Here is a 288,358-nt window from a genome sequence, read left to right on the forward strand (position 1 = left end):
CCAGAGATTTGCCCTGATCGCCGGCCAGGACTAGGAATCTTATCCATGGTGAATTTCTTGTACTGGGCTTCTAGTTCTAAAATAAAAAGGCTTTTTAATTTTTTAAATACAAGACTATATCTAAATCAAGAAAAAATATGACAAAGCCATTTTGACCCACTCTAACTCTAATCCTACTTTTAATCCAAAAGACTTAACTTATTTTTTCAAGGTTAGCATAAATATGCATGAAAAATACAAAAGACCTTGATATTTCACAGACTTTGACCTTTTACAGTATGCCTCATGAATTTGTTCCCACATCTTGACACTTAAATTCACTTTCTCATATCTTGAGTCTACATATTTACTGACTGTTTAAAGTAGTTACCAGCTCCTTTCCATAAGAGAGAGTCTATGTCTTTTAGTCTATTACTGACTTTGTAGCTTCTCTTTTCCTTTTTCTTTTTTTTGTTTGTTTGTTTTGTTTTATTCTAGCATTCTTTACTCTCTGAATCATAATGAAAACAAGTTACTAATATTTAGAGCAGCCTTTCATATTCTCCAAGGTTATCCTGAAGTTTCAGGTTATTTTGTTTTGTTATTGTTTTGTTTTGACCTTTTGTTAGTTGATTTTAATAAGCACTTTAGTATCAAAAAAATCTGTTTAATTTTGTTCCTGTCACTTATCATTATATGAAATTAGAGACTTATAGGCTTTGGGAATTTCACAAAAGCTTCCTTTATAGGTCAGCATAGCAAATGAAATAATGACAGTATGTAAGGTACATTAGAATTCTGCCACAAAATGTACCTATTATTACTATTAGTCACTTTATAATTTAACAGTGTTCTCATTAGAATTATTCCTCAGTCAAGGATCAATAACAACAGAAAAGACGGTACCATTATAGTTCTGAATTGTCTTGAAGCAGAAAACTGAAAAACCCACACAAAGGACCCATGAACCCAACAACTATCGGAGACTCTTAGCGATAACTTGGGACTCTGGAAGGAGGCAAGTTTCTATAATCTTACCGAGTTAATATAAATATGTTTTGGTCACTCACTGGTAAACCTGCTCATTATGTTTATGTGATAGTGCTGTATCAATTTCATCCTTTTTCAAATAGTATTAATACTGACATCATTGTAATTAGCAAAAGCGAACTTCAGTTTGAAGATGCACCCTATGGAAGCACCAAAAATATACCTTCTTATTATTAACTGTACATACAAGTTTGCCACTCAGAGAAAGGGAGGGCAGAAAGAAAGAAGGAAAGGAAACTGACACGTGGGAGTATTTTATTGCTTCTGCAGGGCATTTTCAATTATATTACATCATCTTCTTAGCAATCCTATTTCCCACGGGAATAATATGTACTTACTTTATGATAATCCTGCAAAGCTTCATAATAATGTTTCAGATAGTGAAATCACAAGGGTGTCTTGCTTCATAAAATTGGTTTTTGGTACCACCAAGTTTTCTGTGAAGCCAATGCGCTTCACCACCATGTGTATGGCGGGGAGGGGAGGGCTTGCCTCATTAGTCTTGTTTATTTCTGAAAATCACACTAAGGTAAATGTCAGTAATTATAGAAGATAATTCTTTCATTGAAATTAATGTGGATGAAATTGCCTTGATAATATTATGTATGTATCTTCACATCATTATGATACAAATTTTTAAAAAAATATATGAACTAACTAAATTTTTAAACACTTGTGGAAGACCAAACATGTGATTTTAAAAATTATAATATAACTAACTCTCACTCATGTTTTAAGATCACTTCACTTGACTGACCGGTGTGGCTCAGTGGATGAGTGTTGACCTATGGACCAGTAGGTCACAGTTTCATTCTCGGTCAGGGCGCATGCCCAAGTTGTGGGCTCGATTCCCCATGTGGGGCGTACAGGAGGCAGCCAATCAATGATTCTCTCTCATCATTGATGTTTCTATCTCCCTCTCCCTCTCCCATCCTGTCTGGAATAAATAAAATCATATTTAAAAATAAAGATTACTTCACTTGGATACTATCATTTAGAAATTAATTAGCAGCCTTTCTTAAAAGGAGCTAGGTTTTTTCCAGTTTTGTGAGAAAGAAAACCAGTCTAAGATAATAAAATGTATACTAACTTATGTGTAATACTAGAGGCCCAGTGCAGGGTGGGGTCCCCAGGAGGGTGGGGAGGCCGGGACGCAGTTGGCCCTCCGGGTGGGCAGTGGAATGCCCTTGTTGGCCTGAGATTCAGATCCGTCCCACTGATTTTGCGCCAGTTGTTAGGAGCCACCTGGCAGCTGCTTTTATATCATTTATTTTTTCCTTGCAGGGTGTCTAGGGAGGGGAAGTGGCCTCAGTGCCTGAGGCCGACTTCCAGGAGGTCGGCAGCACTGTTGGGATCATGCCAGCAGCCCTGGTCCATTGATGCCTGGCCCGTTCTCTGGAGATTGGACCTGCAGGACTACTGAGGGAGTAGCCTCTGCCGGGCTGGTGGGCCTCTGGGAGGGGTCGGTCAGCTGAGTGGGGTTCCCACTGAGGGAGCGCACTGACCACCAGGGGGCAGCTCCTGCATTGCGCGTCTGCCTCCTGGCAGTCAGTATGTGTCGTATTGACCAGTCGACTAGTTTTTCTGGTCCTTAAGGTCACTTAGGCTTTGATATATATAGGTATTACATATAATACTATTTTTCAAAGATTTAAAAATCTGGAAAAATATAAATTTTTCATAACTTATATTTTCCATTTATTTTTAAATATGAGACCAACAGCTGTTATATGCAGGAAAGAATTATATGAGCTAGCCCTTGATTTGTTCTAACACCTTTTTGTTGTTAATCCTCACCCAAGGATTTTTGGATATTTTTTTCCATTGATTTTTAGAAAGAGTGGAAAGGAAGGAGGGGACGAGAGAGAGAGAGAGAGAGAGAGAGAGAGAGAGAGAGAGAGAGAAATGTCTATGAGAGAGACGCATCGATTGATTGTCTTCTGTACACGCCTTGACCAGGGCCCAAGATTGAACCTGCAACCCAGATATGTGCCCTTGACTGGGGATCAAACCTGAGACCCTTCTGTACACAGGCAGATGCTCCATCCACTGAGCCATGGCTGTTCTAAAACTCTTTACTTTTAAATTTTATATTAATTATTAGCAACATATAGGGTATCCCAAAATATATATATATACATAGTTTAACAGCTGATAACTCACTTAATTTTCACTATTTTTCAGGTTTAACAGATTTGAAATAATGAGTAAAGCAAGACTAAGTTTTGAACAAAGAAGATTTATCCTGAAGTGCCACTAGACATTTATTTTAATAGAAATACATATAAGATAAAGTTTATGGTACAAAACAGACAACTGTGCAAAACTTGAGGGCACACAAAAATTGAATGAAATGATTCTTGGTGTTTGCGATTCCATTGCTTCACATTATTAGCAGTGCTGCCTGGACCAGAGGGTCATCCATTTGAAAACAGGCATTGACAAAAACAAGTATTCATTTCTGTAGATTCTTTTAAACTTTGAAAATAAACTGTATGTTAATAAACACTGACTTTATAATCATTCAGTGTGTGTATACTTTGAAGGGGAAACAACCTGTATTTCTGCATGTTATTTTTCTCTATTCTCAGATACAAATACATTTGGTCCTCAATCATGAAATGTGTTATTAAATTTAATAAATTTAAAATAAAACAGTAATTTCATGTGCTTTGAGTTTATATGCATATATCAAGGAATGAATATCACATATGTTATGATTAGATTGATAACTTGGGAGATAACAATATATCAATATTAAATTATTGTATCCATCAAACAAATTCTAGTTTAGTGCTATTATATACCAGTTCCAGAGATCATAAGAGTTAATGAGATGCAGTCCTTGCTATCTGAAGAAAAATTAAAAGGAGAAATTGAAAGAAAAATTGTACCAATATAAACAAAATTACACATTTTGATACGTGATAAATATCATGCAGTAAAACTACTAGTTTTTTTCAAATAGAATGGTTTATTCCTCTCGTGCTGATATATATATATATATATATATATATATATATATATATATATATATATTTAATATATATAAATGAAAGGATAACTTTCATTTTTAAAATGTCTAAGTTTAAATGAAAATGTATATAGTAGTCACTATAATTAATGTTTTAATGTTTATTTTTTAAATATGGCAAAATTAAATTTTTATTATTATTCTGAACTTAATGTGACCTTGGACATATAATTTAGCACTCCACTTGCATAATTAATGTTTAAACATCATTTCATTACTGGAATCAATCACAATACATTTTTGTTGGTGTGGTATTGTCTTCTGCTTGCTAGTATCTTTTTAGAGTTTTACCATAAGTGAAATGTATGCCAAGGATGTTTCTTTATACAATATTTATAAGATGTCAGTAAGAAAGTTGTACTTGCTTTCTCTGTCCTTTTCTGTATCCTTTAGATTATTTGAGTTTTAAATTTGGCAATGTTAAGCTATAAAATTATTTTTTTGGAGGGGGTTGTTTTTTGATAACATTATCTATGTGTTTCTATAGAAAACTTCTTAGAGTTTCCTTAGATGATATTGGGCATGACCATGACTTTTTAGATACAACACAAAAGGCACAATCCATGAAAGGCATAACTTATAAGCTAGACTTCATTAAAATTAATAACTTTTGCTCTGCAACACACAATATCAAGATAATGAGAAGACAGGCTGCAGACGGGGGAAAAATATTTGCAGAAGATGTATCTGAAGAACTGTTATCCAAAATATACAAAGAACTCTTAAAACTCCAGTTTAAGAAAACAAACATCCTGATTAAAAGGGCCAAAGACCTTGACAGATACCTCATCAAAGGAGATATACAGATAGCAAGTGAGCATTTGAAAAGATGCTTCATGCTCTATGTCATCAAGGAAGTGCAAATTAAAGCAACAATGAGATACCAGTACACACCTATCTAATAAAATAGTAATATGCAAATTAACCATCACTCTGCTACACCCATAAGCCACGCCCACAAGTTACACCGGCCAATCAGGAGCAAATATGCAAATAAACCCAACCAAGATGGCTAAAGCCACAGAGAGCAGGAGGGAGGTTTGGGTTTCCCTGGCAATAGAGGAAGCCAAGCTTTCCGCCTGCCCTTGCCGGCCTAGGCCTCCACTCAAGGCTACAAAGTTTCAATTATAGAAGGTAAACAAATCCAAACAGAAATGGCGGCAGCCACAGAGCTTAAAAGAGCAGGCTAGGGTTGCCCCTGGCAATGGAAGAAGCAAAGCTTTCTGCACACCCTGGCCCACCCAGGCCTCTGCTTAAGGCTACAAAGTTTCAATTATAAAAGATACATAAACCCCAGATACCAGGGCCTCCGCTTGGGTCGCCAGGGGGCATAGCATGCCTGCAAACCACCACAGGCCCCTCGCCCAGGCTGCCCCATGCCCAAAGGGAACCCCCACCCTGATCCAGGACATCCTTCAGTGCAAACCAGCCAGCCCCTACCCATGCACCAGGCCTCTATCATATCTAATAAAAGAGTAATATGCAGATTGACCATCACTCCAACACACAAGATTGCTGCCTTCATGTGGTCAAAGATCCTGCCCCCATGTGGACACAAGATGGCCACCACAAGATGGCCAGCAGGGGAGGCAGTTGGGAGGGACCAGGCCTGCAGAGGAGGGAAGTTAGGGGTGACTGGGCTGCAGGGAAGGGCAGTTGGGGGGGACCCAGGCCTGCAGAGGAGAGCAGTTGTGGGGGGGACCAGGCCTGCAGGGGAGGGCAGTTAGGGGTGACCAGGCCTTCAGGAGATGGCAGTTAGGGGCAAACAGGCTGGCAGGAGAGCAGTTAGGCATCAATCAGGATGGCAGGGGAGTAGTTAGGGGGTGATCAGGCTGGCAGGCAGAAGCGGTTACAGGCAATCAGGAAGGCAGACAGGCGAGCAGTTGGGTGCCAGCAGTCCTGGATTGTGAGAGGGATCCACTGGGATCGGGCCTAAATGGGCAGTTGGACATCCCTAGAGGGGTCCCAGGTTGGAGAGGGTGCAGGCTGGGCTGAGGGACACCCCCCCATGCATGAATTTTTTGTACCGGGCCTCTAGTCTATTAGAATGGCCAAAATCAGAAACACTGACAACACCAAATGCTGGTGAGGATGTGGAGCAACAGGAACTCATTCATTGCTCATGGGAATGCAAATGATTCAGCCACTTTAGAAGAGAGTTTATATGTTTCCTGTAAAACTAAACACACACTTCCCATATGATCCAGCAATCGTGCATCTTGGTAATTTTGTAACCAAAGGAGTTGAAACTTGTGTCCCCACAAAAACCTGCACGTTGATGTTTATAGCAGCTTTATTCATAACAACCAAAACTTGAAAGCAACCAAGATGTCCTTCAGTGGGTGAGTGGGCAAATAAATTGTAATACATCCAGACAATGGAATATTATTCAGTATTAAAATGAAGTGAGCTATCAAACCATAAAAAGATGGAGGAAACTGAAGTGTATATTTCTTAGTGAAAGAAGCCAATCTGAAAAGGTTACATATTGTGATTATAACCCTATGATGCTCTGAAAAAGGCAAAACTATGGAGACAGGAAAAAAGCCAGCAATTGTTGGGAGTTGGTGGGGTGAATAGGGGGAACACAGAGGATGTTTAAGGCAGTGAAAATACTTTGTATGATACCACAATTTGTAATTACATAATAATATACATTTTTATACATTTGTCCAAACCCATGGAATGTACAACACCAAGAGTGAACAGTAATGTAAACTGTAGATTCTGAATGATGTGTCAATTAGGATAATCAATCATGATAAATGTACCATTTTGGTGGGGAACGTTGATCATGGAGGGAGGCTATGCATGAGTGGGAGAAGGGTGTATATGGAAAATCTCTGTACCTTCCTCTCAATCTGTTGTGAATCTAAAACTTCACTTAAAAAGAAGTCAACAACAAATAATCTCAATGGCTTTACATTCTCTCAGAGGTAAATCTGAAATCATTAACATGAACTGTAAGGCCTTTGAGGAACAGAATTCTACCTGTGTATCTAATTTCACCTTACTCCTCCTTTTGCCTCTCACTATAGTAACTTTAGCAATGTTTCATATAGACCAAGTTCTTTTTCTCTCTGTGAATGTTGTGCAAGTGGTTAAAATATCCACCTCTTTACCTATTTCTCCTTTTCCAGGTATCAATATTTGCATAATTTTTCTCAGAGAGGCATACTGTAACTATTCAGTCTGTAACACGTTCTTTTTCTTACATATGACTTATCACATTTGTAATTACATATTTAGTGATTTGTTTATGTCTTCTTGGATATACTAATTTCCTGGTTGACAAGAACTATGTCTGTTTGTCCACTGATGTATATCCAGCATATTCTAGCTTACCGATTGGTCTATGGTCACTCAAATATTACTGTTGACTTACTGATTGAATATTTTTTACTGTTAGTAAATTTATTTTAAATTATTACCTTAACTTGTCCTTATAGCAATCATGAATAACAAGTTATTATTATTTATATGCTGCAGATAAAAAATCTGAATATTAAAAAGCATTCTAAATCCTCAAGTAATATAAATTCTGCTGGTAAAATGTATTTAAATTCAATTTCCCACTAATATTAGTGAGATTTATTTGAAATCTTGTGAAAAACTATTAAATTGGACAAATCAATATTTGAGTTGTCCATAAAAATCATTATATTTTTAAGAATTATAGGTTTCAATTTTTATTATGAGTGGCATAAAAACTAACTTTAAAAAAAACTCTTTATCTTTTTGCTATTTATTTATTAACTAGGGGCCCGGTGCACAAAATTCGTGCACTGAGGTTGTGGGTCCCTCAGCCCAACCTGCCCCCTCTCACATACTGGGTGCCCTCAGGGGATGTCCTACTGATGGCTTAGGCCCACTCCTCACGCTCCTTTGTGGGAGGCAACCGGGCTGATCAGGGGAAGGCACCAGCCCCATCACCCCGCTGCTGTAGCCACTGCCAGTCACCACAACCACCAAGGTGTTTTCATCAACACGGACTCCAGTCCCTTCACCAAGAAAAAATGACAACTTTCTTTAGGCATTTTCAAGATGTGTCTTTCATAGGATATGCATTTTTTTTTTAATCCTCACCTGAGGGTATGTTCCCATTGATTTTTAGAGAGTGTGGAAGAGAGAGGGAGAGACAGAGAGAAACATCAATGTGAGAGGGACACTTTTATTGGTTGCCTCCTGTATGAGCCCTAACCATGGGCGCCAGGCTGGGGGGCATGCAGGGACCCCTGGGCCGCACGCAGCGGTGGCCGCCGGGGTCTCCACACCCCAGAGGCCAGCAGCCAGCCCCCCATCATGTGCGCCAGGCTGGGGGCATGGACCCAAACTGCCTCTTGGTGCTGGAGCATTCCCAAGCGGCTGGGGGCACTATGGTGACACGGGATGTTCCCGCCCCGCCCCGCCCCCAGCCCCTTGGCGCCTGCACCTCTAGGCTCAAAGTGGCCAGGGGGCGTTCTGGGACCCCTGCTGCTCAGGACCTAAGCAAGGGGCCTACAGGCTCGGACTGGCCTGGGTCCTGAGGATGTTTGTGGGACCCAGCCCCTTGGCGCCTGCACGCTTAGGCTCCAAGTGGCCAGGAGGCATTCTGGGACCCTGCTGTTCAGGACCTAAGCACGGGCCTACAGGCTCTGAACAGCCTGGGTCCAGAGGATGTTTATGGGACCCAGGCCGCGTTCTGGGGCCCCTGCTGCTCAGGACCTAAGCAAGGACCTACAGGCTCTGAGCGGCTTGGGTCTGGAGGATGTTTCCCAGACCCCAGACCTCTGCAAGTGTTTGGGGGCGGGAACATTCCTGCGTCGCCATAGCGGGATGTTCCCGCTATGGATGTTCCCGCCCTGCCAAGGCTCCCAGTGGCCAGGGAGCGTTCTGGGCCCCTGCTGCTCAGGATGTAAGCACGGGCCTACAGGCTCTGAGCAGCCTGGGTCCAGAGGATGTTTACAGGACCCAGGCAGCTCAGCACCTGCATATGCAAATTAACCGCCATCTTGTTCGCTCTGATTGGCTGTGGGCATAGTGGAGGTGTGGTCAATTTGCATGTTTGTCTATTATTAGGTTGGATTATGCTGCTATCTGCTTCATAATTATTTTGAATTAAATTGTTGAAAGTATACAAAATATTTTAGTTTATATAGTTGTGTCAAGAAAATAAGAATATGGAAAATAGGATAACAAGATAATATTTATTGAGTAAATTTCAAGTTTAATGTGAAAATGCATACTAGAAGTGACTTGAAGATTAAAACAGAATTCACAAGAAATGCATCAATGTATTATGAGAGAACTGTCTCTCCTCAGTCACTACAGAGACTGACATCCTCAACAACAGTTCTACAGGAAATTCAATAATGAGTTTCATGGGGATGTGTATTCAGTGTCTGTCAATATAGGCTGATGGAATGGAAGCAAAATTAGTTCTATGTGGGACAAAAATAATGTAGTCTCAATAAACTCTCTGATGCTGAGCCACCACTGGGGTTTTAATTAAATTATCTTATTTGAACAAACCTAGAATGGAGGGTTAGTAATATGGTAATCTTTCCAACTACATTATCCCAAGCAATAGGTATCTTTTCTGAGAAGAAATCTCAAGTATTCAAGTTAAATAGTTATTTCTGCTTTCAAGTTAATGCCCTTCCTCCTTGTATATAATATAGTGAGAGACAAGAACAGCAATAAGAAGACCACATTTCCCTGAGGAGGTTCATATGACAAATACAAGATTATCACAGAACCGGTCATGCCATAGCTCCTTCTTCAGTTTTAAGATGTTGAAAGAATTCTTTCACTGGTGGTTTTACCCTTAGATATAACCTGTCACATTTAACTTATTTCAGATAAACTACAATTCTAAAAGGCTACTTGAAATACTAGTAGTTTCATTTAACATTAATCTTGTGTTATATGTGATGACCATTTGGTTTTCAGGAGGAAAGTTTTATTGTAAGGTCAAAACTACTGTATTTAACCTGAAACAACATAGTCTCATTTATCCTGAATTCTCAAATTTTGTTAGGAAAGCACCACAATTTATAATAGCAACTGAATTCATAAACTCACTTTCAAGTAAAATACAACTTTATTAAATGACTAACCTGAGAAACCCTGATTAGAGAATTTAGTAGATAATATAAGATGACATCATGCACTATCTGAAAAAGCTATAAATTAAATGACTGAGCAGCTTCATTAGTCTTGTATCAAGGACTCAGAAGCTAATGTTCTCCTGTGTATCTTAAAGGAGACAAAAAGAGAAAGAGAGAACAATTTTTTGCAATGTATCACCTGCAACACTATGTTATATTATTAGGTAGTTAATCATTGATGAGAAAAGTTAAAAACTCTAATTAATATTCCCAAATTCAGATTGATACAAAAATCTACTTTACTTTTATATATAACCTCCCAGAGTCAGAGTGATAAAATATGAGGTGTTTTGGTTTGAATAAAATAATATAGAGTGAAAGCTGTTTCTGGTAAAGATGGTTTTATATTTTTAGAAAATTTGGCCAGAGCTTGTCACAGTGGATTGAATGTGGTTTATTTCCCCCCAATTTCAATGGACAGGTTTTATTATTTATTTAACAATCACAAACTTCACCTCTCTGCAATTAGAATATCATCTTGTTTCCATGCTGAGTAGTAAAACAATGACAAAATTCATCAGAATAAGCTACTCCAAAAAGGGAATTAATAGCTCACTTTCTCTTAACTGACAAAATATAAATATATGCACTTTGGAATGCACTAAGAGATTCAAGTGAGATCTTGAAGAATGTAGGCAAATGCAGGGTGCAGTAAAGATGAGCCAAGATGCTGTTTCTGAGGCTGCCTCTCTTGGTCACTAGGTGAATGTTGACGTGGAGGAAGATTTTAGCTCACACCAAGTGGAGATGTGGAAAGCACTAGGTTAACTTGTGCACAGGAACCAAAAGCAGGAAAGTACTAACCATTGCTGAGAGCATCTGTTCCAGGAAGGACTTCACCACCAGAAGCTTTACGTTGGCACCATCCCCAGTGCTCACACGGCTGACTTTACCCTCCACGTTCCATTTGGTACAGCAAGTGGCAGTGTCTCCAGCACCTATGTTGGTGATGCAGCCCCCGGAAGTGGCTTTCACCACCTCATTCATGAGGGTGTGGTCCCTTAGGCAAAGCTTCCCATTCAAATAAACCCACAGGCCCAGTCCATACAATCTGTTTGGCTCTAGCGACAGCCTCAGCATATGTCTTGCTGCTCTAAGGACCACAGTCCAAGCCCCGCCAGCCAGCAGGTGTGTCAGAAGTCTCAGTCCTTCTGGCCAGTCTTGGCATTCTCATCAAACTTGTCATCAGTGACAAAGTCAACAGGCAGGGTAATCTTCACAGCATTCTTCGCAGCTTTGGACATCAGGTCTTTTATGATCTTGGCTCCTTCTTCATCAGAGAAATGCCAATTTCCATGTTGTTGAGCACCTTAAGGAAGGTAGAAGCCATTCCACTACCAAAAATCATCTCATTGACTTTGTCCAGCGTATGAGTGGTCTCAGCGGGATCTAGTCTGTAACTGTAGCTCCACCCAGGAGAGCCAGGGAAGGCTCTCCCAGGCCTTGGCAAAGTAGTTCAGCTCCTTCTTCACAAAAAATGCCTCCAGACTAACTGCCACCATGGAGCTGTGGGCTCCGTGGGCAGTGCCAAAAGCATCCTTGACATAGCCACCCCCTAGCTTGGCAAATGAGGCTCAGAGGCTTCTCCTTAAGCTGGCTGGGCTGTAACCTTGTTCCCGGAAGCATCCTTTCCCTTCCCTTCCCTTCGTCCTCCACATGAGAGCAAATGTTCCCTAGCAGGGTGACAGATCCAGCAGCTGGGTCAGCTCAAGCTTTCTCCACTTTGGGGCCCACACAGTCCTTCACGAACAAACATCCTTGCCCAGCAGAGATTTGAGTTCTACAGCAACGGACTCCAAGGAGTACGTGTCAGGTATGGGGACAACATCAGGCCCGCCCAGGTGGCTCATAAGAAAGGACTTGGCTCCATTGTCCAAGCAGAATTTGATGCTTAGGATGGCAGCCTTGATCCTCTGGTCATGTTATCTGGTTGCTCTTCATAGGAATATTAAACTCTACTCTCATGACGACCCGCTTCCCCTTTGCATCCGGTTTAACCACAGTCTGCTTGTTAGAAAGCAATATCTTGGCAATGCAGCATCAGCTATACTGGGGGAGGGGGATGAGACAGCAGCCAGTGTCTTATTGAATGTGGTTTAAATTGAATGTAATATGAGCCTTTAATAAAGACATGAATGAAAATCATTGAACAAGAAAACTGAGTTAAAGTTAATTTTAGCTTCCCTCATCATTTTAAATCATTGTTTCCCAGAATGAGACTTATCAAACCAGTAAGGCTTTCCTGATGTCTTATGCAAGTGACAACAATGTTTCCAAATGTGTTTGAAAACAATGACAAACAATAAAGACAACATTCTATAATCATCCTAAAGGCAACAAAGAAGAATTATTTCAGCAACATTTGGTAGAAATAGATTTTGTTATTTTTGGCACAGAAGGAAAAATAAATGATTGACAATAGATTCAATTTATGAACATGTGCATGGAAAATATGTGATAACTCAGTAATTAAATTGTAGACAATAGTAAGTTCCCAAGTGTAAGGTGGCATATAATGTTATCAACAGCTTGGTGAAATCATTCAGCTTGACACATCATTCAGAATATGAGAAAATAGGTAAGGATAAATTAATATTTTCAAACTGCATAAACAGAGGATAAGGAGTAAAATAAGAGAATATAATTATTCAGCAAATACTGATAATTTTCATTTTTAATTAAATAGTTAGCTACCTGTTCTTTCTAAGAATGATATATCAATGAAGAATAATATCAAAATAGCATTTTTTCTGGTTATCTATAATGGCAGAATACTTCCATGTCTGTAAAATTAATTTGTTTAATTAGCCAAGATTACTCAAAGGAGGCTTCATAGTGGATCTAAATTGGCTTTACCTATTAATTCCACCATTTATTATAAGAGAAAACTAAAAGCAAGTTATGTAAATCTTTCTGAACTCCCTATATAATTTTCTCATCTTAATATGGAGATATTATCAAATACAGACATAGGGTTATTATGAAAACTAAAATGTCACATATTAAAACCTTTATTATGTATTAGTTGCTCAGTAATTGTTAATCCTGTCTTTCTACATTTTTATATTTACAAATAACCCAATGCAATAATTATGCAATAAGATTTGCTGTAAAAAAATAAAACATTTGTTTAACAGTCTATCCGCTCTGGCCAGTTTCTATGTTTAATTACAATAATAATTAAACTTTGGAGAGATTCTACAAGTGGGTTTTTTTAAGTTGGAATGTTGGAAAAAAGTCTAATTTATAAAAATCTCAGTCACAGTATCACAATGTATGGTGACATATGCAAAGTTATCAGTACTTTTTGAAACACACATTTATTCTATTTATGTTATAATTGTGTTTATATTTTTCCATGAACCTAACATCATCATTAGAAATTATATTTAATCTCCACATAAATAGCCTTCTTAGCTTTCACACATCTACCTAGACAGCTGATAGCCTTTTGATATATACAAACTAGAGAATTTCTGCTTTAATAATTTCTCAAATACAAATATTTTTGGTTTAAATAATTTTGATTATTACAAATCCTTTTATACTTTATTAATGTTTCTTGATGTATAGAAATTGTCTTTCTTCATATTGGTAAATGGAAGCTGCTCCTTGTTGTGTGCCAGCACACAACACGTATATCTCTATTGACAGAGTTTCTTCATCACAGTACTTCATACTGACTTTGTTTACCTCCTCTCTTTTGTGCCAACTCCAAACTCATCATCAAACCTGATGGCTGTATTTTTGAAATACATACAGAACCTTATCATTTTCACCACCACGTTATTACATGGCAACAGTAAATGGCCCCGACTTTTGGAAACATTCTTTTGATTCTCTAGTTTTCCCTCTAATTGATGAAATGAGTTAATGTATGCAATTTCTTTTGCTTTTAACATAATCATAAAGAACATTCAACAATATTGATGGGAGGAAACAAGGTAACAAGTAAATTAGTAATTAATTCTATGGAATAGTCTAATTCATCAGTATGAAATGTAACACCTAGTATAGGTCATATCATGTAATTCTTCAGTCAAATCACTAGTTACTGTGAATATTAAAATTATATCTTTTAAATTTCAATTAACACATTTGGGCCTCATTTTCCGTTTAGTTGAGAAAAGGAAAATGAGTTGTTTTTAAATTTCCTTCATAAGCCACTGTTCTATAACTTCATGTATGTGGGATGTTTCAGGTTAAATATAACATTTACTAGAATTAAACATAGAACGATTTTATGTTTTAACTAGAAGCCCGGTGCACGAAATTCGTGCACGGTGGGGGGTTGTCCCTCAGCCCAGCCTGTACCCTATCCAATCTGGGACTCCTGGAGGGATGTCCGACTGCCCGTTTAGGCCCGATCCTGGTGGGATCGGGCCTAAACGGGCAGTCGGACATCCCTCTCACAATCCAGGACTGCTGGCTCCCAACTGCTTTCCTGCCTGTCTTCCTGATTGCCCCTAACCGCTTCTGCCTGCCACCCTGATCACCCCTAACCACTCCGCTGCCAGCCTGGTTGATGCTTAACTGCTCCCCTGCCAGCCTGTTTGCCCCCAACTTCCCTCCTCTGCCAGCCTGGTCACCCCTAACTGCCCTCTCCTGCAGGGCTGATCACCTCCAACTGCCCTCCCTTGCAAGCCTGGTCCCTCTCAACTGCCCTCCCTTGCAGGCTTGGTCCCTCTCAACTGCCCTCCCTTGCAGGCCGGGTGCCTCCCAACTGCCTTCTCCTGCTGGCCATCTTGTAGTGGCCATCTTGTGTCCACATGGGGGCAGGATTTTTGACCACATGGGGGCAGACATATTGTGTGTTGCAGTGATGATCAATCTGTATATTATTCTTTTATTAGATAGGATAGAGGCCTGGTGCACGGGTGGGGGCCAGCTGGTTTACCCTGAAGGGTGTCCCTGATCAGGGTGGGATTCCCTAGGGGCGTGGGGCGGCCTGAGTGAGGGGCCTGTGGTGGTTTGCAGGCCAGCCACACACTCTGGCGACCCAAGGGGAGGCCCTGGTATCTGGAATTTATTTTCCTTCTACAATTGAAACTTTGTAGCCTGGAGCGGAGCCAAGCCTGCTGCCATTTCTGTGGCAGTTAATTCACCTTCTACAATTGAAACTTTGTAGCCTTAAGCGGAGGCTGGGCCTGGACAGGGTGTGTGGAAAGCTTTGCTTCCCCTGTTGCCGCCAGCAACCCTGGCCTGCTCTCTCAAGCTCCATTCTGCCTCCATTTGTTTGAATTTGTTTACCTTCTATAATTGAAACTTTGTAGCTTGAGTGGAGGCTTAGGCCTGCAACAGCTATCGGAAAGCTTGGCTTGCTCTGTTACCTGGGAAACCTTGCTCTCTGTGGCTGTAGCCATCTTTGATGGGGGTTAATTTTCATACTCGCCCTGATTGGCTGGTGGGCGTGGCTTATGTAGCGGACTGATGGTTAATTTGCATATTACCATTTTATTAGAGAGGATAATACCAGAAGCAGAATGATAAAAAATAACTTTACAATCACATTTCACTCTTTATTTTATGGAAAAAAATAAGAGGGAGACCAAAACATTGACTCCCCTGTATAAAAATAAACATGGATTCTTAAATATAATGAGTATGTGCTCCCAAAAAATCAAGCTCCAGGTCTGGAGTCTATATGTGAGGACGTATGATATGCAACCTTATGATGAAACTCTTATGTCAACATAGTGATGTCTACTAATCTAGAATAAATACTGATATGTTATATGTAAGAAAATCACTGGGTATAAATATATCTTTATGTTTATGTATAACAGAGAACAGAGCATTAAAGAAAATATAAACATAATAATGTTCTCATTTGCATAAATTCCAAGTGCTTGTAGAGTAGTATTTTCCAAGTCTTGAGACTCTGTCCACTTTGGATTGGAATCATGTTGCATCTGAAGCCCCTTTGTCAGCTGCTGTTGAAATACATTGTGTCAATAATTCTCCTTTAAAAATGTCTCGTTAAATATTCATATTCTTACACCAGAGGATTTTTTTTCTATTTGCATTTAATTAAATCACATATTCAGGTAAAATCTCCTATGCCAGTAATCTGAAGATTTTCACCTTTGTATTTTCTTTAGTATATGTGGGGAGATATGAGTTTTGCAAAAGCAATGCTGTTGCTTACAGAAAATATATCTCATTCCTGATTCTCTCAATAGTTTCAAATTCATTCTGACATGCAAATCCCTGAGGTTAAAATCCTATTTAAAGTTCACCTTTGAGTTATAATGGTTCTGCTTCTGTGCTGATTTATATTTCATAAGAATGCAAAATAAAAAGAACACATAACCTTTTACATCTAAAACAGATTACATAATGTTTGTAATTAACAAGCATCACTCCATGGGTAAATAGTATTCTGCATGACAATTTTATAGCATCATTAATATCAGTGCTAAATGTCAAAGTACCCAAATGTCAAAGCATTTTCTTTAACTTGCAAATACTGTTCTTATAACAAATGGTGTAGCACCTGTGAATTGATAATAAAGTCACCGTGGGATTTGGGAAAGAATTCACAGGCACATGATTGAATGAGTTAAATCATCGGCCTAACTTATATGGGACCTCCCAACAGTGTGCTTGAAAAAGTTGCATTTTCAGCTGAGCCGGTAATGTCAGCTTAGGATCCATTAGGATATCGTGATGTTTAAACATTTATTTTGTTGGTCAGAGATAAGACTGATCTAACAATTTGCTGAGTATGGATTCAAATAAAACTGCCAAGCTAGGAAAGTTGTAACTAATAGTTTTGCTGAATGAGTGCTCAAGTGGAGAGGAGACACAGTTAATTATTCTACGTTTAGTATTTCATTGTTGTACATTATTTCACTTCATTTCAATAACTGAACCTTAATTGCATTACTGAATGTCTCTTTGTACATTCTCTAATGTAGGCTATTCTGTCATTCTTGGCAAATGTTCCTGCCAAAGGGAAACATTAGTGTTTTCCATGCCACCCACACTTTCCTCAATCTCAATAATTGTTCTGCCACCTCTCTCCTCACAAATAGCCTCTCTTTTGAAGATCTTTCATGACAGGACGACCTGTCATATCACAAGGAATTTTATAGCCTGCCTGCTTTCCTTCCTTCCTTCCTTCCTTCCTTCCTTCCTTCCTTCCTTCCTTCCTTCCTTCCTTCCTTCCTTCCTTCCTTCCATGTCTGCCCTTACAATGATTTTGAATTAATATTGTGTGCTAGGCACAGGTCCAAATACTAATAATAAAGCATTGACTGACACACAGTTTCTGTTTTCAAGATTTTAGCCTTCACCCTGTTCCTTGTCACTATTCTTGGAAGATTGGTCATTCACTTTTAAGTGTCTTCTGTAATCCTGGTTCCCAGCTTCCTTGATCACTTCAAGACTAATCACTTCTCTTGACATTTCATTCCACTTTTATTTCTCATTCCCACTATCCGAATCCTTCTTTAGAATATTATCTTTTGTTTAATTCTTCAAAGTTCACCTAAGTTACTCCCTTTCCATAAAAAAGTGGTTGAATTTCAACTCTTAAACCCTGTGGTATTTTCTCTCTGTTTTATAAAAAAATGCATACACAAATCAAACAAATGATCATTAAATGCCTATTTTGTACCAGGACAATATTTACTTTAAATATTAACATGTATGCTTATTGTATACTTATCATATGCAGAATTACCTAAATGCCCTTTAAATCTGCAGTTCCGTCTTGCAGAGATTCCTGCTAACTATTCAATATTTCTTGAAATAAATATATCTCCTTTAAAACAGTCCTAATGGTTTCATTGATAACACCACCCATTATGCTTGTTAATATGCCCAGAATAGTCAAAATTATTCTAAAACAGGATTTTGTCACTTGTGTCAAGCAAAATAGGTAACTAAATTCTCATTAAAAGAATCAATATTATCATTGTCAAATAAACCTTGCACTCACAGTGAAATGGATATAACATCTACTGGTATATTTACCATAGTCACCACAAAAGGCAGCATTACAATGTTGGGAGGAATTATATTTGATTTTTAAATTTCTGCTGTCAAATGTTCCAGAACAATGAATATCGGCTATAACAGAGTGCTAATGCCCGAGTAACCTTTGTCCCTAACACGATTCTGTAGAACTTCCCAGTCTGTGACAACAGTTTAAGGAATCCTCCCCTTCCTTCCCCTCCCCTCCCCTCCTCTTTTCTCTTCTCTCCTCAGTCTTCCTTGGTGATGACTTGTACATTATCACTTCTGAAAATCACAAGTCTCTTTTCCTTTGCTCATCAAAGTAGATATAATTTACTCACAAAGAAAATTAATGAAAATAATTTTAAAAATGTATTCCTAAGACAGGAAATACCTAGCTGCCGTCAAAGTTCAAAAACTAGAAAGTAAGTACTTATAAATTGCTACTTCAATAAGACATAATCCATAAAAATCTGACAATCTAAAGGACCGTACTTTCCTTCTAAAAGTAATAGGAAATAGGTTGCTTTAAATAAAACAAAAAAAATCATTTCTAAGCTAAGAAAGACGCATAAAGAAAATACTAGGGATGATTCTAGGTCTTTTGCTATGGTATATTCTTTATGCTATTATATGCAAGTTTATTTTTCCATATTTAAAATGATTGCTGTTCACATGCTACAAGTTAAGTAGGCTATTTTTTTTCTCTATACATTTACATTTCATTCTTTATATAGTGACTTATTAAATCATTTGTCTATGGCTATACAACAAAAGATTATACATCTGACATGTATTTTAAAACAACTACTGGTACATCCAGGTTTTGAGCATGGACTGTCACAGGCAAAATTAAGCTGGTCTCACCAAGCATTCCTGGTGGGCAGAGGACCAAGATTCGGTGCTCGGTCTGATTCCTTTGGCTAGCATCCCAGATACTGCTTTTTATTTTTTATATATATATTTTGTGTGTGAAAACAATGAGACTTTGAGAAAACAGTTGAAGTAAAAGAAAAACCTGCATAAACCTTTGGTATGTGAGGTAGCCGACTAGAGAGGCAGAATGTTAGTCCCTAACTAGATATGAAAATAAAATAATAGGCTTCTGTTGACTTATTTCATAGTATAGAATTGTTCAAATGAGAAAATATAGCTTGGGTTATAAGCAACTGACTATTATTGTCTACTACCAAATAATAAGCAAATGTGGTCATGTCTAGGTCTGATAACAGGTTTTAAAAGCTCCTGAAAATGTAACAGTAATAGAGTATGAGCACACATTACATTTTTTTAAAAGTTCAAACTTAATGGTAGATTTTCATTTTTAATGTTCTTTGAACTCATTCTGCCAATGTGATGTAGAATAGATGTAGATTTAAATCAAACAATTGCTATTAAAACAATCGGAAATAACAAGACTTGAAGTTTTTACTCATCAATGAAGAGAGCTAGAAAGAGTGTGTTGCCACCCTTATAACAAAACAGCAATATAATCTGCAAGTCCACAGGTTTTCTTGAGCTCACTAGAGCTAAGGTTGCAGGGCAACCAACTAGCATATAATCTCAGAGACAGCCACCCAAAGAGAGATACAGGGTGTGAGCATTTTCTTACTTGGGACTGAAATAATCAGTCTGAGCCCTGTAAGGAAAATTCAGCAAGAATAATAGCTCACAAGTTGATGGACACTGATTGTGGGCTAGGGGAAGAGTGCGGAGACTGTGAGGGCTGCAAATATAAAGTGTCTTTTTTGTCAGTTTATTTGCCTTAAATCTCCCTTGGCAAGATTCCTTAAGAAAGTCCCTTCATGGTGCTTGGATTAAGAGAACAGCAGCTGCTGGGAAAGAGAAACTAAATTATGTCTAAACCATTCTCCTTCATCTTCCTATTGCTGGCAAAAGTTTTTCATGAATCTCTCTGTTTCTACACATCTTGCAAGTAGAGGCACAGATAACAAATACCCTTTCGTTCTGGGCTACTTTCCAATAAAATCTATAGTGAACAGCCTTAGAAGATATAGTGTCTCCCTCAGGATTTGAAGCCAAGGATCCTACTGGGGCAAAGATTAGAATGTTTGCTTGCAGACCCTCATATAACTATAGCTTCCTAGGTTTGGAGCTCCTTACCTGTGACACCTAGCCTAACACTGTGTTGTCCCATGGGACTGGGGGAGTGGGGTTGCGGGGAGGGGAGTGGAGCAAAGGGAGCCAGTGTGAACCTGAAGGTCATGCTGCTTGCTCTTTTGTGAGTCAGTCTTCTGCCTTGGACCCAGGGTTTTCACATTTCCTGCCAGCGTCCAGGAAAGTGAGGCGATGTAATCTGGTAGCTTTAGGTAGGGCACAATGTCAGAGTTTTCAGTTTTTGATGCATCTCCCAGAAACAAAATCAGTAATCTATAAAGGAAACACCTCGTTTCTCTAAGGAGTCTGGTAAAAACATATCACAGCTGAGAGAAGTAAATGAAAGAAACTTTAGGCCTGAAGGAAGATCAGGAAGATCCGTTGGGCCTAGAACTTTCGCTCAGGAAGACTCCGGGCTTCTGAGAAGGCCACAGTCCTGATACCGAGGATTATAGTGCCTGTGGAAGTCTGAGGCTTAATCACAACAGCAGAGAGTCACTCCCCCGTCTGAGCTCACAAGCACCAAATCACAGGTGAGCACGCAATACTTCCAGGAGAGGTGAAGTGCATGAACAAACCTCCCTGACACACAGAACAAGGCAAAGACTTCCAGCTGGAGATGGAGATTATTGAGAAAAACTGGCACATGTACCCATACCCTGTATTAATGGCAAACAGAGGAACTTAAAGCCTGGGCTGACCTGAGGGTAACAATAGTAGCCATAAACCTAAAACCCAACAAAGCCAGCCACATTTTTCACTAGGTTAATTCCAACCTTCACACTGTAAGATTTGATGAAGGAATGATGTGCCCCTTTTAAAGCATACAATCTATTTGCCTTAGTCTCTTTTTCCTCCACACAAGATGTCCAGCTTTAAAAAACAAACAAACAAAACATATTCAAAAGCAAGAAAACACATTTTCAAGAAACAAAGTACTCAGCACAACAACTTACACATGAAACACATTTTGGAACTAATGGAATTTTAAATATCTGTGAGAATAACATGTTAAAGGCTCAAATAGAAATGGCAGGCAGCATGAAAGATCAGATGGATAATTTAGGCAGAGAGATGAAAACTTTAAGAATAATCCTAACAAATGCAAAAAATAAAAACCACAGAAACAGAGGTAAAGAAAGCCTTCAATGACTTTGTAGTTGGCTGATCTAGCCTAGAAAAGAATCAGTCAAGTCTAAGAAAGATCCCAGAAGGATAAGAGAGGGAGAATGAGGCAGAGATATTTGAATTATAGTAGTTAAGTATTTGCCAAAATTAATGACAGAGAATTCTCACAAATCAAATAAGCTCAAGAACACCAAGAAAGTGTTATATCTCTATCTCCCTCTCAATAATAATAATATATATATATATAGAAGACAGAAAATTGGTATACATATGAAACACATAGACAACACCATCAGGCAATATAACCTAACTAATATATACAGAGGACTTCACCCAACAACAGCATTATTATCAAGAACACATTGAATACACCTTTTTAAGGACACATAAGGCATGCACTGAGATATACCATATTTTAAGAACAAAATACTTAAAAATATTAAAGAATAAGATGTATACAAAATATATTTTCTGAAAATAATGACATTAAGCTAGGAATTTATAACAGATACCTGGAAAATCCTAAAATATTTGTATATTCAACTTCACACTTCTAAATAATTAATGGGCTAAAAAGGGAGTGTCAAGTGAAATTGAAAAACAAACAAACTAACAAAAAAAACCCCACCATTTTGAGCTAATTGAAAATAAAAATAAACCATATCAAAATTTGTAGGATGCATCTATAACAGTGGTTACACATAAATTTATCACATAAGTGCTAAGATGAGAAAAGATAAAAATTTCTGATCATCTCAAAAGGTATAATAGTCCTGGCCAATGTTTGCTCAGTGTTTAGAATGCCAGCTGGAGCACCGAAGGGTCTTGGGTTTATTCCCATCAGGCCATATACCTGGTTTGCAGGTTTGATCCCTGGCCGAGTTCAGGGCACATGAAGGAGGCAATCAATGATGTGTCTTTCTCACATTTGATGTCTCTCTCTCTCTCCTCACCCCTGCCCCCTTCCATTCTCTCTAAAAATCAATGGGAAAATATCCTTAGGTGAGAAATAACAACAAAAATATATAATAAAAATTATTTGTTAAAACTGAACATCTTTTTAATGATAGAAATTCTGAACAAATTTGGAATAGAAGGAAATCTCCATTTAATATAATACTTAACAGTAAAAATGGGATGCTTTCTCAATAAGATAGGAAACAGGATAATAATGTCCTTCCTCATCATGGATTCAACATCACACTGTAATTCCTAATCACTGTAATTAAGCAAGATAAGTAATAGGTAGAGCATACCATTAGAAATGAAAAAAATCAATCTATCTCTATTTACAGAAAATATGAATATAAGAATAGCTCAGTGTTTAGGTTAACAAAATCAATGCCCAGAGATTTCCCTAAACAAAATTGTCACACAAAAAAGGGATATGTTTAGTTATTTTTGTTATGTATCTGATGGCCTGAACTCTGAGAAGTTTTGCATTACAGAATCAAAAGAATCCTCTGAGCACAAAGGAAAATCTGAAGATATATCTTTGAAGACAACTTTCCTATTAGAATCTAATTTCTGTTGGAATCTACCAGAAATTAGGTTTGGTTTATATTCCTATAGTACAAGCTCCTCAGAATTTTATGGTAACTTTTTCATAGAATCCTTGATAAGGAGGTGAGCTCTGCTTGAAAAAAATAGACATACAGATATAATATATATATATATATATATATATATATATATATATATATATATTACAAATAAGATAAAAATATAATATATTATACTTGTATTTCTCCCTATCCAGACCCTGATGAACGTGGAAATTTGAATTACCATTGCTTTCCAAGAATCATTACAGTAGTAATAACTCACCTCTATGTCAAACCTGAATAACAGCAAGAATCTGCTTTCTGTTTCTGCAAAACAAATGTTATTTATGAAACTGCAGAAGTCACAATCTCCATAATCCGAGGTGAGGAATGGAGTAAAACAAGAAAATTATTGGAAAAACCTAAAAGAAGAAAATATTTCATCTTTTCAGGATCTTTCATTATACCCTTACTCCTAAGCAATCCCAACTACAGTCTCAGCAATACCTTGAAACTGGCTCTCACAAATGGAATATTTTTAGGGATTAGGAACTTGTCTGACACCTTTCTATGATTTGAGTTTTCTTGCAGGTCATTCACATAAGATATATTGAGCAAAGTGGGCATATGGTGCCAGCAATTGAAAGGTGTTACACAAGGGATGACTTTTCTTACACATCCATTTTAAAGGCATATTTACCAGAGGACTTTAAAATTTGATCTATGTCACTTTTATCTGCTCAGATCTTTCTATTCACTACAGAAAGCATTGCAAAATTTTACATCTTTAGATTTGAGATATTAGAAGTAATAAATAAAGTGGCCTAATGGATTAGTTTTCATTCATGGTGAAAAACACCTACTTCAGAAGCATATACACAGAGCTAAAAATACATAAATAACCGTTTATTGTTTTTCAGGTTAGGTTACCTTTGCTCATGTTTGGTTGTTTGGAGATAGTTTAGAGAAGCCCACATGAGGGTATTTATTTAGTCTTTCATGCTTGGTTTTTTCTTTTAGAGCACAAAAATTATCATGATAATAATCATTTATTATATTAATTAGTATACAATTAGCTAGTCGCTAATAGAAAAAGGAAAGAAAAATGTTGAGTTTTAAATAAGGAAAGTGAATAAATTAATTATCAAAGGCCCTGTTAAAGTTATTTTGAAAAAAATTTAAAGATTCACTACTTCCTTCAAGATTTCAATTACATTGATAACTCAACACATATATTCATACACACATTCTTTCTTAAATGTACCCACATAAAAACACATATAATGAGTTTTTTTTATTTTATTTGTTTCACTGAAAGTGCACTTCAGCCTCATCCTCCATGCTTGTCAACCTCTAGCCATGCCCCTTACTGCCTCACAGCCTTCACTCATAGCCTTTTCCCAATCTTTCCCTTGCTAGTGCTCGATTACAAAGTCATTTCCTGACAGGCATCATCTGACTTTCTGATTTAAATTATGTAACTTCCCTCCTCCTTCTTATCATAGTTGCCCATTACTTATTCCATCTGCCTATTGTTAAACAGCATCTTACTCTCTAGATGGTGAGTTTCATCCTGATAAAATTATCATGTGCTTGGTTATCCATTTCGTGTGGTTAGTGCAATTGGGGTTAATACAATTGCTGGCACATAGAATATGCTACCCTCAACACCTGCTCTGTGTCCAGTTCTCCTCATTTTAGGACAGAGAATTAGGCCCAAATGTGTGTCTCCTCCGTTTCTCACCTTCTAGTGTGCTCTAATCACACTTCAAAGATAAATAAAGCTCTCAGTGATCGGGTTCATGTCTTACGATGCCAGTAAAGTCCTTGAACCGACCAATAGACACCTACATCAGGGCCTTTGCAGTTACTGTTTCAGGTGCTATGAACCAGGACCCGTGTGCACATTAGGTCTCTGTTTCAGCATAACATTATCAGAGAAGTCTTGATTGTCCACCTTTTCCAAAAGAGTTTCTTCGCACAATCATTGTTTCCCAGCTTTACTGAGATGTTATTGGCATATAGAATGCTTCTTTTGTTTTTATTTCATGCAACTTTATCCTCTCTGCCATTATTTATTGTTTTGTTTCTTTTCAATAGAATATAAGCTTTTAGGGGTATGAACATTTTTTATTTTAATCCATGTGCAATTTCCAAGCAACCATAAGGTTCTTAGTGAATACTGTTAAATGAATAAATAAATGTCCAACAAATAGTTCTTTGAAATCTGAATAATGTGGAATATGATGAACAATTTAAACTGACGAACTAAAATAGATCTAGAGACATAGAAGCATTGAACAGACCATCCAACCTCAGGGGAAAGTTGTGTGTGTGTGTGTTTGTGTGTGTGGAGCGGGGGATGTGAGAGATCAGCCAAAGGACTTGTATGCATGCATATAAGCATAACTTATGGACACAGTCAGTAGGGGGGTGAGGGCATGTTTTGGGAGGGTGGGAATGAGCGGGGAGAGGTCAATGGGGGAAAAGGATTCATATGTAATACTTTAAAGAATTTTAAAAAATATAAATAAATACATTAATGAAATAATGCTGCTTGAATGATTAAATTTAAAGAATCAGGTTGTGCAAACAGTCATTCTCTTTAGCAGGCAATAAGCTATACCAAGGAAGAGCAAACTTCCAAGTTCTATGTTTGAGTCTGTTAAATATACATCTATGCATAAAGTTTTATTGATATGTTCATAATGTTCATGTTGTATTAGTCCATATTATTTTAATGATATCACTTATCTGTTTCGTTAAAAAAGGACCCTGAATTTTTATAGGCCATAATATCCTGTCCAATATCTTTTACCAAATATACAAGATCGTCTATTTTTTAAAATATATTTTATTGATTTTTTACAGAGAGGAAGGGAGAGGGATAGAGAGCTAGAAACATCGATGAGAGAGAAACATCGACCAGCTGCCTCCTGCACGCCCCCTACTGGGGATGTGCCCGCAACCAATGTACATGCCCTTGACTGGAATCAAACCTGGGACCTTTCAGTCCGCAGACCGATGCTCTATCCACAGAGCCAAACCGGTTTTGGCAAGATCGTCTATAATATGCTCTTTTTATCTTATTTTATGGAAATCTCACATATCTCATTTGAATCATCCAAAATATTAAAAACTGTGCTGACACCAGGCAGCCACATCTTGGTTACTAATATCATTCTCCAGTAAAAGGAACTGAAGCTCTTTTTGAAATGACTGAACCTAGGACTGAGGCAGGGAGTAAAGAGATGTTCCTGGAGCATCTTGTAAGATCAGAAAGCAAGAAAATGTTCAATGAAAAAGTCCCGTGATAATAGGAATATGTCAATGGGGCCAACCAATATACCCTGAATGGCCAAAGCTGGAAAAATGTTTGCAACCAAACAAAATAAATAGAATTATATTATAACTAAAAGTATAAAATAAATATACTTGAGTTCAACATGATTGAATAAATGGGGAAGAGGAAACAATCTCCTGTGCAGAAGAATTTCAAGACATTTCTGCATTTACTCTGTTTTCAAGGAGCATAACTCTCTACTCCTTAAGTATAGACTGTACATAGGTATTTTTTTTCCAAAGAGTATAGGATAAAAAGATGGGGGAGAGAATAACTTTATAGTGGAAAAACCTAACAAACACTAGCCAAGAAATTAGGTCAACATCAATGTTACTAGTATGTACCCTTAATACGATGTGATGAAAATGGAACTTTTTCTCTGGGTCTTTCCCCAAACCCATAACCTCAGCCTACTCATGACAGAAACATAAAACAGAGAGGAAATATCTACAAAATATCTGACCAGTACTCTTAGAAACTTGTCATCAAAAACTACAAAAGTCTGAGAAAGGGCCAAGTTACACAGGAGGCTAAAGAGACACGATGGCTAAATGTAATGTGGTATCCTAGATGAGACCCTGAAGCAAAAAAGAAAAAAAAAGAAAAAAAGAAAAGAAAAAGGAAATTAGGTAAAACTAAAATAACTAAAGGAATCTAAATAAAGGATGGGCTTTAGTTAATAAGCATGCATCAATATTTGTTTATTAGTTGTGACAACTGTACCATACCAATGTAAAATATTAATAATGAGAAATTAAGTGTGGGTATATGAGAACTGTAACTCTCTTCACAACTTTTCTGTAATTCAAAAAAATATTAAAAGAAAATAACTTATTCTGAGCCTACAGCTGGTACATGATAAAAATGTGAAAAGTACTTTAGGGCTAGACATGGATTCAAAGCCTGTCATTTTATCTATAAAGAAGGTGAAATAAGGCCAGTAAAACTTTCCTAATTACCTAGAATATTTTTAAAGTCCTCTTATTTCTAAGCATTTCTATGTAATGCAGACATTTTATTTTGACTTGTATTTGCTCATATCAATTCCAAGGATGTTCTTTAATGAGAGAGTACCAGGTAACAGTCTTGCTGAAGTTATATGAAGCTAGATAGCTTAATAAATTAATCTTTGAATAGTTCAGACATGGGAAACTTTACTTAACGTGGCATGTTACCTTGGTGGTATTCACATGCAGAATATTTCTAATTCAAAGAACATTCCTTCTCTTGTCATATTTTTACTTACAGAATGATTTTAAAATATCTATCAATGTTTCTCAATACTTTGAAGGAGAAAGATTTAATATCCTGGCTTGTTTTGGGGAGCTGGTTTATTACTCAAACAATGCATATAGCGAACACTTAACTTTCTAAACTCCAGTATCTTTTACAGCTGCACTCTTTGCCATCCATGTCACTGGCAAGAGCTATTAGAAAATCGTTTTTGTCCTTCGCAGCTTTATATCAACTGTCCATTTTACTTTGACCATGGATACCTGATGACAACATAACATTTGACCAAGGAAACAATTTGTTCATTGTTATTGCTTCTTTAGAGAATTGCTGTGTTTCTTGCATTGGCAGGTAGAGGAGAAAGCTGACAAGATGACATTGAATCAGACTCAAAGCCAGCCGGTATGGTCATTAGTTTACGTGCCAACAACACTTCCCACTTGGCCTGAAAACAAAGACATTGTTTTAACCTCCTAGTGCCAAAGTTCTTAATAATTTATCCTCCTCCTTTTTATCATCATCACCTTACTACTGCAGAGATGCCACCTTAATAAGCTTTCAATCTCATGTTGCACTCTAAAAAGTTTGACTCTAATTAATTGCAATAAATATAATTATATTTAAGAGGAATTATCTTTAAGAGTTTTCACAGTTAAGTTATTTTAATAAAGTTTACATCATCTGGAGCCTGTAATTTATTTTTAATGCAGGATTTTTATTATTTAAAGTATCTTTATCTTGTAAAAGCAATAAGATAACAAAAACCAAAATTTTAAATTGTATTCATAAGACTCATATGGACACTTGCATTTTCATAAAGATTTTCCTGAATTTATTTATGCATTTATTTTCAATAAGAGATAGATCTATATGAAATTTCAAATGCATTAATTTTTAAGATTGGGAGTTTATTTTTCTTTCCTATGTCAAGAGCTTCTTAATATAATGAGTTATAATTGGCATAATAATGTACAAAACTTGGCAAACAATGGATTAATCTGTTTGGCAATGTTCCAAATTACATCTAAACTTCCATGCCAGAATGTTAATGCTTTTGTGCTTATAGTGATCTTTTTAAATTTGTCATAATGGGAGAAACAAATCTGTTAGCATGGAATGAATGGTTCCTTACTATGTAACAATGTTCTAACTTTGTTCTACCTATCTTTCTGCTAAACTATTGATAGCCACTAATTCATACTGTCAGATTCATTGTTTTAGCAATATCACATTATAGTGTTTGGCTGTACAGAAACACACACATCACAGGATCACTTTTATGTAACTGAAATGTTCTGTATGTATTTCATTACAGTTGTTAGAGGCCATTCCTCTGGATTATAACTGATTTGTATAGAATTAAATACATTTATTACACTAAATAATTCTCCATTAATTAAATGCCATGCAATGGCTTTACTTCTATAATTGGAAATTATTAATTAGTTGAATGATCATAATGGAAGATGTGATGCACCTATACTTATTTATGTATTTATCTTTTTAATCCTGACCTGAGGATATTTTTTTTTATTGATTTGAGAGAGAGAGGAAGAGACAGAATGAGAGAGAAGGGGAGAGAGGAGAGAGAGAAGCATTGATGTGAGAGAGAAACATCCATTGGATGCCTCCCATAGGTGCCCAGACCCAGACCAAACCGGAAACCTGGGTATAAGCCCTGACCATCTGCCATCCTTTCTTGCACAGAAAGACATTCCAACCAACTGAGCCACACTGGCCGGGACTGATTTGTTTTTATACATGAGCAATGGTGAAAATTTATGTCCCCTTCCCCCAAATAGATTAAATTATTTAGTTACCCTTTTAGTCATTCAGCAGCAGCATCACCTGTGCTTCTATAGTGCTTTAGAGTTGACAGTCTTCAAAAGTAGTTTAGCTGTTTGGTCCTCATAAAGTTTTCATAGCCAGGAGGCAAAGTAGTAGCTGGGTGCAAACTACCTGGATTAATCTATTCATTATATATTTCCTCTTTTCAGACAAAAACATTTTAAAAATATGTCATATATATTATTTTCATATCGAGTTTTTATTGGGGTACTTTGCAGGGAACTGAAATAAGTAAAGTCCAGAAAGCTTTGATATAGTTGTACTGTATAATCTTTTATACCAGGGCCATTTTGTCTGCCAGCAACCACTCTATTAAGTTGATGCTGCTGGAATTTCACACATATCAGGACATACTACATTCACCCTATATTTGGAAAGCATGACATGCAAATGTATCCCAACCCAGCATTTTAAGATTATGCTAATATACAAAGCAATGGTTGACCAATCTAGTTATATATCAGAACCAATTTTAAAGTGTTTAAAAAGATATAGATGACCAGGTCCAGACCTGGGAAGTTAAAAACTGGAGGAGAAAGTGAACAGCTAGAAAGAGAAATAGTGTCAAAGCAAAAGTTGCAACATATATGCAACCCTAGGTTAATTGCAGCATTACTTAGAGTAGCCAAGATGTAAATACAACTGAAGTGTCCCTCAATAGATGATTGGATGAAGAAGATGTGGTACATGTATACAATGAAATAATACTCAGCCATAAGAAAAGAGAAATACTGCCATTTGCAACAACATGGATGGATCTTGAGAATATCATGATAATGAAATGTCTGATGAAAAAAGCCAAGAACCATATGATTTGACTCATATTGCCTATAACAGCAATTTTCAACGTGTGCCACAGAATTTTTACAACCTGACTATTTAGTCAGGGGTACTGACATCTTTTTTCTTAGATTACAAATAAATAAAATGAGAGCAAGCAACCCAACAATAGCTATTTGGTGTGAATGAATCAAAATTATACCTATTTTTTTTGTCAGATATCAAAAATTAAGGTATTTTTTCTGGGTGCCACAGTATTTTAGTAGTTACTTTTATGTGTGCCCTGAGATAGCAAAAAAAAAAAAAAAAAAGGTTTAAAATCACTGTCTTAAAGGAAGACCTAAGTCTTAAGGGATCCTGGTGATGCCCAGTCAGCTCTCTGAGATGAAGAGATGAAACTAGGAGAACCAGAAAGCCAAAATGGCTGGAATTTACAAGGAAAAGAAGCAGGGGAAGGAAAGTTGCACCGGATATCAACAAGTGGTCTTCCTGGAGTCTTCAGCAAGGTACTGAGTTGTATCTGTAAATAAGAAAGCTACCAGATGTGGCAAAATAAAACGTCCAAAAAGAGCAAAGAAAAATCCCTCTGAGCAGGAGAGGACTGACAATAATCTGTGTTACCACCAGCCAGAGTGGAAAGCCCTGGAATTCATGGAGCATCAAGGATGCTCATTAGAATAAAACAGTGACCCACAAGATTCTTGTACCTATTACAGAGCTGTAAAATACATGGAACAAAATCCAAAAGAACGGAAGAAGAAATACACAAATCCACACCTGTAATTAGAGATTTTGATACTCCTCTAAAGAATTGATAAAATAAGTGAACAGAAAATTAATAAGGATTAGAAAAGTTAAACAGCACTATAAACACACTTGACCTAATATTTTTAAAGGAATTTTATGTCTATATTCATGGGGAACATCCTATTTAATAAAAGAGTAATATGCAAATTGACCGTACCTCGGATACACCCATAAGCCATGCCCACCAGCCAATCAGGAGCGAGTATGCAAATTATCCCAACCAAGATAGCTGGGGCCAGGGAGAGAGCAGGAGGTTTGGGTTTCCCCGGCAATGGAGGAAGCCAAACTTTCAGCCTGCCCTGGCCTGCCTTGGCCTCCGCTTAAGGCTACAAAGTTTCAATTATAGAAGATAAATAAATCCCAACAAAAATGGCTGTGGCCAAGGAGCAAGCAGGAGGCTTGGCTCTGCTCAAAGCTACAAAGTTTCAATTATAGAAGATAAATAAATCCCAGATACCAGGGCATCCTCTTGGATCACCGGGTTGCGTGGCTGGCATGCAAACCACCACAGGCCCCTCGCCCAGGCCGCCCAACACTCCAAGGGAACCCCCACCCTGATCCGGGACACCCTTCAGGGCAAACCAGGTGGCCCCTACCCATGCACCAGGCCTCTATCCTATCTAATAAAAGAATAATATGCAAATTGACGGTCACTCCAACACACAAGATGGCTGTCCCATGTGGTCAAAGATGACTGCCCCATGTGGACATAAGATGGCCACCACAAATGGCCAGCAGGGGATGGCAGTTGGGAGGGACCAGGCCTACAAGGGATGGCAGTTGGGGGTGATCAAGTCTGCAGGGGAGGGCAGTTAAGGGTGATCAGGCAGGCAGGGGAGGGAAGTTGGGGGCGACCAGGCCTGCAGGGAAGGGCAGTTGGGGGAGACTCAGGCCTCCAGGGGAGAGTAGTTGCGGGGGGACCAGGCCTGCAGCGGAGGGCAGTTAGGGGTGACTAGGCCTGCAGGGGAGGGCAGTTAGGGGCAAAAAAGCTGGCATGGGAGCAATTAGGCATCAATCAGGCTGGCAGGGGAGTGGTTAGGGGGTGATCAGGCTGGCAGGCAGACAGGCAGGTGAGCAGTTGGGAGCCAGCAGTCCTGGATTGTGAGAAGGATGTCTGACTGCCCGTTTAGGCCCGATCTTATCTGGACATCCCTCGAGGTGTCCCAGATTGGAGAGGGTGCAGGCTGGGCTGAGGGACACACACACCTGTGCATGAATTTTGTGCACCGGGCCTCTAGTTAATCTATAGTTTTGTTTTTTTTTACTATCTTTATCTTGTTTTGGTAACAGGTAATAATGACTTTATAAAGTGAATTGGAGAGTCTTCTTTATATACTTTTTGGAAGAAATAATTTATAATTTGTGCTAATTCTTATTTAAACACTAGAGGCCCAGTGCACAAAATTTGTGCACTTGGGAGGTTCCTCAGCTCAACTTGTGCCCTCTTGCAGTCCAGGAGTCCCCGGGGGATGTCTGACTGATAGCTTAAGACTGCTCCCTGCAGGGAGCGGGCCTAAGCCAGCAGTTGGACATCCTTAGAGCTGCCCTGGAGGTAGGAGAGGCTCTTGCCACTGCTGCTGTGCTCTCCAGCCATGATTCCGGCTCAGGGCTTCTGGCTCAGCAGGACTCCCCCTGTGGAAGTGCACTAACCACCAGGGGACAGCTCCTGCGTTGAGTGTCTGCTCTTTGGTGGTCAGTGCGTGTCATAGCAACCAATCGTTCCACTGTTTGGTTAATTTGCATATTAGTCTTTTACTATATAGGATTAGAGATAATTCACCAATGAAACCATGTGGGCCTGGGGATTTATTTTAGGGGAATTTTGAAATTATGAATTCAATTCCCTTTTATGGTGTTAGGAGGCTATTCAGATTATCTATTTTATATTGGGAGAGTTATAGAGTTTGTTTTTTTCAAAGAATTAGACCATTTTGTATAAGTTGTCCATTTTGTTTGTAATGTTGTTTATAGTACTTCACTAGTATTCTTTGATATCTATAAAGTTTACAGTGAATTCACTTCTTTAATTCTGATATTGTTAATTTGTTTTTTCTCTTTTCCTATCATTCTTACTAGAGAGTTGTCAATTGTAGTGATCTTTTCAAAGAACTAACTCTTTCATTAACTTTATCAATTTTAAATTTCAATGATTTTTGCTATTATCTTTATTATTTATGCTGCTTTCTTTAGTGTGTTTTTTTTTTTGTGCTCTTCTCTTTCTGGTTACTTGAGGTGTGGACTTCAGTAATTGTTTTAAGACATTTCCTATTTTCTTATATATATAAACTAGAGGCCCGTTGCACAAAGATTCATGCAAGAATAGGCCTTTCTTCTCCTGGCTGCTGGCACCAGTTTTCCTCTGACACCCAGGACCCAGGCCTTCGCTCCAGCCACTGCTTTCAGTCTTCACTCCAGCAGGAGCGCTGCTCCTGTAGCTCCCTCCGCCCCCCTCTCTCCCCTTCATAGCAGGCATCCTGCCCCACCCGGCAGCTCCATGCCTGTGTATGCTAATTAACCTGCCATCTTTGTTGGGTTAATTTGCATACTCACTCCTGATTGGCTCATGGGCATCGCAGAGGTACAGTCAATTTTGCATATTTCTCTTTTATTAGGGTAGATTTACTACAATTATTTTCCCTGTTAATACTGCTTTTTGTTCTGCCCCAAAGTTTTTAAATGTTGTATATTCATTTTTATTCTGTTTCATGTATTTTTAAAAATTTCAATTGAGGAATTTTGTTATAGCTTTTTAAGTGTGGAAGTCTAGACTCCCTACTTGCCCTTTGCTTGTGTGAATAAGGATAGAACCAATTTTTTTTTTCTGTGCTGCTTGACTAGATTAGATCATTTGTTATTAAGTAATATGTCTTGCTAGGCTATCTCTGTCCTGGTCCTTCAGCTACAGAGAATAGCTTTTGTTGGGGAATTTTTTTATTTTTTTTTATTTTTTTGGTCTGGGCATTTTCAGGTTACTAGCTTGTTTAGATTTAAGTCTAAGGGGAAAAAAGCCACAATTTTTTGCATTGTTTTTTGGGTCCCAAATTTTCTAGACAATCTTACTTCTCTATATCTTTAAGAGCTTTATGGTATTTTTTAAAATTTAAGTATTATTAGTTTTACAATTTTGAAATCTTTTCAATTCTTGAGTTTTGCTGAAATATTTTAAAATTGTATACAAGTACCTAAAATCACTTTTCAAATGCCTTATTTATTATTGCATGCATCAGTTGCCTAATGACATTTTAGGCTGTCATATATTTGACACCTGCAACTTCTGAAGACCTGGTGGGATGAATCAGATTAATTTGTTCTCATAGACATTTTTAAAGAGCTTCTGTGATTAATAAACAATATACATAAGTACAGAATGTAAAATCAGGTTGACAAAATCTTGTAGGTAAATAACAGCTATGACCCAAAAAAGCAAAATATTTATAATAATAATGCCAACAAGTATTTTAAGGCAAGGGAATTAAGACATAACTGATGGATTAAAGATAAATGGCTAATAAATATGCAGGAAAATATTTAAAGTATATTAGCAAATAAAGTCAATAATAATGCTATTTATTTACTGGTTCTTTTGAAAGAAATTTATAGATGATACTGCTGATAGTATTCTCTGAATGATATACTCACTTGTATTGTTCATTTAAATGAAAACCTGATAAAATACTTTTTAAAAAGTATTTTAACACTATAAATTAATTTGCTGAAAAATATTTAGAAACTGGCTAAGTATATCTATTGATAATAAGTCTATTTTAAGGATATAACATCAATGCAAAAAACTGCATAAATTTTCCATAGTCCACCAGTTGAAATAAGACTAATGTCTAGCAAAATTAGAAAAGTTAAGTACTTTATGAGGTGTATGTGATATGTCTTATTGAGATAATATTTATTAAAAGATTTAATGACAGGAAAATAGAAAAGGAAACTAGGTGTATAGGATGGCATACACAAATGGCATCAGTAATGTAAGCTATATTATAAAACATACACATACCCATTACTTAACATAATTGATTAATTCCCTAAGGACAGATTTTTAGAAAGAATAAAATAAATAAAAACACAATTACTGTCAGACTAAACTGTTATGATTCTATGTGCTTTATTATATGTCCCATTACATTTCTAAATACTATTTATTTCTCTATCTTTCTTATGAATCTCAGTTTTTCCCCTTGATATTTTAAACACATTGTAAAATCAATTTATTTAAGATGTTATATATTTACTAAAGGCCCGGTGCACCAGTGGGGTCCCTTGGCCTTGCCTGCGGGATCGGGCTGAAACCGGCTCTCTGACATCCCCAGAGAGGTCCCAAATTGCATCTGATAAAATTAGGTGCACAATCGGGGCTGGGAGAGACGCAGGTGGTTGGCCAGCCAGGGAGGGACAGCAGGAGGCTCTAGGGCATGTCCGGCCCATCTCACTCAGTCCCAATCGGCAGGACCCTAGTAGCAAGCTAACTTACCAGTCAGAGCATCTGACCCCTGGTGGCCAGTGCACGTCATTGCGAGCAGTTGAGCAGCCTTAGCATATCATTAGCATATTACGCTTTGATTGGTTGAATGGCCGACTGGTTGACTGGACACTTAGCATAGTTGGCTTTTATTATATAGGATGAGCTTATTTGTATTTTATTTTTTTTGTGAGGAGTTAAATACATGTCTTCCAACATACCAGTTCTCACAAAAAAAAAACTTGTTTTTTAAAACATAATTACTTATTTACTTAATTATTTTTTATTAAATGTATCAAGGTGACATAGGTTCAAAAAACCATACAGGTTCCAGGTGTACAACACAACAAAATATTCTCTACACACTGCATAGTGCACCCATCACCCAAAGCAAAGTCTATTTCTGTCCCCATTTATCCTTCCTTTGCCCAAACAAATACACCCATATGGAGTAGCTGTGCATATTGGACTTTTATTAGAAAATTTTGGAAAAAAATACAACAAAAATTCCTTCACCCTCTTACCCCAAGAAGGGTTTTCAATTAAGTTTCTCATTAACACTCTTAGAACATTCACACCCACTCATAAACAATACCCCTCCCAGATCAAATAAACACCCTTTACTAATAATTTTCTTTTGGTATACATGTTATAAGTAGTTAAATCAATACTATAAAATTTAGTATTACATTTTTGCAACAATCATAAATTAAATAGTGATTTAGAAAATGAAACCTATTCTCTATCCCTATAAAAAGAAATGTTCTCTTGAAGATGCTAAATACATCCACTTGGTTATTAGTCAAGGTTGTTCAAGGAAAGTTTGGTTTTTTTAAATATCCCCCAAAATAATCATTAGGTGGAACAATAAAAAATTAAAATAGAGGAACAAGACTGCATTTGACATACTAAATAGCCTTTATTCTGTGTCTTGAAATATCTCCTTCTTACTTACAACTTTCCTTAGGGAAAATCAGTCCTTGTTGCACATTCTTATTTAAATGTCCTGGAAAATGGTTATGATACCGGCTATAGACCAATTTGACTAGTTTATGCTCATACAGATGGAACTGTGCTTTTATAAATCTAAGATCTGCCAAATGTTCTTACTTAATATTCTGCCCCTTCCTAAGATCTTCTATTATTTTTCTTTAAATATTTTATGTTCTTGACAGAAATCTAATAGTGCTTGCATGGTTTGATGATGTTTTGTGTTTTCAAAGTCATTTACAGTGGTTGATAGATCATGATTCCCATAAATAAACATTTTCAGTTTTGTATCCATTACTGTATAAAATTAGAATTTGTTTTCAGTGTAATCCTGCTATCACTGATGATTTTTCCTACAAACAATTATTACTAAGGAATTTATTTCCATTCTGGTATTCACTGAAAAACAGTAACTATTTTATTAAATTTGGGTTATAGTCTATGTAATAAAAGCCTAATATGCTAAGTGTCCAGTTGTCCATTCAACCAATCAAAGCATAATATGCTAATGATATGCCAAGGCCAGTCAACTGCTCACTATGACGTGCAATGACCACCAAGGGGCAGATGCTCTGACCAGTAGGTTAGCTTGCTGCTGGGGTCTGGCCAATCGGAACTGAGTGAAATGGGCTGGACATGCCCAGGAGCCCTCCTGTGATTCCTCCACTGCTGGCCAACCTCCTACGTCCCTCCCCAGCCTGATCGTGCACCAGTGGTGTCCCTCGGCTTGGCCTGTGCCCTCCTGAAATCTGGGACCCCTCTGGGGATGTCATAGAGCTGGTTTCAGCCCGATCCCACAAGCCAGGTCGAGGGACCCCACTGGTACACGAATTAGTACACCGGGCCTCTAGTTGGTTAATAAGATTGTATAGATTTCAAGTGTACATTTCTGTGATACATGATCTGTATATTGCATTATGTAACCACCATCCAAAGTCAGATCATCTTCTGTCACTATATATTTGACCCCTTTACCTTTTACTATTCCTAAATTAGAAACATCTAATTCAATAGTTATAAACTAGAACATTTTAATACCATAGGACAATATTTGAGATAAATGAAGTAGTAGGTATTTAATCTCCAATGAGGGTGGATATATAGATATCAATATAGATATACTAGAGGCCCGGTGCACGAAATTCGTGCACGGGGTAGGAGGTGTCCCTCAGCCCAGCCTGCACCCTCTCCAATCTGGGACCCGCTGAGGGATGTCTAACTGCCCATTTAGGTCCGATCCCACTGGGCGGCTGGACATCCCTCTCACAATCGAGGACTGCTGGCTCCCAACCGCTCACCTGCCTCTGCCTGATTGCCCCTAACCGCTTCTGTCTGCCAGCCTGATCACCCCTAGCCACTCCCCTGCCAGCCTGACCGACGCCTAACTGCTCACCGCCTGGCCCGATTGCCCATAACTGCCCTCCCCTGCTAGCCTGATCACCCCTAACTGCCCTCCCCTGCTGGCCTGGTCTCCCCCAACTGCCCTCCTCTGATGGCCCGGTCACCCCTAACTGCCCTCCCCTGCTGCCCCGGTCACCCCTAACTGCCCTCCCCTGCTGGCCTGGTCTCCCCCAACTGCCCTCCTCTGATGGCCCGGTCACCCCTAACTGCCCTCCCTGCTGGCCTGATTGCCCACAACTGCCCTCCCCTGTAGACCTGGTCTCCCCCAACTGCTCTCTTCTGCCTGCCCAGTCACCTCTAACTGCCCTCCCATACAGGCATGGGTACCCCCAAAATGTCCTCCCCTGCAGGCCTGGTCCTCCCCAACTGCCCTCCTCTGCTGGCCTAGTCACTTCTAACTGTCCTCCCTGCTGGTCTGATCGCCCACAACTGCCCTCCCCTGCAGGCCATCTTGTGGCAGCCATGTTGTGTCCACATGGGGGCAGCCATCTTTGACCACCTGGGGGCAGCCATCTTGTGTCTTGGAGTGATGGTCAATTTGCATATTACTCTTTTATTAGATAGGATATTATGCTTTTACAAGTACTTAAATGATGGTTTCCATAAAGTAATTTAAATCACAGGAAATTTAAACTCAGTTTGATACTGATATAAACTAATAATCTATTTTTTCTATTATAAAACCAAAATCCAATTGTATTCTTCAAAAATCTTTAGTCCTTCATTGTGTAGATGTGTTCATGTTTTGTGAGTCTTTCTGTGAAATTCTATAAAAAAATACAAAAGAGAAAACAAAATGTCTCTAAAGACCAGCCTCAGAGTCAGAAATCATCTTGGCACTTATTGGCTTCAAATTTTGGAAACATTTCCTATCTTACCAAGTCTGACAGCTAAAACATACTGTTCCTGGTACCTGTTAATATATATATATATATATATATATATATATATATATATATATATACTATTATCTTGTGATTTTTTTAAGACTTCAATCTCACTCTTATTACTATCCTACTTTCCCAAATCTAAAACAAAAAACAAAACAAAATGAAAACTCTTTCCTTTAAAAAGAATTTAACATTCTCATATACCTACCCCCAAAAAATTTTCTTTGAACTATTATGGTTCTTTGAAATTGCAAATATGTCATTTCAGTGAAAGATATAAAAATAAAATACAGCTTCTTTAGAAAGCAAGTATTCTGGAATTGGCCCTGGGTGACTCAATAGTATTCTGTCCTTGGTTGTAATTGCCTCTTGTTGTAAACTGGAGTGTTTCCTGTCATGTATAGAAGGACTTGAGAGTTTGAAAAAATAATGCATATGAAATCCCTGTCCCTAAAAAGAATGAGAGATGCATATGAAACAAATCTTCACTTTAAATGATTTCCAGATAATATGATAAAATCATATACATGGCTTTGGACTCATAAATTTATTAGTTTTAAAGATCCACAAAATGTTTAATTTATATATTACTCCTTCCAAAAGATATGTATGCTCTGATAACATGGTAAAACACATTTTTGTATTAAAAATGTTAATAGATTCTAAGAAAAAGTATTTTTAATATTCAAACAATACATATAACTCTTAGTTTTAATGTCTACTACATACATACAATAATTAGTGTACATAACAAGAAAAATTAGCAATTAGTGTTTAAGATATAAAGGCATTTTTATCTTTGTTGAAATGTAAAATTTTGTAGAATCATTAAAATATTTACCTCAAAGTTTCCAAAAACCCAAGTGTCTATTAAATAACAAGAAAACTGCGTATTAATAATCGAAGTTTCTGTAGTGTAAAAGATTATTTTAAAACATAAACAGAAATACGTGCAGTCTCTGTTAGATGTCTCATCAGGACAGTTATATATTTTTAAATAGTCATTGACATTCCAACCAAAAGCTGATAGTGACCCGGCTGGCATGGCTCAGTTATCTACGAACCGGGAGGTCACAGTTCAATTCCTGGTCAGGGCACATGCCCAGGCTGTGGGCTCCATCCCCAGTGGGGGGCGTGCAGGAGGCAGCTGATCAATGATTCTCTCTCTCTCTCTCTCTCTCTCTCTCTCTCTCTCTCTCTCTCTCTTCCTCTCTCATCTGAATAAAAAATAAATAAATAAATAAATAAATAAATAAGCTGATAGTGGGCTCCTCACCCCCATGCATGTGTGATTGAGAGGTAAGCTTGGTGATCAGCAGTTCTCACTGTAGACTCGGGCTATAGTTGAGTTTAGTGTTAGACTCTTTGGTGGCATAGTTTGCAGCTATATGCCGTTGCCACTTTGTTTCATAGGCTGCACAGGGACTTTATTCCAACTGAGACTGGTACTGCATACCAAAGTAAGTGCTGGCTTCCCTCTTGATGAAAAATGAGAGGTACATGCTCCAAACTGTGTACAGGTGGAGACAGTGTCTTGACTAAGTGACAAATCATTCTCCCTGGAGTATCTTTATTTTTGTATAAATATATTATATACATATCCACAAGCCTCAGTGAGTGAAGTTGTTATAGATAGATCCCTGTAGTTCAGTTATAGACCAAACACTCTTTTCATTACCAATGAAAATGACTTTTTGAATTCCTGGTACAAATTCTATTAGAATACATTACTAAAAGTAGCTTCCAACTATATTATTGACTTGCAAAAGACTGCCTTCATTAGAAGAATATACCTGGCAATACCTTGCCCCACTGGTGGGGTTTAATAGTTCATAAATTAGCAATTGTCACTGCTTTGACCTATATCATTTATTTTTATTGCATTAAAAATTCTTGGCTTGTTGGTATAGGTCATTAAACATTTATGCACTTAACCTCAGCACTAAAATCCATGATTCTTTGGCAGTCCCTCAACAGACTACATAGCGCTTAATATTTTTGTCCTCATAAATTGGAATATAATTCAGTAATATAAATTACTTATCTAAAATTGATCTGACTCTGGAAGCTAACAAATTAGGCACCTCATTTAAGTGAGTTACTGCCTAATATATCAGAAGATTTCATGGTCTAATTACATCAATCAGTTGAATCCAATAATTTTTAAGTCAGCTTTCTATAAATTATAATATGTAGAGAACAAAATTGCATCCATCAAATTATCAAGAGACCTAATTTTATAAACTGGTGTGCCAGAATTATGTCATAGCCATTTTACTTAATATGTAATTAATACTCTATTTTAAGTTTGCCAATTTAAATTTATTTTTAAAGGCTCTACAGGTTCAGCAACAAAGAGAAATGCCTTAATAAGACTATCTGGACATCACATTGCACCTTGTAAGATGTATATAGTTAATCCTCAACCAAGTATATTTTTTTCCATTGTTTTTTAAAGAGTGGAAGGGAAGGAGGGAGAGAGAGAGAGATGGACACATCAATTGATCACTTCCTGCAATGGTCCCAACAGGGGCCAGGGATGGAACCTGCAACCAAGGTACATGCTCTTTTCTGGGAATCAAACTGGAGACCCTTCTGCCTGGGGGCTGATGCTCTAACCACTGGGCACACAGGCAAGGGCTGTGTTTTTTTTAATTTTGATCTTCACCATAGACCAATCATTTAGATTGGAAAATATCTTGATATTGAGATAAATAAAATGAACAACATCCCTTGGAAGTTTTAAATGTGTTTGCCAGCCTCTGAAACCTCGCTTTTCTTCTCTGGAAAGTTCTTCATCCTGCATGGGTGTATGCAATGTTCCTTTCTATTTTAATCAAAGCTGCACTTGTCTAATTTCTACTGCTGCAAAAGGACTTGCAGGAGCAGGCTGCAAGGGTGGATGTTGGCCACTTAGCAGGAACCCTCAAAGGTATATTTTTGGAAGAATCAGTTCTAAATATCCTGGAACCATCTTCTCTCCTTGTCATTCCCAACAAATTTTACTATTATTTGACTCTTTTCTCCTTTCCTTATTTGGCCCCTCATTTATTATTATGAATTATCTTCTTTTCTCAGCTGCTAGATTATAAACTACATGTTGGAAAGAGTAACTTTCTTGATCTAAGTACACTGCAGTGTCTAGACATAATATGTACTCAAAAATAACTGTTGCATTAAATAAAATACTTTCCATACATCTTCATTGTTTTAGTTCTAGCTTACAGCTGCCAGATAAAAATACCTGACTTATTAATAAATATTTTCCCCACTTTTTTTTCATGGTCTATGACTTCAGCTTCATTTTGGGGCTATTCTATGGATTTCAAATATTCTTAACCTTGGTTTTCTACTCTCACTGTGCAAGGGAATAAAGTAGAACTGCTACTGTTCCTATCATACAAGATGCTACACTTTCCCCATGATGAAATGTCATTTCTTCTATGCTGGACTTTCTGAGAATGTGGATATTTTTATATCAGTAAGGCATACCTTGTATTCCCCACATCATTCTCCTTGAATCTCTCAGACCCTAATTTAAAATACATTTCCCTCCATAAGAAACATAGCTGATTAAGCAGGAGCACCCACTGCAGTGAGTCTTCAGGGATGGATATGGGAATGTAAAGGCCTAACTCGCATAGCACTACAGCATCCAAGGTGGTGCAATTAGAGCAGTGGTTCTCAACCTTTCTAATGCTGCGACCCTTTCATACAGTTCCTCCTGTTGTGGTGACCCCAACCATAAAATTATTTTTGTTGCTACTTCATAACTGTAATTTTGCTACTGTTAATGAATCAATCAACCTTGAGAACCGCTGCTGTAGAGCCTAAGACCATCGGAAAACACAGATATTTACATTACAATTCATTAACAGTAGCAAACTTACAGTTATGAAGTAGCAACGAAAATAATTTTATGGCTGGGGGTCACCACAACATGAGGAACTGTATTAAAGGGTCTCGGCATTAGAAAGGTTGAGAACCACTGAATTAGAGGAAAACACTGTTTTTACTGAAAGGTTTTCTTTCTTTCTTTGTTTTGGGGGCGGGGGATAACGTCAATCATGGAGTCTTTCGTAATCCATTTGAAATAAATTTTTTACTTGATTTTGTTTACTTCATAAGAAGTCATTTGGGCAATTCTCTTTGCCAAGTGTTGATAAGTCCATAGTTTACTGAACAGGTCATAGAGAAAGGATACCTAGTTTGGGGTGGAAAACTAAAGTTATGTCTTTGAACTCCTTATACTAAGAAAGTCAATCTTAGGTTTACAACTTGAAGCAGAGAGCATTTTGTAAACTTATTGGAAGTAGCTGTCCTCCTTAGCCTTTCAGTACTAAGTATTACTTAGAAAGACCTCATGAACAAATGTTCACTTAGATATTGAAAATGAGGTATCTGAAATAAGAAATTGATTGCCTAATACTGGAGATGGAATATGAAACACAATATGTACACAAAAAGTTATATAAACCTGAAAGAGAAATATTTAAATTGTGATAGGCAGAATTCTAAGGATAATTTCCCTTAGATTCCCACACCTGTGTTATTCACTGAAACATAAATCTTGGTGCTGCTAGAACCAAACTTTGCACAGAGAAATAAGGTTATTGATGAGATAATCTGACCATAAAGTGGGAGATTATCCTGAGTGCTAGGAATTTTATCTCAGAGATACTATCTGGAAAGTCCAAACACACGCCTGATACTTGTCTATATTCAATAATAATCTCTTTTATCTAGTTATCCTATTCTTTTTGAAATACTTGAAACTACTAATACATATTGCAATTCTTTCTTTGTTTCATTGCTTTTTTTCCTGACCCTTTTCTATCTTTCGGAACGCACTTTTTTCCCTTACTACCTTCTATTCTTTACACCTCTCTCTTTTTAAAACTATGCTTTATAATTTTCTTCTTATTTTGCCCCCTTTATCTCTCATACATTTCCTTGGTTCCATGCAATTCCATGTCTTTAATTATTATCTCTTCTGTGTACATACATACTTTGCACATTACAGAAGTAAGCCAAATTAAATTGACACACCTTTAATTTTTACTGTTAAATCTAGACATACATTTCACCTGCCTGTTATAAATTTCCCCCTAGACTTTCCAGCAGCATCACAATTCAGCATGTCCCAAGCTTCTTTTCCAATACAATCAGTTCTGCTTTACTTTCCAATATCTACAAATGAAACTGTCTCTTAAGAAAAATGACTAGATTCCTTTGAATGACATTTGATGCTTTAAGAATTTCTCTCTATCCAATTATTTTAAAATTGGTGTAGCATATACCTTCACTACAGCTCTCATACATAATTCCTCCTTTCTATTCTAATTATTATCTTACAAAGATTACTGCAGACCTCCTAAATATCTCCATATTTCTTTAACTCATCCTGTATATTTCTTTAACTCATCCTGTATAATGTTTTAGCTTACTGAACAGGTCACTGCTTTTGTCCCTCCCTTGGTCAAGAACTTTCCAATGACATTGCATACAAATTCTCCCTTCCCCAACATAGCCCTACCCAATATATCATTTGAAAATTTCCTTCCCCCTACTTCCTATATAATCATCCAGGTAAAGCATTTCTGTGGTTTCCTACCATTAGACTTTTCCAAATGTCATGCTCTCTACCAGGAATTCCAACCCGGTATCATTAGCATATGGTCACATGTTAGCATTTCTCCATGAATTTCTTTTTAATGTCAAGGCTAAATGAAATCGGGGGCATGCAGGAGGCAGCCAATCAATGATTCTCTCTCATCATTGATGTTTCTCTCTCTCTCTCTCTCCCTTCCTCTCTGAAATCAATAAAAATAAATATTTTTACAAAAGGCTAAATGATGCTATCTTTTTTTAATCCCATCTATATTCTTTAATGGCACTTGCTTTACTTTGCATTGAACTTTCTCGTGTTGATACCTCATATTCTCCTACCAATGTGTTAGTTTTTTGATAAAGTAACCGATATTATGTTATATATCTTCATATCAGCCCCCAACAAATACCTTACTCCAAATAAGTATTTAAAACATGTTTAACTATTTAATTTGTTGAATTGAAAGAACTACGTAGGAAAAAGAAAAATCTGCTAAATTTACCTTTACAATAAAGAATACATTTACATTCAGCTTTTAAAAGTATTTTACTGCCCTAACCGGTTTGGCTCAGTGGATAGAGCATCAGCCTGCGGATTGAGGGGCCCCAGGTTCGGTTCTGGTTAAGGGCCTGTATCTTGGTTGTGGGCACATCCCCAGTAGGGGGGGGTGTGCAGGAGGCAGCTGATCAATGTTTCTCTCTCATCGATGTTTCTAACTCTCTATCCCTCTCCCTTCCTCTCTGTAAAAAATCAATAAAATATATATTTAAAAAAAAGTATTTCACTTTTCTTTCAATGAATGTGATAAGCCTCCTATTCATTTACAGTATTCCATAAAAATTTCAGAAGCATTGCAGAAGTGACATAACTATTGACGTGTTTTGACTTCCTGCAAAGTGGAGGTTTATTTTTTTGTCAATTAGTTCTAAGGAATGACCATTCTTTCCTTGCACTGGCTTATGTGTACTCTAACAATTCTAACACAACCTGACACTAAATGGAACTAAATGGCAGAATAAACTAATATTAGAAAAAGATAGCATGTTTCCGCTGGGCTATACACTGGAACTGGCTCACAAATAAAATGCAAGAGCTAGAGCTCCCTTCCCACAATGGATATTTAGTTTCATAACCACTTTATCACTTCAGCGGGAACTTTTCTATAAATTACTGTAGAACATTTGAGCAGGAGCACATACACAATCAGCACAGCCCAAACACAACTTTACCCTTCAGCCAGTCTTTTAAAGGTCTTATTACTTATCTTAATTCCTCACATGTCAATTTTGCTTGGTTTTCACTAGTATATAAGGAGCTCAGGATCCACTCAAAGATCTAGTGAATGTTCAGAGTCCAACTCAGCAGATCTGAGATACTGATTGTTAATAACCTCTCAGTTAATGCCAATGCTGCTAACATAAGTACTTAACTTCAAGAAATAAGAAACTACACAGTTAAAAGAAATAAAAAAAACTTAATTAAATTAAAAAAATTTAAAAAAATCAAAGAAAAAATCACTCTCTTGAGGTAAGATGAAATTGGATACAATTTGAAGGGATAGCCAGAAAATTAACATATCTCATATTTTAGGATAATACAAATTTCTCTACTTGGAAAGAAAGTGCACTTATTGAGTGATTTTTAATGCTAACCATACAGTATAAGTATGTGGTGAAATTTGAAAAAATAATGTGGACTTTTGCTCTGTGTGTGATGAAGTAACAGGGACTAGATGGAACCTTTAATCTTAAACAACCAGAAATTGGACAAAATAGCTATACTAATAAAAGGGTAATATGCTAATTAGACCAGACATCTTTTGGACGTCCTTCTGGACAAAGCCATAGTGGCGGGGGCCAAGGCAGAGGCAGTTAGGGGCAATCAGGCTGGCAGGGGAGGGCAGTTAGGGGCGATCAGGCCAGTAGGCAGAGGCAGTTAGGGGGTGATCAGGCCGGCAGGCAGGTGAGTAGTTAGGAGCCAGTGGTCCTGCATTGCGAAAGGGATGTCCCAGATTGGAGAGGGTGTAGGCTGGGCTGAGGGACACCCCTCCCATGCATGAATTTCTTGCATTAGGCCTCTAGTATGAAATAATAGTTTTCATTCATTGTGCGATATAAGCAATTGCCATGAACCCTGAGCAAAGGAGGACACATGAAGGGAACCTTATGAATGTTTCGATTTTTGTCAGGAAGCACATTCTGCTCAATAGAGCACAGATGGGTGTATCAGGTGATCTTTGTGGACTTGCTAAGTTGAGTAAAAGAAATTGGTATTCAAAAACCTAGGTGGATAGAAGTTCTGTGAAAGACGTCTTGGTATGAGAAAAACATGCACAAAAACAGAACTCCAGACATTTGGATTGGTGGGATTAATTTTTGTTAGTGAGTGATAGAAAATATAGAAAAGAAAGAACTATATGAGGGTCAAGAAGTACATTATTCAAGAGTGAACAGAAAATCAAATACCACTAAATGTTTGAAGTAAAAAGAGGAAAGGGGAAGGCAGTAAAGATAACTAAATCCTCAACTTTCATGTAGATTCAATAGGTCATCATTAATGTTAAAGAAATAAAGATAAGCTTGCATACAAATTTTACTTATTTCATAGCCTCATAAGAACATATATATGGAACTCTGTGCTACTAGAAATAACCAAAAAGGATAACAGAGGAATGTCCAATAAACAACTTGTCTCACTTGAATATATATTTGATTCAAGTTGGACCTTCCCTTATTTACCTTATAATAGAGTAGCCAAGTATTTTTATTTAAACTAATTTTTCATATGTTTAAGAAACATTATTAATATATAAAATATATTAAGCAAATTTCATTATCTAGCCACTATAATAAGATGTTTTTTTTAAAAAAAATTAAGCACAATATGTTCTGTAAAATTAAAGTGCATTATTGGAAATGCCTAAACATTAAGGGTATTATATAAAAACTAGAGGCCTGGTGCATGAAATTTGTGCACAGGTAGGGTCCCTAGGCCTGGCTGGCAATCAGGGCCAATTGGAGCCTTCCGGCTGCCAGCCGGGGCATTCCTTCATTCCGCATCGCCCCCTTTTGGTCAGGGCATATCATGATGAGCCATTGAACTCCTGGTCTCCCAATCGAACCCCCGAGGAGACACTTTGCATATTAGCCTTTTATATACATACTATAGGCCTGGTGCACAAAATGCGTGCATGGGGGGGTGGTCCCTCAGCCCAGCCTGCACCCTCTCCAATCTGGGACCCCTAGAGGGATGTCCGACTGCCCGTTTAGGCCCGATCCTACTGGGCAGTTAGGGGTGATCAGGCCAGCAGGCAGATTTATGACCAAATCGGGCCTAAACAGGCAGTGGGACATCCCTCTCACAATCCAGGACTGCTGGCTTTCAACTGCTCGCCTGCTTGCCTTCCTGATTGCTCCTAACCACTTCTGCCTGCCAGCCTGATCACTCCCTAACCACTCCACTTCCAGCCTGATTGATGCCTAACTGCTCCCCTGCCAGCCTCTTTGACCCTAACTGCCATTCCTGCAGGCCTGGTCACCTTTAACTGCCCTCCCCTGTAGGCCTGGTCCCCCTCAACTGCCCTCCCCTGCAGGCCTGGGTCCCCCCCCAACTGCCCTTCTCTGCAGGCCCGGTTGCCCCCAACTTCCCTCCTCTACTGGCCTGGTCACTGCTAACTGTCATCCCCTGCAGCCTTGATTGCCCCCAACTGCTCTCCCTTGCAGGCCTCGTCCCTCCCAACTGCCCTCCTCTGCTGGCCATCTTGTGGCAGCCATCTTTGACCACATGGGGGCAGCCATCTTGTGTGTTGGAATGATGGTTAATTTGCATATTACTCTTTTATTAGATAGGATAGAGGCCTGGTGCACAGGTGGGGGCTAGCTGGTTTGCCCTGAAGGGTGTCCCAGATCAGGGTGGGGGTTCCCTTCGGGCATGGGGCGACCCAAATGGAGTCCCTCTTATCTAGGATTTATTTATCTTCTATAATTGAAACTTTGTAGCCTTGAGTGAAGGCCTGGCCGGCCAGGGTGTGTGGAAAGCTTGTCTTCCTCCATTTCCAGGGAAACCCAAGCCTCCTGCTCGCTCTCTGGCCGCAGCCATCTTGGTCGGGCTAATTTGCATACTTTCTCCTGATTCATTGGTGGGTGTGGCTTGTGGGTATAGTGGAGTGATGGTTAATTTGCATATTGTTCTTTTATTAGATAGGATAGGTGAGGATAATATAGGTGAGGATAATATATCTTCTTATATAGGAGATATAGTTAGGATGGAAATGTATATTTGAATTTTTGTTTTCCTAAGTGAATGAAAGTGTTCCCAATTCTTTCTGGTTTTATCACCCCCATGTTCATAGAGTGGATTACACCACTCTTTTAAATGTGTCTTTCATTTCTTCTATTTCAATATTTTTTCACATGTTATATTGTCAGGAACACATATAAAAAACACAAAAATATTAAAAATAAGCTTTGTGATCCAACACGTAAGGTGTAATTTATGTATAAAAATATTGAATGGCTAGGTTATAGTTTATATCACAAGATTTACATCCCACTTGAAGTGGTGCTATATAATGAGTAAACATTCTCTGATCTATTTTACTAAAGAGAAATATGTTGCCAATCAGCAATATGCCAAATAAATATTCATCTCATAAAAATTTGACAAAATAAGTGTTATTTCTCATGTTCAAAGAAAGAGGACAAAAGGGCAAGAAAGAAAAATCATAGTTAATTGAAAAACAAAAAACTTATTATATATTTTTTTCCTAGAAAACTTGTTTTTAACTTCTAATTGCACAATGAAAATAATTAAATTTCATTTTTAAAAAATCAAGTTTTGTAGAAATCTACTTTATTATTACAATTCTATAATTTTATGACCTGATGAATATAAAATGTAAAAATAATTTAACCCATTTTCAGAAATTTAAGAACTTCTTTTCCATGAAGGATGTAAATTTTCACAGTACTCTGCTCAGTTCTTTCATATGTCATATTTGATTTCATTTCTGTTTTCCATTTCCCTGTCTGCTTTTATCAGTCCAGTGCTTGATAAAGGTGAACATCCCTGACATTTAATGCAGAAGAGCTTACATGCCATGAACTTGGCATTCAGAATTACATTTTCTGGCTGGAACTCTCCAACCTTAACATCTTTGTAAGCATTAAACAGTTTATTTAGAAAAATCATATCAGGAAGGAACATTTATGTTTTTTAATCCCATTCTGTTTTCTAAAAGAATGAACTAACACACCAGGAAAACATAATTTACTTAGAGAATTATTTAAATACACACTTATTATGGTTCAACACAATAAACCATTTCTTTTCATTTATGTTAACACAATAGTTGCAAAGATATTCCTATTTTTTTTCCAAGTCAATTTGAAGTTACAGTTAAGTGCATGTTTTAGATTTACTCAGTTCTTTAAGAGTATGCACATTTTGGATAGTCATTCAATACTCTCAAAATTAAAGAAACCTATTTTTGACAGCATTTGATTATATTAGATAATATCACATATTTTAATGTACAACAGTAAATGCTGTTATAATTTCTGTTTAAAATTTGTTTAAATAATCTAATTTTATAGGATGTGTTATATCATGCTCAATAAATAAAATGAATTGCTTTAATTTCCTAAAGATACTTAGTTTGTTAAGCAATCTGAAATCATATCCATGCTTTATTGAGAAAATATAAAATGTAATGGAGAGGAAATGAATAAAGGAAGGCTTTCTCAAATCTGCCTCATATTTTTTCCTATACTGCATAAATGTCAGAGATCTGTCTAGGGAATGCAGATTAAAGTGAGATGTGTGGCTATATTTATTAGAATTACTGAGTCCATTTTATTTGGAATTACTGAATGTATTCAAATGAAATAAAAAGTGTATTCAAAATCAAAACATGAACTTTTTAAAAATTAGGCATGCCATGTTTATCCTTCCCTGAAGAGAATGAGAGTACTTTGCACAGTAGTGACATGCAGTTTTAAAGATAGGACATTTTCTTCTGCTGACTAGTAATATTTTTATTTTGTTCTTAATGTCCCAGGAATTAAAATAGTACTTATGTATTAATTCAGATCCTTTATAGTACATTAGATTCCCAACTTTATAATTTAATTTAATTAAAAATTTAGGATTGAAATGTAGTAATATTTTTTAATAATCTATCTATATATACAAAAGCCTAAGCAACCTTTATGACCAAATGACCAGAATGACTGGAACTGGTTGACCAGTCACTGTGATGTGCACTGACCATTAGGGGGCAGATGCTCAATGCAGGAGCTGCCCCCTGGTAGTCAGTGCATCCTCCCACAGCCAGCCAACCTCTTGCAGTCCCTCCCCGTCCATCCCCCCATCTGACAGGCCCCGGCCAGCAGCTGGCAGCCCCCTAGGCCCTGGCCAGCAGGCCCTGGTCAGCAGCCGGCAGGCCCCCAGGCCCCAGCTGGCAGGCTCTGGCCAGCAACTGGCAGGCCCCAGCTGGCCCAGCCCCAATTGGGACTGGGCGAGATAGCCCTGATAGGCCCTGATCACCGGCCAGGCCTAGGGACCCAATCTGTGCACAAATTTCATTCACCGGGCCTCTAGTAAGATAATATCACCCCAAATCCTACTCCCTTGCCTAAGAAGTCCCAAGGCAATAGAAAGCCTAGATGACTATTATTGTGATGTGTCTTGACTTGTTGCCTAGAGTGGTTATGGTTCTCAAAGTGAGGTCCCTAAGCCAGCAATATCAGATCCCCTGGAACTGGTTAGAAATGCAAATTTTAGTCCCCAGGTTATTATGATGCAGCTAAATTATGAGAACCACTGGCTTAGAGTGTCTCTCATCCTTTTGTAATCATTTCCAAAATTAGCTGTAAAAATCTCCCTACTACTTTTACAACAACCATACCTTCCTTCTCAGAATGTGGTTTATCTTTCATGAGAAGTAAAGACAAAAATAGCTTATTGGCCTCAAAACTACTCTCTATTAGTTTAAAATATGCAGTTGTTCTAAATTGTTTTCTCATACTTCAGAACACAAGCAAAGGCTAATTTTTCTATGAGTGTTGTAGTGAAAATAACATTTTTTAACTTATATCAGAGTTCAAACCCTGGCACTACCATTTATTTTCTGGCAATCTGATCTTAAAGTTCTCCTAATTGTACTATCCACAACTGTAGAAATGGATAATGATATCCTGGGATTTTGTGGAGATTAAATGAATAGATGAAATAAAGTACTTCTTATAAAGTGCTTAGAACAATGTAGGTGCTCAATACCTATAAACCTATATTATTTGCAAGAAAAAAAAAAAAGAAACTATGGGGTATATGTAGTTTCTTTTTTTTCCTTGCAAATAATGACTTAATGGTTCTCAAAGTAAGGTTTTAAAATATTTTTAAAAGGGTAGTTTTATTCAGTAGCTCTGAAAAGTATAAAGCATGCCTCTTGTTATCTTCCTCTGAATACGATGTCGTAATTCCTAAATGCTTTCATTTGACCCAATTATATATGTCCTTGTGTGTAATTTTGCCAGTCTATTTTGTGTCTCTATGGAGGTATCAAGAACTTGAAAGTAGAAAGCATCATTAGTGTTTGCCTTAATGCTACATTACCTAGTAGAAAGCTTGGCAGATAGCATGCACTTATTTATAGCAGACCACCTAGCCACCTCTGTACAACAGTCTTTTTACCTAGGAAGAAAATAGGTTATTTAGGCATTTTCATAATTATCCTTCATTCAGTTCTGCATTAATACAATTGGTAAGTGCTAGCAAATCTTACTTTTTGAATTTTAAACACTAACCCCTTTCATTCTGCTATTACAAAGTCTAATTTATTTTCTTACATGGCTTACATTCTAGTAAGTCAGGAAACTATTTACCATGCACATTTCTATTTTCCAATGTTCTACTAAATCCAAAAGTTGCTACTAAAAATTATTTATTGTCTGTCACATATATTTGAAGATATTCCACTATTCCACAATTTTCTGAAGTTATAATTTATTTCACATGTCAATGACTGTAATGTAACTTTCTTTTTCTCTTTAGTTCCAACTCTTTATATTATTATGTGCCATTGGCCTTTACACTAAAACTTTTTATTTCATATTTTCTAATAATGCCTATTTTATTTGCTCTGTGACCATTCTATGGCCTACCCATACTCACTATTTCAGTCATCTTCTATATATATATTAAAGCATAAATATGTTGAATAAGCATGGAGGACACTAGGAAGGGAATGACGTTTTCTTGAAATTTATGGTAAAAAATGTAATATGATATCTAAAATTTCAATACAAATATTCCTGCAAATGGCATTCCTATACCATATTAATTCTGTTATTAAATACTTATTGTTTTTTTTAATTATTCTCCGTATGTGTATAATCAAGAGCAGCTCCATTAAAATCACAGCCCTATGACTTGATATGTATATGACCTTGGGGAATTTTTTCAAATTCTCCATCCCTCTGTTCCATCATCTATAAAATGTGGTTGATAATAATAGCACCTTCTCTCTAAGAGTGTTTTGAAAATTAAATGTATCAATGAATATATAACCCATGGAAAACAGCTGTTAGTACTGGTATATTTACTGTAGTAATAATTATTAAGCATGATTTATTTTTGAAAAACAAACACTTGGGCTTCATGTTAAGGGTAAAGGTGGTACAAATGCATAATTCTTGAATTTACAGCCTTATTTGGAAATAGGCCAGGAATCAAGAAGTTTAGGTAACCTATGCTAAGTTATAGTTAGGACCATTGGAATGTAATACAAATATATATTTAAATTTTAGGGGGAGAAGACACAAAAGTTATCAATACTAATTTTGTATTAACATACTGATTTTCCCAGTTATCAGATGACTAAAGTCTAACAAGTTACATAAACAACCCAAAATTCAGCTTTCTCATTGCAAGTAGGGAGACTAAATACACTAGTTCCCTCTTATCTGTGATTTTACTTTCTGTGGTTTCAGTTAGCTTCAAATTGAAGAAAGGTGAGTATGGTACAATAATATTTTGAGAGAGAGACAACATTCACATAACTTTTATTACAGTGTATTGTTATAGTTGTTCCATTTTGTTATTAGTTATTGCTATTAATATCTTACTATGCCTAATTTATAAATTGAACTTCATCACAGATATGCATGTATAGGAAAAACATAGATTATAGAGGGTTTGATATTATCCATGGTTTCCTGTATCCAGTGGGGGGGGGGGTCTTGGAATATAGCCCCTGCAAGTATCCCAATGGGGGGGTTCTGTATTATTGTTATGGTTGTTTCAAGATTTAAATATAATTTATATAAAGTACTGAGCATGCCAAATAATGGGAACACTATTAGTAGATACTTTTATTATTTATAATTTTAATATATATTAAGAACACAAAAACAGGATGTAAATTTATAGACTAACAAATGGAGTTCTTGATACTTATCCTGGAGCAGAAAGAGAATTGAATGAATCAACTAGTACCAGATTTATCTGAATCTGGATATAGTACCAGGACTTCAACTGTCAGAACAAAAATGATCATTATTATTAAAATATTATCATAATAAATACACTGTTTAATAAAAACTAAGTTTTAGAATCAACATGTAATTCATTTTAATTTTGAAATTAAAATATGACTCACATTTTGCAGTTACATTTATAAGACATAAGTATTATCTTCAAACACTGATGGAAAGTCTATTATAAGTTCTCAAATATAACTTATTACTAACAATATTAAAGTATATATAAGGAAAATCAGTAAATTACTGGTAATAAAAGCATATTGATTTCTTGAGCTTATTTATGAACTATCATGCCTAAAATTTTTTCTTTGTTATCTGTCTCTAATTTATCATAAAACACTTTTTAAAAATATATTTTTACTAGAGGCCCGGTGCATGAAATTTGTGCATGGGGGGGGTCCCTCAAGCCCGGCCTGCACCCTCTCACAATCCGGGACCACTGGCTCCTAACGGCTCGCCTGCCTGCCTGCCTGATCACCCCTAACCGCTCGCCTGCCTGTCTGATGCCCCTAGCCACTTCTTCCTTGGCCCCCGCTGCCGATGCTTCATCTAGAAGGACGTCCAGAATGATGTTCAGAAGGTCGTTCAGCTGTCTGGTCTAATTAGCATATTACACGTTTATTATTATAGATTAATTTCAGAGAGGAAGGGAGAGGGAGAGAAAGAGTTAGAAACATCAATGATAAGAGAGAATCATTGATCAGCTGCCTCCTGCACATCCTCTACGGGGGATCAAGCCTTCAAGGCAGGCATGTGTCCTGACCAGGAATCGAACCGTGAACTCCTGGTTTATAGTTGGATGCTTTACCCCTGAACCACACAGGCCAGGCTATTATAAACCACTTTTAAAAACTCTTCAAGATTGAGATATGTTTATTTTAAGTGATGATATTAATATTTCTGCTTCTCTTTATAGAAAATGTATATAAATAGATAATTCTGGAGATTTTATGAAGTGCTAAAAAAGGAAAGGAGTGAATTTATAGGGAATGACTCATCTAATCTCTTCTCTTTAGAAAAGATCTTAAAACTTATTTTATCCTAATAATTTTTCTGATTATTTACCTTACACACATTCATAATCAATTGTTTTTTTAAATCAGTTTAATTTTGTATTTTTACATTCTGTTACTATATTCCTGAATGAATTTGTAACATTACTTGTCTAATTGTAAATTTCCTTCCTTTCATTATATTAAAGTATTTAAAATAACTAAGATTTATCAATGAATATTAATTACCAATTCCAATAACTTTCCTATCCATTCTCTTTTTTGTTATATATCTATGTCTCTTCTTGCCTGTTGCAATTATCATCCAGACTAGAAGTAATGGAACCTAATAATTTTATAATTGACTAATAATGGTATAAGTATAGAGACATTTATTGGTGGTAAGTAAAATGCAATATTGTTTTATGATAAAAAATAATTTCAGAGATTTTGAAGAAGCTATTTGACTAATGTCTCAGCCAGGGTTGCTTTGATAATATAGGTTAAAAACAAAAATGTCTCCGCTGAATGAATTGCCTTTAGCCAGAAAACAGGCCCTGATGTGGATGTACATAGCTCCAAGCCAATGAGAAGCTCCTGGGGAAGGGAAGTGAGGTGGATTTCAGTCACACAGAATCCATGAGTGAGGAGCTTCCCTATAAAGCACAAACTGCATAATTATGGAGGCCTTGGTCTCAGCTTCTTTCCACAACTATAGAAAGAAGAAAAGAGATAACTAAAAGCAAATTAGTGGGTAGTAGTTGTATGCCCAGACCTCACACAGCAGCTATGACAACAAACACAACCATTATCAATAAAAACAGGTATGTGTGGAACTGAAATCCAAACATCAAAGTGACCACCCTTATATTTCTTTAAAAAGAAAACTATCAGTAAAATTTATAAAATGGGGAAAATAGAATGAAAGAAAACTACTAATAAATGAATCTTGAGGAACTATCTGTCATGTTCAAATTTTAGAATGTTTAAATTTAATTTATTATATGATATATATTTATTTATAACACAATGTATATGTATGTACTTTACATTTATAACCTATATGAGGGGGAGGTGGCATGTTTTGTCATCATGTTGTTTTTAAATTGCCAAGCTAAACTTTTATTTCTTAACAAAAAAGTAAAAATTTTGTCTTCTTAAGTAAGATTATGACCATTTAAATTATTGAAAGGTAGATCATATTGCACTAAACATCTGATGGCAGAGTGTAAATATTTTTTTCTCTTTAGAAATTTTGACTTGGAAACCACTAAATCACTTAGGTCCCTCACTAAGAGGTCCTGATACTTTAATCCCCACTGCTTTTACCCATGGTGATAAGTAAAAGCACCCAAATAATATGCATCTTTTAATCTCTCTCTTGGGAATTTTACTTTGATGGACCACCTAGACCACTGATTTTCTCTTGTCTTGCTTTCTCTTCCCTTTCCCACTTCTTTAATTTCCTCTCCCCTCTCTCTCCTCCTGTTTTTACTCTTCCTCACTCACACACTCTCTTCTATTTCATATGTCTAATTATTGTTCTATTTCCTGGGATATTTTATTAAAATTTATTATAATTTCTTTAATTTACAAGAGCCATTTCTTGTTTTAAGAGTGCAACCCTTTATAAGCTTATTGCTATATACTTAATGGACTTAATATCGTCTTTCAACTCTGAGTACATTCATTATTTTTGCTTTTTACTCTTTGTTTTTAAAATTGTCTTCTGCTTCTGCCTTCAATTCACTTTTCTCTTGTTTACCTTGTTGGTTTGATCCCTACTTTTTAATATGGAAACTTTCTTAAAATGTCAGATGATTTTTGACATTTTTCTTATATGTAAGAGGGATGTACTCTAAGACTAATTGAAACTCTTGGTTATTATTGCTGATAAACTTCACTGTGAGTTGAGTTAAATACTTTCACTCATAAGACTATTCCTGGTGAATAACTACATTTTTTTTCCCTTTGAGTTGGTCAATTTTCACCAAAGAGGGAACCTTCGTATATTTTGCAAGTAGATAAATAAGTCTGGTCACCATCCTTGCATTTGAATTGTGATAGGGAACTGGGATTTCACTACCAACAGTTTAGAATTAATTTGATTTTTTTTATATTAGTTCAATACATTAGCAAAAAATACGTCAAATTTAGTTAACTAGTTCAATATGTTCAGAGAAGGGTGGTCATTTTGATGTTTGGATTTCAGTTCCACGCATACCTGTTTTTATTGATAATGGTTGTTTGTTGTCAGCTGCTCTGTGGGGTCTGGGCACACCAATACTACCCAATAGTTTGATTTTGGTTATCTCTTTTCTTCTTTCCCATTTGCTTTACTGATGTAGACTCATGCTTAACTTACCTTCTTTAAAATAGAGTTTATTGACGGAACACAGGTACTTATTTGTATTTGAGGCACCCTTTCTCATTGGAAATGCTAAAATATTTAAGGTACTTTTAATATTGATGTCTTACCATGGCATTTATTACATGACGCATAATAATAAAGACTTCCTTAAAATAAAATTATTGAGTGAATTGTAGTTTTCTCTGTAAGTACATTTTTTTCATTGGCTCGCTTATTAAAATGACAAAATTGGGGAAGAGTAATGGAAGAGAAAATATTGTCCTAAATGTCATGTCATTTTGTTGACAACAGGGACTATGTAGCATTTATCTTTGTATCTCTAAATTTACTTTATTTAACTATTAGTACTTGAGTTCCTATTATGGGCAATACAGTATTAGAGACAACCTATGATCCATTGAAACTTACATTCTAAGTGAGAGAAGACAAAAAAATAGGCAAATTTATACATAGGTTACATTAGTGGTTATTGCTTTTAAAATTAGACAAGGATAATGAGGATAATGATAAGCATATTGCTTATTTAAACAGGGTACTCAATACAGACTCCTACAATAACGTGACATTTGAATAGATTCTGAAAGATGAATAGCATTGAGCTATGCGAATATCTAGATACAGAGCCTTCTAGTTGAAAGAAGAGCAATTGAAAATGACCTAAAATGAAGCATGCTTGTTTAATTCACGGGGTTACAAAGAGACCAGTGCCTTAAATGTAGTGAGAAAGGGGGTTAAGGAGATAGCAGTTTCTAGCTCATGAAATTTCTTAAAGACATATCTAGAGCTTCAGAATTTACTTTGAGTGAGATTCAAACTTATTAGAAAGTTTTGAATAGAGCAGTGACATCATCGGGCATTATTTGAGTTAAACATAATTGTTACTCTACTCTATTATTTAATGCACTTCCCAGTTAGAATTAATTTTTTGAGGGCTAAATAATTCTCAAGTTCAAATAGGAAAGTTATTTTGTATGTTAAGTAATTTTGGGAGTTCTCTGACAAATGCCAAATTAATGGGATTGGAACCAAATTATTCCCCAGGAATGAGAAACAAGCAAAAGTGGGTTTTTCCAAATGCAGCTAACAGTCTAAAAATAAAAAAACAACCCATCATACCAAGTTTGATTTTTTTTCATATCTATATGAACTCTGAAGATAGGAAAATATGTATACTAATGAGTTAGAAATAAATTAACAGGGAAAATTCTGTTTATTCTACACCTGTGCATACCTACTATTATAAATAAAATATGGTAATTTATATATTTAGCAGAATGATTATTCATGTCCTGAAGCAAATACATTTTAATGTTGGTAATAATAACAAACAGAAGAATCACAGCTTCATTTCTCTTGCAAACGCCTCCTTCTAGTGTCAGGAGGATTAAATTTCTTATACATATAATATGTTTATATTTCTTCCTTTAGAAACACTTCCATGTTTGTGTATCAATTTTGTAGTAGATGTATGTAAACTGCTTTGCAAATTCCAAATTGACAAGTATAATTTTCTAAAATATATTTACAGTATTTATCTTATAACCACTGTATTCAATAAATTTTAAAATATAATCTGGAACTAGCCTATATCAACAATTCCTTCATTATCTTATTAATATTTGCAAATCACCAACGTCTATATTTTTCAACTATATACAACTAACATTATTTCTGTAATCAGATTAATAGTCTAACCTCTAGTTCCTAATTTTATGAAGTATAATGGCTACCTCTAGATGATGCTCATTAAATTTTCCAGCCTCAAAAACTATTGTTAAATTATATTTAATGAATGGTCTTTTTAGGTTCTTAAAAAGGTGTCATAGAAGTTTTATTTCTTCTTCTCTCTATTTAGAGTAGCTTTTAAAAATTTTGCTTTTGGATTGATTTGAATATTTCTGTCTAGCTCTAAAACACATTTGGATAAGAATACATATTTGTCTATATAAATTAAAGAGCATTTTTTAATTATGATATAAATTTTATTTTTTATTTAAAGATTATACGTATAAGTAGTGTATCTTTGACTGAAATTTTAAGTATTACTTTAGAAAATGTATGACAGATCACATTTTAAACTTTAGGCATTACACTCACATAGCCACAATTCAAATGTATAGAATGTTCATAAGATACTTTATGTTGTGATTGATTGCTTATGTTTCATCATAGTAATACATGAGTGCTTATGGAATAAATAAACTAATTTCTGAACAGTCATTTAATTCTATCATGGTGTTTAATCAAATTTGCATTCTTACTTAATCAAATTTAGATATGCACATAGTGAAAGACATAAATATATGCATTTAAGCCAGATTTATAAGTCATATTACTCTATAGAAAAAACAAACAAACAGATTTGTTCTTTAAAGTTAATGTAATTGGGCAAAAATTTAAACTTAAGAGAAAGAATAAATGGGGAAAACATGTCTTCAATTATATTTAGATATCTTAGACATCTCCTCTCTTCTGGGTCATGAAGCCTAAATAAATAGAATCAGCTGGGTTTTTAAAAAATATATTTTTATTGATTTCAGAGAGGAAGGGAGACTGAGAGAGAGAAACATCAATGATGCGAGAGAATCATTGATTGGCTGGAGTGCTTGCCCCCTACTGGAGATGGAGCCTGCAGCCCAGCCATGTGCCATGACCTGGAATGGAACCTTGACCCCCTGGTTCATAGGTCAATGCTCAACCACTGAGCTCACCAGGCAGGTAAGAATCATCATTTTAAACAGAAAAGTACCTGCTAATATCTGAATAGCTTTACTTTTAATATGCAAAGTAATCAATGAGAAAATATATGAGATGACAGCTAAATGTGTGACATTTTTTTAAAGAAGATTAAAGGTATTCTAGTTTATATTTTTGTTGTCAATTTTATATTTACTAGACATGAAGAAAGATCTCAATGCTAAAATTAAGTATTTATTTAAATCTTTCCTAACTACTTTATATTGAATATTTACAATGTAACTTTTCTATGTCTGTGCATGTGCAAATGTATATATGTGCTATTTATACATATATACTTATACAAATGTATATATAACAAAAGTATATTTGTTGTTTTTTGGATTTATTTACTCCTGGGTTGAAATAGTTTTGTATATCTATTGCTTATTAGAAATCCCTCAAAGATATATTGCTTAGGGAGCCCTACAATACCCTAAGGCCATAAAAATTCTGTATTTTATTTCAATAACTATAATTTTTTCAAGTCTTTAAAGTGTTTCAAAATCATATTGATATAAAATATTTTACAATATTGCATTATTATACTTTTAATAAATTTAGTATCTTTATTTTCTAATGTCAGTAGGGTTTTGTTCTCCCAGTTTTGCAGTACAAAAAAGAACTATAGCCCTTGCCAGATAGCTCAGTTGGTTAGAGCATCATCCCCGTACACCAAGATTGTGGGTTCAGTCCCCAGACAGGGCACATACAAGAATCAACCAATGAATGCATAAATAAGTAGAGCAACAAATCGATGTTTCTCTCTCTCTCTTTCAAAAAATAAATTAATTAAAAAACAACTATGGCAGACTTATTTTCTATTTCAGTCCTATAGTTATCATAATAAATTCCTTCCTGCAGCTGTCTCTGAAAGTAAAATCAATTTGGGTACTGCTTTATCCATGCAGTTCATTACAACCTCTACCTTGTCTTGAGCAATTTAGTTCTGCCACCAGAGTTCTGCTACTCTGGTAGCATGAATAATATTTAAATCAAGTTGCTTTTTTAATGGTAGCATCTCTCATTGGCAGCTATTACTGAAATTTTCAAGGATTTATATACTTCCCCATCAATGTGTTTTTTTTACTGTGGTAAAGAGAGTGTCTTCATGCCTTCCCAGTATTAAAGAGGTGGCAAAGTGATACCTTTGCTTCAACATTTCTATTTTCTGAAGTCTATGAATTCATGTTTCTGTATCAGGCAAACTTCTGGAATCTTAATCTTGCTTGATATGGGAATTTTCCAGTGAATCAATGAAGTACCCTGTAAGAAGTCCTCACAGGCATTTAAGCCAGAACACAGAACCTGGATACTCTGGTCATACCAGTGCATCTGATCTAACATTATGGAGACTTTTTTTAACTTGGGCCCCAATGATTTCTCCACTGGATTTTAAATACCATTGCAATGAGTGGCTAAATGCTTATTAATAACTAGAGGCCCGGTGCACGGAATTTGTGCATGGTGGTGGGGGGTAAGGAGTCCCCTCAGCCCATCCTACACCCTCTCCAATCCAGGACCCCTCAGGGGATGTCTGACCGAGATCGTTCCTAAACCAGCAGTTGGACATCCCTCTCACAATCCTGGACCTCTGGCTCCTAATAGCTCACCTGCCTGCCTGCCTGATCACTCCTAACTGCCCCCCCTGCTGGTCTGATCACCCCTCATGGCCTCTGCATGCTGTCCTTATTGCCCCTAACTGGTCCCCTGCTGACCTGGTTGCCCCTAACTTCCCGTGCTGCCAGCCAGGTCGCCCCCAACTGCCCCCCTCTGCCAGCCTGGTCGGCCCTAACTGCCCCCCCCTGCCAGCCTGGTTTCCCCCAACTGCCCCCCTGCCTGCCTAGTTGACCCTCACTGCCCCCCTGCCAGCCTAATTACCCCAACTGCCCCCATGCTGGCCTGGTCGCCCCCAACTGCACACCCCCCCCGCCAGCCTGGTCACCCCCAACTGCCCCCCCTGCAAGCCTGGTCGCCCCTCACAGCCCCCCGCCAGCCTGGTTGCCCCACACATCCTGCTTATTCAGTCGTTTGGTCATCCCTCACTAACCCCCTGCCGGCCTGGTCATAGGCAGCCATATTGTGAGGGTGTGAGGATTAATTTGCATATTACCTCTATATTATATAGGATAGTATTGGCAATGTGTCCTCTACTGTTCATTTTTATATTGAAACTAGTAGCCCAGTGCACGTATTCATGCACATTGAAAGGAAATTAATTAGAAGAAAGATTCATGCGAAAATTACGTTACTGCAAAAAATCGCTTTCATTCAGCTTCAGAGGTACATTGTGCAAATAGTTGGTCTTCAGATACATTCTGGCGTTGTGTGCGATTGGTGCCAGAGAGAGCTTTATATGTATTGTGCATGTGTGAGTCAACATTTATTTTTAAATTGCTAGTGCATGTCATATGTACGGGCTGGTCCATCTGAGGGTCAGATGGACAGACAGTCAGTCACTTAGCCTTTTATATATATACTAGAGGCCCGGTGCACGAAATTCGTGCATGGGGGTTGTGTCCCTCTGTCCAGCCTGCACCCTCTCCAATCTAGGACCCCTCGAAGGATGTCTGACTACCCATTTAGGCCTGATCCTACTGGTAGGATCAGGCCTAAATGGGCAATTGGATATTCCTCGCACAATCCAGGACCTCTGGGCTCCCAACTGCTTACCTGCCTGCCTTCCTGATTGCCCCTAACCACTTCTGCCTGCCAGCCTGATCATCCCCTAACCACTCCCCTGCCAGCCTGATTGATGCCTAACTGCTCCCCTGCCAGCTTGATTGCCCCTAACTGCCCTCCCCTGAAGGCCTGGTCACCCCCAACTGCCCTCCCCTGCAGGCCTGGTCACCCCTAACTGCTCTCCCCTGGAGACCTGGGTCCCCCCTAACTGCCCATCCCTACAGGTCCGGTCACCCCCAACTTTCCTCCTCTGCTGGCCTGGTCACCCCTAACTGCCGTCCCCTGCAGGCTTGATTGCCCCCAACTGCCCTTCCTTACAGGCCTGGTCCCTCCCAACAGCCCTCCCCTGCTGGCCATCTTGTGGTGGCCATCTTGTGTCCACATGATGGCAGCCATCTTTGACCACATGGGGGCAGCCATCTTGTGTGTTGGAGTGATGGTCAATTTGCATACTACTCTTTTATTAGATAGGATACTAGTGTCCCAGTGCACAAAATTCATGCACGGGGGGTGGGGGGTGGGGAGGTGTTGTCCCTCAGCCCGGCCTGCACCCTCTCCAATCTGGGACCCCTCAAGGGAGTCAGACATCCCTCTCTCAGTCTGGGACTGCTGGCTCCTAACTGCTCACCTGCCTGCCTGCCTGATTGCCGCTAACCACTCTGCCTGCCGGCCTGCTCGCCCCCAACTGCCCCCCACGCCAGCCTGATCACCCTCAACTGCCCCCCTGGCAGCCTGCTCGCCCCCAACTGCCCCCCTGCTGGCCTGCTCACCCCCAACTGCCCCCCCTGTTGGCCTGCTTGCCCCCACCTGCCCTCACCATTGGCCTGCTTGCCCCCAACTGCTCCCCGCCGGCCTGCTTGCCCCCAACTGCCCCCCCTGCCAGCCTACTCACCCCCAACTGCCCCCCCCACTGGCCTGATCACCCCCAATGCCCCCCCCCCAACAGCCTGATCACCCACAACTGCCGTCCCATCCTGGCCTGATCACCCACAACTGCCCTCCCCTCTTGGCCCCTAACCACCTCTACCTTGGCCTTGCCACCATTTCTTTGTCCAAAAGAATGTACAGAAGGTCTCCTGGAAGGTCTTCCAGTCTAATTAGCATATTACACTTTTATTAGTATAGATAGAGGCCTGGTGCACAGGTGGGGGCCGGCTGGTTTGCCCTGAAGGGTGTCCCGGATCAGGGTGGGGGTTTCCTTGGGGGGCGGGGCAGCCTGGGCAAGGGACCTGTGGTGGTTTGCAGGCTGGCCATGCCCCCATTGGGGTGGGATCCCCATGGGGACGGTGCCAGCCTGGGCGAGGGGCGAGGGCAGTTTGCATGCCAGCCACGCCCCCATGGGGTGAGGGTCCCTGCTGGGGGTGTGTGGCCAGCCTGGGTGAGGGGCTGAGGGCCGTTTTTAGCCTGGCCACACCCCCTTGAGGGTGGGGGTCACTGCTGGGGTGCCTGGCCAGCCTGGGTGAGAGGCTGATGGCTGTTTGCTGGTTAGCCATGCCCCCCAACAGGGACCCTCACCCCGATGGTGGTGTGGCCAGCCTGGGTGAGGGGCTGAGGGCCATTTGCAGGCCTCTCCTTTGGCAGCCTGCCCAGGCAACCCAAGCTTCCCGCTCACTCTGGCTGGCTCTGTGGCGGCCGCCCACAGGCCCCTCTTTCGGCGGCCTGCCCAGGCAGGTGGGAAGCTTGGCTTCCTCCATCTCCAGCCTGCTCCAGCTGGCTCCATGGTCGCTGCCATCTTTGTCCCGCTAATTTGCATATTCCCTCCTGATTGTCTGGTGGACATCGCAGAGTGACAGTCAATTATCAAATTTCTCTCTTATTAGTATAGATATAGTTGTGTTCTCTTTGAATAAAAATTGTAAGTTTTTGAGATTAGTGACATTATAAAGCTGAGTGAAGTGATGATGAGATAAATCAAATTCTCTAGAAATCAGTACTAACATGCAGATATGCTTTGATGTTGGCATACTCTTTTTAGCTTGTAGCTCACAGCTGTTTCTGGGTCCTTATTATCCTTAATCTCTTAGTTTCATATTTGCCATTATAACATGGTTCTACATTTTTATCCAGATTCTGCATTGGGTGCTTCAGATTTTTAACCTTTAAAAAAATACATTTACTATCCTCCAGTATTCAACCTCTGGTTGCTTAGTGGTTCATCTTGTTGTCTTCCTCCCTGACTGACAGCAGAAAAGTGTTAGATTAAAGGTATATGTGGCAATGCACTCCCAAAGTCTTATCTGGCACTCAGAAACAGTTTCTCTCAGCGGGTCGAATTGGCCAGGAGTCCCTCCGTTAATTTCTGTCTAATCTACCATTCAGCTGAGGTGGATTGGCTTGTTTCTGGCTCTAAAATAGCAAATTTATTAGTCTTTTTATACTTATAGTTTCTAAGCCAGAAATAATCTTTAGATTAATTTACTACCCTGGAAGACAAAGTCAGAAGTTTCTTAATACAGTAACATCTTAATAAATGCCAGTGTTTTCAAATAGTAATAATCAATGTGGCCAACCATTAGGTACAAACTAGATAGCAAATAATCCTTTTAATTAGTTTTATTGTATTTTTAAAAAGCATTAAACATTTTATTCTGTCCCAACATTTCAGGAATGCACCTTATTATACAGATCAAACACATGGAAATTGTATTATTTTAAGAAAAAATGGAAATAAGTTAATGCCTTTAAATTGCAACAAAGCACAATCTTTTCTACAGATGTTCCCTTTATCTGGTGCAGTTATCTTCTGAGCATATTGAGATCCAGACTTATTCCTTTCTAAGTGTGGAGAAGGCAGGAAGCATTCAGATACTATCCTAAGAAGAGGTTCTTATTGATGTTCATTAAGGCCTTACATTTGAATGATGAATCTGGGAGTGGTTGAGGCTTTTCGATGTGGCTCCTCTTTATCTAGAGACCTATAAACTGAAAAGGACAAGTTATGCATACCCACACCCAAATATGGTGTTAGACAATGATAGGGTAATCTGTATATAAAACATTGGAGCAATTACACGAGACACAATTCCAATGACACCTGAAATTCTACAGTGTATACTTACATATGGTTCTAATAAAGGAAAATAATATGGTAGCAGGAGAAAGGCATTTCAGGGAAACACAGAAAGGTCCCAGGGCCCCAGCACAGTTCCTAAAGCTCTTTGTTGGCTGTATAAATGTGCTTTGTCTTTGGTTAATGAACTGCCAGGGTACATCTGAGATACATTAGTCCTGGAAGCCAAAGCTCAGATGTACTGAGGAATATTTCATAACCTACTGATAAGACAGCCAAATTCCAGCTCTATAACCAACTAAGCCGGGTGTTAATAGTAAATTTTCAATTATAAAGTTGGCAAACCTTGCCTCTAAGACAGAAAATTTTTAGAGTTCAAACAGCACCTTATAATAAGGCATTCTCTTGTAGATCTCAACTCCATCTTAGGCCAAAGGCATTTCTGGATATCACTCTGGAGCTACCAGATGCATGTCAACCCTGTGCTCTTGGATTCAAACACAATGGTAGGATCATCACAGGCCCTGGTGCAGCAAAGCAAATGCTTCCAGGTCCGCTTTGAGAAAGGAAATGTGACCTTGCTAGGGAGGAATGCTTCCTGAGAGTCCTTACCCATTACACTGTTCTCTCTTAATATGGGCTCAGTTCCCTCAAAGCTTGGTCTACTCTCTGAAACATCCTTTTCTTTTCTGTAAGAAATGGCTCAACCTTGGCCAGGTGGCTCAGTTTGTTCGAGTATTGTCCTGTATACCAAAAAACAGGTTGCAGGTTCAATTCCTGGTCAGGGCACATACCTGAGTTGCAGGCTTGATCACAGGTCAGGTTGCATATGGGCGGCAACTGATTGATGTTTCTCTCGCTCTCCCTCCTTTCCTCTCTCTACAAAGCAATAAAAACATAATCTCTTGTGAGAATTTTTTAAAAATATCTATAATAATTAAAGGGTAATATGCTAATTAGCCCTGATGATGCCAGAGTGGAGGGAAGCCAGCCCGGGTCCTGGGTGCCTGCAGGAAGCCTGAGGGAAGATAGCCCGAGTCCAGGGTGCCAGAGGGAAGTTGGTGCCAGCAGCGGGGGCAAGGAGGAAGACATATTCTTGCATGAATTTTCTTGCATCAGGCCTCATACACATTATATATATATATATATATATATATATATATATATATATATATACTATATAATAAAAGGCTAATATGCAAATCGACCAAATGGTGGAATGACCAGTCACTGTGATGTATAATAACCACCAGGGGGCAGATGCTCAATGCAGGAGCTGCCCCCTGGTGGTCAGTGTGCTCCCACAGGAGGAGCACCACTCAGCCAGTGCTAAGGATGTCTGATTGCTGGCTTAGGCCCGCTCCCCGTAGCCAGCAGTCGGACATCACAGGCCTCCGGGACTGTGAGAGGGCACAGGCCGAGCTGAGAAACGCCCCCGGAATGCATGAACCTCGTGCACCAGGCCTCTAGTATATATATAAATGGCCCATATTTGCCACAGTTATGTACCTTGCTTAGCCTGTAGAAAATTAGGAACTCAGAGGCCTTTTAGAAATTTGCGTAATCACAACTTCTCTTAGACAAAGCTGGTGTCTTCTTTGTTGGTATAAATTTCATACAATTTTTTTGGAATGTATATGTATCAGAAGTTTTATCACTTCATGTGACAAAAGCCACACCCATAATTCTTTGCCAGGCAGACTTTGCTCACTTTTAAGTGGAAAATAATCCCCAAACGATTGTTTGAGTCACTTTTACCTAGGCTTTTTGCTTTGTGTTTAGGTCCTTATCTCCTAAATCCTGCTTAAGCCTTTCAGAGTTCTTAAGGGTTTTACAGTCATATTCTTTTTTTTTTTTTTTTGCTTTTTTGCTTTTAAAAACATCATTATATATTTAGTCTCATAGATGATAATTTGTCTTACAATTTGACTTCTGTGATTTTATATTCTTTTTTAAATTTTATTTTATTGTTTAAAGTATTACAAATAGTAGTACATATGTTTCCTTTTTTCCCCCCATTGACCTTCTTCCAGCCTCCTCTACCCCCTGGCACATGCCCTCACCCTACCCCCCACCCAGTGTCTGGTGTCCATTGGTTATGCTTATATGCATGCATACAAGTCCTTCAGCTGATCTCTTACCTCCCTCCCAACCCTCCCAGCATTCCTGCTGCAGTTTGACAGTCTGTTCGATGCTTCTCTGCCTCTGTATCTATTTTTGTTCATCAGTTTATAACATTCTTTATTATCCATAAATGAGTGAGATCATGAGATATTTTTCTTTCACTGACTGGCTTATTTCTCTTAACATAATGCTCTCCAGTTCCATCCATGCTGTTGCAAATGGTAAGAATTCTTTCTTTTTTACAGCAGCGTAGTATTCCATTATGTAGCTGTACCACAGTTTTCTAATCCATTCATCTGCTGATGGGCATTTAGGCTGTTTCCAAATCTTAGCTACGGTGAATTGTGGTGCTATGAACATAGGGGTGCATATGCACACTCTTGATTTGATCCTTGGCTGCAGGCCTCAGTCACATTGACAATACTTGACAACCTGAGAAGACTGGTGATGGGAGGCAGTTTTATTTTTCCAACCTAGTCCTATCTCCTCTCCTCTATGTTGCCTTTCAAATCTGCTGGCAAAACTGAAGGATCCTTTCTTTATCTCATCTCTTTCTTGCAGCTATTTATCATTCACGTTGGGTTAATAAAACCAAATCGTTATTTGCAATATTTGGTGTGGTGATTTTCTTGACCAAATTCAAACACTCAGTGGATATACTTATTTTTCTGGTTATCACACACAAGAGTTTGGCCATTTATATTTTCACTACTACGTAGCATGGGCAGGCAGAGAGTGGAAAAGCATGCAGAGGACCATTAGCAAAGGCTGAAAGCAAGCCAATGTCTAGCAGAGGCTGAAAAAGCAGTGAAGTTAGTAGTAGGGAATGGAAAATAGGGAGCCTGCTGCCTTCTCCCAAAGGCAAGGACACATGTTTAATTTTATTTTTTTTGCAGCATCCCACTTCTAGGAACCAATCACCAACCATCCCAAATCTGAATAGCTTAAAACAATGGCCATTTATTAAGATCATAATCCTGCTATTACTGTGATACAGTATCTGGACGAAGTTCCCCGATCTGAACTGACTGGTGTCTGCTGATGGTTGTCAGATCACCTGGGAGTGGCTATTTCCAGATGGTCTCACTTACAGGTGAGGGAGTTGGCTAGGGAGGTGACAACAGTGTTACCCTTATGCTCATTACCCAGATCAGTTCAAGCATTTTATATGGTAAATGGGATCCAAAAACAGCAGTAGAGGAATCTGCAAGACTCTGCAGGCTTAGGTTGGGAACTTTCTTAAAGGTACTTTCACCACATTCTAATACTCAAAACAAGTCACAAGGCCAGTCAAAGGTGAAGACTTAAATTCCCCTTTGTCCTTATTTTGGGAGGAGGAATGGAAACACCTTATGGTCATTTTTCCAATCACATCATTGACCAGGGGAAAGTACAGGAACCTTACTCTTTGATCTCAACTGATATTTCTGAAATGGCCTTGGAACCTAGAATCTACTTATATTTCTACTGATACAAGCTTTTTTCTTGATCAGTAAAATCACAACGTTAGTGTTTGAAATAATAATAACCCCCATTTGCATTTCCAAAAAAAGTTTATTAGGACCATATTGTAAAAGATGACATAAGATTGACTGAAAATAAAACACATAATTTATTATCTAATGATATTTTAATCTATATGCTATGAATTGCTCTCAGTGATATATATATATATATATATATATATATATATATATATATATATACATATATATATATATATGTATGTATTAGATTAATTTTATGTTAAGTAACTATATTTAACAAAGAACCCTGAAGTAAGTAGTCTTTGATTAATGAATGAATGTGAATGTGTGTGCTAGATAGTCATTCTTTTTTTTTTAAATATATATTTTATTGATTTTTTACAGAGAGGAAGAGAGAGGGATAGAGAGTTAGAAACATCGATGAGAGAGAAACATCGATCAGCTGCCTCTTGCACACCCCCCACTGGGGATGTGCCCGCAACCAAGGCACATGCCCTTGACCGGAAACGAACCTGGGACCCTTGAGTCCGCAGGCCGACGCTCTATCCACTGAGCCAAACCGGTTTCGGCAATTCTTTTATAATTTATTCTATACTGAGTTGTGCTTGCTATAATCTTTGAAGTGAAACATAATGTGACAGCTCAATCTAGGTAGTAATATCACAGAATGATGTTATACCTGAGAACAGTCTAATAGTTGTCTAATGAGTCAATGATATGATTAGCAATATAAGTTATTTTTAACAACATTTTTAAAACTCTTTTCCATTTATTTTTATAAGTGTATATAATCTACATAAATAAATATTTGGTTTGTGTGTAGTAAAATATAAGGACCACATGTGCTACTGCTTTTTATAGAATATTTTTAAAGAATATTTTTCTTATTTGTAAATGCATCTACATTAAAAAATATATAAATATAAAATGACCACTTTAGTAAAGAATAAAATAAAGTTACATAAAATATAATTGTAGTAAGAAATCTAGTATTTAGGGTAACTACACTTAAGATCCCTAAAGCTTTAAGGCTACTAAAAAATATAGGTATAATATAAGAAATAATTTTTGGATTCCTAATGATTGACAGAGATTAAAATGATATTGGTTTATCTTGATGATCAATAGTAGAAGCCTTGACATTGGTGTGTATATTACTTCCTTATATGATTCAACTCTCATAAGGAAGAAGAAAAGATTTGAGAAAGATATGAGAAAGTTTATGGATTTGGCTCAAATACAACTTTTGTTGCTACTAGTATTAACTAGTATGGAAATTTCACAATGTTAATGAAAATGAATATTTTTGTAATATATTTGCTGCAGCTCATTTTATCTTCTATGACAATTGCAAGATGGAAAACTCGCATCAATTTATATCCTATAAAAATGACAAAATGAGAAATTTTTGTGAATTTGTCCCTTGGATGTTGTTTCCAATCAAGAATGTGTTAATATCTTTAATTGAATGTATTGCTATTCTAAAATAAAAATAGGAGAGTAAAATATGTTATGTACCTAAAGCAAAAACTAAGATAGTTACAGTTATTTAGATTTAGAAGCAGCCTATATATTTCATAGATCTTTCCTTTCATAGGTCATAAACCACTCCAAAAAACTATGAAATCTTGTTTCTAAAAAAATCCATATGTGCACATTAAACAAAATTTTGGAAAAATATTCAGGAATTCCATGGACTCCCTAAAGCCAATCTGTATACCTGCACTAATTATGGGACTTATATATACATTAAACAAAAAACTGAAGCAATCAAATGCATTAATAAGACTTCTCAAGAAGCTGTAACGCAATCCTATATAATAAAAGGCTAATATGCAAATAGACCAAATGGCGGAACAACCAGAACAACCCAACCACTGGTTGCTATGACGCGCACTTACCACCAGGAAGTGTGCTCAAAAAATGGCAGGCGCTGGCTGCAGTGGGATGGTGGAGCAGGTGAGTAGGGGCACCAGACCAAGGTGGGGTGCAGGTTGCTGCCATCGGGGCGAGCCTCTGGTGGTTACTGAAAATTCTTTGCTCCGTGTGCCTCGGTCCCGCTTGGCGCTTACACCTGCTGCCGGCACCGGAGCTGCCACTCACACCCTCTGCCAGTGCCCGGCACTGGCCCTGATTGCTGGGTGCCATCAGTGGGTGTGAGCGGTGGCTGCTGGCCCCAATTGCTCCTCAGGGCTTCTTCACCTCCCCCTGCTCCTGAGGGGAGATCAGGGCTGGCAGCCGCCTGTCGCACCTGCTGCTGGTGACGGCCCTGCTCATACCCGCTGCCTTGCCGGAGCTGCCACTCACACTTACTGCCAGCGCTGGACCTGTTTGCACCCAAAGCCAGTGCCAGAGCCACCGCTCATACACGTTGCTGGTGCCCAGTGCCAGTCCCAATCACTCGGAGCCATCAGCAGGTGCGCACAGGGGCTTCCAGCCCTGATTGCTTCTGAGGGCTTCTCCACCTCCCCCTGCTCCTGAGGGGCGATCGGGACAGCAGCTGCTGCTTGCAGTCACTGACAGTGCTGGCCCTGCTGGCACTGGCTGCTGGCGTTGGCCCCAATCTCTCTGTGCCTTCAGTGGGTGCAAGGGGGGCAGGCGCCATCAGCCTGTGGGAGCTGTGGTGGTGGGAGTGGGGCCGGGTGGGGGCATGGAGGATGGGCTAAGACCCACCCCTATGCCTACAGTAGCCTTGTAGCCCACAGTTCCTTTCAAGATGCACGAATTCATGCACTGGGTCCCTAGTCACTAAATATTTGCAGATGATACTGTCGTTTTAAAACAATTTGCAAAAACTACTGTGCTAATTTTAGTATGTGATGTTTCAATCAAGTAGTTTTTTAATATTGTTTTTGTTACTTAATTATTTTTTGAAGAGAAATATGAAAAGGTAATAAGATCTAAGAACTCTACTTGGACACTCTTATTTACTTGCTGGAAAAAAAAGTGTATGCTATGTAGTTGAAATTCAAATATGTGAATTTTAAATATGAAGTGGCTTTTCTTTTATGATCATTGTATTAATTAATCCTAGACTAGTGATTAGCCCAACACAAAATAATTCTCTTCACAAAGAAATATTAGATAATACTGATGAGTCTGCATTCATTCTAATTAGCAAATAAATTTCACTATTTTCAGATTTAAAGATCAAGATAGGAAAGAGCAAAAGTACATTAAAACCTTATTAAAGAAAATATAGTTTCCCCAGTGAAAAAAATCAATTATTAGATTAAGATATTTTGATACCATCTTCCCACATTTAGTTTTATCTGATTTGGGTTGAGTTTATCACCCAACAAAAATGTACTACTTAGTAAAACAGATTATACACAAGTAGGCTTTGAGTAATTTTTTTAAAGTTGCAACATTTCAAAAAGTGTTGCTTATAAAGATGTTTAAGATAAATTTTTACTTTGCTTATCTATTTTTATTATCAGTAAGTTAATCTTAAATATAGTGATTATAAGTTATATTTCGTCTACTTAAGTAATATAATAAATAGGAACTACATATCAAAGTGTTGCTGAAAACATTCTTTGAATTGAATCATGTCATGTATTAAAAATTAACTTATGCAGGCTCGGCTTCTGCTCTGAGCTAATTATCAGTGTAATTTCCATAATTATGCATCATATTCATTTCACAGAGCAACACTTAGGATGCAAATAACATAATTTAGCATACTCACTTCAATAAACTAGAGTTAAAAATATGCACAAATAAATTTTAAGGTATATGTGTTCTTGGAACAGAAGTGTCACAAAATGTCTGGGAAGTAAACATTAATAACATCAAATTAGTTATTTTAACCAACCTTCAGCTCATGACTTTGCATAAACCTGTATTTAAATTCAAAACAGTTAAATATAATTAATGCAAATTTCTCTCCTCTTGAATCTGTGATTCGAGAAATACAATTGAATTTAAATACAAGCACTATGGTATTTATTTTAAGAAACATGCTTACTTTTTTGATAAAACAAACTTTTTTAAGCACTATTTTCAAGGTTAAGAACTGACTTCTCTCTTGCCAAAACCGGTTTGGCTCTGTGGATAGAGCATCGATCTGCAGACTGAAAGGTCCCAGGTTCGATTTATGTACATTGGTTGCGGGCACATCCCCAGTAGGGGGCGTGCAGGAGGCAGCTGGTCGATTTTTCTCTCTCATCGATGTTTCTAGCTTTCTATCCCTCTCCCTTCCTCTCTGTAAAAAATCAATAAAATATATTAAAAAAAAAAAAAAGAACTGACTTCTCCATGTGACAGAAGCAGAGTGAAATAGTGAATTTAGCATATTCTTTAGTAATTTACATAGTTGTTCAGAAACAAACATTTCTTGAGCTGGTATACATTATAGAATCCTGTGACAAAGGGATGGATGTCATTATTTTACACACACACACACACACACACACACACACACACACTTTAAAGAGGTTCTTGATTTCTGGAGATTACATGTAGTAGTTGGTAAATGGGAATACTATCCAGGGCCTCCTGGGCCTATTTTGGACAAATCTGGTTTGCTCCCAACACACCACTTTGACATATTTCTGACATCTCACTGAGTGTTTTAAAGATGTTTTCTGAAAAACACACATATTGATTGATATTTTAAATTAAGAGCTTGGCAGAGACTCAGAGGAAAGGCAAAGAGATTATAAATACATTGGGAAATAAACTTTGGTAATTACCAGTTCCCTTCTTTGCTGCCACCACCCCATACTCGGCTCTTCACTTTTTTTTTGGCTCCAAATGTTTGCTCCAGTCCTTTTATTTAATCTAGAACTGACCAGACCCCACTTTGCATTTTCTAATTTCCTATGCCCTGGGTGTGTTATGTGGCACTATTCACCATGTTGGTTCTGTAATAACTCCTATTGATTGTCACACCACTACTGAATGGCTGAGTGAGCAGACTCGTTAACTAGGGTTACATTTTAGCAGTTTTGCAAAAACACACAACACAGATTTTTTTTTCCATCCTGTTTTTGTTCAGAATCTTAAATATATGTCAACCTAATTCAAGACAAGATTTAGAAAAACCTTCGCACACAAAACTATACTTGTTTTGGTAACTAACAACATACATTTTCCTAATTATTATATAGCTGATATTTTCTTGTGAGTAATTTTAGTCCATTTGTATCTGCCCTTTTACTCATGCTATTTCTTATTTTGCTGAAAATTGAGGAGTGTGAAGTGTTTCCTTTTGAAAATATGTGATTGTAAAAGGTGAAAGCAAAAAATTAATAGATAAGAAACAAAAATTCACAGACACAGACAACAGTATGGTGGTTACCAGAGGGAAGGTGGATGGGGATAGTAAAGGGTAAAGGGGGTCAAGTATATGGTGGCAGAAAATGATTTGGCTCTGGGTGGTAGACACACAATGCAATGCACATGTGGTGTATCATAGAATTGTCTACTTGAAACCTATATAACTTTACTAAACAATGTTACCCCAATAATGTAATAAAAAGGAAATCTGTCTATATGAAATTAACATTTAAAACTAAATAATACATTGGAATATTTGCTTTCCATAAATTAATATACATTTAGAAAATCCTTTAGTACACTCAATTTATCATCAAGCATAAATCACCTACAAACCATTTTTCTTCTATTACCACTGGCCAAATATATGCCCAATTTGCCAATCAGCAGGTTTTATCACCATTTATTTTATTCTATTTATTAACTTGCTCACATAAGTTTAATATGTAGAATTGTTGAGGATAGTATCTGTCCTGTGATATGTACTCTAAAAAATTAACTTCCTTTTGTGTATTCCCAAAGTAAAAGTATTTCGTACTTTCTTTCAAGATGAAAAGACATTTCAATATTTTTGAATAGTGAACAACTCTCTTTAAATTCTCCCTACATGTCAAATAACCTGCTGCTTTACTTAACACATTTAATTCTCACACCTTGTGACAATCCTATATAACAAAAGGGTAATATGCATATCGACCGAACGTCGGAACAACTGGTCGTTATGACGCGCACTGACCATCAGGGGGCAGACGCTCAATGCAGGAGGTGCCCCCTGGTGGTCAGTGCACTCCCACAGGGTGAGCGTCGCTCAGCCACAAGCCGGGCTGAAGGCTGGCGAGCACAGCGGCCCGCCTCTGCAGCAGTGCTAAGGATGTCCAACTGTGGCTTAGGACATCCTAAGCCATCAGTCAGACATCCCCGAGGGCTCCCGGACTGCGAAAGGGCACAGGCTGGCTGGGCTGAGGGACCACCCCCCCCACACCGAGTGCATGAATGTCATGCACTGGGCCTCTAGTATACTATAAAAATATAATAATGCGTTTACATGATTAACTAATTTACACATTTAACTGGTAGCTTTTGCAACTATCATATGCCAGGCCATCTACTAGATTATTTATTCATGGTCTCTAACCTGGGGCTTTATTTCCTAGCAACGGGGAAATCTAAGTAAAGAAATAAAATGTAAAAAATCATCTGAATAAAGCGTGTAGAGGATATTGTGCAAGTACTGGTAATGAAATAGTCCGTTATAAGGGTAAGGAGATCATGAGTAGGAGCCATGTATTCATGTGAATAGCTGTCAGGATCAACACACAACATGGTCATTGATTAATAAATAAAAAAAAAATTTAGCACTGCAAATATTTTTATTTCCACCAACATTTCATTTTTAGTTGGCATAGAAGAATATAATTGACCCCATTTCTCAAGTGATGCTCTAGTTTTTATAGTTCAAGCAATAAACCTAAAATACCATTACTACAAGGTCCACAGAAACATGATAATTTTTTTATTACTAATGCACTGCTAAAGTTATATCCTAGTTTGTGGAACTCAAACAGATTTGTACTTGGCCTGTCTGTAGTGAATTTTAAAAATGAGTGGAAATAATTAGCAATTAATCAAGTACCACATAAGAATCTTTGCATTTTATACTTCTCTTTAAGAACTATGTTATTTTAGACTTTTCAGATATTTTGAGTTGAAAGAATGAAAATTAATTGCTGAGGTATGTGATTTTGATGTGACCTCTGCAACTTACCTAGGTAGATATCAAATTTGAGAAATTTAAATGTCTTAGTGGCAGAACAATGAGGTTATGAAGAACTGAATTCAGAGAATAAGCGGTTATCCTTCTCTATTTCTCTCGAGTGCTATAACCTAGATCACACATATATTTTATATGTACTGTGTAAGAATAAAAGGCAGACATACTTGTTTTAACAACTAGGTGTTATTAATAGAGTAAATCCAAAGAAGACGCATGAAATACGTGCAAGAGTAGGCCTTCCTTCCCCCGGCTGCCGGCATCGGCTTCCCTCTGGCACCTGGGACCTGTGCTTCCCTCGCAGCCCTGGCTTCATCCGGAAGGTCGTCCAGAAGGACATCCGGAAGGACGTCCAGTCTAATTAGTATATTATGCTTTTATTATTATAGATATGCAGGAACAAAGCAACAATGGTCGCTATAATTGGGTTTAAATATAGCATAACTCTCTCTCATAATAAAACTGGAAACAACTTTAATATTTTAAACAATTTATAAAATTATCTTTTTTTAGCCCACAGAATTATTGTCAGAATTATTAAATGTATAAATTTATATATAATGTATAAAATATATGTAGTATTTATTAACTTTAATGTATTATTTTTATTTTAATTTCTCATTATTATAAATAAACATGTAAAAACTTGAAGTTACCAAATATTTTTTATATTTTTGTTTTAATTTCTTTTGGGTTTGGGGGGTTAATTTATGGCATTAATTTTTCATGTGGTGATTCCCAAAGTTTCTTTTCATAAAGGTTAAAGTAACAATGTTTAAATGCAGCACAAGTATTTAAATTAATGCATTGCCAGTATAGTTCATCCTCTCTTGCTTATGAATGATTTACATACTTTTTTCTAGCTATCTTAAGTATCATTTTTCTCAGGAGTTTTTAGACAACAACTGTTTAGCAGACAATTTAAGACTGTTTCTCTAATAAGCGTTCCAAGTCCTGGGATTTTTTGTTACTCAGTAATTGTGGATAACTATACTTTAGAAAACTTATAATGCAAATTTGTATCAGTTTGAGTGCCTATGAATGTTTTTCCAAGTAAAAGGTATCAACCAAGAAATTTTGAGCAGGTTATTAACTTCTTTATCTCTATACAATCCCAGAAGTAACTCCTTATGCCCTTATAAATGTAAATAAAGCAGCATTTTTCTTTAAGAAGAAAAGTCATGATTCACATCAACAAAAATGAAAACTGTTATTAAATGCCCCCAACTTTACATGATAGCCTAGAGCCAAGATAATTTTAGTTTGCCTTCCTTTATTCTAGTTGGCATTAGCTCTCTAGCTATTTATTTATTAATAAGTTAATATTTAAAGGTGAAGTTCTGAGAAAGAACTTCCTAGCCAATTCTACTGATTCTAATATGTATTTTTTGAAAATTAGTGTCAAATAACTAAAAAAGAAAAAAAAAATCTCACTATATGGGGAAATCAGACTTGAATCAAATTTTGAAGTATATTATTAAGGATAATTTCATTTTTTAAGTTATGGGAGATAGTACTATAATTCCTTCTGCATTACCACCTGTAGTTGCCATGCATTTTATGTTTAGGGTATTTGCATTTCATAATTTAAGAACTTACATTACTTATGGAATCAAAAGGGATTCTAAATGATATAGACAGGAGATGAATAGATTGGTAGGAGTCAGGCATAGCTCTCTTTTACCCAACGAGGATCAGTTGTTCCAACACCCCTGAATCGCAAAGAATTATTAAAATTCAGGACTGAGGCATGCTTTATTACCCAGCATTTTAAACTGAGTTTGTATAGATTAGGTAGTAATTAGTTTCTACCCACAGAATCAAAAGCCAATGAAAAATCAATAAAAGTTTCTTCAACTGCATTTTTATTATTCTGGATGAAAATGTCCAGAAGTTGAATGTGCAGCATAAATACATCAGTAAGCTGTGTATCTATACCCCACTGAATTTCACTGGGAAATGATGGTGTAAGATCTGAGTTTTCAAAGGAATTTGGCACTATACTTAGCACTTTTCTGACAGCTCTAATATAAATGCTGTTTGAGTGATTGGGCACTTTACCTTTTGAAACAAAAATTGAACATGGCCTATACTTTGAGTTTATCTCTTTGAGAATATAGCTGCAGAATTTTTTTTTAATCTTTAATCATATTTTGATATCTAAATTTAGGAGTCTTAAAAGTTATCCCTGAGAGTAAAAGGACTAGTGAGGGAGAATATTACTTGCAATATATATTTTAAAAATGATCCTCAGGCCCTAGCTGGTTTGGCTCAGTGGATAGAGCATTGGCCTGTGGACTGAAGCGTCCCTAGTTCTATTCTGGTCAAGGGCACATGCTCAGGTTGTGGGTTCGATCCCCAGTAGAGGACGTGCAGGAGGCAGCCGATCAATGGTCTCTCTCATCATTGATGTTTCTATCTCTCTCCCTCTCCCTTCCTCTCTGAAATCAATTTTTAAAAAAATCATCCTCAAAATATTCTGAAAAAATACTCCATACCCCTATCTCACTTAAAAAAAAAAATCTTTGTTCTTGAAAGTATTACAGATATTCCATTTTTTTCCCCCATTGACCCCTCCTAGCCTGACCCACACCTCTGCCCCAGGCCTTCATCACACTATTGTCTGTGTGCACAGGTTATGGATATATACATATAAATTATTTGGTTAATCTCTTTCCACACACCCACCCATCCCTGCCTTCTCTCTGAGATTCGACAGTCTGTTTAAAATGCTGTCCTAGATTGGGGAATTGTAAAGAAACCTATATAGCAAGTTTAATAGGGAAAGAAAAGTTAACATAGAGGAAAAAGACTTATAGTAATGCCACAGAAATCTTTTGGGGGGAAAAAACACACACACATTTGAGTTAAAAAAAATGATCAGGATTGCTAAGACACATGGAAATATTATCTGAAAGCAAGAGTGAAAAGCAGCTGTTTATTTAGCATGAGAAATGGTTTAAGGACCAAGAGAAGAGTTTCTTGTCAATTCCTGTACTCTGTTATGGGATTTGCTTGTGTGGTCCAAAGGCTATAAGCCAGGCATTCTATTATTCACAGATATAAAATTGTGCTTATCTATTTGGGTGTACTCTTATGTAATCTCTTCCTAGTCTGGCAGAGCCAACTATTTGCTTTATTGAAGCTCAGATTCTTATGATAGGAATTAAAAGCAAAAGATAAAATAAATTCTCAGCTTTGGACATTAAAAATAAAAATTTCAAGCCTACAGAATATAATGATTATGAAAGTCAGGCTCTGGCTAGAAAAAAATTGAATTTATAATCTCAAATACTTTAACTTTACACATCTAGAGGGAAAACTGGCCAATTCAGGTAGAGTTTTAATGAAATCCATAAATTACAAGGAAAGGAGAACATGTAATAATGGGAGTTCCAAAAGAAAGGAACCAAGATTCAGAGAGAGTGAGGGATTTGTACTATATACAATGGAACCCAGCTCTAGGGTATGTCTGGGAGGCATGAAATGTCGACTTGGATGTGATAAAAATGGGTCTGAGGTCATTGGCTTTCAAAATATAGTCCACAGACACCTAGAGGTCCCTGAGAGGTTTTTTGTTTTTTGTGTTTTTTTTTTGAATCTGCAAGGTTTGTTTTAAGAAAAATATTAAGAAGTTATTTGCTTTTTTACTGTATTGGCATTTTAACTAATGGAACAAGTGCAATGGTGGGTAAAACAATGTGCCATAGCAAGAATCAAAATGAGGCACCAAATCATACTCACAGTCATGTTGGATTTTTTATCGCCAATGTAAAAAAAAAATCAAGCAATCAATCAAACAAAAAAACAAAACAAGCTTTTTATGTAAGATAGCTCTTGATAAAGCAGCAGTAAAAGTCATTAATTTTATTAAACATTGACCCGAATGCCATCTTTTTAATATTCTGTGTGCCACAATCAGAAGTCTGCAATTACAGTTTGTCACATACATGTCAGTACCATGACTTTCTCTAGAAAGCATGCCTGTACTATTGTTTGAGTTGCAATCTCACTTGTTTTTTTTGTTTGTTTGTTTGTTTTTTGCAGAAAACATAATTTTTTTCTTGAAAAAACAATTGAGACAAACTATGATTATTCAAACCTGGACATCTGGCACACAGTTTTTAAAAAGGAAATGAAGTAAACCTTTCACTTTAAGGAGAAAAAAAATTAAACTATTTGATGTCAGTGGCAATCATTTTTTATCATGATCTTCACAGTTAATCTGTATAGCTAGATGCTATCAGTTCATTGTCTTTTTATAAAAGTAGAACTTTAGAAACTTATATTCAGCATTGTGACTTTGGCAGCCTTTCAATACTTAAGAGTTTTCTGATGAGACTGATGGTGATATTAATATTTATGACCTTCTTTATATATATTTCATAATAAAATGTGTCAACCTTGGTCAGATATGCATAATTCAGTGAACCAATATTTTCCAAATGACCAAATGCCTGATGTTACAAAATCATGCATGAGTAAAACTTCCAAGTACAAGATAGACCAATGGGTTTTAATGGAGCAGAGTATAAGAAAAAAATGTAGGGTTTCAGATACCACATTACAAGTTAACTTTAAGAAACTACCACTCGTTGAGTTTTAGCAGAGTATCCGAGAACAGTCTCCTCAGTCACCTGAGGAAAGTGGGAAGGTCATAGAGATGCATCACTCAGATCTATCTCCAAGAAAAACACCTGCAGTGAAGAGTGTAGAAATTTGAGGAGCCTTCATATGTGGTAACAGTGAGATCCACTGTGGCAAACAGGCGTGGGCCTTGCTCTCTGCCAGCTGCTCCCACTCAGTGTGGCTTCTGGAGCGGGCCATTTCTGTCTGAGGCGGAACTCCACTAATTGTCCACCTTTAGTGCTTTGCTATTGGGTTTAGCCAATGTTTTTTTTTTTAAATTACGGTTTACATTCAATGTTATTTTGTATTAGTTTCAGGTGTACAGCATAGTGGCTAGACAATCATATACTTTACAAAGTGCTTCCTTGATATATCCAGTACCCACCTGACATCATACATAGTCATTACGATATTATTGACAATATTATTGACTTATGCTATTTATTACATCCTTGTGACTATTTTGTAACCAACAATTTGTACTTAATACCTTTCTCTTTTCACCATTCCCTAAACCCCATCCCACCTGACAACCATCAGTCTGTTCTCTCTGTATCTATGAGTCTGTTTCAACATTTTGTTTTTGTTATTTAGATTCCACATATAAGTGAAATCATATAGTATTGTCTTCTCTGACTGATTTGTTTCACCTAGCATAATAGCCTCTAGGTCCATCCATACTGTTGTAAATGGTAAGATTTAATTCTTTTTATGGTGAAGTAATATTCTATTGTATATATTATCCACTGTTTTATCCACTTGTCTATTGATGGGCACTTGGGTTGTTTCCATATCTTGATAGCCAAGATTCTTTAAAGGCTGACAGCTGAGATCTTCCTCCCAGATATTTCTTTGTTCCCTTTCTCCTTCTTCCTTGCTTAGTTGTCAGACTAGTATTACAGTTAGAAAGCTTTCCCTGAATAATATTGCTCTCTTTCCTCTTTATCTTTTAAAGACATCTCTTGCAATAAATATCTTTCATTCTATGTTTGCCTCTACTACCTTGGGGATGTTCCCATTTCCAAATTATATATAAAATTGATTTTTTCTTTATGCATGCCAACCCAAATTACATATCATAATGGAGTGAATGTAAGCAGATATGAAAATTCAGCTGTCTTCTACTAAGCCTGATATTGGAAGATTTGCCAAAACAAAAGATAATGCCAGTCTTCTAACTATTTTATGGAAATATAGACACTTTTCATTAAAATATCTTATTTCTATTAACAGATAATATCTATTGTTGTTTTAAATGAATTAATATATATTTAAATGTTTGTACTCAGTGTGTATTAGTTTCCTAATTCTGCTGTAACAAATTACCACAACCTTAGTGGCTTAAAACAATGTAAATGGCCCAGCTGGTGTTGCTTAATGGTTGAGTGTTGGCCCATGCACCAGGAGGTCACTGCACAGGTCAGGGCACATGACAGGGTTGTGGGCTCCATCCCCGGTGGGGGGCATTCAGGAGGCAGCTGATTGATGTTTCTCTCCCATCGATGTTTCTCTCTCTCTCTTCTTCTCCCTTCCTCTCTCTAAAATCAATAAAAACATATATTTTTAAAAAGTGTAAATGTATTTTAGTTCTGGATGTCAGAAGTCTGAAATGAGGTGGAAGATTAAAATCAAGGTGTCCACATGGCTGTGTTTCTTCTAGAAACTCTAGGAAGGAATTCAACCCTCTGCCTTTTCTGGCTTCCGAGGTTGACAATATTTCTTGGCTGTTGCCCCTCTTCCAGCAACTGAAACATTCCTTCCTCTGGTTCAGTTATCACATCTTCTCTGCCACACACTCTAGTTTTCCTGCCTCCTTATTTTATCTTTGAGAACCTTGAGATTACATTGAACCCACCTGGATAATATAGGATAACCTTTCTATCTCAAGTTCTCAGAAGATCCCTTTTGCCCTACGGTGAATATTTATAAGTACCAGAAATAAGGGCATAGACATCCTTGGGGAAGGAGCACTATTCTCCCTAACACACAGTATAAGAATGAAAGGGTTTAAGGAGGTAAGAAGATATGCTATTGACTAAAAGGCCATATTACTTGTGGAGCAAAGTTGAAGAGTGCAAAATGGTATTATTGAGATTGTTTTGAGGGCTAAGCACATTTTTGATGGAGGGTTTAAAAACTCAAGCAAAGAAATAACATCAAAGTATTATTTTAGACTGGAAGACAGGATTCTTAATTTGTGCATTGCATTTAGAGATTATTTGGGAGTAGTGAACACACAATACACTATACAGATGATGTGTTATAGAACTGTATACCTGAAACCTATATAATTATGTTAACCAATGTCACCCCAATAAATTCAATAAAATATTTAAAATATATATTTGTCGTACCAATCATTTATCCCCTAAAAAAAACATGTCCTATTAGTGCACTGAACCACTGAGGAAAATATCCTGGTTTTTCCTCTTTAGAATTAAACACTCTAACCACTTTGCCATACTGGCCAGGGCTAGAAAACTAATTTTAAGTATATATGTTTAAGGTATACATAAAGCTAATATTCTAAAAGATATATAAAGTCACCTGTCCAAGTACCTCATTGGAAATAAAAAATCCTATATAATAAAAGCCCAGCAACCGAAACAGCAGAAAGACCAGGACAACCAGAGACCAGAAAGACTAGCCCCTCCCCCCAGAGGGGACCCCCACCCCAATCGGGAGCATGGCCAGCCTGCAAACCATTGTAGCCCCTCACCCAGGCCGGCCCCAACTCCCAGCAGTGACCCCCACCCTGATCTGGGACCCCCATCAGGGCAGGCTGGCCAGCCCCCATCAGTCCACTAGGCCTCTATCCTATATAATAAAAGGGTAATATGCAAACTGACCCTAACGGCAGAACGACCAGTCACTATGAGGTGCACTGACCACCTCTCGGTCCCTTTCCCCAGCTGGCAGGGTCTGATCGCCCGACGGTGAATGGGGAAACAGGGGTGGGTGGCGGGGGATGTGGGTGGCACCAGGCCAAGGTCCTGCCCCACCAGTCGCCCCACACACAGAGGGCGACCTGCGGTGGGGGCAGGGCCAGCGAGTGGGCGGGAATGGCCAACCTTTTGGTCCCTTCCCCCGGCCATCAGGCTCTGATCACCTGATGGTGAATGGGGAACCAGAGATGGGTGCCAGCAGGGGGCAGGGCCAGCTTTGGGCAATGGGGGAAGATGGCCCTGACCGCAGGCCAGGCCTAGGGACCGTACTTGCACACGAATTTTGTATGCTTGGCCTCTCATAACCTATAAGAACCTAAGTTATTAGACTCTTTCATGTGAGTTATTTAAAAACAATATATTTATTCTAAATGTGCATTCAGAAAGAAAAATACAAATTTCCTTATGATTAATACTTGCTCTGATACATTCATATTTGCAACTAAAACTTGTGATTTGCTTGTAATTATGTGATGAATGATTCAAGAAGCACTTTTTCCAAATATTCTCTAATTGATAATATTCCAGGCTTATAAAATTTTATTTATTTATTTTGTGGATCACAAGAAACCCAGTTAACTTATAATTATTGAATGGAATATTTGCATATGAACATATGTATACTTTCTTATATTTAATCCTAATATTCAAAATATGTTCATTCCAATTTCTGTACTCAACCAAGTGATCATGATTTATTCTATTTCATTCACCTGCCATTCTTCCCATACCACCCATTCCTAGGGGGTGGCCAAGGGGAGATGATCTCTTTGTGGTATGGCCACATTTATTGATTGAACTGCCTTCCCCAGTTATAGTCTGGGAAGAAGTGGGAGAAGCAGAGTAAGGATATTTTTGAGTTGATTATTTTATTGCTATAAAATATATATAACATACAATTTATCATTTTATCAATTTTTAAGTGTACAATTCAATTCCCTGGAATTAAGTGCATTCACATTTTATGAAACTATCACCAATATTCATGACCAGAATATTTTCATCATCTTAGGCTAAAACTGTACCCATTAAACAATAATGTCCCATTACTCCCTCCACCCAGTTCCTGGCAACCACTATTTTACTTTCTAGCTCTGTGAATTCAAGTTAATTTTTGAAAAGTTCATATCAAGTGAAAAATAACAGATGCCTACGGTAGGTAGGCATTATGGAATAACCATCAAATATCTTGATTACCAGTAAAATGTTTTCTAGTATTTGCAGCAAAATAACCTTTAGTGTCAGTCTGTTAATGGTCAATAAAGATGAATACATAACACAAATTAATCTCAGGGGCCATAATGGTGTTTCAAGAATAAACTGATTGAACTAGATTAGTAATAGCTGTGCTAGGCAAAATTCTAAGATGGCTTGAGATTTCACACACTCTCCCCCTTTTCCTAATTCCTGACACTGTAACTGGATGGGTTTTACTCTCAAGGTTATGTTATGTTGTGTGGCCAAATTCAATTTGAAATAGAAATATTATCCCAGTAAGTCCAAGCTAATCACATGATGCCTTTAAAAGCAGAGATTTCCCTGGATGGTGCAGAAGAGGAAGCTGGAAATTCTAAGTATGAAGAGTATTTTACATATCCTTGTTGGCTTGAAGTTGGAGGGGGGCATGAATCAAGAAATACAGGTGGCATCTAGGAGCTGAGAGTTGCTCCCACTGACAACAAGGAGACAGACATCAGTCTTCTGATTGGAAGGAATGATTGTATCAAGAAAAATATGATTGAAGTGATTTTTCCCTAAAAGTATACAAACAAAGTCTAAGTTTGATTCTATTTATTCTCATCAGATGATGAGCCCTTACCCAGAGGATGGGTCTTTATATGACTATACAACCTGTAGACTCAATGTTTTTAACAGTTTGTGGCCTCTACTGTGGCGCCTTTAATCTGCCAGTCTATAGTTCTTCAAGTGGCAGAACAGTCAGCTAGGCCATTGTCAATAAGCTAAGAATGGGTAAAAATATAAGAAAGTTTATCAAGACCTATGGAAAGGTCCTTTACTTCTGACTAGTGATCTGAATGACCATATTTCATTTTAGTTTTACATAGTTGATGCTGAGATTGAACAATAATAGAATCACAATAGCCACTCCTAATTTTTAACTTAGCCAAACAGACAGTGAATCAGGGCCAGGAATTTAGGAAAATCTGCCAGCCAAGGCCTACAGAGAGCCAAAGCCTTTGCTTCAGGCAGGGGAATGCTACAAAAGGTTCCCTGCGAAGGGATAGCTGCCACTCCATCCTGCAAAATGAAGATGTCAGTAGGACAGGTCATGTACACTCTTGAATTTTCATCTGACAAGAGAAGTTTGCTGGATCTTTCAAATCTTATCTTTAAGTCAGAGTTGGCACATCTCAAAAAATGTAATATCAGGTGAGTCACAAGGTCTTCATGGGTCAGATGTTCAGTTTCAGCGAGACCAGTGGCAGGCCAACAGCTGCTTTGTAAAAGGCATTTCTTTGCCTGGTAGCCCTGTGAGGGAAGCAATGTGTACAAACCCCAAGGCATGCCTCTGGGAGGGAGTGGCCTACTTTTGCCAGAGGCTCCAATCAGCATCAGTCAAAGAGAACACTGAGCACGTGAGGCCCCAAAGGTCAAGAGAGTCACAATGTGAAGGTCAGGTTCCAGCACAGTCTGTTGATCCAGGCCCCAAATAAGAAATGCAGATTTCCATGTAGAAAATAGAAAAGACCAAGTAAAACTCCTAAGTGAGGCACACACTGTCTCCAATAGTCAAATAATTTTTTATGATGCTTATCTTTCTTCTTTTTTTGGTAGTGGATGTCCAAGGACATAATAGAAGAATTGTAACATGTTCCCAAAAAACTGTACTTGGTCCTGACTTTCGTCAGGGTTTCTCAGGTAACCCCTTTGTTGGAGGTGTGATAATACTGCATTCTGATCTCAGACCGAGGCCGTGGACTTGGCAACCGGCTGGACCTGATCTAGGTTTTAAAAGCGTTGGACTCAGAGGGAAAAGGCTTCTATGCCCTGTCATGGACCCTGGCAGTGGTGAAAGACAGGGAAGATTAGACATCCCGGTGGGAGCACTGCAGATGTATATCGGGGGCCTGTTCAAATAAATGTGATTTAGTCTTAGTCCTTAAGTATCAGTGAAATAGAAAAAGGTGTTCATGTTTACAACAGCATATCATGTGTCATCAGTCGCAGAAATGGATATGGCTGTAGTCACATTGTTTGGAACAGCTGGAGCTACATGTGCCAACAGTGAATTCCGTTGACAGTACTAGTATTCCACTCTGTCTCCTGCTCTAGTGAGCCTTTCCGCTGGCCATGAGAGGCAGCTGTATTGCGATAGTGCATCTTCCATCATTTCTGCTGCCTTTACTTCCTTATTCGGGGCTGAGATTTTCCTTCATCTATGTGGTTTCTGTTGGAGCATGTGGGCAGGTGGGCGGGGGACAGAATCACCTCTCCCTGGGGTGCAGTGGAGACCTGCAGCAGTCCCTAAATGGAGATTTTCCTTTGACACTTTATGAGCACTTAAAGCACAAGTGTATAAAAACAAACAAATAAAAAATTAAAAAAACACACCTGAGTGTCAATTATACATCTTCACATCAACAGTACATCGATTGGCACCAATGAGTCACTTTTGATTTGTAAGCCATATGGGTTGAATTTCTATATGCATTCAATTTGTGTGTGTGTGCTCATGCTTCTGCATGCTTATGCCTGTGTGTGTTTTCTTCTACAGTACCACAGACAACGGAGGCTGACCCTCCTCTTCAGAGGAGTGCAAAACAACCAGGAAGGCAGGTGAGTCTGTCTAGCCTGTGAGGAATAATCAGGGAGGTTTTTATCTTCTTTTGGGCTCTTGCTTCGGAAATAGCACTGCTTCCTCTGAGGGTTTCTGCCAGCACTCAGAAACTACGGGTTCATTTGCTCCCATCTCTGTTGCTTCTTGCTTTCAACTACTTCTGCACAGAGCTCCTCATTAGCCACAGACATACTGCCTGTCAGCTGGGGAGCAGGGAGTGCTGTCCCATTGTCATGATAACTTCTCTTCATTTTCCCATCCAGAGGGGAGTGAGCAAAATTCAAAGCATCAGTTTGATGGTTTATTTTAATCCCAACTTTTACTGCTACCACTCTAAACATTCATACACAGCCAGGACTGGGAGGGGATAGAGAAAGAGAAAGTGGGGAGGGTGATGAGAAAGGAGTGAGTTTGCTATCCATTCTCCATTTAAACTTCATGAGGAAAGCCATGTGGTACAGACATTTACTCAGACTTGAGACATAGAGTTGAAGCTAGGTAGAGCAAATTTTACTGCTTCTGGGTATATTTTAAAATCCACAGGTTTTGTTGACGGACAGGATGTGAAATATAAGAGCAAGTGCAAAGTGGATAATGACTCCCAGCTTTTTTCCCCCTGTGTTACTTTACTGTATGAATAGAGTTGATTTTTAAAAGTTGGAAAATATTATGAGAATGGCTGTCATTGAAAAGACAAGAGAGAGTGTTGGTGAGAATATGAAGGAAAGAAAACCCTCATGCACTGTTGGTGGGAATATAATAGTGCAGTCACTATAGAAAACAATATGAAGCTTTCTCAAAATATAGAACCACCATATGATTCACCCCCCAAAAAATAAATCACTATCTGTAATAGCTATATATCTCCACATGTTTACTTCAGCATTATTTACAATAACTAAGACATGGAAACAACCAGTGTCCATTGAGAAATGAATGAATAAACAAAATATGTTATATATATATATATATATATATATATATATATATATATATATAGATATATTTATAATAGAATATTATTCATCCATAAAAAGGGAGGAAATCCTGCCTTTTGTGCAATATGGATGGACTTTGAGGGCATTATTTAAGTAAAATAAAATAGAGAAAGACCAATTATAATTTCACTTTTATATGAAATTTTAAAAACAAAACTGAGAAAACAAAAACATAACAAAAATCCCTACAAATTCAAATTCATATATACAGAAAACAGATTGGTGGTTGCCAGAGGCAAGAGTTGGGGAGTTGGGCAAAATGGGTGAAGGTGATTAAAAGGTACAAGTTTAAGATAAGTTCTGGGCATAAAATGTACAGCATAATGACTCTAGTGAACAATACTATATTGTATATCTGAAAGTAGCTAAGAGCCAGAATCTGTAATGTCCAAAATGACCGAACAAACGACCAAAAACCTGCAGTCAGTGCTGAGGCACAGCAACCCAGCACTGACTGCTGAGGCGGGTGCGGATCAGGCCCAGAGAGAGGCCTAGCCCTTGCCTCTCTTTCTCTCCGGGCCTCGCCAGCAGCTGTGGGGGCTGCTGATAAGCCCTGCCTCTCTGATCAGGCCCAGAGATAGGCCTGGAGATGCTGACCAGCATAGAAACCAACCAATCAGAACCTAATCTGGGTGAACTGTGAATGCAGAACCTAAGGAGGGGGCTGAGGAGGGGTTTTAAGGGCAAAAGCTATTTGGTGTAAGGTGTAAGAAAGCAGTTCAATTTTTTTAATGACCGGTTTGGCTGTATAGTGCATATGGCTGGCTATCAGTCCAGATATAGGGATTATGTATTTTTGTCTGCCAAGAGCATCTCTTCCTGTTGAAAAAAGGCTCCCCCCCCCCCCATTTAAGCAATCCTATCCTGTATAATCTACCTATACTAATAAAAGGGCAATATGCTAATTACACCGGGTTGACTGGCCATCTTCCAGATGTCGACTTCCTTCTTGACAAAGCCATGGTGGTGGGGGCTGAGGCAGAGACAGTTAGGGGTAATCAGGCCGGCAGGGGTGAGCAGTTAGGGGCGAGATCAGGCCGGTAGGGGAGGGAAGTTAGGGGTGATCAGGCAGGCAGGCAGAAGGGTTAGCAGCAATCAGGCAGGCAGGAAGAGGCAGATTGGGGTGATCAGGCAGGCAGGCAGGTGAGCGGTTAGGAGCCAACAGTCCCAGATTGCAAGAGGGATGTCCAACTGCTAGTTTAGGCCCGATACCATTGGGCCTAAACTGGCAGTCGGACATTCCCCAATGGTCCCCGATTGGACAGGGTGCAGGTTTGGCTGAGGAACCCACCCCCCCCCTACCCCCATGCAAGAATTTCATGCAAAGGGCCACTAGTATCCTAATAAAACTGAAAACAATAATGTGTCAATTCTAAAGACAATAAATATGTTATCATCTTTATAGACATAATCTGTAAAGGGAATCTCTGCTGAATGTGACCAATGATATAAGTCCTTTCTGTTTTTCCAGATAATTTCATAAGCCTGGCACTGTATAATACGGAGATATATTTAAAACAATAATCTAATATATTGAGTTACATATTGATGACATACTTTAAACATTTAAGATCCTTCAAATATAATTCATTTTAAAATATCTTTAAATATTCAGCTCCTGTTACTAGATGTTTCCTCCTGGTTTCTTCTCAGGAATAAAAAATAAAAAAATAATCCCATGAAAGAGATTTTAAAATATCTTATGTAAGTAAAGAGTTGCTTTAGATGAGCATTAAAATGTAATATAACAAATTGATTTTACTTTTGACATCTAAATCATGTAGTGAATTAAACATTTAGTATTCAAACTATATATTCAAATAATACATGTAAACACATAAGGTCATTGAAGCTTTATTGATGCCTGACTTTCATAGTAATAAAAAAGTGTGGTAAGGTTTTTCTTATCAATTACTGGTCATTGTTCTAGATGCATCACATATAATAACTCAATTTTTGCAACAAACTTATGAGTTAGGTTCTGTTAATATGTCCATTTTATTTCTATAGAAACAAGTTCAGAGAATTAGGTAGTGCAGTTGAACCTTGAGCAACATAAAGTTGAATTGCACAGGTCCATTTTTTTTTTTTTTTGCAGATTTTCTTTAATAAATACCTTTGCTATTTTCCATGTGTGGTTGAAAGTCTATAGATGCAGATAGTAACTGGAATGCATTGATCTATGTAATCCTATCTAATAATAGAGTAATATGCAAATTAACTGTCACTCCGTGACAAAAATGGCGGCCCCCATAGCCACAAGATGGTGGCGCCCAGTCCCCTCAGCCCCGCTACTGGAGTGTCCAGCCTGTCCTCAGGAGCAGCAAGGCTGGATCCGCCTCTGGAGGGGGCAGATCCAGCCTCCCCGCTCCACCACTGCTGCAGTGTCTGGGCCTGTCAGCCCCAATGGGGTTCTGGGGGACCAAGCAGCGAGGCTTGATATGCCCCCAGACAAGGCAGACAGAGCTCGGACAGCAGGGCATGGAGGCTTCCTTAGCATGGCTGCAGCGGAGAAGACCCAGGCCCGGCAAACAGAGCCAGGACAGCAGGGCTTGGGGACTTTCTTAGCGCAGAGGCAGCAGGGAAGCCCCAGGCCCAGCAAATAGAGCCCAGATAGCAGGGCTTGGGGGTTTCCTTAGCACGGCGTCAGTGGGGAAGACCCAGGCCCAGCACACAGAGCCCAGACAGCAGGGCTTGGGAGCTTCCTTAGTGCTGTAGTGGCGGGGAAGTCCCCAGACATGGCAGACAGAGCTCAGACAGCAGGGCTTGGGGGCTTCCTTAGCAAGTTGGTGGCAGGAACACCCCCAGGCCCCACAGACAGAGCCAGGACAACAGGGCAAGGGAGCTTCCTTAGTGTGTCGGTGTTGGCGAAGCCCCCAGGCCTGGCAGACAGAGCACACTGCAGGGCATTGGGGCTTCCTTTGCATGGCGCATAGCGGAGGCAGGCAGAGAGCGGAGAGCAGGGCATGGGGGCTTCATCTCCATGGCTGCAGTGAAACCTCCAGGCCCACAGAGAGCAGAGAACCACTGGGAGTGGGCCTAAGCCATCAGTAGGACATCCCCTGAGATCTCCTGGATTGTAGAGTGTGCAGGTTGGGCTGAGGGACCCCCGTGCACGAATTTCGTGCATCAGGCCTCTAGTATTATATAAGGAGCTTGAGCACCAGAGAATCTTGGTACTCACCTGGGATCCTGGAACCAATCCCCTGCAGATTTCTAGGGAGAACTGTTTTTGGGTAGTGAAAATGTATACGTAGATTTTCAACTATATGGGGACAGCACCTATAACACGCCCCCCTCCCTCCTGCCACCATGTTTGGTCTGACTTTAGAAAAGTATATATTCCTAATACTGTTCAGCACAGGAAAAAAAACAAAAAACAAACTATAAGTGATTAGTTACTATTTTATGTCCTTTACTATCAGTAGGTAGTATTTAGTGTCACCAATAGCTAGTAGTTAGGCCATCAATTAGTGGCCACATTTACAATTAATTTAAATCTATTATTCCATTGTATACACACACACACATGCAGGCACATATTTTTGTATTCCTGATACAATGTAATGGAAATCAAGAAAGGCTGGAATTTAAAATTTTCTTTTATTAGTTGATTCTGCATATATCTTATTTAACATTCAATTAGAGTGTGATACACCATTAGAATAACTTTAATCCTCATCTTAGAAGTTGGGCTTAAGAGAAGAAGAATATTTCAGTTTGTGCCTGAAGGTTTTTATTTGAAATTGACCAACTAAAACAAATGAAAAATTGACATACAATCATACAATGTTTAAAAATCATGGGTAATTGATTAGTTAGCTTTAAAAATTGTTAGTATATATTATTTCAGAGATAAATGATTATTAATAGGAAATCATCTAGAAAACTGTTGAGAAATGTATCTATAAACAACCACAGAATATCATTTGGAGGATATATAAAGTAAAAATGATTTTGAATTATTTTCAGAAAATAAGAGGCCATTGAACACGTAGGTATTCCCAAAAAATGTATAAAGGAAGAAAAAAAAAAAGTGTGTGCATATAAATATATGCATACTTATGCATATTAAATAAAAGATATGCAGATATGTAACAAATCGAAAACTCCCATTGTCCTATTAAATGAAAATTATTTCCCTATAAAATAATCCATAATTTATAACCTCAAATTTCTTATAAACTGGAAATTGTAGCACTTTTTCATATACATTCATCAACTGTCTAGAGTTCAATGATACATGTGACCCAAGAAAGAATGGAGGCTAATAAAACTGGAAACTCATTGAGTTTTAAAAGGTGATGGCCATGAAAGTAGAAGTGCAGTATTTCAAATTGACAAGCCTGTGTAAATCCATGCCACAAGCTCTGGATACAGACTTGTCTCAGATGAAACTGTGGACCTGAGAAAGAGAATATCACTAAGTGGCAATAGCCTCATTAAAAAACAACAACAACAACAACAACAAAATTGTATAAAGGAAAATTCTGTTCAATTAAAATGTTTACTTTTGTTCTTCTTAAATTATTAAAAGAAAGGCAACCGTTTTATCCATAACTAGAGGCCCAGTACACAAAATTCATCCATGGGGGGGTCCCCTCAGCCCAGCCTGCACCCTCTCCAATTTGGGACCCCTTGGGGGATGTCCAACTGTCAGTTTAGGCCAGATCCCGGGGATCGGGCCTAAACCAGTAGTCAGATATCCCTCTCACAATCCTGGACCACTGGCTCCTAATCACTCACCTGCCTGCCTGCTTGGTCACCCCTAACTGCCCCTCCTCACCAGCCTAGTTGGCCCTCACTGCCCCCCACTGCCGGCCATGTTGCCCCCAACTGGCCCCTCCCTGCCAGCCTGGTCACCTCTTACTGCTCCCCCTGCTGGCCTGGTCGCCCTCAACTGCTCTGCTCTGCTGGCCTGGCCGTTCCTAACTGCCCTCCCTTGTTGGCCTGATCACCTCTTATGCACCCCCTGCCAGCCTGATACCCCTAACTGCCCCCTCCTGCTGGCATGGTTGCCCCCAACTACCCCCTGCTGGCCTGATCATCCCTCACAGCCCCCCTGCCAGCCTCGTCGCCCCACGCAGCCTGCTGTTCAGTCGTTTGGTCATCCCTCACTAACCCCCCTGCTAGCCTGGTTGTAAGCAGCCATCTTGTGAGGGTATGAGGGTTAATTTGCATATTACCTCTTTATTACAAAGGATGGCAAAACTGTAACATGAAGCAAGTAAAGTTGCCTATTATAAAAACCTACATTATAGGAAGTGTTGTTTAGGCTTACTTTTTAAGAAAGTACTCAAAACAAATAAATTCTATGTATTTGATTTTAAGTAATGTGAAATAGTATGTATTCATTTTCTGTTGCCACTGTAGGAAATTAGCACATTGTTGCTTAAAACAATACACATGTATTATATTGCAGTTTTGGAAGTAAGAAGTCCAAATGAGTTTTCCCAAGTTAGAGCCAAGGTGTCAGCAAGGTCATGCTCCTTTCAGAGAGCTAGGAGACAATTATTTTCTTGTTTTTCCAGCTTCTAGAGCTGTATTCCTTGCATTCCTTAGCTTATGCCCTCTTCCTGCATCTTCAAAACCAGGGGCCATTATTTAGCCTATGATGAAATATTAGGCATAATTTAGAAAAATGTTTCAAACTTAACTAGTTTCTGACTTATTAGCTTTAAATATCTCTAAAGATCATTAAGAAAGTACTTAGATATACCAAAGGGCATTTGAATCCAAATGAAAGTTATTATTTACCCTATATGTGTGTGTGTTTTCTTTTAAAGGAGATTTTTCTTTTACTTCTCTAAATATTTATATTGTTTACAACATTTTAATAAGCACAAATTAACACAGTAATAAACAATGTGTTAAAGAGAATGAGAATAAAATACATTTATTTTATATTTTGATGGTCATTATGCAAAATAAGCAAATAGATGATCACATGAAAAAATAGTCATAGTTTTTTTTTAGTGTATAGCCTTTAAATTTGCTGTTAGAAAGTCATTATCAAACATGTATAAAATTAGCAACTAAAATAATTATAAAAATCCTATTCAATAATATGCCAGTATGGTACATATTCATGCATGAGGGAAATATAAATGTAATGATTAGAAAAATAAAACATAGACACAATAAAATACAAGCTTCAGAAGTAATGTAAATGCATATTCTCCAAAGGAAGTGCATAGTGATTTAATTATTTAATGACTGAGAGTATTGAATGTGTCTACATAAATAGATTTAATTCCTTTGTCAAAATTCTCACCCAAGTGATTGATAAGTCTGCATTCAAACATTTAAATTGGTGAAGTATTAATGTGATAAAGAAGTTATAATATAAAGTGCCGGAAACCGAACATTGAGACATTGGAACTTAAATATGAAAAGGGAATCCGGAATGCTTTAGTCAACCTTAATAGCTCTGAAGGTCAGAGCTGGTCACTCATTGTTTAGTTGAGACATTGGTAGTTAAAGAAACTCTCACCTGTTAATCATATGTAAATTTTTGCTGATTGTCTTTTGTTGTAATTTCCTGCCTAAAGGATATGGGTGTTTCTCAGAACCCCAATAAAAGGGATGGCAAAGGCCAGAGCAGTGAGCAGTCCTCCCACTAGAGGTGGGCTCCCGCCTGGCCCCCATTTACCCAAATTGATTCTTTTCTAGCTTCTTTTCATTTTGATTGCGGCCTTCTCCAGAAACCGGACCTGAACGGGAACCCTGAAACACGCGGGACGTGACAAGGGATTCCCACAATAAAGAACAATCTTATTTGAAAAATGTATATTCAAAGTTATAATATTAGCATAATTAGAAGGTAAAAATCTCAAGTTCAAAATAACGACAGGGAAGAACAGGCCTTCATAATCTTTTTCTCATGTATGACATCTTCAACCAATTCATAATACATTTAATATCTTCCACAGAATATTTTTGTAAACCATAATATTATTCCAAAAATGTTATTCTACATAATTTATTAACTTAATCATTGTTATTTTGTAACAAATTACATTTGTATATACTCAGCATATGCCTTATATCTTATAGAATCACGTTCTCTCAATGCAATGTAAATTGTAAGCTCCCCAGGACATAAATATCAAGATTGCATGGTATTTTGACCAAAGCAACAGTCAATGTCTGATGAATTGAAAAGTGATTTTAAATCATAAAATTAACTTAGTGGTTTTTTTTTTAATAAAAAGCAAATGTCTTTAAAATTTTAGGCCACCTTTTCTGAGTTCCAAAGTTGACAAATCTCCACAGAATAAAAATGAAGAGCATGTCTTTGTTGGAGTAAAAAGTTGTTCAATAAATTTCTAATCCTGAGGAATAGCAAATATACCCTTTTAAAATTATATCATACTAGCAATTCAATTTCAATAATGTGTCCTTAACAATACAAGTTTTTGAATCTTTTATGGTAATAACAAAATAAATGCTGAACATATATGCAATTTATTTCAATAAGGACACTATGTACCATTCACCTCTGTTCAAATTTAAATTGATAATAATGTCTTTTGATATATCATCTTTGTACATATTGATTCAATCAGCATCCTAGTACTGTATTTATTTAAAGACAAATAGAAGAATAGCATCCAAGTCATGGTGAAAATAAAACCCTAAAATGCCCTATGAGTGCCTTCAGTAATAAAATAAAAAAAAAAGCTAGGAGATATAAAAATAAGCTCTAGCTTATGTCAACATCAGGAAAAATAGTCCATATTTTTTTCAACAAATATGTATTGAGAGCTACTCCTGTTTAAGAAACTGCATGCCCAGATCACAAGAGAAAAAAAAAAAAGTGAAACCTATGTTTATGGCAATAAATTATTCAAAGTATGAGACAGTATTTCTTAGTAACTATAATATATACTAATGCACAAAATTTTAATGTATATTATGTACATGCAGATGTGTGTTTATGAGTGAGGCTGTATAAATGTGGAATAGAGTGTATATATATGAGTAGGGGATATATGTGTGGGGATGTGAGTATAGGTGTTCTCAAGTGTGTGTGTGTGTGTGTGTATGTGTGTTTGTGTGTGTGTGTGTGTGTGTGTGTGTGTGTGTGAGAATATGAACATGGTGGTGTAGACATGTGTTTGTGGGTGTTAGGGGGTGTATGGAAGTATACACTTGTGTATATAAGTAGGTGTGTATATGAGAAGTATAGTCATGTCAGTGGTTCTCAGTAAGGGATGATATTGCCTCACAGAGGACATTTGGTAATATCTGGATTTATTTTTTGGTTGTCACACTGAACGGGAGGTGTGCTGCTGATTTCCAGCCAGAGGCCAGTGACCTACCAGATGCTGCTTACATCGCGTAATGCAACCACGCATAACAAAGCATTACCTTGCACAGAGCAGAATGCCGATAGTGCTGAGCTTGAGAAACACTGGTGTGTGTGTGTTTGGGGTGGTGGGGGTGGGGTGGTGATTTTTACAAGACTGTCATAAAATTTGCAAAGAGTAAGGAATCAATAACCTTTTATGCAATTTTATGCTTCATGTCATAAACAAAACCAGAGGCTATCTAATCCATTCCTTTGCATCATTGGTACCCAGCACTTCTGAGAATCTCTTGCTACCTGACATACCATGTACCATCTACTAAGAAACACTTAGAACCTAATTATGTGTATGAGACATATTTTTTTTCCAAAACCATAAACAAACATACCCAACAAAGATTCCATTTTACAGAATCTCAGAGAAGCAACTTTTTAAAATAAATATGTAATGCCAATTTAAGATGACACGTTTCTATGGAAACAGTAGATTTATGATTATTTCCTTTAATAATACATAGACAATTGAATCCATTTTAGATTTGAAATCTGTGTATATTGGCTGTAGCATATTAAATAGATCAAAATGTTAAATTATCTTTTATTTATATCTTCTCTCATGTATAGTCCATGAAAGGCTTCTAGTATTAAAAGTCCTGCTGTTTCCTAATTACATCTACTTATTTCCAGGAAATTTCTCCTTTCAGCCACATAATAAGTTATGCACTAGTTAGCTGATCTAATGCCACACATTTTATTCTGATTTCTATTTTCTTTCCAGCTTTTTCAGGCTCATCCTGGCAGAAGAAAAAGCTGAAAATGATATCACCAACTTATGACTGCATCTGTCTAGGGGCACTTTTCTGATTGAAATGACACTAAATCCACTGGGAAGTAGAAACAGTGGATTTGATGAGGATGCAACCCAGACAGCTGTGATCAAACCTTTGACTCTGTTACCACAGCTGTCAAAATAAACTGATATGAAATATGAAAAAAAGCGACTTCTCACTTTTAACTGCCAGATACACTGCTATAATTCCCTCAAAATATTTCCTGTTCATTATATAAAAGATGCAAATGTGCATACTTTTTCTGTTATAAAGTTGTAAAATACATAATATATAGAGATTGTGTATGAGTCAAAGGCACGTTGATTAGCTCAGGACATGCATGCTAAAATCACATAGATCTGGAAACCAGCATGCAATTTATTTTAAAACCATATATTTATAGTAGCTATGTGCTGTCAATTTTTTCCAGAAATAGTAATGCAGAATGTCACAGTTGATATTTAACTATTATTACTATACATTATTTCATACATAAAATACTTTATTGCCCCTGCATAAAAATGCTAACTGCATGACTTTGAGGGGTTCAGAGGAAAGATACAAATTGACTTTATTTACACTTTCTCACACATGTGTAGTGGGATCCAAGTGGAAATATAACCATTACAATACTTTCACATATTTTCTAAGGCCATTACTGCTGTCTACAATAAGCCAACTGATATAAATGCATTATTTTATATACTGAGTTTGTATAGTTTTTTTATGGCCTGCCTAAAAGGCTTCAGTTTCCTTCTCTTTAAAAACATTTTACAAACCCTTTAAAAAGATATCAGAGAGAATGAACAATCAGACTAAACTTCTGCCTGGGGGTTCATCTTTAATACATTATTATCTGTCTAGTTTTTTTAGTTGATAAGCAAGGCAACCCAGACGACAGCAAAGTCATTTATCTCTTGAGGTTACAACCAGTGCATTTCTGCTTTCTTGATGAGCAAACACATTCACTGCAGAGAATCCACATTGACGTTTCACTTCAGATTAAATAGGATTAGACAATATAATTATAAACTGTCACTCACAGGTCATTGAAAGTAAAACTATTCTGTTTTCATGTATAGAAATTTCTTGATTTGGGATTGTTTCGTGATCATGAAATTTAGCTTCAAAATAGATGGCAAGCATCCCATTAAGTGGGGATAGTCTTCTGAAATACGCAAATGGATATTGAAGAATGTCAGGTGACATGAGAAAAATGGCTCTCAGCTAGCAATTAGCACAGGAAATATTAGAGACTTCTTGGATCCCCATTAATTATTAACAACTGCATTTTAACCTGTGTGATAGAGTATTAAATGATGATAAAGGCTGGTAATCCATGCTCTAAATAAAGAAGTTTTACTGGTCAGTTCTTTTAGTTTTCTTATCCTATATAATGAAAGGCTAATATGCAAACTGTCCCCTCTACTAGTAGTTCGACCAGGAGTTTGACCAGGGGCGGGGCCAGCTGGCCAACCGCCCATGGCCCCTCCCCCTGGCCGGCTTGACCCGATCGGGGCGGACCTGGCCAGACCCCACCCACACACAAATTCGTGCACTGGGCCTCTACTTTTTTTCATATTACCCAGGTACATGAACCAGATTTTGAGTGAAAGGATAACTACAGCCATAATTCCACTAAGTAGACCAAAACATAGTGACACCAAACTAATCATTATGGTGAACTGTGCATGTTACCTAGAATCTCTTTAAACTAAGATATTTAATTTTAAAATGAGACCGTAAATATAAAAAATAATATTTTCTTCCCTATTAAAAATAAAACTGGATTAATATATGAAGAAAAGTATTATTAAAAGCAATTTAATTGCATTTATTATATGTTTAACTATTGAATGTAAACAACATAGAGAAAAGCATGAGGGTACAAAATGGTGAGGGTCATTTTTTATATATTTTGGGGAAGCAGACCAAATTTAAAGTAGTCAAAATTTTTTAGCCATGATGCATAATCACTACTATAAAATCATGGTAGTTACTTCAGTAAAATATATTATGCAAAGCCATTAATTATTAAATGAAATTTCATTTAAAATTATCCTATCTAATAATAGCATACCATGTAAATTACCATCACTCCGCTACGCCCACGATTGGGCGGCGAAGGCTGGGTGGCGGGACTCAGGGTGGCCTATCCGGCCATTGAGAGGCACGGATCCACTGCCACTGAGCAGGACTACGCTGCTGTTGAGAGGTGCAGGGGGCTGGACTCCCGCCCCCTGTGCCTCTCAACAGCCAGATCCCGGCCGCTGAGGGGGTCCCGCCCCCTGCGCCTCTCAACAGCAGGGGAGACCCCCTCAGCAGCCACGGACCATCAAAAGTGGGGGAGCGAGCTCTGGCCTCAGTCAGCAAGCCATGGAAACCCAGCAGAGGATGGGGAGCAGGGATGAGGAAGACATGGAGAAGCACCGCATCCACCTACGCCCCGTCACTCTGCGCACACGCTGCACCTCCTGCCCTGTGAAGTCCGGGTTAACCGCCAGCCCCTGTGGGGCGCTTTTTCACCCCGGCCATCCGTCAGGGTCCCGATGGACTCCAAGTGTCGTTTCCGGCCGCAGTCTGAGGGGCGAGGAGGTGGAGGTGCCGCCTGGCCTGCTGGGATACATGATGGTGATGAAGAGCAGTCGGTGGGGAAGCAGGACTTTTCAGCGGGATCCGACAAGGACGAGCAGGAGCTGGTGGAACCCCCGGAGGCGCTGGAGTGGGACTTCGACCGCTTTATTCGTGCCTCCGCCAGTTTCAGCCGCTTCACCCTGTGGGGCCTGGAGAGCATCCCTGGCCCGGATGCCAAAGTGCATGCGGCCCTGACCTGGCCCAGCCTCACCAAAGCGATCCATAAACAGGTGCTGCAGGACTGAGAACCAGCGCTTGAAACTGGAAGCCACCGATCCCTTCACCAGCTCTCCACTTTGGATCCACTGAGTCCACCACCCCAATAAATGAGCTCTTTCACAGCAAAAACAAAAACAAAAAAACAAAAGTGGGGGACCTGTGTGCCTGTCTGCTCCGGCACCAGGCCTTTCAGAAGCCTCCACCGAGCCGGAGGCTTCTGAAAGGCCTGGTGCACGAGTGGACAGGCACCCAGCTCCACCGTGAAAAGCGAAAGTGTGTAGGGGACCCTACACGTGCATGATTCAATCATGCACTGGGTCTCTAGTTGAAAATATAAATCTGTTAGTTCAAATAGTCATAATGTTTTAGCTGTGCAGTGATTTTTAGAACAAGAAATGCATCCACAATATGTATTCTCGCACCTCTTTATCACAGGGAGATTGAAACAATTACTAGACTAATTCAGATTCAAGCATTTTATGCATTTATATAGAGTGAGCTTGTGTATGTCACTTTGTATGAGTCTTGATTTATTAATTTCTAAAATATGGGAAGTAATACAAATCTGGCTTAATTACTGTAATAACAAAATGAGAGAGTTTGTGTTAAAATATTAGAGACTGAAATGTCAAAAATTTAATAAGCATTTATTAAATGCAAGCTATGTACCAGAAAGTGTGAAACATGCTGGGAGACACAGAGTTATATTTAAAATAGTTATTTCTTTCAGGTAGCCTTACATACCAGTGAGAAAGAGAGTGGTCATACCTTTAATATAATGTGATAAATGCTGGACAAAGAGCCATTGAAATAACTCACCTGAATGACTCCACAGTTTGGAGAACGTCTTTCAGTCATTTTTCTGCTGAAAGTCTGATAGCGAGAGGTAAATTTTCTTTGCCTTATTTTACTTGAATTTTTTTTATTTATTTCATAGTCATTCTAAAATATTTTTTTTCCTGAATAAAAATACTAGATTGGCAGAGTGTTTTTCTTTTTTCCTTTCAGTCCCTTAAGTTGTTGTTCCACTGTCTTATGTCCTTCCCATTTCTGAAATTGTCAACAGTAGTCAGGTATCTGTATTATTGTCTTGCATGTAATTGGGTTTTCTCTGGCTCATTTCAACATTTTTCCTTAATCGTTGTTTTTCAACAGTTTGACCATGATGGGCCTAAGAATGGTTTTCTTGGTATTATTCATCTAGGATTCACTGACCTTCAAAAATCTAATTTATGTCTCTAATATGTTGCAAAGTTCTCAACTATATTTAAAAAAAAGTATTTCCCTCAATATCCCTCTTAGCTGTCTATAAACATATATATCTTTGATAGTTTTCATATGTTCCTAAGGCTCCTTACATTTTTCATTATTTTATTAATATAGCTACATGTTTATTAGTTCTTTCCTTTACGCTCATCTTTATTCTGCTGTTCTATAACATAAATTGGAGTTTTCCTTCAGATTTACATTTTTAAAATATTTTTATTTTTGATAATTTTATTAAATTTATTGGGGTGATATTGATTAATAAAATTACATAGGTTTCAACAAGTGTACAATTCTATAATATATCATGTATATATTGTATTTTGTGTTCACCACCTAAAGTTGATCTTCCATCACCATTTATTCCTTTTTACCTTCTTTTTCCTCCCCCCACCTTCTTTCCCTCTGGTTATCGCCATACTGTTGTCTGTGTCTATGAGGGTATTATTATTTTTTTTTCTTAATCCCTTCTCTCTTTTCACCCAGCCCTCCAACCCTGCTCCCCCAGATTTCTCTATTTTAAGAGTTTCTATTTCTCTGCTGGTATTTGTTATCTTTTCTTTTACTATATCTTATTTTCCTTTTTCCTTAAGAATAAGGATAATAGCTGTAAAATCCAACATTGAGGTAATTACAAGATTAGTTTTGATAGATTGTCTTTTTTCTTGAGAATCTGTCACATTTTTCTTTTTCTTCAGATGTTGAGTAATTTTGAATTATATCCTGGACATTATATTTGGAGACTCCGGATTCTGTTAGTAGACTTTCACAGAGCCTTTCCTTCCTTTATCTCCCCTCTCCCCCACACCCTCCACCCTCTCTCTCCTTTTTTTGTTTTAGTAGGCGATCACATTTACGGGTAAGATTGACTGCCAAATCTTGGTTCAGTTCTTAGAGCCATAGGTAGACTGCTCAGAGCTCACTCAGGTTTTGGATTTGGACAGATTTTTATATAACCTTGAGTGACTTCCTATAGCTCTTGTTCTTCAGAGAAGAAAAACTATGGGGTTCTTATTGGATTTTTAACCATGTGGCACAATGTAGACTACAGACTGATGCCAGCTCTCAGACTAGGTGCTATGAAAATAGGAAATTACCTTAATACTACTTCTGTATTCCAAATGTTAAATACCTTTAGGACCTGCTAATAATTGGTTACTTCCTAGTGATGTTGTCGCAAATGTCACAATTTTGTTCTTTTTTTTATGGCAGGGTAATATTCCATTGTGTCCGTGTACCGGTTTTTCTTTATCTGTGTATCAGTGGAAACTAATCTTTTGATTGGAGCATTTAAACTATTTACATTTAAATGAATTATTGAAGGTATGCAAGCTGGGTAGGGGGAGGGACAATGAAAAAACAGTGGCTTCTGCAGCACTTCTGTCTGGGAGTAAACTTCCCCTTCATCCTTGCTCTGAAGCTAGACAGTGCAGTTCCTACCTGTATATCCCTGGTGCTTTCAAGCTCCTCTCCCAATGCTGGAGCTCAAAGCAAATGAGTCTGTCAGTGAGGAAATCCGAGTACCTGCCCCTTAAGGGGAACCTGGGACCCTAGCAAGCAGCCCTCTCTTTCACCGTTTTCACAGCCAGAAATTATGGGGATTCTCTTTCTGGCACGTGGACCCTGAGCTGAGGAGCTCAAGTAAGTCTGAGACTCTTCACTCATAGAGAGAGGGGACCTCCTCAGCCTGGATACCACCCCCCCCCCCCCCCACACACACACCGTTTCTTAACAGCAACACTTTGAGTGTGGTGCCTGCACCTTCTGCATCTCCAACCCTCCTATCAGTATGGATGTTACCTCTTCTGAATACCCTTAGTTATAGAGGACTTCTGTTTAGCTAGTCTTCAGGCTGTTCTCAGGGAGGGTTGTTCTTTAATTTAGTTGCAGTTTTGATGTAGTTGTGAGAGGATTCCAGTATGGCGTTTACTTAGGCTGCCACCTTGACCAGAACCCCTTAGGATTTTTATCTGAGTTTGGAATATATTGTATTCAGGATTAACTGAAAATTTATATTGGATTTTACAAATAATGGTGTTTCTTTTTTTCCCTATCAGCTTTTCTAAATTGTTATTAGATCAACTTTTCTCTTGATTTTAAAGTTTTGCAATTTTTGGTTATTTACGTTATTATTTTCCTACTTTGTTTATACTGTACCCATATCAGTGCTCATTATTTTGTGACATCATTTCCTGGCACTTCAATATCCTATGGTTTAAGGAAACTAAACTTTGGATAATTTGAGTGAATGACTCAAAAATATACAAGGAAAATGCTAACATTGGGCTTAGAAATCTGGTCACTCCATGAACATCAATCCATTACATACTGTTCTTCCAGTTGATACAAAACCACATGACTTTAGGTAATAAGGCACAATTTGAACTAAATTAACATTGGCTGAGGAAACACATTAGCAAATGTTGAAATTGATAATTGGCCAATAAAATATAAATACTTATTTGGCACCTTATGCAAGACATTTTAAAATGGGTAGTCTCATATAATTTCAAAAAAATCATAAAAAATAATTATCACCTCCATTTCTAGAAATATAGAATTGTTTAGAATAGGTACATAATTTTTTAGCACAATAGCAGTAAGTGATCATTTGAACTCATAAATTGTGACTCCGAACAATTGAGATTATTATTATTATTTTTAAAATCTTTATTGTTGAATGTATTACATATGTCCCCTTTTTTTTCTCCACATTGAACTCTTCTGGCCCACCTGAACCCCTCACCTAAGACCTTCACCACCCTATTGTCTGTCCATGGGTTATGCACATATGCATACAAGTTCTTTGGTTGATCTCTTCCCATCCACCTTCCCCTGCCTTCCCTCTGAGGTTCAAAAGTCTGTTCCATGCTTCTAGGTCACTGAATCTATTTTGTTCATCAGTTTATTTTTTTCACTAAATTCCACATATGAGTGAGATCATGTGATACTTATCTTTCTCTGACTGGCTTATTTCACTTAGCATAATACTCTCCAGGTTTTTGTAGTTTTTGTTCCTAATGTTTCTCATTATAGGTGGATGGGACATTAACTAATTCCCTCCCTTTTATTCCTATTTTTTTCAGAACAATCTTTTCAAAATTCTGTTGTTTTTTTTCTTATTTTTAAGCTTAAATTAAGTATTTCCATCATCCACCCACTCACGCTAATAGACAAGGAGACTTCAAGGTGTCCTCTTCCTGACTGATCTTTCACAGGAAATATTATTTCAAGAGACAGCAGATCTTTCTGTTGGAAAAATGAAATGGATTAATCATGTGGAAGGGGACTGTCAAGCAGAAAATATACAGAGAACTCTTTTACCTTTCCCTCATCAGTTATTTTTTACTTCCTAAACAGCAGTCTTTGTTTTAAGGTCTTAAGCAAGAATATTAGAAAATTTTAAGAATTAAAAAGACTATTTTTGACAGTAAAATGAAAAATGTTTACCTTTTATTAACATTTCTATCAAAAACTTAGTTACAGCCTAATTTTGAACTCATTTAAATGTTTGTTTACTCAGTGAAATTAGATACTTTGACATAACTTTTGATGCAATCTGCTTCAAGCACTAAATTTTCCTAAATCAATACTAGAGGAAAGATACTCTATTCATGGAAATATCTCTGTAATTGATAAAGTCTCTCTTTGACCAAACTTTAGTCTGTCTCCTCTGAATTTTCTTCCCAACTAGGCCTTGACATTAGGATTTCCTTGTCAGTCTTCGCATTGCCCAATTTCAGCAAGAATCCTGTTAGGTTGGTTCAGCCAAAATTTCCCACTCTCAATATCTTATCACTCTCAATATCTGACCAAATTCCTCATCCCTTACCATCCTAAAGGTGTGTGTGTGTATACACACACACACACACACACATACACACACACACTGAGTGGCCAGATTATTATGATCTCTGAATGAATAATAATCTGGCCACTCAATATATATATATATATATATATATATATATATATATATATATATATATGTATGTATGTATTTATTAGAGGCCTGGTGCATGAATTCATGCATGGGTGGGGTCCGGCCAGCTTGGTCAGGGGGAAGGGACATGGGCAGTTGGCTGGCTTGCCTGCTAGTCGAACTCCTGGTGGAGGGGACAATTTGCATATTAGCCCTTTATTATATAGGATATACTCTGAGTGGCCAGATTATTATGCATTCAGAGATCATAATAATCTGGAAATATTTATATATATTCCAGAAGGGAGAGAGAGGGAGATAGAAAAATAGGAAGAGACATCTCCGTAATTTCTGGCCAGAGTCATGGGCCAGTTGTTTTTTATTCCAAAAGATTGTAAATGTCTAGGGTTTGTCTCCCTCTATCAGAAGGGGAGAGTGGACAGCTGTCTACTACTGTGTAAATTTCTATATTTATAATTTTAGGATTTCATGCCTGTGGTTCAAGAAACCCATGTATACATGCTAGCCTTGACTATCTGGCTCTTATCACATTGCCCCAGAACTGAGAGGAATTGAGTGTGAAGAGCCATAGTAATTATTGCTGTTAAGTATAAATAATGGATCCTTATCCCAGGAACATTGTGTTTACTTTCAGGAATATGTATACACACACACACACACACACACACACACATACACAAAAGTGATTGTTAGCCACTGAACTTACCGTGAAGAGAAGGAGCAAGGAAGGAGTGGCTCACATATATACAGTATATGTACACAGGATGTCTCTCACAGCTTCTGCTTAGAACCCTCAGGTTCACTTATGCTTACATTCTAAGCAGGACAGATGTCCCAGCACAGTGTGGTGAGTAAGAGAAGCATGGCAAGAAAAGGAAGGAAATGAAAATTATAAGCAAATATTAAAATCCACCACAGTCTGCTGGACTCAAATATTTACCTTCTTCCTGAAAACAAAATATACTTAGCCCATTTCAAAACACCCCACCAAGTTCTTACCCAATCACAGTACCAAACTTAAAATTAAGGTTTGACTAAAATTAAGTCTGGATCACACTCATTTCTGAAACTGGTATCTCTTGATTCAGAAAATCATGGACTAAAACAAAAACAGATCATCTGATTCATACACACACATGCAACACTCGACAATGAAGAAGAGAGACAGGATGACTACAAACATTATTACATTAAAAAAGGTGCATAATAGGAAACACATAGACAGTGTCTGGCTCATGAAAATTTTGAAATTCATCCAGGAGGACAAATTTTGCAAGGTCATTGTATTCTTCGGTTAGAATGTAGTTTTTGATTGGGCCTTGGCTCTGCTCCCTGGGGTTAGGTACTCTGTCCTTTATTCTTCATGGTTTTTGGCTCCACATCTCAATCTTTTCCATTGTCCTCCCTGACCATGTGAAAGGGGAGCTGGGGAATAGACCTACCTTGGCAGCTGTGCTGCTGCTGCTGCCTGCTTGCTGCCAAAGATGTTTGAGGTCTCTAGGGTCATTTTAAATCTCATTGAGTCAAAATCTATTTTAATCCAAAGCAAAGGCATTTTTAATGAAAGAGCCTTTTAAAACACATTGGTGTTTATTTTAGTTCATTATGTAAATAGCCACACATAATTCTTTTGCAGCTCTCTCTTTTTCTCAACTTAATAGAGATACTCTGAGTTTTCAGCCTTTCATTGGAATGAACTTAATGATTATTTGACTTGGACCATTTTATTTAACTGAAAAGATGTATTGGGATCACTTTATTCAAATCAATGCTTTTCTTTGTTTTATTTTTAAAGACCTAAGTGTCATGTCCTTGATCTGGTCTTTGTTTCTATGATGTCTTAATTTCAAATGTTGGAAAAATAACATTTAGTAGACAGATACTATAATATTCTTTGTACTCATACATGAGTATATGGGTACATTAAAAGTATGCAAATTGTTGAAAGATGTTTATATTAGGATATTATACTATACTAATCCTTAATCTACAAAGACAAATTCATTTTTGTTCTTTCAGGTGTTCTTTATGACAAGTTTTGTAGGCAAGCATTTTTATAACACTTTTGCACTTAATTTAGATAATTATTCCTAATGTCTTTATTTTAATGTAATGACAAAGTAAATCTTTGTGTTAGTTAATGACCATTTTAAGAAATCTAAAGATAAATCTGGCATAAAATACCATTACAGTTTTATTATTTGGAATGTGGGAAAGTCAAAATAAAGTATAGGTATTAGAGAAAATAAAATATAATTCAAAAGTGTCTGGACATATAAATAATTACAGATTATGATAATAATAAACAGCATGTAAAAACAATAGTTATTAGAAACTTTACCCTTTATAATGCAAGAAATATTTTTAAATTTTTTAAAATATATTAGAAAAAATTAAGAGTTAACAATAATTTGATGACAAAAGAATGCTCTACTAATCTGAGAATAAAATAACTTAGTAATTTTACAGAAAAAATTACCACAGAGTCTAATCTAATTCCTTAGTACATTATTCATGTAACAATTTTCCATGAAGGATTTATTATTATGACTTTATGTGTAGGTTTAGGCAGACTCAGTCAGATACATAGCTAACAAATTGTAATAATGTAAAGCTTTCAAAATATAACTTTAAAATATAATTAACTTAGTATACTAAACAAAACCATGTACATTTTATATTAAAATTTCCATCTGAATAATCTATAATGGCAGTTTTAATAAACAGACAAGAAACATGTAAATATATTTTTAAATTTATTTTTTCTGAAATTAATACACAGAGTATAATTAACAATTTATATTAATTACCACAATTAACCAAAGTAATTAGTGTTCCTTTTTTTCAGCTACAACTGAAAACTGGAGCATAGAAAATTTAAAATAGCTATTTTCTTCTACATAAACAGTTATTTTAGATTATTCTTAACATTTAATGAAACAAAAATAAACAATTTTATCCAATTTTAAACTCATCTTTACACCTACATAGTATAGAGCAATCAGAATAGTTCAAGAACAGACTAAAAAACAGACTTTACTTTCTAAAACAGAAGCTGTTGAATTCTAGGTCCTGATGAAGTTCCGAGTTGAAGTTATCACTCTGAGACTGAGAAATTGGTATTCCAGTTCAGGGGAACAGCTGTCAGGTTGTTGTTTTTTGACAGTGGAAAGAACAAAAGTCTATGATAAAAGGGTAGGTACAAAGTCATAAGGGCAGCAAGATAGGTGGGGAATGTTAGACTGAGCATTTATTATTTCTCACATTGGTTTATTTATTCCACAATGGTATTCCCTCCTAGTATTGGGCTGACATAATAATATTTTAAGTTCCTGTACTGTTGTTAACTAGGCTGGTTTTGTAGACTTTCAAGGTATTACAATGAGAAATGGGGTGGGCAGTCTAGAAAATGTCACCACCTGGAAGCCTCGATAACCCATTCACAAATTGTTTAATATATTGTCATATTATCTTTGCCAAGTCTTAGAAGTAAAATTGTAGAAGTAAAGTTTCCAGGTGGAAATGGTAGATCAATTCACTCTCAGAGGGAAAGTGGGGGGTGGGGGGTGGGAAGAGATGAACCAAAGAAGTTGTATGCATATATGCATAACCCATAGACACAGACAATAGTGTGGTGAAGGCTTGGGTCAGGGGTGGGGTACATGCAAGCTAGAAGGGGACAAGGGAGGGGGGTAAAATGGGACATCTGTAATATTTTCAAAAATAAAATAATAAATAAATAGAAATGGTAGATTAAAATATCAGTTAAAATAGCAATATTTAACCACTGAATCTGAATATGTATGAATCTGGAAAAGTAAGAAAAATGAGTACAAATTATATGATGGCAATGAAGAAATAATTTGTTTCAAAAGATTTTTTTTTATCAGGTAGTATAAAGTGATTTTTTTTGAAATAACATTTATTCATCTTTAGAGAGCAAGTTGGTAATTAAAGTGCAGATTCCTTATAGTAAACATCTTTCATTGTTAAGCTGATTATTTATTTTCTCTATCCCTTGAGTGGCATTAGGATATGTGTATGTGGCACACACTTCAGAGATTTGCCTTTTAATGACCAACATGGATAGACTTATCCTCCTAAGTGCCTGTATTCTGATGAACTTTGTTCTCAAATTTATGGAACATTTTAATATTTGAATGTCTCATATACAAATCCTCACTACAAGCAGACAGGATTGTGAGACCATAAAGCACAATAGCTAGTTTTACTCCTTAGCAAGATATATTCTTTTTCTTTCAAAATGTTTTCTCCAGTGCAGCAGGATGAGTGAAGGGATAATGACATCCAGGCTTCGTACAAATCCAGTGTAAACTCCTAGAGGATTTCTTTCTGATTCTAGGAATCAAATGTTTTTTGTTGTTACCACTTACTTACATGGGAAATAATTATTCTCATATTATTATCAAGAGAAAACCTGCAGATTTTTATATTTTGTTTAAAACTACATTTTTAAGAAGATTCTGAAAAGGCCTTAGGAAACCTATACTTGTTAATAATTAGCACTATAATTACCCTATAGCTCAAGGATTTCTAAAACTAATAATTACCCTATAGCTCAAGGATTTCTAAAACATTATGTTTATCTTCTAAGATCTCATACCCCACACCAGGCGTCCTCAAACTACGGCCTGCGGGCCACATGCAGGTATTTTTGCCGTTTTGTTTTTTTTTTACTTCAAAATAAGATATGTGCAGTGTGCATAGAAATTTGTTCATAGTTTTTTTTTTAAATTATAGTCCGGCCCTCCAACGGTCTGAGGGACAGTGAACTGGCCCCCTGTTTAAAAAGTTTGAGGGCCCCTGCCCCACACCATTTTACCAGACAACAGAACCCCTTTCCACACTTGGCTACTTAGGAGTCTCTTGCATGATCTCATATGACCACAGCTTTCGAATTAATGTGATATATGTTCCAAGGAGGGGGGCAGAAGAAGGTGTTAATTTTATACTAGAGGCCCCTGTGGGAGCACAATGACTACCAGGGGGCAACTCCTGCATTGAGTATCTGCCCCTGGTGGTCAGTGCGTGTCATAGCGACCAATCGTTCCGCTGTCCGGTCAATTTGCATATTAGGGTTTTATTATACAGGATTCTATGTAAATGTCAAAACTTACTTTAACCAGAAGACAGGGTAATAATTTCTTCAAAGTCCTGTGAACAAGAAACTGTCAGCTATTTTGTGTACAGAAAAATCTTTAAGAAAAATGGTCAAAATTTTTGGTTTAATTAAAACTAACAGGTTTTTTAGCACCAGATCCTCCCTAAAGGGACATTAAAAAGGAAAGTGTTCCCAGAAAGAAAGTATCAGAGTTATCTCAAAAAGAAAATAGAGTGAAATTATAGGTAAATCTCTTTTTAAAAGCCTATAAAATAACAACACAATATTTGCAGATTTATACAAATGTGTACCAATACTGATATCACATAAATCTGGAAAAACTGGATCAGAATTTTGTATTAACTACCTTAACTGATATTTTTGTGATCCTCAATAATAAATGTTGTCAAATTTGGTTTACTGCCTGTTTTTTATGTCTCAGAACTTAAAAATTGTTTTTTGCATTTTTACATATTTAGACAGAAGTGAAAATAAGAATAACATTTTACAACACATAAAAATCATATGTATTTCAAGTGTCCATAAATAAAATTTTATTGGAACACAAAACATTCATTTAAGTTTCATCTATGATTGCTTTTGTGCTACAATATCAGAGTTAATACAGCAAAGAGTTGTGGCAATAAAATCTGAAATATACAAGTGTTCCCCCCAAAAAATTCATACACAGTTTAACAGCTGATAGCTCAATTGAAATTTCTTTTTTTTCAGATTTCACCCATTGGAATTCATAATGCAGTCAAAGGGTATATATATTTTTGGTACATACTATATAACATATGACCTTTTACATAAACAATAGTAAAGAAGATATATCTAAAATCAATAACCTAAACTTTTATCTCAGGGAGCTATAAAAAAACAAACAAAAACAAACAAACAAAAAAAACACTTTAATCCTAAAGCAAGCAGAAAAAAAAAATGAGAGCAGAAATTAATGAAATTGAAAACACTAATACAAAGGAGAGAATTAACAAAACTAACATCTGGCTTTATAAGATCAATAAATTTGATAAACCCCTAATGAGGTTAACCAAGAAAATAGAGAGAATATGTAAATTGCCAGTCCCAGAAATAAAGGAGTCATCACTGTTGATTCTATCAATATTAAGAGGATAATCAAGAATATTATGAACAACTCTATGCCTGCAAATTGATACCTTGGATGAATCTATTAATTCTTTGAAGGACAAAAAAACAACAACACAACAACAACCACAATGTACATAGGAGAAATAGGTAATCTAAGTAGGCCTATATTTATTAAAAGAAATTAAGACAGTAATTAATAACCTCCTAAAGAGAAAGCACCAAGCTGAAGATGGTTTTACTGGTAAATTTCACCACACATTAAGAAAGAAATATTAACAATTCTACTAAATCTCTTCCTGAAAATATAAACAGAAGTATCACTTCCTAACACATTCTATGAGGATAGCATTACTTTAATATTAAAATCATATAAAACATTCCAAGAGAGGCAAACTACAGAAAAATTTCTCTCAAGAACATAGATGCAAAAACACCTCAACAAAATAATAGCAAATTAAATCTACTAATATATAAAAAGAATTATACTCCCAAACCAAGTGGGATTTAGTTTAGAAATGCAATGCTGGTTTTATATTCAAAAATCAATCAGTGTATTCTACCACATTAGCAGGCTAAAGAACACATTCATATAATCACACCAATTCATGCAGAAAATTATTTGACAAAATCCAACACATTTCATATTCATAGTTAAAAGAAGCCAAGTAATAGCAAATCAGGAATGGAGGCTGACTCCCTCAATTTGAAACTTGATAAATAACATTTACAATAAACTACAGCTAATAGCATACGTAATAACGAGAAACTGGTTGATTCCTCTTAAGATCAGGAAAAGGCAAGGATATCTTTTCTCATAAATCCTATTCATCATTTTGCTAGAAGTCATGATTAGTGAAATAAAATAATAAACTAAAATAAAAATGTATACAAATTGAAAAGGAATAAATAAAATTGCCTTATTTACAGAATACATTATTACGTAGAAAATATAAAGAATTAACAACAACAACAAAAATTCCTCTAGGAACTAGTAAGCTAGTACAGCAAGATGGCAGGATGCAAAGTTAAAATACAAAAGTTGCCCTGGCCAGTGTGGTTCAGTTGGTTGAACCTTGTCCCATGAACGAAGAGGTCCTGGGTTCAATTTCCACTCTGGAACGTGCTAGGGTTGCAAGCTTGGTCCCAGTAGGAAGCGTGCAGGAGGCAGCTGATCTATATCTCTCTCGACCCTTCTCCCTCTCCCTTCCTATTTCTTTAAAAAAAAATCGATAAAAACAGTTTCTTAAAAAATACAACAATCAATTGGTATTTTTTCTATATACAAGTAATGAATAATTAGAACTTGAAATAAAAAATCCATTTACAGTGTACCAAAATATGCAATAATTAAGTTAAAATCTAGTAAAATATATTTAGTAAAAAAATATAAAGGATCTATATGTGGAAGACTACTAACTACTGATTAAAGAAATCAAAGTTTTCTATAAATGGGGAAATATCCATGTTAATGAATTGCAATAAACAATATTGTCATTCTTCCCAAATTTATAGAGTAAACACAGTGCCAATCAAAATCACAGGAAGCTACTTTGTGGACAAAAATTCTAAAGTTTATATGGAATAGCAAAAGACCTATAATGGGCAACACGGTATTTTAAAATAAGAATGAATTTAGAGAACTCATACATTCTAATTTCAAGACAACAATAGACAAAAGAGAATGTAGTGTTGTTGAAAGAATAGACACATAGATTAATGGACCAGAGTAGAGTGTTTAGAAATACCATGAACAGATCTTTGACAAAAGAGCAAAAAATACTCCATGGATAAAGGGTAGTCTTTTCAACAAATAGTACTGGTATAGTTGGATTTGTATATGCATTTAAGTGACCTAGACACAAGATGTAAGCATTTCACAAAAATTTTACTCAAAATGGATCATAGACTTAAATATAAAATACAAATCTACAGAACTTCTAGGAGAAAATGTATGTGAGATTAAATTTGTCGATGAGTTTGAGATACATTTCAGGCGTGTGATTAGAAAAACAAATGGTAAGTTGAAATTCATTAAAATTAAATATTTCTGCGTTGTCTAGTATACTGTTAAAAGAACAAAATGCAATGAAAAGACTAGGTGAAATCATTTGCAAAACACATTTGATAAAGTACTGTACCAAATTAAAAAAAACCCTTAAAATTCAAAAAATAAAATAGAATAATAAAAATAAGCAAAAGTTCAAAATAGACACTTCAGTATATAGATACCAAGTAAGTATATGAACATATGCCCATTTTAGACTGGCTAAAGTCTCAAAAAATTACAATACCAATTATTGGGTTTGTTTCAGAGAAACAGGGATTCTCATTCATTACTGATGCAAAATGTTACAACCATTTTGGAAGACAGCATAACAGTTCTTACAAAGCTAGACATGTACAATCCAGCAATTGTACTCTTTGATAATTCCTACTGATTTGCAGATGTATGTATTCACAAATACCTGCAAATAAGTATTTATAGCAGCTTAATTAATAATCAGCCAAACTGGAAAGAACAAAAATGTTTTTCAATAGGTAAATGGATAAAAAAATGTTGGTATGGTGAAATATTAACCAACTAATTGGATAATTTAAAAAATTAGCTATCAAGCCACATAAAGAGACAAAGGAAGCTTATATGGATGTTGGCAAGGGAAAAAGCTTATTCTGAAAAGATTATAGAGCATATAATTCCAATTATGTGAGGTTCTGTAAAATGCAAAATAGAGAGATGATAAACTAATCAACAATTTCTATGGGTTTAGAGGAAGCAAGAGAACTATATAAATCAAGTGCAGAGGATTATTTAGGGCATTGAAATCATGTATAATACTGTAAAAGTGGATACATTAATCTACTAATTTTTCTAAACCAATAGAATGTTAAAACACAAAAATTAAGTTTTAATGTATACATTTAAAAAATAATTTGGGATGTGAGGGCGATCTGGCTGTGACATCTGTCACCACATTGATCTCCAGGGTTGATTCGGCTGATCTGGCTGGCTAGGCGGGTGTCCCCCTCCTCCCTCACCGATCCATGTGCGTCCCTCCCGAAGCTGCACACCTGGTTGAAGAGGACGACCTTCCCCCCAGAGGAGAGGACCGGTCTTCAGTCAAGGGTATACGAGTAGCTGCGCTCCCCTGCTAGAACCTCCAAACAAGCTCTCAAGGTCCAAAAATAATTTGGAAATTTGGTGATCTTTGGAAGGAATGCAGATCGAGACAAGAGACAAACTACAGGGTGGGGCAAACGTAGGTTTACATTTGTGAGTACAGGAAACAGAATCGATTCTTATATTATTATTTACTAGAGGCCCAATGCACAAAATTCATGCAAGGGGCTCGGCCCTCCCAGCCTCACCTTCATCCAGAAAGTTGTCTGGATGGTCGTCTGGACAGTTGTTTGGATGGTCGTTCTGCTGTTTGGTCTAATTAGCATATTAGCTCTTTATTATATAAGATAATTATTATATTACTGGAGGCCTGCGGGGATTGGGCCAAAACTGACAGTCCAATGCTGCCTGCCGCTCCCACTCATCCAGGCCCCACTGCGCCTTCTGCGGGCTCGCGCCCAGTCAATCCTGATAGGGAGAGGCTCATGCCACCACAGCAGCGCTCGCCAGCCATAAGCCCTGCCTCTGGTGCCCATCGGTCAGCACTGACCAAAAGGGGGCAGCTCTTACATTGAGCATCTGCCCCCTGGTGGTCAGTGTGCATCATAGTGACCAAATGACTGGTGTTTTGGTCATTTGGTCGTTCGGTCGCTTAGGCTTTTATATATATAGATTTTATATATGATCAACTGTAAACCTACTTTTGCTACACCCTCTATATGACAAGTGAATGAAATAATGTCACTACAGCAAATGGGGGAAGGGTGCTGACCTACGTACCTGGGTAAATGAGCAAAATCTTTATACTAAAGGCAACTTATCTGTGTATGAGCACTTGCACTCTAGCAGGCAAAGTTGTTTCCCACTAGGGTACAGGTTAATAATTCTAATTCTCCTATACATTATACTGAAATTGAACACTTATGCCATAGATGGTGAGTGGTAGGAGACAGGTTTGTTATTATTTCTAGGGAACTCATAGACACGAAAGGGGAGGAAGATAGAATAATACATGTGAAATGAATTAGAGATGGAGGAGACTTTAGTAAGAACTCATAATTAATATAGATGTACTAGAAGCCCAGTGCACAAAATTCATGCATGGGGGGGGGTCCCCTCAGCCCAGCCTGCACCCTCTCCAATCCAGGATCCCTCGGGGGATGTCCAACTGCTGGTCTAGATTGCCAGTTGTACATCCCTCTCACAATCCTGGACCTGGCTCTTAATCGCTCATCTGCCTGTCTGCCTGGTCACCCCTAACTGCCCCTCCTATTGGCCTGATCGCCCCTCACTGCCTCTGCATGCTGGCCTAATTGCCCCCAACATTTTACACTGGTAATTGGTATGGTAATTGTCACAATGAATGAATCAATATGGGTTCGCCCCTCCCTGCCAGCCTGGTCGCTCCTAACTGCCCCCCCCCCCGCCAGCCAGGTGTCCCCAACTGCCCCCCCTGCCAGCCTGGTCGCCCTTCATGGCCCCCCCACCAGCCTGGTCACCCCATGCAGCCTGCTTGTTCAGTCGTTTGGTTGTCTCTGGGGCCGACCCTGGGTGGCTGGGCAGCAGACATCCGAGGCTTGCCTGTGCCTCAGGCAGGCCCTGGGTGGCTGTGGGGCTAAGGGGACTGAGGGACTCCAGAGGCAGGCGCACGGAGTGGCCAGACCCGCCTGGGGGCGGGCCTGGTCATGCCGCACACCTGCTGCCCTGGCGGGGCTGACAAGACTGGGCGCCACCATCCTGTAGCTGTGGGCAACGCCATCTTGGAGGGCGTGGCAGTCAATTAGCATATTCTCTCCTTATTGGCTGTGGGCACCACCATCTTTGTGAGGGTGTGATGGACAATTTCCATAACCCCTCTTTATTAGATAGGATATAATTACACATTGACATATTTACAGTTGACATATTTACAGTTATTTGTATATAAACAGATTAGTATACACATATATTTCCTCATAATGTCAAGTGAGAGGTCTTAGAAGCAATAACACCCTAGTATTGATAAGCACACCCAGAACCAGATCTTGGTTTCTAATAATATCTTCCATCACAGGAAACCCTGGCTTTTGTAAAAATGTCTCAATCCAGCTGGGGCAGGAGATAGTCCAGATGAGCCTCTTACAGTATTAGAAAGTAGAAACTGTTTTAAAAAAATCACAATGATTGAGGTATGTTAAAGAGACAAAGGAGCCAACAGGATGAATGTCCAAAGCTGGGACAATTTGAACAATCAATTAAGCAAATTAAAATGGGATAAGTCCAAGTATTCAATAAAATCTCTGAGTCCATACTAATATAAATAAATGATTAAATAAAGAAAGCACTAGAGAAAAATAGACATCTCACTTACAGAATTCTAAATACTGTGTCCTCCAGGATATGGAGCATAACTCTTCCCTCTTTAAGTGTAGGTTATACACTTCTTTCCAAAGGCACATTATGAAGGGGGAAAGGGAATAACTTTAGAGAAACCTGATGAACACTCCTTCAGACAGATGATCAAACAGCAGGAGTCATGCTGATAGTTGATTTCAGGTGATGATGATGATGGCATTTTGTCTCTATGATCTTCCTCCTCAAAACTCTTTGACATATTCTAGTGATGAGAAAAACAACAGAGAAATTTCAATCTAGGGATATTTTATAAAATACCTGACCAGTAGTCCTCAAAACTGCCAAGGTCACCAAAAACAAGGGAATCCTGAGAAGCTGTCACAGCCTAGAGGAGCCTAAAAAGTCATGATGAATAAATGGAGTATGGTATCCTGGATAGGATCATCCAACATAAAAAGGATGTCAGGTAAAAATTAAAGAAATATGAATAAACTGTGGACTTCAGTTGGTAATAATTATCAATATCGATTCATTCATTGTGACAATTACCATACCAATTACCAGTGTAAAATGTTAATAATCAGGATGCTAGGTGTGTGATATGTAAGTTTTATGTAAATCAAAAACTTTCGAAACAACAAAAAAAGTTTATTTAAAAAATTCTAAATTATCACTTAAAATACAGATATTCTACATATAAAAACTACAAAATTCTATTGTATATGCTTAGTATTATTGTTAATTAATGTATTTAATTACTGCATTGCTGTTCATCATTGAAATATTGAGAGATCAACACTAATTTGTTTTTTCACTAATATGAGGTCATTTTGATGGTGACTGCAATTTGTTTTTTTACTGAATAATAATAACTCATTTTTATGGAAATGTAATATTAAACTGACAATTAAATGTGTGTGATGGATGTCTATCTGAAATTACTCTTGAGTTTTTAAATTATGGATTTCACACCTGATGCTTTCCAGTGTGTGTTGATAACAAATGGAAAACACCTCTGTATCATGGCCAGCTAAATTAACTCTATTAACTTGATGGTAAATATTCTTCCTGCTGTCTTTGCACAAAGCACAGCATACATTTCAGATCGGGAATATGAAAAATACATTAATTGGATATTAGTGAGACTGACATGCACATGAAAAACACATAACTTACTTAGAAGATAATTTGAAGGTTACCTCATCTTTTTGTGTACAAGGAGTTAGTATGGATTAGTAATGCTCTTTTGTATTTATATAATGCTCAGGAATTCCATGCTTAAATTTAACACAATAATGGCAGCAAGGAAAGATTACCTATTACCCAAGCCATATGCAAAGGTTTGCATCAATAGACCTACTATACTGCAGTCACTACTTTTAAACACCCGAACTGCTTATTATTATTAACCATGTTAGAATAATTATGATTATTCTATATATAGTCAATCATTGTAATATGAAAATATATACTATAAATTAATTATTAAATAAATCCAGGAGCTCATGTTGAGGTAGAGATGGTGTATATATCCTTTATAATAGGACACTGAAGATTTGATAAAATAAATCACTCAAAGACAAAAGTGCATTGTAGAACTGAAAAAAAAAATATGTGTCTGTGTGGTCATAGGTCTCATTTCTTAGTGTGATCTATGATCCAAAGGGTTGGAAGTCTGCCCTTTTAAAATTATAATCATATTAGTTAGCAGATTTTTTGCTAATATCTGATCCTCATAGATCCTCAGAAAGTATAAGAAAGTATTTTTAAAATCTTACAAGCTAATGACCTAGACACCAAGCATTACATTTCTGGATACATCTCTTACAGCCAAATTACTTAAAGAATGAGCCTTCCTTCAGATGCCAGATGTGGGACAAATTTGAGCACCAGCTGCTTTACTGAGCCAGAATCAATGAACTGTGCTGTTGGCATAATAGGGCAGAGGCTAGGGTTCCTGTCTCCTCCAGTGCTCATTGTGAGTTCTATCTTAGCTTAGCCTCAAATTCTGTCTTTGGGCAGGACCACCTCAATCCATTGAATAATTGTAATGTTAAAAGATGTCATATTAATATTCCTCTAGAAACCACTCTGCTTCTCTGTAAATGTATGGGTGAAACATATGAAAAGGTTACATTTGACTCAACATTTACCAATATATGTGTACATATGAACATTTTAGAGTGAAGCTGAGTCAAGAACCCTTTATATTTATAGTAGAGGCCCAGTGCACGGATTCATGCACTGGTGGGGTACCTTGGCCTGGCCTGCGGGGATTGGGCTAAAACTGGCTCTCCGACATCCCCAGAAGGGTCCAAGATTGTGAGAGGGTGGTTTTTGGGTGACACACCATGGAATCAGACTCCCTCCTCTCTGGTTCCGGGTGTGTCATCCAAGAACCACAGCTGCCAAGTCACCACAGCTAGGCAGCTCCTGCATTGAGCATCTGCCCCCTGATGGTCAATGCATGTCATAGCTACTGGTTGGACGGTTGGACGGTCACTTATGCTTTTATATATATAGATATTTTCTCAAACAGACGTGTGTGTGTGTGTGTGTGTGTGTGTGTGTGTGTGTGTGTGTGTGTGTTACACTGGTGAATCCGTTAAGTAGTGAATTCAGCTTCCTGTGCTTGAATGGAATGGAATGTGTTGTGGGCAAAATGACAATTAACCATTAAAATATGGTTTACCACAGGATTTTTTTTGTAACAAAAATAGAAAGGCCAAAAGGGATAATGTGTTTCTCTTTCCTCATCAGCATATCACTTTTCTATAAGGTTACTAAAATGAATCTTGGAAAGATAAGGACATTTTAAATAACCATATCATAAATGAAAGGTTATTTTGGCAATAGACATGAGTTTTGGGAATATTACTTTTTTCTCTCGTAAGATGTTGGCTAGCCATGGCTCTCTTTCTTAGGACCTGTACTTCTAGGGAACACATGGGTACCATTTAGCTTGGCATCACAAGATAGTAGTTGTGCTTTTTGGAAGCAGAGCATAGCCATAAACTGTAACCTTACTGGTTATGGATAATCAGAAAAATCATTGATTACCACAACATTGCTTTCTTTCTTTGCAATCACCAATGGTGGAATATTTTCTATTTACAATGTGACCCTCATCTTTATCATTCTTATATTTCTCCTCTGACTGACCATTGTGCTGTTTATTTTTGACAATTTACTTAGGTACCAGTAGTTGCTCAAATTGTGTTATAGTCAGAAATCCATATTATTTTATTTCATTTGATTATTGTTTGTTTTTCAACTGACATCATCAGCAAAATCAAGTAAAACAAACATCTTGAAAATTCGGGACAGGAACTCCCAGCAGCAGGTTTAGGAAACAATAAATAGAAAGAACATCGGGACAGTGCAAACAATGTCATTTTATACATGCACAGTTTCTACCTAAATTCATCAGGATGCTTGAGGGGGTCATTTGAATAATACATATAAGCAAAATGTGCTTTTAAATTCATTTAATTCTCCCCTGAAGGTGTTATAAACTAATATTTTTTATTCTGTGCAGATCCAATTATTTTTCCCTTGGTAGACATAATATTTAGTCATTATTTGACAAAGGCAGAGGGAATGAAAACTAATAGCACTCAAATTTCTTGGGACTAGTAACCTCATTTACTCTCACAATATTATGTCATTGCAATAAGGGAGTGGAATTTAATGCAGATAAAGCAGTTATTTTCATTTTAATATTTGGTACTGTGCAGGTTGAGATAACCTAGGTTGAGTTGCAAAGATAAAAACCAAACAACCCCCCCCCCAAAAAAAAAAAAAAAACACACTCAGGGCTTTATACAATACTAGAGGCTCGATACAAGGAATTTGGGCACGGGGATGGGGGGGGGGAGGGGTTCCCTCAGCCCAGCCTTCACCCTCTCCAATCCGGGACCCCTTGGGGTATGTCTGACTGACAGTTTAGGCCCGGCCCCCAGGATCAGGCCTAAACCAGCAGTTGGACATCCCACACACAATCTGGGACCACTGGCTCCTAACTGCTCACCTGCCTGCCTGCCTGGTCACCCCTAACTGCCTCCCCTGCCAGCATGGTCACCCCTCACTGCCCCCCCCTGCTGTCCTGATCACCCACAACTGCCCCCTCCTGCCAGCCTGGTCGCCCCACGCAGCCCACTGCTCAGTCGTTTGGTTGGCCCTCACTAACCCCCCTGCCAGCCTGGTCATCCCATGCAGCCTGCTGCTCAGTCATTTGGTCCCTCACTAAACCCCCTGCTTGCCTGGTCGCCCCATGCAGACTGTTCAGTCGTCCGGTTGTTTGGGTTGCGACGGTTGCTTAGGCTTTTATCTATATAGATACGTTTATTTTTTGCTCACAATTTATATCCATTTCAGATTCATGTGTAAGGGGTTTGGGGGCATCATTCTCATTCTGTGATCCAGACCGACTTAGCTTTCATGAGGAACATTGCTTGGCCTCGACAGTGTAAAGGGAGAGAAGATAGCAAATCATACACTGGAATTCAAAGGCGCCCAACCCGAAATGACCAGCACCCTCCATTTCATTTACTAAAGCAAGTCAAACAGCCATGTGTAATTTCATAGAACCAAGAAAGTCCATCTCTACATCCACACGCTCAAAAAGAGGAGAATAGAATACATTTGTCAATAGACCTACTGAGGTTCACAGGTGCAGTGCAAATTTCTGTCAAAACAAGAAATCCGGTAAGTCATTTTCACTCAAAGTTGTTATTAAATATTTTATACTCCCAATAATGTCCATATATACAATTTCTACATTTCCAAGCGTGGGACATAATCAATAGTAACATATTGAACAATTCTTAACAATCAACAAGTTAGGAGTATTGATTCACCAACTGGAGAGCCCTATGTACCTGCAAGATTCAATCGGGTGGCTGAGGTTTCTTGATATCTGGGAAGGCAGTGATAAAAAGACAAGTTCAGCAGGGGGAACCCCAAACCCAGCCACTGGCTCCCAAGATCCTACTCCTACTGCAATGACAGTATAAACTAGTAAGTAGACTGGGTTAAGAGATAGAGTGATCTCCTTCTCTACCTCTAGTTATATCACCGTGCAATTTCAGAGTACCCAATAATGTTACGTTATATTGTTCCATACACTGTCTCTTAACAATACCAGGTGGTTAGTGCTCCTTACTTAGACATTACTAAGAGGACTAAAAAAGAATGAACCATGATTGAAATAGTTCAAGACTTTTCCATGAAATTGATTTTCAAGTGGAGATATTCTTTATAAGAAAAACAAACAAAACAAAGTATGTATAAAAATATAAAGGATCATATTTTTTTCATAGGAAAATAATTATCTGGCAAAATAATTACCTTAAAGTTTATCTTTTCCTTTTATTTAACTCTACCAGGGACTAAGTGCTACTTTTTGCCAATCCCCTCAGAGATCCTTTAAGTTCCTCCATTGCTTGTTACTAATCTCTCAGGATATTGTGTAGTCCGCAGGTATATATTTTCCTCTTTGTTCACCATGTCTAACAAATTTTACAGACAACCTCCTTTTCTTTCCCTAAACCCACACAGACTATCTTCTATTTTAATTTCTCATTCTTATCTCATTTCCCTTTCCTTTCCCTCTGTCTCTTTGATTGACACCTTTGGGTCCACATGTGTTTTGTTTTCCTTCGATTATAGCTGGCCCTGTGAATTAATTTATCTAGATTTTTAACTTTATAAAATTATTATGTTGGAGATAAACATATTATATTATTGTGCCCAATTTTGTGAAATCACTAAAAGTGTATTTTAAAACATCACATCTCAATTGGGAGGTTGCCACTCTAGTAATTAAGTGCTTATTATTTCTGATTTAGTGAGAACCAAAGAGGTGAAAACATTTGTCTTACTCATCCACTCCACTTCCACTAGCACATTGTGTGTCCATATAACAGTACAGAACACAACTCAAAAAGCTGGCCTAACAATTCTCCAAGAATCCTGTCATATACAGGTTATCGTGTTTTCTATATCCCTGGACAGTTTCAGTTTTTTACACACAAATAAAACCAACCATAGTAAATTTTTGTTAATTGATTCCTTAATACTACAAGCATATTAATGAAATGTAAATGATTTTTCTCTCTTAAACATGGCACTACTACTTAATATTATAATTTACCTTATCTAATACTACATACAGTATTCAGTACTTATCTTACTTTGAAATCAGATTTTCATCCATAAATAATCAAAGGTGTAACAGTATTTGTCCTTGAATATCCACATACATATTAAATGTTTCTTTAAAAATTAATAAATAGCCCTAGCTGGTTTGGCTCAGTGGATAGAGTGTCGGCCTGTGGACTGAAGGGTCCAAGTTTCAATTCCAGTCAAGGGCACATGTTGGGGTTGTGGGCTCGAACCCAGTGGGGGATGTGCAGGAGGCAGCCGAACAATGATTCTCTCTCATCATTGATGTTTCTATCTCTCTCTCCCTCTCCCTTACTCTTTGAAATCAATAAAAATATTTTTAAATAATAATAATAAATATTTATTAAATTGTAGCTGTACATGAGATACATTGTTATATTCTTTGAAGGCAGGGTTGCCACATCCTACTGCCTTATTCACAACCAGATTCACAACCAGATTATTTATTCATCTGTTAGATGTAGATTTACCTTTTATATGCTAGCACAGATCATCCCCATGGCCCATTCCTCAATGACTCCTCTGTCAATGACCTATTTCCAGGGGACTTGAAACTGTTATGGGGTCTTTCAAAATCCTCCCCTGGGGTGTTCTGACCCTTCACAGGAGTAGATTAAATACTAAGTTTTCAAATGGAATCAGCCCCTGACTTACAAATGACCATTGCATTGACTTCATGCTTCCCTTATAAAATAATCTCCCACTGAGGCTATCTCATTCATTGCTATGGAAGTCATCAAGGAGAGAAACACACACACACACACACACACACACACACACACACACACACACACACTTAAATAAATAAATAAAAAGAAACACACTGAATGTAGCTGTTCTGAGTAAGGGATCATCTCCTCGTGGCCACTTTCTAAGTCATGGTCATTATGAAATTGGTAGAGGGCTAATTAAAAAACAATTAGGATTCAACCCTGCTATATATCATGCTTCTTTCTTTCTCTTAATACCTTTCTCTCTTTCTCTGTGTCACTCCAGTTATCACATTCTCCAGGGGGCAGTCTTCCCAAAGGGAACCCAGGGGATTCAAACATAATTCTACTTCAACAACCTGGATTATCTTGCTGGATTGATGTGGTCCTAGTCATAAGTAAAATGATCACTTGGTTGACTTACTGCTTGCCCAGTCCACCTATAGTAACTCTCACAGGCCAAAGCAGGGATATACAATTCTATGTAAATTTATAAAAATATTGTCTTTTTCATGCATATAGCCACTTCGAACTAAGTTTGGATATGAGTAAGAGATGACTGAAAAGTAGGGGAAATTATAGATATTGGCATGGGATGTACTGATTTTGTTATGGTGGAATATGAGTAAAAACTCCAGCACCTCTGAAAGGAATATCTTAGATTCTTGGAGGTACATGAAAGGACATTAATAATCTTTTTATTTAAAAGTCATCTCTGGAGTGTGTCTCATAAAGAAAATGTTTTGGGGCAGGCTTTCCAAAAATGTTGCCATTGCTTTAAATTTAAGTAACTGTTGGGCTGCCCATCACCTCTGTGACAGCTTTGATTATGATTTCCTTGTCATTCCCCTTAATTTTATGGAGAATTGTATCAGATATAGCAGAGTATGCCCTCACTTCCAAAAATGTCTCTCAAAAACACCTGCCATCACCTCTGGATCTTCCCCACTGCCATTCCTCTACCCATCACTCAGTCACCCCATGGGTTGGAAGGCATGGACAAAGAAAATAGTTTGGACTGATTTTTCTCAGTAATTCCTCCAAAATCAAAAACAATTTGAAATGCATTGGAAATTCTTAGACGTATCGACCAGTCGGGAGGTTATGTTGGAGGCCCTGGCTCATGTAGATCCCACTTGGGGACCCTCAACAATGTTAAACATGTCATAGAGCTGCCACGTGCACTCTCTTGGTTGTACTTCTCGTGTGGAAGTTCAGGCCTTACACTGACTCTTTCACGGTGCTTGCCCATTAGCGGTGTACACTAGAGACCTTCATGTGTTTAAGAAAATGCCTCCAAAAGATCAATGAACTCCAACACAACTATGGAGACCTCTCTAAAGTGTCATCAACTTGCTTACTCTTGAGAGTTTCCTGGTGAGAAACTTTACGCACTTATGCCACCTGAGGACTGTGATCTCTACAATATACTTGATCCAATTAGAGAGGGTGATACAAAATTTGCCCCTGACTTTAGCTGGAATGATCAATGATACCACTTCAGCACAGAGAAGGCATTCAGGTCAGCCTCAATTCACTGGCCAGCATCATTATGGATGATAGATATGCCATAGAGTCCCTCCTTGCAAGTCATGGTAAGAAGTCTGAGCAACTGATATTAGATCCTGTTCCACCTCGATTAATGCCTCAGGCAAGGACACAATGACACCTCAGACAGACATTGAAGTAGAAAGCGACTTGGTTTTCTAAAGAATAATGTGATGGCTTATTTTATTTTTCAGTTTTTTTGCGTCTGGGCCCTGAGGGGTGTGGGTGAAGTGAGTACTGTAAGTTGGTCTCATCCTGCTCTTTGGAGTCCTATTGATAGTAGTCCTAATTAAATGCCGTACGAGATAAATTGAACAGATTTGTTCCCAACCTGTCAGATCAATCATAGTGGCTGATGGAACAGTGTACTCCTGGGAATTTTTGCCAGAAGCCAAGACAGTGTAGAAATAAAGGTTAGATATTGTTGGCAAATAATTTTTTGTATGTGTTTCATGTTTCTGCACATTTTGTGAGCAGTGGCACTGCCTGCCCTTGCTTTCTAAGCTACCTTTGCAAGGATGTTTATAATATGTACAGTCCTAGATAACAGAGATAACATCTCCAACAGAACAAAGGATACATTTGCTTCTAGTCTTTGACAACATACAGAGTGTTTTCCTTCAGAGACAAAGGCACGCTTGCTTACTGATCATTATAAATGCTTTGAGCTCCCTAATCTCAGTAATCCTCTGCTATAACTCTCATTACCTGCCCAGGTGTCTCCTGGCCCTCTTCACATTAACTTGCAGGAATCCAAGGTCAGTAAGCAGGTTCAGAAAATGCTGATACTCTGATTACTGCTTATGTTAGGAGTCATAAGGCTCTTTTTCTCTGACCTAGGACCCCTGTGTCTTCTGCCAGTCCCCATTAGCTATAACAGGCTAAATTCTTAGCGTGGACCCAGGAGTCACATATTTTCTGCCAGCATCAGTGAAACTGTGACAAGCTAGCCTTTTAGATTGAAGGTAGAAATATGAATCTTAGATCCTTCCCAGTTTTTTACAGGAACTGATGACAAACTGTAAGCCCACTATCTTCTTCCAACATATGTTTTAATTTTTTCACTGTTTTCCTTTCTGCTACTACTTCCTATTCCAAATCACCAGGTCATTTCTGAATTACTATAAAAACCTTTATTTATTTATCCTTTTATGCTACCCACTTATATTCAATAGAGCAATTAAAAAAAGTGATCAACCAAAGAACTCATATGCCTATATGCATAACCCATAGACACAGACAATAGGCTGATGAAGCCTTGGGTGAGGGGTAGGGACAATCTAGAAGAGGTCAATGGGGGAAAAAAGGCGACATATGTAATACTTTCAACAATAAAGATTTTAAAAAAAAACATAAATCACTTATATTTTCCTGTTGTTAAACCTCTCTGATGATTTTTTTTTTATATTGCATCCCTTCCACTTGCTATGGCTTATGAGGTCCTGTGCCATTTGGCTTCTGCCAGTCTTTCCAACTTACCTAATAGCTCTCTTCTTTTTGTTTTCTATATTCTAACAACATCAATCTTTGTTTTCTATATTCCAGCACCATCAGCCTATGACAATGGCCTTGAATACACATACTTTTTTTCCTTCCAAGAGCCTTATCAAATGAACTATTACACCTGACAGCCAAAATTTCTCAGGTCCCCTCAGCAGGGGGGCTCATCCTATCTCATCTCCAAGGACTCAACTCCTTGAAGAGGCATGAACTAAACACACAGTGGAGCATACAGCTTCTTGTTCTTATTATTTTTTAAAAAAAGTTTATCACAAATAGTAATCTTTTTATATGTTAACCCACATATTAAAACCCTATCCCTACCCTATATAATCCTATATAATAAAAGGCTAATATGCAAATAGATTGAATGGCAGAACAACTGAACTGAACAACCAGTCGCTATGATGTGCGCTGACCATCAGGGGATGCATGTGGAACTTGGTGGGCGTCAGTTATGGCGGGATGGTGGAGAAGGTTAGCGGGGGCGCCAGACCAAGGCAGGGCTCTGGTTGTTGTCATCAGGGCAAGCCTCTGGTGACTACTGAAAATTCTTTGCTCCCATGCACTGTGGTCCCGTTCAGTGCTCACACCCGCTACTGACACCAGAGCCGCTGCTTGCACCTGCTGCTGGCGCCCGGTGACAGCCCTCATCACTTGGCATCTTCAGCGGGTGCAAACAGCAGCTGCTAGCCCCGATTGCCCCTGAGGGCTTCTCCACCTCCTCCTGCTCCTGAGGGGCGATGAGGGCAGCAGCCACTCGCACTCACTGACAGTGCCAGCCCCACTTGCAATCACTGCTGGCACCAGCCCCAATCCTTAATCGCTCCATGCCTTCAGCTTGTGCAAGCTGTGCTGGTGTGAGAGTGGTGGCAGGAACGGGGCTGCCAGCAGGCAGGGGACTGGGGGGCCGCTGTGGGAGGGGCCAGGCATGGACACAGAGGATGGGCAGAGACCGCCCCTGTGCTCACTGCAGTCTTGTGGCACACAGTTCCTTTCAAGGTACATGAATTCATGCACTAGGCCCCTAGTTTAAGTATAAACACACTGTGAACTGGTACCATATTTGTTTTACTCCAAGTTGTATCCCTAGAGATGATCATCCCTGTAAGATGAATTGTGTCCTTCCCCAAATGTATATGTTGAAACCCTAAGTCCCAGTATCTCAGAATGTGACTATATTTAAAGACAAGGCCTTTAAAAAAGTGATTAAATTACAAAAAGTTGATAGTATGGCTGATGTCCTTATAAAAAGAAGAAATTTTGGATACAAAGGGAGACACCAGGGATGCACATGCACAGAAAAGACTTTGTGGGCACACAGCAAGAAGGCAGCCATTTGCAAGCCAAGAAGAGATGCCTCAGAAGAAACTAAACTTGCCAACACCTTGATCTTGGACTTCTAGTTCCCAAAACTGTGAGAAGGTGAATATCTGTGAGTTAAGACACCTAGTCTGTGGTACTTTGTTCTGACAATCCTGGAAACTAAAACAAGCATTATGTTACAAAATAATTAATTCACACTATAGATTTAAAGAATATATGAATTAATGAAAAAACTAAAGCAAAGTCTAATAGCATAACATTCATTCCACAATGCTCATGTCTGAGCTTCCCCCAAAAATGTTCTTTTACTCTTCATCACAACTAAATAAGAAAGTAATTCTTTCCATTCAAAAATGGTACAGAACCAGCTTTACAAAAAAAAAAGTAATATAAAAAAGAAAGATTGATGATGTACTCTGTGCTGTTGACACTGCTAAAGATGAAGTCTATGAGCTAGCACAGCTCTTGATAAATGATGATACGGTTGTGTCCATGGGATCTTTGAATGATGGGACCCACAGTCAGTGATATCAGAATATTTCTTTTTTCTGAGATATTTTATAGAAATAAATCTAAGTGTTATCAGAAAAAACAACAATAGAATGCCAAAATGCTATAAACATCTTTCTCAGAGATATTTTATTAAATGTAATATTTATAGATTTCTATCACCTTTGTTTTTAGGAGCAAACTTTATGCTGAGTCAGAGGTGAAGGTGTTCTTGTATCTTGTCTTTTAAAATTATTTCCATTGTCTCATAGTTACAATTATCTAATACCCCTTTACTGCTCTTTTCCTTGGCCAGATCTGCTTCCAGAATAGAGTCAAGTACATATTTATTCTTTAATATGAATTCCCATTTAACTTCTCCAAGGGATGTTTAGATGATAAGCCATATCTTTAATTGAAGAATGGAAAATCCTTGATAAAATAAACTGAGACATTAGATTTTGGAGTTGGGAAGTCCTTCTTCTGGATTCTGAAGACATATAAGCCCACCTTTGCCTCTCTAAATAAAAAGTTTAAATCTAGTTTACTAATAAGCAAAGGTTCTGCCAGATTACATAGCACATCATTGAAGAAAGCTCAGTATTTCTGTCATTTAACAGTTTACTCTGGAGATATTTTTGGTGTATGGGTCATTCTGTCACCACAGCCCATAGCTGGTTGGATCTGCTTGGGCAATTTATTAGAAAACAACTTGAATTGTCTGACATAGTTACAAATGAAATAAATTTTCATTAGGTAAACTGTTTACTGAGTTGTAATTAGGAAACCAAGATTTTCCTCCTCAGAGATTTTATACACAAGACATGGATAAGGAGTGAGGGCAGGCAGTGAGGCAGAGAGATACACATACTGCTTACAGTCTGGAAGAGACAATAATTTATTTCACATTCAGCAGACATTTCTTAAGAATAGGTTGAGAACTGTGCTAGGGAGTAGACATCAACAAGAAAAAAGTCAATTAACACAAGCCCTAAGTCAGAGAAGCCACAAGGCAATAAAAAGCAGAGGTAATCAGTGTCAATATTGTGGAAAACAGTATGGCATTTCCTCAAAAAATTAAAAATGGAACTCCCATTTGACCCTGTAATACCACTTCTAGGTATATATCTCAAGAAAACAAAAACACCAATCAGAAAGGATATATGCACCTGTATGTTCATAGCAGCATAATTTACAATAGCTAAGATTTGGAAACAGCCTAAATGCCCATCAGTAGATGAGTGGATTAGAAAACTGTGGTATATCTACACAATGGAATACTATGCTGCTGTAAAAAAGAAGAAATTCTTACCATTTGCAACAGGATGGATGGAACTGAAGAGCATTATGCTAAGTGAAATAAGCCAGTCAGAGAAAGATAAATATCACATGATCTCACTCATTTGTGGAATATAAAGAACATCATAAACTGATGAGCAAAAATAGATACAGAGACTAAGAAGCATTGAACAGACTGTCAAACTACAGCGTTAAGGCAGGGGAGGGCCTGTGGGGTAAGAGATCAACCCAAGGACTTGTATGCATGCATATAAGCATAATCAATGGACACAGACACTGTGGGGGGGGCATGTACCTTGGGGTAGGGGAGGCCGGGGGGAGGTCAATGGAGGAAAAAGGAGACATATGTACTACAATTTGTAATACCTTAAAAATATAAATAAATAAATAAAATACGATCTTCCACTAGTCCAAGGAAGGAGAAAAAAACCAAAAAAATAAATATAAAATAAAATATGCAACATCCTATATAATAAAGAGGTGATATGCAAATTGATCATCACACCCTCACACAAGATGGCCACCCCCATGTGGACAGAAGATGGCCACACAAGATGGCCGGCAGGGAAGGGCAGTTGGGGGTGATTGGGCCGGCAATAGAGCAGTTAGGCATCGATCAAGTTGGCAGGGTAGTGGTTAGGGGGTTATCAGGTTGGCAGGCAGAAGCGGTTAGGGGCAATCAGGCAGGCAGGCAGGCGAGCACTTGGGAGCCAGCAGGCCCAGATTGTGAGAGGGTCCCAGATTGGAGAAGGTTCAGGGTGGGCTGAGGGACATCCTCTCCCCAGTGCATGAATTTCATTCACCAGGCCTCTAGTCCTATCTAATAAAAGAGTAATATACAAATTGACCATCACTCCAACACACAAGATGTCTGCCCCATATGGTCAAAGATGGCTGCCTCCATGTGGCCACAAGATGGCCAGCAGGGGAGGGCAGTTGGGGGTGATCAAGCCTTCAGTGGAGGGCAGTTAGGGGTGACCACACCAGCAGAGGAGGGAAGTTGGGGGTGAACAGGCCTGCAGGGGAGAGCAGTTATTTAAAAATAACAAAAATCAGTTCCATTTTAACAAAAATTCCACATCTTTAATGCAAAATAACTGATTTCCCCTTTAAAAGTGAGCAAAGAGGGAGTTGCTTAACAGAAGACTGCTAGATTCTCATATTTGTTTTGCATCCAATATGTTAATATTTGTTGTTATACTGAAAATATATAAAGAAATTTGGCACCTTACACATAAGTAGCTGAAGAGAACTTTTTGGTGGGAGGGATCTCAGGGAGTCCTCTGGGTGAGGTCAGTAAAGTATATCAGGCCCAAACCAACCAAGATATGGCCCAGTGAAAAGAGAGTTCTGCACTGGTCGGGCTTGGAAGGGAAAAAATTATCCCTTCCAAGAGCCACACAACTCAGCCTGTCCCAGATTCTGCCAAGAGCTTGAGCTCAGCAGGGCAGTGTCACCTCAAATTGGGAGGGTGGGTGGGGACACTTGGAGCCTAGAGTGTAGGGCCAGTGGATATCCCATGAGGGGGAGGCATATATGAGGTTCACAGGAATGTCGGAGGGATGGCCCCCACCCTAAAGCCACACAACTCTGAAACTGATAACCCCTGACTGCTGGTACCTCTGCACACTGGCCCAGGCATATGACTCCTCAGCAGGGGGTGAGCTCCACATGGTGGGGTGAGAGGACATCCAGAGGGTGGGCTACTGCATTTCCCCATATGGCTGATGCCATATGGAAGGGAGTGCTCCACCCCAAAAAGATAGTATCTGTAGTATGTGACAGGAACTCAGCACAGAGAGCTGACCAAGTAACTTTCTCCCCAGAGCCACAAACCCTAGTCTCTCCTCACAAGTATCTAGTTCCCTCTGCCCTCCTTCTAGCAGAGCCCAAGGTGAGTGGCTGAGAATGGGATTTAGTGCATTGGCCCTTTATGAGGATGCCTGTATCTCTAGCAGACTCTTGTCTCTCCCTGGTGGACAGAATCCCTACTGATTTTCACAGCAATATATTATATGAGCACCTCTTCCCGGCTCTGGTGCTCTGGGCTAGAGAGCCCAGCATGGGGTTGAGACCCATGGGAACCTTTGCATCTGAGATATCCCTCCAATCTTTTCCCTTTGAGGCCGGGCCAGCCCTTTTTGAATTTACACCTTCCCTACCAGTCTTGATATGGCTTCTTCTGTAAACCCTTGGTTATAAGACTTCTGTTCAGCTAGTCTTCAGTTGCTTATTCAGGTTGATTGTTTATATTTTAGTTGTAATTCCAGTTTGGTCCTGGGATGAAATGTGTGTAACATCTACCTACTACACTGCCATATTGGATTCCTCAGAACTTACTTTCTTGTAACTGAAAATTGTATCCTTTAACCCAGTGGTCAGCAAACTCATTAGTCAACAGAGCCAAATATCAACAGTACAAAGATTGAAATTTCTTTTGAGAGCCCAATTTTTTAAACTTAAACTTCTTCTAATGCCACTTCTTCAAAATAGACTAGCCCAGGCTGTGGTATTTTGTGGAAGAGCCACACTCAAGCGGCCAAAGAGCCGCATGTGGCTCGCGAGCCGCAGTTTGCCAACCACAGCTTTAATCTATATCTCCCCACTTTCCTCCTTCCAGCCCTGCTAACCACTTTTCTCTTCTCTGTTTCAATGCAATTGACTCCCCCCATTCCCACCCCTGGAAAAGATTCCACATATAAGACATACCATGCAGTATTTTTCTTTTTTTGTAAGCTGAAACTCTAACCCCCAGCACCTCAGAGTGTAAATATATGGAGACAGGGTCTTTACAGAGGTAGTTAAAATAAAATGAGATAATATGGGAGTGCCCTCATTCAGTGTGTCTGCCTCTGTAAGGAAATTGATTTCCATAGTTTATACTACCCAGAAAGTGGTACTTTATTATGCAAACCCTAGAAAACTAATATGCTCTCTACCTCTCTATATCTCTCTCATTTTCCGTACTTGCCATGTATAGTAAGGAAATGTGGTTTTTAGTACTGTGGTGTCTCACTTTGTGGATTGTGATGATTGCACCCCTGTGATATCATTTAACTTACTGTCCTCTGTACTTACATAAATTAGTAGTTCCTTTTATAGGAAGTTTCAGGCTCATTCTTTTCAACATAACTACATAAATTATCCTTTATATTTTCATGAGAATTAGCATAATATCTGGGACCATCTGTGTTTTTTTTATAATGTTAGAAGTCATTTTGGATCATTGCCATTAGTCATTTATTTACTTTTAAAAATGGTAAACCATCCAAAAGAAGACATAGCTGAGTTGTAGTGAGGGTTCAAAATAATAAAACATGTCAAAGCATTTGACATTTAACTTTCAACTTAATCCTTTAAGGTTGTTATTGTTAGAGTCCATGTTTTATAAAGAATAAAACTGAACTTGAGAGAGGTTAAGTTGTTTACTTCAAATCAAAAATCTAATAAGAATTATAACCCATACTTGAACCCATGTATACTAATAGCATTTGTGTCCTTTTCACTCTAGCACTGACTTCTTGGAAGTCAGAAAATATAAATAATGTGTTAGATGATGGGAGCATGTAATAAAATTTAAATATTACTAATAAAATGATATAGTGTTATAAAGAAGAATTATGTGGGGAATTAATGCATATTGATTTTATTGAACATAATATGATTATAAGTAAAATTTCCCTTTAATTTTTTAATATTATAATATTAATGTATTACTTGTAGAATAACAATAAAAGTATTTTGATCTTTAAAAATACCTTGAAGTACTTTGGAATGTTGGTAAAGTGGACAGTCAGAGATAAAGTAGCTATTTTTGAACAAAGTTAGATACTGATTGTTACTGCATGTAAAACTAGTTAGGCTAATAGGTGAATAGATTTTCCCACCTATAACTGACAACAGTAAAAATATATAAAGTCAACTGTTACAACAAACTATCAGTTACTTTAAAAAAACAATTATTTGCTTTAGAGACTATGTACCTACTTGTACATATATATGTGTATAATCTCATTTACAGTTCACAATAACACTGAGATATATAGGCAGTAGTGTATTTATTTTACAGAGAAAGAAAATGAGATACAGATAATAGTTTTCAACATCATTCAGCTAGTAAGTGTAGAAACAAGAATGGCAAAATGGCACCCAAAATGTCAGCTTAAAAACATATGCACTACACTATTTGTGTTATAGCTATCATGTTACTTTAAAATATTATATCCAAAACTGTCAATTGCTTAAGAAAAGTGATTTATTAAATTATTTGGATTATTGTTCCAAGATAGTTATAAGAACAATGCACACACCATATATTGTGTTTTATTTGAAATATTTTATAAGAAAAAAAGCCCAATAGCATATGAAGAGAGGGATTGATTTCATTAAGCATTAGCTTTATCTATCAACCAATAATTATATTTTCTATTGTGATCCATTCATTTTAATCAAACTACCAAGTTTATTGGGAATTTGTCTTTGATGGACTTTAACTGTCAGTAGGGGATCTATAAAAGCATATTTCAATGTGCTACCAAGATCTTTTATCCTATGATTGCTTCTCTCTATAAAATCTTTATAGGTTTACTTCCTACAACAGAATTGGAAGCTGAAACAAAGGAAAGATGAGATCTTGCAGGCTGAGTCAAATAATAAACTTTTTTTTTTTTTAACAGAGAGGAAGTTCTATAAATGACATGAGTTTAGTATCTTCAAGCCACATATTTAAGGAGATTTTGGTATGCTTTAGTAATATAGAAACAAAAAAATTAGACAATTTTGAAAAATAAATGACCCATAAACAATATCTAAATCCATATATTTTCTTATATATATTTATCCGCATTCGGTTAAGAAACAGAAATTATTGGACTACTTTAAAAAGAAAGACATTTGCTAGTTTATCACAGATAAACTGGCTGACAGAAAGGCATTGAGGAAGACTGTTTTGAGGAAATGTGCGAGTGCTGGGATGTAGGATTGAAGGAAGCAGCCACCAGTTTCCTCTGGGAACCAAAATGAATTATTTCAGGAGTACATGCAGGGCCCCAGTAGTATGCCAGATAAACTACAGTATGCCAAGTTAAACTTCAATTTCAAATATACAACTTTTTAAAAGAATAACTATGTCCCAAATATTGCATATAACATATCCAAAATAAAAATTAATGCCCAGCCAGCATGGCTCAGTGGTTGAGCATCAACCCATGAACCAGGAGGTCACGGTTTAATTCCTGATCAGGGCACATGCCCGGGTTTCAGGCTCAATCCCTAGTAGGGGGCATACTAGAGGCATCCAATCAATTATTCTCTCTCATCATTGATCTCTCTCTCTCTCTCTCTCTCTCTCTCTCTCTCTCTCTCTCTCCCTTCCTCTCTGAAATCAATAAAAATATATTTTAGAAAAAGTATTCATTTTTGTCTGAAATTCAAATTTACCTGTTTCTTGTGTACTTTTACTTGTGAAATCTAGTAACCCTCCCTGGAAGCTGCCATAGGTGATCCCAGCTGAGTGTCCACAGCTGCTCACAGAGAAGAAAGGTGTTTTAGATTTCTCTCTACAAGAGAGTGTGAATGGAGAGATGTGGAGTTGACAGCACTCAATCGGCTATGTTAGTTTATCTAGTGTAATCATAGCTCAAATACAAATATTTATTATGATATTTTATTTCTATTGTGATTGATATTTATTTTGTTACTTAAATGTCAGCATTTTTATGTATGTGTAGTATCCCATTTACCTTTTCTCACATTACTGGATATTTCAAGTATCCTATATAATAAAAGCCTAATATGAAAATTGACTGAATGGTGGAATGACTGTCGCTATGATGCTCACTGACCATCAGGGGGCAGATGCTCAATGCAGAAGCTGCCCCCAGACCACAGGCCCCAGGTCAGCCAAGGGGGTTGCTAGCAAGGGGCCCCCCAATCGCCCCACCAGTTGCCCCACAGATCAGCCCTGATTGCTGGCCAGGCTTAGGGACCCTACCCGTGCATGAATTTCATGCACTGGGCCTCTAGTAATAAATAAAATTAAAAATTAATTAATAAGAATAAAATGTCAGAGATGATTTTCCAAATGAAATAAAATGTAAGATAGTCATAGTAAATAGAAAAAGAACAAGAAAAGTGCAAAACAAAAGCAGATACATGAGAAAAATAATTGGAGTAAAAATCTCTATATATAAAAGGCTAATATGCAAAGTGTCCCCTCGGGAGTTCAACTGTGAGACCGAGTTCAATTGCTCACTATGACGTGCACTGACCACTAGGGGGAAGTGTGGAATGAAGGAAGGCCCTGGCAGGCAGCTGGAAGGCCCTGATGGCTGGCCAGACCTAGGGACCCTATCTGTGCATGAATTTTGTACACTGGGCCTCTAGTTACAAAATAACGATATAGTGTATAAAGGACACATGAATGATAAAGTATATAAAGGATGCAGTTGAGTTGAAAAAGGATCTTAGAAAAGATGCAGAATTCATGGCAGGTAATGACATGCTTTAACAAAGGCTTTTAAAATATTAATTTACAGGAGCTATAGAATTACTTGTTTAAGTTTTAAATGCCAATAATATCAAAACAGAGTTACGTTTGATATTAAATCATTAAGAGCATATATAAGGGTAAAAAAATAGAACCAACCTACAATAAGACAAGTATTCTAGCCTTGGTTCACTCATCAGCATTATGACATTTTGCTGTCAGTTAAATTCATTCAATATACTATTACTTCTCTTGCTATTTGATCTGAAGCTCACATCCCCATAGAGAGATTCAGTATGTCGAATTTTAGAAGTCCTTAAGGAATATTTAGTTCAAGTTACTTCTTTGTATAGAAAGTTCTCCAATGGAGCCTGAGTAGGGGGCATTTGAATCAATCAGCAGCACTCACACCACTTCACTTCACCAAAAACATAGTTTCTTAATAAGTTCTCCCTGCTTCCTTCTGACTCCTAATTGTTACTCTCAGTTTCCTGGTTAATCTCTCTTTAAAAGTGCAATAGGATATTTGGAATAAGCAGAATCTCCCCTTCATTTTGAAGTCTGGCAGAGCCCTCTGTAATTAGGTTTCCAAACTTTCTCCTCTCTAGAAAACTTCCTTTTAATGATGTATGTCTTGCATGGAAAACATTGATATTAATACATCTATTGACCTGAATAGTATAACTGATAAAAATTAGTAAATACTTGTGGATTTTTGTATATTGTCATCTTTCAGTACAAAATTGAGCTGTAAAAATAAATTTAACATGACTCTCTTATTCTTTAGTTTTAGAGAACTTATATGAAATTATAGGTTATAAAGGACACTTTTACTTATAGCTAATATTATTTGACATTAAAAAGCCATTTTAATTTTAAGTTGTTTTTCTTAAATATCATGCAATTTTATGCAACCACATGATGTTTCATTGGCAATATTTTGGACCAGAGCTAACATTTTTGCTATGTTCTAGTCACTATGATTAAGTCTGTTTCTCAAACATAACTAATTAATGGATATTAAGTAATTACTAATATTACTTTGATCACATTATTACTTAAACTTACAAAGAATGTATATCTTAAATATAAGCATCTCTTTAAATCTTATATCATTTACATATACAATGTTCATTAAATATAGTGGATACTATTGTTTGGCTGAAATACAACCTGCACTTGCAGTGTGATTTTTACTTAACTAACATTTTTTTAAAGGTGTTGTAGCTAAAACTATTGTGTTCCATGTTGTCTCAATTTTCCGCCATGTTCAATACATTGTATATATTTTTTATTGAATACTATGAATATTGATATTATTTTCTATATGGACTTTATTCCTACTCTCTCCTTTGTTTTCCTAAACTTAAGTAGGAAACATTTCTTCTCTTTTTCAGTCTTATGCCTTATTTTCTATTTCTACTCTTAACCTAGTTCCTATTCCAAAAGTTGACTGACACTTCATATTTACTGAAATTAAAGTTCCCACTGTTGAAGGAGATATAAATACATTTGCATATGTCCTAATTTCCTCCAAAGAAACAGATGGATGGGGAGATTGTAGAGTAACATGCATTTAACTAACAATGTCAATCACATAGAGTTATATGGAGACTAAACATAGCACTTCTCTTATGATTTTACTTTCAGTACACTCTTTCATACACACCATTTATCTAGGAAGATTGAGTAGGGCCATTTACAATCCCATTTGGAAAATGGGTAGATGAGATATCATGCTTACTCTATAAAAAATACTGTTACAGGACACATTTGTCAACTACAATATATAATACTTGTGTATCAATCTGTCAGCATAACTTTATTAGTGGGCTTGCAGCTTCACTCATCTATCTTTATCTGCTATGAAACTTCACATGGTATTAGTTCTATAGCACAATAAAACAAATGGATACTTTATGGCCTCCAATTGAAAATAAATGTTTCATGGAAAATATTTTTCTTTTCACTGAATCTGAAATACAAGCATATGAGTATTTTTCATTGTGTCTACAGATTTTTAAGAGAAAACAAAAAAAAAACACAAAAAAAACCCCACTAAAGTTAGTTTTGTTACTATTCAAAAGAAACTGCACTACTTTACTAAGTTGCAAGTTTCTTTGAGTGTTATTATTCCAATGAACACTGGTGATGAGCATTGCGATGTGTAAGAAATCTGTACTGCTACTATGTGGTTGAAGACTGAGCAGAGCAGTACATTTGTGTATTGTCAAGTGTCAGGAGACTTCCTAAGAACAGAAGTCAAGCCCTGGCCTGTGTGGCTCAATTGGTTGGGCACCAAAAGATTGCCAGTTAGATGTCTGTACAAGGCACATGCCCAGTTTGTGGGCTTGACCCCTGACGCCTGGTAAGTGGCATGTAGAAGGTAGCCAATCGATATTCTGCTCTCACATCGATGTTTCTCTCTTTCCCTCTCCCTTTCTCTCTCTAAAAGAAAACAAAACATAAAAAAAAAAAAAATAATGGAAGTCAATCTAATACCTTTACCTATCTTTATTTTAAGCCTACTTTTTCTTTCTTTCCTCAAAAAACTTCATTTTAACATCCGATTTTGGATTTTAAAATGCCATTCAGTATGTATTAAATAAATCATTTTGAATGAATAAATGATAGAACATATTTTGAGACAATTGAAATACCTAAATGAGAACATTTTATTGATATTCATATATATGACTCACATATAATTTGTTACAATAAATATTTTAAATAACATATATTTTATTATACCTTACTTCTTCCTCATAAACAAAAATAATTATAAAATTTTGCATATATCAATTTCTTATGGACTCATTGCTCATTAGTTCAGTAATTGTTGTTTTGATTTTTCACTTTCTTTACATTAATTTATTTACACTTCTGATAAACTCTTATCCTGACTTTATGGCTCTTTTATTGTGTGTTTTTTCTTTTGTTTATCCTCTACATCCTTGACATAAAAGTCAATAGTCTTGTTTTATTTACACTTCACACATTCATTATTGTTTCTCAAACCTTAACCATCTGAGATATGAATTTAGTCATAACTAAATATCGGGTAATAGCTATACTATTTACATAACATTAATATCATATTTTGTTCCTGTTTTTATAGCTTTCACATAATTCCCATTTTAAGAGCCAACACTTTATAACACAAAGAAACTTTTTGCCTTTTTTTCTTTTTATTTTCTGGAAGATGATACATATTTTAACCACAATAACTAGGCAATAATGCTATATTCTCTAAGCAGGAGAAAAAAAGATGCAAAAATTGTTCAGGCAGGGAGATAGAAAAGGCTACCTCTTCTCACCTATGGAGAATATAAGAAAAAGAAGTAGTATGAAAGAGTTTTAGGAATTTTAGTGGATTTGCAGTTGTTGAGTGAAAGAACTGAGAGGCATTATCCAGTACTACTAGGAATGGATTCAGGGGAATAAAACTGGCAACTGGGTGTTATATAAAAGATCCCTAGATAGCACTTAATCCTCTCACAGCTTCCTTTTTTTTTTCTTTTTAACAGAAGGAATTTAGGAAACACATTGAGAATTCAGGAGATAATCAATCATGTAGCCTGAGAAGGTGGCTAAAGGGATCCTCAAAGAAGAGGCAGAAGGATGCCCCGTTATAGTTGCTGGGCTATTGCATTGAAGAACCAAAGAAACAACTTGACATGTAGGGTTATCTACAGGACCCATATGAGCCAATGTCAAATCAATCCAGCAAAAGAGATGTCCAAGCCCTTTGCAAGGGAAGAGAACAAGGCACAAATGGGTTGGCCACATATTTCCACACTAGATAACTTCAAAGCAACTGGAGATTAAACCTCAGAGTGATGCGACTATTGGAATCAGAAGAATCCTATTCCAACAATTTTATTTAAGCCATTTGCAACCCCAATATACAGAGAACCCAATATAAAGAGAAGTAAAGTACACAAAATCTTAAAGTCTAAGCACTTGTCCATCTAAGAATGAATCATCCAAAGGACACTATTTTAAGTGGCAAATATTAAGATATACATTCTTGATTTATTTTCTTAACACAAAGAATGGTGTTGGGAGATAATTCTTCACGGGCCTTTTATATTTCTGCACGTCTTGGGAGCAGGAATGGTGGCAGGTGGCAGGCTCAGCAAAGCTTGTTGTTTATTGAAATGACTTTTCTATCATTAATATTTAATCAATTAATTAATGTGGCTTAGTCATAAAATCAAGAATATTTTGGCTCACAACATTAAAATTATGAATAAACATTGGCTATGCAATCTAAAACATCAAGTAACAGTGCAGTGCTTTAAGCACATCACTAAATAAGCCATGAAGGCAAATAAAGTTTGCAATTTATATTCAGCTATAGAAAATTCAGTCTAAACACAAATTACCATACTGCAAGGGATAAATAATTTAACTATGGCTAATATTATGATGTCATCTAAAGACCTGAACAAGTGAAATTAAAATAAATTATGGTGTGTAAAATAAAAATAAATTTTGTCTTTTAATGTGAGCACTAAATTTACATGTGGAAATAAACAGATTAATCAAGAAATTTAACATTACTTTTAAACCTGTTTGTCACATACACTTTTGCTATAGTGGCACTCTGCTCACGATAAAACACTTCTTTGCTGTGAGAGCATACCTCACTAAATTATTTTTAATCATGTAATAATTTAGAATACTCTCGCATAAGTTGTCTAAAATTTTAGTTAGGGCATAGAATTAGGTTACAGTCAACATAAATACAAACTAAGTTCTAATAATATTCATGCTGATATTTAATTATGTATTATTTGAAGCCCCATGTACAGAGGAATGCATTTTATAACAAAGCTTAATTGTAACTAAAGTTGTTAAGTTTTAAGTATCATAATATTGATATGATATTGATGCAATATTTTATATTGAATGAGATAGAGAAACATGAATAGATAAACTGATGCAATGCCACAATCCATTATATGTTCAGGTACACACATATACAGTGACACACACATACCACATTTGTATGAACAAAAGTAAAATGTTGGTATCTCAAATTGGATATTTGCAAAATAACATAATAAGTAAATTGGTACCACTAATAATAGTAATACCTATTTTCTTTATATTGTTCATTGGAGATATTTTAATCCTCTAAGTATAGGATGTTTAACTAAATGTGACTCAAAAAGCAAAATTAGAATATTTTTATATGTACTTGACCAGACTTCCAGGAGAATTAGTATAGTGCTCAAAAATATCATGAAGACTTAGGCTCTTGCTTCTTCTATGTAGCCATCTCTGCCATATTTGTTTTGTGCTCATGCTTATTTCCTCATCATCAAAAGAAGGCTGCAGAGCTGGAGATATCATATGCTCTCAGAATGTCATTGAAAGTCATGAGAAAAGACAGAATTTTTCCTCTTCTTTCTTCTTGTTTTTATTATGGAAAATTATATTACTCAGTAATCTCTCAAAAGACTTCTTCTTATATGTGATTAATGAGAATTGAGTCATATGTCCAGCCCTACTCCAATTATAGTCAAAGAGGAATGGTTTTCTTTTAACTCGTTAATTTTTTAATAAGGTTTCTCCTACAGATCCTGGCATAAGAGAACTCTTTCTTTCTAGACATATTACAGCCTGATGTCTGAAGAAACTCAGTAAGAAGAAAATAAATGGTAGATGTTGGGTAATGTGCCAGTTGGAGAATAAGCTAGTAAGCAAATCTCTGTGTGTGCTCTTACATATGAGACTGATAAAAAAAAGTTTACATAATTTAGTGACAAACTAGCAAAGAAATTCCATAAGGTCATAATGGTAAATAAGATAATTTTGGAATCAAAACATGGCAGATTTGGCCAAAGCATTGTACACATGGAAATTATATTCAAATTGAGAGTATTTATTTCCACAGGAACAAAACACTTCCCTTTAGTAATAGAATATTTCTATGGTAAAGATCTACTATCAAGGCTGTGAAAGGTCTGACATTTTAACTGAGTTGAGAACTCACCTTTTAGGTTGGCTCACTTTCATGGATGGTGGTTGAAGACTTGAGACTCATGTGTCAAAGATAAAATGACATATTATTACTCACACCTTTTGTAATAGCCAATCAATATTTTTGTGTTGGTTCTCTGGATTTCAGTTCTCACTGGTGGATGCAAAAAGGACCAGATGACACTTGACACACACTGGATTGTGTAAAGAGGAAGAAACTTGGACTTAAGGAAACTGTATTTTATAATGACAATAAATAAACATGTCCCAATCTAACTCCCAAGGGTATAAGTGAATCTGTTTGTTGCTTTATTAAAGCATGGTACCTCTGATTTCCAATATTGTTGTCTAAAAACATTCATAAAATGATAGTCCTTAGGAAAGGACAGTCCATTCCTTATTCACAAGACAGAATAGTGGAAAAAAACCTATGTAGAATCATCTCTTAACAATATCCAACCCCCCATTTCTAGACCATCTTGGTTCCTAGTGAATTTTTACATAAGTATAAACTATATAGACTATTCTGGCTGGCTAAATGACAAAGGCAGGGACAAAAGCATTAAGTTTCTCTTATGCAGTGTTTAATTAAAACTACTATTAACAGAGCACAAAACAGTAGAATTAGGCCAAGCTGCATACTTTCTAGGGTTTCAGAATAAACCAGCTGTATAAATCCAATACATCATCAGAATTCATCTTAAAAATCCAAGTGGCTTTCTCCTTAAGTTTGAGTATTTGTGCCAAGGAACTAGCTTACTTGGAGTAGGGATATTATTGACAATTTTACAAACTACTCTTTGGGAAGGATACATAATTGATGAAAATATTGCCTTGAAGCAGGGTGACATTAGATTCAAATAGATATTCAAAACTTTATTGAGGAATTCTATATTTTCCTTAAAATATTTCGGTGGTCATGATTACAAATATTTAATTATATTAAATTTAACCATTTTATATCATATATTTAGGTATTATATCAAACATATTTTAAAAACAGTACTGTAAAACAGGGAGCATTGAGAATGGGCACACTAATCACTCAGAGTAGGCATGAGCTATGAAAAGCACGCCAGCTGTACTGGTGAGCACTAGCTCACAGGATTCAGTAGGGCGAGAAAATGTTCATTTATGTAGACACCATCTTCTAGTAATTGGGAGTGATTATTTGCTTCACTGATGAATTTTAAAAATCAATCAGATGGAAGCTATTTTTAACATCCCAAAAATATTCATGACAAAATATCATTGAGATAATGCACTATTTGATAGCACTGAAATTTAGAAGCTTGATGATACAGGGAAATAACATTTCAGATGCTATTTTAATTTTTACTAACAATCTATTATGACCAGAGTATGATTCCTTCTTAGATGGATTTTATTCTGCCTTAGATGGTTACTTACTTGCTCGCGTGTCTTATTGGAAATTGTGTGCAAGTGTGAATTTATAGCAAATAATTGGATGCATTCTAATCACAGTTTCATGCTGCTGTAATATCTGCAAATAAAACAGTCATTTAGACAAAGTAAAGTACCAAAACCTAAAACTGTATTTTCAATTTAACCTTAAGACAAACAGGCCTGAAAATAATTCACAGTAGGTAGAAATTGAAAAGAGTTTTGTTATAGAACTTTATAAAGCCTTAAATATTTTTAAAATTTATATCAAAATAATTTGTGAAGTGTACAGTTCATAAATTTTACTTATTTGCTTTAAAAAATACATTTTAATAAATAGCATAATACTGATATTAGTATCATATAAAATCAATAACATATTAACATATTTTTAATCAGGCCTAGAATAAAATGTTAGTTTCTGTTATTCTGTTATGTAGCAGATCATATGAAAATGTGTAAATCATCAACCAAGCTCTTATGCAGAGTTCTTATACACAGTGTGCAGGTAAATTCAGGTGACCATCGGAAGGACTCAGGTATCCTATTTAATAAAAGGGTAATATGCAAATTAACCATCACTTTGTCAGAAAGATGGCAGCGCCCACAGCCATAAAATGGCAGCGCCCAGTCCTCTCAGCCCTGCCAGAGTCCCCCAGTCCGGGGGGGGGGGGGGTGGCTGCTGAGAGTGGGCAGCGTGAGCAGCCTGGCGGAATGCTTGCTTCGTCACCACAGCGACGAAGCAAGCGTTCTGTGCCCAGTGCAGATGGGCCTCTGGGTCACGGAGAGCCTCTGGGCAGTGGGCATGGAGCGGCCAGGCCCTGCAGAGAGCTACTGGCGCACGGATTAATGCGCAGGGCTACTAGTCTATAATAATAAAACTGTGGTATGCTAATTCGAACATATGTCCTTCCGGATGACCTTTCAGATGAAGCCAGGGCTGCGAGGGAAGCCCGGGTCCTGGGTGCTGGAGGGAAGACAGTGCCGGCAGCTGCGGGAAGAAAGGCCTACCCTTGCAAGAATTTCGTGCATCGGGCCTCTAATCCTATCTAATAAAAGAGAAACATGCAAATTGACCATGCCTCTGCTATGCCCACAAGCCACGCCCACAAGCCAATCAGGAGTGAGTATGCAAATTAACCCAACCAAGATGGCGGTTAATTTGCATATCCAGGCACAAAAAACTGAAGACAGCGTAGAAGGAAGCTAAGCGCTGCAGAAGGGAGTGAAGCTGCGGGGAAGCAAGCAAGCAGGGCGGCGGAGAAGGGAGGGGAGCAGGCAGGGCGGCAGAGACTGGAGGGAAGCAGGCGGGGTGGAAGAGATGGCCGCAGGAAGCCCTATTCTTGCAGGAATCTTCCTGCAACGGGCCTCTAGTATATATATAAAACTGCAAAGGGACTTTGAATATTTTATATAAATAATGTGTTTTTTTGCCATTTTGAAACAGGTAGGCTTTATAAGAGAGAAAAATACGTTGTTGTTACTCTATGGATCTGCATATATTTCTACCTTTATAATCAGGAATGTATGCTTAGGTATTTGAGAGGTATTTTATTAGATAAAATGCTATTAAGACACCATTATTATGTTAAGTGTAATTTCACTATTAAATTTACAATACAAGAAATTTCCTATTAATTGTTTTATTTAATGTTATAATTTATGTCAGACAAACTAAAATATTTTAATAGTTTTATAATTTTTGTTCATATTTCCTTGTTTAAGTAAAAATTTCCACAGATGCTTCATAAATTAATGTTCTGAAATTAATCCTGAGAAGCAGATTCTCAAAAAGATGTTAATAAGATTTAGTATCATGAAATAATAGTCCTGAATTGAGTTCAAATATCTGTTCTTGACTGATAGGTAGCTGTGTGACCTTGGGCAAAAAATCACTTAATTGGTATTTTAAATTTTTTGTCACTTGTTAAATGAGAGAATATAGCATAATATATCTAAACTTCTATCCATTTTAGTTCTAAATCATGAATGGGTATTGAATGCCTAACAACCTCTTCAGAGTTATAGTTAAAATATATCAATATTTCAGCAACATTTCAATTCCCTATCTTGGCCTAAAATACATTTGCATTATGTAAAAGTAGTAAGTCAATGAGAAAGAGGGTAATTCCACCTTCCATCCACATGGTGAATGTTTTCTATTCTTTGAGAATAGAGAAATCACTGAAGGAGATTCTATGTCAGGAAATTAGACATGATCTTTCCACCTGAATGAAATCTTTCAGCTCTTTGACCAGTTATAAGAATGATCTTCTCATCCCTAGGGTTATGTATATGTTGTATTAACTACCATTGAATTCCATCAAGCAGATATGCCTCAGATTTCTTAGAACAACTTGCCTTTCTGGGGTTCTACCAAAATATCTCTGCCTCCAGGCTTCTCTGGACCAAACTCCCATAAATCTGTCCTGCAATGACTCCTTTAGTCATTATGACTTTTATTATACAAACAAAACAGTGTACATATAGGAATTATTTTTATACAATTAAAGTGGACAGAAATTAATATATAATTTATATGACAGTAAAATCATCATGAAGGAATATTAATGATTGTGCAGTTCAACACTGCTATTTTAGAAAACAATCAAAGGCCACCAAATATATAGCCAGATGGTAGCAGAATTGGAAATAAGACAGATATCCAAGCAATTTATTCTTTCTAGTATTCCACAGTCACAGTCTTTCCTAATATGCCATGTGTTGCTAGTTTGTATGTTCATCTGTGGTAGCCATGTGAAGCCACTTTCTACTTTTAGGAGCTTAAGAATAAAAGTGCCAAATCTATATCACATACTAGCATTTTCTACTGAATCTGTGAAAAAAACAACAACAACACAGACTTGTGCTGCTTTAGGGGGAAGGCAAAAAACAGAGCTCACCACGGGCATGTCCTGAGTTCAAGCACCTGAGGGGATTTTTGTTCTTTGTCTATGTGCTACTGTGGCCAACATCAGAAGCTTTATCCTCATGTGGCCCCGTTAACTGTACGTTGTTCTATAGCTGCTGGTGGTACGGTTTATTTAATTCTCTTTAGAGTGACTTTCTTATATAGACATTTAAAAAAAGATCTCTCTTATAGTAAGCATTTGGCTCTGGAAATAAATTGAGTTTAGAATAAATTTCTTTTATATTAAAGGAATACCATGGAAATGTTATTATGCAGTGACTGAAGGACAATTTAAGTATTTTGAATGTTGAGCCATTATAATATGGGAATTTAGACATGTAGATTTGAAAGGATTTTCAATCATCTCTTCAAATTGGCACCATCATATCTCTGGAGCGTGTGCTGGCAAATGGAGCATAAATAAGAAAATTAAAATGTTCATTTTCAAATATAAACAGAATGGGAATATTTATGTAGATAATAAATGTTATTGATCAGGAACAACATATTTTGTTTTTATGCAAAATAAAATAGCCATCTATAAGGAGAATGTATATATTAATTAGTTTGAAAACTTTACAGAACAAAATATAAATTTGTTGAGAGAAAAACATTGGGGGAAAATAGAAAGCATAGTAAAAAATGCTCTTTCAAAAATGTGTAACATTTTAATTTAATTTTATTTTATCTTATAGATTTTCATTTCGAACACAGTCAATATTATTCTTTCATATTCCACATAAACAAAAAGCTCTTGGCCATCTTTTTTGTTTTCCCCAGAGTATAAGGGTCATGAGACCAAAAAGTGACAAAACTACTGTGGTTTGTCCCAGCCATGCTTGGCCAATTTCCTCCTTTGACCACGTAAGGTGCCACTCCCATATAAGGCCCTGGCTGGGCAGAGGTTTTTGTCCCTTATCATCCAGGAAGCTGATTTGTGGTGACCTCTTGGACTTGGACTAGTTGGCTTGTATTTGTCACTTTAATTCCATTTTGGGTTTTGTGGGATTTCTTTCCTCTGATTTTTACTTTTTTTCTCTCATTTTTCTTTATTATTTTTCCTTTGAAACATTTATTTGTCTTACCTTTTTTATTTTGCTATTCATTTTTATTTTAAGAAATTTCTTTTCATTGTTGTTCTTACTTTGAAGTCACCATGTCTAATGACCTTGCAACAATCTTTGCCAATGAGGAATGTCATATTGGCGATTACTTACTCCTGAACACCATTGGCAGGGATCCTTTGCTGAGGTGTGGTTGGCCTGGCACATGCTGACCGAAACAGAGGTGGTTGTCAAAGCCATTAGTCATCGGGGTTTCTCTATATTTTTTCAAGAAGTCTATTGTTTTAAGGGATTAAATCACCTCAATATCACAAAGTTATTTGAAGTGATTGCCAACCAGAACAAACTGTATTTCTTCCTGGAGCATGTGAGTGGAGGGGACTTAATTGATTACTTGGAGAACTATGGCCCCATGACCAGGAGGATGCCCGAGCCATGTTCCAGCAGATGATATCAGTGGTACAGTACTGCCACCAGAGGGGCAGAGTCCACGGGGACCTGAAGCCAAACAACACACTTATAGACAGTGAAATGAATAATAAAGTAGCGGACTTTGGCTTCAGTAGGGAATTTAATGACCATAAACTAAGCACCTTCTGTGGCACTGTCTCCTCTATGGCCCCAGAGATCTTACAGCATCAAACCTACAACAGCCCCATGGTTGACATATGGAGCTTGGATGTTACTTTTGTACAGGATGGTGATGGGGGTTGTGCCATTTTGGGGACAATTTTTGGAAACTGAAGAAGTAGATACTGAGCGGACAGTTCCACATACCATAATTTATGTCAATGGAAGGTCAAAAACTTTAAAAAAAAGTAATGACCCTTGACCCCGGCCAAAGACCAATGCTAGAAGATATAATGAAGGACCCCTGGCTCAACATGGGCCAGGATGAGAAATGAGGCCATATAGTGAACCAGCCTGGGGTAACATAGATCCCCAGGTACAGAAATAGTGAAGAACATCAGATTTAAACAGCACAAGATCCAAGAGTCAGTAACACACACAACATACTGTAAACAGGGTGATAGGAACATACCTGATCCTAAGAATGACGAAAACCAAGACAAAGGGCCGCACCATTGGGGTAAGGCCCTGCCCCTCCCCTGACACCAATAGCAGTCAGTGCTTCCTCAAACCTAGAGGTTCAGTGATCTGGTGAGAAGACCAAAGAGCTTGGCATTCCCCCACAGTGCCTGTGATTGAAAGTGACCATTACTTACTCAGCCTGGAATCCATGACCACCACTCCCCTATTGGACCCTGAATTTCGGGCCACCACCCTAACCCAGACCTTCAGCATGACTCTGGGGGCTCCCTTACCACCCACAGCAGCAGCAGCATTATCAGTGGAGGTGGAGCCCCAGAAGGAATCACAAAGAAAACTGCCTCTAATCTGGGCAGCCTGATGGTGGGAACCCAGATCCTCTCTGGCCCCAGCCAGGACCGGCAGGGGGTGGCTAGTAGGGTCTTCAGGTTTTTTTTTAAGATTCACATGTTATAGGTAGTTCACTAACCAGAAACATCTCAAAAGGGCAAAAGTCAGGCCAATATAATTTTTTAACTTGTAGACGGCCAAGGCAGGGCCACGGTCAACTTGAAGATGCTGAGCTCCAGGAAGGCCAGCCAGCTGGTACAGGAAATAAGCCAGAGGCTGAATGCAAACAGCTGCAGGTGAGAGCAGTGCCAGAAATACATGCTGTGTGCAAGGTGAGACGACTTGTTCCAGTGGACCACGGAGGTCTGCAAACTGTCACGGTGTTCGTTCTCTGCATGGGATTCACATCAGGAGGGTATCCAGCAGCTCCATGATCTTCAGTAACAACTAATCCAAAATACCTGCTGAGCTTGGAGGACTGCCTGGACCCCTCTGGGGGTTCAAGAGGAGAGGGTACCCTCACTGCAGGTCCACCCCTGGGCCCCACCTGAAAGAAACTTCAGAGACTGGACTTTTTTTTGGACCCTTCCCTTCCCTGCTCTCATTTGCTCCCATGTTTCTGGTGCTTCTTATTAAAGTACTTGGTGTTGTTTTTTTTTCCTAAATTTTGTGATAAACTTGATGATCCAGAAAGAAAAAGAAAAAGTTGCATAGGAAAAAATGACTCTAAGTTTACCCATAATGGAAGTTTACATTCTAAACAAATTATAGAGATTATATTAGAAACCTGTAAATTGCTTGTAAAAAAAAACCTTGCATGTTTGTTTTTCTTCCCCTAAAATTTTAGGAAATTGATTAGTATCACACTAGTAAGTACATGGATATTATGGTGGCAGTATAAGGATCTTATAAACATACATTTTGGGTTAAAAATTGAGTATCTTTCAATTGGGAGATTTATAATACCTATCATTTTTATATTATAAAATAGCAAGAGTAAGATTTAACAAAATGATAAAAGTGATTGAGATACACACAAAAAATCATATTTTATTGAAAAGCTGTTAATGCTAATCTTCATTAATACAGATATTATATTTAAAATTTAAAAAGATTAGTAATCATAATATCAGTAGATTTGTGGTAGAAATTTCTTAATTTCATACCTTAAATTTTGCCATTTAATCACGTTGAACTTTTTTTCAAAGAAAAAGGGATAATCATAAAAACTAATAACTATATTAAACTATCTAGTCTACAATCCTCAAAATACTAAGTAAAATCTTTTTATATGTAGTGCAAATAGACATTTAAATTCAGGCAGCTTTGCAACAGCACTTCTATTAGATAATGTGTTATGTAGAAAGTAAAGGCATCTAATTGCCATATTCTCCTACAAAATTAAAAGAGGTCTGCTCTAGAAATTACATGTAATCAATATGAATGCATCTATAAAAGTCACTACATATGGCACCCTGCAATTTAATCCTTTCTTCATAATTACTGCTGGTGATGGTTTTATATTTAGAGTGCACATAAGGAATAAATGCTTTGGTACCAAACTAAAATATTATATTTTCTTATGATTTTAACCCAATACATAATTTCTCAGCTCAACATGTATAAGTAAGTTAGTGAGTTATTTGTAATTAATTTTGATTTAAGTGTTGACTTAAAAAAGTAGACGTTTTGTCTTTTACTAGTATAAAGAGAAACCATCAATTTTGTCAGCAAGAACACCATGGAAATCATCCATAGACATTTAAAATTCAAATTAATAAAGGTACAATTAAAATTATTTTGGGGAAAATAATCTGATTCTTGTGAAAGTTAATCAAAGCACACAAACATAACTTGCTTACACAATGTGACTATCTTTAGTTTTAGATTCTGTTTCACTTGAAATGGCAGGTGGTTTTTCCAAAGACTACCACAGCAATTCACCTGGTTTTACATATGATCTAAAGAACTAATCACTACTTAATGGTTTTCTAAACATTGTTTTCACAAATTAGATCCATGACAACTGTCCATAAGGAAATGATCACATAATTTTGAGCAGCCACACAGTATCAGGCATTATTGTTATATTTATGTTGTATGTACTAAGTTATGATTTTTTAAAAGTTTTTGAAGTCATATTTATCATAAATATATTCAGATATCTTTTATTCACAAGATCAAAGTACATTTTTTTCAGAAAGGATAGAAATATTTTTAAAATAAGCAATATATATTGTGCTCTATATTGCATTTAGAAAGAGCAATATTTTTTAGAGTTCAGATGAATAACCTCAGTTACAATTGGGGTTGTATAAGTAGTTTTAATAATTATCAACAAGATTATTGATCATTAATATTTCATAAATAAACAGCAGCGTACCAACATGTTCTTATCATTAAAAAGCTAAGTTCTTAGGTTATTTTTATGTATTCTTATATTTTATTCTTGCAAATTGAAAAATATAATATGACTTCTCTTTCCAGTGGGCCCCCTTCCCACATTTAGAACTAATCGATTATTTTATACACTAGTGGCTCAGTGCACAAAATTTATGCACAGAGGGGGGTTTCCCTCAGCCCAGGCTCCACCCTTTCCAATCAGGGACCCCTTGGGGGTCATCCCTTTCACAACCCCTCTCACAATTTCCCCTAACCCCTCTACCTGCCTGCCTGATTGCCCCTAACCTCTCTGCCTGCCTGCCTGATCACCTCTAACTGCCTCTGCCTGCCTGCCTGATCACCCCAACTGCCCTTCCCTTGTTGGCCTGATCTTGCCCTCAACTGCCCTCCCCTGCTGGCCTGATCTCGCCCCCAATAGTCCTCCCCTGCTGGCCTGAACTTGCCCCTAACTGCTCTCCCCTGATGGCCTAATCACCCCTAACTGCCTCTGCCTGCCTGATCACCCCTAACTGCCCTCCCCTACCAGCCTGATCTTGCCCCCAACTGCCCTCCTCTGCTGGCCAATTTTGTTCTGATTGGTCGGTTTCTATGCCAGTCATCATCAAAAGTTCTGCCTCCTAGGCAGCCATTGGCTCCTCACAGTTCACCCAGATTTGGTTCTGATTGCTCAGTTTCTATGCCAGTATGCTTCTCTGGGCCATCTCTGGGCCTGATTAGAGAAGTGGGTCTGATCAGCAGCCCCCGTGGAGGCCTGGAGAGAAACAGAGGTGTGGTGGCTGGCAAAGCCCGGAGAGAAAGAGAGAGGCAACAGCTGATCAACATCTGCCACGGAGGTTGCAGATCAGACCCTGCCTCTCTTCGGGCCTTTCTCCAGGCTTGATCCGCAGCCCCCTCGGCAGTCATTGCTGGGTTGCTGCGCCCACACTGGTGGCAGTCAGTGCTGGGTCACCACGGCAACCTAGCACTGACTGCAAGACTGACTCCCGGTCAGTTGAACCTTCAGTTGTTTTGGACATTATGGACCCTGGTTTTTATATATGAGGATGTTTTCTGGACACTGTTTCAGGGCCTACACAAAATTTAAATATATTTTTTAAATTGTATAACCCCAATGGAGCTATCACATTGACTATTTCATAACCAAGTACTCTTAGAGCCTGACTTTTATGTGATAGATTTATCATCTGTAGTTTTTAAAATGTCTAATTCTTTCATAACCTTTTTTTTTTTTTTTTTTTTTTTTTGCTATGGGGGACTTAATGACCAAATGTTCCTCTATCTCCACCATTTCTCAGTGCAGTATTCTGGGAACTTAGTTAGCATTTTGTACTTCACAATCTTTATTATTAAAATCATTCATATCTGGGTAATCGACAGTCTGCTTCTGTAAGCCTCTGGCAACTCCACAATATTGAAGTTCTTCAGTGAGTTACCACTAACCCTTTACATCCCAAACATTCCAATTAACAACTCAGTATACCCCAGGAATCAGCTATGTGGTCATGCATCTAATGTTTGAAAAGAAATGAGAGATAGCCTAAAAGAAATTAACCAGAATGCCTAGAAGCTTTTGAGTGCATTTGTATTATTCTGATTCATTTTTCAAAATGGCAATCTGCTATCTGTTCCCTAAAGACATAGCCACCATATTGAGCATAACTGAAAAGTTCTTTTAAATCTTGTTTTAACAGAATTTACTCATTACATTTTGCCCCACTGATCTTCATGTTAACCCTCTTCTACCTGTTGCTGTTTATATTTCATTGATGTTGCTTGGAAAAGGTAGCAGTGGAAATAGACTACTGGGGAATTCATTTCTGACTTTTCCTTCTGCAGCTGAAATAGGGCAGAGCTCTGATAAGACTGTTATGACAACAGAAGCAACACTAAAATAGGGGAATTACTTTATCTCCTACAAAGTTCTAAATATAGAAAACAAGAAGCCTAAACTTCCAGGAGTAGTTTCTCAGTGGCAATTTATTGTGGACAAAAAATTAAAATTTCAATCTGTCTGGATATTTCTACTTTTTTTTTCTTTACAGCCTGCCATGACACCAGCAAGATAGTATACAAACATAAGATGCAGTTTATGATTGATTACAGCTTCAGTATTTTCTGATTTATCTATAATTCACTTATGTATAAGTATGTTAATAACTATATTTGTATATTCATTTTACAGTTTTAATTGTCTCTCATTTGTCATTTGATTTGAGTCAGACATTATTATCATATAAAAATTGTGGAATATGAGGTTAAGTGACTTGTTTGATTGGTTAATGACTAAATAATTGAGCATATCTAGCTTTAGGCTATGAAACTTGCATGTGATTGAGTCACATTATATTGGCTTTGCAAATTCTTTTGGTAATGAGAAATTTTGGATACAGTCCACTTGCATTTTTCAAATGTACCTGACATAATTACTAGTATGACAAGTTATTGATTATTCTGAATAGGAAGTGTAACAGTCTAATGTGCAAAGACTTCAAATGACATATTGATATGTGTTTTACGGGCCCACAGAATTTAATCTGATGCTTACAGATTTCATTTTAAGAAAAACAATTATTTAGGAATGTAGGGAAAATATGTTTAATCTTGCATTTACACACTCTTCACATCCTCATATCCTGCATTTTGTTGGAAAGAAATATGCCTCAAAGCCTGCATGGTCTCTCTCTAGCTCTTCCCATGGTGTCTGTTTTTAAAGATCATATAATTATACAGAATTCAGAAGGGCCTTTTATAATTGGAAGTTTGTATTTCACTATATAAAAATTTGAATCTGCCAATAGCAATACCAAATAAACCAATGGTCCATGATATATAAGAATCTTAAGGATGCTGATTCTAACTTAGAATAAGTTTTGGTTATTTTCTCACAATTGTTGAGTTAATAAACCTTTCATTAGTAATGGTATGATTGCTTTAATACATTTCTGTTGGATATACTTTGGGAAAACTCCCTTCCTTCCTTCCTTCCTTCCTTCCTTCCTTCCTTCCTTCCTTCCTTCCTTCCTCCTTCCTTCCTTCCTTCCTTCCTTCCTTCCTTCCTTCCTTCCTTCCTTCCTTCCTTCCTTCCTTCCTCCTTCCTTCCTTCCTTCCTTCCTTCCTTCCTTCCTTCCTTCCTTCTTCCTTCCTTCCTTCCTTCCTTCCTTCCTTCCTTCCTTCTTCCTTCCTTCCTTCCTTCCTTCCTTCCTTCCTTCCTTCCTTCCTTCCTTCCTTCCTTCTTTCCTTCCTTTCTTCCTTACTTCATGAAGGAAAAACATAATATGAGGACTATCTTAAAATTTGATGTGTTTTGTATAATATTGTTAACTAGAAGTACAATGTTATACAACAGATCTCTAGAAAATTTTTTACCTTGCTCAACTGAAACTTTTATATGCATTGATCAGCAACTCTCCATTTTCCCCCTCCCCTCAGCCCTGACAACTACCATTCTACTTTCTGCTTCTATGGGTTTGACTACTTAGATACCTCACATTAGAGGAATCATACAGTATTTATCTTTCCATGAGTGACTTAGTGTATTAATATGTTTTCTTCTTTTGGCCAAGAAGTCAGAGAGTAAAAACAGAAGATTTAAAAGATTCCTAAATATCTAAAAATGGGTTAAAAATATTGGACTAATTTGGAAATCTATTGTAAGACACAATTAGTGATATGACTTAGACATTACAGAAATTTTATTAAAACAAATTTCTTGTGCCTATTTTTATGTCAAAGACTTTATAAACAGTACTGTGGCCCTAAATCCCAAAAAAGGCTTGAAATATGGCACAAAGTATAATTGCCTTTTGCCTCTTGGTCCTTGATTTCCTTACACAGACAGTTGCAAATAGATGGGTCTAGCCCTAACCGGTTTGGCTCAGTGGATAGAGCGTTGGTGTGCAGACTGAAGGTCCCAGGTTCCATTCCGGTCAAGGGCATAAACCTTGGTTGCGAACACATCCCCAGCAGGGGGTGTGCAGGAAGCAGCTGATCAATGTTTCTAACTCTCTATCCCTTTCCCTTCCTCTCTGTAAAAAAATAAATAAATAAATAAAATATATTAAATACATAAATAAATAAATAAAATATATTAAATAAATAAATAAATAAATAAATGGGCCTAAGTTCAGTTACTTTATTGCTTTATAAAAACTAAACTCTCCTAGTTCAATTTTCATTTTGTTTTTTTATGATGACAGTGTCAAAGGGACTAATTGGTATATGTTTTGCATATGAGTCACTTAGAAGATCGTGAGGTATTTGTTCATAAAAGTAACCTGCTTAAATATTGTGTGAAAGCATTTCAATGTGAAGTTTAAGTAATCTATTCTATTAGACATGGAACTGATTAATACAAATTGTACATGGGTGAGCTTTATAAATATTATTTTGCATTCTTTATTTGCATGAAATAAATTTGGCAAAGACAATGTGCTTTAATTAAAATTAAGTTTCTCTGATCTCATAACTAGTATAAATGCCGAAAGGTGGATACTTATTGGCAAGATATCTAATAATAACATAATAAATCTACCTCTGTAGACATGTTCTGAAAACATAAAACCACAGTACATGAAACTCAAATGATTACTCTCATTTTTTCAGAGAAGAATGATTCAATCTTAAATAGAACAAAGCAATGAACCATAAACTTCAAATTTCGCTTGACAAAATAAATTGGTATAAAAACTAAACTGTTAATATGTTTGAAAGCCCTCTTGGAGAAACAAACTTTCTACAGATAAATTAATTCAATAATTTTATTCAAAGACTTTTTTTTCCATAATATTACCCATAAAAGATCATAGTCTAATAGATAATGAAGTTATTATTTTATTTCATTTATTTAAATGGTAAAAATAATCTAATTATTATAACCTTGATTTCATTAACATAATTTAAGTGCACACAATTTTCTGGACACCATGTCTTGTTTCTGACCCTAGATGCACAAATTCAGTTTTTCACCTTATGTATGATGGTAGATGTGGAGTTTTTGATGTCTTTTAACATATTAAAGATTTCTTTATTATTTAATTTTTAAGTATTTTTATCATAAAAGCACACTGTATTTTTTCAAGTGCTTTTCTTATCAATCAAAATGTTTATATGTTTTCTATTTTATTCCATTAATATGGTATAATATATTAATGAATTATCAAAATGTTAAACCAACTCATATGAATCATTCTTTCCATGTTTGATAGAATTCATCAGTGAACTCACCTAGGTTTGTGCTTTAATTTTTGAAAATTTTTAATTAACAATTCAATCTCTTTAGTTTATTTATTATTATTATTATTTAATCCTCACCCAAGGATATGTTGTTATTGATCTTTAGAGAGAGAAGAAGAGGGGGAGAGAGAAACATCAATTGACTGCCTCTTATATGCGTCCTGACTTTGTATCGAACTCTTAACCAGGTATGTGCCCTGACTAGATCAAACCCACAACCTTTTGGTGTATGGGACGACACTACAACCAACTTAGCCACTCAGCCAGGGCTCAATCCCTTTAGTATTTATAAGTCTATTAATATTGTTTTGTTTGTTTGCTTTTTACTTCTTGAGGCAGTTTTGGTCATTTGTTTTATTTTAGGAATTTGTACATTTCATATAAATTATCTAATTTGTTGTACATATTTTTTCACTCACAGCTAACATCGTACTTAATGGTGAAAAGCTGAATTTGTTCTAAGATCAGGAACAAGACAAAGATTTTCACTTTTCATTTCTATTCAACATTTTACTGGCAGTTCTAGCCAAGACAATTAAGCAAGAAAACAACAACAAAAAAAAGAAATAAAATGGGCAAAAAGTGGAAATAACTTAATGTCCATCAATTGATAAATGGAAAAACTAAATATACACCTATACAATAAAATGTTTAATCATAAAAATGAATAAAGTACTGAAACATTTTAAAACATAGACAAACCTTTAAAACATTATGCCATATGAAAGAATTTAGGTACAAAAAGCCACATATTATATGAATACACTTATTTGAAATGTCCAGAATAGAAAAATCTGTAGAAACAAAAGTATACTGGTTTCTTTCTAGGCCTAGACTATGAGGAGTGAGAGAAGGATGATGAGTGACTGCTAACAGTCTTTTGGGGTAATGATAATGTTCTAAAATTAGATTGCAGTGATTAGTATACAACTCAACTCAAAAGAATATATTCACCCCTATATTTATAGCAGTGTTATTTACATTAGCCAAGATCAAGAAACAGCCCAAGTGCCCATCAAGAGATGAGTAGATGCAAAAGCTATTTACACAATGGAATACTATGAAGCTATAAAAAAACAAATCTTACTCTTTGTGACAGCATGGATGAACTTGGAGATTATTATGCTAAGCAAAATGAGCCAGTCATCAAAAGACAAATTTCATATGCTCTCACTTATATGTGGAAGCTAATAAACAAAATAGAACCAGAGGCATGGATACATGGAACAGACTGACAGCTCTCAGTGGGGAGGCAGGCTGGGGCGGGGAGGTGGCTGGATAAAATCAGGTGAAGGGATTAGACACAAAGAACATATATGCATAACCCATAGACACAGTGTGATGATGGCATGAGGAAGGGGTGACAGGGGCTGGGTGGAGGTGGGTTCAGGGGGCAGAAAATGAGAACATCTGTAATGATTTCAACAATAAAAATAAAGTAAAAATATAATGTTCATTTTGTATAATAAAAAACAATGAATTATACACATTAATGAGTGAATTAATATGAATTATATCACAATATACTTGTTACATTTGTTAATGGACAACATAATTCTGAAGTTATAACTATCACTTCTTTATCATGCTTGCAGAAAGTGTAGTTTTTCAAAACATAAAAAATTAATTTCTTGCCTGGCAAGTGTTGCTTAGTGGTTGAGCGTCAACCTATGAACCAGGTCACAGTTTTATTCCCGGTCAGGGCACATGACAGGGTTGCAGGCTCCATCCCCAGTAAGGGACATGCTGGAGGCAGCCAATCGATGATTCACTCTCATCATTGATGTTTCTATCTCTCTCTCACTCTCCCTTCCTCTCTGAAATAAATAAAAATATATTTTAAAAATAAAATAAATTTCTTATTCACCAAGAGATGAAAACAGTTAATCCATAATTCCAAGCTGAATACAATGGCTTCCACATAAAAATGATTAAATTAGTTAATATGTATAGCATTTTAAAAAATAATTTGAGATAATATTTTACTTCCTTAATATACAGTTTTACATATACAATTATTTTATAAATAATTCCAAAGATGTTTCTAAAAACCTTAAATGGGGTTTTGATAAAACCAACCCAAATTTTACAAAAAGTATTGACATTAATAAGTATGATATGAAGTGACTAGGTTAAAATCAATCTAAATTTATTTTAGAGCTTTATTATATAGAGAAAACTGTTATATGCTTTCTAAAATGATTTATTTTATATTAAAAATGATTTTGCAAACTCACTTTCCTAAATAAGCAACCAATACTTTTTTTTTAACACGATGTGCTTAGAAACAAAAAATAAGTCTCCATGACCTTGTATGCTGTTTTCCCAGGTGTTAGTGTTTACTTTCATGTTAAAGCATAGTGCTTTTACCAGAATGTTTGCTCACAGAACCTGCAATATTGCTTGATTCATATTTTTTATATCATAAGTATTTGGAATGTCCTTAGGAAGGTATGGTTACTACTTATAATAATAATTAACTTTGATTCTAAAAAGTAAACCATCAAGAATTCATAATTCATGGTCTGAATCTCTTTATTCCTCAATTATGTAAAATAATTTCTGTTGCTGAATGCTCATATTCTCAGGAGTATAGGGCACTCTAAAAAAATCTGTTATACTCTGCTACTCAATGGTATTTCTAATAAATGTTTATCACAAATACTGTTTAAACGGTGCTTTTCCTAGTAAAGGAATTTACTCTATATGTATTCTTTCTTTAATATACTGTTAAGGTCCTGAAGGTTATACTGCAGTAACATATATAAAGGTATATGTATTTATTTACGGCCATGCATTTGAAAGAATCAAATTTATTCTGCATATATAAATCCATTTGACATTCTCTCTTCTGTTTCCAGAATGAAAGATTTAGTAAGTCAAATTATGTTTCCTACAGTGTGCTAAAATCAATTAAGTCCTTTCTGGGAACTGCAGAAAGACCATATAAATACTCTTTGTTCAGCTCTCATTCATGCAGGGGAAAGGCACTTTCAAGGGCCTACATGTTAGAAACACTGTTAGATTCCAATAACCTGCCAATTTTCAGTCTAATGTTTTATAAATGAGTTAAGTTATTGTTTCTACAATACTTTCAAAGTTATTAAGAGTGCCAATACAGTGCCTCAGTGCTTTGTGGGCTAATAAATAAAGATTCCAGTGAGAGAAAATTGGATGAAAGAAAACATTGAAAATGAGAGAATTTTCATGCTAATTTCAGGGAAAGAAAAATAGTTGGGAATTCCTGGAACACAATGTTCCAGAAATACAATCAGATGAGTTAACTTAGGTAGTACTCAAAAGCAGATCAGGAGCCCTGACCAGTTTGGCTCAGTGGATAGAGCATCGGCCTGCGGACTGAAGGGTCCCAGGTTCGATTCCGGTCAAGGGCATGTACCTTGGTTGCGGGCACATCCCCAGTAAGGGGTGTGCAGGAGGCAGCTGATCGATGTTTCTCTCTCATTGATGTTTCTAACTTTCTGTCCCTCTCCCTTCCTCTCTGTAAAAAACCAATAAAATATATTTTTTAAAAAAGCAGATCAGGAGTACCATGCAGATTTTCATCCCAATGTAATGGAAGCCACTGAATGACTGTGAGCAGGAAAATCCCACTATCACGCTTGACATGTAGAATAATTAGTATGGGAGGAGTTTGGATATTATCACAAGAGAAATAAGACTAAAGTGCTGACAAGGAAGCCAGGCCGGTGTGGTTCACTGCTTGAGCATTGACCTATGAACCAGGAGGTCATGGTTCAATTTCCGGTCAGGGCACATGCCCAGGTTGTGGGCTAGATCCCCAGTGGGGGATGTGCAGGAGGCAGCCGATCAATGATTCTCTCTCATCATTGATGTTTCTATCTCTCTTTCCCTCTTCTTCCTCTCTGAAATCAGTAAAATATATTTTAAAAAATAAAAATAAATAAAATGCTGACAAGGAGGATATAGCAATAATCCAAGCAAGAGATAATATGGGTATAAACTATGGGGTGGCAATGGGATAAATGGGAGGAACTTTTTTGACAGATATTTAAGAAACTAGTGGCCCAGTGCATGGATTCATGCACATTGAAAAGAAATTAATTAGAAGAAATATTTTAATATTGCTATTTGCCCTTTCTCTATAATACAAGTGTCAACCAAATTCATGATCGACAATGACAGATTGAAACACATGCGTGTGATTGGCGCCAGCGAGAACTTTTTATTTATTGCACATGCGTGAAGCAATTTAGCCTTTTATATATACAGAGAATAAACTTGCTTAATTATACCTGCTTTTTGAATTAGCTAAACTTTTTCTAGCCCAGTGAAGCACCCCACCTTCTCTTTCAGGTAATTGTCAGCAACACAGCAGTAAATATCAACAGGAAGCAGATTATTATTGTAAATCACACAGGGAGAACAAAGGGTAAAATATTTAACTGCAGCACTGTTTGACTATATTCTGTGCAGTGAGAAAACCTGAAATCATTTTCAAGGTCCACCATTTCTTACTTCTTTTCAGTCAGGTCAAGTTTATAAACTTTCTAAATCTCCATTTTCTAGCTAATGAACAGAAAATAGGATTCTACCGAATCTTCTATCTACCTACTCCAGGACTTCAGTGAGGATCAAATGAGATGGGGCATGGAAAAACGCTTCACAGACATTTGGTTAAAGTGTAAAATATTTGCACCTGGCTGTAAAGCAAGTCATGTTCCTGGGCTGAAGAAACTGCAAGGAGGCTAGTTGCTAGGGAGAGGAAGCAGGGAGTTGTTATGTGACATCATTACCCGGCACCCACAGTGACCCTTTCCAGGCTGGGCTGGGCTATTGGTCACATTTTGTGCCATGGGGTCTTGGCAGTGTCGGCTGCAATTTAGTGGGCTGTTGCTCCGGGGTGGTGGCGGGGCCTGTGTCCCCCTTGGGGGAAGCCGACTGTTGCTTTGTTGGTGCCAGGTCCATGGTGCTGTTTCTTTGTAAGTGGGAATCAGCCTTTGGCATTCTGGAGAAAGCATATTCTAGGCAGAGCAAACAGTAAGTACTCAGGCCCTGGAGTGAGAGTGTGAATCATGTGCTTTGGAAAAAAAAAAAAAAAGTTCAATATGGCTGAAGACTTTGAGTGAGGGAAAGATAATGAAGATGAGACTAGAAAGTTAGCTGAAGGAAAAGCAGGAAGAACTTCATAGGACATTGTAAAAACTTGAATTTTACTGTGAATGAAAGCCATTGGAGATTTTTAAACAAAAGAATATCATCTGGCTTTTCATTTAAAATATTACTCCATGGAAAACAGACTGAGAGAGCATAGATTATAGTAGAAATAGAGAGAACAAAGAGCTTTACTAGAGGTCAGAGCACTGAGCAAAGAAAGTTTCTTTGTCATGGCAGCTCCAGCATTTAGCATCTGCCCTCTGGTGGTCAGTGCATGTCATAACGACTGGTCAGACAGTTGGAGGGATACTTAGCATATTAGCCATATATATATATATATATATATATATATATATATATACACTAAAGATGGCTTGTAAATCATTACAATTTCATTGAATCTAAATTATCTCCCACACTGAAAAGAAGACTTAAAATAATCTAGGTGAAAATAAAGGGGAAATTTATTAAGTGGAATGTATTGAGATTCAAGTGGAAATATCCAATAGAATTTAGAAAAGTTGTCTGAAATTCATTAAAGCAATCCGGGTTGGAAGGATCTAGGTGTCAAATACAGGCAGCAGAAGACAAGTTAAGTAGATCTCATCAAGCAGTAGAAAATAATAAAGTCAGTAATCAAAATGAAGGAATTCTAATACTATCCATAACATCCATATTGCCAAACTCAGTCCTTATCTTGTCAACTTATCAGTTGAAATCATTCCCATGCTCTTCCTTGAAATTTTTTTCTTCAAATCACTTTTGTGGCACACTCTTTCTTTTTCCCCTTTTTTTCACACATTCAGTCTATTTTGTTAGATCTCCTTCCTCTTACTGGGACTGAAAAGCCAAAGGCTCAGTGCTCTGACCTCTAGTAAAGCTCTTTGTTCTCTCCATTTCTACTATAATCCATGCTCTCTCAGTCTGTTTTCCATGGAGTGATATTTTAAATGAAAAGCCAGATGATATCATTCTTGTGTTTAAAAATCTCCAATGGCTTCCAACTCATTCATAGTAAAATTCAAGTTTTTACAATGTCCTATGAAGTTCTTCCTGCTTTTCCTTCAGCTAACTTTCTAGTCTCATCTTCATTATCTTTCCCTCACTCAAAGTCTTCAGCCATATTGAACTTTTTTTTTTTTTTCCAAAGCACATGATTCACACTCTCACTTCAGGGCCTGAGTACTTACTGTTTGCTCTGCCTAGAATATGCTTTCTCCAGAAAGCCAAAGGCTGATTTGGAGCCCTAGGTTTCTCATTAGACGTCCCTGCATATTATATCTTAAATAAATTGCATATGCCACCAGTCATTAATTATTCACTTTACTTCATTTTTCAATAAAATTATTACTCAGGAAAAATTATATCCTGTCTCAGCCCAGAATATGAGCAACACGGAGCAGGAAATATTTTTGTTCTGTTCTCTGCAGAATCTCAGCTATCTACAGCAATACCTGATACCTATAAGTACATAACTGATATTTCCTGCATGACTAAATAAACACAATAAAGGTCTAAGCATAAGAAGAAGAATCTACAAAGTTGACTGAAAAGGAACAACTCAAAATAACAGGAGATATCTATCAGAGCTCATAGCTGAACAAAAAACACACACCCATTTTAACTTGCTTAGGCAGGAATGGAGCTTATTTAATGCTATCTGGTAGCTCAATGGATTTCTGGGAAGGTCAGAGAGTTAAGCTCAGAGTCAGGTCATGAATGATACAACATACCATAATGATCCTCCACTACAAACCCCCCCATCACAGGTAGGCACATCATTCCAGTGGACACTGCTTGCATTGGGAATTAGATGCTAGAATCTCGGCATTGTTGCTCACAAAACCTTACATACAAAATAGATTCTACGTGGTGCCCATTTTATCAAACTGCCGGTGCTGAATCTAAATCATGTTCAAACACACCTAATTGGTGAAACCTAGGTCACAAAAGCCATGTCCTTGTGAAAGAGAGTCAAATCTCTATCTTCTACACTGGAATGACAGGCTGTATATGATAGAAAATTGGCAAGATATAATCAGGGCATTCAAACAATGCTTAGAAGCCCCTAAAAGGAAGAATGACAATTGTGGAAATGAAAAGTGTGGGCATTATTTTAAGAAAAAGCTTATCATTAAAGGCAAACATTAGGGAAAGCATTTCATTCTTTCAAATAATATTTACTGACTACCTCCTATCAAGAGAGATCTGGTACCTACTCTATGGGAGCTGGCAACCTGGTAGGAAAGATAACAAGCAAACTATTTCCAAGGAGGTATAAATACTTTGCCAAGCTAAGTACATGGTGCTGGAGGATCAGCTAACCAAGCCTGCTGGGAGAGGGATGATTTTTTAGAGAAAATAATATTTATGTGGATAACTAAAAAGTAAATGTGTTTTAGTTAAGTAAATAGGCAGGAAAGAAAAAAAAAAGATTTGAAGAAGAAACAGTGATGAGATTTAGTTATAGGTTTTGGGTACCATGAATAGTCCAAGTAAGTCCTGACAATGAGAAAAAGCATGGACAGTTTGAGTAAATAATATTTCATTAGGTCTGCAAGGGATTCTTTCATTTTCACAGCTAAAATAGGCTTGATAACCTTTTCTATAACCGTGCTAGGAAATAATCCAGATAGAATAATCCAATATTTTTTAAACTCACTAGATACAGAATTAACTAAATGGAAGATAATTTATTAAAAGCTTGAATGATAAAGAAAGTGTCATGAGACAGAGGGTCAGACTGATTGTAAATGATTTCTATATATTAAGAGGAAAAATCTAGGGTTTTAATATAAGAAAATTTAGGAAATAATTATGAGTACAAAATTTTCATTAAAGAAAAAGGAAACGTTAGCCAATGCCCAGATTAAAAAAAAAAATTAACTTCAGATGGAAAAGGAGATGACTTCTCACTGAGATAATGAAGATGAAATGCTTTGATGAAAAGCTTTGAAAACACAATCTAATATTAAATGAAGCTATAGAAGTCATATCTACATAACACACCATTTTTCATACAAAATTTATTTTCTATTTTATATATAAGATGGAGTTCCTATTTATCTCCTACTGTATGGATGTTTATAGTCAGGCAGCGGTATTCAGAGTTTGCCCTAGAGCAGTGATCTTTTACACTTGAAGTATATTGGAAACAACCTGGGAGCTTGTTAAAAACACAAACTTTCTAAAAAAGGAAGTTTAAGTATCATGGCCTTAAGTGTATAGCAAACCACTAACTCTTACTTTATGGGGATTCTTCAACTAATTTTACATATAAGCTATTCATAAAAATTAACTAGGAATTAAAAAGATTATGACCATCTCATTTTAAAAATTGCACTGTCTATAGGTCATGGACAGAAGGTCCATAGGCATATAGACACCCCAGTGTATGCTCTCACACCAAAGGCTTTAACTATAATAGGATGGTATTGTCTCTTATTATTTTTCAAGGGTACTTTTGGTTATTTTTCTAAATATGTCCCCTTCATAGAATGTTTGAGGTATTGAGACTATACAGTGATTTATTGTTTGCTTTAAGCCAGTACACCTTAATTTCCCTCCATCCTCTAATTTTCTTAAATACAGTGAAAACCTCACATATATCTTATTGATGTATGATGGCATATAACTCTCCTGAGGGTATATTTTAGATTTTTGTTTCCCCCCCACCAAATTAGTGGCAAACCAGAATACACTAGATAGAATGGACGGACTAAATTTACCCTGCCGCAGTAGCCTAAATTCCCCCCAAATCATGGCCACTTCTAACTGGTGTCATTCATTAATTGATTTTTAATCACCTTTCTTTTGAGATACTGTGTATCCTAAGCCCAGGATACACAGGAAATAGGAAGCAAAGAAGAATAAGATATCAAGCCAGTACTTAAGAACCCTATGTATTTGGCTCTTAAGGGGAGAATTGATAACTTAAAACTAAGAATTTTCAAATAACAGCACATTCAAAACCAGGGGAGAGAATTATGGATTTGTTTATTATCTTAGTATTTAAGCAATTCTTCTCATTGAGCAATACAACACATTATAATAGCAATTCACTTCATTAGTACTACCAGAATTTGGAAGAATAATCATTTTTGTTTAAATAAACATATCTGAGTTGAAAAGTAAATTTTTCTAAAATTAACTATATTTAGTTAACTGAATTTTGTTCTAAGAAACAATGACTTAAAAACTGCCTAGGCAAATGATTTTTTAAAAATATGTATAATTGCCCTAGTGGCTAGCCGGTTTGGCTCAGTGGATAGAGCGTCGGCCTGCGAACTGAAGGGTCCCGGGTTCAATTCTGCTCAAAGGCACATATCTGGGTTGTAGGCTTGATCCCCAGTGGAGTGCGTGCAGGAGGCAGCCAATCAATGATTCTCTCTCAGCATTGATGTTTCTATCCTCTCTCCCTCTCTCTTCCTCTCTGAAGTCAATAAAAATATATTTTAAAAAATATGTATTATTTTGTATTATATTTGAGTGGTATAGTTTTATAAAATATGTATCTTGTTAAATATCATTTTATATAAAATCACCAATTATGTCTATGGAAGGATAATAAGCAACTTGAAAAAAGGATTATTTTATTAATGCATTTTAACTGATTATAAAGGTCATGCATGTGTTTATTATTATTATTATTATTATATGAATACTTATGGGACTTCTGTCATCTTTTTCTGAAGATTTTTATTCTTTTCACTTGTCTAATATAATAAAATTAATAATTATATCTGAAGTATTTATTAATATTATTAATATTTAAAACCTTTTTCAAAATACCAAAATAAACTATAAATTACATAGCAAGTAATTTATTCTCTCATTATCTTCTATCAAAATTATAGTAAAATATTAATTATTAATACAAATGATGTTAGTTAAATAACTCATAAGACACATCAATTTGAGTGCTATGTATAGAGTATTATTCCTTACGAAGAATTTTATCAATTTTGATTTTACAGATAAATGAATCTAGTCTTTTAATAAATACTTTGTCCTTGGAGAATATGTTCATTTTCTCTTCCTATTGTTCTCTGGGCTGATTGACAGCTTCCTAGCATGCTATCTCCTGACTTAAACTACGCAAAATCAGTCAATAGTAATATATATTTCAAAAAAATATGTAGTACCTGAAAATGAATATATAATTTAGTATTATGATATTGAGAGAAATCTAATGTAGTACTAATTTCTAAATAATTATAAAACAAAATATACATAAATACACATTGCAGACCTTGATATCATCGCAATGGAAAGAATGTGCATACAACTATTGTCATTAATAAAAATTACCTTGGATATCTGTATGCATTATAACTATAGAAGTGGATATAGCTGTACATTAAATTTATATAAAATACTTTCTATAGGATATTGAAATTAAAATATTTTAATAAAATTTATATATTTGAAGACAGATTTTTATAATCAAGACAGGTAAAGTCAAACTTTCAAAATGTTTTACATGGATAAGTAAGCAGATTCAGTATTTTTTATTTTTTTAGAATGTGTTTTTATTGATTTTAGAGAGAAAGGGAGAGTTAAACATTGATCAGCTACCTAACCTGGACATGTTCCCTGACTGGGAATCGAACTGGAGACCTTCTGGTACATGAGAGAACATTCAATCAACTGAGCGACACTAGCCAGGGCCAGATTCAGCATCCTATATAATAAAGACGTAATATGCAAATGGTTGTTATGCAGTGAAGTGTAACAACTGACCGCATAACGACCGGATCACGACTCATAGGAGGGTGACCCAGCCAGCTACAAGTGGGTGTCAGAGAGCTACAAGAGGGGGCAGGGCAGCAAGCTATTAGGGGGGGCAGGGAGGGTGGAGGGAGCTACAGGAGGGCGGGGCAGTGGGCCAAGAGCTACAGGAGGGCGACAGTGAGCTACTGGCTACAAGCGGGTAGGAGGAGGCAGGGCAGCAAGCTATGGGGGTACGCAGGAGGAAGGGAGGTGGGGGAAGCTACAGGAGGGCAGGGCAGCAGGCAGAGAGGTACTGGAGGGTGGCAGCGAGCTACTGGAGAGCTACTGGCACACAGATTTGTGCGCAGGGTTACTAGTTTTAAATAAAACTATAAACAAAGTTAATGTGTACTGTATAGCCCTGTCCAGAAAGGGAAAATAAAGATTACATTCCTCTCTCTCTCTCTCTCTCTCTCTCTCTCTCTCTCTCTCTCTCTCTCTTGCTCTCTCTCATATACATATGAATGTATATATACTGATTCAGGTGTCTTGGAAATAACTGTTTGCTAATTTTACCGATCAGTCAACTTAAAAATATTGGATTTTTCCCATCACCATTTATCCCTTCTATCTCTTCTTCCTCTCTCACCCACACCCTCCACACCACCCCCACAATCACCACACTGTTGTCCATGTCCCTGAGTTCTCCTTTTATTTTTTTTATTTTTTATTCAATCCCTCCTCCACCACCCCTCCCACAAAACCAGAGCTGCCTGCCTGGTCTCCATGAGTCTGTCTCTATTTTGCTTGGTACTTCAATATTTTTATTAAATTCCATATATGTGTGAAATCATATTACACTTGTCTTTCTAGTTAAAAGCTTGTAAGTTTTGTCTCAGACATTGCTTTGCTCTGTATGCTTTCCAATGCTTGCTTATATCTAGCAAGATCTTCCTAACAGTCTTCATCTTTGATCTTTAAAGAGCAAAAAGTCATTTCTAGTAGACCTATATAACATCAAAACTCTGTTTCTATGGTTTGAATGGAACTGTTGACTCTTCTTAGCATTCATTTTAGCTGTATGCAGTAAGCAACTATTCAACAGAGGAAGAAGACAATAACAAAAGAATGTGTATGTCTGGCTTCAGAAAGCATTGGTCTTTGCAGCAATGCTGGTGACATTTTGCAGTGTATTTCACAGTGCTCTCACAATACTTACCTGAGTCACCAAGAGGAAATGGAGTGCAAAACCAGGGCACTTTGCAGCAACTACCTCTCCCCAGTAGACAACACTATTTTTAATAATCTATATATAGTTAGTTTCATTTGGGAAATTTTTCTTTCTCTTCCTATTAATTTCCACCTTTATCTGGGCCTGAATTCCAACATTTTATCATGGCCTTTCTCTACAATTAACTCTTGCCACAGCCATGCTACCTGAGACGTAGTACTTTTATCTCCTTTAGTAACGTTTCCCATGATGCCACTAGCATATCACTGAGAGGATAAAGAACATTATTCCAGTGTGATAGGTGGGAAAATAAAGCTGAAAATATTATATATTGGCTTCAGTTGGTAGATAAAACTCAAAATCTCACATGTTTATTACCAACCAGTAAAATTCAGTAGGTCAATGAAATGTAATTTTAAATTTTTTTTCACTATTTTAAACAATCTCAAACTTTACATCTAGCATGCTGGGATAGAGGTCTTCGAAATATTTGCCTCACTCCATGAAACTCCAGCTATCTGCTTTGAATGGAATACAGAATATATCTTAGGAAGGAAACGGCTTCTGAACATTGAGTCAGAGGCTTTTTTCACTACCCACCAGTGTTAGCTCTACTTTATTTCAAATACTCTCCTGGTGAGAAAATTCTGAAAAGTAAAAACGAATCAAAACAAACAACAACAAAAAACACCTTAAGATTATGGTCTGCCACTTTTCTTTATGAAACATCTAATAAAGGTGACTGCAGAGTGTAGGAGAGAAAATCCTGAGTCATTCTAACAGTGCAGTAGTGCTTGTTAACATTACTATTTTAAAGAATTGCCTTCTAGTCTATTTAGTTAAATGGCATGGGAGGGTATTATTAAACCTTTGTCATGGTAACAGACACACAAAAGAAAGAAGATAAATTTTACACCAATATCGACCATTAAAATCAACATCAGCTTTCACATTGAGAAACATGCCCTGGGACTACAATTACCACATACTGTGCGCTTCTTTAGGGGTAGGATGGTTAATCATCCAGGTTTTACTTTAACCTTTCTAACCTTCCTTACTAACCCTCTGGTTGCAGGTGAAGAGATGTAGGATCTACAGGAGTAAGAGAGGTCCATTCTAGGGGGTGCATATAATCATATGCAAAAAAAAAAAAAGTTCATGAAGGGTAATTGATGCACTTCTTGGCCAACTTTATTCTTTATGACTTTGGACTAATACATTATAAGGGCCCTCAAAGATGCTATGGATGTTAGTTAGGGAAGCCAATTGTGGGCAGGGATGACACATCTCTACATTTGTCTATGTCCTTTGCAGTATAAATGAAAAATGGTGGTATTATATAATAATTGGCTACACCTAACAATATTCTTGCTATTGTTCATTTGGCAAAGAGAAGAATTCCTCAAGAACTATGAGACATATGTAAGTAGGGTTAATGATGGGGGTGAGACTTGAAATGAAATTACCCACAGCATATTTTATATGCTTTAAGAAAACTAGATCATTTGCCTTTTTAATAAAGATTTTATTATACGTAAGTCTTCTCTTAACATCGTAAATAGATTCTTGGAAAACACAACTTTAAGCAAATGACATACAATGAAACCAATTTGACCCAAGGATGTTGATATAAGGAAGAATTAAGTTCTTACTGCATACTTTTGGTCACAAAACTATCAACACAATTCTAATTAAAGACCCAAAACATTTCTAATATTAAACATTGAAATTAACATGACCTATACAGACATTTAAGAAATCTATACTAATAAAAGGGTAATATGCTAATTAGACCAGACGCCCTTCCTGACAAAGTCATGGTGGCAGGGCTAAGGCAGAGGAAGTTAGGGGGATCAGGCAGGCAGGGGAGAGCAGTTAGGGGAATCAGGCAGGCAGGCAGGCAAACAGTTAGGAGCCAGCAGTCCCAATTGCGAATTTCATGTACTGGGCCTCTAGTATCCTATCTAATAAAAGAGTAATATGCAAATTGACCATCACTCCAATGCACAATATGGCTGCCCCCATGTGGTCAAAGATGGCTTCCCCCATGTAGATACAAGATGGCTGCCACAAGATAGCCATCAGGGGAAGGCAGTTGGGAGGGAAAAGGCCTGCAAGGGAGGGCAGTTGGGGGAAATCAAGCCTGCAGGGAAGGGCAGTTAGGGGTGACCAGGCCGGCAGAGGAGGAAAGTTGGGGGTGACCGAGCCTGCAGGGAAGGGCAGCTGGGGGGGACCCAGGCCTGCAGGAGAGGGCAGTTAGGGGTGACCAGGCCTGCAGAGGAGGGTAGTTAGGGGCAATCAGGCTGGCAGGGGAGCAGTTAGGCATCAATCAGGCTGGCAGGGGAGTGGTTAGGGGGTGATCAGGCTGGCAGGCAGAAGTGGTTAGGGGCAATCAGGAAGACAGGCAGGCGAGCAGTTGGGATCCAGCAGTCCTGGATTGTGAGAGGGATGTCCGACTGCCCTTTTAGGCCCAATCCCGGTAGGATTGGGCCTAAAAGGGCAGTCGGACATCCCTCGAGGTGTCCCAGATTGGAGAGGGTGCAGGCTGGGCTGAGGGACACACACCTCCATGCATGAATTTCATGCACTGGGCCTCTAGTGTTTAATAAAAGCAAGTAAAATCCTTATTTTTCAACTCACTTATTTCAGTTCAGGGTCTTGGGTAGCTAGAGCCTCACCTGGCAGTTCAGGGCTCAAGATGAAAACCAGCCTTGGACAGGACACGGTTCCACTACAGAGTGCACTTCTACTCACACCCACACTCATTCAGACTGGGACATGTTATACATGCCAATTCCCCTAGCTGTGCACTTATTTTGGATATGGGAGGAAACTGGCATACAGGGAGAAAACTCACACAGATGTGGGGAGAACGTACAAACTCCACACAGACAGAACCTTCACCTGAGGATAGATATTTTTTCTCATGAAGGTCACAATAAAAGGACATTATTTAAAGGTCTGCCATATTAAGTGATTTTAGTAGAAATAGATCTGAAATATTTCTCTCACTGTTTGTCAGTGAGACCAACAATGAAAGTCCTCCAGGACCTGAATGGGCTGATAGAAAGTGTGGAATCTTGAGTGGATCTTGGAGCTATGAGAAGAAAGGAAGTGGTGAGGGGAGATAATAAACACAAAAGGGCTTCACAGAAATGCCCTGGAGATTCATATTCTCTTTATCCTGGTTGAGAAAACCAGGAAGTCATGAGAAAGGACTTGGTTGGATAGTGATTTCTTTCCATCTATGTTTAAGGGAGAACATGGTCCTGAGACTGCTTCACTGACATCAGCTCTTAAAAGCTTTGCTAAATCCCATGGAGTAATTATTTTTAATTACAATTTAAAATGGGACAATTGAGTTTTATAGAGTTTAAGTATCATTCCCAGAAAGAAAGAAAAAAAAAAAGGCAGAAAGTTGTAGACAGAGTTTAAACTCAGACTTTTCTTCCCTTTAATTTCAAAAAGATTTTGTGATCTTTGAGATGGATGTAGAGGTGAGGCTGAGTCACACAAAGGATGCACACCAACCCATCACTAACAGACCAGGAGGCGCTTCTCTGCATGTCTTTGATAAGTGAGGGCAGCTGGAATCCAACATCACTCATGATTGAATCCGCAGTGAAAGGAACACCACTGAGTAAGCAGAAATAGTGTTTACGTATAAATAGAAATAGTGATCCTATCTCAAGTCATTCCTGCTTTTGGAGTTTTAGAAACTGATCTTATATTCATGAGCTATGTAAATAAATATAGAAATTTTTCCAGCATTATTACAATTGTAAGAAATAAAATTAGAAGCTTATTACTTTTTGTCCAAAGTGTCTGTGATGTTAATATTTTAACAGCCAAATATCAGTGATGGTATTTTCTTTGGTATTTGTTTTTTAAATAAATATCTGTTCTTGTGAAAATATAAATTTTCCAGTTGTAAATCTAATAAACTGAATTTAAATAAAAAATAAATGCTATTACTGAGAAAAAGAGTTCAGGTTCTGCATAGTTCCAATAACACAATACAGAAAAAAAATATTTCTCCCAGCCTCCTTTGCAGCTCATGTGGTCACATGACCAAGGTCTGACCAATGAGTTCAATGTGAGCAAAAGCAAGTGCGTTCCTTGCAGGAGTTTCCTTATGCCTCTCCTTCTCCTCTTCCTATTTGATGTAATGGTTGAATTACAACAGCCATCCCGGACTATGAAGTGATATTTAACACAGAAGCTACAAATGGTGAAACAACTAGGTTTCTGACAACATGGGACATCATACCAGGGTTGAGCTGTCCCCTCTGGACTTGAACATGAAAGAAAAATTATCTTCCATCTTGTTTAACCACTGCACTTTTGGAATTTTCTATAACTCACAGCTAAACTTAATGCTACTAGATCCACCCTTTCAAAGCTCTGGAGGCATGAACTCTGGATTCTTGGATTTACCACACTATAATACAGAGAATCATTATTTGCATCCTCTTCCCAAATTAAATAGTAAGAAATATGAAGACCGGGACTGTGTCTTAGCCATTTCCATCTTCTCCTGTCCCATGAAGCAGGAGACCTCATACACAACACAAAGCGAGTCTGAAGATTGAATTGAATTCTTTGTACTATACTCCACATGACTTCCTAATTCGTATATCCTCAGCAGGCCACAAACCTCCCTGGCATGGTGCACCAAGGAAAGCTGATCTTCACCCCATCCAGGCAGAGTGCACCCCCGCCTCCCAGGAGGAACATGCACTGACCAGGATGTCCGAGTCCTCAGGTTTCTCCCCTGGGGCTGAGCGGAGCAGTTGCTTAGTTTGAATATCCAGTAGTTCTTAGCAGTGACAAAGAAGTTCCATGGCAGAAGGCCACCAATGCCCAGGTTGAAGAAGGTGATGTAGGCACTATTGAAGCGGTCCTCGGGCCTCGGCAGGCTGGGTGGTGAGCGGTCCAAGCAGCTTCTCAAGCAGTGCTTCCTGGTCCGAACACAGAGAGTTGCTTGCGATTCTATAGGTATAGTTTGAACTCTGATGGAAGTTATCCTCTAAGACAAAGGCCATTGTTGAAAGAGATAGAGATAAACAGAGATAGAGCAGGTGATAAGAACCTAAAGCTGGCTTCCCAGTGTCTCAGTGGTTGAGCGTGGCTCAGTGGTTGAGTGTGGACCTGTGAACCAGGAGGTCACGTTCAATTCCTGGTCAGGGCACATGCCCAGGTTACAGATTTGATACCCAGTGGAGAGAGATTGTATTTCATTATTGATGTTTCTATCTCTCTCCCATCCTCTCTGAAATCTATAAAAATATATTTAGAAAAAGAAAAATATATAAGCAGGGAAAACTGGTAGAAATGGCATGTTTATAGTAGCATTTTTGGCACCAATAATTATTTACATTTCACAAAAAGAACAGAAGGTAGGTCCAACAGTGAGAACAGGAGTTGAGAATTCATCAGAAAAAAAAGGATTTATTAATTTTCTAGAGATTTCAAGGGCAGAGTAAAGATGGAAATTACCACTGTACCAGAGAGTCATTCAAAGCTTTGATCAAATCAATTGTTTTCTATATATAGGGTGGGGAAAAAGGAGGTTTGCAATTGTTCATATGGAAAATAATAAGTAAATAATACTGTAATCCAAGAATAAAATCTGTACTCATAATTGTAAACCTACTTTTGCCCCACCCTCTATGCTAAGGTAATAATATAACATGAGTTAGCTTTTTATTTTTTATTGATTTCAGAAAGAAAGGGAGAACAAGATAGAAACATCAATGATGAGAGACAATTATTGATAAGCTGTCTCCTGCATGCCCCACACTGGGGATTGAGCCCACAACACAGGCATGCGCCCTGACTGGGAATCAAACCATGACCTCCTGGTTCATAGGACCATGTTCAACCACTGAGCCATGCCAACCAGGTTAACATGAGCTAGCTTTTAATTATCTTGAATTGAGTCAGTGTCCCAAACTCATTTTTTAAGATAAACAACATCAAACAAAGGAAAGTAAAAGCAATGTGTTAAGAGAAATTTATCACAAGTACTACCTACATGAATCAGGCTTATCCAGAAAAACAGAACCAATAGGAGAATATCCTATCTAATAAAAGAGAAACATGCAAATTGACTGTACCTCCACTACACCCACAAGCCACGCCCACCAGCCAATCAGGAGCAAGTATGCAAATTAACCCAACCAAGATGGCAGCGGCCATGGAGCTGGAGCAAGCAGGAATCTTGGGTTGCCCCTGGCGATGGAGGAAGCCTAGCTTCCTGCTGCCCTGGCCTGCCCTGGCCTCCGCTTAAGGCTACAAAGTTTCAATTATAGAAGATAAATAAATCCCAGATACCAGAGCCTCCACTTGGGTCACTGGAGGGCTTGGCTGGCCTGCAAATCACTACAGGCCCCTCACCCAGGCCGCCCAATGCCACAAGGGAACCCCCACCCTGGTCCAGGACACCCTTCAGGGCATCGGGCCTAAACGGGCAGTTGGACATCCCTCTAGGGGTCCCAGATTGGAGAGGGTGCAGGTTGGGCTGAGGGACACACACCCCCCATGCACGAATTTCATGCACCGGGCCTCTAGTATGTACATACATACTAGAGGCCCTATGCATGTAATTCATGCAAGAGTAGGCCTTGATGCCGGCACTGGCTTCTCTCTGGCACCTGAGACCCAGGCTTCCCTCGAAGCCCTGGCTTCATCCAGAAGGTTGTCCAAAAGGTCATCTGAAAGGATGAGAGACAATTATTGATAAGCTGTCTCCTGCATGTCTAATTAGCATATTATGTTTTTATTTTATCTATATATATATATATATATATATATATATATATACACACACACACACATATATATATATATACACACACACATATATATATACACACTATTAATGTAGATTAATATTAATTAATTAATAGTATTAATTTTATATATGTATGTCTTTCTTTTAAAAGACTTATTATAAGGCATTGTCTCACATATTTATGGAGGCTGCACAGATCTGAGATCTGCTGGCAAACTGAAGATCCAGGAGAACTAATGGTGTAGTTTCAGTCCAAAGGCCCATAGGCTTAAAACCTAGAGGAGGAAATGATGTTTCAGATCATGTCCAAAGGCAGGAAGAATCTGATGTCCCAGAAGAAAGGCAGTCAGTCAGGCAGAAGAAATGTCTTCTTACTCAGAGGAGAATCAGCCTTTTGCTTTATTCAGGCCTTCATCTTATTGGATGGGGCCCACTCAGAATCAGGAAAGCAATCTGCTTTACTCAATCTACCAATTTATATCTTAGCCTCGTACAGAGCCTTCTCACAGACACATCGGGGATAACGTTTGATCGATCAGTGTCTGGGAACTCCCTGGCCCAGTCAAGCTGACACAAAATATTCATCATCATGCTACTATGTCACTGTGAAGCACTCATCCTAGAAAATTTGGGTTATCTTTCAAATTTCACACACTCACCAAATATATATCAAATCTATCTGTAGAATAATTATTAAATGGGCTTACTTATTTGCATTACTACTGCTTCTTTTCTATTTATTTCTTGTAACCAGCTTCAGCTTTGCAAAAGTAACTGTTTGAAATATTTTTCTATAAAATATTGTATTGCTATTAAAGAGCTTTAGAAAATATATCATTGAAAACATATGAAAATATGTACAGAGATATCAATTGCATTTTTGTTGAAATATTGTAAAGAAGTGTAAATTCCCATTGATGGTGGACTGGTTGTATAATTTCTGATACATCTATAAAGTGGAATAAATTCACTCATTATGAGAAAAACTGGCAGACTGATATGAAAATGCCAGATAAGTAAAACAAAATAACAATGATCACAAGAACTCATTACTATATAGAAGTATAGATTCATCCCATTTATTATAAAACTAAAGGCCTGGTGCATAAAATTCATGCACAGGAAGGGGGTCCCCTCAGCTCGGCCTGCACTCTCTACAATCTGGGACCCCTCAGGACCTCTGGTTCCTAATCGCTCACCTACCTGCCAGCCTGATTCCCCTAACTGCTCTCCCCTGACAGCCTGTTCACCCTAACTGCTCTCCCCTGCTGGCCTGATCCCTCTAACAGCTTTCCCCTGCCTGCCTGATCGCCTCTAACCTTCTCTGCCTTGGCCCCACCAACATGGCTTTGTCGGAAAGGACGTCCGGGAGGACATCTGGATGGTCATTCGGAAGATATTCAGTCTAATTAGCATATTACCCTTTTATTAGTATAGATGCCACCTTGTCCTAAAAATGCAGGTTGTTCCCAGGTTTTCATATCATGGAAGGGGAGCCCACAGTAGCATCCTGGGTTCTGACCAGAGCTTATGGGCTTGTGCTTTATCTCAGCAGATGTGATTCCTAATAGAAGACTCTTATATATACCTTGAACATTTCTCTAGAATTTGCCAAATCATCCTCCAAAAATGTTGAACCACTTTAATCTCCCACCAGCAACCATGGGTGTGCCCTCTGTCCCACTTTGATGCCAATATCATTGATTTCTCCCTAGAAGCTTCCCTCCCGTCAGCCAGGACTGCTTGGTACTTGAGCCAACCTCATTGTTCAGCTGAGGACTTGATTTCCTGAGATAGAATTATGGAAGAGGAAAAATAGTTTTCCTCTACCTTTCTGAGTTCTTAGTGGAGGCCCTTGTAATGAAAGACAGATCACCAAGAGAAAGACAAAAGTTCATTAACATGTGTACCTCGTGTATATGTAGGAGATCCTAAGGAAAAATGAGTAACTCTTCAAGGTGACTTAGATTGCAGATTTAAATACCTTCTTCCTAGGGAAAGGGGATGGGAGATGTAGGCCTCTTAGGGGACAGTAAATGATTTTAGGAAAGATGAATGGGGGTGAGGGGAAATAGTTTGTAACAAAGTTTGGGTGTGATGTCAACTTCTACTCTCCTGTCCTGTGACAGGAGTCAGTCTTCTCTGCCTGATGACACTTCTCCTGTCAAGGGGACCTATGACATTTAAGCTTCTTTAGGGGGCTCTGATTTTAGCCAGATCAGGAGACTTCAGTGAAAGCCTCTGCATGCATTTGCTGTTTTTCAAGCATCTGCAGCTCAAGATCATCAATATAACAACACAGCATATGTTGGGATGGCATATTCTTTGGCCTTCAGAATAAACCCAACTAAAGTTTGTTTCCTCTCTTAGATGATTTGCCACAGTAGAGTTATTCCCTGGAGATGGTATTCTGACCAGATCTTCCTGGGAGTGGTCATAACGTACCCTGTGCTTGTAGAAAGGTGTGGGCCACATCACTAAGTAAACCAAGGGCAGTTTTCTCATCTTGTGGAAAGGGAGATAAAGTTATGATAGTTATCTCCCTTTCCACAGGTTTCTTGCAGGTTTGCGTCTCTGCTGCCCCCCCACCACCAACCCCCTCAGCAGCCCCAGAGCCTCGGCTGCAGGGCTTGAGACTGCAGGGTGCTGACCTCCCTGTGGGTTTGTGTCCCTGATCTGGGGCTTGGGGCTGCTGGGTGCCGGCCCCTAGCTGCTATGGGCATTGCCATCTTTGTTGGGTAATTTGAATACTCACTCCTATTGGCTGGTAGCATAGCAGAGTGATGGTCAATTTGCATCTTTCTCTTTTATTACTGTAGATGAAACATTATTTTTGAGTTACTTTATACAAACAGTAATTCACTGCCCAATGACTTTTTAACAGTCATGCACTGCTCAGTGACTTTTTGATCAAGAACAAATTGCTTATGTCATGATGATACCTTCAGATTAGAATGGAGGGAAAATTCTTATCCTCTAATGACTCCTAGATGTCAGCCATTGTAACGTCATAGCCCAAGGCATTACTCTTTCATGCTGTCTCTGTCTCTGGATAGTAATGCTATTGGCTAGAGTTGTGGGCACTCACCAGGGCTTCAGTGAGCTTTTCACAGACATCTTCCCTTTCTAAGCCAATGTACAACTGGACCAAACCTCATGGTTCTTATTACAATTGCAAGATGCCCTTTAGCAATAACCATTAGGAAATTATGGAGATAAAAAAGAGTTTATTACTTACAGGCCCTGGAGCTTATAAGGGGACACACAGTGAGGTCAAGGTACAGGGAAAGAGAGGTATAGATAAATATAGATAAATACATAGATAAGAGAGGGAGAGAGAGAGAGAGAGAGAGAGAGAGAGAGAGAGACACTGAAGAGACACTGAAGAGACACTGAAGCCTGGGCATGTGGTCTTAGGGTTGAGTGTGGGTGTCTGGGGTTTCATGAACTCAATCTTTATTGGTTAATTTAAAACCATAAGGTTGGAATTTAAAGCAAGGGAAGAGAATAAAAGAAAACAACTAGCCAATATGGCCGTCAGTTACTGAAATCAACCAAGATCTAAAACAAAGGAGCCTCAGTGGGGGGAGGTGGCCTTTACCTAGTCCTCTGCCTGGCAATATGAGTTAGCAGTAGTTGAACCTGGATGCTTCTTTGAAATAAATGCCTGTTTGAAGTGGATGTTTTGGCAACCAGAGCTTAAGTTAGGCACTTGCATTACAATAAGGAAAGCTAATTGTGTTTGTGATGATGATGGTGTAACAAACCTGCAGCTGCCAGGGGTATAAAAGTATAGCAACTACAATCACAGTAATAGGCTAACCATCTAGGTTTGTCTAAGCACATTCCATGATGTTCACACAGGGATGTGATTTTGCCTAAGGATGCATTTTGAAGTAATTACCTAAGAATGCAATTCTCAAAATGTATCCCAAGTTAAACTGGCACATGTACAAAGTCTTGGCCTGTTAACTATTGTCCTTCAACTCCATTTTTCAACCTTCTCTCTTCTGTCTAAAACCCTGTGTCTGGGATTTCCATTACATTCCAGCCATTAATCAAATACTCATCCTTCATTCCTCGGATATAACCTTTACTTTACAAACAATGGATTTTCTCCCCCACTGACCACTCACTTTTTATTATATTTGCTTCCTGATTCTGCCTTTTGAAACTGTACATATTTTTCAATGGCAAACTTACATGTGGCCTCTTTGAGGAAGCTTTTCACTTTCCTACAACAGGACTTCTCAAGCTTGCAAGTATTCCTATTGTGAGCCAGATGATTCTTTGTCGTGAGGACTGTCTTGCACACTTACCAGCATCCTTAGCTTCTACCCTTTATATGTCATAATATATCCCCGCTGTGAAAACTAAAAATGTCTCCAGACATTGCCAAATGTTCATCGTGTAGGGTAGTGTATTTGTGTGCAACTGAGAAACATTGCTCTAGCATAGAAATTTGTCCCTCACTCTTATGGCACTTTATTTGTGCTCTGTCTTGGCATGTATCATATTTGTATCACATTTTATCTGTGCATTCAGTAGTTTATCCTGTTTTGTGTGAGGAGCTATGCTTAATATATATTTGTTGCACAGTATTGCATAAACACTGTTTTTCCGCATCGTAGGTGCATTGTTTATACATATAATTGAATCCTGATGCCTCTTCATTTTGTTTAAAGATACATTCAGATTCATTAATAATGATGATACAATTTGTTCTTGTTGCAATTGAGTTATCTATTAGTCAATATGGGTTTGCAACACCAGGGCTCTAGAGGCTGTTTGGTGTTCTCTCATGCTTGTATCTTTAATAAGCAGCCACCAGATAGATAGTGGTGCTGTGATTCTCTATTAAAAATGGCTTTGTTATAGTGTAGCTAATTAAAACAAAGATTAACATATTTTCTGACTTGATTAATAATTCTCTATAACAAATGAAGTCCTTTTTAAAATAACTAAGTTGGCCTTAGCCAGTTTGGTTCAGTGGATAGAGCATCGGCCTGCAGACCAAAGGATCCTGGGTTCAATTCCAGTCAAGAGCACATACCTTGGTTGCAGGCTCCTCCCCAGGGCTCATGCAGGAGGCAACCAATTGATGTGTTTCTCTCACATTGGAGTTTCTCACTGTCTTTCCCTTTCTCTTTCACTCTCCCTAAAAATCAATGGAAAAAGTATCCTCAGGTGAGAATTAACAACAATAAAACTAACCAAAAACAGAACTAAATTGCATAGTAGATTACAGATTAATTCTCAGGTTTAAATTGGAATTCAAAGTAAATTTTTTCTATACCAACCCCTATATCTGCAGATATGTAATGAACATTAGAAGCAAAATTAAATACATAAAATCATAAACCGTAGATTTTGTTATTTCATGTTTAATCTTTAATGCTGCTTAATATATCCCCCATTTTTCCCCTCTAGTGTTAAAAATATATCAATTTTAAACTGAATCTCTCTTGGTGGCAGAAACTTTTCATTGCATACATAAGGTTCTTGACCTTTGACCATGAAAATAACAAACTGCATGCTAAACAAAATAAGTTTCTTAAAAACCAGATGCTCAGGTGTCCACTATGACATCTTATACCTGAAATTTTGCTTCAGTGTGTCCTCAATGTGCTTTTTTCCTGTCTATTCTGCATTTTTTTTCCTTTTCCAACCTAGAGCACCATACAGCTGCTGCTTTGCCAAACATGTTTAACTTTCTAAAATTCGTATAAAATACTCTATTAGAATTTTTTTTAAAATGGCCCTACATATCTGGTTTCATCCCAAATGTGTCCTAATATGCCCTATGGAAAATAATTGTGGCTCCCAAGAACCACCTGCTTCTCTCATGCAAAACTCCAAAATTATGGCTGTGTAGCTCTAAGATATTTGACAAATCTATTTCTGTTAATGTCAAAATTCTCCAAAACATTCAAGCTTTGTAAAACCTTTGATCTTTTCTTTATTTTTTTATTTTTTTTAATTTGAATTGTTTTATTTATTTTTTTTTTTGGGGGGGGGAGGTGGGGGAGTAATATTTATTGAGACGCTACTGTGTGCCAGGCACTGTGCTAAGCATTTACACACAGGTATCATATGCCCTCCCCAATAAATCAAAATTATTTTCCTCTGATGAATTATACTCAATATTTTAACAATTTTTTTTCTTTTCTCCCAACTATGCTTATCTAGAATTTGTTTCTGAGATTTTATTAATAGACACAGAAGAGCTTGAACTGACTGACTTTTGAAACTCTATATTCCAGATTTCTCTCCAAATACAACCATACACTACAGATGAATAAATCTAAAACAGTGGATCCTAACTTTCCATAGGAAAACAACAAAATTCTCTGTTCAAATATTTTTCTAACCTAAACTTTATCAGATTTCTCTTAATGTAAATCATGATGCTGAAGACTTGAGCCTGAATCTCACCTAAAACTTCTATAAATTATATTTCTTTGCCCAATTTATTAAAAGTTGTTTTTGTGTACAGTATTTGTTTCTAAAATAATTACTCTAAATAATTTTCTTACATACTTTTGCAACTTTGAAAAAAATTATATTCACAAAGTTAAGTTGTATAGTCTAAAGCAATACTACATAAAGCTAATTAAAAATCCTATATAATAAAATCCTAATATGCTAAGTGTCCGGTTGTCCGTTCAACCAATCAAAGTGTAATATGCTAATGATATGCTAAGGCCATTCAACTGCTCGCTATGACGTGCACTGACCACCAGGGGGCAGATGCTCTGACCAGTAGGTTAGCTTGCTGCTAGGGTCCGGTCGATTGGGATTGAGTGAGACAGGCTGGACATGCTCTGGAGTCCTCCTGAGGTCCCTCACCCGCTGGCCAACCTCCCATGTCCCTCCCTGGCCCTGATCCTGCACCAGTGGGGTCCCTCAGCCTGGCCTGAGCCCTCTCACAATCTGGGCTGAGGGACCCTCCCCCACACCCCAGAGCACGAATTTTGTGCCCTGGGCTTCTAGTAGTAGTAATAAGAGAAAGAGAAATAGCTGTTTTTTCAGTATATTTTCCACTTTTACCTAATATAAATAAGGTTCCATATTCAGAAATATATTTGTTATATCCAGTCACTTTCTACATTTTATTACTTCATACAAACCATTCTGCCCACTCAATGATTTTCGGCTCCTCTCCAGCATAAAGTGGTCCATCTCAATCTATTTTACTCTAAAATCCCAAGCCTATAGGTGGTCTCTTCTCTGAATGTCTGTGTTACTCGGAATGGCAAGCTCTTGGACTCATTGTGGGTTCTTGTCCTATGAAGTTTGAAGAATAAAATTCATGAACTAGAAGATTTTAGGCAAAAATGTAGAAGTTTATTGTAAGCATATACAATAAACAAATTGGGAAAAACCTGCTCTCTCTCTCTCTCTCTCTCTAATGGGAACAATCAGCTCTGTGAGTCTATGGGTTTATATATGCTGATAGCTTCTTTGTCTGAACATGATACTTTCTACTTGGGCCTTTCCTTAATTTATGTCCCCCGTGCTTTCCTAATTGGTCACTTTACCCCTTATTCCTGCATAATATCAGTTTCAAAGTTTTAAAGCTCACCCAGTGCCCCCCCTCTTCCTTTTCCCCTTATCTTGTCCTCTGTGAATGAAAGACAAGCAATTCCTCTGTCCTCTGTGAATGAAAGACGAGCAATCTGGCATCTTGGAGCTGTCTCCACCCATTATGTATGTCTTTCTCTCCCATGGACCCCCTTTCCCTAACACTGCCTTTCCTGTCTCTAAACTCCTTTCACCTGTAAGTTACTTCCTGGCACTACCTGATATTTCAGGCTTATCTTGTATTTTTCTTGCTCAAGGTCTACAGTCAGCCATTTCTCTAACATCTCTTGTTCCTCTTATCAGAAAATTGTATTTAGAAACCAAGTCCATCCACCGAATGTGCTCAATGTTCTTGAGGTGTCATTTCTTCTAGACCTTCCAGAGGGCAGCGCTAGGTAATATTTAATGCATACTAACACATTTATATTATATTCATATTGCTATAATTAATTTTATCTATCCAGCTATATATATATATATATATATATATATATATATATATATATATATATATACACACACATATATATATACTAGTAGCCCGTTTGGATGAAGATTCGTGCAATAGACCTTCATTCATCTGGCTGCCTGCACCAGTTTTCTGCCGGCACCAGGGACCCAGGCCTTGGCTGTGGCCACCGCCTTCTGCCTTTTTCAGGGTCGGGGCTTGGCCCCGGGCGGTGGCCTTGGGCTCAGCGGCACCCAACATCCTTGCTAAGGATCGCAGGAGCCGACCCCCAGTGGTTTCCTGCGATCCCTGCAGGCTGCCCACTGGTGCCCAAGGCCGGGAAAGCCTCCACCCCAGGCTTTCCCGGCCTTGGGCTCGCAGCACCCAGCGTCCCTGCTACCGATCACAGGAGCCGACCCCTAGTGGTTTCCTGCGATCGGTGCAGGCTCCCCACTGGTGCCCAAGGCCAGGAAAGCCTCGGCCCCTGGGACCCCCGGGAGGGGAGGGAGGGGCCTGGCCACGCCCCCCGGGGTGCCGATCACCCCAGGCACCCCGGGAGCTACGGCATGGGCCCGGCCACGCCCCCCGGGGTGCCAATGGGCCCGGCCATGCCCCCCCAGGGTGCCGATAGCCCCAGGCATCCCGGGGAGCAGCGGCATGGGCCCGGCCACGCCCCCCGGGGTGCCTATGAGCCCGGCCACGCCCCCCGGGGTGCCGATCGCCCCAGGCACCCCCGGGAGCCATGGCATGGGCCCGGCCACGCCCCCCGGGGTGCCGATCGCCCCAGGCACCCGCGGGAGCGATGGCATGGGTCCGGCCACGCCCCCCCGGGGTGCCGATCGCTCCAGGCACCCCCGGGAGCGGCGGCATGGGCCCGGCCACGCCCCCTGGGGTGCCGATCGCCCCAGGCACCCCGGGGAGTGGCGGCATGGGCCTGGCCATGCCCCCCCGGGGTGCCGATGGGCTCGGCCACGCCCCCCCGGGGTGCCGATCGCCCCAGGCACCCCGGGGAGCGGTGGCATGGGCCCAGCCACTGGGCACCGCCATCTTGATCTTCTCAACGGCGGATATGCCACCCGGAGTCCCGCCCCCAGCCTCCTGCCGGCCAATCCTGGGCATAGCGGAGGTGCGGTCAATTTGCATGTTTCTCTATTATAAGGTAAGATATATATATACACATATATATATATTAAGCAAAACTTGAGTTATTTTATATTTTTAAAAAGAGCATCTGATAGAATTTAATTACTATGAGCCAGACTTTGAGCTCTTAATACATACTTTATTTTGTTTATTCTTCACAGCAACCCTGTCAGGTGGGTGCTATTCTTAACTGCATATTATAAATAAAACAGGTTAAAATATTAAATCAAACTAACATAATTGTAACCACTTAAAAGTAGTATGCCTGCAAATTGGAGTCAAATTACAGAGGGGAACAAATATATGCCTGAAACATAAGGGGAGACCATTGAACTCTTTCTTTCTTTTTTATTTTTTCGCTTAATTTAAAAGAATAATAATAGCATAATATCACATTTGGACATTGGGTGAAAATATTTGGCCAGAGTGTGAAGACATGCCAGTGAACTCTTTTGATTGACAAATATTACATAGATTACTATGCTGAAAGTCACAGGGTCATGCCTGAGATCTTAGCAGAATGCTATAAACAATTAGCAATGCCTGGCAATAATACTTGAGGGGCAAGTGGCAGTATGCTATATTAGTAACTCTATAACAGCCTATTTTCAGTGTTCCTTTCTTTCAACTAATTACATAATCCCACAACATAAAATTTAGTACACTCAACTGATTTTTTAACTTGCTCTTGTCCTCTCCAAAACTGTAAATATTATGAAAAAAGTTATGTTTACCATGTTCATTTTGTATCCAGAGTATCTACATAGTGCATATTGCATACATGATTTAAGAATTGTAAAATATCCTATATAATAAAAACTTAATATGTTAAGTGTCCAACCATTTGTTTGATCTTTCGACCAGTTGCTATAACGTGCACTGACCACCAGGGGGGCAGACACTCTGACCAGTAGGTTAGCTTGCTGCTGGGGTCTGGCAGATTGGGACTGGGTGAGATGGGTCAGACATGCCCTGGAGCCCTCCCACGGTCCCTCCCCGGCCTTGATAGTAAACTGGTGGGGTCCCTTGGCTTGGCCTGCGCCCTCTCACAACCCGGGACCCCTTGGGATTTTGGAGAGCTGGTTTTGTCCCAATCCCCGCAGGCTAGGCCGAGGGAACCCACTGGTGCAGGAATTTGTGCACCAAGCCTCTAGTGAAAAAATAAAATGTGCAGCCCACCTTAAAACCACTTGTGCATAAACAAAACTTATTAGCTAAGTTTAAATCATTGAAACTTGATTCAAAGATCATCTGTGAATTTCTAGCACCCTAATAGTTATTTTATATTGAGATGCACAATAACAGGAGAAAGTTTCCAATACCAAAACTTTTAACATCCAGCTGTAGCAATAGTCCTATATAATCTCATTATTGCTGCAATAGTTACAAAGTCAATGGCTTGTAAAGTATATGGTGTAATGAATATTCATGCAGCACAGATACTAATGGAAATGCTTCTAGAACTCCAATTCCTTCCTAATACACTCTGGTCACACAATGATATTTCTTTAATAAGTATTTCACCTTTATATTCATTTACTCTTAAATGCACCCACGCATGAAGATGAATGCTGTAACTTGAACAGATATGAGGTATGGTTTTCATGTATTAGGACAGAATTTTCTATATCAGCTGTGGAATTTTGCCCTGTTTTAGGAGTATGCTACTTTTTTTATGAGACAAAACAAAAACCTCTTCCATCACACTCACATGCAACCATATATTATACAGAGCAAATGGAGCGAGAAAAACTATAGCTAAAATCCATGGCCAGTGACATTTGATTATTTCTATATATTAACCAAAAACATTAAGGTAAAGATAAGTGGATGAATTTATTTATTCATTCAGAAATTTGAAATAATATCATACATTTTGTTCTGACTGCAATATGACCAAGAGAACTTGTTGTAAATATATATATTTTTTTCTGATAAAAAGCAAAGGGACAAAATTATTCACTGTTATTAACAATAAGCAAAATACTTTTGTATATTAGAATATATTTATACCAGTGGTTTTTACATTATATTACATTAAGACATATAGGATGATAGAAATTATGGTTAACCTAAAAATTTGATAAGTTTTGTGAAAAATGAAATATTTATTTTTAAAGTATTTTCTCTTAAAAATATTTTTAAATTTTTTTTGTTTTATAATTTTTAAGGCAGTATATTACTTTAATGCATAGAGAAGGTAGACCTCTATAATGAAGTATATTTATGAAGACTATTAGAACTATTTTATGGCTTATATTTTACTAGATATCAAATACAAAAAAAAATTAGAAGGCAAAATTCAAATCATGATAGTTCACAGGATAGCAATGGTCTAGAGTGCTTTTTGTTTGTTTTTATTATTGAAAAGGGTTAACTAGCTAGCTTAAGTCAGGAAGGGAGGGGGTCCAGAGAGGATGGAGGTATCTTGGCCTGAGCAATTAAAACAGCCATATACCAAGGATAGAGATATCTCTGGCCTGAGCAGATGGAAAAGCCATAAATCTCTGCCCAAGAGAAAAAAGAAAAAAAGAGAGGCCACCTTCGGCTTTGGAGCAGAGAAGCCAGTGGGTTCAGCCTTGGCAGGATAAGGTTGCCAGGTACCATAAGGTAGATCAAATAACTCCAACTTGACAAGATAAGATGGATATGTGAAGGACAAAGAAAAGACACAGGATATGGGGGAAAAAAACAACAACATATTTTCACAGAGGATAGAGGAATATTGCAAAATAAGGGGAAAGAAGGAGGGGGGCACCATGTGGGCTTTGGCCTTTGCAGAGCAACCAATGAGGAAAGCTCAGGTATCCTAAATTGGGGAAGAGTCCAATTAGAAAGGGTCATGGTCAGACAAAGAGCAGCCTTTATAATGCCTTAAGACAAAGAAAGGTGTGCCACCCTTCCTAGGGGACCCCTCTGTCCCTCCGTGCCAGGAGGGGACAGAGTCTTAGGAATTTAGGATTATAGTTTTAGAGATAGTATCCGCTTGCAATAAAGCTTCTGTACTTCTCACCTACCACCTTTTGCCTGTGGCTTCATTCTTTGAATCCTTCTGGACAAGAACGTGGGAAAGAAATCACCTTTGTACCCTGCTCAATAAAACAACCCCGAGTCATTATTGTTTTTTATTTTGCAACAAAAGCCAGGAGACCTGATTGCCTTTCATTGACCCGCCCTTCTGTGGTAGGCAGTTAGCAGACATGAGCAGAGTGAGGATGATGGGCCAGGTACCAAAGGTCACCAGGACTGAAAGCCCTGGGTGCCTAGCAAAGGACCATTGTAGGGTGGAACCCCACCCCAGGGTGACTTCTCCTCCCCTAGCATATCGCTGATTATGAGGTTTGTATCTAGAGATAACATCTAGGCCTCTGTTGTATTTCAGCTCCAGGCTCAGAAAAGCAGTAAAACCAGACACAGCTGACCTCAGGACCAGTTGCATTGAACAATGACCTCTTGCCCTGGTACCCGCCAATCAATCAATGGAGACCACAATCCTACCAGGACACACCTGGAAAACTGCTGAATATTCAGTTGAGATCTTCCCCTAGGACCTCCCTTAAAGCTCTTAGGGAACATGCCTGCGCCTTTCCCTTTCCATTCCTCCCATCCCCCGCTGGTTACCATCACCTTCCTCACTCCCCAGCTCCAAGGCCCCTTCCTTTGCCTCTGGAACTTGTTTCCTAAGCCCATTTCTTCTACAGATTGCTTCTTCTACCTCTGTGATTTTCTAAAAAATGTTCTCTTATACTTTGAGTCTTGGCTCTGAATTCTTTCCTAGCCAGAACTCAAGTACCAAGGTTGCTGAACCCATATCCGGTCTGACACCTGGTGCAGTTCCCACTGCCTACAACACTTTTCTTTTTGGGAAAAATTTTGGCCTCAACTCAGATGCCATGGTTACAGTATTACCCATCCCCAATGGACACAAGCTGTCCTCAATACTGTATCCTAGGCATGAGCCTTCCTAGCATTATGAGACCATATTATAGAAACGAAAGGTTGGTCTTCAATGCATTCTTTCAACTTATTGATAACCAAAAGGGGAAACTGTGGATGAACAAAGAAGTTCTTTGGAAAGTAACCTCACAGAGTGATCTCATCATTAATTCCTAATAGGGCAGTGTGGGGGGGAATGTAGTCTTGCCCTACGCAGTTTGCCGACCACTGCCCTAGGCATATAACCTTTTAGAAAAAGCTTTATCTTTGCCTTAAGCAAGCCCTGTCCATTGTTTCTGTACCTCTGAACTAAAACACCTTTGAAATAATCACCCAAAAGGGAGCACATAATCTTGTTATCTATCCTGTAATTCAATCTCTGTCTGGTTTCTCACACCTCCATGTAATCTGTAAATTCCCTCCTTAATTTCAAATGCATTAAAAAAGCTGCAACACTGCTACTCTCCAGAGCATTTGAGATCTTGCTCTCAGCATACTAGTATGTCCTCAGTTTAGCTCAAATAAAATCTTATAGAAAGTTTAAAAACTTTATTAAAACAAAAAATAATTTCTAATTCACAAGAAAAGAATGAAATTGGAATAAATAACAAAAAGATGAGATACACAAAATATCTGAAAATAGATAATTTAAAAGAATTTCATAGAACTTTTAAACTGCTTCAAATTTTAGTGTATCTTGCTCTTGAAACCAGGTGTGTAGGTTTGTTTTCTGAAAGTATGTACCAGAAAATTCATTGTGGCAATTTAATATTGAGAATCTCCGTAGCTTCATTTTTGTGAGCCTGGAGGTCAACATTTGGTTGGAGAGTTCCTAGTCACTCTATTATTATTATCATTTTGATAACCAGTAGCAGCAAGTGAGGCATGTTCTTCTCAGCTTGTAAATGTCAAGTGTGGTGTTGTTAGACCCATATTTTCAGTCACAAATTAAAGTGTAGGAATAGTTATGTTTCACGTGGAAGATATTTACCATGTTTCCATCTGGAAACAGCAGGGCATTCATGTGAAGACTTCTTTTAGTGTCTATTTGAGTGTTGTAACTGATACAGTGCTTGGAAATTTGTTGTTGTTGTTAAAGTTTTTTATCCTGATTTTATGATTTAATAGTGTCAACATGTAACCACAAGGTTATGACACTATCCTTGCTTTCTCCTTGCTCAAGTGATGAACAAAGTGATTTCAAAATAGCATTTACTATGACAGAAAAATTGCTGTGAAAATGAAACAAAAGCAGGTTTGCAATTACTTTAAAAAAATACTTAGAGCCAGCTACAAAATTTCACTCAGACAACCGTCCAATTTTACACTCAAATAGCAGCAAGTTTGGAACAAGCAACTTGCAGCCACACAATCTGACCCTAACATATAATAGTCCACTTTTTCCCCCTGTACTTTTTAGTTACACAGGAACATATGGATTTACAATTTAAAATGAATTATTCTATGAGAGCAGGGATTGGCAAACATTGCAAAGTCTACTTAGTGAAGATTTTATGCTCATGAGCTATATCATATTTTTCACATCTATTCAACTCTACAGTTGTTACACAAAAACTTTCATAGACAACACATAAAAAAGGAGGATTGGCTTTATTCCAATAAAAATTAAGAATGGAAGTGCTGTATGATTCAGCAATTCCACTTGGTATATATCTAAAGGAATTGATATCAGTATCTCTAAGATATATCTGCACACCTATGTGTATTACAGCATTATTCACAATAAGCAAGATATGGAAACAACCTGAGGGATCATCAATGCATAAATGGATACATGGAGAAAATACACATATGTGTATTTACACTGTAAATTTTACAGGAATATATATAGATACTAGAGGCCCGGTGCATGAAAATTCATGCACTGAAGGGGGAGGTCCCTCAGTCCGGCCTGCCCCCTCTCACAGTCCAGGATCCCTCAGGGGTGGGAGGCTACCCAGTGATCAGAGGAAGGCGATGCCCCATCACACCTCTGCTGCTGCCACTGCCGGCAGCACAAGCCTCAGCCAACCCTGGTTACCTGAGCCTTGGCCAGCCCTGGGCGGCTGGGCGGCTGGGCGGCTGGGCAGCCACCATCCAAGGCTTGCCTGCACCTCCGGCCGGCCTTGAGGGACTAGGCATGCCTGCTGCCCTGGCGGGGCTGAGGGGGCTTGGCCCTGCCATCTTGTGGATATGGGCGCCACCATATTTGAGGGCGTGGCAGTCAATTAGCATATTCCCGCCTTGTTGGCTATGGGTTCTGCCATTGTTTAGGGCGTGGCAGTCAATTAGCATATTCCCTCTTTATTGGCTGTGAGCACCACCATCTTTGTGACAGTGTGAGGGTCAATTAATATATTCCCTCTTTATTAGATAGGATATATATATATATATTTGATATAATATATATATATAATATTCATATATATACATATATATGAATATTATTATAGAAATAGATAGATAGATAGATAGATATGTATGTGTGTGTGTATATATATATATATATATATATATATATATATATATATATGAATATTATTCAGCCATGAAAAAGAAGAACATCCTGCCATTTGCAACAATGTAGATGAACCGTGAGGGCATTATGCTGAGTGAGATAAGTCAGACATAGAAAGACAAATGCTGTATAATGTCTCTTAAATGGAATCTAAAACACATGAACTTGCAAAAACAGAGTATAATGACCGTTAGCCAGGCTGGGTGGTGGGGAAATCAGGGAGATGTAATTTAAGGATGTAAACTTGCAACTAGTAGATAAATAAGTTCTCAGGATCTAAAGAGCAACATAGTGATTACAGTCAACAATCTATATATATAAAGAGGTAATATGCAAATTAGCCAGGATGCTGTAACAGTCACGACTGGCTCAGGAGGAGGTTGTGCGCAGATGGGCAGGACGGGACTGCTTGCGCTGAGGCAAGCCACAGATGGTGCAGCCTGGGAGTGGAGGCAGGGGGGCATGCCCAAACCGCCAACAGAGCCAGGCCCCAGCAGGCCCACCTCTGCGTGTGAGCTGCAAAGGAAACAGCTTTTCTTACCATTCATTGGCTAAGCTCCTGGTACACCACTTGCAGCATTCTTGATAACTTGGGTAATAAGAATCCAAGAAGGTGATGTAGGGTTTTTTCATCTCACTCCTAGAGAAAAAAATAAAGGTCCACTGCTGGAGGGGTTAAGAAATGTCATATCCTGCCCTAGCCGGTTTGGCTCAGTGGATAGATCCTCAGCCTGCGGACCGCAGAGTCTGGGTTAGATTCTGGTCAAGGGAATGTACCTTGGTTGCAGGCTCCTCCCTGGCCAGGGCCCAGGTCAGGGCTCATGAAAGAGACAACCAATCGAAGTGTCCTTCTCACATTGATGTTTCTCTCTGTCTTTCCCTCTCTCTTCCACGCTCTCTAAAAATCAATGGAAAAATATCCTCAGGTGAGGATAAAAAAAAAAAAAAGAAAGAAAGAAAGAAATGTCATATCCTATGAAAGAGACATCTTGAAAATGCGTAAAGAAAGTTGTCATTTTTTCGGGTAAAGGGACTGGAGTTCATGTTGATGAAAACACCTTGGTGGCCGGCAGTGGCAGCAGCAGCGGGGTGATGGGGGTGGTGCCTTTCCCTGATCAGCCCGTAGAGCAGTGGTTCTCAACCTTTCTAATGCCGCAACCCTTTAATACAGTTCCTCGTGTTGTGGTGACCCCCAACCATAAAATTATTTTTGTTGCTACTTCATAACTGTAATTTTGCTACTGTTATGAATTGTAATGTAAATATCTGTGTTTTCCGATGGTCTTAGGTGTCCCTGCTAGAGGTTTTCAACCTGTGGGTCGAGACCCACAGGTTGAGAACCGCTGCTGTAGAGCCTAAGACCATCGGAAAATACAGGTATTTACATTACGATTCATTAACAGTAGCAAAATAATAGTTATGAAGTAGCAACAAAAATAATTTTATGGTTGGGGGTCACCACAACAGGAGGAACTGTATTAAAGGGTCGCGGCATTAGAAAGGTTGAGAACCACTGCCATAGAGGGACATCAGACTGCGGCTTAGGCCCGCTCCCAGTGGGGAGCGGGCCTAAGCCATCATTAGGACATCCCCTGAGGGCTCCTGGACTGTGAGGGGGGCAGGCTGGGCTGAGGGACTCCCCCCACACAGTGCATGAATTTTGTGCACTGAGCCTCTACTACTATATTACAAATTCCAAAGCTGCTAAGAGACTAGATCTTAACTCTTCTCAACACAACAAAGAAATGTAATTATGTGGCACATCAAAGGGGTTAGCTAATGCTTCTATAGTAATCATATTACAATATATAAATGTATCAATATATAAATGTTGAACATGTCAAACTTACACAGTGTTACATATCAATTATATCTCAAAAAATAATAAAAAAATAAAATTACTTTTAAAAATACAGGCGTAGGCTATACTTGGTTTATAGGCTGTAGTATGTCCAGTCTTGCATTATTTCTATTCAGTTTCCTGCAGAGAGAGCAATCCAAGGGAAAAAAAAAGAGTCTCAGCCAGTATCAGCTTATTTTAATTAGTTTAGCCTTTCACACATAAGGAAACAAATGGGAGATAGGCTAGTTAATAACTCCATAGATACTGCAATCAGGTGCAGTAATTTTTTTTTATCCAAAGATTCATAACACAGATTCCACATTTGATAGCTATTTATTGAAGCCCATCACATATCACTAAAGACATAATATCAGTCTTAGGAGTATATATTTAGTAGTTAAAGTTATAAATAAATCAGTAAAATTTTCAATGGAAGCATTTCAGTGTACTATCCACCAAAAATATAAATCAAAGAATTTAGCTTTCAAGGGTTTTATAATTATGAACTGACCCACGAAACAAATGAAAATATAAAATCCTATGAACTGATGTTTTAACTAGCTAGATCTAGCAACCTAATTTTATTATTCAACTAAATATTGTGATTTATAATTGTAAATACATATATAATTTCTAAGAAAAATGCATTCACTGTAACAGATTTAAAACATCATTTTGTTCGTGTAATAACACATTCCATTGAGCAATTCTAAAATAACTGCAAAGCTTTACTAGCGAAACATGTTTGGCTTTGATTCATGCCCGATAACACATCCAAAAGATTAAATCTGTAATAAAACAAGCCAAAGGCTTCCAAAGAATAATAAGAGAGCTGCCTACTTGGGTTTTGATTGTTAGTTTCCTAAAAATTTTCATTTGGATATAAATCTGAACTCTGAATAATATTGTTATTTTTAAATAACTCCAAGGGATTTGATATTCTTCATAAAGAGATTTGAATCAGAGCAATGCTCCTCTTCATTTTTAATCTGAATTCTGTTTTCTATTTGGCTGTAAGGATAAGCAATTTTGCTACAACTCATGGGAATAGTGTCTGCATATGAAGAAGACAGATAAGGGTATTCTATAACATGTATTCATTTATATTAGCCATAAATGTGTTCATGCCAAATACCTCTGACACTGGCACCAATAGATTATAAAACAACCCAGTATGTGTGGTTCCTGCTTTCACTGAGTTTTGAGTTAGTGAGAAATGCAGACAGTTTATGGCATGTCGATGTAATATTTTGATATGCTTGTCAAATATTGTTGGGGAACAAAAGGCTTGGTTGGAAAGTTGTAAGAAGGACATTCTGGTAAAAGGGAAGTGTGTGGAAGGCCGCCTGCCTTGTTTATAGGAATTCCGACTTAGGGAGTGTCCAAGGCGGTGCCCCTGATTATTCCTTGACCTTTCCAAACAAGTCTGTGTATGTGCAGACCCCTGGGTGTTCACCCGAATCCCTATCCTTTATCCCTGGATGCCCTTGCCTAGAGGACAATGTAAACATGTGTGTCCTCCCAAGATTGTTCACCCTACTGATTGTATCTAAAGATAAAAATTCCACTAAAGGCCTAATGAGATAGGCAATTGAGGCTGCTCTGGTCACTAGAGCTGGGCAAGCCCCTTCGCCCTCTCTTTCACAGTCAAACTGTGCCTGAGTAATCTGTTCATCCGTCGTTCAGGGGCTGCTGGTCAGCCCCAGCAGAATATTATTTTGATTACTCATTTAATTTTTCCTTTTTTCCTGTTCAATTATCATCAGTTTTCTTTGCCCTTGAAAGGAAAGAGTGAAAAAGAAATAAAAGAGTCTTAATATCTTCTCGCTTTCCATTTAAACGCCTGAACCTTCAGATAAGTCTAATGCTTTATTGTAGAATAGGTTAAAGAAAATGATTCGGGGTATATGACAAAAGTCTTTGGCAGAAGCAGTGTGTGGATGTGACACCACTACCCTCATTACCATGAAATAACTCTCCTGAGTAGGAGGGAGAAGAGAAAAGTGAAAAAGATGGGGTGCTTTTAGACTGCCTGTCAATACTACCTGTGAGATGTCAAGAACTTTGGAGAAAATGAATGTACCTGTATCTGGGCAGACTGTCCCATATACAGCTCTAATAGGGGGTTTCTGTTCTCAAGTGATGCATAGAAGATGAAAGGAATTACCATGCACCATGACCATTGTCAACAGGATGTTGGCTATTTCGGCTATTTCGATGAGGTACCTCCGCCACAAATATTCTTAACTTCAGTGGAAGGAAGGAGGCAATCATTGGAAAATGTCCTACTATCCTGTCTAAAGAAAAATGACAATAAAATTTAAGTCAAATTGCAAAATATTTCAGAGGCAAATATTGGACTTTGACAGCTGATTTTGAGGTCGGTGATTTATTTTTCTAGAAATATAAATAGAAATAAGTGGTTTAATGTATGGGGTATGCGACATGAACAAAATACGTAAGTTATCATTAGCATGATTTTTAGGACTTAGAAACCTTATTTAAGTTTGAGATTCAACAATTGTATATACGTTGGTGCTATTCACTTCGATAAGAAAAAAGAATTAGAATAAAAGTGGATTTGGAGGGATATGTATTTTAGGCAACAATGAGGCATATGAGTGGATGTAAAATTTAGGGATGTAAGTCATTGGTACAGAAGTTATCACTGAAGCTATGGAATGAAATAACCCCAGGAAACTGTGTACCTGAAGAGTGTTAGGGTCACAGTGCAAGAACACAAAGAACTTTAGTGTTGAAGGAATGAGCATAAGAAGAGGACTCTGCAAAGAAGACTGTGAGTGACCAGTAAGGGTCTTTTGGAAGAACTTCAGGATGGAGTTTTATCTCAGAAATCAAAATGAAATTCATCATAAGAGGAAAAGCATAGCTAGCAGTGCCAGCTGATGCTGAGAGATTAAGTAAGATAAAGGAACAAATGTGCTAGATTTAGTTAGAAAGTCATTAGTGACTTGGATGTGATCGGTTTCTGAGAAGTTACTTTGCCAAGGCTTAAGGGATATTGGAGGTAAGAAATAGAAAAAGGAAGTGTAGATAATTTCCTCAAACAGTTTAGAACTTCCAAAATCACTGTGCTATTTTTATTTTCCAATTTTCTTGTAAAAATATAAGAATAAAATAAGTATGCGAGTTATTGGGGAACTAAGAGAAAGACCTTTGTTCTACTAATTGAGGATAAATGGGGATTTCCTATGTCCTTTATGATGGAATTAGAAATTACCTTTGCAACATATTTAGCACAGGGTTTTTATTGCTGTGATAATTATGTATTATGAATTTTTATTACTTTCAGTAGATAATTCAGATTATGCCATTTCACTGCTGAAAATATCCCAGTGGCTTTCTTCACCTACAGTAAATAACACTTTCTTGGCAGGGCTGATCAAGCCCTGAAGGATGTGGCTTTCACCGGTCTTTTCTCAAGCCAGAGTGGCTTCCTATTTCTTATTTGAATAAATGAAGCTTACTGCCATTGCAAAGCTTTGAACTTTCTGTTCCTTCTGCCTTATATGCTCTTCCCAAATATATCAGCATACCTCACTTACATGCTTCAAGATTTTGCTCAAATTTAACCCCTGAACTTCTAATTCCTGAACTTCTAAATCCCCATTATAGATAGCATTTATCATGTAACATATACATTTGTTTATGTAATTATTGCCTGGTTGATCTTACTAGAATTGAGGCTACATGCAAGCCAGAACCTGATCTCTTTTGTTGACTATTGAAATCCCAGGGCCTAAAATTGCTATTTAAATGAAATAATTAACCATAAATACAATTAGAAATACATTTCTTTGGTCATATTAGTCTCATTTCAAGTGCTCAGTACCTGATGTAGGTAGTAGCTAACAATTGGAGAACAATTATTGGAACATTGTTTCCATCACAGAACAATGTTCTACTGGACTGTATCCATAGCCTTGTATGGAATTGATGCTTAGTAAACATTATCTGAACAGACAACACTTCTTTTTGGTGTATTATATCTAAGGCGATTATTACCTAAGGAAATTAGTTTCAACTATTTCAAACAGAAGAATGTCTCCCTGAGTCTTGGTGGAGCTTGAAGTGATAAGAAGTGTGGTGCCCTCAAAATATACCTAGGATTTTTGTGCCACAGTTGATTTTTATGTTTGCATTGTAAAAATTTCCAAAATGTTTCTTCTAAACCATCAGGTGAGTAAGTAATTTGGGCTATTGAACAGAAATGTGTTTCTTTTACTCCCTCCCCCCCCCCCCCCACACACACACACACATACACACACTTTCGTGTTTTAAGGAGTCATGGAAATTATTGTAGTAGTAAGAGAGAAAGCTTACAAATAACACTAGAAATAAATTACACAGAATTTTCTAGCTGACTAAAGAATACTTTAGTTTGGGTTAGTGCATTTGTAGTATGATTTTGAATCTCACTTCACAGGAGTTAAAGTAAAACAGTTTTTGCTGGTTTAGAACCTGCATACATTCTTCAGTACATCAAAGCAGGCTCATACAGACGAAGACATTTTTGCCAGTGTTTACATTATCCACAGTTCTGTATATATGCATTTATTCAAACCCTGTTTTATCTGGAAGATCATAATCTCTTCTAGATAAGGAACCTACAGTTTTGCTGTCTTTGCAATAAGCAGTGTCTGCATTGTATTTTTATACAACAGGTTTGTTTTATACAACAGGTTGTACTTGTTTGAATTTATAAACATATGTCAGGATATGATTATGTTTTTCTTTTTCTTGCTATTAATGTTCTGTAATAATTCTTATAAATATAAAGACAGAGTAAACACAGTTAGAAAAAAAATAGTAAATGATCTGATCCCCTTTATTCTCCCTTTATTGTTAGTATTTCCTTTATAATAATAATCCAGGATTATACCTTGTGTGGGCAGGAATTGCTCAATTTATGTAACTACTATTCTGAGGTTTAGGAGAATGAAGTCAAAGTAACATATATCATATATTAAAATTAACAGTGCTTAGAACATTGCCCAATATATATCAGGTTACCAATACATGTTTTTTTTGTTTGTTTATTTATTGACTTATTATCTAAAATAAGTATATCTAGTTCCATTATTTGTGGACATCCAATCTATATATATAAAGACCCAGGGTCTGTAACATCCAAAACGACTGAATGAACGACCGAACACTGGAAGTCAGTCCTTCAATCAGAGCTGGGTTTCCGTGGCGACCCAGCACTGTCTGCCGAGGGGGCTGTGGATCAGGCCCAGAGAGAGGCCCGGAGAGAAAAAAAGGGTCTGATCCGCAGCCCCTGTGGCAGTCAGTGCAGGGTCAGTGCCCTGGAAGTCAGTCCTGCAGTCAGTGCGGGGTCTCTGCGGTGACCCAACACTGACTGCCGCCACTGCAGGTGCGGCGACCCAGCACTTACTGCTGTGGGGGCTGCTGATCAGCCCTGCCTCTCTGATCAGGCCCAGAGATAGGCCCAGAGATGCTGACTGGCATAGAAACTGACCAAATAAGAACCAAATCTGGGTGAACTGCGAGGAGCCAATGGCTGCCTAGGAGGCAGAGCTTTTGACTCTGATGGGCATAGAAACCGACCAATCAGAACCTAATCTGGGTGAACTGGGAAGGCAGAACCTAAGGTGGGGGCTGAGGAGGGGTTTTAAAGGCAACAGGTGTTTGGTGTAAGGTGTAAGAAACTGGTTCAATTTTTTAATGACCGGTTTGGCAGTATAGAGCATATGGCTGGCTATCAGTCCAGATATAGGGATTACGTATTTTTGTCTGCCAAGAGCATCTCCTCCTGGTATAAAAGGCTTTCCCCCCCACTTAAGGAATCCTATCCTATATAATTTATCTATACTAATAAAATGGTAATATACTAATTAGATCAGGTCGACTGGCCATCTTCCGGACGTCCAACTTCCTTCTGGACAAAACCATGGTGGTGGGGGCCGAGGTAGAGGCAGTTAGGGGCGAGCAGGCCAGCAGGGGAGGGGAGTTGGGGGCAAGATCAGGCCAGCAGGGGAGGGCAGTTGGGGGTGAGATCAGGCCAGCAGGGGAGGGCAGTAAGGGACAATCAGGCAGGCAGGCAAAGGGGTTAGAGGCAATCAGGCAGGCATACAGAGCCAGTTAGGGATGATCAGGCAGGCAGGCAGGTGAGCAGTTATGAGCCAGCAGTCCCAGAATGAGAGATGGATGTTCGACTGCCAGTTTAGGCCTGATCCTAAACCGGTATTCAGACATCCCCCAAGGGGTCCCTGATTGGAGAGGGTGCAGGCTGGGCTGAGGGAAACCCCCCACCTCCCTGTTCACGAATTTCGTGCATCTGGCCACTAGTTGATTTATAATTTTAGATAATATTATGATTATTATGCTTGTTTTTTTTATAATACTATGAATCAATGCAGTTTATTTTACATATAGGCAATTAAATTCTAACATTTGAAACAACATGTGAAAATAATCCTTAGTTTTAAAGTCAGAAAACTCTGATTTCCTTCATAAAATGGTGCCGGGGAGACCTCAAATGTATGTTTTAGTAAGACTCTATTTCAAAGCACATACTCTTTTCTCTGGCTATGATTAAATCTATCTGGAGATTTTTTTTTTTTTTGAGATTTTATATTTTAGTTTTTTCTTCATTTAACTTTTAAGACACTACTACAGTTGAATATTAAAACAAAAACAATAGCAAGTTGTGAGCATATTATGTTTATTGTCCACTCATTCACTACTGTACATAAAATGCCACCAGTGAGTGTTATTTGCTGACCCCATTAAGAGGTCTGACACCAAACACCACCTCTAGGATGATGTTCATCACCTTTATATGCTTCTCTGTCTTTATTGATTTAGATCAAAGTCCACCAATTCTAGCTGGTCCATTTCATCAGTCTCCTATTTTCTTCCTTTCAGATAGGTGTTTTTGTTTTTTTGTTTTTATTTTCCTGCAAAGAGAGTTTATCAGGAGAGAGAAAGCCATTTTTGGGAAAATTTATCTTAAACTTGATGATTAGGTGACCCTTTTCATGTGGTTTATGGTAAATTGGCGAGCCTTCACTTTGCACACACTGGACACCACCATCCTTAACAATCTGACCTGGAGGAGAGGTGATGCTGTGGTTTGGTGGTGAAGAATAGCTATTGGCTTTTGGGAGCCACATAATGCTTCAACCAGCTGTGTGTCCATACACATGAAAAGGTCTTCTCCTTGAGTGAAAACAGCATGGTCCTTTCAATCTAAAACAATGATGCTATCTTCTTGCTCCAGTCCTGATTCCTGGTCTCCTTCACCGTGGAATGTGATTTTCTGGCCATTTTTTATGCCTTTGTCAATATGAACTTCTAGAATCTTCTCTAAAACTATCTTCTTTCCATTGCAGCTTTTACATCTACCTTTAGGAATGGATCACTCCTAAAGGTAGATGTAAATGCTGCAAACTTGCCTCTTTGCATATGCCAGGCTTGCTGTATAAGAATAGAGCAGAGCCTTGGTTGGGTGGCTCAGTTGGTTGGAGCATCCTCCCATACACCAAAAAAAGGGTTTGATTCCTGGTGAGGGCACCTACATGGGTTGCAGGTTAAATCCTTCATCAGAGTGTGTACTGGACGAAACTGATTGATGTATCTCTTGCATCGATGTTTCTCTCTCACCCTCCCTTCCTCTATCTCTAACAATCAAACACAAAAAAAGGCATATCTTTGGGTGAGGATTTAAAAAAAAAGTCTAGAGCAGAGAGATGTTGAAGAGTAATATTTTTCATTACACTTAGATGAAATCCTTATTTCTAGTGACTGTGAACCAACTATAAAATTATAGAATATCCCCATAAGTATTTAATTGTGTCTAAGAATAAGTCTGGTATTTTGTGCCTAGTATTCTAAAATTGGGGCATGCTGTGAACTTCAAGTTTTTTCATTATCTTTATATTAACTTCACTTTGTTGAAATTCTAAAAGTATTTCCTGAATATTTAGTTATTTTCTGTCTACCTGAAAAAAAAAGGCAGAACATTTTCTAGACTTTGTCATAATATCAGCATGTTTTTATTTAATTAGATTATGTAACTCTAAAAGATCATTTTTCTTCTAAACCAGAAAATAAAAACTTTCCAAACTAGGAAAATATCCTATCTAATAAAAGAGTAATATGCAAATTGACTGTCACACCAAGGCACAAGATGGCCACCCCCATGTGGTCAAAGATGGCTGCCCAAATGTGGACACAAGATGGCCACCACAAGATGGCTGCCACAAGATGGCCTGCAGGGGAGGGCAGTTGTGGGAAGTTAGGGGTGACCAGGCTGGCAGAGGAGGGTAGTTGGGGAGACCAGGCCTGCAGGAGAGGGAAGTTGGGTGGACCAGGCCTGCAGTGGAGGGAAGTTGGGCAGGGACCAGGCCTGCAGGGGAAGACACTTGGGAGGGGCAGTCCTGCAGGGGAGAGCAGTTGGGGGGGCCAGACCTTCAGGGGAGAGCAGTTGGGGGGGGACCAGGCCTGCAGGGAAGGGCAGTTGGGAGCCAACAGTCCTGGATTGTGAGAGGGATGTCCGACCACCACTAAACGGGTGGTCAGACATCCCTCAAGGGGTCCCAGATTGGAGAGGGTCCAGGCTGAGCTGAGGGACACCCCCCCATGCATGAATTTCGTGCACCAGGCCTCTAATAAAGGAATAAAAGGAATACTTCCTAATTTTAATGACTTCACTATGCAATTGAGAATATAAAATGCTTTGTAGAATTCTTACATGCTCTATCAGACCTTCACATGCTATGAGGATTAGGACAAGAGCAAAGCAGAGCAGTCACAGAAATGTTACCTGGGGTATGGGACAAGACCCAGGACTCTCTGTATAACCAGAGAAATTTACACAAGATCAAACATTTTGTGTTTGTCCCTCTCTAGGTAATATTCAACCATAAGCAAAGCCAAATATACATTTAATTTTCCCAATCCTTACTGAACTACATTGGTGAGTGAATTTAACAACCAATATTTGAAGATAAGGAACATTTGTGAAGATTATAAATATAAAAATTAATAAAAACATGAAACAAAAAATGAAAAGCATAAAGGTATTTATCCATCGTGAGAAAAAAATTAACTGTAAATATGTGATTACTACAAAACTATTCTTACTATAAATTTTTGAAATTAAATATCAAACATATTCAAATTTCCTTATTCAAATTCTCAGAAGACACTTCATAATGTATATTCAGAAATCTACACTAATAAAACAGTAAGATGCAAAATGACCATACCTTCACAACACCCACCAGCCAATCAGGAGTTAGTATGCAAATTAACCCAATGAAGATGGCGGGTTAATTTGCATATGCAGGTGACAAGCATCCGGATGCAGGGTGGGATGCTTGTGTCATCACCATGGCGATGACGCAGGCGTTCTGCACCGCCCCAGTCGCTCCGGGCCTCTGAGCAGGTGGGAAGGCGGAAAGGTGGCTCTGGGCCGGAGATAAAAGGCAGCTCCAGCCAGAGCCAAGGTGGTGCTGGCAGACAGGTAAGGAAGGACCATTCTTGTAGGAATCTTCGTGCATCAGGCCTCTTGTATATCCATAATGTAACTTAAGGTTTTTAAAACGTCCAAGGTGTTATCACTGGAACAAGAATTGGGAAATCTAAGTTTTATTTTAGAAAATTTGAGTGACAATGGCTAAATCACCTCGATGTTCTGAAATTTTTTTCTTAAGGAAGATATTAATGACACATACATTTGAGGTGACAAACTTTCTGTGCTGCTGTGAAAGTCCTAGAGAAGACATTTGTAAATCTCCTAAACTTTGCAGCATAAATGTAATATTCACTGAGCTATTATTAGTTGTTCCTCTTTCTTATTCTCACTGCAGATTTTCTTCTTAATTATAACAACTAACCTATATTTGGCATTTAATGTGTGTCAGGCTATTTGAGAGTTTCATGTGTGTTATTTTCATAAATACTATTAGTGATCTATTATTATCTTTATTTTTCCTACTATTATTTGTATTTGACATACAAGGGAACAGCACTACACAATACCAGTAGGTGATTTTCTAAGATTACACAGATTGTATGTGCCAGAGGCAGAATTTGATCTTAGCCTCTGGCTCTAAGACTTGAACAAGTTATTATGCCATACTGCCATGTAGGATTTTGCACCTGTAATATCTAATTTTTATTGAATTAAATATAAACTCATTTTTTGCAATGAAATTTGATATAAACTTTATATGTATTACATTTGATAATTTGGGTTAAAGCTCTTCAAAATATTGGTTGAGTAAGTTAAATTATTTTATATAAAGTTTTTTTTTTTAATTTAAAAAGGGATAAACTGTTCTTTTAATACTTGACCACCTAATAAGATGAGTAATGACAGAGCTAACTCATCATCTTTGCCTCAACTTAACTTATTCTGGAGGTAACATACTTATTGTCTGTGTATATTCTTGTTAATGGAAATATACTCAACCTTAATATTCATAGATTGTGTATTTGATGTTGTTTGTTTCTTATTTTATTGAAATAGAACCACAGTATATACATTCTGCTTTGTTTACCTACTATGAGTATTGTAGGGAGACAATCGATTTAGACTTAAGTTTCTTGTTCTTAGATTCCGTCATTTAGACACATAGATATATCAAAAATATTTTTAATATTTCTTGACTCATATATACATATACAATTATACATTGAAATTGTCATATTATGCATATTTTCTTTCCAAAGTCTCTTTTTTCTTCTGTCACTACAATTCATCTAATATTTCCTGTTTTTAAATTGCATTATGACCAACATTAGCATTAAGTGTACCTTCCTTATACTTTTTAATCATGCTCTTATATAGGCATTTTGTAGATATATAACTCTGTAATACCTTTAATGATATACAGACATAAACACATTCATATGCATACATACTAATATAGAAGGTTATTGATCATTTATTGCCCTCTAGAAATGAAATGTTATATATAATATTAAATCATTTTATTTTATTTTTTCCAACATAATAATACATCATGGAAATCCCTTGAACTCAACTGATATATTTTGTACTAATTCTTTTTAATGGCTGCATAATATTTCCTTGAGTAGATGTACCATATATTTTCAATCATTCTTCTATCAATAGAATTACTGGAATCTCTCAGAAAGTGTTGCAATATATATATATTTTACTCATATCCTTAGCTATTTGTATTATATATTTTTAATTTATCTTTATTGCTGAAAGTATTACAGATGTCGCCTTTGTTGTTGTTTTTTTCCCCATTGATCCCCCTCCACCCGCACCTACCCTTCTGAGGCCTTCACCACTGTATGATCTGTGTCCATGGGATGTGCATATATGCATATAAATTCTCCCATTAATATCTCCCCACCCCCTATCTCTACCTTCCCTCTGAAGTTCCTCAGTCTGTTCCACGCTTCTATGTTTCTGGATCTATTTTGTTCATCAGTTTATTTTCTTCATTAGATTCCACATATGAGTGAGATCATGTGATACTTATCTTTTTCTGACTGGCTTATATTTTTAAACTAAAGTATATTTGACAAGCAATATTATATTAGTTAAAGTTGTACAACATAGTAATTTCACCTTTATGTAGTTCACAAATTGGTAAGTCTAGTAACCATCTATCGATAATACAAAGTTATTATATTATTGACCATATTCCCTGTGCTGTTCATTACATCTGCATAATTATTTTGTAACTGGAAGTTTGTACTTCTTAATCTCCATCACACTTTTGACCTATATCCCTATTTCTTTCCCCTCTAACAACCATCAGTTTGTTATCTATATTTATGTGTCTATTCCTACCTTTTTTATGTTCCACATATAATTGAAATAATATAGTATTTGTCTTTCTCTGTCTGACTTATTTAACTTATCATAATGCTCTCTGGGTCCATCCATGTTGTTGCAATAGCAAGATTTTATTCTTTTTTCCGGTTGAGTAACATCTCGTTATATGTCAGAGCTGCTGTTTGCAAATATCTTCCCCCATTCGGTTGATTGACTTTGTTTGTTTGTTTTGTTTGTTAGTGGTTTCATTTGCTGTGCAGAAGCTTTTTAGTTTGACATAGTCCCATTGATTTATTTTTGCCTTTACTTTCCTTGCCTTTGTGGTCAAATTCATAAAATCTTCTCTAAGACTAAGGTCTAAAAGTTTAATACCTATGTTTTTTTCTATGTAATTCATTGTTTCTGGTCTTTGATCCATTTGAGTTAATATTTGTATATGGGAACACACAGCAGTCTAGTTGGTTGTATTTTTAAAAATTCTTTGTGATAGATTCCCAGGTGTAAGACTGCTGGAAAGAAGAATAGTTATGTGTATCTTACTTTTAAATGATGATGGCAGATTGCTTTCCAGAAATGTACAACAACTTACCTATCAACAATATGTGAAAGTTCATTTTACTTTGATTCTCCAACAGCAATATAATATTTTTGCCCTTTAAATTTTTGTCAGGTCAGGATTTTCTCTAAGATCTGCCAGATTTGTGTCTTTTTCTCGTCATTACCTTCTGGAATTGAATGAGTACCTTTTAGCCTGCACACTCAGGTCTTTCTTCAGCTCCAGGCATTTTATCCAATTATTTTCTACTTGTCTTTCCATCTATTTGCTTGTCTTCTGATGGAATTATTAATATCCTAAATAATAAAAGGGTAATATGCAAATTGACCCTAATAGCGGAATGACCGCTGGAATGACCGGTAGCTATGATGCACACTGACCAGCAGGGAGCTGCCCCCTAGTGGTCAGTGTGCTTCCACGAGGGGAACACCACTCAGCCAGGAGCCGGCTCATGGCTGGCCAGCACAGCAGTGGTGGCAGGAGCCTCTCCCACCTCCCCGGCAGCCCTAAGGATGTCACAGGGCTCCCGGGCTGCCAGAGGGATGTCTGACTGCCAGCTTAGGCCTGATCCTCTGGGGAGCAGGCCTAAGCTACCAGGTGGACATCCCCCAAGGTGTCCCGGACTGCAAGAGGGCTCAGGCTGGGCTGAGGGACTCCCTGAGTGCATTTATTTTTATGCACTGGGCCTCTAGTATATATATGAAGCTTTTGAGTTTATTACTTACTTTTTAAGCCTCATAATTTTTATAATTTTGTATGACTGAATATTTTTACACTGTTCCTCCAGCTTACTAATTTATTTTGCTAGTTTCTACTTTCCTTGCAAAATGTAAATAGAACTTTTTTTAAATTAAAGATAACCTTGTTTTTGTTGTTAAATATGATTTTATTGAATATTTAGAGAGAAAGGAAGGGAGAGAGAGAAAAAATGTTATGAGAGAAACATTGATTGATTGTACCCCAATTGGGGGTTGAGCTTACAACTTGGGTATGTGCCTTGACCGCGATTTGAACTGGAGACCGTTTGATGCATGGAATGATGTTCAAACAATTCAGCCATACTGGCCAGGGCTACAGAGAACTTTTGTAATGTCCTAGATTTAAATATTATAAGTGCTTTTTTTGTTTTTCCCTTGGAAAAGTTCTAAGACCTGCTGTAATTATTCTTATTCTTCTTTAACTCTCTGGCTATAGGATGCTATTGTGTTATTTTCACTTACTTTATGAAAATGTTAAAGTCTATTAAAATTTATAAAGTCTAATATAATGACCAACATCACATTTTAAAATATTTTTCACACTTATTTCAGATCTTGATTTTTTTAGATAAACATATTACATGCAATTAATCTACTATGTATATTTGTCTCCAATCTTAGCTGCATCTTTTGTCCTAAAATACAAGTATAAATACTTATGAATTTGATGTTTATCACTTGCATATATTGTGGCATAATTTTATTAAATAACTACTGATTTTTAAATAGAATATAGTCTTTTTTGGACTCTTTTTCATCATAGAAGAATGTGTGTGTTTGCATTTGTGAGTGTGTATATTAGCATACTGTGCATATCATTGTCAATTTATTTGTTGAAGTTGATATTTATATACATTAATTCATATTCTTTTAGTAATTTCAACCTTTCTTTCCATCATCACCATGATATCTTAAAAATTTAAACAACCTCCAATGTTTTGCTAATACACATATATCTTTAATGAATATTTTATAAATGAGAATTTCTCCAGGTGATTATACCTAAGAGAGCAATTGCTGTATTACAGAGTATGCATGTTATCAACATTACTAGATATTGCCAGCCAAACTGCATTACAAAATAGTTATACTAAATTACATTCTGACCAACGATGTATGAGAATGCCTACTCTTCCATCTCACTGCCAGCAACCCTTGTTTCCAGACTAATTTTTACAAGTCTGATATAGGTAAAATGTCATTGTGTATCAACTTCAATTTGAAATTTTCTGATTACTAATGAGCTTGAGAATATTTTCTATGATTTATGACCATTTGGTTTGTTTTATCCTGTAAATTCTTCATGCAATTCAGTTTGTGTATGTGTGCGTATTTCAATTTGTTACACACACATACACAAACTGAATTGTTCTCTAAATAACTATACAGAATATAATAACATGGTAAAAATGACGCCACCATTTAGTCTGACTAAGAATTAAGTGATGAGGACTCAAACAGACATGAAAAGAGTCAGAATTGGAATTTGATTAAAGAAAGGAATTCAACAACATAGTCAAGTTTAAGTATTGCATATTTATAACACGGGTGAGAAAATTCAGCTTAACTGAAATCTACATAAGCACAGGTCTCAATATAGTATAATGTTTGAAGCCCATTAGCTCAAGTTCTGCCTGTATCACTCATTACATTGATAACATTTTCAAGTCTGATATACTATAGGTAAAATGAGCATAATAGTACTGCCTTATAGAAGGCACTATATATCACATATAGCCAAATACAGAGTACAGTGTCTGGCCTCTGCTAAGGATTCAATAAATGATAGCTAACTAAGCTATGAATCATCAATAAATATTTTAAACTTGCAAATTATTTTCCAAATATAAAATTTATTTTTATAAAATTTTGATTTGAAAAAAAATCATAAATCTATGAGTTAATGCAGTACAATTTTAGCAGCCTAAAATAAATAGATCTTAGTCTCCCTCTCACCTATGGCACTATATATATATATATATTTTTTTTTTTTAAAAAAGGTGTAAACAAATGTAGTAAGTATTCCCATACATACCTAATTATTATCATTAAATTAAAACATAACAGATATGTGGTTTACATGATAATAAACAGATTTAACTGTTACCAATAAGTGTTGGCAAATTCTCATAAATGAAGGTATTTTTAAGAGAGTCAAATAGTTTTAAAAAATCAAATCAGTACTTCTTTTTCATATCATGCTCAGCATATTGTACATGAAAAAGAAAAATCCTAGAGAAGTCCCTGTTGTAATAAAGGAGGAATAAAAGAAATAAAGTTGTTGACAGTGAATACTTAATACAAAACTCTCACAAATATTGGCTTCACCTACATTTACTCTATGCACTAATTAGTTTTTTATGTCTGTGTTAAAAAATGTTTGTTGTTAAATTAATATAAAACTTTTGTTTCATGTGGTCATAAAAACTATTGAAAAACTTTGTTCTGTATTATTATTTCTATTATGTTTATTTTATGCAATATGATATACTCCTGAATAAAACTTAATAATTTACAAATTGTTTAGCAAATCATTTGGGTTTTAAAATTATATTACTTTGTCTGAGTTTTAATAGAATATAATATTAACTTTTGAAAAGGTATCTAGAGAATCCAACCTATAATAAAAAAGTAGGTAAGTGACTGTGTATAGAAAATTGTGCTAAAAATGAGAGCACTAACTCCAACCTTCTTCAAATTTAGGTGTCTACTTTCACCTCTTTACAAATGTAGGTAACCTTCAAATGTTTACTTAAAGAAACAGGATTATTCTAGTATTAACAACTCATTCTGTAATAGGGAATCGATACTTATATAAAGCTTTCACTTGTAATCTTAGTAAATGTTAAACGCTGCTTGTTACTCTCATCTGATGTTCTCTTTAAACTAAAGCTTGCACATTAAGAGTTTTTTAGTATACTTTACAGTTCAACAGTTTCAGTTTCTGTGTGAACCTAAGGAACAGCCTGACCTCAAGGCCTTAGCTAATGCCAACTTCCCAAACACAGAAATTCACTGATTAAGAACAAACAAACAAAAACCAAAAAACAGATGGCCAACTCAAGGACACTGACCATGAAAACCCAAATTGGGACCAGTAAGAACACTGCCTGCAATGTTCATAATCAATCCCTATGATCTCTTCGTTCTGTTTTCCCCCTCCCTCCTTATAAAAACCTCTGCCTGCACTGAGATGTTAAGATGGGCTTTGGGATAAGAGTCCCCCATCTTCTTGGGTGACTGGCACTTGAATAAACTTCTTTCCTTTTCCACAAGCACTTATCTCAGGAGTTTGACTTTCATTGCTCAGGTAGCTGAAATTGGGTTTGGTTACAATTCTACGTATTTGACCAATATCTCATTGAAAAATTATATTTTATTATGGTTACAAATAAAATTTTTAGTTATTTAAGTTTTTGAAACCAGTGTTGAATATATTTTATAATAATTTATATCTAACACTGCTACCTAACAATGCTGGGACATGGCTGACATTAAAAATATTACATGAAGAAATGATAAAGTGATTTTTAAAAGTTTGTAACATATAAGCTGAAGTGTTTCAGGGGTGGGGAATGTCCATATGAGGACCATGAAATCATTTGGTCTGACCCTGCCAAGGCTTTAGGGGTGAGTTAATGAAATATTTGACCAAATAGAGCAGGTTAATTTTTTAAAGATATTTTTATTGATTTCAGAGAGGAAGGGAGAAGGAACGAGAAACATCAATGATGAGAGAGAATCATTGATCAGCTGCATTCTGCACAACCCCCACTGGAGATTGAACCCACAACCTGGGCATGTGCCCTGACCAGGAATCAAACTGCAACCTCCTGGTTCATGGGTCGACACTCAACCACGGAATCACACTGGGCTAGCAGGCTAATTTTTAAGTTGACAATTTTGTATGGCTCACAAATGATGTTCTAAATATCCAAATAGCCCTTGGAAGAAAAAAGTTTCCCCAACCCTGGATGATACAAAATGAGAAACAAATGAAGCTTGGCATCTTGAAATCTATCTGTAATTATAAAAGCGTAATATGCTAATGAGACTGGACATCCTTCCAGACATCCTTCTCTCCTTCTGGACGTCCTTCCCTCCTTCCATATGAAGCTGGGGCTGCGAGGGAAGCCCAGGTCCCGGGTGCCGGAGGGAAGCCAGTGCCAGCAGCCGGGGGAAGGAAAGCCTACTCTTGCAGGAATTTTGTGCATCAAGCCTCTAGTGAAATAATAAGAAAAATTATTTCCACAAAGAGTAGCTTAAAAATCAAGACAACACCTTGTTCAATCAATGCACTTTCTTGCTAATATGTATTGTTTATTAGGCTATTATAATTTTGGCAAATGGACTTTCCTGGTTGATGATTCATTATATGATGGAACCATAAATTGAATCACAGCCCCAATAAGCATAAGTAAAAAACTGACTTTTTTCAACAGTATCATAAATATTCAATAGATATTTACCACTAACTTCAAAAATTAACATTCATTGGTGATTAAATAAAAATACAGGTTAAAAATAAAAAGTAGCATTAATAGATTTTATCGAGATTATTAGAATAATATATAAATTGTAAAAATGGTGTTGTACTCAATTGATATAAAGCAATATACCAAAATATTGATATAAAGCAATTAAATCTTAAAATATCTCCAAAGACTTTCTTCTTATTTTTTTACCATAGAAATGTCATGAAACCTTTTCAGTTTAAAAAGGATTCAAACTATATAGAACACACTGGCATTCTGAAAAGGCCTAGAAAACTACAGAAATGAGAAAAAGAAGAAGAAATAAAAAGAGAACAAAAGCAAACAGAAGAAAAAAACGTTTAAAATTAATGCAAAATCTTGAAACAATGAAAGTACTGAAGATAAATTAATTATATATATACATATGTAGATATAGATAGATGATAGATAGATAGCTATAGAAAAAGAATACTAAGTTGAGCCTATTCAAAAATATTTAGCAAAAGAGAATGGAACAATTTAAGAAAAATTATCAATATGTTATAAATTAGTCAATCGAAAGTATGTCAGTTAAAAAAGTAGTTGGATGTCATCCTATCTTAACACCATGAAATACTGTTACAGAAAAGTTAAAATAAATAAATATATAAATCAATAGTATGTTATATATAAAGCTTACAAGATTATAGCCTGTAATAAGCAATAAAGTTTCATAAAAATCTATTTTAGAAAAATTTACATTCAGAAATTATATTTTTGCTAACTCTAAAAAGTTTATTACTACCCATTATTAATTGCAGAGAGCTTTTATTGAGATCTCAGAACACTTATATTCTAACATAATCTACTTAAATAACCCTTGATATAAATTATAATTTTGAAAATATAAATGTTTCAAAATTCTTAAAAAGAAAATTATCAACATGGTCTTATATCTTTGAGAAAGACTACCAATTATTCTTATTAAATTATCAATAAAATTCTTTCTCATACTTTGAAAAAATTATACTTACCTTTCAAATGTTATCCACAATAATTAAAATTCCATTGTATGCTGACTGAGCCTACAGTAAATCTAAGAAGCATCCTGTCAAGCAAGACTGAAGGGAGGAAGTCAACAACCTCCATGTAGAAGGAACTAAAATTTTTAAATATAATTTTCTTATATTCAGTCACTATATTTTCACTCTTTGTTGTGTGTTTGTTTGTTTTTTTACTTTTGCATTCTAGCCCTCTTTTCTCTTTGCAAAACACATTTTTATACACAAAAAAACAATCCAATACTTGTACAACCACTAAAACATAATTCTCATTTGAAAGCCATGGAGAGTCATCTATATATATGAAGAGCCATGGTCATAACATCCACAATGACCGGTGGCTCGACTGAATGCCAGGCTGCACGTGCAGCAGGTGAGCGGGCTGAACTGCTGACCTCTCAGAGAGAGAGAGAGTTGGGGCTAATCAGCAGTAGCAGCAGGATGCTGGTGAGGCCTGCAGAGAGAAGCAGGGTGATCAGACCCTGCTTCTCTCTCTGAGCCTCGCCAGCAGCCAAGCCTCTCTCTCTCTCACAGAGGTCAGTAGTTCTGCCCACTTACCAGCAGCCTGGGGCAGCTACTGATCAGCCCAGCCTCTATGATCAAGCTCGGAGATAGGCCCAGAGATGCTGAGTGGCATAGAAAACAACCAATCAGAACCAAATATGGGTGAGTTGTGAAGAGCCAATGGCTGCCTAGGAGGTGGGTGGGGCTTTTGACACTGACTGGCATAGAAACCAACCAATCAAAACCAAATCTGGGTGAACTGTGAAGGCAGAACCTAAGGTGGGGGCTGAGGAGGTGTTTTAAGAGCAACAGCTGTTTGGTGTAAGGTGTAAGAAAGCAATTCAATTTTTTAATGACCAGTTTGGCAGTATAGTGCATATGGCTGGATATAAGTCCAAATATAGGGATTACGTATTTTTGTCTGCCAAGAGCATCTCTTCCTGCTAAAAAAGGCTCCCCCCCATTTAAGCAGTCATATCCTATATAATCTATCTATACTAATAAAAGAGTAATATGCTAATTAGACTGGGTCTACTGGCCATCTTCTGGCTTCCTTCCAGACAAAGCCATGGTGGTGGGGGCTGAGGCAGAGGCAGTTAGGGGCTATCAGGCCTGCAAGGGAGGGCAGTTGGGGGCGAGATCAGTCAGGCAGAGGAGGGAAGTTCGGGGTGAGATCAGGCCAGCAGGGCAGGGCAGTTAGGGGCAATCAGGCAGGCAGAGGCAGTTAGGAGTGATCAAGCTGGCAGGCAGAGTGGTTAGGGGTGATCAGGCAGGCCGGCAGAGTGGTTAGGGGCTATCAGGCAGGCAGGCAGGCAGGCGAGTGGTTAGGAGGCAGTCATCCTGAATTGTGAAAGGGACATCAGTCAGACATCCCCTGAGGGGTCCCAGATTGGAGATGGTGCAGGCTGGGCTGAGGAACCACCCTCTGTGCACAAATTTCATGCACCGGTCCTCTAGTAGATGATAATATGAACAGTTTGATGAAAGCACTAACTATAAAATAAGCAAATGGAAATGCTAGACTTTTAAAATTCAACATGCAAAATTAAGAACTCTTTTGTTGTTTAAAAGATTCAGAAAAGCAGAGACATGGTTAGTCACTTTTAAAAACAGACTCATGGGAAATACCAAAATTTAAACATACACCACAAAAGAAAAGAAACTAAGCAAGAACATTAGAGACTTAGGAGAAACAATGAAAAGATCTAATGTATGTAATTCTGGATAATGTAGTTCTAGAATAAGAGAGAGAGAAAAAATTACCGAGGCGAAAAAATATTTGAAAAGACAATTGCTGAAAAATTTTCAAAACTGATGACAAATAGTGACCCACATAATTGAAGATATTTTGCTGATTCTTAGTAGCATAAATATATAAAAAGACCACATAATTTTTAAAAATATTATGAAGTTAATAACTTTATGAAGTTCAGAAAGACCACCTAATATAAAAAAATAATGGGACTAACTCTTAAAGCAGAAACAGCCTATTACTTTTAAAAGTGATTTCCAACTGGCTTTTTCATACTTTCTACGCAATTCATTTTTTTTGAATTACATTTGAAATACCAAATTTTAAAATACCAAAAAGCATATAATATTGACAATGCATTTTTTAATTTTTATTTTTGTATTAAACCAATTATATACCAAGAGAAGATTTACTACAGGTAAAATTGAAATGTACAGATCTTTGCTGTCTGCCTTTCCCAATTAACACCCTCATTTGTTCAATCACTCTTTTTTTTTTTTTTTATCCAGAACACAGCATTGCTCAAAAGATAAATTCTTCAGGTTACATTCTATGTTTTCAATCTTTACATATGGCGTTAAAATTTAACCTATGTTTCTAGATCTACATGAGTCTTTCTAATCACTAAAAGGATTGGCCCTCCAATCCATGGGTTCTTCATCTGTGGATTCAACCAACTGTAATTGAAAATATTTGGGAAAAATGTTACGTGTTGCTAAGCTGGTGATATTTATGTCTGTACCGAACATACTTTTTTTTTCCTTGTCATTATTTCCTCAACAATACAGTATAACAATTATTTACATAGCTTTTACATTGTGTTAGGTACTATGAGTGATTTAGAGATGATTTAAAGTAGATGAGAGGATGTGCATAAGTACATGCAAATCCCATGCCATTTTATATTAGGGAATTGAACATTGCCCATTTTGGTATCCTCAAGAGTCCTGGACTCAATCCTCTGTGGCTATGCTGGGGCAACTGTAATTTATAACTATCACTGGCAAATTTGAAAATTTAGCATGTATCATATCCCAGAGGAAGTAAATGTAATGCAGTCATATTGAATTATTTTCTTTAAAAATAACCAAAAAACACATGCACATGAGTGTACGTGCACACACAGATGAACACAAATGGCAGAAGAAACACTGAATAAAGAGAAGAGCAAAACTCTATTTCTCATTCTGCCTCTAAGTCTCTGCATGGCATAGGTAGATTAGGGTGTGATTTGCTTTTCCTGAAATTTGTTTTCTTCAAATGTTACAGAGGGAAGGAGGAGTTGGTCTCTAATGTTTATGTTGTTTTGCTTTGTTTTCCAGCTCAAGTGGGTTATTTTTAGCAGATTTCACATTCCAAGGCTAAGATGTAATTGGAGTGTTTTGTGTTGAAAGAGATAATATCAGTAATCAATGCATTCATTTTTAGATCAACTCGGTTTACTTTCTCCTATGTACTACTGAACTGGAAGAACAAAGGGCAACACATTGTACATTTCACCTCTTTAAATAAATATGCACAAGGATGAAGAGAGATTTACAGAAGACTAATCTTAATGAAAATTGCAGTGGATCTAATTCCATCAGGCTTTCAGACTTTTATCTAAGGTGACAATAGCTAACCTGATGATCTCATCCCTGGAGAAAGCTAAGCTGGGAGACAACCTCAAGGTCATTTCTTTCAAGTAAGAGCTATGTGGCTCATAGGAGAAGAATAATGGGCAATGGCAACTGTGAACTTTTTTATTATGTATTTTCTAGCACCACAATAAGACACATAATGTGAAAGTTATGATAGGAATATAATTTATGCATATGTTAATAATTACTAGCCTTTTCCATGTTTTAACCTAATTTTCAAGATAATTTTGTTGGAAAATAAGCAGATATATTATGATATGCAAAGGGGGTTTTAAACTCTCATATCATTTAAGGTGCCTCTTAAATAATGTTATCTTACACAGTTTATAATAGATAAAAATATGTTGTTTTGAAATTTTGTTTATTTAGTATTTGACTTTTACTACTTAAGGCTTGCTTCATAAGTTTGCCGAGTTTACTATGCTTGTATGCTTGGGTGGCTCCAGAAAACACCTCTTGCTCCTACATATGTCTTCTTTATCTGCTTGTTGAATATGTTTCACTCTACGGTTATAGAGAAATGTTAAAGTATCCCTGGAAGAAATAATGCCCTGTTTTAAAGTCAGGTTATCTATAATAATAAAAGTGTAATATGCTAATTAGACCAGACAGCCAAACAAACTTCCGGATGTCAGACATCCCCCAAGGGGTCCTGGAGTGGAGAGGGTGCAGGCTGGGCTGAGGGACCCCCCACCCGCCCCCGTGCACGAATTTTGTGCACTGGGCCTCTAGTATAACAATATAAAGTGACCTATACTTTAATCACCCTAGTTTAAGCCACCAGCATATCTGACCTGGTCTTTGCCCTCGCTGATCTCCCTCCTTTCCTTACTCTTCATGTTCAGAGCTTATTCTCCATACAGCAGTCAGAGTGTTAGTTTAAAAGTATAATTGGGATTACATTACTCCTTGGCACAAAACCTAAAGGCCTTATCTTGCATTAGTTACAATCATAATTTGGCATTCAACCCCATCTCTGAACTTGACCCATAACTTTCTCTCCTTATGACTCTTTTCCAGGGACATGGATCAGTTTCCTAATCTGTGAATATTCTAAACACACTCTTACCCAAGTCCTTTTGCCTTCGATGTTCTTACTTATTGAAATGTTTTTGTATATCTCTGCTAGGAATTGCTCCCTTAATTTATTTGAACCTCAGAATAGTGTTACTTCCTCACAGATAACCTACCCATCTTATCTTAAATGTTAGTTTCTTTCATTCCATGTTTGTTCACAATGCTTAATTTACTTGTATAGCCTTTACTAGCTGAGATATTATATACGAACTAGAGGCCTGGTGCATGAAAATTCGTGCACTTGGAGGGGCGGGAGGTTCCTCAGCCCGGCCTGCACCCTCTCACAATCCGGGACCCCTCGGGTAGGGTCCCTAGGCCTGGCCTGAGACCAGGGCCTATTGGGGCTTTCCTTCCCCGGGCTGCAGGAAGCTGGCCCCACCCACCCCGCTGCCACTACTTGCCATCTGTGCAGTGCTGCCCACCCTCCCCTGTCACCGGTGGCCTCCCTCTGCAGGTGACAGGCTTGGGTGTGATGGCTTGGCTGGCCTGGGCCTCCCTCTTTCTTTGCTGGGGGGTGGGGTCAGCCCTGCAAGGGGCTGTCTGCCTACCTGATCACCCCTAACCACTGGCCTGCCTACCTGATCGCCCTTAACCACTCTGCCTGCCTGCCTGCCTGCCTGATCTCCCCTAACTGCTTGCTTGGGGGCAAAGCCACCCCAGTGAGGGGCTGTCTGCCTACCTGATTGCCTCTAACTGCTGGCCTGCCTACCTGATCACCCCTAACTGCTGGCCTGCCTACCTGATCACCCCTAACCACTCTGCCTGCCTGCCTGCCTAATCACCCCTAACTGCTTGCTTGGGGGTGGGGCCAGCCCTGCGAGGGGCCATGGTGGTCTGCTGTCTGGTCGTTCCGGCCGTGACGCCTGGTCTTTTATTAGTATAGATAAATGTATGTGTATTTGCATATGTTGCTTCTCCCCCTATCAGAATGGAAACTCTATGAGAGAGAGAGAGAGAGACCTTGTTTGTCTTGTTCACTGGTGAATTATCAATCCTAACAGAGCAGGCTCTCCAATAAATATTTCTGCACCTGAAGAAAAGCTAGTCCTTTTGGGGTACAAGTGCTTACTAAAAAATGCTAAGAAATTTGCAATAGAAATTGCATAAATGCCAAAATTAAAAAGCATTTATCTGCAAACAAGTTACCTGTGGCATGTTAAAAAATTTACTCATGAATTCATCCACTTTATCATTAAAGACTTTGATTCATAAAATCTCAGTTGGGTAGATGGGTTTGTTTGTTTTTTAAAGTTTGGTAGGTAAAGTAGTGTTGATTTACATCAGAAACTCTGCATTAGATAATATTTTTTGACATAAAAGAACACATGTTTCTTTTTTTGCTTAGTAATTAATTTTACCATTTTGGTCAGACAATGTGTAAAGATATACAATTAATTTTGATTTACATATAAAAATATAAACCTTTATAAAGTATTTAAAATTATGAACTCTAGTATCATATTGGAGAAATTTCTGCATATTCAACATCATGTGTTTTGACTTTCACTTTATATTCATGGAAATTCATGCTATAGCATATTCATAGCATCTAACATGAATTTTAATGAATAATTAGAAATATGAATTCACAAACATTCATTAAAAGTTAATTACTCTGTTGGAATGTCAGGAAAAGCAGTAACTGCCCAGGCTTAACAACACATTTCTTTTCCTTATTTTACTTCGTTGACCTCCTCTAAAGATGTCTCATTAGCATAACAGAATAATTTTTTAGGATTATGATCAAATTGCCTTCAGAGAAATTTAACATGACCACATTAAATCAAAAGACTATTTTATGTGACAAACTATTAATATACACATAATCTACTTTATAAATAACTGTTTTCAGTAAGATAGGAAAATATACATTCCTTTATTAATGATTTTATTTGATGGGAAAATTGGTGACATTTATAGAAACCTGTGGAGAACCAGGTCAGATAGGAGGCAATTTAAAGTGGCCTTTGAAATGGTTTATCTTGCTTTTCATTCTCCTATGAAGGAACAAGGACACTCAGGCACTCTATAAAGATGTCTGAGTAATGAGATAATACAGATGAGTCCTTATAAAGACAGAAACAGGTGGAATGTTAAGACACTGAAGAATTCAACTTCACACAACCAACACCCAAATTTAATTGACTTCTAATTAGAAAGCAGATGGTACCTGATTGGGGGTAAGGGTTCAGTGCTTGGCCTATACTTCATGATGCCTGGAAAAAGAGACAGACCCATGACCCTCCACCCTTACCAGTCAGAGTTTCTACATCCGGAATAGACTGAAAATAATAGTAAAAAGTAGATGGGTAAATGTTGTTAGAAAACAGGTGGTACTATATTCTAGCTACAGTCTCCTAGTATCTAGTCAGATTAAAAAGATAAAGTTGGTAGAAATTTAGTCTAAGTGGGTTCTGTGGTATTTAAGAGGCAATAAATATATTTTTGTTAATAAAAATATCTAATGTTGGATATAAGGCAAAATGAAGTACTAAATGTCTTCAATATTATACTGGAGTATTGTCTTACAATACCACATGGGACTATTTAATTGTCTAAGGATAGTTTTCATGTTGTCTTTTTAACTTGTTATTGACCATTGACAAGAGCCTAGACACTATATTGTTATGAGTTTCTTGTATATTTTCCCCCAATAAAATGAAAATGATTTCTGTTAGGTAAAGAGGGTAATTCCCAAAGTTTCAGTTTGTCACCCAATAGGATATTCAACAGTGTTGTCTCTAATTTAGCAAACTTATTGTAGCATGTCATCCTTGACTGACTACATAAATCTCCCTTCCTCATTTTTTTCAACTATCTTTACTATGCTACTGATTGTCTCATTACATACATCTTTAGCATGTTTGAAGCCTATATTTATCAATTATACTTTGACACTACCATGGTGGTAAAAAGAGACTATTATTTCAGTAGAAAGGGAATTCTTTAGGTTTCTGCTGTAAATGAGAATGTGAACAGAATAGAAAACTGCTTGCTTAAATTTTTCTTTGTTTGAAGATACACTCAGATTTCCCTACCTGCCTATACAGTGAGTGTAGTCTCCAATGCCTCTTTCTTCAAAAACTATTATACAAATCCCTTACAATCTTTTGTTCTTATATCATATATTCTAGCCAAACTAAAAACCTAGATGAACACAACCAACCACTCTTTTCATGTCTACACAGAAGTAGCTGCACACTGCCAGGTACCATAAGGAATGGATAGACTGAAACCAATACACATCCATGCTCACTGACACAAGTACCATAGAAGTCTTATTATGCTTCCTCAATCGGTTTGCTCTCCATATTTTTGTAAATTCATCAGATGACCTTGCCTTATACTCAGGGAAAGTAAAAACAATGGGATTGAATTTTTATCTACTTCTTGTTATAAAAACCTACAATTTATAAAACTACCTGACTTTACATGAAACTGCATACATCCTTTGACATTCAGTAGTAGGTAAGTGATTAATATTGCCAGGTTTCCATTAAACATATGGATTAAGGAATACATAATGAGAAATAAGGTTAGTTATTAATAATAGTAAGATACAAAAATATGTAATAGGAGTCAATTGTCTTAAAAGTTAAATAGGAGTATTGCAGGAAATACGGTATTTTAAAATGTTAAATTATTCGGAATTGTTCTCGTCTGTTGTAGGATTTTTTATTATTTTAATTTTCTTTTTTATATTTTGTGTGCTTCAAGTTCTACCACTCTGGATCTTTCAAAAGGCATTTGGGGTCTACTCAGCTAGTGATTTGCTTTTTTAAAAGATGTTATCATGTTTCCTCAGGCTTTATGTCAAATAATTCCCCTCTTTGAATCTAAAGTTTTTTCTCAGTTCAAAATGTTATTTTTGTTTTGGGTTGTTTTGTTTAACTGAAGCATTAAAACCAACCAAACACACACAATTTTCTGTTGACCTTTCCACATATTAGTCCCAACCTAGCAAGAAGTGATCCCTAATAAGAGACATTACCCCCCTTCCCCAGGGATATCAAGCTCATTATATGGGAAAAAATTCCCTTTATCAAGTATCTTAACTCAGTCATCCATGATGGACATATTTTATAAAATTCACATAATAAGTAATTCAAGCTATCAACTGAGAGAAATTTACTTTTATAACTAATTTAACCTTCTCCCAAAGAATCATTCTTAGGTTTAACCTCTTAATTTTATATGTGATTTGGTATTGGGGGCAAATATTATGCAAATATAATCATTTGTGAAGCCTCCTCTGTATTCTCTACCAGTCAGTCATAGAGGTTTTCATAAAATAAGAGAAGTTTAGTAGGTAGAGTTTTAAATTATCCACATTTATGAGTCCATAGATTTTCATAGCAACTAATCTTTTCAGTGTAGCTATCCAAACGTTAGTTATTCAAAGAACAATTGGCAGGGTTTTATATTTTAGGGTACCAGTCTAAATGCTAGCAATAAATATTTTAGTAGTTAATGAATGCTTCAAGAATTAAAACATGTATTTCAATTTAAAATATAACTATGCTTTTTAACTTCATCTAAATAATGTCATGTAAAAGGAAATGAAACTAAGTAAATTAACATTATTTTAAAGCCACCAGAATTAATGGAGTGGAGGCGGGGGATGGGGGGGGGGGGGGTAAAAGAAGAAAATTATTTGGAGAGTCAGCAAAAGAAAAATGCCCAGCCTTCTGGAGATTAAAGCGAATTGGGAAGCTATTGTGGCACCTTTCTTTCATTGAATTTAAGTGATGGATTTCTTCACACATACTGGATTTAAAGATATGTTACAAAATGATATTTTAAAATAATACCGAATTTCATAAAATGAGATTCAAGAAATTCTAAGATGCTTGACTTCTATGTGGAATTACATATAGTTTGAAATTATTTTATTCCTGTGATTAAAGTGAAAAAGAATACTGACTTCTCTTATTTATTGATTCAGCCAGTATTTATTAAATACCCACTATGTCTAAGTTGTTACATATTCCAAAGACTGCCTGTATGATAATGCATAAAATCTATATTATAAAAGGCCTGTGGCCATAACACCATAATGCCTTAATGACCAAATGACCAGTCAGCAGGAGGTGCATGGAGCACCTCTTGGGGACACCCCCAAAACTCCCTGGGGTGCCGGCAGTGTCTGCGGAGCATGTGAGGCATCGCAGGATGGCAGATACGGCCCTGATTTCAGTGTAGGCCTAGGGGACCCTCCAAGTGCCCGATTTAACCATGTGCTGGGCCTCTAGTCTATAATAATACATTGAAGATGCAAAATGTGCTCCTAAATAAAACTGAGAAATAATTTGATAATTATAAATGAGAACTTCACTAGGACATCTTAACAATTATGAAAATAGTGTAGATGACATTGCCTGATTAAGCAGAAATTAACATAGCAAGTTACTAGTTATAAAAGTCATAGGTTGCTATATATTGATTAAAATGTTACAGTGCAGATGCAATCTCAGCTCTGCCCTATAATAGAAAACAATAAATGAATTTATCAAGTGGGGATTGAATTATTTAATGTGTAAAGATTATTCAATCTATCTTTCAAGCATTAAAAAATTTATTATTTTTTTTCAAATATATTTTATTGATTTTTTACAGAGAGGAAGAGAGAGGGATAGAAAGCTAGAAACATCGATGAGAGAGAAACATCGATCAGCTGCCTCCTGCACACCCCCTACTGGGGATGTGCCCGCAACCAAGGTACATGCCCTTGACCAGAATCGAACCTGGGACCCTTCAGGCTGCAGGCCGATGCTCTATCCACTGAGCCAAACCAGTTTTGGCGCATTAAAAAATTTATTAATACACTGAGTGGCTAGATTATTATGATCTCTGAACACATAATAATCTGTCCACTCAGTATATATCCTATATAATAAAAGGCTAATATGCAAATTGTCCCCTAGACCAGGAGTTTCACCAGCAGGCAGGCCGGCCAACCACCCATGTCCCCTCCCCCTGGCCAGGCTGGGTGGACCCCACCCATTCACGAATTCATGCACCGGGCCTCTAATATATATATATACACATACATACACTGAGTGGCCAGATTATTATGCGTTCAGAGATCATAATAATCTGGCCACTCAGTGTAGATTTTCATAATCATGGTCATGTTTAAATATTTTTTTTTAGTTTGAAATCAACTTAGATTTACAGAAAAGTTGCAAAGATAATACAGAGTTTCTATATACAATTCATCTAGCTTCCATTAATGTTAAAATAACCATGGTACATTTGTTTAAACCAAGAAATTATCATTGGCACATTACTAAAAAGTAAATAATAGACTTTCTCAGAATCTCATTAGTTTTACTATCAATGTACCTTTTCTGTTTCAGGATCCCATCCTGAATACCATGCTTGTTTTTTTGGGGGTGGAGACTGAGTTAATTGTTTTATTTATTTTTGTTTGGTTTGGTTTTCCAATTACTGTTTACATCCATTATTATTTTATATTAGTTTCAGGTGTACAGCATAGTGGTTAGACAATTATACACTTTACAAAGGGTTCCCCCTGATATTTCCAGTAACCACCTGGCCCCATGCTGTTTCTTGATTATATTTGTCTCCTTACTCTCCTCCCCTGTGAATTTCTCAGTATTTGATTTTCCTGACCTTGACCGTTCTGAAGAGTGCTGGTACAGTATTTGTAAAATGTTCCATATTTCTGGTTTATGTGGTGTTTTCTTCATAATTGGACTGAAGTAATGGGTTTTGGAAAGAATGTCACAGAGATCAAATAGCCTTTCATCACATCATCTCAGAAGTATGCGATAGTCACACAACATTATTGAGGATGTTGGCATTTATTACTTAGTTAAGGTAGTACCAGTATGTTCCAGATGTCTCCATTGTAAAATTACTATTTCTTTCCTTTATGTACTTTATTTTCAGAAGTATGTCACTAAGTCTGTTCCATGCTTAATGGGAAGAGAGGATTAAGCTCTATCCCCAAAAGATGGAGTATCTGCAGATATCAGTATTTGAAAATCTTGCAATAAGAAGTCAGGTTCTTAAAACTATAATGAGGCGTTACCTCACACCTGCTAGAATGGTTACCATCAATAAATCAATAAACAAAAGGTGATGGTGAAGATGTGAAGAAAAGAGAACCCTAGTGCACTGTTAGTGGGAATGCAGAATGTGTGGAAAACATTATGGAGTTTCCTTAAAAAATTAAAAATGAAACAAACTTCTGACCCAGTGATCTCACTTCTGGGAATATATCCTAAGAATCCTGAACCAAAAGTAATATATGCACCCCTATGTTCATAGCAGTGTTACTCAAAATACCCAAGTTCTGGAAACAGCCCAATTCCCATCAGTAGATAAGTAGATAAAAAAGCTGTGGTACACTTATACCATGGAATACCATGCAGCTGTAAAATAGAAGGATCTCTTACCCTTTTAGAAAGCGTGGATATTATAATATTAGAGAATATTATGCTAAAGGAAATAAGACAGTCAGAGAAAGAAAAGTGTCATATGTGGAATCTAAAGAACAAAATAAACTGATGAACAAAATCAATCCAGAAGCATGGATACATGGAAGAAACTGACAGATGTCAGAGGGAAGGGTGTTGGGGTGAGTGGATAACAGAAGGTGAAGCGATTAACCAAAAAGCATATATTCATGGCTGGTGGACACAGTCAACAGTGTGGTAAAGGCCAGGGGAGGGCAGAGGGAGACACTGGATGAAGGTGGGCAAAGGGGTGGGGGAAATAAGAGACATTTGTAATAGTGTCAAGAGTAAAAATAAAAAATAAAAATAAAAAGCCAGGCTCTCACTATCACTCATTACTTGCTTTTTAAACCCTGGCATACCTGTAATGTAGTGTCAGAATTATTAACCTATACTTTTGTCAGCAATAAATTTATCAAATAGGCTACCATGTTTCTGCACAATTCTTTTATTGTTAACCTTAGTATTTCCAGTAAACACACTGTTTTTCAACATTACTTAGGTCAGTTCCTTTTTCACTCCACCTCCTGCAGTAAGATTGTATCAAGCATCTGTAATACAGTTAAATTAATTTTTTATCCCATCCTGAGACCTCCAGACATCTGGGTTGGTCCTTTTTTAAGAAAAAATTTAGACATAAATTCACACTTTGTGAAATACATTTTTCTGGGATAGGACAATTATATCAAGTGATGCATCTAGCACTGGTATCATATAGAGCAGCTCTATCACCCTAAAACTTCCTCTGTGTAAACCATTTGTCATCAAAACACAGTCCACTCCTATCATCCTATATAATAAAAGCCTAATATGCTAAATGTCCAGTTGTCTGGTTGTCTATTCAACCAATCAAAGTGTAATATGATAATAATATGCTAAGGCCACTCAACCACTCTCTATGACATGCACTGACCACCAAGCGGCAGACAGTCGACCGGTTGACCAATCGCTATGACATACACTGACCAGTAGGTTAGCTTGCTGCTGGGGTCCAGCTGATCGGGACTGAGCAAGACAGGCCAGACACGCCCTGGAGCCCTCCCATGGTCCCTCCCTGGCTGTCCAATCTCCAGTGTCTCTCCCCGGCCCTGATCGTGCACCAGTGGGGTCCCTAGGCCTGGCCTGTGCCCTTTTGCATTCTGGGACCCCCTGGGGGATGTCAGAGAGCTGGTTGTGGCCTGATCCTGCACACTTACACCATGGAATACCATGCAGCTGTAAAAAAGAAGGATCTCTTACCCTTTTAGAAAGCGTGGAGGAACCTGGAGAATATTATGCTAAAGGAAATAAGACAGTCAGAGAAAGAAAAGTGTCATATGTGGAATCTAAAGAACAAAATAAACTGATGAACAAAATCAATCCAGAATATAGAATTCATGCACCAGGCCTCTAATCTATACTAATAAAAGCCTGCGTGGTCTTCGCACCCTCGCGCGTGACATTGTCACAAGATTGTCTCCACAAGATGGCCACCACAAGATGGCTGCATGCACAGTGGAGGTGGGGTCCAGTGGCCACTCCACACGATGAAGTCTGGGGTCCCGCAGCTACACACAGAGTGGAGGGGGCCGTTCCCGGAGTCTCCGCCGCCTCGCGTGGATGAGGCGGGTCCTGGCAGAGGAGGTGGGTCGCAGCAGGGGAGGGCAGTTGTGGGCCATCTGGCTGGCAGGGGAGTGGTTACGGGATGATCAGGCTGGCAGGCAGAAGCAGTTAGGGGCAATCAGGCAGGCAGGCAAGTGAGCGGTTGGGAGCCAGTAGTCTTGGATTGTGAGAGGGATGTCTGACTTCTGGTTTAGTCCCCGATCACCTGCAGGCTGAGGGATCCCACCAGTGCACGAATTCATGCACCAGGTCTCTAGTCTCTGATAACTACTAATCATTTTCTGTTCTTATAGATTTGCCTTTCTGGAATGTTATATGAATGTAATACTACAATTGATAGCCTTTTGGGTTCTGTTTTATATCATCTGGCAAAATGCATTTTGTTCAGCCATGTTTTTGTGGGCATCAATATATTTTTCTTTTTATTGTTGAATAGATATTCTGTTATACAGAGGTACTAGTTTATTTCTCTATTCCCCTGTTTAGGATAACTTAGTTGCTTCCAATTTTTGGCAATTCTAAATAAAGTTGTTATAAATATTCATGTGAATGTGTTTATGTGAACATGAGTTTTTAATTTACTTGAATAAATATATATGCATGGATATTAGCATAACCCCTGGACACAGACACTGGGGCAGTGGGGGTTTGCTCTGGGTGGGAATGGCTGTGGGGAGGTCAATTGGGGAAAAAGGAGACAGATGTAAAACTTTAGAATATATATATTGGGATTTCTGGGTCTATGATGAATTTTATAAAATTCTCTAAACTGGCTTCCAAAGCAGTTATTCTATTTGGTATTGCCACCAGTAATGAATGAGACTTATTTTTTCTCCTCATTTATTTATGTGTTTTTTAAGAAATTATATTCAAGAACAAGCTTCTAGCTATTGTTCAAAATTTTCTAATTAAAAAACTCAGCATAGTGTTTGTCAATTGCTAATAATATTAATAATATTGCTAATATTAGACATTATTTATTGATTAGTTACTATGTAATAACCACCTTGTTCAATTTGGAGAATACACAAACTTTAAAAACTAATTTTGCAAATTAATTTACATGGATTGTGTAATTTCATCTCAAAATATCTCTATAAATGGGCATTATCATAATTATTGTTATCCACTTAAAATATGTATTTATTGTTTTGTTGTTGTTTTTAGAGTGAGAGGAAGGGAGAGGGAGGGAGATAAATAAACATCTTTGTGAGAGAGAAACATCTATTGGCTGCCTCCTGCACTCCCCCTATAGGGAATCAAGCCTGCAACTCGGGCATCTGCCCTAAATGGAACCTGTGCCTTTTTGGTGCATGAGATGATGCTCAACCAACTAAGCCATACTGGCCAGGGTTATTCACATTTTACAAGTATACATATGAGGCACAACCTATTAAGTGACTTGCCAATCATCACAAAACTAACAAGTGGTAGAGTCAAGATTCAACTAGTTCTTCATAAATAATAAAACTATCTGATACTATTAACTTGACTCAAAGACTATTTTATAAATATTATATCCATAATATTTCCATGTCTTCACCAACTATTAAGCCTGGAGTCCACAGGACTTAAAACAACAAAATAGGATAATAGTTAAGCTAGTTAAGATGGTGGTTAAATATATAGAGAGATGATGATATAGATATAGGAATAGATAGATGATATAGGTGTAGATATAGATATAAATATAGATGATATAGATATAGATGATATAGATATAGATAATATAGATATTGATAATATAGATTAGATATAGATATAGATATAGATATAGATATAGATATAGATATAGATATAGATATAGATATAGATATAGATATAGATATAGATATAGATATAGATATAGATATAGATATAAATATAGATATAGATATATCTGCTAAAGAGTTTTTTCTGATTGTAGACTTAGGAAATTTTCCAACTTGCATACATTATATAATATTTCTCTAACTTTGTTTTCTCCATTGGAAAACAACATTAATTATAATATTTATTTCATAGAACAATACTTCAAACTTGGTAGCATATAATACATTTTACCTCTGAACATTAGTATTTGTTAACAACTCTTTATTTGATATTACAGAGAAAGGTATGGGTGATATATGGATACTGACTTTTTAAAAAAAGTATATATCATTATTAAGTTTTTATCTAGATATTACCAAGACAGGCAGAAATCTAATAACTCTCACAGTATAGATCCCTCTTTATCATCTCATAATTGAAAACAATGTTTTTCAGTTAAATTATGATAAAATTATAAGTTTTTTTTTCACATATCATCACTTTTCTAAGACACAATATTTGTGGGATCAAAACTTAATACATTCTTTGAAAAATTAAAAATATAAACTTAATATTACTTTTGATATGGTCTTGCTGCAACTTATTCATTACCTTTTATTTATGTACTATCCATGAACTTCATAAGAAGTTGAGAAGCACAGAATGTTGATGCAATATAAAACTACTTTGTTTTAAAATATAAACTTTTGAGTTTAACTTCATATTTTCATAGTTTCTTTATTTGCTGCATAGAATTCAAGTTAAACTTATAAAAACTATAATTCAAATTCATATTACTGGCATTTACATGAAAGTGAAAAATAGATTTATGAGTCTATGACATGAAGGCAAGTGACATTTCAATTAATATAGTCCAAATTCCATTAAACCTAAAAATCATACTGTCATGTTATTTGATTTTTTAATAGACTAGAGGCCTGGTGCACAAAACTCATGTAGGGGGGCAGGGGAGGGAGGTCCCTCAGCTCGGCCTGCACCCTCTCCAATCTGGGATCCCTCAGGGGATGTCCAACTGTCTCTCTTAATCCGGGACCGCTGGCTCCTAACTGCTTACCTGCCTGCCTGCCTGATTGTCCCTAACCCCTCTGCCTGCCTGCCTTATCATCCCTAACCACCTCTGCCTGCCTGATCACCCTTAACTGCTCCCCTGCTGGCCTGATTGCCCCTAACCACCTCTGCCTCACCCTGCACCCAGGACCCAGGCTTCACTCCCTCTGGCTGGCCACAGGCATCCAGGACATGGGCCAGCTTCACTCAGGCCGACCACAGCTGCAGGCACCCAGGACCGTGGGGCAGGCAGCTTGTCCCTCTCCTGGGCCACAGCCCCAGCCACTGGCACCTGAGACTATGGGGTGGGTGACTTATCCCTCTCCCGGGCCACAGGCGCAGGCGCTGGTACCCAGGACCATGGAGCGGGTAGCTTGTCCCTCTCCTGGGCCCCAGCCCCAGCCACTGGCACCCAGGACTACGGGGCAGGCTGCTTGTCCCTCTCCCATGTTGCAGGTGCAGGCTCAGCCACTGGTGCCCAGGACCGCGGGGCGGGCGGCTTTTCCCTCTCCCAGGCCACAGCCTGGCTGGCCCATTCTTCTCTCAAGAGCTCATTTGTGCTTCGCTGGTCCCCATTCCCCTCTCCCAAGTGTTGAGTGTCTGAGTCATTATGGTGTGACGGCGTGAGAGTGTGATGACCATTTGCATATTAGCTCTTTATTATATAGGACTCGATGCCCAGTGCATGAAATTGGTGCACAGGGAGGATCCCTCAGCCTGATCTGAACCCTCTCCAATCCAGGACCCCTCGGGGGATGTCTGACTGCCGGATGTCCAACTGCCTGTGGGATTGGGCCTAAACCAGCAGTCAGACATCCCTCTCACAATCCAAACCATTCGCCTGCCTGCCTGATCGTCTCTAACCACCTCTGCCTGCCTACCTGATCGCTCCTAACTGTTCCCCTGCTAGCCTGATTGCCCTAACCACCTCTGCCTCGCACTAACCACCCAGGACCCACGTTTCTCTCCTCCAGCTTGCTGTAGGCACCCAGGATCCAGGCTTCCCTCCCTCTGGCCAGCCACAGGTGCCCGGGACCGTGGGCAGGCAGCTTCTCTCTCTCCTGGGCTGCAGCTGCAGGTGCTGGTACCCGGGACCACAGATGGGCAGCTTCACCCGGGCCCAGCTTTCTCAGGAAGGATGTCAGGATGGTCGTCTGGAAGACGTCCAGTCTAATTAGCATATTACCCTTTTATTAGTATAGATTCTTTAGCAATCAGCATGTAGATAACGATATCTGTAATATAATAAATATACATTTATAACTGGTACTATGAAATCCATAATCTGTACTGGAAAATAATATCCAAATTGATATAAAAGTATGTTTTGAAAAATATGTATCTGAAACAATAAAACAAAAAGTTAATCTAAAATCAAAGCTGGTGTCATACTCAAGATACATTCATCTCTAGGTTCTCAGACAGTTTTAGGTTTAATGATATTTCAGAAACTATAATATATTCACCGCTAGGCTCACTGGAGCATCTGATCTTTACATGGGGTTTGATTCTTCCACTTTAACTTAGTTGAGCAGCTGAACATGCACTCCTTTGATACCTCATTAATTTTAACCAGATGTGGTTGAATTGTGGAAGACTGCCATACTTCAGAAGTTACAAAAACATCAGTGATCAGGATATCCTCTAGACATTCAACCCTCCTTTTCCTAGAGGTTTAGCAGTCATTTCCCCCTCCAGTCAGAGGCTATTACCTTTTAGTCTCAAGAACTATTTGGAAGACTTCTGTTCCACTTGAATAAATATCCTTATGATAAATGTAGGAAAAAATTAATGAGATATATAGATATATCTTTCCACTATATTTCCTTCTCTCATAGCTTTTCTAGAATACTCTGGAGTTTACTGAAAAATAAAAGTTTGCATAGATGCATTGTATTGTGTAAGTTTAGCTAATATTCTAATTTATTCATTTATTTTAAAATTATAATTCTGAGAGTAGAATGAGTTAAGGTTGACCTAGACCTAAGTCTGTTGTGCCCTTTTTAGTCTGTGCTAATTCCCAGAAAAAGTCAATAGGCAATTTCATTCTAATTTATTTCTCTGCCTCCTGATGCACCCTGATATATTTTCTAATATTACACATTAATTCAAATGTGTTTTTTCCAAGGTAATAAATTTGAAAAAAAATCTAGGTACTTTGTCACATCACAATTAAATAATTTCCAGTCAACCATGAATAAGCTTACCATGAAGTCATTATAAAATTTCTGACAGTGTCCATAAGTAAGCCTATGGGCACATATAAATCTTTGGATCTTGTACCTGCTCTGAATTTAAGAAGCTAGTTTTAAAAATAAACAGCTTCTAAAATTTCTAATTCCTGAACATTTTTCTGTCAATAGCATAGACTAATGGTTACAAACTTTAGACTCCCTAAATTACAGCATAGGACCAAGTTGTATATTTTATAAATGTTTCCATTTTCCATGCTGGTTTGTTTTTAGCAAGTTCCATTTACCACTGAACTTTGAGTTTCTTATGTGTTTTATATATATTTCCACCTTTTGTTCTTATTAGTGCAAAAAGTAATGAAATGAACATAGAATATATTGTATATGTAATAAACTTTGATGGACAATATATAATCAGGAATAAATGTGGTCAACAACTTTAGTTCCAAATGCAGAAAAATTTAAGTAAAATGTGTACAATTCTCAATGTAGATACCCTTACACAAATTTAGAATTCTTCATCAATTCCCAATTTAAAAACAAATAATATGTCTAAAGATTTCTTTTGAAATTTTTTTTTTGGGGGGAAGAAATTAGTATTTCATAGAAATGCAGTAATAACTACACTGGACAATTTCCTAAGATATAGTTTAAATTATATCAGGCAAGTTAATAGGCTTTTTGACCAGTGATGACATTCTATCTATCGCTTGATCATTGTTAGTTCTATTTGAGTATTAAGAATTTAAAAATATCCAGCTCCCTCTTTCCTCTTTTTTCTTTTGACCAATATTTACTCTTTCATTACTCTAACTTCCAACTAAGCATCTGAAAACATAAACACACTCATGCAGACACACACACCCTTGCCTCCTTTAAGTACTATAATTAGAGTTGAATTTAGGCCATCTCTTTACTTACTATATGAGTATATGAGGCAGGGTTCCCTAGAAAAATAGAACCAACAAGGTGTGTGTGTGTGTGTGTGTGTGTGTGTGTGTGTGTGTGTGTGTGTGTGATGGTGTAGACAAGCAGGTTGGAAACTAAGAATTGCTGTTCAAGTCCTAAAGCAATTTACTGGAAGAATTACTTCTTTTTGGGGATGGTCAATAATTTTCTGTTAAAGGCCTTCAACTGATTGGACGAATCCCACCCACATTACCATAAAGAGTAATTTGCTTTGCTCAAAGACCACCAAGGTAAATATTTATCTCATCCAAAAAAAACCAAACACCTACACAGAAACATTCAGAATATCTTAACACTAAGGTCCAGCCAAGCTGACACCTTGACCATTATTAAAACAGGAATTTTGGAATGTTTATGATATGGAAAATATCTATAGACAGTACTTAGGAATCTACTTGTTGATCTTGATTAGCCATTTGGAATCTCAGGATTAGATGACTTTACTTTTAATGCTAAGATTGAGAAAATCCTAATTTATTTTTTAAAATAAATTTTATCCTGATGGTAATGATAGTCTGCATAATATTATAAGGATTAAAAAATGCATTCAGTCCTAGCTGGTTTGGCTTAGTGGATAGAGCATCAGCCTGTGGACTGAAAGGTCCCAGGTTCAATTCTTGTCAAGGGCACATGCCCAGGTTGAAGGCTCAATCCCTAGTAGGGGGCATGCAAGAGGAAGCCAATCAACGATTCTCTCTCATCATTGATGTTTCTCTCTCTCTCTCTCCCTCTCCCTTCCTCTCTGAAATCAATAAAAATATATTATATATAAAAAACAAAAATACATTAAAAGATTAATGCAATAAACTTGCCATGAAATACTGCTATAATAATTGTTAATAATACCTACCCCAATTAATATAGCATCATTCGTATAATCGGTAGATAGATGATAAGTGAATAGATTGATAGAAATTTAATTTATAGTGCTAACATATTTTTAAGAAGTTCTGACGATTCCATGTCTATAACAGTGTTTTCAACTAACCAGAGAGAGTTAATTCTGTGAATGGTAGGAAGTTTATCAACTTTTAAATTTTATTGACACTATGATTTATCTGAAGAACAAAATAATGGTGATAATCGAAGAAAAGAATAATAATTATAAAGTGGTAGCATAGGATGTTAAAATTCTGTGTTATCAGGGGTGCTATTTTTTAAATTCAAATTTTATTATTTGATGTAATAATCTGACTGGATATAGATATACAATTTCCTCTGCAACTCTCACATTTTCAATACATTATTAATTAATACTTTTTAAATATATCCTTTTACAATTTGACCTAAAAAATGAGATATACAGTAACATCTAGATTAATATCAGTGAATGTATTTAAATTATATTTTTAAATATCAAACAAAATATACTATACAATTTTTAAAATGTTTAATTTAAATATACAGAAGCCTAGGCAAAATTAAAAAAATGATTTTAATAATAAATTTAAGCCCTCTTTTCTATTCCTTTTCCTTTTTTCACCCCTCATTTCAGACATTTACCAAAGTGTTCACCGTCAGTCTTTTCTACTAAAATTATTTTCTAAGAAAAGCTTCTTGGAGTATAGGAAGCCTATGTAAAATCATGAACTATGAATTGGAAGTTAGCCAAGTACAGATGGCAAGAAGGCATTTAAGCCTGGGGAGCAGCATGTGCAAAGGCACAGATGCATGAGAAAGCATCACCTAATCAGGAAAATGCCATTACTCAGATTGACACAACCTCAAGGAAAAAAAATTAAAAAAGGAAAGAGAAGAAATGGCTTTGTCTTCATGAGAGAGGCAATGGCTGTATAATTTATAGCCAAGAATACAACTATGGTAGAATGCACTGACAGTTGAAATTGTAGTAGTACTAGTGTTGCTGCTGTTATTGACATTTTGTTTGGGAATATGTCATTAAAAACAGGGAGCTATTATATATGTGTATTATTTTGTTGTTGTTGTTCTGGGAAAGTGATCTAACTGGCCTTCTATACACTGAGTGGCCAGATTATTATGATCTCTGAACGCATAATAATCTGGCCACTCAGTGTATATCCTAATATAATAAAAGGCTAATATGCAAATTGTCCCCTCGACCAGGAGTTTGACAGTCAATGAGCAGGCAGGCCGGCCAACCGCCCATGTCCCCTCCCCCTGGTCAGGCTGGCTGGACCCCACCCATACACGAATTCATGCACCGGGCCTCTTATATATATATCTAATAAAAATAGTAATATGCAAATTGACCATCACTCCAACACACAAGATGGCTGCCCCCATGTGGTCAAAGATGGATGCCTCCATGTGGACACAAGATGGCCACCACAAAATGGCCAGCAGGGGAGGGAAGTTGGGAGGGACCAGGCCTGCAAGGGAGGGCAGTTGTGGGAGATCAGGCCAATAGGCGAGGGCAGTTAGGGGGGACCAGGCCGGCAGAGGAGGGAAGTTGGGGACGATTGGGCCTGCAGAGAAGGGAAGTTGGAGGGGACCCAGGCCTGCAGGGGAGAGCAGTTGAGGGGGGACTAGGCCTGCAGGGGAGGGAAGTTGTGGGAGATCAGGCCAACAGGGGAGGGCAGTTGGGAGGGACCAGGCCTGCAGGGGAGGTCAGTTAGGGGCAAACAGGCTGGCAGGGGAGCAGTTAGGCATCAATCAGGCTGGCAGGGGAGTGGTTAGGGTGTGATCAGTCTGGCAGGCAGAAGTGGTTAGGGGCAATCAGGAAGGCAGGCAGGTGAGCAGTTGGGAGCCAGCAGTCCTGGATTGTGAGAGGGATGTCTGACTGCCCATTTAGGCCCCATCCTACCGGTATCGGGCCTAAATGAGCAGTCGGACATCCCTCGAGGGGTCCCAGATTGGAGAGGGTGCAGGCTGGGCTGAGGGACACACACCCCCATGCACGAATTTCATATACCGGGCCTCTAGTGTATATATATATATATATATACACATACACACCATACACACTGAGTGCCCAGATTATTATGATCTCTGAACGCATAATAATCTGGCCACTCAGTGTGTGTGTGTGTGTGTGTGTTAGAGGCCCAGTGCATGAATTCGTGCATGGGTGGGGTTCAGCCAGCCTGGCCAGGTGGAGGGGACGTGGGCAGTTGGCTGGCCTGCCTGCTCGTCGAACTCCTGGTCGAGGGGACAATTTTTATATTAGACTTTTATTATATAGCATATACACTGAGTGGCCCGATTATTATGTATTCAGAGATCATAATAATCTGGCCACTCAGTGTATATCCACAAGTCTTTGCTGGGCATGTTTCTAAACCCACATTCCAAGGCAGCCATGAAATAAGGAATTTCTTTGTTTTCTTTGAGATTAACCAGATTTCTAATAGTATATCTATCTGGCCATTCTACAAGTGTTCTCTCGTACCTCCAATTAATTTGTGCAAAAGTTTTGGACATCTAATCAATCACTCACTAATTTATTGACTAAATAAACATTTATCTGATATTTACTAGAATTGTTATAGGCACCTCTTACCAACACCAGAGATATGTTACCAGACAGCCCCCTGAGTCAGTGGGAGAGGGCTATTCCCAAGCTCAATCCTTGTCTTCTCATATAAATGAATTTATATGAGAGACTTTGACTATGAGTGAAAAGCCAATTTTTAAAGTATGCACCCTTATTGAAAAAGCAAAGCAAGCAAGCAAACCTATACATCTGGCTTATGAAGCACAGACAGGCTCTCAGCTAATTTGAAGAGCAGGTTGGGTGGGGGTCTGATGTATTATATACCTTCCTGTTTCAAAATTCCTCTGATGAGTATTTTGTACAGATTAATGCTCAAAGTCTTTTTTTTTTTTTTTTTTTTTTTTTTTTTTTTTTTTTACTTTGTTGTGGCCTTCCCAGAATTCATGAGAAGCACCTGGCAATTTTATGTTGCCAAGCCTTGAGACTGCTGGCTTCTCTTCTTAGGGAGTAAAATTGCTCTTTTCCCCCGTCCCTTTTCCTCCTCTCTTTCTGCATTCTCTCATTAGGGAGGTTTTTTTAACCATTTGCTTTTGTGTCTTTAGGCTGGGGAAAATGATGATTTTTTAGTTACAAGCTGGCTGCAAATTGCCCACAGTTTTTGGCCTTATTTTAACTTTCTTGTCTCCATTTTCTTCTTCCTACCCCCTGGAATCCTATAATAGAACTAAAGGCCCAATGCACAAAATTTGTGCACTGGGGGGGGGGTGTCCCTCAACCCAGCCTGCACCCTCTCCAATCTGGGACCCCCTCTCACAATCCAGGACTGCTGGCTCCTAACCACTCACCTGCCTGCCTGATTGACACCTAACTGCTCCCCTGCCAGCCCAATCTCCCCCAACTGCCCTCCCCTGCAGGCCTGGTCACTCCCAACTGCCCTCCCCTGCCGGCCATCTTGTGACAATGTTGGGGAGGCCATCTTGTGATGATGTGGTAGTAGCTATATCACAGCGGTTATCTTGTGACATGTGGGGGCAGCCATCTTGTGAGGGTGTGAGGGTCAATTTGCATATTACCTCTTTATTATGTAGGATCAGTGTTGGGAATCATTGTCCTGTTGAGCATATCATGCTCAGTAAACAAAAAATCAAGGGCCTAATTTTATAGGATCCACTAGCTTCAATCTAATGTTCATGACTGAGGTTTTCTTTATCCCCATTTCTCAGACCTGAAAATGCTTTTACTTCTTCCATGTTATATATGAGACCCAAGAATCTTCACAAAAGATGCTATTTACCACCATCTTGGGAAACTGACCTAGAATAGTGTATGTGTGTTCCCATTGCTCAGAAGATCAACAGATATTCCTGTCTCCCAATTATTAAACTCATAAGATGTACTCTTCATTTTATTCCCCCCCCCCAGCACTCTGAATAATCAAATCAGACAGTTAACATTTATCAAAAGAAGGGAAGTGTTTTGACCTAATGTTGCATCTGTTTCTCACCTTATTAAAGCCACCAAAGTGGGAAATTAGAGAGCTTCTTTATTAACAAAAAGAAGCAAAGGAAAGATACATAAACTATCACAAAAATGAATGTCCTTCAAAATTATCCTGCCATAAAAGTTAGGCAAATATCTATTTCTTACTTATAAAGCAGTCCTGAGCTGTTGTGATTCCCTAATCTAAATTCTTTATATAGTAGATTAACATTCTAGTTGGTAAAAGGAAATGGTTAGCAATTACCAAGGAAAGACGGGACCCCTGTGTGATTGGTGGGAGTTAGTTTAACTTTAATTTAATTTTCATGATAACACTATGAGGAGTGACTGTTATGTCTAATTTTTAGTTGAAAGGAATAAAGTATAGATAAGATAAGTAAGTATTCTACAATATGCTTAATAAATAACAGACTCAATAGTTACTCAAACCCAGTCATGCAGTTCAAGAGTACATGTTTTTAACTAGCAGACTGCCTGGAGGGAGGGGCTACCTGAGATTCATAACTTGATAATGATACAGAGATAAGCATCCCCTGAAAGTTAGAGCTGGTCTGGCACTTCCGGCTAGAATATGGTGTTTCTCTGTCAAACATAGTAATTTCACAGAATATCAGCATCAATTGTACTCTGTGACTGTGATGGATTCAAACAAAACAGGACACTCTATAATCCTGTCTGAAAAGACAAAACATAGAGCCACAAAATGACCTGAGCTACAAAATGACCAAATGCATCCCTATCCTGGTTAACAGGAATGACTTCTGCTTCTTTACTAGTTACAGCTTCAGCTTCTGTGCAGTCTTCCTTCCTTCTAAATGAGACTTATTAAGGATCAATTACCCCTTCCCCCCTTCCTTAAACTCACCCTACATTGATTTAACATAAGCCCAAGTTCTAGAGTAGTTTTATTTTTTTTCTAACACCCTCATAGTGAGACATTCCAAGGTGTGTGTTCTTCTTGCAACAATCATTCAAGTCAACATCTTAAAGTACATGTGAATTCCTGGTGGTCCTTATCTGGGTAGCATGAACTTGTTATTTGGGCATTCAAAAGTGCATTTGATACCAACTAGTGAAGTGGAACAGAATCATTACACAGATAATTAGAAAAAGAACAACAGCAAAAACAAAAGAAATTGAAAGAAGAAAGAGGAGATGAGGAGAAGAGGGGATAAAGATAAAGATAGAGATGAGAAATGGAGGTAGAGGGATGGAGGAAGGAAGGGAGGGAGAGAGAATTCCTCAGGCTCCATCTAGGCCTAGGAGCTAGAGAAAAATTATTTGGTTGATGATTATAGACATACAAACCACTGCTTCCCTAACTTTGATATTGATAATTATGTATTACACTAGAGGCCCGAGGCCCGGTGCACGAAATTCGTGCATTGGGGAGATCCCTCAGCCCAGCCTTCACCCTCTCACAATCTGGAACCCCTTGGGGAATGCTGTGGGATTGGGCCTAAACTGGCAGTTGGACATCCCACTCATAATCCAGGACCTCTGGGTCCTAATCACTCACCTACCTGCCTGCCTGATTGCCCCTAACCACTCTGCCTACCTGCCTGATCACCCCTAACTGCTCCTCCCTGCTGGCCTAATCACCCCTAACTGCTCTCCTCTGCTGGCCTGATCACCCCAAACTGCTCTGCCTGCCTGCCTAATCACCCCTAACTGCCTCTGCCTGGGCCCCCGCCACCGTGGCTTTGTCCAGAAGGACGTCTGGAAGTCGTCTGGTCTATCTGGTCTAATTAGCATATTACGCATGCATTTTAGAGTAGAGGCCACTTTAAATCATTACAGTACACTAGAGGCCCGATGCATGAAATTCGTGCAAGAGTAGGCCTTCCTTCTCCTGGCTGCCACCACCGGCTTCCCTCTGGCACCCAGGTCCCGGGCTTTCCTCCGGCACCTGGGACCTGGGCTCCCTGCGCAGCCCCGGCTTCATCTGGAAGGTCATCTGGAAGGATGTCAGGTCTAATTAGCATATTACGCTTTTATTATTATAGATATGCATTCTTAGAGGAGGTCTTTTTTTTGCATCATCTACTCTCTATAGACAATAAGAATTGGCTCCTAATGCCACTTGAGGTCATATTTTTAGTAAATCTCAACAGCAATATTTAAAATTAAATTTTAAACATACTTACCAGTATATTTTTGAGGTTTAATATCATATGTATATATATTTTTTCCAATATTTATTTTCTATAAATATCTATGTACTAGATGCCTGGTGCATGAAATGCGTGCATGGGTAGGGTCCCTAGGCCTGGCTGGCAATCAGGGCCGATCAGGGCCTTCAGGCTACCGGCTGGGGCCTCCCTTCCCTGGCTGCAGGCTGGGGTCTTCCTTTGTTCCGTGCCACTCCTGGTTGTCAGCACATGTCATAGCAAGCGATGGAACTCCCAGTCTTCTGATCGAACTCCCAAGGGGACAATTTGCATATTAGGCTTTTATACATATAGACTCGTGGCCTGGTGCACAAAATTAATGCACAGGAGGGTGTCCCTCAGCCCGACCTGCATCCTCTCATATCTGGGACCCCTCGAAGGATGTCCTACTGCTGGTTCACAGGGATCAGGCCTAAACTGGCAATCGGACATCCCTCCCACAATCCGGAACTGCTGGCTCCTAACCGCTCACCTGCCTTCTTGCTTGATTTTCCCTAACCACTCTGCCTGCCGCCCTGCTTGCCCCCAACTGCCCCCCGCCGCCGGCCTGATTGCCCCCAAATGCCCCCACACAAGCCTGATCACCCCCAACTGCCACCCGTGCCAGTGTGCTCGCCCCCAACTACCCCTCCCTGCAGGCCTGCTCACCCCCAACTGGTCCCCCTGTTGGCCTGCTTGCCCCCACCTTACCTCCCCACTGGCCTGCTCACCCCCAACTGCCCCCCTGCTGGCCTGCTCAATCCAAACTGCCCCCCCCAATGTCCTGATCACCCCCAACTGACCCCCACTGATGGCCTGCTCACCCCCAAATGGCCCCCTGCTGGTCCGCTCACCCTCAACTGCCCCCCCACCCCTCCTGCCTGATCACCCCCAATGGACCCCCCACTGGCCTGATCACCCACAACTGCCCCCCTCTTGACCTCTAACCGCTTCTACCTCAGCCCCGCCACCATGGCTTTGCCCAGAAGAACATCCAGAAGGTCTCCTGGAAGGTCTCCCAGTCTAATTAGCATATTACCCTTTTATTAGTATAGATAGAGGCCTGGTGCATGGGTGGGGGTTGGCTGGTTTGCCCTGAAGGGTGTCCTCGATCAGGGTGGGGGTTCCCTTGGGGCATGTGGCGGCCTGGGTGAGGGGTCTGTGGTGGTTTGCAGGCTGGACATGCCCCCATGGGGAGAGGGTCCCTGCTGGGGGTGTGTGGCCAGCCTGGGTGAGGGGCTGATGGCTTTTTGCAGGCTGACCATGGCCCCAGTGGGGACCCTCACTCCCTGGGGGCATCGCCAGCCTGGGTAAGGGGCTGAGGGCCATTTTCAGGCTGGCCATGCCCCCCATCGACTCAGGCTCCCAGCCACTCCTTCAGAGGCAGCCAGGGCGGGCCAGAAGCTTGGCTTCCTCTGTCACTGGGGGCAACCCAAGCCTCCTGCTCGCTCCAGCTCCGTGGCCGCCGCCATCTTTGTTGGGTTAATTTGCATACTCACTCCTGATTGGCTGATGGGTTTAGCAGAGGGATGGTCAATTTGCATGTTTCTCTTTTATTAGCGTAGATTTTGATTGAAATGACATTATACAGGCAGTTTGGGAACTTTTTTTATCGAACGTATTTTTTTACTCTTAGTGTACACATAACTCTAAGGTATTTTAAAAATAAGTTCAATTCTATGTAGAATTTTTTACATAGAAATGTCACATTTATTTCATCAAAGTATTCTTTTAACTATGATGCTTATAAAAATAATAAAAAGATAGTCAACTAAGTGGATAATGTAGAACGAGTGCTCTGGGTACATTTTACATATTGGGTTTTCCTGAATTTCAATCCTTAATACTCTTCTTTCTTGGCTCTATATGTGTTCCTAGGAATACTCATTTAATTGCTAGTTTAACATCAAACATGTTATGGCAGAATGACCAAAATGAGTGGTCACTATGATGCATACTGACCACCAGGGGGCAGATGCTCAATGCAGGAGCTGCCCCCTGGTGGTCAGTGTGCTCCCACAGGGGGAGCACCGCTCAGCCAGAAGCTGGTCTCACAGCTAGGGAGCGCAACAGCAGTGGCGGGAGCCTCTCCCACCTCTGAGGCAGTGCTAAGGCATAGCTAGCCAAGTGGTAAGGAGCCTGCTTATTAAGGAGCAGCGAGCCGAGCGGTAAGGAGCGAGCAGGCAGAAGGTAAGGAGCGAGGGATCCTGGATTGCAAGAGGGTGTAGGCCAGGCTGAGGGACCCGCCCCCAGTCCACGAGTTTTGTGCACGGGGCCTCTAATATATAAATAACAGTACATGATTGCTTAAAGTGTGTCTGCATATGAGATACTGGACCTATGAACACAATACACTGAGTACTAAAATGATCTTTATTCTTTCATTCCTCCAAAGTAGAACATTCCACTAAATGTCCCACTTTAATTGATGGCACCCATTTATACAAACCAGAGAATGGCCCTGCCTTCCACACACTTTCCTTTTACTCCATTCACTTTTACAGACAATCTCATGGGTGACTGGGATATACCTCTCGTCAACTCACCATCTATGTGGACACCTCCTTAACTTTAGTTTTCCATCTTTACCTGGACTCTGGATCAAATTTTACAACTCTTGCTACTTCCATCTTTGCCTTTCCATAAAGACAATATTATGATTTATTTTTCTCCTGTACTTTTATATTTCAATAAATTCTTGTAATATTTAAAGTAATTTTAAATTTTAGATGATTTTTATCTAATCTAGCCACAACACTCCTCTTTCTGGGACACTATACCCTGAGTACTATCACACTAATTTACAGTTTGCATACAGGACACAATGTTTCAAATTTCCTTTCCCATTATGCTCTTTTCCTTCACCTACTTGATAAACTTTGTTTTTAATTCATTGAAGGTCCTAGGCTCAAAATAACAAGACTGAATTTAAATTCATTTACTCTGGGGTTTCATCTGTGACTGACCCTTTTTCTCCAAAGAGATACGGTTAATCACCAACCTCTCTGTAATATTTCTGAACATTATCTATTTGTTTGTTTTTTTAATACTATACCCATGTATACTGTGTACATACTTCTAGGCTATAACCATGTCTCTTTTTAGACTAGCTTTTTCAGGTAAAGAGTCATGCATTTTTTTATTTTTTGCTTTTGTAAATCCAATTACTTGCACAGTGACTTCCATAAACAGAATTCAATATTCTTTATAATTCAACTGCAATAATAAATAAATGCAACTACTAATAACATAGACAAGTATATGAGATTTATCTTTAAAATACTCAATAATCCTTTATCAAAAACTTTTGTTTGATCCTGTTGAAAACATCCATTTTTGTCAACTGGTTTGGTGCCAACAGTTCACTGTCTGCAAAGCTCAGGCCAGTTTTTCCTCATGTGATTTGACCAATAGCCTCTTTTGCAGAATGTAAAAGACTTACCAATATCTGCAGTTGCTCAGAGTTCACACATTAAGATGCAGAAATGTCACCAACCACATTTCTCTAGTCCTAGCAATTATTTTCTTCCAATTCACTGCTGCTCATATATATTGCTAGTTCAAGAATTCAGACATGCATCTTATATATGATGCATGCTCTAGAAAATTATCTGTACAACTGCTCTCACTGCTAAGCAACATAAAAAGGACAGATCTCTAGGAAGAAAGACTCCTTTAAATTATTTCCTCTACTATGAACATTAAATAAATGCTCAGATAATTCCTAGGTTACATAATAAATTAACCTACTTTATCCTAACCCCATTCTTATTGTAGCCTGCTGGTTCCTACTAAGAAATGGATACACAGGTAATACATTACCAGTTGGGACACAGACAGAAAACAGAAATCATGCCAATTATTTTAACTGGAAACATTTATGTAAGATATTAAATAGTAATTAGAGGACAGAAAAACAGAGGGGGAAAACAGAGGCAAACCATAAATGATATTGACGGGGAGCAATACTGTCCTGTTTTGTGAAAAAAAGGGCCAAGGTTGGGGTTTATTAGAGCCTAAAATCTTGGAAGAAGTTCCCCTAAAAGGGAGTTCAAACCTCTGAAGATGAGACATAACCTACCTGGGATTGGCATCTCCGGAACTTAGAGCTTCTTCAGAACAGAAACTCTTACATTTGAGGAGAGCTGCCCAACTGGTCTCTGAAGGTTATGAGGTCCCCGGAAAGTTTAAAAAGCATTGAGAACTAGGCAAACTTCTTGCGCCTGCGGCCAGAGTCCCACAGTCATTTCAGCCCACCCGGCGGAGGGGGTGGGTGCGAGGGGAGGGGGGAGGTAAACACATGGTGTGGTTGGACCCGCTCTCAGCCCCCCAGCTGCCCAGGGCCACCCGAGGCTCAGGTAACCAGGGCCATCAGAGGCTTGCGCTGCCGGCAGTGGCAGCAACGTAAGTGCGATAGGGGCGTCGCCTTCCCCTGATCGCCGGGTCACCTCCCACCTCTTAGGGCTCTTGGACTGTGAGAGGGGGCAGGCCAGGCTGAGGGCCCCCCCTCCAGTGCATGAATTATCATGCACTGGGCCTCTAGTACTAGTAAAAGCATCAGCAGAGAATGATGTACCAGAAGAGAAATGCGATTTGCAAATTCCCAGCCCTAGCACAATAAAGGAGGATGGAAGAGGGGAGGTATATGGCAGACAGTCAATAGCTGGATGACCAACACACAAACTTTATAGGAACTAATGCCATTAATTTGAAGGTCAGATGTACATATCAAGTCACAGAATAAAAGGGCCCATGAATCAGGTCATACGCAGGCTTCATGATAGGATGGGAGCACTATCTGGATTTCTGTCAACCTACAGGTGACAAGCGTGACCAAGCCATATTCCAGGTTAATTATGGTCACTTAAAGATGCAAAGGCAAATTATTTGGAATATTTTAATTAGTAAGCAATTAATAACTTTACCTGATTATTTTTTCTGTAGCCAAAGAGATTAAATTAACCTGTTTCATAGAATGTTTTATGAAGCTGAACTAATTATGAATTAAATCATTCAGGCTGATATTCATCAGCATATTTTTCCAGACAAATATCTACTCAATTTGAATCACATTATTTAGATCATTATGTTGTCACAGTAGCATGAAAGCTTCATGAGTGCATGAGGTACAACCGCATTTTTTACAATGCGTGTGCCCCCAATCTAGCACAGGATCAGACATCTAGTGAACCTTCAATATATATTTATTAAATGATTGGATGCCATTTATTCTTTGCTATCTCACCTGGAGACACATTTAAGTTTTTCCACTAATTATACAATGTAAATTTAATATGTATGATTTAATGTTAGTTATAAAGCCTGAGTATTTTTCTGTATTTTGGTTAAGAGAAATAAAATAATATACTGCAGACTGACCCAGTTCTTTCAATTATTCACTGTTTTTCTAATTAGAATTCATTAAAAATGTGTTATAAATCACAATGTTCACTGTGATTAGAGTGACTACATTACATTAAAGATCTAAAATACTATTAATTTTATTTTATAATTACTCATAAAATTTTTAAAAGAAAATTAGGTAACTTAATATATTAGGTATATTATATATTAATACTTTATTTTTGTGTTATATTATATCAATTATGTAATATCTATCTGTTTGATATGCTAGTATTATAACTGTAATAGTTAATTTTATATGTTAACTTGATTGGGCCAACGATGCCCGGGTTAAATATTGTTTCTAGGTGTGTCTCTGAGAGTTTTTCTGGATGAAATTAGCATTTGAATTGGTGGACTCAGTAGTCAGTTGTGCTCTTCAATGTGGTTGGGTATCCTTCAAGTCACTGAGGGTCTGAAGAGAACAAAAAGCAGAGGAAAAATAAATGCTTCTGCCTCACTGATCCAGGACATCTCATTTCATCTTCTTTTCCTCGCCATCAGTCCCCTGCTTCTTGGGCCTTTTGAACAAGACTGACTTATACCACTGGCTTTCCTGGGTCTCCATTTGCAGACAGCAGATTGTGGGACTACTTAGCCTCCATAATCAAGTGAGACAATTCCTCACAATAATGTTCCATATATATTCTATTGGTTATGTTGCTCTGGGGATTCCTAACTAATACAGTAACCAATCAAAGGCTAATGTAGCTATCCACGGTGTAATATCAAGAGAAATAAAACCTTTTTAATCCTCAAGGATCTAGCAGTCTGTAGGGTGTTTTTTATTATTATTATTACGTAGTCGATTTCTCCATCTTTTGTGGGAGATTACACATATTTTGGAATAGTGGTAGTGTTGTAATAATAGTAAGTATTTAAAGCAATAACAGTAATAATAATACTTTAATTTTTTCATAAGATTATACATTTCTCAAAATGCTTTTGCATAAATTTCCTTATTCTTTTTTTTATCCTCTCTCCCAAGTATAGCTTTTTTCTTTCTTTCTTTTTTTTTTTTTTTTAAAGAGTGGAGGGAAGAGGGGGAGAGAGTAAACATGAAATATATTGATTGATTGCCTCTGGCACGTGCCCTGACTGAGCTGGGGATTGAGGTAACTTGCCCTGACTAGCAATTGAACCCGTGACCCTTCAGTCAATTGCCAATGCTCTAACTATTGAGCAAAACAGTTCAGGGTCATTTCCTTATTTCTCATTTTGATCCATGAACTAATGGGAAGATGTAAAAAGTTTCATACTATCTCTTTTACATGCAACAAAAATGAAGTCAGTGACAGTTCATAAATATATTTTTCATATATTTTAATAATATATACATAATTAAATTTAAAAGTTAAGTTTACAAAATTGTTCCACATTTAAATTACATTATTTTTCTTTCTTTTTAAAAAATATATTTTTATTGTTTTTTTTACAGAGAGAAAGGGAGAGGGAATATAGAGTTAGAAACATTGATCAGCTGCCTCCTTCACACCCCCTACTGGGGATGTGCCTGCAACTAATGTGCATGCCCTTGACCCGAATTGAACCTGGGACCCTTCAGTCCATAGGCCGATGCTCTATCCACTGAGCAAAACCAGTCATGGCAAAATTACATTATTTTCACCATACTATGGAAAGAACTGTAGTTTTTGAAATTTGAAATAAAAGTGTGGTTTGCCATTTGCCCATGAGATGGTAAACTGTCTGAAGTTTCTAAGCCGAAAAGCCAATGTGAAATTCTGCTTACTTTTCTACATTCTTTCAGGATTGAATTTATGTGTTTCCTTTTGTGATTCACTATTCCCAAAGCAGAATGTATTACTTTCTCATCTCTGCTCCAGCAGCAAAATTATTAATTCTGCCTTAGAAAATACTGTATATCTCACATGAAGACTGCCGAGATCTTCTGACATATGTGGAAATATTTTATTTGGACATTAAAAGAATAGAGACTCTGAAATATTTAGGTATGTAAGGATCCCTAGGTTACACTTGCCTGCATAAACTCACTCATATATCTTTAAGGATCCGCCTTATAAGGATTCCCCTAACGAATGATAAATAGCAAAAGAGGGGGAAAATGACTTGATCTAGGCAAGCATGTGATCACCTATGAATAAAAGAATCTTCTGGTAAGCTTGAAAGATGCTAAGGCAGGAGGAACTGTAAAGAACACCCTGCTTCCTCTATTTATACCATGGCTTTCACCTAAGAGTACATAGAATGCCAATCCCAAGCTCACCTAAGAGAGCAGTAGAAAAGCCTTGAAAGAAAGGTAGGGTTGGGCTGAAAGAAAGCTGTCTCCCAAAGCATTTGTAATTAAGGTCACGGCTAATTTTGGGAGGAGCTGTGGTGTTGGGGTGGCCCTTCATAATTGTCCCAAATTGAGCCACAAGGACAAGGCCTTTATATCCTCACCTAAGCCAGCTGATGGGCTTCAGAACACAGACCCAAATATGTGGCATATTGCATATCTTAAGCTGAAGGAGTCTGAGAGACAGCAGAATCAAGAAGGTCACTCTTCCCTTCTTTCCTAAAAGCAGTAGACAGGTATGTTTCCCGTAGCAGGAGGAAGGAGAGCATTTTTATCACTACAGACAGGGAATTTAGGGCCAAGAAATCTGTAGAGACAAACCTTGTTGAAATAATCCTTATCTTCCTACTTCTTCACCATTTAATACCCCTAATTAAATCCCCTCTGTTTTACCAATTCTTCACAAATTTATTGTTTCTTTGTCCAAAAAGCATAAAAAATTCCTGCTTTGATCACTTCTTTAGTTCTTTATACTCTTGTCAAGGATCTATGTACATGTAAAAATTCCATAAAATTTTATTGCTTTTCTCCTATTAATCTATCTTTGTCATTTTAATTTTTTGATCTGGCTAGGAACCCTAAGAGAGCTGAGGAAAATTTCCTTTTCTCCTTCGTAGTCAATTACAGTTGGCAGATCCCTGAAAGGACTTGTAACCTTAGGGAGATATTTCCTGTGGTCCAGGGCAAGTTCCAGTGAGAGGCACAGGTGGGAACATTCCGCTGGTATTTCTAGCCTCAAGTGAAATTGATGTGTTGGGGCATCCAGACAAATCATCATATTACTCTTGACAATAATCTCTCAAAGGTTAAGTGTTTCCCATTATCATTAAATTCCTTTACAGACATGTTATTCTTTTGTCACTATTAATGCAAATATTTCCTCCATTATATTTTCTAAAAGATTTTCTGATAGGGGAAAACTATGGATTTTTGTCAAATAATAAAATACATAACTAACTATTTACTGAATTACATTTTTATTTTATTATCTTACTTTCTACACATATATGATTACCCATGGGCACATCTAGTCTAACCTTGACTTAAAATAGGAACTTGTTCCTGAAAAAAACAAAAATAGGTCAATTATCTTCATTAGAACATTGAATATATGGCATTATTGGTTTACAATTGCTTCAGAAGTTAACAAAGAAAACAAGCATGTGATAGTCCGTGCAATTGAAATTTTCATGAAAATATAGGTAAGAATAGCACAGACAAAATAAATCAATATTAACATAGCAAATGATGCGTGAGATTGCAACTACTCCTCATTGACAAAGCTGGAGAAATCTGAAAGAGGACTTTAATGCTGCGGTGCCAGCTACTCACCAAGGAAGATAACTTTCTGGCTGCTCTCTTTCCTGTGTTGAGCTGCATTCAAGCCATGGGAGATCTGATCAGCTCAATCATGCAAAGAAATGCCGCTCAGCAGGAAAAAGGATGTGGAAAGTCAAAATCTTATATATCAAATGGACATATTTTAGGTCATATCTGTTGCGAGAATAATTTGTATCCTCTCCAATTTTTACAACATCATAAACTTAATCAGAACATTGACTAACACTTCTATAACATGAATAATTATGGTTATCAACTTATTTTGTTCCTTATGTTAATGAGAGGTCCATGTGTTTCACCATTAATTATGTTTGCAGATATTCTCTTACTCACTTATTTTGTTTCTCTATTTATGAACAAACACAAAGATAAAATAGAGACTAATATATGTATTTACATATATATGGTTATAGGAAATTATATAAAGAGAGTATTTAATTTTTCAATATGTTCAAAACGAATTGGTGTCCTTAGATTTTTTTTCTCTTGGCTGGATGTTACAAACACCATTATTTGTTGTGTCATTTCATTTTGTTGTCTGATTTTTCTCAAAAAACGTATGAGATAGGTCTAATTCATTAAGGTTTGCGTGTCTGAACATATTTTCTGTTACTTTACACCTTGAATGGGGATTTAATTGAAAATAAAATATATACACTTTTTCTTTTCCTGATATTTTAAAACTTTGCTCCATTGTGTTCTGTCATAGATTGCAGCCCTAGAGAAATCTAAATTGAGCCTGATCTTTCTCCATTTAGGGTGTCCCCCGCTGCGTACGTAGTTTGTACTCTGGATACTCAGAGAATTCTTTAGTGATAATTGCTAGCAAATTTTAAAAAAATCTATATTGGTATTAATCTATTTGAATTATGTTTTCCAAAAGTCAATTTGTTTTCTTTCTTTCTACATACCCATGCTTTCCTTCATTCAGATTTTGTTTTCTTTAATGATTATATCCAATACATTATAAAAATAAAAACCCTTTTCATGCTCAACATCATGAAACATTAGGGTAATGCAAACTATAACCACAATGGGGTAACACTATGTACCTATTAAAATGAAAACTAAATATTCATTGAAATATTTTTAAATGAAAAATATGTACAGTATACCAAGTGCTAGCAAGGAGACAAAACAACTGAAACTTTAATTCATTTCCTTGGGAATACAAAATTATACAATAATTCTGTTGGGAAGTTTCATATTAAATTAAATATACTCTTACTATATCACCCAATAATCCCACTACTAGGTTTTTGCCCTGGAGAAATGAAATATTTTGTTCACATAAAAACTGTACATGAATATTTATGGTGGCTCCACTCATAATTGACCAAAACGAGAAACAACCCAAATTCCCATAAATGTATAAACAAATTGTACATATTCATACAATTTTATACTGTTAAAGAAGAAAAAAGAACAAAATACCAATAGTCACAGCAATATGGATGACTTTTAAATGCATTAGACTGAGAGAAAGAAGCCATTGTGGAAAAGGCATATCTACAGGAACTGAGAACAGATTAGTTGTTGCCAGGGTTTGGTTGGTGCAAAGTTATGACTACAAGTGAGACAGCACAATGAAGATTTTTGTAATAATGGGACTGTTTTGTATTCTTATTGTAGTGGTGTTTATGGAAATGTATACATATACTGCATACATGGAAACATACTCCTAAAATAGTAAATGTTATGGTATGTATTAATACTAATCATAAATCTCATTGCAAACTGGGTAAGGGAGGGGTATATTTAAATCTGATAAAGAGCACAATTAAAGTAGAACATTATATTTAATGGAAAATTTATTAACACATTCCCTGCCAATGAGACAAGAGCATCGGTTAGTATTACATTACATGTAAAGCATTGTTCTGAAGGTTCTATCAAGTATAAATATTGGAATTGATAAAATAAAATTTTTATTTTTGCAGATGGCATGAATGTATATAGAAAATTCAAAAGAAATACTAAAAATGTATTACCTCTTAAATATAAATTTAGCTTGTGTGTTCAATACAAAGTTCAAAGTAAGAAAACAGATAAAAACAAACTGAAAGTAGTAATTTGCAGAGATAACTGAAATAGGCTAACATATAATTTCAATCTTTAGTAAATGAAATGAAAAGATTTTAATCTTGAGTAAATAAAATGAATCATTGGATATCCATCAAGGATAAAGCCTGAAGTTAAAAGGAATAGTAATTTTCTCCTTGAGAGAAAATGCAGCAATGAAGGATTGTATCTTCATCTATCACTACTTCCAAATCTATTTTATTAAAGCTAAAAACCTATGTGAAATCAACACAACTTTAAATAAACTAAAGAAAAAATTGTCATCCTATATAATAAAAGGCTAATATGCAAATTGACTGAACGTTGAAACGACCACTCGTTATGACACACACTGACCACCAGGGGGCAGATGTTCAATGCAGGAGCTGCCCCCTGGTGGTCAGTGTGCTCCCACAGCGGGACCACTGCTCAGCCAGAAGCTGAGCTCACAGGCTGACGAACCCAGCAGCAGTGGCAGGAGCCTCTCCCACCTCTGCAGGCAGCACTAAGGATGTCTGACTGCCAGCATAGCCCGCTTAGGCCTATGCCAGCAGTTGGACATCCCCTATGACTCCCGGTCTGCGAGAGGGCACAGGCCAGGCTGAAGGACCTGCCTCTCCCCCCCACCCTGAGTGCCTGAATTTCGTGTACTTGGCCTCTAGTTTATAATAATGTCTGAAGTTAATGGGATACTGTGTGAAAATTAGAACAAAGAGCAAAACTATTCCTGTTGATATTGGACAGAACTGAAAGCTTGTTCAAGTCAGAGACTGCTTTTTTTATTTTTATTTTTATTTATTGATTAAAGTCTTACCTATGTGTCCTTATCTCCCCATTGACCCACCCCCCACCTTCCTCACTCATGCCCTCACCCCTCTGGTGTCTGTGTCCATTGGTTAGGCTTATATGCATGCATACAACTCCTTTGGTTGATCTCTCCCCCTTCCTCCCACCCTCCCCTACCATCCCTCTGAGGTTTGATGGTTTGATTGATGTTTCTCTGTCTCTGGATCTGTTTTTGTTCATCACTTTATGTTGTTCATTATATTCCACAAATGAGTGAAATAATGCGATATTTATCTTTCTCTGACTGGCTTATTTCACTTAGCATAATGCTCTCCAGTTCCATCCATGCTTTTGCAAATGGTAAGAATTCCTTCTTTTTTATAGCAGCCTAGTATTCCATTGTGTAGATGTACCAGAGTTTTTAACCCACTCATTGCTGATGGGCACTTAGGCTGTTTCCAAATCTTAGCTATGGTAAATTGTGCTGCTATGAACATAGGGGTGCATATATCCTTTCTGATTGGTGTTTCTAGTTTCTTGGGATATATTCCTAGAAGTAGGATCACTGGGCCAAATGGGAATTACATTTTTAGTTTTTTGATGAAACTCCATACTGTTCTCCACAGTGGCTGCACCAGTCTGCATTCCCACCAGCAGTGCATGAGGGTTCCTTTTTCTCCGCATCATCTCTAGCACTTGTCATTTGTTGATTTGTTGATGATAGCCATTCTGACAGGTGTGAGATAGTACTGCATTGTCATTTTGATTTGCATCTCTTGTATGATTAGTGACTTTGAGCATGTTTTCATATGTCTCTTGGCCTTCCTTATGTCCTCTTTTGAAAAGTATCTATTTAGGTCCATTGCCCATTTTTTTATTCAGTTGTTTATCTTCCTTTTGTTAAGTTGTATGAGTTTCCTGTAAATGTTGGAGATTAAACCCTTATTGGTGGTAACATTGGCAAATATGTTCCCCATGCAGTGGGCTTTCTTGTTGTTTTGTTGATGGTTTCTTTTGCTGTACAGAAGCTTTTTATTTTGATGTGGTCCCATTTGTTTATTTTCTCTTCTGTTTCCATTGCCCAAGGAGCTGTATCAGTGAAGATATTACTTTGGCATATGTCTGAGATTTTGGTGCCTATGGCTTCTTCTAAGATTTTTATGGTTTCCCATCTTATGTTTAAGTCCTTTATCCATTTTGAGTTTATTTTTTTGTATGGTGTAAGTTGGTGGTCTAGTTTCATTTTTTTTGCATGTATGGGTTCAATTTTCCCCACATCATTTATTGAAGAGACTGTCTTGACTCCATTGTATGTTCTTGCCTCCTTTGTCAAATATTAATTGAGCATAGTGGTTTGGAAACAAATGACAATGAAAACACAGCAATCCAAAATCTATGGGACACAATGAAAGCAGTGCTGAGAGGGAAGTTTATAGCTCTACAGTCCTACCTAAAAAAAAACAACAAAAAAAAACCAAAAACAAAAACAAAAAACAGAAAAAAGAAAAAAAGAATAAATGGTAATAAATTATCTAACTCTATAACTTAAAAAATTAGAAAGAGAGCAACAAGAAAAGCCCAGAATGAGAAGAAGGAAGGAGATAATAAAGATCAGAGCAGAAATAAATGACATAGAGACCAAAAAAAAAAAAAAATACAAAACAAAAAACAAAACAAAACAATACAAAAGATCAATGAAACCAAGAGCTGGTTCTTTGAAAGGATAAACAAGATTGATGAACCTCTAGCCAGGTTCATCAAGAAGCAAAGAGAGAGGAACCAAATAAACAAAATCAGAAATGAAAGTGGTGAAATAATAGCAGACCCCACAGAAATACAAAGGATTGTTAAAAAATACTATGTACAACTCTATTCCAACAAACTAGACAGCCTAGAGGAAATGGACATATTTGTAGAAAAATACAACTTTCCAAAACTCAATAAGGAAGAATCTAAAAATCTCAATAGGTTGATAATTATGGAGGAAATTGAAGCAGTAATCAAAAGGCTTCCAGCAAACAAAAGCCTGGGGCCAGACAGCTTCACAGGGGAGTTTTACCAAATATTCAAAGAAGAAATAAAGCCTATCCTCCTCAGACTATTCCAAAAAATTCAAGAGGAAGGAACACTTCCAAGCTCCTTCTATGAAGCCAGCATTACCCTAATCCCAAAACCAGAAAAAGACAACACAATGAAAGATAATTACAGGCCCATATCCCTCATGAACATAGATGCCAGAATCCTCAACAAAATTCTAGCAGATCAGATCCAGCATGACATCAGAAAGATCATACACCATGACCAAGTAGGATTTATCTCGGGGATGTAAGGGTGGTACAATATCCACAAATTAATAAACTTGATATATCACATAAACAAATTGAGAGATAAAAATCACATAGTCATATCTATTGATGCAGAAAAGGCATTTGACAAAATCTAACACCCTTTTTTGATAAAAACCCTCAGCAAAATAGGAATAGAGGGATCATACCTCTAAATAATATAAGCCTTATATGACAAACTTACAGCCAACATCATACTTAATGGGCAAAATCTAAAACCATTTCACCTCAGAACAAGAATGAGACAGGGAAGCCCACTTTCACACTCCTGTTTGACATAGTGCTAGAAGTGCTAGCCATAGCAATTAGACAAGAAGAAGAAATAAAAGGTATACAAATTGGAAAAGAAGTAAAACTGTCATTATTTCCAGATGACATGATACTGTACATAGAAAAACCTAAAGACTGCATCAAAAAAATTATTAGACTTAATAAATGAATTTGGCAATGTAGCAGGATACAAAATTAACACTAAGAAATCTGTGGCATTTTTATACACCAATAGTGAACTTACAGAAAGAAAGATTAAAAATAACAATCCCATTTACCATAGCACCAAAAAAATTAAGATACTTAGGAATAAACTTAACTAAGGAGGTAAAAGACCTGTACTCAGAAAACTACAGGACACTGAAACAAGTGATAGAAGAAGACATAAACAAATGGAAGAACATACCGTGTTCATGGATTGGTAGAATCAACATCATTAAAATGTCCATACTATCCAAAGCAATCTATAGATTCAATGCAATCCCTATTAAAATATCAACAGCATACTTCAAAGACCTAGAACAAACTCTCCAAAAATTTATCTGAAATAAAAAAGACCCCAAATAGCTACAGCAATCTTGAGAAAGAAGAACAAAGTTGGAAGGATAACAATACCAGATATCAAGCTATACTACAAAGCCACTGCCTGGTACTGACACAAGAGCAGACATATAGACCAATGGAATGGAACAGAGAACCCAGATATTGACCCAAGCCATTATGCTCAATTAATATTTGACAAAGGAGGTAAGAGCATACAATGGAGTCAAGACAGTCTCTTCAATAAAAGGTGTTGGGAAAATTGGACAGATCCTGGTACATGCAAAAAAATGAAACTAGACCACCAACTTACACCATACACAAAAATAAACTCAAAATGGATAAAGGACTTAAACATAAGATGGGAAACCATAAAATTATTAGAGGAATCCATAGGCAGCAAAATCTCAGACATTTGCTGAAGCAATATCTTCACCGACATAGCTCCTAGGGCAATGGATACTAAAGAGAAAATAAGCAAATGGGACTACATCAAAATAAAAAGCTTCTGTACAGCAGATACTGCTTTTTGAAAATTCCTACTCTCTATAATTCAGAGCTTAAAAGAGAGAAAGCAAAATAAGTCAGAAAACCTTTACAATAAAGAAAAAATGATATAAATGCATTTAGCTATAATTATTTGACATAACTTAGTAAGACATATTTATATTATTATTTTTAAATTTCACAAATTTAGTTACATGTTTTAACTTTTTGTATTTAAATTACAGCATTATGAAAAGGTAACATATTGTAACATATATAGAATATTAGCTATGGTCGATGTTCTTTTTTAGAAATAATTTTACTTTGATTCACTCTACTTTTTTTGGTCATCTAATATGAACCAACAGCATTTGATAGCATAACAATCACTTTATGGATAAACACATCAAAAGACACAAGCACACAGTATTTTTACAGTAAAATGCTATTGAAGTACATACACACACACACACACACACACACACACACAAACACACGGTAAAATGCCTGAAAATTTATAAACTATCAAAATTGAGGTAAAATATTTTACATTATATTGAAACCCATAAATAAAAGGTTTGAGATCTTGACTTCTTTAACACAGGGATCAGCAGACTCTGACCCATGGACTAAATCTGGCACACTGCCTATTGTACAGACCACACGCTAAGAGTGAATTTTAAATGGTTGGGGAGAAATCAAACTGAATATACTCTAAGACATGTAAAAAGTATATGAAATTCAAATTCCAGTGCCCATGAATAAATTTTTAAAAATATATATTTTAATTGATTTCAGATAAGAAGGGAGAGGGAAAGAGAGCTAGAAACATCAATGATGAGAGAATCATTGATTGGCTGCCTCCTGCATGCTCACTACTGGGGATCAAACCCACAACTGGGCATCTGCCCTGATCCGGAATTGAACTGTGAATGGGTCGAATCTCAGTCACTGAGCCGCACTGGCTGGGCCCTGAATACATTTTTATTGCAACACAACCATGTTCATTTGTTTCTATGTTGTCTATGTTTTCTTTCATGCTAAACAGCAGAGTTGAGCAGTTGAAACAGAGACTATATGGCCTGCAGCTATGAATGTATTTACCATCTAACCTTTTACAGCAAAAGTTTACCAACCTCTGTTTTAGCACATAGTGTACCGGGAAGAAGATACAGCTGCTATCTAGGCATGTTGGTTTTTTTATTTATTTAAGTATAGTTGGTATATAATGTTATATTAGTTATAATAGTTTCAAGTGTACACTATAGTTATTCAACATTTTATACATTGTGATCATCCTATTAATTATAGTAATTATTTCTCACCATGCAGATTTATCATAGTATTATTGACAATATTTTCCTTCACCTTTTTCACCCACCTCCCTACCCTCTTCCTTCCGGTAATCCCTTTAGTCTGTGTTTCAACTGCTCAACTCTGCTCAAGTATATTTTTGTTTTGGTTTCCTAGATTCCACATTTAAGTGAAACCATAGTTGTATTGTTTTGCAAGTGATTGAAGCAGCAGAAGGACTCAAATATTTTGAGTGCCCTTTTATATATTCCTGTTCTATAACTTAAATAAGAGTGTAATAAGCCTATATTGAGTTTCTTTCTAGTGGCATTACAGACAATCTCTTAGTTAGAGAAGCTGGCAGTGTCATACAAGATAACTATTTTGCTGACTAAATGCAACTGGGGTTAATGCACATTTTGCATGCTGAATGAAATCCTCATGGTTCTAATTATTTTTGCAAGCTTATTTTTAAGGCTGTACTAATTGACAAGTTTAAATCATGGATAGTGTGCCATCATAGCCCAATTTGTTTAATGCAAATATATCTCTCTTGTCTTCCCAGTAGCATTTATTTAAGTATTCATGATTCCCTATTCCATATAGATGAGCAATGATTAAGTTAGGTCAATTGGGGCAGAATGTTGGAACCATACACCAGAAAAAAAAATTTTTTTTTTCTCTTTCTAGGGCCTTGAGGTCTGAGAACAATAAAAGGCAGTCCATGTGTCAGTATTTCCCATTTACATATTCAGCTGTGTTCAGCAGGAGAGAATGACCCCATACTCAGAGAGAAATGCTGGGAGTAGGAGTAAAGGGTGGGGGAACTAACAGTGTTGTTTAAGCCCCTGAATGGAGAAGCACAGGGAACAGGCGGAACTGTGAATCTAAGTTTTGTGAAATCAATTATTCTTTCTTTTTTCTTAATGAGATCTTGTTGCAAATTGGGTTTTGATCTTTATAAATAATATGTCCTTGCTAAAAAAAAAATAAAGGTCAGATTCTAAATTTGAATTTACTCATTCAGGATTTTTTTCCTTTCTTAGTTTCCTGGATTTAAAAATAAATTCAAATATTTTTAAGCTGAAAGACCTCCTCCTAACCACTCCTCAAAACTGTTCCTTGAAACACAGCATTCTATTTTAATAATGGATATGGTTTATGTAAAGTTTTTCCTTTATTTCTGTCATCCCCATTGCAGTATAGTAAAATATATACTTAAATTAATTTATAAATATTTTTAATGTTGTTAGCATCTAGTCAGAAAACCAATGTGAACAGATTTAGAAAAACAGTCCCATCCAAGGTGTTGCATTTAGTTTTTTACTCATTTGCAGAAGTAGCGATTATTTTGTCCCTCTTTATCATTTATTTCTATTGTTTATTGTTTTCTAAATTGAGAGAATGTTTAAAGACTATGTTGCATTGATTTAGCAATCCAGAAGATCTAACATACAAAGGGCATCATTATAAATGCCAGCAACCTGATTTCATAACTTCTAAGATTTTTGACGAAAATTTATTCAGACTTTAATCCACTCATCTGCTGATGGGCATTTAGGCCGTTTCCAAATCTTAGCTATTGTAAATTGTGCTGCTATGAACATAGGGGTGCATATATCCTTTCTGATTGGTGTTTGTTTTCTTGGGATATATTCCTAGAAGTGGTATTACTGGGTCAAATGGCAGTTCCATTTTTAGTTTTTGAGGAAACTCCATACTGTTCTCCACAGTGGCTGCAACAGTCTGCATTCCCACCAGCAGTGAAGGAGGGTTACTCTTTCTCCACATCCTCGCCAGCACTTGTCATTTATTTATTTGTTGATGATAGCCATTCTGGCAGGTGTGAGATGGTACCTCATTGTCATTTTGATTTGCATCTCTTGTATGACTAGTGACTTTGAGCATGTTTTCATATGTCTCTTGGCCTTCCTTATGTCCTCTTTTGAAAAGTGTCTATTTAGGTCTTTTGCCCATTTTTTTATTGGGTTGTTTATCTTCCTTTTGTTAAGTCGTATGAGTTTCCTGTAAATGTTGAAGATTAAACCCTTATTGGTGGTAACATTAGCAAATATGTTCCCCATGCAGTGGGCTTTCTTATTGTTTTGTTGATGGTTTCTTTTGCTGTGCGGAAGATTTTTATTTTGAAGTAGTCCCATTTGTTTATTTTCTCCTTAGTTTCCATTGCCCTAGGAGCTGTATCAGTAAAGATATTGCTACGACAAATGTCTACTATTTTGGTGCCTATGGCTTCTTCTAAGATTTTTATTGTTTCCCATCTTATGTTTAAGTCCTTTATTTTGAGTTTATTTTGTGTATGGTATAAGTTGGTGGTCTAGTTTTATTTTTTTGCAGTATCCAATTTTCCCAACATCATTTATTGAAGAGACTGTCTTGACTCCACTGTATGTTCTTGCCTCCTTTGTCAAATATTAATTGAGTATAACGGCTTGGGTCAATTTCTGGGTTCTCCGTTCTGTTCCACTGGTCTATATGTCTGTTCTTGTGCCAGTGCCAGGCAGTTTTGAGAACAGTGGCTTTGTATTATAGCTTGATATCTGGTATTGTAATCCCTCCAACATTGTTCTTCTTTCTCAAGATTGCTGCAGCTATTCGGGGTCCTTTTTTATTCCTGATGAATTTTTGGAGAGTTTGTTCTAGGTCTTTGAAGTATGCTGTTGGTATTTTAATGGGGAGTGCATTGAATTTATAGATTGCTTTGGGTAGTATGGTCATTTTAACAATGTTGATTCTACCAACCCATGAACATGGTGTATTCTTCCATTTGTTCTTATCTTCCTCTATCTCTTTTTTCAATGTCCTGAAATTTTCTGAGTACAGGTCCTTTATCTCCTTGGTTAAATTGATTCCTAGGTATTTAAAATTTTTTTTTTGTTGCAATGGTAAATGGGATTGCTTTTTTAGTTTCTCTTTCTGTGAGTTCATTATTGGTATATAGAAAAGCCTAGACTTCTGGGTATTAATTTTGTATCCTGCTATATTGCTGCATTCATGTATTAAGTAAGTCTAGTAGTTTTTTGATGGAGTCTTTGGAGTTTTCTATGTACAACATCATGTCATCTGTGAACAATGACAATCTTACTGCTTTTACATTTTGTATGCCTTTTATTTCTTCTTCTTGTCTGGTTGCAATGGCTAGTACTTCCAGTACTATGTCGAATAGGAGTGATGGGAATGGGCATCCCTGTCTTGCTCCTGTTCTTAGGGGAAATGGTTTTAGTTTTTGCCCATTAAGTATGATGTTGGCTGTGGGTTTGTCATATATGGCTTTTATTATGTTGAGGTATGATCCTTCTATTCCCACATTGCTGGGAGTTTTTATCAAAAAAGGGTGTTGGATTTTGTCAAATGCTTTTTCTGCATCAATGGATATGATTATATGGTTTTTATCTCTCAGTTTGTTTATGTAGTGTATCACTTTTATTGCTTTGCAGATATTGTACCATCCTTGCATCCCTGGAATAAATCCCACTTGGTCATGGTGTATGATCTTTCTAATGTAATGCTGGATTTGATTTGCTAGAATTTTGTTGAGAATTTTGGTGTCTGTGTTCATGAGGGATATTGGCCTGTAATTATCTTTCTTTGTACTGTCTTTATCTGGTTTTGGGATTAAGGTAATGCTAGCTTTGTAGAAAGAACTTGGAAGTTCTCCTTCCTCTTGAATTTTTGCAATAGTCTGAGGAGATTAGATTTTATTTCTTCTTTGAATGTTTGATAAAACTCCCCTATAAAGCCATCTGGACCAGGGCTAAATGCCCATCAGCATGTGAGTGGATTAGAAAACTGTGGTACATCTACACAATGGAATATTAGGCTGCTATAAAAAAAGAAGGAATTTTTACCATTTGCAATGGCATGGATGGAACTGGAGAGCATTGTGCTAAGTGAAATAAGCCAGTCAGTGAAAAATAAATATCGCATGATCTCACTCGTTTGTGGAATATAAATAACATTATAAACTGATGAATAAAAATAGATACAGTGGCAAAGAAGCATCTAACAGACTGTCAAACTACAGTGGGAAGGCAGCACAGGGTTGGCGGGGGGGGTGGTAAGAGATCAACCGAAGGACTTATGCATGCATATAAGCATAACCAATGGACACAAGACACTGTGGGGGTGGGTGAGGTCGTGTGCCAGAGGTAGGGAAGACCAGGGGGAGGTCAATGGGAAAATAAAGGAGACATATGTACTACTTTTTGTAATACTTTAAACAATAAAATAAAATTTTAAAAAATAAAATTTATTTAAACTTTAAGTATATAGCTGAAAGTATAAGCATAGTTTGCTGGTGAAACAAAGGATGTTATAGACCACAGAAATAGAAATTCAGAGTTAATTTGACAGTGGGGCACATCCTTTTCAGCAATGATCTACTTACCATAATAGTTTATGAGAACTCACACTTCTCATAGAAAACATAAAACAAGGCTTAGATTTATCACTTTTTTTTTAGAATACCAATGATCTTTATTTCACTGACTCTAGTTTTCAAAAAAGGTATTGCATGTTGTGAATGATTAAGCAATGTCAATTTCATTTTGATCATGTGGGAATTTATCTTCTAGAAATCTATGTGAGGCAAATGGGAACTGGTTTCCTTTACATATAGACATTTTCATAAAATACAATAATACATTATTTCTTATAGTTTACATTTCAGAAAGCTTTAATCAGCTATAATATCAAGTAAATATAAAATAGTTTGAATGTATCAATTTAATGATGTCTTCATAAAATTCTGTGATCAACTTTCAAATCCCTGCTCAGACCAACTGAAATTTCAAACACAAAATAGAGTAAATAATTTGAAAAATGAATTGTGCTAAAACACACACACACACATTATAAATGACTAAAGATGCAAACAAACTTTACTTAACACTTCATGAAGCAGACAATCTCTGTTCCCGAGTCCAGCTAACTCCAAAATGGGAATGAAAGGCAGGAAAATTTTACAGAATGAAAAAATTTAAAAAAGGAAAATAACTGGTTGTCTGGGGCCACATAGTTAACCTTCTTTGGGGTGTGAAGGAACAATGAAATAAGTATAGAGCTCTGTGTTGGCTTGGCATTTGGGGATTGGCTGACTGGATAGACAGCATTTCTGGTCAAGTGGAGCATTTACAAGGACGTAAAAGTTACCTAATTTCCACTTTGCTGATGTGGCATCCCAAGCAGGAGCAGCTCTATCTTGCAACTAGAAAATGATTTCAACTATCCCCATTTTGGATCATAGTCATGACTACTCAAGAGGTTTGTTAAAAACCATTGGTCTTAGTGTTGCTTCTTTGGGTTTAAGTGCAGTATACTCAAGAGATGATGTCAGACTCATATTCTTGGGAACCAGTTAAGTTCTTCTATTATGTTTTGTTGATATAGTCAGAGAGATACCATCTGCTGGCTGGTCAATGGCTGCCCACATATATTTAAAACTTCTGAGAACACAGAATAACAGGGAGAAAATAATAACTATTAGCAGTCAAACAATGACCATGGTTTTGAGAGCACTCTTGACCAGGGTCCCCATGAGCCAGATCTGCTAGGATTTTCTGTAACTGTGTCTCTACTTCACCAAAAGTATTTATCCAGAACACTTGAGATGTTGGAAAGTAGGAGAAATATGTGACAAGCAGATAAACTATAAGATTACCAGCATCATAGCAAATTAACAATCAGTTGGAGGATGGATTGCCTTCCTTTGCAATGGCCTGAGATATATGAACAACTGTATTTTCTTTTTAGTCCAGGACAAAGAAATGGTGGAAAAGATTTAAAGGACATTTATGGTGTAAAATTAGGAGAAAGATGGTCAGAAAGAGAAAAGAGAATGAAAAGAAACATTTTTGACCCAATGTCTTAGCAGGAAGCAGTCTGCCTCCATGTCAGTTACTTCTTTTCCCAGTCAATTTAATTTTGAGATCTCCTGGGTTTATACACAACCAGATGTCAGGTGGATACTTCTTTAGTTGTGAAATATGCAGCCACAGTTTGATATCTTGAAATTTGGCAGTGGTGTGAGTAGTCAAATTTTTTGGTCAGGTCTTTCAAATGAATCTCACTTTTGCAAAAATAGCAGAGTAGAAAAATAACTCTCTGGAAATGACAGAAGACTTTGAAATTTCCATTATTAAATATTTGATGAGAGTTCATTATAATAGAACTAGAGGCCTGGTGCACGAAATTCGTGAACAGGAGGTGTGTATCCCTCAGCCCAGCCTGCACCCTCTCCAATCTGGGAACCCTCGAGGGATGTCCGACTGCCCGTTTAAGCCCGATCCCACCAGGATTGCTGGCTCCTAACCACTTGCCTGCCTGCCTGCTTGATTGCCCCTAACCCCTTCTGCCTGCCAGCCTGATCACTCCCAAAAACTCCCCTGCCAGCCTGATTGATGCCTAACTGCTCCCCTGATGGCCCAATTGCCCCTAATTGCCCTCCCTTGCCATCCTGGTAGCCCCTAACTGCCCTCCCCTGCCGTTTCTGGTCACCCCCAACTGCCCTCCCTGCAGGCCTGGTCACATCTAACTGCCCTCCCCTGCCAGCCTGGTCGCTCCTAACTGCCCTCCCCTGCAGGCCTGGTTGTCCCTAACTGCCCTCCCCTGCCAGCCTGGTCACCCCCAACTGCTCTCCCCTGCAAGCCTGCCCCCCCAACTGCCCACCCCTGCAGGTCTGGTCTCCCCTAACTGCTTTCCCCTGCTGGCCTGATCACCCTAACTGCCCTCCCCTGCAGGCCTGGTCCCCCCCAACTGCTCTCCCCTGCAGGCCTGGGTCCCCCCAACTGTCTGCCCCTGCAGGTCTGGTCGCCCACAACTGCCCTCCCCTGAAGGCCATATTGTGGTGGCCATCTTGTGTTCACATGGGGGTGGCCATCTTTGACCACATGGGGACCTCCATCTTGTGTGTTGGCGTGATGGTCAATTTGCATATTACCTCTTTATTATGTAGGATTCACAAGAGAACTTTATCATTTCTATAGCACATTAGCATTCTGTAGATTGAAAAAAAATTATAAATGCATTTCATAATTTCTAGAAGTATATTCTTCTTTATAGTAAATTTTACAATGGGCACAAAACATGTTTATTAGTAGACCCAAATATCTTATTTTTTTTCTGTAAAAGGAAGCCAAAGTAGATAAACTGTGTTCAGTAATTTATTTCAGCATTTTATATTATTTAAAAATAATCTAGATATTTAATAAATATCCATCATTAAACTTATCTCAGTATAACTTTAAGATTTCAAATTACCAAAAAGATTGAGAAACTATTATTAAGTAGACATAAGGGACCAAGAAAGGAAAATGTAAAAATTTACCTTTGTCTACTGACTGGACATTACAGAGATCCTGGAAAACTGACTCTGGTAAAAATTCTCCTCCTTCTCCAGCTTTAGCCAGTTTCCTCAGGATCCTATTTGCAGGCTCTGGAGCAAGCAGTGTTTAAAGTTGAGACTGTAACCCTGGTATTTATCAGAATTTGGCAAGTTCCTTTATTAATTTCAATTTTAGTTTCCCCTTGGCTGTTTAAGAAAATTAGTAATAACTTACTGAAATATCTTTCAGAGTTCCCTCATCACTGGGAGGGGTCTTCTTCTGTGGGTAGATATAAGGGTCTTCAAGTTGGTGTGGAAGGGTTGGATAAAACCTTTGAGGACAATCTTTTGTCCAGTGCCTGGTTGATTGCAAATGAGACACTGATTTCTGGACCAGTGTTTTGATGACAGATGCCCTACTAGGGTGCAACAGCAGAGGTCCAGGTGTTGTCCTAGGTTTCTGACCTTGGAATTTTAGCATTTATAAGGCCACCAACTTAGTGGACTTTCATTTATGGTCTTGTGGTCTCTTAAGAGTGAAAGGCAATTCACACAGAGGATTAGTAGAATGAGAATTCAAGTAAAGAAGGATAGAGGGGAATAGTAGGAGTCACATCAGTCTAATAATCTTGTTTTAGTTTCCTCTTTTGTCCTTAATTTTTATTAACCTTTTGCAATAAATCTTTCAATGAGTTTATTTTAGAATCCTGAAATCTTTAGGAGGCCTCTTCATGCCGATTAAAATAGTCATCCTATTCAATGCGTTTGATTTGGGATTCTTGTTCTCAAGTATACTTATTAAATGAATAATCTTCTCTAATGGAAAAGTTCCCAATAATGGCCTTTGTAATTCTCAGTTGTCTTAGTAATATTTTGTCATTTTTATAGATATCTACAGCTTCCAGGACCAAAGTTATTTGCAAAAATAAGCAGGTGTGTCTGAAGGAGGCTTGCTTAATCTTTGAAACTTAACTCTAGTTAAGGCTTGTGTTTCTCAGAACCAAATCTATATGTATAAAACCCTAACATGCAAATAGGCCAAACGGTGAAACAACCAAACAACCGGTCGCTATGATGTGCACTGACCACCAGCAGGCAGGGAGTGAAACATGGTGGGTGTTGGCTGCAACAGGATGTTGGAGCAGGTGAGCAAGGGAGCCAGACCAAGGTGAGGCGCCGGTCATTATCATCAGGGCAAGCTTCTGGTGGTTACTGAAAATTCTTTGCTCCTGCACGCCGCGGTCCTGCCTAGCACTCTCACCTGCTGCTGGTGCTCAGCACTGGTCCCGATTGCTTTGCTTTATCAGTATGTACAAGTGGCGGCTGCCAGCCCCAATCGTCCCTGAGGGCTTCTCCACCTCCCCCTGCTCCTGAGGGGCAATCAGGGCAGCAGCTGCTGCTCGCATCCATTGACAGTGCTGGCCCCACTCAGACCCGCTGCTGGTGCTGGGCGCAATCGCTCCGTGCCGTCAGCGGGTGCGAGCAGGGCTGGCGCCTTCAGCAGGTGGGAACGGCAGCAGCAGGAGTGGGGCTGCTGGCAGAGAGGGGACCTGGTGCTGTGGTGGGAGAGGCCAGACAGGGGTGCAGAGGATGGGCTGAGACCCACCCCAGTGCCCACCGCAGCCTCACGGACCACGGTTCCTTTTAAAGTGTACAAATTCACGCACTGGGCCCCTGGATAATACATAAGGGGGATGTAATACATAAGGGGGATGGGTTGGGGATTTTGTGGTGGTTTACAGTGTATCTCATTGCATAGAAATTTCTTGAGATTGACAGGTGACTTCCTGTTGATCTAACACATTTATCCAGCACAGGAGTCTTAGACTTAAGTGGTGATAGTCTAATAGCTTTTAAGTACTTGATCCATACCCACCAATTTTGTGGCTATGGCTTCTGAGAGATTCCTGTTAGCAATAGGTCTAATACTCTTTTCACAAGAAGATATTTTTATAGTGGCAGATGCACTAATGGCTTTTAATATTTTCCATTGTTCTTGCTTATGTTGATGTTCTGTTGGTCAAAAGAGTTAGAATTTCTTGTCTTAATTTATTTCCCCAAGCCCCTCACCTCCCCCCAGCAGTTTATGCTATGGATTAACCATGAGGTTTTCTAAGTCCACTAATGACTGCCACCCATTGTGGGCTCCCAATCTAACTACCCCAGAACATTTCAGGTAACTAACAAACCCAATTATCTTTTGTGGACCCAGAACCATTCTAGGAACTGTCAAAAAATTCTACACACTAAAACAAAGCAGAAAAATGAGTGTATTGCAAGAGTTTCAAACTACAAGCAGGAAACTCATGGCTACTCAGTTGCTCCAGGGCTTAAGGTATTTTTATGAGGTAAATGTGAAAGTTTCTTGGCTTTGTCAGATAATTGGTTTCCTATTGGTCTTCCTTACTTGGATCAGGGTAGCTGAGTCAGGGAAACAAGGAAGTCCAATGATAGCATGACTAAACTTGGCATTTGGGGATAAGCTGGCCATCCTCTTCTGACTTCTGAGAAGAACTGCAAATTCCTGCAACTCAAGTAAGGTTAAGTTTCATTTTTCTTTAATGTGCCTGCATTAGCCAACTCCGTTTTTCCCAAACATAAATGACTCCATTTTTATATTGGTTCTACACATTTTAATAACTCACAGAACCTTTCCAAGATCCCAGAATCTTCCCTGGAAATATATATCTGCACTAATAAAAGAGAAACATGCAAATTACCATCACTCTGCTATGCCCAACAGCCAATCAGAGTGAGTATGCAAATTAACCTGAAAAGATGGCAGCAGCCCCACCCCCCAGTCACTCCGGGCCTGTGGGAGTTGGAGAAGTCAGGCTGGCTGCAGCCAGGGAGACCAAGAAGCCACCTGCCCCGTGATCCCAGGCCACAGCCAGCCACAGGAGCCGCCTGCCCCACATCCTCCCGCCCTACGTCCTGGGGGAGACAGAGAAACTGGGCCCCAGCGTCGGAGGCTGGCTGCAGCTCAGGAGACAAAGAAGCTGCCTTCCCCGTGACCCCAGGCTGCAGAAAGCCGCAGAAGCCTCACATCCACCTGCCCCACATCCTGGGGGAGACAGAGAAACTGGGCCCTAGCACCTGAGGTTGGGTGAGGCCTGGGAGACAAAGAAGCTGCCTGCCCCATTATCTGAGGCCATAGCCAGCTGGAGAAGTCGCCCACACTGCATCCCAGGGAAGACAGAGAAGCCACCCATCTGCGGTCCAGGCGCCAGCACCTGCAGCTGGCTACAGCCTGGTAGACGGAGAAGCCGCCTACCCTGTGGTTCCAGGTGCCAGCACTTGGGGCTGCAACCCAGGCAAAGCCACCTGCCCACCATTCCCTGTGTCTGCAGCCAGCCTGGGCACCTATGGCTGACCAGAGGGAGAGAAGCCTGGATGCCAGGTGCCTATAGTTGGCTGGAGGAGGGAATCCTGGGTCCCGAATGTGGGGCCAAGGCAGAGGTGGTTAGGGGCAATCAAGCCAGCAGGAGAGCAGTTAGGGACAATCAGGCTGGCAGGCAGAAGAAGTTAGGGCAATCAGGCAAGCAGGTGAGCGGTTAGGAGCCAGCAGTTCTGGATTGTGAGAGGGATGTCCGACTGCCGGTTATCCCCTGAGGGGTCCCAGATTGGAGAGGGTGCAGGCCGGGCTGAGGGACACCTTCTCCCCCACCACCCCGTGCACGAATTTTGTGCACCGGGGCCACTAGTCTATATAATAAAAGCCTAAGCAACTGTTATGGCGGAATGACCAGAAGACTGGTTGCTATGATGCACACTAACCACCAGAGGGCAGACGCTCAATGCAGGAGCTGCCCCCTGGTGGTCAGTGTGCTCCCACAGGGGGAGCACCGCTCAGCCAGAAGCCGGGCTCAGGGCTGGCGAGTGCAGTGGCGGTGGCGGGAGCCTTTCCTGCCTCCGTGGCAGTGCTAAGGATCAGCCAGCCAAGCAGTAAGGAGCAGCAAGCAGGCAGGTGGTAAGGAGCAAGGGGTCCCGGACATCCCCTGAGGGGTCCCGACTGAGAGAGGTCACAGGCCGGGCTGAGGGATGCCCCCGCCTCCCCCTCCCATGCAAGAATTTTGTGCACCAGTCCTCTAGTTTTTAAATAAAGTCTGTTTGGATCAGAGAGCTGCATGCAAGGAAGCATATATCAGGTCTGAGAAGGACTTACCCATGGTCCTTGGTAAAGATAAGAGGAACAATGAACTTAAGGAGATCAGGAAGGGCACATCCCGGGCATCTATTTTCCTGTAGGCCATTAGCAGTCAGCTTGGGAATCTCATTCCTCATAGTCAATAATTGTTTAAAATGATGAAAGAAGACAGTTTAGATGACACAAACAAACTTTATGTAACATTGCATGAAGCAGTCTTCTGAGAACTGCAAAATGAGGTGGAAGGAAGGAGCTTTTACACTATGGAATAAAAAAGTAAAAACTAAGGAGGAGAAAAATATAAAATATTTATTTGGCTGGGACCACATTATCAACCTTATTTGGGGTGAGAAAGAACAAAGAAATAAGTGTAAAGCCCAATGTTGACTTTCAAGGATTGGATGACTGAAGAGATTGCATTTTTGTTCAAGCTGATCATTTATAGGGACAAAGAATTTATGTAAATTTCAGTTTGCTGATACGATACCCCAGGCAGAAAGAGTTCCACCTTGGACCTAGCAAGTAATTTCAACATATATGCGCATACATGCTCACAGAAACCTGTTGTTGAAGGAAAAGTAGAAAATAAGTAAAAAGCTAATGGCTATTTACAGATGCTAAGAAAAATTTGTATTCACTTTTGTATTACATGAACCAGACTATATATGTGGAACTGTAAATATCAAAGATTTGCTTTCTATGTATAAACTTAGAAAAATCAATTCAATATTGTTAATTAAAATATGGCAATCTGATCTGATAACATACAACCTATATATTGCATTGACAAGAATAATCAAAAGCATATGACAAATAGGTATTAAAGCAAGATATAAATGATATTTGAAATTGCATATATAAGTATTTATGTAAGAAAAAGAAACTGGAAAATAGGGAGTGGCAAGAATTGATACCTGATTTTTTTTTTTTTTCCTGATGGCACACTATATGACAGAAAGTTAAAATAGTTTATTGGGGTTTTTGGTTTTTGTCTCTGTTTTGGCTGATGCTTCAAAGGTCACGGACAGTTTAATAGATGCAAAGTACCCAAGATGCTAAACTAAAGAGGTGATCTAGCTCTTAAAGGCATATTACATTGTGAAATTACTTCTGTTACCTCTGGTCTGTATCAGAACTAGAAGTTGAAAAATCCAGTTGGGAGGGCACATTTCAGATTCCTGGCTTCCACACTACTTTTGGAAATGAAGAAGGGTGCTTCCTCCTTTTCTTAAAAATTAATATAGGGAAGTTTTAAGACAACCACTGGACAGGTTGCTATGGGCTTCCTGAAGTTCAGGGACATTAAGATGGGGCTGCATTTTCTGACAATGGAGTAAAGAAAGGCCACATAAGTCTGCATTATACAGCAAGCATATTGTTTATGGACCAAATGGAAAATTAAGTAAGGGAATCTATCTAGGATCAGCTTAAAGGAGATCTCGTTTTAAAAGGGTTGCCTAGCCCTAACCGGTTTGGCTCAGTGGATAGAGCGTCAGCCTGCGGACTGAAGGGTCCCAGGTTCGATCCCGGTCAAGGACTTACCCATGGTCCTTGGTAAAGATAAGAGGTACCTGCGTACCTTGGTTGCAGGCACATCCCCAGTAGGAGGTGTGCAGGGGCAGCTGACCGATGTTTCTCTCTCATCTCTATCCCTCTGCCTTCCTCTCTGTAAAAAAATCAATAAAATATATATAAAAAAAGCGTTGCCTCGAGGTTTAATGATGAACAGATTTCTTGAAGTCTGAAGGCTAAGGAGATAGCAGAAAGTTGCCGTTCAGAGGAAGCATTGCGATACCAAGGAAACTGCAATTTGATCAGAAATTGAAAAGTTATATCCACCAACTTTACATTTATCCTTAAGGGAGTACCAACACCCAAAGACATCTCTACCAGTCAGATAAGAACCATAGACATATTATTGTTCCTCCATCTCCCCCTTTCCTACTCCTTTCAACCCAGCAGGTCCCCAAATAGCTGATAAAAAGTTGGATAGAAAAAGGAGGAAGGAAGGGAAAAGAAACAGTTTTTCTTAACCGCAAGCTTTATGGCCAGAGGCAGACCTGAATTGGAATTGAGAAGAAACTTTAAACTAAATTTAAAAAGAAGGTTTTAATATTAGACAAAATAGTACCACTTAATTCGTAAAATAAAATTTTACTTGAGATTGACATGGACTAAAAAAGCAATGTGATCTGTATAAAAGTTCATTCAAGAGTTCCCCCCCCCGCAAAAAAAAAATAGTCTAGAGCATAGTTTTGAAAATCTTTAGAAAAATAAAATTACTGTCTGCTCATCCTTAACTAAGTCCCACTCATTTAATATGGTTATAAATATAATGCTTAAGGTGTCCCATGAGATAGCTTAGTGAGACCCTAGGGACCTTATAGGAGTAAAACTAAAGGGAGATAGAGGGCAATTAGAAGAACAATATTTGTTTGTTGATAATACATTATGCTAATTCCCAAATTTGGAATAGAAATTGTCTTCAGTACAAATTAAATGATTAAAATGATAAAAGAAGACAGTTTAGATGACACAAATAAACTTTATGTAACATTGCATGAAGCAAACAGTCTTTCTTGTGACAGGAGGCAAGATAAATACAATCTCATATTTGCTCACTCTTTTGAATATTTAGCTATTCATTTCATGTAATGTCTTCTGCTTTCAAATATATAAGAAGTCATTTAATATCACCGTGTCCTATTCACTTGTTCTGCACTACTTGCCACCACTTATCATATAATATCCTCCATACTATATGTTACTTTTTAACTAATTCATTAACTCTCCTTATTTATCTTCTTACTAGAGGCCCGGTGCATGAAATTCATGCACAGGGAAGAGGGGGGTCCCTGAGCCCAGTCTGCACCCTCTCCAATCCCGGACCCCTTGGGGGATGTCCGACTGCTGGTTTAAAACGGCAGTCTGACATCCCTCTTGCAATCCGGGACTGCTGGCTCCTAACAGCTCACCTGCCTGCCTGCCTGATTGCCCCTAACTGCCTCGGTTTGCTGGCCTGATCACCCCCTAATTGCTCCCATGCCATGCTGATTGCCCCCTAACTGCTCCCCACTGATGGCCTAATTGCCCCTAACCACCTCTGCCTCGGTCCCTGCCACCATGGCATTGTCCAGAAGGACATCCGGAAGATGTACCAAAGATGTCCGGTCTAATTAGCATATTACCCTTTTATTAGTATAGATGATCTCAATTTAGTCTCCCTCATCTTACTTTATAAACATGGGTATGAGTTAGTTCTTCCTTTTCTTTCTTTAAATGATTTTAGTAATCTAGTAACCTCTTTTCTTCAATTCCATATACAATGGGTTATCATGGTGGAAAAGATTACTGGATAGACAGATTAGATAGACAGATAGATAGATAGATCGATCGATCGATCGATCAATAGATAGATAGATAGATAGATAGACAGATGATAGATCAATCAACCTCTGAATCTTTTTGACATCTTTTTTTCCCCAAAGACTAACCTGAACATGGTTGAAATAGAGATGATTTCTCTTGCTAAATTAAAGGATCTTCTCATATCCTATATAATAAAAGGCTAATATGCAAATAGACCGAACAGCGGACCAACCGAACAACCAGTTGCTATGATGTCTACTAACCACCAGGGGGCACATGCGGAACATGGCGGGCATTGGCAGCAGGTGGCAGAGCACAGAACATGGGGGACATCAGCCATGGTGGGTTGGTGGAGCAGGTGAGCAGGGATGCCAGATCAAGGCTGGTCACTGGTCGCTGTCATCAGGGTGAGCCTTTGATGGTTACTGAAAATTCTTTGCTCCCACATGCCATGGTCCTGCCTGGTGCTCACACCTGATACCGGCACCAGAGCCACCGCTAGCACCCGCTACTGGCACCCAACTCCAGTCCTGATCTCTCAAAGCTGTCAGCAGGTACAAGAGCCAGCTGCTGGCCCTGATTGCCCCTGAGGGCTTCTCCACCACCCCCTGCTCCTGAGGGGTGATCGGGGCAGCAGCTGCCACTCGTACCCACTGCTGGTGCCGACCCCAATTGCGCCGTGCCATCAGCAGGTGTGAGCAGGGCTGCACTGTCAGTGCGTGAGAGTGGCGGCAGCATCCGGCCTGCTGGCAGACAAGGGACCAGGGGCCGCAGCAGGAGCGGCCAGGCATGGGTATGGAGGATGGGCTGAGACCCACCCAGTGCCCACCGCAGCTTTGTGGCCTTCTGTTCTTTTCAAAGTGTTTGAATTCGTGCACTGAGCCTCTAGTACTTATATAAAAAAGTATTATTGATCACCTTCTCCATGCTAACTGTTGCACTAGGCATAGGGGCTACATGTATAATGAATTAAATGTTAAAACCCCTGCATTAAAGTGATATGGGAAGGAAGAAAGACCCAAATAGCTTTCATAAAACAATTAAGCACACACACACACACTGTAAAACTGTGCTAATGGCTATAAATTAAACATATTCATGCTAAAAGACAAGGTACCCATAAGTCCCCTCTGAGGAAGGTCTGTTTCAGTTGAAACTTGAAATATACATACATGTTAGACAGAAAAAAAGAAAAAAAATAGAGATTATTACAAGGGAATTTATTGTCTGCATAAAAATATTTAAGCCAATAAATTTAATAAATAAATACTTTAAGGTACTTAAGGGAAAAAAAATCAGGAGTTTTAAAAGAAAATTGTAAGGAAATATGGATGAAGCAAGTGTAGAAGGGGTAGAGCTAAGTGACACAAGATGATGACAGGTAAAAAGTTAAGAAAGGGCCAAATCATTAAGGCTTTTGTAGGTTAAGATAAAGATTCTGAAATTTATGCTAAGTGCAGTGGATAAAAATCAGTGAAGCATCTTAAACTGGTGAGTGAAATGATCAGTGTCACATTTACTGATTTATTTCAATAATATCTTTGAAAGTGATTCCATATTCTCATTCCTGTGGCCACTTCTCTGAAAGTCCTAATAAATCCACTAATCCAGGTCCTTATTATTCCTCACTTGAACTATTAAGCAAGACTTTTGGAAGACCTTTCAAATGTAGATTCTTGTTGAAGTGCGGCTTTGATCTTTTTCCTACTCAGTGACTCCTCATTAGCTAAAGTACCCTATTCCTTAGCTTGACAGTCAGAGCTTCTATTCTTGTCTCCTCTCTTATTTTACACTACAATTTAGTTAGCAATCATCTTGAATACCTCCACATTTCTTATACATACTTACAACTACTATCCCTTCCCATTATTTTCCTCAAGCTCTTTCCTGTGCCCTTTCTCTCTTCTTTTTCTCTATATGTTGAAATTCTTTCAATGCATGAAAACATAATCCTAATGCTCCTTCTGTGGCCCACAAAATCTTTGATCAATTCAAGCCAAATAGTGTGTCCTTCACTCTTCATTGTATTATAACTTATCAATAAATTAATTAGACAAATAGGTACACAGAGTTGTAATATGACATTCTGCTAAGCACTGTGTGTTATTGTTTTTTTTAAGATAAACTAGAGACCTGGTGCACAAAATTCGTGCACTGGGGGGGTGTCCCTCAGCCCAGCCTGCACCCTCTCCAATCTGGGACCCCTCGCGGGATGTCCAACTGCGGTTTAGCCACAGGGATCGGGCCTAAACCTGCAGTCGGACATCCCTCTCACAATCCAGAACTGCTGGCTCCCAACTGCTCGCATGCCTGCCTACCTGATTTCCCCTAACTGCTTTTGCCTGCCAGCTTGACCACCCCCTAACCACATCCCTGCCAGCCTGATCAACACCTAACTGCTCCCCTGCTGGCCTGATTGCCCTGAATTGTCCTCCTCTGCCAGCCCAATCGCCCCCAACTGCCCTCCCATGCCATCCGGTTTTTCCCAACTGCCCTCCCCTGCCAACCTGGTTGTCCCCAACTACCCCCATCTGCAGGCCTGGTCACCCCCAACTGATCCCTCTGCCAGCCTGGTTGCCCCAAACTGCCTCCCCTGCTGGCCTGGTTGCCCCTCACTGTCCCCCTCTGCGGCCTAGTCACCCCTCACTGCCCCCTCTGCCGGCCTGGTCACCCCTCGCTGCCCCCCTGCCAGCCTGGTCACCCCACACTGCCCCCTCTGCTGACCTGGTCACCCCTCACTGACCCCCCTTCCAGCCTGGTCACCTCTCACTGCCCCCTCTGCCGGCCTGGTCGCCCCACACAGCCTGCTGTTTGGTTGTTAGTGTAAGGGCATCATGACCAATTTGCATATTACCTTTTTATTAGTATAGATGTGACAAGTTTTCTGGTAGTGAGAGAGAGACATGCCTTTTTGCCCAAATGGAAAGTGTATTATGCAGTGTTGTAATTTAATAATTTCTGAAGTAAACATATATATTAGCAATATGACCTCAAAGGGCAAACACTAAATAGTTTTAGAGGGGTCAGATGTGGCTTTACAAATGAGGCATGCCTTGAAGACAAAAGTTTTTAGACCAAATGTGTGCAAGGGAATTTCAGAGAGGAGGAATGTCTGTTCATGTCTTACCTCTTCTGAAATATATACACCCTGACTTTGGGAGCTGGGTCTACTTCTTTGGGAGCTGGGTCTACATCCAGCAGCTGCAGTGTCCTGCATTGCACAGAGTAAATAATAATCTCTGTCCTATCCCTTCAATTCTAGGTACTGGAGATTAGAAAGCTCATGGAGCCTTTCCTATCATATATGCCTAGGCAACGGTTGGCCTCATACTTCAAAACCAAGTTTCTCACTGTCTTCATACAATACCATATTACATACTCTCCCCAAAGACAAGTCATTGGGGAAAACAATCTCCATCTCTGATATTTTAGTCAATGATAAGAACTACTCATTAGTATTGTAGTCCTGGCTCCTGTCTGTCACCTCCTTCACAGGATAGGAGGAGTGCATTTATTGAAGCTGAGTTTAAGATATGAAGTAAGACAAGGATGGCTCTGCTTTTTCATTTCTCCTTTATCTTGGGAGCTTAGCGAACTTGAGGAAACATTTATTCTTCTGTTCCTTTATATCAGGGGAGACTTGGGATTATCCTACACAGTCCTATAAGGTTGCCTTTGAGTAGGTGGGACAGTCTGTCTTTCGGGGATTCTACAATAGAGTTCTTGTTTGTTTGTTTGTTTGTTTTCTGTGTGTTTTTCTCATTCCCTAACTTCCTTCATAATTTGCTTACTTTATTTCTTTTTTTCACTGACATAGCAATATTCTCCAAAAGGCAAAAAAATAAATAAAAAATAAGTTTTTGTTTTTAATGTGTCCTCAATCTTCACTAATACCCATAGTGGTTGTTTTAGTTGAAATAAGTAAAATGTTCCCATTTGTCAAACTTTAGTCAGATAATGTCTTATGCCCCAGAAAGTAAATATTTATTTTAAGTGAATGTCTTTTGGTTATTAATCTGTATATCTATATTTATGAAAATTTTATAAAATTATCACTCTTATAGTTATTGTCTTATTGCTGTGTAAACAAAAGATGCCAAGAAACAAGTATTTTTGTTATCCTCCTCCATTAATTTTATTATTTATATGTTCATATAAAATATTTTTTTTAATTTTAAAATTGGTAAAAAACAATATTAAACTCCATTTAAAAATGTACAAACTGGCATTAAGCATACTGACTCTGCTTCAGTGAAGAAATAGTGTGAGAATTTTTTCATATTTTTGAAGGAAAGCATCTAATGAAAATTTGTTCCTTTTGATTATTTAATTAATTGAAATGAACACTTAGATTGCATTCCTGGTTAAAAAAAAAATAAGATTACAGAAAGTTATTCCAACTGGTGTAATTATGGGACGGAAGTCATTCTTTTAAGTTAAATTCTTAAAAAATAATTTATACATCTTAAAATTCAAACTGTGCAAAATTTAAAGCATGAAAAATGGTCTGAGCCTTATAAACAGTCTGAGTTATCCTATATAATAAAGAAGTAATATGCAAATTGACCATCACTCTAACACACAAGATGGCCGCCCCCATGTGGTCAAAGATTGCCACCACAAGATGGCCAGCATGGGAGGGCAGTTGGGAAGGATCAAGCCTACAAGGGAGAGCAGTTGCGGGGGACCCAGGCCTGCAAGGAAGAGCATTTGGGGGTGATCAGGCCTGCAGGGGAGGGCAGTTGGAGGTGACCAGGTCTGTAGGGAAGGGCAGTTGACGGGGGGGGGGGGGGGGAACCAAGGCCTGCAGGGGAGGGACGTTTGGGGCACCAGGCTTGCAGGAGGGGCAGTTAAGGGCGACCAGGCTGGCAGAGGGGGGCAGTTGGGGGTGACCAGGTCAGCAGGGGGGACAGAAAGGGGCGACCAAGCCGGCAGGCAGAGGCAGTTAGGGGTGATCAGGCAGGCAGGCAGATGAGCAGTTAGGAGCCAGTGGGCCCAGGGATTGGGCCTAAACCGGCAGTCAGACATCCCCTGAGGGGTCCCGGATTGGAGAGGGTACAGGCTGGGCTGAGGGGACAACCCTCCCCCTCCCCCGTGCATGAATTTTGTGCACCAGGCCTCTAGTATTTGATAACATTAGAAAACAGAATTAAGGAAAAAGAGCCTGGAACTGAACAGTAGTTTTCCCATATAAATCAAATCAGTTACTTCTATGTCAACTTTGGCTTTAATATGTGGAAAGATCCTAATACACAATTACTGTAACCCTTGGTTTAATTCAACAATTGTTTATTAAGAGAACATTACATATTGAACTCTATGTCAGATTGTTATATATTAAAAAAAATAAGTATGTTACATCTCTACTCAGGAAAAGAATAATAAATATTCAACCAGAATGTTATGACACAAAACACAAACCTAATATGCAATCTATATAATAAACTCCTAAGCTACCATTACAGTGGAATGACCAGAACAACCAGTCGCTATGATGCGCACTGACCACCAGGAGGCAGACACTCAATGCTGGTGGTCAGTGTGCTTTCACATGAGGAGTGCCGCTCAGCCAGAAGCCGGGCTCACAGCTGGCACAACTGGCGAGTGCAGCGGCAGTGACAGGAGCCTCTCTCACCTCCATGGCAGCACTAAGGAGCAATGAGCAATAAGGAGCAGTGAGCAGGTTGGGTGGTAAGGAGCGAGGGGTCCCAGACTATGAGAGGGTTCAGGCCAGGCTGAGGGACCCCCTCCCCCAATGCATGATTTTGTGCACCAGGACTCTAGTATTATAGAAATTCAGGAAAGGAAGTAATGATATTCAGAGTCATGTTGATCTTCACACATGGTGCCAATATAATGAAATAGAATATAGTCACTGGAAATGTAACCAGATGGAAGAAATTATACTTAGAAAGGGCAGTACAAATGTGATAACCCACTTTCACAATGGGATGGGAACCTACACAAAGAAATATTTCTGGAAAATAAGAAAAATATGAACATTAAAAATTAACATTTACCAAGTTTTATTGTACAGGGACTATATTATGTGGTTCAACTGAATAATCCCAATTTATCTTCACAATACTCTTCTGGGTCAATTTTATTTCCTTATAAGAAATAGTGGAGGCATAGAATAAAATGATCTAATTTTTAAATTTACATCTAAATTTGCTATACATAAAAATAGAATTTGATAACTGTAATTATTTAATCTTTTAATATATTATTAACTTTAAAAGGAAACTGTTAAGGATTTATGTCAATACACTATGCAAAGTAACTAATTTCATTACTCCAAATTTAATTATATCTTTCTATATATAAACTAATTTTTAGGGAGATAATGCACTTAAAAATAATTTATGCCAGAAAAAAAATTCATAGAGCCCCAGGCATGTATATATTATGTAAATTTTCTGCAATATACAACTCAAAACATGTGTGTCTAGAAGACATAAGGTTGATATGAGATACTCTGAAGCTCAGCCCACATTCTCTTCGACTAAGTATAAGTACACATTACACCCAAGAGGAGACAAATGGCCTCATCTTATACATGAATTCAGTTTAAGTTTTCAGAAAACATTCAACATGCATTATTAAAAATGAAACAAAACAAACAACAAAAAACTCAATTCTTCTGTCTTAAATGCAGAACACCAACAGAGATAAGAGAACTAAGTTTATACTTATTATTTAATTGAAACAAATTTACTGCCTACAGTGTTTCATATTTATTGTTTATGCTTTAAATTTGAAAAGAACATCAAGAGTAATAGGTAAAATCCTGTGGGTGATACCTCAGTACAGCAAATATTCTGGAAAGAGGGAGAAGGAGGGCGAGAGGGATGGAGGGAAAGAGAGCAAGAGAGATGGGTTATTTTGGAAACCTTAGATTAAACAAAGAAGCATGTAAATAGAAAGTAATCTAATATTTCAGGCATAATTTGTTTTAATTACTTCTTACAAAATTGTAAAGTATCTCTTAAGACTGAATGAGATACAACATGAAACACACACTATAGATTTCAAAATGCAATATAAATTTAGTAATTTATATTACAGTCTAGTATCTATTCATATTTGTTTCATTGAAAGACATTGTTTTACCAAAAGCATATTACCCAGATAATCTGGTCCAGAGTATGAAAAAACCTTTCCTCCTAAGATTTATGCTATTTAATCAGTCAACAGCATTGTCTAATGGTGATTACCACAAAATGAAGACATAAAGTCATGAAAATACAAATATTTGAAGCACACCTTGCCGGTTAGCTCATATAAAGTAATAAAAACACCTTACTATGCCATGGCTAAAGCATAGTAGCCATTGACTCTAATGAGGACTTCAAAAAGAAAAATTCCAGAACCTTCTTTCTGAGGAACAGGTTTTGTTTGTTTGTTTTGTTTTGTTTTATTGCTTAAAGTATTACATGTATTCTTCCCCTCTCTCCCCCCGCCCCCAATAGACCCCCAGCCACTCCCACCCCCGAGGGCAAGCCCCCACCGCCCAGTGTCTGTGTCCATTGGTTATGCTAATATACATGCATACAAGTCCTTTGCTTGATCTCTAACCTCCCCTCCCCTGCCTTCTCTCTGAGGTTGGGCGATCTGTTCAGTGCTACCTTGTCTCTGGATCTATTTTTGTTCATCAGTTTATGTTGTTATTTGTCAATGCTATTTCAGATCAGGGTTTAATCTCCAAAATTTACAGGGAACTGGTACAACTTAACAAAAGGAAGATAAACAATCTAATCAAAAAATGGGCAAAGGACCTAAATAGATACTTTTCGAAAGAGGACATACGGAAAACTGAGAGACATATGAAAACATGCTCAAAGGAACAGGTTATAAATTGACTATATTCAATAGTACAGAAAATTATGACCTAATAGGGCCTTTAAAGTTAAATGTTCAGCATTGTAAAAAGCAATTTAAATGTAAAGAGGCCAGGGAAATGAAGTTTTCAATCCAAAGCACATTGGTTTTTAATCCCCAAATTATAAACCAATTTATTTATCATGAGATTTTTTAAAAATGCATTTTATTGATTTTTTACGGAGAGGAAGGGAGAGGGATAGAAAGTTTGAAACATCGGTGAGAGAGAAACATCGATCAGCTGCCTCCTGCAACCCCCTACTGGGGATGTGCCTGCAACCAAGGTACATGCCCTTTGACTGGAATCGAACCTGGGACCCTTCAGTCCACAGGCCGATGCTCTATCCACTGAGCCAAACCATTTAGGGCTATCACGAGATTTTTTGTACATTTCTCTCTTAATCAACATACATACCATATACACACGAATATTCATAGGCTATAAGATGCTAAACCCTAATGATTCTACCAAAAAACTGAGAATTGATGAATGAATTTGGTAAAGTAGAAAGACACAAAATTAGTATTCAGAAATCAGTGGCATTGTTATGCAACAATAATGAACTATCAGAAAAATAAATTAAAAAAGCAATTCCATTTACTGTTGCAGCAATAACAAAAAATAAGATAACTAGGATAAATTTAACTAAGACCTGTACTCAGAAAATGGTAGAATACTAAAAATCAGAAATTGCAGAATATACAAATAAGTGGGAGCATACTGATATTCCGTGTTCATATATTGGAAGAATTAACATCATTTAAATGCCCATACTATCCAAAGCAATCTATAGATTCAATGCAATTCCTATTAAAATATCAATGGCATATTTTACAGATCTAGCACAAATATTCCAAGAATGTATATGGAACCACAAAAAAATACCCCAAATAACCACAGCAATCTTGATAAAAAAGAACAAAGGTGGAAGTATAACACTGCCTGATATCAAACTATATACTACAAGGCCATTGTATTCAAACAGACTGGTACTGGTATAAGAACAGGCAATGGAACAGAACCAAGAGCCCAGAAATAAACCCATGCCTTTACAGTCAATTAATATTTTACAAAGGAGGCAAAAACATAAAATGGAGTAAAAATAGTTTCTTCAATAAAAGGTGTGGGGAAAAGTGGGCAGATACATGCAAAAAAATCCAAATTGACCAGCTACTTACACCATACACAAGAATAAACTCAAAATGGATAAAATACTTAAATGTAAATCACAAAAACATAAGAATTATAGAAGATATAACAAGGGCAGTAAAATCTCAGCTATCTCCCATAGCAATATTTTTGCCAATATAGCTCCTAGGGCAGTGGTCCGCAAACTGCGGCTCGCGAGCCACATGCGGCTCGCGAGCCGCGGTTTGCCGCTCTGTTGACTAATGAGTTTGCCAACCATTGACCTAGAGTCTTGATTCCAATAATTACAGGCTGTTGTTGTTGTTCCTTGTGATTAAGCTCCTATCCCAGTGGTCGGCAAACTCATTAGGCTAGGACCTAGGGCAAAAGAAACAAAGGTAAAAAACAAATGAACCATCAAACTTAAAAGCTTCTGCACAAGTAAAGAAACCATCAACAAAATGAAAAGACAACCCAATGAATGGGAGAACATATTTGCCAATGATACATCTGCGAAGGTGCTAATTTCCAAAATATATAAAGAACTTACACAACTCAACACCAGGAAAACAAAGAGCCTAATTAAAAAAAAAAATAGGCAAATAATCTGAATAAACACTTCTCCAAAGAGGATATACAGAGATCCCAGTTCTGGAAATATTTCTGAAGAAACCAGAAACACTAATTTGTACTGTTATTTACAATAGCCAAGATCTGGAAACACACCAAGAGCCCATCAGTAGATGAGTGGATAAAAAAGCTATCTTACATTTACATGATGTAATACTACTCAGCCATAGAAAACAAGGAAATCTTACCTTTTGTAACAGCATGAATGGACCTCAAGATTATTATGCTAAGTGAAATAAGCCAGTCAGAGAATACAAATACCATATGATTTCAGTTAGATGTGGAATCTAATGAACTAAATTACTTAACAAACAAAATAGAAACAGAAGCATGGATGCATCAAGTGGAATGACAGTTGTTGGAGGGAAGAAGATTGGGGCTGGGTGAAAAGAGGTGAAGGGATTAAAAATATACATACATATATATACGTGTATGTATAACAGTATAGTGATAGAGGGAAAGGGGACTGGGGATAGTGGAAGTGGGCAAATGGGAGAAAATGCGGATGGAAAGAAACTTTGCTTTGGGCAATGGGTACACGATTCAGTGTGTAGATGATGTTTTATTGAGTTGTACACTTGAAACCTGCACAGTTTCATTAACCAATGTCCCCCCAATAAATTCAATAAAAAAATAAAATACATTCAGAGGACTCAACCATGCTAGTGGTTTCACTATACTGACACTCTGAAACATTATTTTTGAATATAGCACAAGTAAAATTTATTAACTATTTCCCATGAAAGAATATCTATACTAATAAAAGGGTAATATGCTAATTAGACTGGGAGACCTTCCGGACGTCCTTCCAGACAAAGCCATGGTGGCAGGGCCGAGGCAGAGGTGGTTAAGGGTGATCAGGCCAGGAGGGAAGGGCAGTTGGGGGTGATCAAGCTGGGAGGGGGGGCAGTTGGGGGCGAGCAGGCCGACAGGGGGGGGCCAGTTGGTGGTGAGCAGGCCAGCAGTGGGGGGCAATTGGGGGCGATCAGGCCAGCAAGAGGGACCAGTTGGGGGCAGGCAGGCCAGCAGGCAGAGTGATTAGAGGTGATCAGGCAAGAAGGCAGGCAGGTGAGGGGTTAGGAGCCAGCAGTCCTGGATTGCGAGAGGGATGTCTGACTGCTGGTTCAGGCCCAATCCCACAGGGATCAGACATCCCTCGAGGGGTCCCAGATTGGAGAGGGTGCAGGCTGGGCTGAGGGACACCCCCCCCCCCCCCCCGTGCACGAATTTTGTGCTCCAAGGTCTCTTAGTTTCAGCTTATAGAGTATTTCCTAATAGGGAACTCCTGGAACTTCCCAATTCAAATTAAACTCTTAGCATTACTTATGTTACCTTATATTACTGTTTTTACCTTTATTATTCCATGAAATTATTTCAAATTTTTAAAAATGTATTTTTGTTGTCTTTATCTCTTTCTCTTGATTTTGACCTGTATCAGAGCAAGGTTGGCCTAATAATTTTACTACTATATTTTCAATATCTAGAGTCATCCTTGGTATGGAGGATCTATTTTGGTGCATAAATGAAAACATTATCACCACTTTTCTCTTTGGGATGAGAATGAAACAGGGGATGGTAAAACAATACATTAAATTAAGAAAGTAAAAAATATAATTTTTTGACCAGAATTGGTCAAGGGATTACAAATTTCCTTCATTTCAAGTAGTGCTACAAACTTTATATTCTGCAAAGAATAAATTTCATACCGTTAAACATAATTTGAAATATTAAAATATTTTGTAGTTCAAGTAAAAAAAGAGCTAGGAATTAGTAAGACTGCCACATATAGTTGGGCCAGTTGGACTTTGTACTACATGTAAGTGGTTATGTTCACATCATAGACATTGTAGATTTAATATTTATTACAACGTATTTCCAGGATATTATGTCTTGACTAAAAAGATCTGTTTGTTATAATAGTCTTTAAACAGATGGGAGCAAAGAACCTTGAGAAAGGATCAGCTTTTTCTCACTCGCACAGAGGTACCGTAGAAATTAGGGCAGCCTTGACGATCTAGAGCAAGAGGATGTAGTGCATGAGGAGTCTCAATAAGTCTTTTAACTCATCACTAAATATGTTAATTAATTACAGTCTTTTAATGTCCTGACTAATGAATTTCTCTAATTATATAACTTTCTACCACTGTTAAATGGCTCAACTATGGCAATAATGAGAATTTCAGTAGATTTGTTATTCTTAGGCTCTATTTATCTATTGTAATAACATCCTCACAGAAAAGAAGTGGACCCCTACAATTCTGTCCATAGTAGATAGCCTTCTCTCTACTGACCATAGTTAATTTATCTAATGTAGAAACCTGGCCCAGAAGGACTAGTTCATAGAGTGAGCCTGGGCACTTGGGTTATCTTCATCCCTCCCTCCCTCCCTCCCTCCCTCCCTCCCTCCCTCCCTCCCTCCCTCCCTCCCTCCCTTCCTTCCTTTCTTCCTTCCTTCCTCCCTCTCTTTCTTTCAAATAATTTGAATTGGGTTTATTAAAACAGGGTTAGATATTAGTTGGTATTAAATCAGGAAAATGGTATGGAAACATTAATGCTTCTGTATAGAAAAATAATGAAAGCTAAACCACATACAGAAAGATGAATGAAGCAGTGCCCAGAGAAATGGAGGAGAGAGAGAGAGAGAGAGAGAGAGAGAGAGAGAGAGAGATGAAAACTAACCTTGGAAACTATTAGATTTTCAGTTCTAGTCTATCAAGCCTAGAAGTTTTTTTTTATCCTTAAGTTTATGTGTTCATCTATATGTTATTGGGGTTTTGTCCTTACACCAATGAACACTACCTTACTGTTATTTACCACCAAAGATAAAGACTTTCCTTCATTTCTTTGTATTTGATTGATTTCAAACATTTCAACTTTTTCTCTAAAATTTCATGCACATGAATATTAATATGTATTAGGAGGATTTCTGAGTTATATGTAGCTGAGTGAAGATATTTTGAATGTAATATTATAGTTAAAATCCATTACATTATTTTTATTTATGACTTTGAATTTCTTCCCAGTTTTCCAATCCTGTATCCTGGTAACTAATTCTGAGAAAAACAAGGAATAATTAGTAAATCTGCATATTGTTTAAGGCACATGCCATGAATGTGACACTGCTTGTCATGATCAGTCCATTAATATTGCAGGATGAAGTATTTTAAGATAGAGGCAGGCTTACCTACTGAAAATGTTCAGTGGACATGTGATAAAATGATAAAAATGAATTTTTCAAACATATTAAACACTTATTCCAGGAACTGTGCAAGATGACCTGTAAAAACAAAGGGCTATGGTTTGACAGAGGGACATTTTAGTTACGCAATTTAATTATTCTTAAAGTTCTACATGAAAAGAATAAGCTCAAAGCACATAGTATAAAGTTTATATTTCACCTCATATATGTGCATATATAGTATATAATAGACTCAGAATGTACTTGACATATATTATTTTCATTAGGTTCTACCACTAATTCCACTTTCAGTGAATAATAATAATTAGACACTGTAACTTGTTTCAATCAGAGAATTTGTCATGAAGTGTTGTAGCTCTACTTATTAACTACCGTATTTCAATGAGAATATGCTTTTCCTTATAAAGAGAAAACTGTATGGGTTTAGGCTTCAGTGGATGATAATTTATACTATGGCTAAATAAAAATAAGCCAAACTTTGAAAATATCTAAAACTTTCCAAAATTAAAAAAGTAATAATAATTAGATAAAGGAATTCATTGATTATCAAAAATGTATATCAGTTTTGTGAAACAAGGAGAGCTACTTTTAAAAAGAAAAAGCATTCAACTATTCAAATAATTTCTATCAAGTTCTTTATAGTGGGATTAAAATGACAAATATATAATTCATTCTGGCTCATACACTAAAAAACTTGAGAAAATCCTCTAAGTGCATCGGTGGATGCAATTTTTAAAAATATGTATTATGTTTAAGAAAGACTACTCTGACTTAAGAACTTAGAGGAGAAAGCAGCAAACCCAACTTGAGAAGATTTTGGGGAGAATTTATTTAAAAAAATCAATGCTTAAAGGAGGTCAAATATATAATAGAAGGTTATTTGACTTCAGGTGGTAAAAATTCAATATACAGATGATGTATTATAGAAGTGTATACTAGGAACCTATATAATTTTGTTAACCAATGTTACCCAAATACATTTAATTAAAAATGATTTTTGAATCCTCACTAGAGGATATCTTTTTATTAATTTTTTTAAGAGAGAGAGGAAGGGCGAGAGAGAGAGAGAGAGAGAGAGAGAGAGAGAGAGAGAGAGAGGAGAGAGAGAGATTGATCAGTTGCCTCCCATAGGCACCTGACCAGGGATTGAACTCACAACCTAGGTATGTGTCCTGATTGGAATCAAACTGGCAACCATTTTGGTGTATGGAATGATGCTCCAAACTAGCCACTTGACCAGAGCAAAAATGATTATTAAATTAATAATTAAGAGGTAAAAGGTGTGAGGTAGAGGGTAAAATTAATAATAATAGTAATAATAATAATAGCACTAGTAGTGGTAGTAAGGCCAGATTGTTGAAAATGAAGTTCCTAGGGTTTAGCTAAGGTAGTGGGAATGGGATGGCAGCCAACATGGTGAATCTCTCAAAGTTGGAAGTAAAAAAGAAGAGATCTGAATGTAGGGACAAATGGGGACTGGTAGAAAATGTCATAAACAGAATTTGGAGATTTCAGAAATAAGAAAATAGAGCAACAGATCAAAAACAGTAGTTTGGAGCCAGGAACTTGTGACAAACCAAAGGTATTATATACCAAATATGATAGGTACTTCACATTTTTCAAGGTATGATTTAAGAAAGACATTTAAAAAAATACTAGATATGTAACTCATACTCTATTAATGTAACAAGCAACATTAATTAGTGATTTATGAATATCACTAGAGGCCTGGTGCACAAAATTCATGCAGGGGGCGGGGGTGTCCCAGAGCCCAGCCTTAACCCTCTCCAATCTGGGATCCCTCGCACAATACAGGACTGCTGGCTCCCAACTGTTCGCCATGCCTGCCTTCCTGATTGCCCCTAATCGCTTCTGCCTGCCAGCCTGATCACCCCCTAACCACTCCCCTGCCAGCCTAATTGATGCCTAACTGCTCCCTGCCAGCCTGTTTGCCCCTAACTGCCCCCCTTGCTGGCCTGATCACCCACAACTTCCCTCCCTTTCAGGCCTGGTCCCTCCCAACTGCCCTCCCCTGCTGGCCATCTTGTGGTGACCATCTTGTGTCCACATGGGGGCAGGATCTTTGACCACATGGGGGCAACCATCTTGTGTGTTGGAGTGATGGTCAATCTGCATATTACTCTTTTATTAGATAGGATAGAGGCCTGGTGCACGAGTGGGGGCCAGTTGGTTTGCCCTCAAGGGTGTCCTGGATCAGGGTGGGGGTTCCCTTGGGGCATGGGGCGGCCTGGGCGAGGGACCTGTGGTGGTTTGCAGGCCAGCCATGCCCCTGGCGACCCAAGTGGAAGCCCTGGTATCTGGGGTTTATTTATCTTCTACAATTGAAACTTTGTAGCCTGGAGCGGAGCCAAGCCTTCTGCTTGCTCCGTGGCGGCAGCCATTTCTGTTGGGATTTATGTATCTTCTATAATTGAAACTTTGTAGCCTTAAGCGGAGGCCTGGGCAGGCCAGGGTGTGCAGAAAGCTTGGCTTCCTCCATCGCCGGGAGCAACCCTAGCCTCCCACTCTTTCCAGCTCCGTGGCTGCCGCCATTTCTGTTTGGATTTATGTATCTTCTATCTTTGAAACTTTGTAGCCTTGAGTTGAGGCTTAGGCTGGCAAGGGCAGGCGGAAAGCTTGACTTCCTCCATTGCCTGGGAAACCCAAGCCTCACTCCTGCTCTCTGTGGCCGTAGCCATCTTGGTTGGGTTTATTTGCATATTCACTCCTAATTGGCTGGTGAGCATGGCTTGTGGACATGGCTTATGGTGTAGCAGAGTGATAGTTAATTTGCATATTACCCTTTTATTAGATAAGATTGCTTAAAAGGACAGGAAGAGGTAGGGTGGAAGATCCCATGAATTACAAGCATGTATTCATGTGAGTTTTTCAAAACTTCAGTAGCTGAATCTTTCACAATTACTATTTGGTAACAATTACATGAACTTTTAAGAATTCAAATTGTTAGGTTATCTATAATAATAAAAGCGTAATATGCTAATTAGACCGAACAGCTGAATGACCTTCTAGACGTCATTCCAGACATCCTTCTGGACGAAGCCATGGCGGCAGGGGCTGAGGCAGAGGCAGTTGAGGGTGTTCAGGCAGGAAGAGTGGTTAGGGACAATCAGGCAGGTAGGCGAGTGGTTAGGGGTGATAAGGCAGGCAGGCAGGCAGGCAAGGGTTTAGGGGCAACCAGGCAGGTAGGTGAGCGGTTAGGGGCAATCAGGCAGGCAGGCAAGCAGTTAGGAGCCAGTGATCCTGGATTTCGAGAGGGATGTCTGACTGCTGGTTTAAGCCCAATCCCTTCAACATCCCCCAAGGGGTCCCAGATAGCAAGAGGGTGCAGGCTGGGCTGAGGGACACGCCCCTCCACATGCATGAATTTTGTGCACCGGGCCTCTAGTTTTAAATAAAAGATTAAGATGTTACTTCTATAAGATAATAATTATTTAGTATATACCAAAGGCATACAAAGTATAAATTGGTATTGAAAAATGATTAATGTTCCCTCCTCTCTTTTCACTCTTGAACTCTTTTTAAAATACATATATTTTTTTTTATCTTCACCCAAGGATATTTCTCCAATGATTATTTTAGAGAGAGTGGAAGAGAGAAGGAAAGACAGAGAGAAATACCAATGTGAGAGAAACACATCAATTGGTTGCCTCCTGCATGCACCCCGACCCGGTCCTGGGCCAAGTGGGAGCCTGCAATTGAGGTACATGCCCTTGAATGGAATCGAACCTGGGACTCTTTGGTCTGCAGGCCAAGGCTCTATCCATTGAGCAAAAACTGGCTAGGGCAAAATTTATATAAAAATCCTACTATAAAGAGTAGGATATGTAAGGAAAAGATTATAGGGAGCGGCTATAGGGTTAAGCCTCGGACTGACCTGTTGGCAAAGCCACAAACAAGTCCCAGCTTAGAGGGCACAGCCCTCTTAGCATAATTAAGCTTGACATTATGACGCTCCCTAGATCTTATCTGGGTAGCTAATGGGCTGTGGGAGGTGCAACAAGTGCTGCCAAAACAAGTGAAACTCACAAGAACATTGTAACTATGGTGACCACTACCTTGTTTACCTCTGGCTATAAAGTAAAGGCTCAGCTTGCAGTCTGGATCTTTTTCTGTTGCCTTAGCCAGGCACAGAAGACCCACCTAGATCCAGCTTATTCTCTTTGTCTGTCTTTCCTTCAATCCTTTGCCGCCTCCCCTCAGGCTCACCGAACCCTTGGCTGTGCTGACATGGCATAAAAGATATGTTCAATATTGGTAATTAGAATATTAGTAAATTAGAAATGTTCCCATTACTTCTCAGTAGGAAAAGAAAGCATGGGTCCAAACATTGATGCAGTGTATTGGAATTTACATAAAAGATTCAATAATTAATGAAAAGAACCCTAACCTTGTGGTCAGTGAGATAACAAGAGAAGTCTGGTGTCATGGAAACCAAATTAGGAGTTTATAAAAGAAAAAAATAGTACTGACAAATCTGAACAAAAGACCTGATTTGTTACATAGGGGCATGGGAAAGGAGGGGAAGTTCTTCCCTCTTGTCCCTGTGACTGCACTGAAGTACTGATTTATGGTGACTTTCTCAAGTATTCAAATAGGAGTAAAAGAAAGATCAGGCCAAAAAAAAGGAAAATGAGGAAGAGTGGAT

General features: G+C 37.9%; 2 pseudogenes across 2 annotated transcripts; both read right to left on the reverse strand.

Annotated features, from left to right (window-relative positions):
* Nucleotides 1-11,011: 11,011 nt before the first annotated feature.
* Nucleotides 11,012-148,649, reverse strand: LOC307104043 (phosphoglycerate kinase 1-like; annotated as a pseudogene). The gene is made up of 2 exons: nucleotides 148,593-148,649; nucleotides 11,012-12,237 (listed from the first exon to the last, which is right to left on the reverse strand). The product of its transcript is annotated as a phosphoglycerate kinase 1-like (transcript).
* A 51,998-nt stretch (nucleotides 148,650-200,647) lies between these two features.
* LOC307104044 (dnaJ homolog subfamily A member 1-like) lies at nucleotides 200,648-201,276 on the reverse strand (annotated as a pseudogene). Its single transcript has one exon. The product of its transcript is annotated as a dnaJ homolog subfamily A member 1-like (transcript).
* Between the last annotated feature and the right edge of the window lie 87,082 nt (nucleotides 201,277-288,358).

The sequence above is a fragment of the Cnephaeus nilssonii genome (assembly GCF_951640355.1).
Source record: "Cnephaeus nilssonii genome assembly, chromosome: 8".
NCBI classification, from domain to species: Eukaryota; Metazoa; Chordata; class Mammalia; order Chiroptera; family Vespertilionidae; genus Cnephaeus; species Cnephaeus nilssonii.